This window comes from Nipponia nippon, unplaced genomic scaffold (genome assembly GCF_047370975.1).
Source record: "Nipponia nippon isolate SJK-2023a ecotype South Korea unplaced genomic scaffold, ASM4737097v1 scaffold_3, whole genome shotgun sequence".
Classification (NCBI taxonomy): Eukaryota; Metazoa; Chordata; class Aves; order Pelecaniformes; family Threskiornithidae; genus Nipponia; species Nipponia nippon.
In genome coordinates, this window is record NW_028262347.1 from 116,970,697 (window position 1) to 117,229,967 (window position 259,271).

Sequence of the window (259,271 nt, forward strand, 5' to 3'; positions counted from 1 at the left end):
CATGCTAATTAAACCAAAAAGGGGGGAGGGGGCAAATAGCCATACAAATAAAAAATACAGGCTTGTCATATTTGACAAAGGCACCGATGTTAAAACAGGTTTTCAACACCATGACTGCTGCCTTGTTACACCTAGCTAAGGGAAAATGCAACTAATGTTGTGTTTTTTAGTGATTAAGTAGTTAATGATTTAATGAACTAAAAAAATCTCATTTGTTGCATCCCTTGGACTCAGAAAAAACCTCAAAGAGCTGATTTTCTGTGTGCCTCAGTCCAATATTGCTACCTGCTGGGATATGAACACAATCTCTAAATAAATTGCAAGTGGCCTTGGGCAAATGGAAGAGTTTCGCTTTGATCTTGCTAGAAAGAATGAAGTCAAATGTTCAATCAATCAATCAAATTCATAACTTCTAGCTACAATCAGCCTGACAACAGCCTATTATTTATTTTTAAAACCATATATTTCATTATTGCAAAACACACAGTCTCTCGTGGGGGGGAAATACTAAATTATTGATAAGCCTTATATGTGACTGAGTTTGTTGTTTTTGACATGCTTGTCACTAACTATTGTCAGGAAGAATTTACTAAGATGTTTAGTCTGAAAAGTTGGCCGGGAATGTGTGTTGTGCCACATTTAAACTGGGTAGAGGAAACTTTAATAGCTTCTTTCTTCTTGAATTCCTAGTTGGTAAAGACAGCTGAAGGCAGACTGGGCTTTCTACTGTGAAAACAATGCATTAGAACAAGCGTCCTTTGTTTTAATTGCTGCAAACCAGATGATTCAGGCTCTGAAATTATCCATGAGGTGGGGATATGAAACTTTTGATTTGCATATTTCTGGAAATAGCAATTCTCAGTCTGCAGAATACTTATGTAAACAGAAAAGGGAGAACAATTAACCCCACACCTCAAGAGTCTGTTTCCACTAGTGTTTGTCAAAAGCACCTGAAGAGTGGGTAAGAGAAAAGTCTATCAGAAATCTGTGTAGAGATGTTATAACAGGTAGTTTTTCCAACCCAGCTGGAGTTTGTGAGGCAGCTGTGCAGACACCTAGATGCAGCTCCCACTTGGCTCAGAGTACCCCATGACTGACCTATTGCCATGTGCCTGGTAATGGATAGAGTTTTTGTAGGAGAGCCATGACCTTTTCACTCCCCTGTTGCTATTTATGTGACCCTTATGGGTCTTACATGTCTGTAAATAAAATAGTTACTGGTACTCAAGAGACCTAGGTCCCTGGATATGTCTGAGAGCACTTGCGGCAATACTTGAGCACCACGGGAAAGAGAGAGTTGAAATTCTGGCCCTTTTGAAGTCAATGGATGTTTTTTATAATGGACTTCTTAAGGTCAGGGTTTTGTCCGCCTGTGCCTTTAGTCATTACTGGGCAGAGCAAGGAACCGAGGTGAGTGCTATGACCCCGATCCAGCTAAGAGATCCACCAGCTTGTACCTTTAATGCAACATCAGGAAAAATAGCAACCAGTGTAGTGGAACTGAGGAATGGTGAATCTAATCACTATTAAACACATCCACATATGTATTATATGTATATACATACTCTTGGTGCGCTCCTTGTCTGTATCCAAAATCACGTCATAAGTAAGGACTTAAGCATTTGAGTGATTAGCATGTAAGGCATTCAAAGCCTTATGCAGATGCTGCATAATGTATCTCTGTCAATACATAAGAGATACAACTTCCACTGTACCCTGTGTAAACAATTAATTCAACTACAGCTGTCTGAATTTTTTCTGAAACAGAAATTGTTATCAACTTTTGCCTTGCAGATTGCCCGAACGCAGAAAATTTAATTTGTTCTTTCTTTCTGATACGACTCTTGAACAGGTTGAGGAAGGCAGATTAGTAATACTGCCCTGGTTTTGCTGGAGGGAAAGGCAGGGATGGCTCCTCCAACTCTGCAGCCCGGGTTCAAATCCAGAACCTTTAGGTCTGATGCTCTGTTCTTTGCTGTGGTGTCTTTCCATCATCCTTAGCAGTGCAGGCTGAAATTATCCCTTCTGATATGCAACACAGATCTCAGCCATCATTTGGGTCTGCTGCTTATTCTGCGCCCATTCCTCAAGTAGAAGTCTGGTACATAAAAATGGTGCAGAATATGCAGAAAGCATCCAAATAGCAAATGAGACATGTTGTTTTATGTGCAATTCCTGCACTCTGGAGTCATAGATAAGTGAGGGCTAATTATTTGAATCTATTCTTATTATTATCTTTTAGCTCTATAAAATGGAGTCTGTATTTGTAACAGGAAATTTTTTGAGCAAGTGTGGTTTAAAAAAAAAAAAAAAACAAACAAAAAAAAAACCAAAAAAAAAAACCCACAAAACCCAACCTCTGAGGTTAAGGTGGGCTACTGAAATACTTACAGGTACTTCATGTCAAGTGGGACTTCAGGGTTAAATTCTGATCCATGGGTATAATGAAAGTAAAAATCTGTGGAAGTGTCTAAAACTTTAGCACCTCACACAGTCATAGTGTTTGATAGAGAATTCTGAAGATCATTTTAATGGGAAGGTGATGCTATTACAAGATCAAAGTGATTGGAAAAAACTTGCTTTCCTTCTAAATGTTCATTTTCTCTCTGGAGAGTCTAAAAAAGACATTTTATTTCAGCTTAGTACAACACTGATCTAATTTTGGTTTTGTTTTGGCATGTCTTGATTCAGAATAAAATATTTCAGGTCAGTGAAAGAAGAAAAATTAAATGTTGCCATAATCCCCAAAATGTTGTTTTAGTCAGATATTGAAATGAAACATTTTACTACTTCTGACTGCATTTGTTAACGAACAATTTGTTCCATGAGCTTTTTGATGATATTTCAACATCTTATATTGATTTCACAACAGTGGAGTATCCCATGAGTTAGAAGTTCCAAGAGACGGCAAATGAAAAGCTGAGCAAAAGGATTTATTTAACTAAATTTTAGTGATCTGAAAGTTGGACATCTTGCCCAGATCCTCTAGGGTCCCTCTGCAGGCACTGACAAAAAGAGGCCTCATTCCAGGAGATGGTTTGTCCTATGCTGAAGCAGTTGAACATGGGCTATCTTCATGGGAATGGAGATGACTAGTTCCATCTTTGTTGATGGTAAAGGGAGGCAACATTACTAGATTAGATTAGAAGCCTTGTACAAAAGGACAAGAAGCAATACTTAGACCTTAGGAGGTTTCAGGCTGGATGGAAGAAAAGCCATTTTCACAGTGAGTGTGTTTCAGCACCGGGATGGGGGCTGGGAAATTTCCACCCTTGGAGACTTTCAGTGGGCAAGACCCACTGGCCCAAGGACTAGAGACTTCCAGAAGTCCTGTCCAACATAAATTATTCTGTAATAATAGAGCATGTCCTTGTAGTTTTACCAAGCAGACGTAAGCCTTACTCTTTGTTTCAGCAGCCAGTCTGCATTGCCAAAATGGGATCCTGCCCCTGAGATTGCTCCTTTAATGAGAGGTAAAGGATTTATCTCAGTGTTTAGACCTTCTGTAGGTATAAAACACTCTCCTATAAAAACAGCATTTCTGAGCAAGGTAATTCGAAGTGTACTTTTATGACATTGAACTTTAAAACCAACATTGAGGTGATTTTTTTTGGAGAATATCAGGTGACAGCATTGAAAACTTTGGGTGATTGTTCACTTTGCAAGAAAAAGGGGGAGACAAATCCCCTTGCAGAATGTGTTGCCTGGGAGAAAGCTAAATTACTGAAGCAGAAGCAGCCGGCTCTGAGCACAATACCTGGGGTGGTTCCTTGGCTGCTGAGTAATTACAGGTAATTTGCTGCATTTTTGTGTCTGAGTGCTAGATCAGTGTTGGCCAAAAAAGTCTTGAGGTTCTCTGAACTTGGAAGAGTGCCCTGCATTTTAAAAACATGAATGGTCACATTCAGGGCCTTTAGGAAAAAGGAGCCTTTTGCAAGTAAAATTTGCATTTTTGAAATCCTTTTTCATTTCCCAGTTTTAGCTGCTGTTGTTTCACAATTTGTCAGAAGCAACAGTGCAAAAAGTCTCCCAGCCTTTCCAGGTCCCTCTGTTCAGACCTGTCAGAAACAACACCGTAGATGCAACAGGCAGCCATTGCTGCAACGCTGCACCAATAAATCTGGGAGGCTTTCGGGAACTTCCCTTCACAGTGCTTGCTTGGCAACTCTGAGCATGAACTCGAACCATTTGTCTGGTTTATGTCACATATGATAGTCCTATTTGCACCTAGGCTTGGATCCAGATTGTGAATGCCTTTTAAGCCTCACACCAATTCACACTTGTTGCAAAGCCTGGAAAATTAAGCCTTTCCTGAGCTTTACTCCTGTGGCATCATTACACCATGTAATTATAGACTGTAATGTTATTTTATTATGAAGGTTTAGCAAGATGAGCAGTTTGGGACTCTTAATGCCTAACGTGCAGTTCAACTTGGCTTTGATTTCCGCTATGAGATTTATTATCACAGGGAATACATGTTCCACTTGACACTGCCGAGTGCCCATCTAAGCTGAGTACACAGACTTTTTTAAGGTTAGAAAGATTTATTTGTTCTTTTTAATGTCTGGGACTAAATTTTTGCATGGAAGGAATGTGTTGCATAAATATCTCTGATCCTTCCAGGTATAAGAGTGGGATAGAATAATTTGCTTTATTTCTGTCTTTCTCAACCATCTGAGAAATATTTCAAAGATCTTTCCTGCCCAGGTTTCCATTGGGCTGTAAGTGACTATTGTCTGTTTTCAGAAGTTCACAGGTATATCAAAATGTATGAACGAATATCTCTTTCCTCTTAGCATGCACACAGGCTCAGATCATTGTGGGAGGGCAGTGCCAGTGTTGTGTACTTTGCCAGATGCTTAGCTGCTGTGATAATGAAGGCTATTAAGGAAGCAGGGATATTAGATGCTGCAATTTATGATAGTGGGGGATTGTGCTTGATGACTCAGAAAGGTCTCCTCGGCTGCTGTGTTCCTGTGTTTAAGGGAGGTGGCGTTTGTTACCTGCCAAGCAGCCTCTGATTTATAATCTCAAAGCACTGCGAAGTGTCAACACCAAATTAATTTCTTTGTGTGTCGGTTGTGATCTCAGACAGTCCCTTCTGATACTTGGTGGTTGCGAAAGGGTGGTAAATTCAGCTCTGAGGTTGTTTTGTTTTTTTGGCTCAAGTGAACATCAGAGGAAATCCTTCCCTTTTCACTCAACTGTGCTATTGAGAAGAGCAGGGAAATGGCTCAGTTATGTAGCCAGAGCCGGTTAGAAGTGTTTTCAAAGGAAAAATGGCACTTGTAAACTGGATTGTCCTGTAATTTCTCTTAACCAGGTATATTTTGCTGTTAACTGTAATCATGTAATCTCAAGCAAGCCACATGTCATGTTTGCCAACTTACCCATTTGGAAATGAACACACAGCATGTAATTCTGCTGCTGTAGGTGGATCAGCCACGAGACCTCCACAGCCAATAATTATCAATTGCTTCTGTCTGAATTAAGATACCCTCTGCACCAGTTCACAACAGAAGCAGATTTTGAAAGTTAACCACACATCCCTGTGCAGAGGACTGTTTAACACAGGTACGTCGCACAGGGCAGGATCCTGTTGCCGTTACACGTGTCAGAAATTTTTCCATGGATTTCAGTAGTCCCAGAGTTTCAGCCATGGCTTTGAGTGCACTTAGCAAAGGATTGTTTATGAAGAGCTTCGATAGCACAGCATACCTACTGCTGTTGGGTTTTGGGAATGTTACAATTGGACATTTTCCTAATGAACTGATACAGGCTGCTGCCTTACCCTGTTTTGGTTTCCTGTTCTAGTCATTTAATACAGCATTCCATTATCTTGAAAGTTGGAGTTCAAGGACACTTTTTTGTCCAGGCAGGCAATTGTGTACCTTATACATTTACCATATTCAGGCACTTCTGAAGGAACCTGAAGTGCCATCTGACTGTTCGCTTCTAGATTTTGCATATGAGAGGCTTCCCATTAGTACACTGGCATTTTAACGTATCAAAAAAGTGTCTCCAGCAAGCAGAAACCATACAAACAACCTGATATTGTCTCCAGGTGCAAAATGGAAGTAAACAAACCAGGCAGTGTAGGATGTCTCTGGTCCTTTCTCTGTCTTTATCTATGTCCTTGCTGTGAAGGCTTTTCTGATCTAATTTCCTCAGGTTCTTGGGATGCTGCTTATCTGCATCTTGTACTTTATCAACATGTAATCATAGGGAATTATCTGTTTACTCAAAAACATAATTATTGCTGTATTTAATGTTCACCCTTACAAAAGCCTGGCCACAATAGGCTAGGGAAACAGAGCTTTATCCCTAAAGAGAAGCTAATTCATTCCAGGGGTGTAGTTGCAATGGGACTCTGACCTAACAAAGGGACAAAAATGAAGCAAGAGGAGGATAATCACTACACCTGGGCTGGAAGAAAGGCCCACATGCCAGGTTTGGATGGCAGCTGCTCCAGGCTAGCACAAAGCGGTGGGCGCTTCAGGGTGTGTGGGTTGCCGGCACAGCTCCAGCCATCCCTGCCTGTGACAGCAGCACTGGGTGCCGTAGGCTCAGGGTGTACCGACACGGGCAGGACTGGGCTCCTGCAGCGGCAGCAGCTCTGGAGTCTACCTGGTCAGAGCGTTGCTGGATCCAGCACCGACCCTTTTTCTGGCTTTCAATGCACACATGAATTCAGGTGTATTATCCCACTCTGGTCCGTGAACCTCCCCATGGAACCCGACTGAGCAGCACCGTTGCCTGTGCTGGTGCGTTTCCCACTGACAAGCAGAAGACCTTGGTTTTTGCTGTGCTGTGGTGTTGCTTGGATCTGTCCTGCTCCCAGGAAGAGCAGCGTCTGAGTGCAGCACCACTCATCAATGCCCATCTTGATCCTGGCACTCAGCTTAGTGTCTGTCCACCAATTTTAAATTCACTATATTGGTGGGGACATGATTTCACAGGGGCAGCAGAAAAGATTTTAACTTCATGCTTGACTTTCCTAGAATGACACTGACAAGAGCTGATGGCCAATTTCTGTTGGTCTCATTGTATTATTTTAGTCTAAATTCTTAAATCATAAAGTGCTTATATTCCCATTTTTATCCTCATGGTAGCACAAACTGCATCTCATCTTCTGGATATAAGACATGGTTATCTATATATGCATGGGAGAGAGTGGATTATGCAAATATGCTTATTACTCTGTTATGGTGCTGGTAGTCGTTGGTTTATGTTTTTCTTTTTTTTAATTTGAGCTCATTAACACTTGAGGCAACATGTTTTTTCCCCTGCAGTCTCAAGACGAAATCATAGAAAAAAAAATTGTTGTCACCTCTATTTTGTTTGGGCTGAGACATAAAAAAAAAAATAAGAGGCTGCAAATTGTTGACCAAGCCCCCCTTAAATCCCCTCAGCTCCCCCCCATATCAGTCCTTGTTTTCTCACTCCTGAGCTGAAAGTATCAACCAGGAGCAAATGTACAATGTTTTTGTAGTTGTTTCCATAGAAATTAGGCAATTCTTCTGCTACACCTTAATTACATATGTTGCAGATCATGTCATAAGTCATTCTGACAAAAAGGCCAGGGAACCTTAATATTTTTGTTTACAGTATGCTAAACAGATGTTTTTTTAGTGTAGAGATAAGACTACATTAAATATGATTTTATAAATAGAGGCTCTCACAGCTCAGCTCCTCTCGGGACTGCTCTGATTTTCTCGTTGGATAATTATAATGGGTTTTTAATTACACCTGTGAGCCAAGGTGTATATCAGAACTAAATTACAAAGCACCTTATAGTCAAGATTTTTCCAGTGTACAATGAGCTGAAAAAGGCTTTTTGTCCATAAGGACAAAGAAATTATTTTTCACATTATTAAAATTACAGAAGCTTTCTGGGCAAACATAGTGATAACACAAAAGATTAAGACAGACAAACTTTTTATTTGTTTATTTTTCATTATTTATTTATTTTGGAAGGTTCTTAACAATTTCTCCCAAGCAAGCTTAACTCCTTGTGAGCAGCTGACTGAGCCTCTGGTGTTTTTCACGCTTGGTTTTTCATGCCATTAAAAAAAAAAATCCAAAACTAAAAAGCTTATGTTTAAAAGAATGAGGACAAGTGATTTTCATCTTTGAAGGGAAAACATTTAAAATAGTTCAATCTTTTCTGAGTCATCTGTAGCTGTCCCTTAGGTTAAGAGGTACTTCTGTCTACCATGAGGAACTGGACAACTTGAATCATAAAAAAAATGGCTATTTTGGTCATAAATGGATGCTCAGTGAAGTAACAGGAGCCCAATAATTCCATATAAACACATGATTGGGGTAATATACAGAACAAACTCACTTAGTAGAGGGTTTTAAATATGTTATTTCAACCATAAATGTCAGTCTGATCCAAGGCCTGTTGAGGCCCGTGGAAATAGGCCCAGTTTCAAAGTTTTGTTTTGATTACAACTAGATCCAATATCTTCTGAATTTACCTGAAACATGGGGTGAAGTTCTTGAAACCACTAATGTGAATTAGGCTTCCAGCTGCAGAAGGTTCTTGAAATGTTTTTAAACATTTTATCCGTGTTATGGTGCTTTTTTTGCCAAGAGTTGTTGGGTATTTCCATCCATCGAAGTGCACGATGGTTTCCTGCTGCCTTTGGGAACATCAGAAGACCTGGGAAAGCCAGATGGGACAGGCTTTACAGGGCTGCCATTTGCTCTCAAAGTGCACAGAAGGAGGGTGATGGATTTGCTTGGAGACCCAGCTATTTAGGTCTTAACCCAGCACAAGGCAGGTCTTAGCTATCCTGTGACTTCATTTTAGGCCATGGCAGTTGCTGAATTCCAGAGCTTCCTCAGGAGAGGCTAAGGAGGGCCCATAAATGTTGTCTTGGGGACACCCAGCTGTGTTTGAAAAAGCTCTATGTGCACTGAGGGATTTGCTCATTGGATGACTATAGGGTTCTTGTTGCTTTTTTTTCTTGTTTTTAATAAGTTTTCCCAGTATCAAAGAAGATCAATGAAGCCATCATTGAGCTCCCATACTTATTTTCTTCCTTCCAGCAGTGTTTCCAGGTGGCCCATCATGCAGGGACACTGCTGGTCATGGCAGTGACACAAGCTGCTGTAGCTGGGAGCCCAGCTGCATTGCACCAAGCACTTGTGTCTTTGGAGAGGACTGGGCTGCCAATGTAAAATGTAACAACATGTCTTGACTCCTGGATTACTGTCAGGAAGAACCATTTCACTGAGCAGGTGAGTCTTCTGCTCTGTCTTTCAAAAGAAACTCTTTGACTTATTGGTGGCTTTTGTGAACTGGCTACAATACATAACTATCGAGGTCTGCACTTGTCCAAATAGCACAAGAGCAGGTGTTCCCATAATTTGTCTCTTAAATGCACAAGGCTGTTCAAACAAGATGCTTGTCTTGGTGGAGAGTAGAGAGACATATTTTTTGATCACTTGCTTGTTACCACCTAGGTAATGCTGACCCCAACTGTTTGCGCCTTCAGCAGCTCAATGCTGTCTAGTGAAGAGAACAAGAAACCTCTTTTTCCCAAGTTTTGAGAAGGGAAGGGGTTGTTTCTTTATAAAATTTGGGGAAATTAAGAACTCTTCTATAAAGAGAGAAGGGTTGGTGTTAAACAAAGGAATGGTCACCTATAGATACCATTGTTGGAAAACCAGGCAGTCCAAGGACTTCCCTTTAGTCAGACACAGGAAGGAAAAAAGCACAAAACCCAAAGCAGATTGGCATGCTCGTCCTGCCCTGGTGAGCTTACCCCCAGGGCAGCCTTCCCTATTGAGTTTACTGCCCATGGATGTGGACGTGCACTAAGTGGGCAGTGTTTGTATTCTTGCCTCAGATATCTTTCAGAGAATGAACTTGCTGTGTTTACAAAGGTATTACTTAACAGCTTGGGGTGAATGGACCACTTGAGATAAGCCATATTTGAAGCAGCCTATAGGTATGTTGTTCATGAACAGTTATTTTTTCCCTGAGTGGAATGAAAGGGAATAAGCTGAATGTTGAAAAGAGGTGATGGAAAAGTAACACAAAAGCAAGGGGTAGGAGGAAAGGCAGGGCATAAGAGGATAGGAAGAGGTGAGTAGGTGGGAAGATGGAAGAAATGGAGATGAAAAGAGAAAGATGGATAGTCAGGCAGCTGGCGTTAAGTGATTGGTACTAAGATGTGCTTCCAGAGGAGACATCATTAGCTGGTCTGCTCCAATTATGCAGTGAGCAACTGACTGCAGCTACTGGCTTGGACACTGTTTTCAGATACTGGTTTCACCTGACACAAGTGTTAATGCTGGTTTGAATGAAGCACTTTCCAGTTTCATAGAGAAAAATGGTATATGACCCCACTGGGATCTAATCTGACAGTGAATGGTGGATTGTCCATTGTAGTGGCTATGGTTCAAGTGAAATTCAGAGGGTTCACTCATCTGGGGTGTCATCATGCCATGTTGCATCTCCTTTTAGTACCAGGTCAGAGGCCAGCAAAATGAGATGCTAAAACTCTGCTTCCAGGGTAACCTTCTCTCTTGAAAATACCAGAATACTGGCTGAATCCTGTTTGATTTAGATGTGGCATGTTAGATCTGGCATGGCTGCAAATGTCAGTCTTGTTGGGCTGGGGAGTAATACTCATTATGCACAGTTCTTGCTAGGACCATGAAGACAGAGTGCAGGCCAGATCTGTAACAGATACAAATTTTCTATACATATATATCTTTTCTGTTGCATTAAACCAGAAAATTCTTTATCACTTGGTGAGTGTCTACTGTTTCTTGCTGGGTACTGAGAGCTGGGACTCTTCCCGAAGGTTCTCCCCATTGCTCTGCTGACTTTAGCCAGTGTGAGATGGCTTGGACAGCCCCTCTTAAGGGAACAGAGCAGGACTGCCAGTTTCTGGCTTTTTTTATTTTTACAGGAGAAGCATCAGTGCAGTAACTGAATAATTTCCCTGATATTGCTGACTTGAAACATACCCAGGTAGCAAGTTTATCACAGTTAGTTTTCTTTCAGAAATCAAATTACCTTTGATCTCCAAACCCTCCATTTATTATCATTCGAGACCAGAAAGGCCGATTTATAAAAATGAAGATACAACCACGTTCAAGAAGCTGGCCACGTCCTCTGCTTCTCCTCCCTTTCTGCAGTGTTTGAGCCCCCATTGTCACATGCTTTAAAGGCCTCCAAATGACAAGTGAGTGTGCTTGCAGTAAACACAGACATACAGTAGGTCTGTGGCAACTGTAGTACACAGCATTATAACAAGTAGCTCTCCAGTTGCTGTCAACCTTGACAAGTATCCTATTGAAATGCAGATGCCTCCTTCTTGCACCGAATGCAGCAAATGGTTCAGCCAGAGTCCGTTCCTCTGGCTCTAATGAGAAAGAGTGGGAAGGATGCACTTTTGATGATACCTAATCATCTCAGGTTTTCTCTGCCTTGGGGTAGGGCCACATCATACAGGTGCTTTGCACATTATTCTGTTACGAAACTTAATATTTGACCTATCTTACCCACAGCCCAGCCAGGAAGATGCAGGGCTATCTGAGGCTAGGATCTGTCCCCTTGTTTTTTGACTTTGTGGCAGTCAGTGGTATATGACCTCAGTCTTGCACAGAAGATGAAATTTTATAAGCTTTTACCTAGAGGTGGAAGATGTTATTAAATATTTCTGGCATTCTAATATCCTTCCACTTAAGCATTATTAATAAAATCTCCCTTCTACCTTTAATCACCAGAGCCAGACATTTCTGAGCTTTCCCGTCATTTGAAAAGAAACAAACATGCAACAAATCGCACTTAACTAATTTTGTTAAATTCTACAGGAAAGCAAATGTGAAGTCAAGTCTCTAGAGGTCGAGTCTTTGGCAAGAAGAATTTATAAGTGGAGTACGTATCTATTTGTTCTCTGATTATTTGCTCCGCTGACAGTAGATGAAGACGAAGCAGAAGATTTGTGCTAATTTAGAAAAATGTTTGAAAACATTGGCCTTTCAAATCCAAATATATTAGTTACATGTTATTGAATAATAATGAGAACAGGCGTGTATTGACCGAAGGACTTCAGAACTATGCAAAATTAATTTGTATTTATTTAACCCTGCCTTTCGATGGATCTTTGTTCATGTTTCTGCAGCTTGGATATCTTTGCAAGAGCTGATCTCTTTTTTATAGCACTTCTTTATTTTAGTAACCAGCCTAAGTGCCTTGGTTACCTAACAAAGCTTGAACAAGAAATGAAGTAAATATACAAAGCAAAGGCTTGCTTCTCAGAGGTGCTATTGTTTGTACAATGGTAAAGTGCCGGCATCTCTGCTGAGGCCTGGGCCACCTCTTGCTGGATGTGCAGTAACCCCAAATCTTCCCAGACAAATGGCTGAAAGAAAAGAAGTCTGTTATCTCTGACTTGCAAGCAGTGAGCTGAAGTGGGGAGCAAGCAGGAGACCTGTCCAAGTCTCTAGTAGCAGTGATCTGGGCTTCCCCAAGCTGCAACCCCTTACCCTGAGCACGGTTCCCTCCTCTCATTCTATATGAAGCTCTCAACCTGATGCCTTTTTCTTACAAAAAGAGAAATGTTTCATCGGATTAAAATGAAGAAGGAAGACACTCATAAGGAAGGAGATCTGAGAAGGGCTTACAAGTAAAGGGTAGCTATTGGAAGTGAAAAAATCAGGATCTTGCCCATCTTCGCTACAAAGATGACCTCCTTGTCCAGCCTGTGCCCACAAACACCATGCAGGAGGTGAGCAAGTTGACTGCATCGTCTTCCTCCCTCTTCCAGCACCCTGGGTGCCTTCCTGGTGTTTATGCACACCCCCCCCCCCGTACAGCTATGCCCACAGGCACAGCAGTGGTTGGTCCTTTGTGGTACTGCTCTCTGCCAAAGGATGTACGTCTGAACGCCGTGCTCCTGGAGGCCAGTGTGGAGCACGGCCAGCTGCTGTTTTACAGACTATGGGGCTGCAAAGTTCCTCATCACTCCTTCTGCACCCCATATGCAGGGCAGCAGGGCTAATTTAATCCCTGCACATACTATGTGGGAAAGCCTCAAGAGGCTTAGTTCTCCCTCACTGAGGTGGGATCAAGCACTCTTGGGCCTTTCCTGATGGACTTATTTCTGAGCTTCCTGCTTCTCCAGGGGGCTGATGGCCCAAACTCAACTTGTCTTTACCTCCCTGGGGAACACAGAGGGTTGTCACTCATCCTTCTTTTACAACAGCCATTTGTATGTGGAAGATTTTACCCTCTCTGCCCTTTTCTTTTGGGCTAGACTAAGCAAGCCCATGTTTTTCTGCTTCTAGACAGGGCTGGTGAGTTCCAGCCCATCTGTACACTGGTGTATCCCGAGCGTGAGTGGGGAGTCTCTGACCTCAAGTGCTTCCACTTGCCACCTCTGCATCACTGAAGAGCCTATGTTCCCTGTGTGTCCTTCCTGTGCCCCCCAAGGAGGTTAGGATCCTCCCCGTCCTTCCCATTTTGGGAAATGCTACCAAGGACCCTTGGAGATGTCAGTGAAAATGTTTCCCAGGTGCCATACAGTTGAAAACCAGAGATTAGGCAGCATTTGTCAAAATGAACAGAGAAGGCAGAATGCCATGTTCCTCTTCTTTACAGGCATGGAAGTGTTAAAGGCTTTTAAGCTTTGCTGAAGACAAGTTAAATTAAGTCCTCAGCATGTTCATAACAGTTGCACCATTGCCTGCACGTACATGCGTTATCTGTAGCAACTCAATATTTTGCAGAGGGCTTTGGGAAGTGTGAGAATGAAACAGTCTCTTTTTAATCTCATTTATTTCCTCAGGCCATCTGGATTTAGTAAACACTCAAGATGCCTGACAGGACAAAGTTGAACCTTAGCACTAACAGGTTCATATGTGCATTAAGAGCCAGGACTGCCTGCACTCGGAGTGCTGGCTCCAGTGTTGGCTTGCTATGAAGCCTTAATAGCTTTTCTGCAGCTTATGCGTCTTAAAGTAGGCCTAGCTATGACTTCTTGCCTCATGGGGTGTTGTGAATGTTTATTACTTATTGCTGAGAGCGGACACCATTACTGAAAAAAAGCTAGCGGTCTGATTCAAGGCTCATTAAAATCTTGCAGATTTGGCTTGTGCAAAGTCATCCTTGGGAATTACCCGCTGAAGTCGCTTTACACCTTCTTGTGTAAGAACTGCAGAGCTGAGCCTTTAAAATGCTTTTCAGATGAATCTGCTCCCAACGTGGTCAGGAGAATCTTACAACTGGCTTCAGTGGAAGCACGGGATGTGGTCCAAAGTAAAAGAATCGGCACTCTGGGAGTCTGAATGAAATCTAGTAAGTAATAAATGAAAAGTACTTTTGTTTATCCATGCTGGCAAGCAGCCTGTCCATAGTGGGAACACCAGTGCCCAAGTATGTTCTTTATCCGTTTGGATTTATATGATGCTAAAATGGGAGCCTGGCCAAAGCATGAGGTGCCCCTGCCACAAAAAGCAAGGACAAAATAGGAGCTTAGCTCCAAGAGCCGTTTGTGAAATCCATGTGAAACACAGCTCCTAACTCCATGAAATCCCTCCCTTCGCAGCGGCGGATAACCATAGCTCTGTGTGTATTGTCCCTATTTGTGTCTGTCCAGCACAGACTTCCATTAAAGATGCTTCTATGTTGCTGACCTCTCTGCAATGCTGAGAGTACGGTGGATGTATTTGGATATAAATTGTACCAAATGTGAGTTAGGGGCCTGGATGTTTTACGCTCTCTTAGTCCTTAAAGTCCCTGCACTGGGAGGACTCTCAGGTGGTTTAGTCAGCTTAGCTCTTTTACTGCCTTGTACCAAGCATTGAAGCCACCAGCACTTGCTGTACCTGCCTCTCTACTCACTGGTGTCAGGATGGGGATGAGTAAACCTTAAGTCATGTTTCTGGGGTTTAAAAGGAAAGGTTTTAACCTTGATTTATTTTGATGGATGGTAGCAGAAGGAAGGTTAAAGTGCTATCCTTCCAGTACTGCCAAGCTATCTGATACTTATCCTTATCTGTAGCCCTGCTGTGAGTCTTGTGTAGTCTTATTGAAATTTGTGTTGATGGTATGTGCCTATGAGAAGAGGGGTATTCCTCTATATCGTTCCTGATTCAGAAAACTAAGATTGCAAATATTCTGCTTAGGCTTCATAATGTACTTTAACATTAGGCAGTGGAGTAAGAAAGAGCTGTTAGATATGATGCCTTTTCCTGAGCTTTACAGTCAAGATGCTGGGTAAATTGGTAAAATATGGTCTAATATTTGTATGGATCTGAAGCTGCTGGGGGGAATTTTGAGGAAATGTTCCACTGAGTCACACCTTAAATATTTCCTTGATTTTTGTGTAAGCATCTTCATTTTATTATGAAAACCTCCACAGCTAAAACCTGTGCATGACATATTATTCAATTTAGGCATATTATAGATGATACAGCATAACACAATGTGACAATTATACAGCCTCTAGCTATAACTTCATGGAGGGGCTTTTTAAATCACAGAGCAAATGGTCCCACCTATCACAAGGCGTCTTGGTTGGCTGGTTTGTGTCTTCCAGTGGAGGGGGAGTGCGTGGTTTTATCCAAGCTGGTAAACCTGAGCCCCTGTTTGACACTACCTCAGTCTGAGGTTGAGCCATTTGAATTTTACCCATATGCAAAGTGAGTGGGATGGAAGGTGTGGGGGGAAGAGGCTTTTAGCTAGTTAGAGTTTTACACTGTTCTTGGTATGATGCCTCCTGATGGGAAGCAGTCTAATAAAGCTTCCATTTTCAAGTTGAGATAAAAGCATTACCTATCCAATAGATCTGTGTGTAGACACTAATGCCTCTCTGCTTTGTTTTCACGTATTATATGTACAACTGGCATTAATTGTTGCATTTTTCTTATGTTTTTCCAGCATGTTTTTAATCTCTGCAGGCTGTATTGATTTTTTTCCTGTGCTGCTTCTGCACTTGCCACCAGGACCTCCTTGTAGATAAGGTGTTTCAATTCAGTGTGTGATATTTCTTGGGAAAACACTCTAAAACACTTTTTTTAATGTGTTTTTTTTTTCTTCTCTCCCCCCTTTTGCGATGTATTAAAAGGAAGATGCTGGAAAAGAATTCAGAGCACAAAGCAGGGACTTGCAATGCCCTTTCTCTTTCAGCAAACTCTTTTATTCTGCTGTGAGGAATGAAACGCTTCTGTTACAGCAAACACAGACTTGTGTTTTACAGCAAAGCTGTTTAAAAGGTTATACACAAACTGTACGCAGGGTTGAGCTTGGTAGCAAGAGTGTTTCTGTGTTGCTAATATTGAGAAGAAGAGACCACTTATTCTGAAGTCACAGTTGTTACAGAAGGACCCTTCTTCTTTTTAGTGCTTCTGTCATCTCTTTAATTCACAGTTGAGGGGATTCTTTCTGGAGAGCAAAGAGTTAAGGTGAAATGTTAGGCTGCCACAGAATTAGGCTTGGGGGCTAAGAAGAGGGTGTCCTTGGCCATTCCTCCTGCATGATGGATGATGATGGGGAATAACGAAGTTTGACATGGGGTGGGCAAATCCATGACTGCAGATAGATAAATCACAGTATTTTCTAGGTTGTTAAGGCTTATGGTGCATTCCTTTAAAAAAATAAATATCGTAATTCTTCATTATCTCAGCATGTACAAACACCAGACATGGAACAGTCTGAAAATACTGGGAAGGTGGATTCAGCCACCATCTCCAGGCAAGCAGTGCTGCCAGAGATGACTTGCAGTATATCGTGATCACCAGTGTTGTGCAGATGTCATTTACGTCCCTGTCACTTGCCTCCCACCATGCCAGGCAATCCGAGTAGTTCTGCCAGGAGGCAGCTTTGCTCCCCAGCATGCTGCCTGCCTGCTGCAAGGCTCCACCTATGCCCGCACCTCCTTAACCATAAGCTCAGCTGTTGAAACTTGATATGAGCACAATTAACGTTGGCACAGCAACCTCCTACCTTTCAGTGCATCTAAATTTGTGCCATAAACTCTAGCCACAAACCGACCCTGGCTGTGAAGGTGGGACAGAAGGGCAGAGGCGTTCATAAGTGGAGTGCTTTCACTTAGCTTGGGAGGCAGGACCTTTTTCTGCTGCACTGGACACACAGGGTTGCTGCCCTCTCTTTTCCCCGTGTGGACCGCTGCCCTGCCTGCTGCCCAGAGAGTATCCTGCTGGTTCCTGGGTATGGCATAAACATGCTAACCTGCATTTAGCAGTTAGCAAAGAGAGCTCAGAGCATCATGCTGGGCATTTCTCACTGCCTGTGTGTATGATGTGCGAGCTGGCAGCGTTGTCTGCCTCAGCCACGCATCATTATCCGGGCCCTTCAGATCCACCGCTGCTCATTAGGTACCTTTCTTTATCACAGCAATGTCCACTTGTGCATCCCCAAAAGCGTCGGGGACCCTTACGGCTGATGCTGCCGGGGTGATGACACACATGTAAAACCAGAGATGATTTTGGCAGATTGCTAGCTGCTAGTTCAGCTCTTGAGAATGAAGGACAGGGAAACACAAGCTCTGCTTGCTACCTGGTGCACTTAGGACTCAGACCTGTTTCTCTCCTCTGTCCCCCCTTCTTTATGCCCTGTGTTTGGGTGGGTTTGGCTCCTTACAGACCCCTGGCAACGAGTGGTGGAGGTGATTGCACTGCATCCCTTGCTCTTCCCAGTACTTAAGTGGTGAGACTGCTGCTCTGGCTGGGATCTCATGACAAGCTGGAGGCAGAAGCAACTCCCCTCCAAAGCTCAGGGTTCAAAACCAGACCAGTATCTCCTATAGTACTTTATTGCCTGGGAAGCCCTCTCTCAGCTGTGCCCCATGTACCATCAGCCTGGGATGCTCCAGCACCCAGCCTCCCCCGAGCAGGGAGAGGTGGAGGAGATGAACCTCCCACCGAGCATCAGGACAAGGGAAAGTGCAGCAGCCTGAGCATCTCCCAGCACACGCAGTGAAAGAAAATGCCACACGTAGGTCAAAGAGCCTGGGCTCTGTTGTCACAGGCTGTACCTCAGGCAAAACACAGCTGAAGGAAAAATCAGAAACCTTCCAACCCAGTTAACTTGGATCTTAAGCAGAGTGAGCAATTCTACAGCAGAACTATCCGTTTCCATCTGATGTCCCTGAATACAACAGTGATCAATTTAAAAAAGAATTTAATATTAAAAATTCAGGCACCTTAATCAGAAGTAAGCCCTGATTCAACACAGATGTACAAAAAAACGTTTTGAATTTTAGGTCTACACCCCAGCCCCAGAGAGCTAAACGCTGAATAGTCACCGCTCTGAAATGCATGCTGTCTCTTGGAAAGTTCTGCAAAAGGTGAAATGTGCTGTGGTTTGTTTTGCTTCCAGACTGATCTAACTAACTGTTCGAACTTTCAAAGAAACTGTGTGGGAGTCTGACATTTAAAAGAGGGGAAAAAAAGAAGGTGGGGGAGGAAGTCGAATCTTCCCAGAGAATTTGAAAAGATTTTTTTTTTTCTCCCCCCGCCCCTGAAGGGAAGTACATCTTCAGCACTGCTGGGCTGGTGTTTGCTCCCGGCGGGCAGAATATCGCTCGGTGTTTTTCCCCGTGGTGCAAAAGAGAAGTGTGCGTAGATGGGTGTGCTGATGTCAGGTTTGCTTCGCTGGGCAGTTCGCTGGGAGGGAATCATTCAAGAGATCAGCTCTACCTGCATCGTGAGATACAGCAGTTAACAATAAGAAATACTTGCAAAGGCTTTTATGGGCCATGGGAGATTTAAAGCTGGAAAATACCAAGTGTGCTACAGACTGGTCATCTGCCCAGGAGCCAGACAAATCTTCACTCTCCTTACTCAATGTAACCAGGAATTTATGAGATTAAACTGGGATGCATTTTCAGTGTTTTGTTCCCCCTCTTGGTAGGCAGAATTTCCATGCATGCATGCATATATATATACACATATATATATAAAAAATAGAATCAGGTATAATATATACTGCTATAGTACATGCAAGTATTGTCCCTATGTGTTTATATATTTCTTCTATATTTTGAGATACATTATGGATGCAAATCCGCTGTTTGGAAGCACAAGAAAAAATTTTCCACAGCTTACATTGAAGCCACAAAGAGGTGTCCCTGCTGCGTTTTTACCTTGATATGAGCTTTCTGAAATATAGTGCAAGTCAGGACAAAACCTGTTTTTTCCTTGCAAAACCATCACTAGGCAATACAGATTCGTAGAGAAGGTTTTTTTCTCCTACCATACTGGAACACACACACTTATATAAGTGATCTGGACTTGGATGTATAAAAATTCCCGAGGTCTAAAGGTTTGACGATCGAATGGCAAAATTCCCTGTAGTCCCACCGAGCGGGTGTCCGTGGGTTATTCGGTACTGCTTTGCTCCCAGGGCCCTCGCAGATGCTAACGGAAGCTGCGGGTCCACATGGAGTGCCAGAACGATGCTGTTACGATCGGGAAGAATTTAGCTCTCAGAAGTTGAAATAAATGCCTCGTTCAGGCTGAATGTGGTGGATGTTACTTAGGCTCGTGGTAGTTAGATGTGGAAATAACCTATTAGGTTAAGTCCGCTCCCTTGCCAGAGTCGGATGTGGACTCTGGTCCTGCAAAACCTTACTCACGCAAATTGTTCTTACTTATGTGATGCTTCCCGCTGAAGTAAAAACAAAGTCTGATGCTATTCCTTCCTCTGGGCTTCCCTCTACATCCTGCCTCTTTTGTTTCTAACAGAGGTTGGGAATGCAGCCTGCTCGGGATCGGGGGTTTCAGCAGTAAGACTGGTACACTTAAACCATAAATAGTGGCATACCCGTGAGATGAGAGACAATTAAATATATTTCCAGGGGGTTCAGTAAAAAAGGTACTACTAAGAGAGTACTAATTGATATAACTAGCTGCAGAACTTATTTTTTAACTAAGTAAATATATTGAATTATTGGACAAATGCGAATCAAAATCTCTCTTCTTCAAATAATTTTGGTTTTAATCTTTTTCTTTCATGAAAAAAATCTATGAATCTCCTGGTTTCTTCTTCTTTTTTTTATAGTAAGATAAGCTAAGAGTGTTTAACAAAAAATTTTTAAAAAAATGGGATTTACATGAAGTGAAAGAAAATATGTTGTGTAAAAAAGGCAGTAACAGGATCTCTTTTCATTCCTTTTTTGATGAGGTTGTCTCTTGGAAATTTTAAGGGTATATTTTATTAAAATTATTTCAGTACTTACATCTTACGTATTCCAGTTGCATTTTAAAATATTTCACATTATCTTAGTGGCATATTTTCAGTTCTGAAGAATGACAGCCTTTCAGTGCTCCATGTTTTTAATGTTGGGGTTTCTTACATCTGGTTTATAGTTTTAAAAAAAAATGCGTGGACTGATTTGCACCAAATTCCCTCATAACAGTAAGAGTTTATAGTAAAAAGGGATTGTGAAAGTGAGGGGGAAGTAGGGAAGAATTAAGAATAATGGCAGAATAATTCTTGTAATCACTCAGGATAGGATAAGCATGAAATGCAGCTATAATATGAATGATAATCTGAAGGGGAAGTAACAGCTGAAAGACTGAAAGAATCTCAATTAAAATATACTAAGCTTAACTGATTGTGCAGATAAAGCACACCAATACAGCAATGATGGACACTGTATAAATGCCAATGCAGATTCCCAGAGCACAGGAAACAGTTTAATTAAAAATGAATTTCAATACAATTATTGTTTTAGCCTGACAAACAACTACAGCAGAAAGTCATGTTTCATCGTACGAGCTCCCCGCGCATGAAGCGTTTCATTGTAGGGTATTTATGAACCCCGTTTTTGTTTCAGACCTCATAATGGAGGGTTGAAACACACAGCAATGAATATATCCTTGTGTCGGTCCTTTGTTCTGGAATTTTATCTGAAGATATAATTGCGGGGAAGGCAGTGGCATCGGACGGGAGACCCCCCTTTGGAGGCTGAGCGCGTTTCGGCACTTCGGTTATGTTTCAGTGCCCTCTCGTGGCTCGCACGCCGCGGGGACACGGGGGACAGGCGGCCCCACGCGGGGACATCGCCACCCAGGGCTGGGAACCCCCCACCCCACGTCACCCTCCCGTGATTTCGGCAGGGCCGGTGGTCAGGTCAGCGCCCTGCGGCAGCCCCGCCTGGGCATCGCCACCATCCCCGTGGGGCCACGCAGGCTGGCGGGGTGAGGCCTCACCCCACAGGGGTGCCCTGGGTCGCACCCCCGTGGGGTCGGGGCCACCCACGCTGGGGGGGACGAGCCTCGCCATCACCTGCCCCGGGAGCAGGCGTGGACCGTCATCGTGGTCTGCGGGGGATGCTTGCCGTTGACCCCGTTTCTGGACCGGGTCTGGCCTGTCCGGTCTCTCGCCGCGCGGTGACTCACGCTCTTGTCATGTACCTGGGCATCAAAGGATGCTGCAGCCCGAGCGGTACCGGCCTGCGTGGGGTTTCTGTAGCAGTCGGGGGTTATGGACTGTATGATGGCCACTTCAATACTTAATTGTGCATTTCAGAGTTCCCCTGTGATCTATACGTACATGCCATTTAAAACATCTTTCCTGTCTGTTTTTCTCTTCTAACATTTTTTTTTCACCGTCTTCTTCTGCCTGCCCCTTCCTTTCCTCCCAAACCAAGCAGTGCCTCTGACAACCAGCAGTGATCGGAGCTAGTGCGAGGGGCTGCAGGCTGAGGAAGAGGCAGGTTACAGGCAGCTGCCCAGGGAGCACCCCACGCACGTCACTGTCTACAACTTTCTTTCAGAAACTATGTTTCTTGCTCTTTCCTAGTCCCAAAACCTGCTGCCAGTCATGCTGATTCGTACCAAATCATGTGGTACACATGCTCTGATACAGAAAAACCAATCTAATTCTAAATCGAAGTCACTTGTCTAAGCTGGTTAGGAGTCAAGCTGTGACCATTACATTCAGATCACTTATGACACAAACTAGATTTAAACACATATCTCAAGAAGCATAAGCCTGTCTTCTGACTTTACTACAGTTTTAGATGATGGTAGAAGTCAAAACCACCACCATAATTACCCATCTATTTCTCATCGTGTTTTCTGTAGTGCCCATCACCATAAAACCTAGGATATGATGTTTGAAAGTTAAATAAATGATGTGAAACTTAGATCTTTGTTTCAGCTAGGCATTTTTTACAGCATCAGAACTGAGTGCAAGCTGTAAGTCTTGTCTGTGCACTGTGTCTTTTATTGCTTCCTTGCTTGCACGGTACAGCTTGGGAATTTTAAGACAGAGGAGGGTGTATAAATTGCACAGCTCTGTATTGCAGGTGAAACTGATCCCTGCTGTAACACTGCTGAAGGTAGGAGAGCTGTAAATGAGAAGAGCTTTTGCTCAATGTTTAGTATAACCATTTCAGCAAGCAGCGCGTTGCCCAGCCCCTGGAGCCTTGTGCCGAGAAAGAGACAGCAGGCAGAGAACGCTTGTAGGTTTTTAGAAAAATTTAATTGAGCGAGAGTTGTCCTTCCTTCCTCTGTTTTTCAGGCCTCAGTGAGACTGTGTAGACATCACTTTTCATTTTGAGGAACACAGCAAATCAAAGCCAGACCAGTTCTGGATAGAGTTTTTCCTTTGTTACTGGTGTCCTCCAAAGGTGTGGGAATCTCACCAATAAGATGACATTAGATCACTGGTTTTATCTTCTGCTGATACTGATGTTCCTGGTGTTGGGAGGTTTCTTATAAAGGTGTTCTTGGAAAGAGGAGGAGGAGAGGTACTGGAACTCTTATGCCTGTGCTGGTTCTTACTGGTTAGGGATTACAAAGTGTCAGTGGAACTGAGGCAGGGCTGGAGGCATCCTTCCGTGGTACCCTGAGAGCAGCAGTGACTTGCAGGTAGCTGCCACTTCTGCCTACTTCTCCAAGGGGAAAATCCCATTCCTCACAGGGTGACTAAGGGAGACGTCCCCAGTCCTGCGCTTGTGACCCCCACCCACCTCTGCTCTCCGCTGATGCTCAGTGAGAAGGTTCAGGTGACTCCATACAAGCACGTGTCAGGCTCACTACTTACACTGCTAGTCATCGCTTACGGAGAGGGGTGACCTCCTTTCCTCCTTGTCCCTTATGTTGGGATTATGCAGGGTCATGGGCCAGGTTTTTGCTCAGAGGGAGTCAGCAGAGTTTTCACCTCAGGATGTAGGAACCAAGACTTTGGGTTAAGGTCATGAGCAAAGCTCTGCCAGCACCTTCACCATGTTCCTCTCTGTCAGAAGCACAAAACTGCGTGACTGGTTTGCTCCTGGAAACAGACCCTCAAGGGAGCTGCTGGCGAGTTTGGGGGCCACAGCAGAGATGCAGGCTGGGTTGGGAGTTAGGGCCTGGCAGCACCCATCTCTGTTGCAGCAGGAGCTGCTGAGCCGAACTGGTGAAGGGGTCAAACAACAGGCTTGGGGATCGTTGTCACGGTCCACAGCTTAAAGATCTGGGCTGGTGCAGGTCAGAAGAGAGGAATCAGCACTGTCAGCCTTTCTGTTTTCACAAGGCCTGAGCTTTGACAGCCATGTTGAAAAGAAATGTGTTTGGTCTTTGAAGAGGTTGGAGGGGAGCAGATGGGGTCACAGGAGCAGGTAAAATTTCTAACAGGACAATCCAACAAGCCTGGCCAGACAGCTCTGTTGCATCCATTAATAATAATACTGCACACGCATAGTTCTCAATCCTGTATTTTGTGAGTCATGGAACAGGGGGTGATACCCTTTCATGTACGAACTAGGATACCTCCTTTTCAGACCTCAATATTTCAAATACATCTAGTACTGAGTCTGAAGTGGATGTGGCTGGAGAGAAGAGTTACTCCTCTGCTTTGGGAATAACATCCCAAAGGACCAAGGGCTAAGAGATGCTGAGCACCCATTTCAATAGGTCTTCCTGGTGCAGACCAGGCAAACTTGCAGGTCATGCCACTCAAATGTCAAGTGTGTGCCCAGTGGCGGGAAGAGTGGAGGTGCTTTGTGGCCGCAGCCCGTTCCTGTGGCTGTAAGTTGAAGTGCAGATGCACCATTGCTCTGCCAGTCCCTGAGCAGCTCTCTTCGCGCAGATCAAGCCGGTAGAGAGCGTTTCTTTATTTGCCCAGATTGGAGTGAAGTCTGTGTTGCCATGACCTTGCTTTTCTGTGACTCCTATTCTAGTGAGCCCTATCTTGTTGCTCACTGACATTTTCTTGAATGCAACTGTTATTTACAGAACGGGAGGTGAATGCTCAGAAATGTTTCTGGAAGCCAGCGGCAAAGGCCAGGTTAATGGTTACTTGTGTGCTAACACAGACTCTGACCCACGCAGTGCAGCCAGCGCAGTGGAGAGCATCGCTATCATCTGCTCGCACAGCGCAGGATGGCACAACACAGAGACTACCTAGAGCAGTGCCGTCTCCTCGCTTTGCTTCATCTCTCATTAGTAGCAGCCTCTACAGCAAGAGACGCTTCTTTCGAAACTTAAAAAGTGAGCGTGAATGCTGTTCAAAAGCCTGCTCGTTAGAAGACTAGAAATGAGTGGCAGCCTGAGCTGGAGAGATACAGAAGACTTAAAATACATATATATGAATCATATATGCCAGCCTATAAGCCAGGGTGTATAGAAACTGACCTTTCTGTTTCATCACTGCAGAGTAAACAAACTGCATGATTTGCTCCATCCCACGAGTACTTGTCCCCTCTCTGCTGTCTGTCCCAATGTCACGCACTGCAGCTGCATTTGGCAGCTTCACTCCCTCCCTCTTGCCTCTATTCCTTCTCCTTTATCCGGTGCAGCAGGACACTCGCTCTTCTGTCTTCACCATTTCTTCACCAAAAATATGGCCCAGTTCATTTGAGTGCAGGGATGAGTCGTGATCAGTTGAACAGAGTCATAGTAGATGGAAAACCTAGGACTACCTTGTGGGAGGGCAGCCAAAACAGTCCTAGTATTACTGTCTGTCTGTCTTAGACGCAGAGATTTAGGTGGCTGGATGCTTATCTGAAAGGGACGAGTTCCTGCTATTGGTGGAAGAAAACAAGGCTGTGTCTGAGTAGAGAGATGAATGTAAAGGTCTACCTCTCAAAAATTGCATGAGAATGGAGTGCTCAGACCTGGGCTCGTATGTGTTCAAGTCCTCAGCTTTGAGTTTAGACTCAATGTCATCGCATTTTCACAGTCCTCTCTGAGGATGTATCTGCTCCAGTTTGAAGAAAGTCCTCAAGCATAAACACATTTTTACATTTGCTATCTAAATTGCACAAAAAGTTAATGTTTTCCAAGCTGAAAATCTACATTTAGTTTGTCTTTGAGGTAGGCAATCTCCATCAGAAAATGTGTGTTCTTCACTTATAGAAGCAAACAATTATTCTACGTGTGAAGCTGATGCATAAAATAAGCTAAGAAAGCACCCTCCTGTGAGTACAGCTGCCTGCTAGGAGTCCTAGGTAAGCAGCACTAGAAATCACTTCATGGAGGCTGGAAAAGATTTTCTTAATATTTTTAGCCCAGATGATAGTTTGGCTAATCTCTCTCCCTTTGAAAATTTTTCATGTAAATATTTCTCAATAGTAAGTATATAGGAACAGTGTGGTAAAGGAGCAGGGAAATTTAAGAGGAGCACATGAGACTGGTGATGCTGGAACTGAGACCTGCCATAAAATACCAACTCTGCAGGCTGATATCCTTCTGCTCTCTAGTGGGTTTCCACACTGAAAGACTTCAAAATTCCCTTGTGTACAAATGAATTTGATATCCACTGAGCTGCACACACATACTTCATACACAATGACAACGCACAGTCCATGTCAATGGATTTAGCTAGGAACCCTCTCCCCCTAAATGTGCCTATGAGTGGGTGCACATGCTGGAGACATGCACCTCAGCGGTGCCTCTGAGCATCAGCCCCGTGGTGCCTTTGTGGTTGAACTCTGAAGACCCAAGGGTACCACTTGGTATAGCTGACTTCACTTCAACGTAACGCTGAGATCTGGTCATAAAATAGGAGTATGAGCTCTTTATCTGTTCTTGACTGCTGATTTCAGGCATTCACTAAGGAATAACCATCGTTCCTCTTCTCACACATCCCAGAAGCTGATGGGCAGTTATTTTATCAGCCTTTTTCTCATTGTTCCAAAAGACAATTTTTCCTATAAGTTTCCAGATAAAGGTGAAACCGTGACCACTGAGAATTACAGATTATAGAAAGGTCAGCCTGCAAGAACACTCTCACCTGCATGCCCTGAATCCTACGCAAAGTATTTCCTAAGCCTAAAGAGCAGGAAGAATGGTAAAGACTCACTCTAATGGAAATTTTGAGCATGTACTAACCCACCAGGTGTTAAGGGAGCTTTAGGTGATGGGACTGGGGAAAAGCATCATTTGTGGGGAAATTATGTTATAACTGGAAAAATCATCCCTGACCCTTCCTTTGCACTGAGGTCTGGCATTGCAGGGAGATAGGTGCTGGAAGGGGCTGTGCTGGGAGGCTGTGGCATCTCTGCTGTGCAAGTTTTCTGAGAGCTGGCTAGAGAGACTCTGGCAGGGCTAGGGCAGGGGACAGATTGACAAAAACCATGTGAATTTGTGTGATACTTTGCTGATTTCTGACAGATTGCATTGTTGGATGATTCAGCTGTGAGTAAACCTCTGTCTCCTCCCCACTGTAACTTCAAATTACCTCCACTTCTTCTCTCTCCCTTCCTGCACTGCTCATTTGGATGGAGGTTAGGTGACCTGGCATCCTTTATTCATGAAAGAAGCCCTGTAATATATGTATGTTTGTTCTATGTTCATGAGTTAATTTAGTTTTGGCAAAAAAATCCAGAGAAGCAGCCCTGAAGACAGAAATACTCCATTTTCTTTCCCAGAAACAGATGGCGTCATTCATGCTGTAGAGTCACTGTCCTGCAGGCTTGCCTCCTGCCTCGCCATGAACAGCATGGGGTATTTCAGCTGCTGGTATGGTCCTTGGCCTTACTGAGATCAGTATAACGGTGCCAGCCCAGTGGTAGACTTTACAGCTTCCTTTACCTCCTCCTAGCTATAAATTTGGTTGGGAGAACCAAATATATCTCTGGGGAACCACAGAGAATCACAAGTTGGTGGCTCATGTCCTCCCCTTCTCACTGCCCAGCTGTAACTCATGGGCAGAGGACTTGCTGGCTTCAGTACAAAATAAAAAACATCATTTAAAAACTGGTTGGCCATCTCTCTTATGGCAGGAACTATCCCCTTTTTAATTGTGAAACTTAACACCATCAGAAAATTCCTGTTTATCCCACTTGAGCTATTATGCAACTTCTCAGAAAGAAACCACATTCGTCACTGGGGGATAATAAGTCTTATTTATAGAGTAGCCCATGCATGAAATCCTCTGGGCAACTACCAAAATATAGTCTGGCTTTAAAAAAAAAAAGCCTGAAAAAACATCTCTGTGTAGTCCAATAAATGCCAAGAGGGGTGAAATAATTTCTTAATGTTTTTAGACCAAACGCGGTCAGCAGTAAATGAGTGTCAAAGGGATTTTTAACAGATATTTTCTGGAGTTGCACTGCTATCCTCCTCCAAACAGTTGGTAGCTGTGTGGTACGATCAGAAAAAGAAGAGAGAATACAGTTGAAGAGGTGACTATGTCTTGACCTTCAGCCCTCTAGAGCACCCCTTCTGTCTCTAAGCAGCTTTCATCTAAAACTACTGAAAAAAACTAATATGGAAGTGGCTCTGCTGAACACCAAGTGACATTAATTTTACCCTCAGATGTGGCGAAGTAGGAGAAAAGGCCTTCTGTTGAAAATATTTCCTGGTGAAGCCTCGAGGTCCCATCCCAAGGGAGGACATTTCGGTTTGTCCCTTCAACCCACGTGAGCGGGACAGTCTCTCCCTCCAGAGGGGCTGAAGCCACGAGGAGACCTGAGGGCTGCTGTGCCACCCTTGAAGGTCTGCTGGTCCCCTGTGTCAGGGGTGGGTGTCACTGAGCGTTAACCGGACACAGCACCAGGGAAAAAGTGTGAAGAAGGACAATAATATCCAGCCCCTTTTTCCGCCTGGCTGGAACATGTGTGAAGTCCAGGGAGGAGACAGGACCAGAGCCAGGGTTCGTCTCCATGCTGAGGGTCTCACCCTTACTCCCTTTTTAAGGAGAATAAGAGCAAATTCAGGATGCTATTGAAAACCAGATGATAATTTATGCAGTTACAAAAGATCTCTTAATATCTTCCTTCCAACTACATTTCCTGTATGTTGCAGCTTTTATTTTAATTATTGCATTCCAAATGACTTGCCTTTCAGTCAGCAAGACTGAAAGATCTTGAAAGACCCCAGAAGTAATTTATGAGCAATTATCTGATTTTCACTTTTAGAAGTCTGTACTGTTCCTATTTCTGTCACCTTGGAATATTCTTCGCCACAGTCTAGATAATTTAACTAATAGGAGGGACACCCATTTTAAAAGGGGGCTTTCTAATGACAGGCCCTGCTGAGCCTGCTGACACTGGTGCGGGTAGTTGGAATTATTATGGCGATTCTCAGCATTTTCATTAATCTCTTCTGCATTCTCTAGGGTTTCTGAGCTGAAACTTGCCAGGCAAGGTCTTAGCAAAGTAACAATTTCTCTTCTCTTTCCTTAGGGTCTTTTTTCCTATTGTGAGAGTCTATTAAATAAGGTAAAAGTAGTTCACAAAACTACAAATGAAGATGGTGACAACAGGCTTAAGGTATATATAAGGAGTGCAATAAGCATCTGTTGGACCAGTAAATTCCGTCTTTCCTATACCCTCCACCGCAAAATCAGAGTCCAGCAGGGAAAGACAGGGTAATTTTTGGATGCTGAGCCTCTCCTCGCTCAGGATTATGGGTTTGCTGAGGATTGCTCTGCTGGCCTAACAGGGAGGTGATGGCCACCAGCAGGTCACTGCAAAGAGGTCCCATGGCCACGTCCCCATGTGTGGCCTGTGGCATGGTCTGACAGCAACCATGCTTGCCCCTGGGCTCATCAGAGGCAGAGGAAGGTGATGGAGCAGCAGTGAGTGGGAAGAGAGGAATGAAATGCATGCAAAGTGCCATGTGAAGGCCCATCAGCTGTGGTTCCTGCACCTGGCAGGACACGATGCTTCCCTCTGTGCGTGCCTGGGCACGGCTGAAGTGTCCTCCATCACATGTGGGAGAGCAGAGCATGACAGAGACTGCGGTGGAGGTTTGCACAGCCAAGTGACCATCCATTTTCCCTCCACATCCCTCGGCCAAGCGAAGGAAGTTGTTCAGTTCAACTGCGTTTGACCAGCCCTGAGAGTGCAAATTATTCATGGAAGAGCTGGTGGAACCAAAGCTCTTGCATTCCTGAAGCATAAGGTCTCTGAAGGGTTCTGTCATGGATGCACAGCCCCACGGAGGTGGTGGGACCCAAATATCTTCTGTCACTATATCACCACCTGAGGTGCCCACAGCTCTTGCAAACAAGAGCAGAGATGCCCTGGCAAAACGAGCATTTCTTCATTCTGGTCACTAACAGAAACCATCTGGTTTTATCCCCCTTGGGTCTAATTTGCCTGTTGAGACTGCTGACGCTTCAGAAGACAAGAAAATCCCACCATTTCCCTGTACAGCGTCGACTGCAGGAGGCCTCATTTCTGTGTGGAGCACTTGGGCGCTACCACAATCCGAATCACGAATGTCATTTTTGTGTTTATCTTCTCTTCCCTTGTATAACCCAAGCAATTGTATACTTTTAATCAGAACAACTTTTACTGTTTTTTGTTAAAGCGTGTATCTGGAAGCTAAAGGGAAGGAAAGCAAAACCATTTAGAAAGGCAAGGATATGGGCATGTGTGTGTGTCCCAGTCCTCTGCACTACAGTGTGCAGAGCTGAGCACAAAAATGACTGCTATTCTCGGCAAACATCAGAGTCTTTAGACATTTAAACATTCAGCATGCAGAGGAAGAAAAGGCATGGCAGCTACCAGTTAGCTGGGAGGTTTTGTTTTATTTCTCTCTCTGTTCCTCTTGAATGTACTTAGAGGGGATGGCTCAGAGGATTCAAACTTCCTTCCTTGCTTGTGGGAAAAAAAAATCGTCCCTGCTTTGGGAACCCAACTTCTCTACCCAAGCGGGAAGTCACAGGTATAGCACATCAGTGGGTAAGAGAAATGCGTGCCTTGCCCCCACCCCGACACATCAAAAGTGAAACCGAGGTCAAGTCTTTTCATGTGTTGCTCATAGCTTCTTTAAAATAGTGTTTCCACTGATGCACACCAACGTGATGAACATTTTTCATGTATTATTAATGCATTTCTTTGTACCATGTTCCGAAAAAAAAAGTTTTGATTTATTCCACACCTTAAACCCAATGTGACAAACTAGCGAGATGGCAGCGGGCTGTCTCTTTCTTTCTCCAAGATTTGAAAACTGAACTTAAAAGTCTGGAATTATACTCAGATGCATTCCACTCTTGTAATATTAACATTTTTTTTATTACCTGAACTATTTTCCCTGTCTCCCTTGACTCCCACAGCAGGGACTCTCATATTATTTCCTGCAGTGTTCCACCCCCACTTTCAGAGACCTGGATTTGAGGAGCTGCCCTACCGTTTATCAAAGCTTTTCCCTTGGTCATCAGAGAGAGTCTTGTCTGGTTTGGGCTCTCTGAAATTGTCTGCTTCTACTTTTTTCCTTGCTTTTTCTTCCTCTTCTTTGTATTGAGTTATCTGTTCACAGCTGAGTAATCTCAGTAGAACTGCGGGGATGGAGATCTTCTTGCCTCGCGTCAAAGATACAGAACCTTTTTCAGCTGAGCCAGGGATTGGTGATACGGACAGGTATTTATGAGTGCACACACAAAGTAGGCATGAGGTGTCCTCTGTGGCAATTCCTGTGCAATATTGTATTGATCATATACACCTCTGACCTCTTTTTCTGCCCTCTAACTGTACAGGTCACCTTCACCAAGACTAACTACTTCCAGCCTTCTTTACTGCTCGGTGCCTTTCAAGCAGGAACCATCTTTCTGGGAAAAACAAAACCAAAACAAAACCAAAAAAACACCCACCAATCAGAAAAGAAAAGTCTTTGTTTCTTCAAGCTGTAGGATTTTCTCCAAAACCAGAGCTGTAAAATTTATAATATCCATTCTTAGATGAGCTGACATGTTTAAAGCTCAATAGATTGTAAAACAGGTTAAATCATCACCATATTTGTCCTACAGAGATTTGGGAATCATTTGTTTGAGAAGAGGGTAAAAACTCATTAGCTTAAGAAGCCCAAGGTAGGTTGTGAGATAATAGGCTTTAAATTGTCAGTGGTGTTGCACACAGAAAAATCACAGATCATTTTCCAGTGAAACCACTGGTACTGAATTTGTAGACGGACTCTATCATCAGCATGTATTTTAAGTGTACAGTATTAATATAGGTGACCCAACTGCAGACTGGTGTGATATGACTCTAGGCAAATGTTTTGGTTGGAATTGCTTGGGGCTTAAATTCTTTGTGTTTTCTCAACTGTCCTTTTCGTGCTTTTCTTTTCCTCACAACATAAAGCCTCTATCCTGCCTGTGCTTTACTTCTTAAGCTCTTTAAAAACACTTCTCTGCAATCCTTTTTGTACTGCAGTGAGTTCATGTATGTAGAAATTGTCAGTTGTTCCTAATCTCTGACAGTCCTCTGAGCAGGAGCCTCTCAGAATAGAAATGAGTCTCCCCTTCCTGAGAGTTTGGAAATCATCTAGCCCAAATCAGCATCTATGATAAAGATGCTGACACCAATGTTGTGGATTGTTATTATTTATTTATGTTCTCATGACTGGGTAATGGAGTTCTCTCACCTGATATTAATAGAAATATCTTTTTACAGCAACATTATATATATGAGTACAGATGGTGGGGACGTTTTAAACTTCACTGGTTGGTTCAATGAATATTTGCTTGAACAGAAATCTAAATCTACTTTCTCTGTATTTGTTTTTCAGTTATAATCTTTTTTTTTCCCCAAACATCATTGCCACGTTTTCCTAAAAAAAAAAAAAAAAAAAAAAAAAAAAAAAAAAAAAAGAAGCCCTTTCTGAGTGTATGCACTTCTGGGGGAGCTAATCACTTTCTGTGGCTACTCCAGCTGACAACTGTAATCACAAAAACATTGATGTTTGCATGAGATCCTGAGCTACGTGCAGAAAGCAAATTTTCAATGCTAAACTGAACGTCAGGAAACAAAATCTCATTCTAAGAGTAACACTCAACAATCTGCTAATCAGGCAGTGAAAAGGAAAGCCATATGAGCTCTATACACCAAACCAAGATTTACTAGTCTGGCTTAATCCATCCTTACCAGAGGGTTGTAGGAGACTGTTTTGCTAATGGTTACAGAACACAAAAGCAGTGAAGTATTAATGCACACCGTGTAAACAGAAAAAGTGGGCAAATCTATAGAATAAATTATACATAATTTTTCCCCACTTCTTTTGCCTTCCAGCATAACTATGCCCATACTGTGCTGAAAAAAGGGTTTTCACAGATTTGTGATGTTAACTGTTGAATCTATATTTATGAGTTTCCATGATGTTTCTGTAATAGTAAGATTATTAACGTCTTTTTACTTAGTATGAGGCACTAAGGCAATCAACGCACGAAACTCACCCGCCTGTAACAGTAGCTGGTTCATTAGCAGGGACTGCTGTAAAGAGTGTCGTGAACATTAAGGAATATGCATTTATTTTTAGCAGGCACTCGATATTCTGTGCAAATCCAGCATGGAAAAGGGGAACAGAATTTATAAGCATGTCATTTGCAAAGAATTCTTTCCAGAATGGCATCATTCAAATGTTTTATACCTTTTCTTCCTAGTCCTGCACCCTAAGATGCTGGTGAAAAAACATGAATAGCCAAAGTCTTAAGGCAGACCCAGAGATGAGTTGTTGGTCAAACTAGTCCTCCATTTTGAGTGTTGTGCCCTGAGTGTGGTTCTACTAATAGCTGTGCCCATATAATATTTTGTCTAGTTCCAATTTTCATGGTGAGGTCATGAGAATATCATGTCAGTCTCTGTCAAAAGCCTCATGCCATCTTCAGAGACACTTTGCTCACATTGAATTCTGCTCTGTCCTTAGTATCTCTTTTTCTTTCAAGTGGGACCAGGATAGATGGGGAGGCAGTCCTCGACGTGACTGGTGGAACCTGGATCTTGCACCCCTTTGAGAATCCCCGAATTTGGTGACACCCAGATCCTTTGGTGGGGACTTGGTGGCCTCACCACTGATGTACAGTCAAAGAGGCCAACTTCAGCACTCAAATTAAATCTCTTCACTGTGAGGAATAGCTGCACACTGACGGCATGGTGCTGAATTCGTCATTTTGACTAGGAGAGAGCGTGAATGTATTCAGTTCTTAAACTTTATTTAATCAGATTGGAAGTCTCCTTGCTCAACTGAAGAGCTTGCAACAGCATGTGAAAATGACAGCTAGGGAAAATGCCATCATTAGGAGTATTTCCTAATGTCTGTGGCTCTCCGTCAGCAGGCAGACATGCTGAAGCGATGCACGCAGTATTTTCAGATTAATATAAAGTGTATATGAGTGGCCTTTGTAAGTTTGCCATGTATTCAGGGAAAGCTCAAACTGAGGATCTGACCTGAATTTGGAATTGAGTGGTCCTTTCAGTTAAGTAAAAGCTCATTTTTCATGACAAGGATCCATTTATTAGGTGAACCAAAAACCCCATAAGCAGACAGTTTTAGGATTTCAAAGTGCCTTCATACAGGTTCTAGGAAACAACTTGCAAAACATGCAGGAATTTATACGGAGATGTTTAATAAATCAAAGAGACACTTACAACAATGAACATCACTCAGTTTAGGTGATTAGTTCTTTACAGTCATTAGGATTGGAGACCAGACTGTGTGGACTAGTCTCTTTTTATAGATGATTGATGGGATGAGAGAGATCAGAAACAATATTGTAGACAACAGATGAACAGAGAATATTAAAAAAGCAATGGGGGGAGGATTGAAGCCCTGCTGAAAGATTAAAGAATAGAAAGAAGTACAAATGAGCAAATCAATTATTGTGTGAAGATTTCTAGGATGTTGTTTAATTCATATTGGCCTGTTCTATATTTAGTTTCCTCACAGTTTCTTTTTTTATTGATGTTTCTTTTAGTTCCCTCTCTGGAATCTGATTCTAAGATGCATCATTGAATGATCCTTTGAGGGGAAATATTACAAAATGAGACCCAATCTAGCAAACATTTTCTGACATGAGCCGTCTTGCCTTAACTAAGCAAAATTCAATGCCGCTGTTTCGGAGTACGAAAATCGCTCAAAGAAGCAAAAAGTTCGCAAATGTGGGCTGTGGAGCGGGTACATCTGCTTGGAGAGGGAAGGGCAGAAAAAGAAAAGGAAGGAGTCACTTCATACATGCTTTTTCCTTCTCCAGGAATTTATTTTAGCACTGAGTATATGGAGTGGGTTGCTGTAAGGATGGTCCCAAAGACATGCAGAGCGAAGGGGGTTTATGTGCAGTGCCTGTCTGTCAGACCCCTTGCTGGACGTGATGCCAGGAGTTGGGCAGCTCTGCCATGGGAACCTCAGCTTCAGGGGCCAGGGCAGCTGGGTTTTCCAACTTGTCCTCCTGCCTGGAGCCTCCTCTCCGAAAGCACCCTGTACATGGTGTGAAAGTTCCTTCCCTCATGGGGGTTATTTGCTTTGACTTTTTGGGTCCCACTCAATTAGGTGCACAAGTGAGAGCACCAGCATGGGCAAGTACAATACATGACAGGTTTCCTCTGGGAGCTGGAGAGGTGAACTGGAGCCGTTGCCTCCCCTTAGCCATTCCTTGAGCCAGCCCAGTGAGAAGGGCAGCTTTGAGGCAATGTGTCAGGAGCTGCGAGAAGAGGAGCCCAGAGGAGGAGGACTGAGGTGCAGGTGCTGTAGCAGAGCTGTGTGCTGCGCCGTGAGGGCTGAGCACGGATGGCGTTAGGGGAGAGGAGAGGATGTGTGGGAATGGGTGTCAGGGTGGAGAAACCTTTGTGCTTATGGGAGGCACCATGGGAAAGGGAAAAGAGGAAATAAATACACATTTAAAAAATGGTGTACTCTAAGCACAGACCACAGACTTTAAAATAATGTAACCCTACTGCTTTGCTGGCTTCAGGATGTCATTACAGAGCCGAGCTCAGGCTGTTCAGGAGTCAGTTCCACTTTGGAGCACGTTTGAATTAAGTTTAACAATAAATTATTCAGTTTTGCAATGCCTGGCTTAGGGATGATTATAACATCACTGTAACTACTTTTAATGTAAACACTGATACATGCTGCCACCCATACCAGCACCTCAACATTCAAAATTTCCAGTGAAAAGTTAGGTGCCTGTCTAAACATACTGTATGCAAAGTGCTGCTTTCCACACAAAATGTCACTGATATCCTTTTTGTGAAGCATTTCATAGAAGCATGGTGACTCTCACCTCTTCTTTGCTTTTTGGGAGACTATGGTGCATCACAGGAAGATTGCCAACCAGGAGGTCTGTGTTACTACGAAGGGTTAGGGGAGGAGGAACTTGACTACTGCTGCTGTGAAACATTGTGATGGTAGGCTCATACCAAAGTTTTCCAACCTTAAAAATATTCAGTTTTTGGTTTAGGACTCTGAAGCAGGAAAACCACACTGACTTTCCAGTGAGCTGATACAGTTGTTGGCTGCTAATGAAGGAAGCCTTCCTGGATGGTGTCTGCATTTCCCTTTATGAACGCCAGAAGCTGATTTTCCGTGGTGCCAAGTCTGTCCATTTCCAGTCTGGCCCTTTGGAGGCTGTGCTGATGGTGAGGGTGCAGAGACCCTCTGGGCCGCAAGCATCTTGCTCCCATCCATTTTGCTGCATCTGGCTCCGGGTACCCGCCATCAGTGTAACTTTAAAGCCTGCAAGATGACTGGTTTGACCGCAAAGAGAAGAACAGAAAGTGGAGAGTGGAAAAGAGAACAGAGAGATTTGGGAGCAGCTTAGTCAGAAAAGGGTTGGTTAAAGAGGGCCAGAGGGAAGCAGGCAAATAGTGCTGAATGCAGTGAACAAGGGGGAGGAATGGTGGTTGGGGTTTTCAAAGGAAGGTGGAATTCAGTGGGAGCGGAACACAGAATCCCTTAGGATCTGCTCACAATTCCAGTGACTTATTTACAAGCTATTAGCCCCAGAGTTATTGATCTGGAGCTCACATTTAGCATTGCTGCTCAAGCGACAGCTTTTCTTATCCCAGACAGTCTTATAAAAACCATAATCCATTTTACTTGTGGTTGCCACTGCTACGTGGAGAAAAGTGCAAACAGTGCTGTGCTGCTTCTGTTATGTTTCAGACACTTAAATTAAAAAAAATACTTGTTCGACTTCAACTATGTAAAAAATGAGCTTAAATACTGGATCAGTGTCCATAGAAAAATTGTTTTTCCAAAAGAAAATGCAGGGTCAAAGTATAGATCTGAGACAATGGATCAAAAAGAGGAACTGTGAACTGGGGAAGCTAGGTTTGAAATGAAATCAATGTCTTTATGCTCAACCAAATTGGTCCTGCTCATCATGCTAGGCCAGCCAAGTTAAACACGAAGCCAAGATAAACATGACATAAGTACTAGAGCTGTTACACATTTCATCACCTCCATGTATGAGAACCAAGGATGTAAGGCAGGGGCTACAACCGTGTGCTGCTTCAGTTGTGCATCCTTTCAGCCAGCCGTTCAGATGGCTAAGTCTGTCAATGTGTAGTAATGAACTACAAAATAAATGAAAATTGAAAATCTTTTGTATATTCTTATTCAGAGTGCTGTACAAGGAAAAGTAAACACCTAAAGAGAGTGAAGTAGGTGTATAGTGTAGGTGTATAATTCTTAGTCAAGTAAGATTTGTTAGCTTTATCAGAACTGCATAGCAGTACTCATAACACCTGTGCATCATTGCACCTGAAATTATTTGTTGTTTTAGTCACTAATGTATGACCTCTTGTTGGATTCCCTGCCTGGAAACAGGTGATATGACACTGAAAAATGTGTGCCTTCTGTTTAAAGTAACAGCCCTGAAGAGAATAAGGAAGAAAAAAAATTCATCAAAAAATTACAGTCTTTTTTTAAAGACATATTTTGGAAGCACTTTTTTTTTTTTACATCCAAGTGTTTCCTAGTTTGTGTTTGCCTCTAAATGCATACAAAATAGCATGAGGGTCAGACTTCATTACAGTTTTTCTTCTTCAGCAGAAAAGAAGTAGTAATATTCATTATATTCAGCTTGTTTGGGGATTGTAAAAATACATTAGTAATGAGAGTGGTGTCATCTACTACTGCAGTGTGAGAGGGAAAAAAACACAGATGCTGGCTGAAATGGCACCAAGATGTGTGACAGCTCCTGCAAGACTGCAGAAGCTTTTCCTGGAGGAACTCCGGGGCTGCAGCCATTACAGCTTTGCAGCCCTGGGTGCCCGGTGGGGTCTGTGCCTTTCTCAGAGTACAGAAAGGAGATGGAGACTCCCTGGAAGTCCATGCACCTCTGTCTAACCCCATTTTGTCTCCTGTCCTTTCCATGCAGCTCATGAGTCTGTGGGCCAAGGACCACCTCAAACCGGGCCATCGAACACAGCCCACAGCAGCTGGTCTGTGCCACCGTATTACAAGGACCACCTTTCAGGAGGGTAGCAGAGGCTCCTACTTCCAGTTGACTTGCTGGCTGCTATTTGATGTGTTTTGGAGGTGCCTGGCTCTGACCAGCTCAGGGTAGGTCCTTGAACCTCTGTGCAAGCTGGTGCCTGGTGCCCTGCCAAGCCCGGCCACCCCTCTGTGCTGCTGCTCCTCACCCCTGGGAAAGAAAACCCTCATGGGCGCAGTGCTGGCCCTACTGTCTGGCTCTTTCAGGTCCAGCAGCATCACCTGTGCTTGGCAGTTACAGCTTCTCTTTTCCTTCCTATGGTCCATCAGGTTAAAAACCAAATGCTGCACCTTTCAGAAAATCCACCTTTTCCCCTAAAGCAGCAGGATGGCATTGTCAGCTCTTGCCAGCTCTCCCCTGACTCTGCTCTTGCCTCTAACTCCCCCATCGGAGATTACCTTCTGGGGACATACACAGCTTGTACGTGCTCCCTCGGACTGACGTTCCCTGGTCTCCACTTTGTCTGGAGAAGGACCAACAGAACCTGTGGAGGAGGTGTTTGGTAACCAGAGCAGAGAGACTACATTAGCTCTACCTTTGCAGCGTAAAAATATCTCTGTTTTAGGATGGCTGGACAGAGTTTGGCCCTTGGGATTTATATAGCCTAAGCAGGTTAAGTGAGAGCTGTGCATATTAAATGCAGACTTTGAGGTAGGCCATCACATCTTTCCTAAAATGATGTTACCCTACGGTCAGATTTTGTTTGTTTTTAATACTCTATAAATATACTACAGGAGCTTTGATGCATGTTTTTCAGCTTGAAAGCAAAACTTTCTTCCTTCGTCCACCACTTTACAATTTTAATGCTTTTAGCAGGTAGCTCCAGGACACAGAAATGGGCTCAGACAGCTGCCCAGCTAACAAGAATATCCAGAGCTGTTTTAGGAGAGATTTAAAAGAACACCCAAGAGGCCAGAAGGGGACAGAAAACCTTTTGGCCAGGGCATACACCAGCCTCTGACTGGGGACAGGAACAAAGCTCCACCATAGCAGGTTGTTCTTCAAGGGCACAGTGGTGTTTATGCACCTTCAGAGGAAGAGTCTGGGATCAAATCAGCATCAGAGGGAGGCTGCTGGTCCTGGTGTGTACTGCTGGAGTGGGATTGCCTCTATCCCAAACTAGCTGAGCCTTTTCTTGCACTAGCTTTAAGCTTGCTTAAAGCCTTTGAAGAGTTACTTCTGGGTTACAGCAGCGGGAACAAGGGAAGAGTCCTTTTGCACGTCCAACAGAACTTTCTGCTGCCTGCACTTATTCTGGTTTTTGTTTGTTTGCTTGTCTTTAAATTTTTACTGTGCTTTTGATCTGAGCCCAAGAATTGAAACCATCACTGGGAATGTGCTGCTAGAGAGAATTATGAAACAAAATGCAACCGCAACACTTTAAATGTTGATTTAAGTGGTGTCTAGACCTCATGCTGGCTTTCTGCACCAAGATGAATTTCACAAAAAGAATACCCCTCCTCCCCTTCCCAGATTTTATATTAAAAGTCAATTCCCTATACTCTCACTCAACTCTAGTCCTTCTTTATAAAGAGGAATAATAGGGCTTCTGCTTTCTTATTTCTATTTGCCGTTTGAAAAAGGCTTCTATTTAATGGAAGTGGAGGGAACACTAAAAAGGAAGCACAAACATGTATAGGGTTTTTGTGTTATTAGGTTAATTAAAGAAAGCCGCAAAATGGTAGCAGTGGAAAAGGCCAAAGTCAAAGCATTGATCTTTGCGTATTCCATGGCATTGGGTTGGGTCTGAAGAAAGATGTCCTGACCCTCAAAGAGACTGCCTTATGCTCTTGTGGGCACGGTGCTGATGGCTGATGCAGGCAAGTATTTCTAGAACCTCTGTTTTTATTAAAGTTGCATAGTAGATGTTTTTCTTTTACCTTAGGAATTTTCTCTCTTCACTCACAGCTGTGGTGATTTGTTTCTCCTGGTATTAATAACTAGATCTGCAGTTAGTGTATCTAACACCATAATAATCCACACACGCCAGACACATGTAGGTAGATCCAGCACAGAATATTCTTCATTTGTGTTGGAGGATGGAGAAGAGTTATCAGCCAGGAAGGGCTTGAAATGCTTTCCAGGATCAGAATTCAAGTGTTGTGCACAGTGGCAGAAAAATGTCCAAGGGAAATATTTTTTTCAGTGGAAATTCTCATTTTGAGGTGGGGTGGGGAAGGACAAAGTAGTGTTTCTGCTGTTCATTTTGGCAGCCAAAACTACTCAAGCATTATAGTGTACAATACTTGGTGGTAATTCCAAATAAACCTTTGAGATTTATTTTTAGGTTATTCTTTTCCTTCTTTTATACTAGACATCACAGCCAAGACAGGGCACCTCTTGTGCCTGGAGCTGCTCATCAATATAGGTAAAAATACTGAGCCAGAAGAGTTTATTATCTAAACAGGCAACATATAGTGAAAGAAGAGAAGTTACTACCCACACTCTTCAGGTTGGAAGCAAAGGAATTCTGGGAGTAAATGATTTGTTCAAGGCAGTATAGACGGCTGTGCAGAACCACCCCCAGTCCACCACAGTTCTGATCCAGTACTTAAAACAGTTATTTTCATATATTTATTCTCAATTTAAAAGGATTTGATAGTTCTTCTCTAATTTTTTCTCCGTATCTACTGTTGTGAAACACCTAGACTGTCATAGAGAAGTACTTCATGTCTGATGAGCAAGCCACCATGACTAAGATGGGCTTGGAGATGTAGAGAATCCTGCACCCAAATCCTACACCAACTTTGAAGCCTTTTGCCATGCACAGCAACATACTTTGTGCACTTCCACACCCTGAAAGGGTTGGCCATATCCTGATGGACAAGGAAAGCAAGATGGTGTATGTGGCCTCACAACTTTTAAGAATTAAAATGGCTCCAAAGCTTCATTTTGGTTTCTTGAAGCTCCCTACTGACAAGACATTTCCACATATAGGAAAGAGGAAGAAGGATTTTCACTTGTTTAAACTTTAGACCATCTTCTAAAATCAGCAGAAGTCGGAAGCACATTTGCCTTTGCATAGGGTCCAACATGCGGACCACTTTGCCACGGACAGAGGGGCAGGATGAAATGGATCCACAGAACATTCTCACCAGTCAAAATTCTCCTGGGAACAAAGAGAGATCAGCAACCTTGATGCTTGCATCTTATTCTGTAGATTTATGTGGCACAAAAAGATATGAGCATTGTGCTAGCCCTCTGCACATGGCGAGATTTCACTCAGCAGCTTGAGAAGGTCAATTAAGTGTTAAATAGCACCCAGGATAACAGGGTAAGATGACTACGTGCCATGTAATGGTTTTTTACATATCATGAGCTGTGCACAAGGGCATATCTAAATAAAATGCATAGGAAATAGCATCACGCAAATATGATCTACATTTTTTCTTGATCAAAGAGGCTGAGGGAAAAAAATAATTAAAAAGTAAAAGCCTTATGCAATGAGATTTAAAAGAAAACTTTGGAGGCTGACAAGACGCATCTGGCACAACTTCAAAGTCCATCAAAGTACATATAATCAATGTTTGTCAATAGCAGTTTTGCATCCTTTAATTTATCTTTCATGGATATAAAGCATGATGTTATTAGGATCCAGTCCATACCTTAATTCTGTTTGAGATTTGATGAATCAGGGCTCTATTAAAATTCAGTGCAAATCAGCTTACTCAAGGACACATTACATAAAGTCGTGCGTTATCTAACTCCTTTTATCTTGCTGTTTTTCTAACTAGTTAAAGAATCTGGAATCTCTTAAACTTGTATGTGTGGCCACCAACATACTAAATCTCAAACACGTTTTGCTTGTAGGCACCTGCTTAAATTATGCACGTGTGGCATAATTAGCATACCTAAATTCTTTGTGTATTTTTTAATGTACGAAATCTCCTGTAGGATGTTCAGGCTCCAAAGTGAGGAATCATCAGCAATAAGGTTCCTTGACATCCAGATTTCAGCACTTGTCACAGGGCCTGTAATCAAGTGCTCACATCTTATCTTTTTCACCGGAAAATTCCACTCAGGATGGGAAATTATGAGGCACTTGTGATTTCACCGTTTTCTCCCTCGTATTTCAACATGTGGACACCCCACCCATCAATTTTATTTACTGTGCACTATTCAGGTCCTCCTGAGCAAACAATCGTATTCATTTTCTTCCTGGTTGTGTAATGTGCTCAGCACTATCCTATTTAACTGTTTTATAACCATGGAGAAAACATATTGCTGGGGACTTCCTTGTGAATTTGGGCTGTGATCTGAAAACACTGTATTTCTATCACCCTCTTCCTTCTTCCTACTCAGGCTCTAAACTATCTGGGAAAAAAGAATATGTTTTTTCACTTGTTTTCATAATGTGTGGTGCAAACAAGATCTGACCAGTAAAAGTTTGTCAGCATTTCTGCAATAGAGGGTTATTTATTCTTGCAATAATATTGTGATTTCCTCAGTTGCTACTGTTGTTACAAATGCTTCAGCTTCTGGACACTGGGGGTTACTCAAGAATTTCAATTTTTATTAAAAAAAGGATTTCTCGTTCTCACATTTGTGGACAAATGCCTGAGAACATGAACATTGATGTTTGAAATCTAGACAATAATGAAAACCCTGTTGATGTTTTTAAAAATCTTTCATTTTATAACTAGATCTCACTATTTTTTCAGGTGGAACGGAGAGAAGTAAGTCTGATTTACATTTTTTTTCAATTGACAATAATAGTAGAAAAATAATTCTAATACAAGGAAAATACTTTGTTTCATCATTAATTTATACTATTCCTATCTTTGATACTTACTGATTTGAAACATTTACCAGCGATCAATGCAGTGATTATCTGGAGAGGATGCACTTATTTGATCAGGGCAATCTGTTGAACATTAAACAATATTTGAACCACAGTTAATTATTTGCACTGAATTAGCTCACCCTCGAATGATTGTGGCTTGTCTGAAAAAACATAGGCAAGAAGAAAAAGCTAATTTCAAGAAAAAACGAGCACAAGGATGGTTAACAGTGCTTTGACCCTTCAGGTTCTTCCACTGGTCATTCTCCTAGGGAACACCCATTTGTGTGTGAGTATGTTTTTATATTACTTTTCGTGCCACGTTCCAGCTCTGCTCCTTGCTGAGCCCTTCCCAAGCAGCTGGAGCATTTAACCGAGTATCTGCATTTCAGGACAGTGAGGCGCCTAAGTAAACACTGCATAAGAGGGAAGCCCCATGGTTTTTTGGAGCAGACATCTACAGTGACAAGGAATGGCCCATCTGGGTGCGCTCGGTGGCCACCCCTCTCCCAGGGGTGTGCGATAGGGAGTGCAGTCGCTCCCCCAGCCCTGGGCACTGAGCAATGCTCCAAACCACTGGGCTGCAGCATGGGCTGCTCATCATCACGTTGAAGGGACTAGATATTAGATTAAACAGGTCAGGGGTATGCGCTGGCTTGGCAGTTTTGCACGCTTTTTTGTCAAAGGTAAAATTTACCCTGGCCATATTGTTTTGGATGGGTGAATTATCATTGCCGCTAATGTGGAAGGAAGGTTAATGGCAAAATATTGAACACAGCTAGAGATGGCCAGAGCCCTGCTCCAGCAGAGCTTGATATACTTTCCCAAATCTATTCATCTCCTCTTTAAAGAAGACTGAAAGAATGACTTGTAACCAAAACAAAGTTAAAAGTCAGTTTTAAAAACATTTCTTTTGTTCCTCCAAGTGCTGCGATCAAGTAGATTTTCTTATGAAGGAATTTGAAGTTCTTTCAAACCTCTGCTTTCTTAATGACGGTTCCTATGCATACAGGTTCGTATTTACTGAAATGCGTTGCAAAATTTCAGATGTTGACACGTTTAAATTGAGTCCTTTGGGAAAAATATATAGTGAGGGGTTTTAATGGGTTATGGATCTTTTTGAAGAGCTCGGTGAATTTCTGATCAGTGATTTTCGCAACACAACATGGTATTTATTAATTAGTGTATCATTAGGGCTATCTATCCGCTGACAGCAGTGGATATGGCACACTTGATCCACCAGTACACATGGCAGCTTACTGAGGGGATCAGTTCTAGGGTAGCTCAATGCCAGTTTTACAGACATTTTGGGAACCCAATCTAATATAAATAAGCTCATAATGAACTGGTTGTGTTAATTCACACTCAGTGAGAAAGATGTAGGTGCAGTCTTAGACAACACAAAGTCTTGCACAGATTTTTCCTAACTAGTCCTAAGTGTTAGATTGATCCATTAGCTTTGACAATCCTAATCTGACTTCACTCTAAATATTGCTGTGGAAAATGTACCATATATCTCCCCCCGCCCCTGAAAATTCATTAACATTGCTAAAATGCAAAAGCAATTCTGCTGTCACTGAAAAGCAGCACGACAGAATATTCAGCAGGCTAGTTTTTAATAAAACATGTTTTTTCTTCATAATTAATATAACAAGGTTTTCTGGCTTAGCACTTGGCATGGATCCCAGAAAAAAAAGAGGGGAATGCGTCGCCGTGACGTGACCATTGCATGACAAACATGTTGTGAGAAGACATTTTTGCCTTAATGATTTGTTCCAAAGCAACAGTTACACTGAAGTAGCTTGAATGAAAAAAGAATAGACTTTGCACTTTGCTGAAACTGTGGAAAACACCCTTAAATTCCTATTTCCATCCTTTCCCAGAACTATCTATCTTCAGCATTCTCATTTTTATTCGAGTCTGGTTTTAGGAGATTTATAAGTAACACTCTGATTAATAAATGTTATTGGTGAAATATAGCAGAAGTCAAATGCAGATTTAGGCAGTAACTCATATCGAGTCAGTCAAAATAGAACAGGTAAGCACTCGGACATTCATGGATCCGGCAGGTTTGGAGCAGGACCCTAAGGCAAAAATTTCCATTTAGTTCTTTCATATTACCTGAAGAGAAGCTGATTTCACCTGCATGGATCCAAACTATTTCCATAAAAGGCAGGAAGCTGCATGATGGGTGCAAGGAAGAACAAAATTTGGTCCTTCATTTTAGCATGTATGATGCAACTGCGCCAAATATTGTCTTCAGACATGACAGGTCTTCTCAGATTGGTTTGGGTTTTTTTGCTTTTAATTACAGTAGGTCCTCACTGACACACACGTCAGTGTTGTAGGAACAGGAACTTTTAGAGAAATCAATACATTTTTGCTCAGCAAGATACTGTAGTAGAAATGTGCCTGCCATAAGGTGTTGTATTGTTAAGTACTCCTTACTTTGCCAAAAAGAAATCCAAAGAGCTCTGCTGCAGCAGGTTGTATCGACATTCAGACACAGCAGTTCAGCTGCCTATCCGCCCTGACTAGTGAAGCAACTTTTCTGAAATACACATAGATTTAAATGGTATGCTTAAATGTTGTGCTGAGTTGGGCTAGAGAAATCCACAACAAGGCGAGACCAATTTGGGTCCCACAACACTCCCGTAGGAGCTGCTCATACACCAGGCTGCAGCTCCCATTTACCAAAGCTCTAAAGTGCTTCAGCACAAGCTTGCAGGGAAAAAAAAAAGATTTTTAAATCAACAGATGTTCAGATCAGGCTTTTTTCCTCATGTCAGTGTTCCCTCTAAACTTAACACCCCTGGCAGCAGAGAGGAAGAAATGCAGAAGTCAGAGAAGCAGAGGTGGCTCTTCTCTGAATATTTTGGAACTTAAAAAAATTAATGTGTGCTTAGTTGTGATGGAAAATGTTTTGAAGTCACTAGCCATGCCCAGTCCAATAACCAAGTGCACTTAGTAGTGGAAAGGGAAGGATTAAAGTATCACTTTAAGATCAAACAATTGCAAAGAAAACTTACCATTGGTGCCTATCTCCTAGCTGGCCCATGGTGCATAGGAAACTCTTACCAGCCTTTCCTTGCCTCAGGTGCTTGGAGACCAACATTTTAGGGTGTCCCAAAGTCAACTCTGTCTGACATCTTTATCTACCTACTAACAGATCTATTCCTGTACTAAACTCCCACTTCTGCTCCCCTCACCCTCTCTCCAGTGCTGCACCCCTCCTGTGAGGGCTTTATGCTCTATTGCGTCACGAACCGACCGCTGCAGCGAGCAGCGAATGCTGTCAAGCCCATCTCGATTTGTGGCCCATCAGGTGTAATGCCCTTCTGCAGCCCTCGCCTAAATTTGCCTGATGCAGCAGGAAAGCAGCAAAGCCTTGGGAGCGCCCCCAGCTAATTGTGCACCGCGCTCTCGGAGAGGGAAGTGTTCCTCGCTGACCCCCGAAGGCAATCAGCTTATGCCCTGAAGCGTGCAGGTTGATATCCCGTGTAACTAAAGGGACTTAATGACTTTGCATAAGCTTTAAGTCTAGCAGTATAACCTGCATTCCTGGCACTGGCTGCAAAAGCATTTGATAACACAGCACACTTGTGTTAGTGCGACAAGGCTGGCTCCTGCAGCCCCCTTGAAACAGATTTTGTAGCTTCCCCTTGCTGTAGCAACGAAGGCTGACCCCGTTTTCCACCTGGGAGCACAAGCACACCTCATCCACCAGCAAGCAACTTTAAAAACAGCCAGCTGCTACCAGGCCATCTCTCACGGTGCAAAGATTAACTTGGAAACTTTGATCTCTTGGAAAACAGGAGCAGGTAACTCCTGTGCAGAGAACCAAGCTGGTTTCAGCAGCGCCTCCGAGGGCTGTTGCTTTTTTCCTGGATCCCCATGGTTTTTGTATCAGGTGCTACCACGGGAAACGTCCACAACTGAATAATCAGCCAAATAAAGACTTTAAATGTAAACTTCTCTGGGTACCCAGGGCCCAGTCGATAAGGAACATGTCATTTACGCTGAGGCACGCGTTGCAGTTCAGTGTGGAGGCAGGAGATGTCTTGCTAGCAGAGAGGTGAAGAACTCAGAGGTTTTGGTGGAATCCTTTCAGAGAATGGTTTCCCAGGCTAAAAATACGTGTTGCATGTGTGCTCCAGATGATAATATGCCCTGCTTTCATTATACTGCAACCATGGCCTTGGCTGAGAAATACAATGTCATTGCTGGAAAAGCCACTTTCCCTTGAAGTTCAAAGACTGTCACTACCCAAGATGGTTGCAGGCAAAAATCTGGCCGATTGTAAGAGCATCAGAACTGTCGATTCCCTCCTCCTTTGGCGAGAAGCCCAGACAAAGGTTCCCACTGAGAGCTGTCAGCGGGATCAAGGGGTTCACTACGCAAAGGCAGTAGTTGTGTCTGCCCTCATGGCTCCTTCATGCCTTATGTCAGTTGTGGATGGAAGCTGATCAAATATCCATCCTCGTTCTCCAGTTCATCCCCATCCCACCTCCTTCTCGGCTGCAAAGCTGTGACTGCACAGAAGAACAAATGAAAGGGGTAATATTTGTTTTTCAGCCGTGGAGGCCACTTCACGGCAAGTTGCAGGAGAATTTGCACAACTTGGTACAATTAAGGGAATAGGCCAATTCCTACCAATGCAATTTAATGTTTGAACTCCTGTGGTGCTTTGTTGCAAAGTGTGTGTATGTGTAGAGGTAGTTTTCATCCCTCTTGCTAGTCTGTCATGCCAGCTTGAGTAGCTACACTGTTTTCTCTGGAATTACTTCTGTTTTGCACACGTGTGAATTCACAGCCTAACCCTGGGTTGTCACCTTTGTGCTGCCTGTTTCTCCACCTGCTTTTGTATTTTAGTTATTCAATTTGATTGTAATAAGGGGTAGCAAATATACCCGAGACATAATAAACAGTTCAACTGCACAATGTCCTTGGCAGCTGTAAATAATTTCCCTTGAATTTCGGGTCAAATCTTCCTGGCTTTATTCAGAAATAATTGCCAGAGATTAACTGGACATTTTTGTCTGAGAAAGAGCTGTAGGATTCTGTCCTGAGACCACGAAAGCTCGTGGTTCTGGCATTACTGTTTGAAATCTATTACATTTCATTAGTTTCTCTTTCTTGAGATGCTGAAATGGAAAAATTGAGAGTATCATGTATCTTCAGTGTTTAACCTTGGTACAAAGCCTAATTAGCAAAGTTTTGATGGTTCTTTGGAGGAAGAGCTTTGGTGAAGTGCTAATCATTATGATGATGACGACAACAGAAGTCAGGTGAAATTAGGATATTTTGAATTTCAGCCATTTTCCCACCATTTTTTCTAGGAACCCTATAAATGTAATCGGCTCCACACTCAGCAATGCACCGGTACCCATATAAAAAGTCTCTCTCCCATATTTTTTTTTTGCAGGGTTTCTTTTTTATGAGCCTAAAGTAATAAAATTTAAAATTGCTCTCCGCAAATTCTTCCAGCTTCGTCCCCCATCTCTGCAGACCTGCTACAAACAGGATCCAGTGATTTTATTCCCTCTTGAGAGAGCACACAAAATAACGGTGTCAAGATGCAGCAAGGAAACTGTTTGGTGAAACCAGCCCCACAGCCTAATTTCTTCTCTCCCCCCTCCCCGTCCCCCCCCCCCCCCCCCTTTTGTTTCAATCCTGCTCCTGGTTGGGCTCAGTATTGCACCTCGTCGGAAGGACAAGATCCTCCTCTGCTGGCCGTGAGCAAATACGGCACGGCAGGCAGGAGGCCCTGCCTTCACTGCCCCTGCCTGCACCCCCTCCTGCAGCCCCCCGCACCTGCAGCCCCCTCCTGGACCCCCCAATCTGCAGCCCCCAACCTATGCCCCCCTCTTAACAGCCTCCTTCTGCATCCCACATCTTGCATCCCACATTCCGCATCCTGCATCCCACATCCCTTCATGGCACAGAGGAAAAGGCAGGAGGGAGGAAAATGAGCGCTTCTCCCTCCGCTGCTGCATGCCACCATGGAAAGCTTCATGCTGGGAGCCAAAAGGCTAAAATTTGGCCCTGTGCTGGCTAGTGGGGGTGAAAAGGCTTCAGAACCAGTGTGGTCTGGTGAGTGGTCCAGTGGACCTCAGAAGGGAGGAGAAAAGTCTCCACCCCGAGAGGTTCAGCTCTGCCTGGGGTTTTGTCCCCCACGGCTCTGCTGCTGCAGCTTGAGACAGGCGCATGAGGGGGAAAAGCCCCAGGTCAAAACGGGACACCAGAGCCTTACGATAAAGATCGGGTTTAACTCTTGGACTCCTTGCTGGGCGCTCCAGAAGGTTTTGTTCCCAGTAACATTTGTACTGTGGCAGCAGATGGAGGCCTTCATCCAAAAGTGAAAACCAAAATTTGGGACTGGGACTCAGCCACCCTAGAGTGCAGGCCACTGCCTGCTCTGAAGGATGTTACTGGAAACTTGCACATTTTCTAGGGCACCAGTTTATGGCAAGAGAGAGTTTAGGGTATCTGCCCTCTTGCAGGCAGCTCTGCCCATGGGGAGGTGCTTGGACGGGAGGGGTAGGTGGGTAACCTGGAAAAGAAAGGAGTATAGCAAGGTGCTAAGTCTCTCATCTTCTTTTCTTGGTGTGTGAGCCATCCCCTTGGGCCTTCTGAGACTATCATCTCTGCTCTACAGCTGGGGGAAACTGAGGCATGGAAGAGCAAGATGCATACCTTGCTCAGCCTGGGCTGAAACCCTCTGGCATTCCCGTGTGGTGCCAAGGGCTGCCCCAAGTGCAGGGAAGGTTTAGCAACCTCGCTGAAGTCAAATCCTTCTGCCCCCAAACCCTTTCCACCCCGTCAGGCAAACAGCACAACGGGGCACCGCAGAGAGCTGGGGAGGGAGATGAAATATTTCTTGCTTCTTTCTGCTCCCATTGCTGCTTCCTTGTTCTTTGTTTCATCTATTCCTCCAAAAGACAGGAGTACACTTGCAGGGTTTGTTTTGGTTTGTGTTTATGGATGAATGATAACTACTAATTGTAAATGGAGCAATTAGACCTTTTCCTTCTACAGTCTCTGCTGGGGTCTGGCAAAGGATCTGACAAATCCTGTACGTGCACTCAAGAAACATATACACCAAGGGCAGAGCTTTTACAACCTTCCCATTTACCGTCATCTCTGCTCTCATTCAGGAGGGGTGATTGTGTGAGTGTGTGTGTCCTTCCAGCTGCAAAGGATTTAGTTGTGTGTGTGTGTGGCTCACTTAAGTGCACCTGGAAAGGGGCTCGGCTGAGTGGTTCAGGGGGCATCGCTCTCATTAAAGTCAGTGGGAAGGGGAGCACCGGAGTGTCTGTTCTCCCTGGCTCAAACACAAGAGGGACGCAAAGGTGCCTGGAGCAAAAACTCATTTATATATTCCAGATAATATTCGCAAATGTGGATTCTGAGCTTTTTTTGTCCTGTTTGTTATTCATTGCTTCCGATTCATTCGTTCTTAGTCACGACAAGTGTTAGCTGAGACTGCCTTTCTTCTATATACTGTTCCTATATAATGCACAACTAAACAGGGTGTATATTTAAAGTTAATTGTGTCTGTAGCAATGCATAAGTGCACATAATAATCATGTGTGAGTGTGTGTGTATGTATGCTGTCTTTATTATGTGTGTTAAATTGTTTGGAAATACGTTTTCATCCCACAAATCATGTGAGGGATGAAGAATAGCAGCTCCAAATCTCTTCTTTACACCTGCTATTAGCACGTGTGTTCTCGTCACAGGCAGGTAATCCTTTCCACAGCTGGGATTTAGAGCAAGAGGGAAAGAGAGCTGAAATCTTCACGCAGGGGCTGCATCCTGGTGTGGAGCCAGTGCATCTCCTTTCAGACAAGCCTCACTCACCCTCTTCAAAGGCTGAGAGCTGTTTTCCTTCTTCTTCTGTTCCCTTTTGTTGCTTGCCCTTGATCATGAGCCAAACAGGAAAGGCTGGAGCCCCACGTCAGAGGTCGGACACACGGCATTTCCTCACGGGAAGTGCCAGAAATGGCCTCCTCCATCCAAAGGCTGTTGACAGCCTTCCAGCTCGGAGGTCCAGATCCCACCGGCTGCACCAGGCACGGGGTCCCGGGCTGTGCCATGCTGCCCGACCTCCGCTCTGCCCTGCTCAAGCAAATCCCAGCCTCCAGCTTTGGCAGCCGGCTGGAGTGTGGACTCTGTCCGTATCTCAGAGGAGTTAGACAAATAGTCAGTGCACAGTCACTTAATAAGCAAAAAGGCAATTTAACTCGTTCAGGACAGGTTTTTCCTGAACCACACCTGCTCTGCAGCTTGGGCTGGATGCTCAGAAAAGCCAGAGCTCCCACGCAAGTTATTGGCAGCAGTGGGCTTTTTAAGGCATTTTGATAATCTTTTGAAAGAGCTCTTAAAATCCAGCCCAGTTAACTCCAAAGTGGGTAATGAGCTTATCTGGATGTTCAGCACTGAGGCAAACAGAAACTTTGGGCCATAAACCAAGCTCTGTGCTGGTGTTTTTTTCCCCAGAAACTGACTCTCTGCCCTTTTTTATCTCATGCAGACTTCCAGTTTCTTCTTCCTGGCCAACCTGCTGAACGGTAAGTGTTTTCCGTTTCTTCATTTTAACTTCTGCATACAAAACTGAGAGGCTGGTGACCTGGTCCATCAAAAGCCTTCACTAGTACCCAGCACTGAGTTTTATTAACTTCATGCACAGTTTCGCTGAGCTTAAAATAAGGCTTGAGATCAAGTAGAAAGTCTGTTTGACTTTGGACAAGTAGTACGGTGAGCACTTTCAGACCTCCGCATGTGCTCTGTGTTGGGGCAGGAGACAACGCTGCATCGTGTCCCAGCCGGGAGCGTGGCTGACACACTGGGGCCCAAACTCATGGGGTACTCCTAGACTGCATCTGCAACTCACAGCTCTGTTCCAAGCCAGGACTTTTCTGCCACTCTGTGGCCTCATGGTTCAACACAGCTTTGGGGACCCACGGGTGACACAGTGGGTCATGGGCTGGAGGAGAAGTCATGGTGCTGGGCTGCAAACCTCACAGAAGGATAAGCACAGAGTCCATCTGTGCATGCAAATTGAAGGTCAAATAAATGAAGGCTAACTTTCCTTTGCAGCGTACAACTAACTGTGGAGCTTATTTCTGCAAGGTTTTGTCCAAAGTGCAAGAAAGTTCAAAAAGTGTTTACAAGCTCATGCAAGTAAAAATCGTTAAAAGTTATGTAGCATTAAGATGTTGATAAGAGAAAAGCCGTGATGAACGTTGTGTGAGGATCTGTAGATATTGTATGAGGATTTTTACATCCTTTTGCAGTCTCCTTGATCCACATAGAGGATTATAGTTTTATTGCTAAGTTTAGTATTTTTGCAGGTAAGCCCTGCTCCTCCTTTTCTTGATTTCGATGGCTCTTAGATCTGAGTTTATAATTTATAGCTAATAAAGTATTAAATTAATTTTGCTCCTTTTCCTGCAAGAAAAGAGTGTGGCTTTTACTATGCACTCATTATTCAGCCACATTCCTGTTCATTCCAGTGGCGTTTTGGCTTCCAGGTCAAACCTGTGAGTCCAGCAGCCTTGTAGCTCATACAGCATTGCTTCTTTCCCCAAATCTATGTTGTTCTTCTAACATGATGCGTGTGGAAAACAAATTTCCAAATCATTCGTGCATCTGAGCTCAGTATTTATCTTCTGCAAGTATTTGACCACAGACTCGTGCACCTGGCTTCAGGCTTTACACACAAGCCTTGTGCAAACCAGCTGATTTGCTTGTCAGTGGTGAAGCTTTCATCATTTCTTAGTTCATTTTCTCTCCCTATGCTTTATGGTCCTTACTTCTGTCCCTTCACTGTCCCTGCAATCTCCTGCTCCCCATCCTCCTGCGAGTCCCCACTCCTTCAGTCATCATTAGCCTCCTTCGCCCAGCACCCATCCCTCTAAGGAAAAGGCACTGCAAAACTGCTTTTAAGTAACAGCCCCAAAGCCATTTGAAGGGCTTGCTGCTCTCACCTCTTTTGCAATTTCTTTCTGAAGCCGCAGATACTCCCAGCCACAGCCCGTGTGGAAAGGAGGAAATACCGTGAGGTCTCGTCTCTGCAGAATTAAATGGGAGACATCTCTTTATTTAAAATACAGTCAGGATTTAAGCCTCATAAAAATAACACTACATTATTCTCAGAGCTGGAGACAAAAAGTATTTAGAAAGGTGGCGGGAAAACTCATCCTGCTTAAATTAGGCCAGATTGCAGTCAATCCCCAGAGGTTCAGAGAGCTTGAATAAACGCTGGGTACTTTCTAGCACTCTTGATGTGTGTTGGCAATAGACTTTAACTTTGCACATCACTCATCTTGACAACTGCAGTCCAACAAAGTTACCTCGCAATTCAGGTCACTCGATGGCATCCTAATGCATCACTTTCCCACTCGGAACATTAGTCATAACTTGATCCAGCGAAGGTTTTGAAAACAGTGTGACTGCCGGCGTTGGGATATCTGTTCTCTCCGTAACAGAGAGCCCGTGTAAGCTAATGAACAAGGGGATATTGATCAGAAATCCATCGCTTGATTGACAGCTCTTGGCAATGTGAAAAACTGCAGATGAAAGCTTGAACAGTTTAAAAGATCACCCAGACCTCAAAGCTGATTTGAAGCTTTAAAAGTCAATCTCTGCCTATCAATTATGGGGGGATTTTTTTGTACTACACAGAGGAAAGTTATTCTTTGAAAATTTGCATGCAGGATGTCTAATTTAATTTCATGTAATAGTCACATTTCAGTGACAAATGTCAGATCACTGCTTTTTTTAAGCATGTTAAGGTTTTCCAGCACTTACAAAGAATGAACACTCTGATTTAGTAATATGTTTAAATCAACCAGTGTATCAGACTTTGTGCATTAATTATGTGCTCAGATAAAAAAAATTGTTGTTTTTGCTTTACTAAACCTATGGCTTGTTATGAATAATTAAAAAAATGGAATGGGAGCACTTCTTAAATAAGAGATGTAGAAGCCAAATAGTTATTTAGTGTCGAAGCAATGATAAATAAGAAGACATCTTTTAGTTCGATGTCATGTACCCAAGTCAGGGTTTTCTGTTCTTTGTTTTTCACTGCTTCATGCAGCTGGGGAGGACATGGAGTAGCTGGGAGATGGGAAGCACCACTCACGTGAAACGTAGAAGCTATTTCTGTTTCATGGCTTCATAAAGAGGGGTGGTGATGGAGAAAGGAGGGACGCTGGTGATTTCTCAGATCGGCTGCACTCCCACATCACCTTGACTGGTCTCCCAGCCAGCTCAGCTTCCCAACTCCCACTATTCACATGGGGGCCAGGGTACCCAAAAGGGTTTGCTGATGTTTTCCGAGCCCTTTCCGCTTGCACCCTTAACTCCACAGCTTGGTCATAAAGTTTCACTTAACGGTAATTGCCAGCCCATGAGGGGGTCGCTCAGTGCTGCTGGCTCAACCTCAGCCCTGGCCACCTGAAAGTGCCCTCCTCGAGGGCTGCCAGGTGCCAGCCTGGCCTCAGGTGTGCATTAGACTGTCCCAAAACTGCCCAGGGGTCACCTGCCCCATCAGTGCAAACAGGGGTTTGTGCTCCTCCACCTCGCAGAGCCACCAGAAGCAGACATCCTGCGAAATGTGTATTACATCTTGAACAACTGGGTTTTACCACAGGGATGCACTTAAAATAGTTCATAATGGGTCAACAAGTAATTTCATAAGTGTTGTTAATAAATGATTAATCAATTGCTAGGAAATAATGTCAATGTAACAAAATGAAGTGACAGTACCATCATTTCTTAACACTGAGCAGTTGGTTTAAAAATCATAGCAGATGATTCTACAGCAGTTTAGCTATTTGTGCTCATCTGGAGCACAAATTTTTTCTCTGTCAACTCAAAAGAGTCCTCACCAGCCTCTGTAAAGCACACTGGGCGTGTTTGCAGTCTGCTTTTGGCAGTTGTAACTCCCCTGTTCATCCTTCATAACTTTTAGCAGGTATATTTTTCGATAAAAAGGGCTACCCCATCCCTCAGAATACTTCTTTAAAGCATCTGTGGAATAAAAGCCAACATTCCCCACTTAGATTTTGAAAATAAACAGCAGAAACAAAATCAGACTCCTTCAGACAATTCCCTCAAACTCAAATCCGCTTGCAAAATCTCCCCTCCAACAAAGTGAGCTTGCAGGCTGCATTTCAGGCAAAACCCTCTTTTTGTTTTCCTTTCTTAACTACATCACATTAAATTTAATTTTGTTCACTGTAGACAATGTCCTTATCTTCCAGCGAGATCCTTCTGTTCCTCAGCAAGGCACACACTTCTGCAACACTTGCACACTGTCGAGACTCAGCTCCTGTGGAAATAATGAGCTGAGGAAAAGGAGTCTTGACTTGACATAGCAATAAATGAGGTGAAACTTTCCTCTTTTTTTTTTTTTTTTGGTGAGAAACGAGAGTTGGCATGTAGGAAAAAAAAAGAAGAAAAAAAGACAGTTCTATTTTAATATGAAATATAAAACACCCATTGTACAAAAGTGGAATTTCTTTTTTTTTTTTCCAGAAGCAAAGAAAGAATAAAGATAAAGGCTGCAAGCGAATGAATGAGGAGAGAAAACTAAGATAATGCAGTCGATAATCAGTTCAAGGCAGAGCATTATCCATGGGGCCATCGGTCCGGCCCTAGGGGAGAGCTTTTTAAAATGTCTCTGTACGTAGCTTAGCTTTGCTCATTACCATAGCTTGTCTTTGAAACACCGGACTGGCTTCCACCAGCAGCAGCCGTACCTGTGCAAGGAGCTGCCAGCCCACTTTAATCAACCGGCCCCCCAGACGTGGGCTGGCAAAGCTGCGGGTCCCGCTGGCACCGGGCTCCCGGGGAGGACGCTGGCTGCTGGGAGGCTGCAGGCTCCGCCGAGGCAAGGACGGGCTTTTCAGCGTGTCTGCTGCGCCAGGCCCTCGCTCCTCAAAGGCGGTTTTGTGGATGGGGGGCCACAGAGGTGTGCAGATGCCTTGGGCCCGTGCTCCCCTCCAATTTTCCTTGAAATGGGTTTCTGCGTGCCCACACACAGCAGTCACCTGTGCACCAGTGAAGGTCCTGCCTCGCACTGCAGGAGCAGTGATGCTGCTGATGAAAGCAGCTGGACAAAGAAAAACCCTTCTTGTAGGAATCCCTATCTCCTTTTCTCACTGTGCTGGCAACAGCCATCAGCGTCTCCCCCGGTCGTGGTGCTGCACAGGGGGCTCGTGCCCATGCCTGCAGAGCCCCCAGCTGTGTCCCCTCCAGGGCATCCCATCTGCCGCCGCAGGAGCCATCCGAGCAGCCAGGCCCCCGCGCCCTCCAGGAGCAGCAACAAGGGCAGAGCTGGGGCCAGCAGTGCTCAGGGGTGGCCATGCTGGGCGCTGGGTGAGCTCTGCCCACACCAAGGAAGATCTGAGTGGCACCTTTGGTCCTCAAGATAATGCAAGCTCTAGATCCACTGACATCGCAAACGAGCTGAAGGAGAAAAGGACTGTCTACCCCAGGGACCAACTTCTTTCATACCTCCCCTCCTTCTAGCGGTTCTAATTCCTCTGTTCTTCCACCCTCTTCTCACCCCTCCCTGCAGACAAGGTTGACGACTACGAGTACTACGATGAGTACACACAACCGGAGCAGGACCCTTTTCTCTGGCAGCAGTCCTCGGAGGACCCCGACTGGTTTGAGGCATTTTTTGGCTACAGCGATATCAGAAAAGGTACCTCTGAGGGGTGGGCAGGGAGGCGAGGAAGGGGTAAAATGCCAACCCTGTGCTTGCAGCGTGAGTATGGCAGGCCTCGGCTGCCAGCCTGCTCTCGAAATGCCTGCATCAAAGGGATGAGTTAGGAGGATTGTTTGCAGTGTTCTCCTTTGTATTTCTCTTGTAAGGAGCCTGTGTTTTATCTCCAGGTTTCACAGGATGGATTCTGATCATGCAGAACATTTCTGATTGCTACTACAAAAAAGCACAGGCTTATTTGTCTATAGACACTATAAGATGTAATTGCTGTTTTCATGGGATATATGTTCTGTATTTATGCTAGGAACCAAATGTAGAGCAGGTTTCCTTTTTTTTCCTTTTTTCTCAGTTGCAGGGTTTTTTCTTTTTCTGTTTTGCCAAACTTCTGGAGAGCAGGAAAGGATCCTTGAGATTGCTCAGAGAACACAAAAGGAGAGACAGGGAAGTTGCCTGTAACATCCCCTGGGCTATCCCCTGGTACAAAGAAAGCAGAGCTGGTATGTGGCTGTCCCCAACACCAATTGCTCCTCACAGCCCGGAGTGGAGTGGAGAGGCTGAGCTGCACTCAAGTGACCCTCCACAGGTGCCTGCTCCCTTGCAGCAATAGCCACCCAGGAGTATTACCCCATATAATGGTGGTGGATGGCTTTTCCAGGGGAGATTTAGTGCCACTTTGCAACCAGGGCAATGCCAAATCCAGACCCCTCCACACTAAGTGTAGGAAGGCAGATGCCCAGGGCCAGCTCTGGCTCTTAAGGCACCTGCTTCTGCTGCTGCCATAGAGGCAAATCTGGCCCTGAGCAAATGAAGGGACTTGCCCCATTGCAGCTCCATTGTAGACATGGCAAAGGCAGCTGAGGAGCTCCAGACCCAAAGCTGTGAGGTGTTACAGCTTGCAGTAGGCTCTGCAGCAATTCATAGCTGCTCCTGCAGCTGATGAGCTGATGCATAAATATGGTACCTGTTACACGGGATGCTCTGGCCAGGAAGGCAGCCTTCTGCAGTCAGAAAATGTGAGAAGAAAAAGCAGGTGATGGAGGTGGAGAAGCTGAAAGTTAAACTAAAAGATCTCCATCCTTACCCTAGCAGACCTGTGCTCCTCCAACCCCTGCAAGAACAACGGTAGGTGTGAAAACAGAGGAAGCAGCTTCAGCTGTGACTGCCCCGAGCCCTATACTGGGACTACATGCGAGAAAGGTAATTGCTCTTCTATTAACTTACACGCCTTATTTTGGCAACTAATGTTACTGTTACAGCTCTGTCAACGGAAGCAGACACAGAGCTTTATATACCCACAGTCTGCTGGGGTGAGGGTTTTGACTGCCCACTGCAGTCATGTTCATAGGTCTCACACTTAGCTCCTTGTCCAGACCAAAGTCTGCCTGAAGTGGTATCCAGTAAAATAGACTTTAGGTGAGCAGAAAGCGCTCCTATACCCCGTGCCAGGTGGGCAGTGGTGAGCAGCTCGTCAGTCCTGCAGATTTTTTTTCCATAGATAATGTCAAAATGAAGGGAAATCCCAAGTCCACACCAGACAGATGAAAGCCTCCTCGGAGCATCAGGGGAAAGCATGTCTTCCCGTGATCCCTGTGAGGGCACAGCTGTTGTGCACACAAAACCACTAATGAAGTACCTTGTGTCTCTGCTTTCCACAGTGAAGGACATGTGTTTGGAGAAGAGGTGCCACGTGGGAGACTGCCTGATTACATTAACCCCACCTTATTTTCAGTGCAGCTGCAATCACCCCTACAAGATACCCAACTGCCAACAAGGTGAGCACAGCCCCGTCAGAAAAGGCTTCTGCTTAGCAGAGTGCTGAGTGAATTGCGGTGGGGATGGCACAGCGAGGTCACCTCACCACAGACGGTCAGCAGTGGGACCTCACATGCAGCCCACCACAGAGGGTGGTCCTGCCCCAGTGGTGAGTCATGCTTGATTTACAGGGTGGTGGTTCACTCACTGGTGAGACCCTTGGGGATAAGTGTTTTTCAAGAGTTCATAAGAACTTGAAGCCAAGAGGCTAAGTGGGAGCTCTCCCCAGTTTCCATCGGGCATGTGAGTGGCTGTGTAACATTCAGCAGAGTGACAAGGCTGTTCTGTGTTTTCCACGTTGACAGCATCTTCACCGTGCAGACCAAACCCGTGCAAAAATGGAGGTACCTGCATACGGCACAGAATCAGATCGAAATTCACCTGCGAATGCCCCGAACCTTTCAGAGGGAGATTCTGTGAGATCGGTACGTCACAGCCCCGGGGGAGAGGGCAAGGGGGAAGCCTCCAGACAGCCAAGGGCGGGCTTCACCCTGTAGTCAGACTGATCGGTGCCGTCATCGCACCAAGTACCTGACTGCACCCGGGGCACGGGCCTCCTCAGGGAGAGTGTCGGAGGAAGAAGCTGACTTCTGCAGCCACCATCAGCAAAGGGGCTCAAAACAGTTCCCACACTGATGTTTTCTAAGTGTGCTTCAGCAAGGTCCCACCAGTATGTAATGAGCGAGCACACGTTTCCCAGAGGTTGCTCATGTCCCATGGAGAAGGAACGTCGGGCTTTACTTAAACACCCAAAAGCTCGTGTAGTGAAGATTCATGTCCAGTTGCCTGTGACTCCCCAGGCTGGGGGGACAGCTGCTGACACACGGATGAGTGGCCAAGGGCATGGGATTACCCCAGCCTGCATGGAGAGCCTTCTGCCTCTGCAGCACCACCATGGGCACCACACCCCACACATTTCCAAGGAGAAGGATTTGTTTCTTTCTCTTTTAAAAGTTGATTGTACTTCAAACTCCATGTGCAACTACCTGCTCCACATTGCAGGTGACTTTTCCTCCACCTCGCCTACAGGTTAGGTTCACAACCCCACAATCTTCCTTTTGGCACATCCATTGCCCTAGCATGATAACAGCTCTGTGCCCACTTCTGTCTAATCCTGCCAATACCGTTTCTTGCCCAGACCACTGATGGAGAGATTCTGCTTTGACATTAAGACACCTGTTAGCTGCTAGGTCTTTACTATGCAAAGAGGTTTCAGGCATTTGAAGTTAATCAAGCTTCAAGCTGGACGGATGTTGGGACATTACTCTTATTTCTGGCCTATGTAGGATAAGGGATATCATTACATGACCCTTCTGATCCTTCATAAAATGAACACAGGGCAAGGGAGGGAAGGAAGAGGAACCACTCTGGGCAAGGAACAACACAAAAGTAATTTTCATATCAGCATTGTCTTCCTACAGGACCGGATGATTGTTATGAAGAGGCCTCCTCGAAGTACAGAGGAAGAGTGAACCAAGCAGTGAATGGCAAGACCTGCCTGCACTGGAATTCCCACATTCTCTTGAACTACCCCATTAATGCCTTTATGGAGGATGCTGACTTTTATGGCATCGGTGAACATAACTTCTGCAGGTAATATAAGAAGCAACTGTAGAAGTCTAGATCAACGAGAGCACTGCAGACAAACTGTTCATTAATTTGGCAAACTGATGGTGTTAAGATCTCACATCTTTCTAGACACTGCCTGTCTATAAAATACCAGGATGTTAGAGGTGCATTCCCTAAGTCACTGTACTGATGTGAGGCTTCCAGAAGCAGCCCTCATTTCCCTGAATCAGTCCCTCATTTTTCTTAGGGTTAAGATAGGTATGGGGATAGTAAAATGGCAGAAGCCCCCATCCCTTATCTCAGGCATCTTCTTTGTCAAATCTTATGAAAGAGTATCATTGGAAATTTGGCTCTCATATGGGAGCATGAGGCTGCTCCCCTCAGCATCCTCAGCTCCTTCACTGGTTTCGTGGAGATTTCCCCATTCCCTTTGGCTGATGCTCTCAGCTGTTCCCTTCAGGAATCCCGACGAGGATGAAAAACCCTGGTGCTACATCAGAAAAAATCACAAAGTGCAATGGGATTTCTGTGATGTTTCGCCCTGCTCAGGAACAGGTAAGAATTAGAAGTGAGCTGTTTGGCAGCGTGTAGGTGGTCCAGTGCAGCAGGTGACCCCCCTGTTATTAACTCCTCCAGTCTGATACTATCTCTGCATTATACATCTGCTGTCTCTTCCAATGCAGCTGAAGACACATGGCCAACAGACAGCCCAAGAGACCCACCTGGATCAAATGAAATATTCAAAACATGTGGACAACCAGAAATTCAAAGGACACTCAAGAGGATCTATGGTGGAGCTAAGACTACAGCTGGCAAACATCCCTGGATGGCATCTCTGCAGATAAAGACTTTAAAAGGGAGCAGACATTTCTGTGGTGGAGTGCTAATTAAAGCATGCTGGGTTCTTACTGCTGGGCACTGCATTGAGTAGGTGCATGTCCTATGCCTAGGGTAGATAAATGTATAAAAATCAGGATGGTTATTAAAGACAGTTTGGAATCCAAATTATTTGCAATCCAGACGATTGCTGGGAATCAAACTGAAAGGAAAACATATATAGGAAAAAATGAACACATACATGAAAATATACATATACTTAAAATTGATACTTGCTGGAATAACAAATTAAACTTACCCCCCCACTCACCTAAAATGAGCTAAAATATTTGTGTGAGAGGAAAAGAGGAGGAATGTAATGAAGTTTTGCAATGTACGAAAGAAGGACTCCATGAAAACCTCAGGGGATATTGGGGTACCATAAGCAATATCACATCATAATTAAGATCTCCAGAACAGCCAAAATATGCTTTTTGCTTTCAATTGTTTATGTGCCAGCTAGCTTAGAACAGGACATTCCCTTCAACATTTTTGTTGAACAGGTTGGAAACCACTGTCCATGGAAATTAGTAAATTGCACACTGGAGATCATTCCAGCACAGATGATTTTAAGTACGCCCAGACAATGGCAAGCAATTGTACCCCCATGGCTCTGTGAGTTATCACTCATCACCACAGCCACAGTAATAGACTGTGTGCACACTGCTACTCTGCCCCAAAATGCAAAGAAAAGAGTATTCATGCAGCTTTAAATCATTTCATTTCATGACTGCAACAAGTTAAGAGCATATGTACTGTCCAACTCCACTGCTTCCATGACTAAACCCTCCTATAATGATCTTTCTTAGGAAATCTTCTGGCCATGCTCTACAAGAGGAAGCAATATCTTGACTTCCAGACACAAAAGATGCAGGTTTTCACCACCACTGATAGATAATGTCTGCATGTAATTTACTTTTTTTCTGCAGACAACCAGAAGAAGATCTCCAAGTAGCCCTTGGAAAGCAAGACCTCAAGAAGAGAGAGCATCAAGAGCAAATATTTGATGTGGAGAAGATCATCGTACATTCCAAATACAGAGAGAAGGATGGCATCCCACACAATGATATTGGTAAATCCTTTTTATTGACTATTCATGTGGCTCACCTCCAACCTCAGTTGTTTGAAGCACCTCTCTCCAATTAAAGTCAATGTAAAATTCCCATTGAGAATATATTCTGGAAATAATTAGGCCAAATTGTGGTTTAGACCCATTTGAATCTTTGCGATGTGAATTGTGATGAGTGGGCAAAAGTTGCTGGTGGGACGAGGTAAAAAACTAGGGGCAGGTCCAGCATGTAGTGCAAACAGCATGTCAGGTATACGCAGCTTTGCAGAGGGTTGGGTCACAGACTGATAATGATGGCTAGGGATCAAAATTAGTTACAAATAGTTTTTGTCGTTGTTTATCTTCTCTCCAGCACTACTTAAATTGAAGCCAGTTGATGGTCACTGTGCAGTGGAAACAAAGTATGTGAAAACAGTATGTCTGCCTAACTTCTTCTTTCCCGTGGGGACTGACTGCTTCATTTCTGGATGGGGTGCAACAGAAACAGGTATTTATGAGCTAGCTGGATTTTGATGGGTACTTCTGTGGCAAGGTGGGCTGGTACTTTCAGTAGCCAGACCTAAATGTGGACCTAGGCACTTAGTGAAACCAAGACATGGAATTCAAAACTAAGGACTGCTAAACCCTGCCATGGAAATTACTCATTAGCAGAAATCTCCGGCTGCTAGACCAACCAAACCTTTCAGAGTTCTGAAAAAATCTCCAACACTTTTTTTTGCTTGCCATCTGACACACCATGTCATGGTTTCATCTGAAGCCAGCAATAGAAGCAAGAAGGTATCAAGAGAGAGGCTATTGTATAGTTTGCGTGTTTCAAGACAGGACCAAGAAAGACAGGAACTTTCACATGGTTTTCCAGCCCATTGGGTCAGATAAAGCTTTTCAGAAGCAGCATCTGGATCTTCAGATGCGCTGAAAAATAAAAAAAATCCAAAGCTTTTCAAGTTCAACCAGCTCTATCCAAAACCTTTCTTGCCCGCGGTAAATCCTAAGGGGAGAAATTACTATGCTTAAAAAAAGATAATGGCAATTTTCTGAAAAATGCATTTTCTCATGTTCTGATTGATGTGTTGCTGTAAAGCAGCAGAAGGAAAATGTGTCACTGAGGCTGCAGTAGGTGTCCTAGTGCTTTGTGACTGATACAGCCTGATACGATACATAGGACCAAATTCTCCCTTCTGATGTAACTCTCATTGAAGTCCACAAGAGACAAGCGTGTTCATTTGATCAGAATGCACCAACAGAATTTAATGGACATTTTTTAAAAGTTCCAAATAAAAAGTCTCTCTTAAAAAGGGTACGGGGATTTTTTTTTCCCCCAACAAAGAATATCAAGTACCCTGTACGTGTTCAAACTAGATTGGCTCCTTCTTTGAGCAGAGCTATTATTAGCATTTCAGGAAATCACTGCAGAAATGGAATATTTCCTGAAACTCAAGCAGAACCAAACTTATAAACCACCTTTAATTATCTACAGATGTAGTGCTTTGAAACTCTGGCTATTGCCTTTAGATGTCAAGTTATGTCTTTAGATTCACTATAATTAATCACTGCCCTTAAATATTGTATGATTTTCAGTTTTCATCTGTTTCATTAGCCTGCGTGTTAAAACATCTAATGGTACCAGTCTGAGAAGTGCTGAGCAGCTCGAAGTCCCGTTGGGACCCGTGGGAGCTGCAGACAGCCAGCACCTTTGCAAAGCAGGATTACACGGTTAGAGCTGGTCAGAGCCAAATGCTGAATACCTGACTTTGCTTTTGTTCAGGCAACAGCTCGGTGTCCTGAGCGACGCTTCCAGGCTCCAACTCTAACCCTTATCATTTCAGATACTTCTTTTCTTCCCAGGCTAGCCCATGCATCCCCCCTGCTCTCCCCCCTTCCTATCCAAATGGCAAGCAAGCTCCTATTTTGAACAAAGACAACATGTAACAGGATTGGGAGGAAGGTGACTCCATTTTTTTTGGTGCACATCCCGTAGATGAAGTATCTCGTCAGCTGTTAGATGCCAACGTCAAGCTGATTTCGCAGAAGAAATGCAATGCACCCAGAGCACATGATCACGTCCTGGATGAAAGCATGTTTTGTGCAGGAAATCTTCAGAGGCACGGAGTTGATTCTTGTCAGGTCTGTTGCTTTTTCTGTATTTGAACACTAATTTTTTGTGTAAATAGTCAGGCTGTGCAGAGTAATAGCTTTGGCAGGGTGCTGCATATGTATCTGTTTCTCCCATCAGTAAATTTCAACAGCCATCATCTTTCTTCAGTACAGTTTGAGATGTATATCCCTAGAGCTAATGTTGTCACTGTCAGCCACAGGCAGATCTATGGAAGCTAGAGACTAGCCTGGAAAGTTTGGCTTCTGAGGCAGTTTTTCGTAATAACCTGAAAACTTGCCTTTTTTTCCTCTCAGTTTTATTACGGCCTCCGCCATGAGCACCAAGTCTAACCTGATTTTCACTATATCGGAGCTAAGACTTGCAGGGAAAGTCAGGATTGATGTTTCTTTTCATTACAGCTAGTGAAACCGTGAAGCAAGTTCATATTCATACTGTTGTAAGAGAGGGAAGAGTTTGAACAATGCTTTCTGAGGCGCAAACTACCACTGCAAGCATACTTTGCAATAGAAATCGCCAATAAAACAAAAAACAAGACCAACCAGCTCAGAATAAAGTTATTTTGAGGGGTGTGGGAGAGATCAGGTGTTCTCATTTACGCCAAGGATCACATCTTTATCTTTCTGAGTTCGGGCTCTGAATGCCCGGTACTTTCATGCCTGGGACAATTCACGTGACCTTGCCAGAGATACGTCACAGACTTGAGCAAACAAAAACTTAAATCCAAAAAGTTTGGTATCATTTGACCTGGTTCCAGAACTGCAAGCCTCCTCAGGAACTGAGCAGCATCTGACGGTACATCCGATAGGAAAAAACATCATTACAGCTTCAAAGTCTTACGATGGGAGAGGAGCATTCTTATTTTAGTTAACATTTTGTTTCCTGTTTTGAACGTGTGTGCTTTTTCTCACCAGGGGGACTCCGGAGGCCCGCTAACTTGTGTAGAAAACGGCTCCTACTATGTCTATGGCCTTGTGAGCTGGGGCGATGGGTGCGGGTTAAAAAACAAGCCAGGAGTTTATACCCAGGTGACAACATTTCTCAGTTGGATTAAATCCAAAATTCGGTCTGAGTCAAGGTCACTTCATTAGGAGACAGCTTTGGAGTGAAAAACGGTAAGCTTGAGATATTTACTTACTTTTATAATTCCCCCAAATGCCTCCTCTTCAACCAAAAACGTTATCGATATTTCCTCATGGCCCACATGGGGCATCCTTCGTCACCATGTTGAAAATAGCCTTAGAGCATTTGCTAGAATGCCAGTGACAGTTTTCCTGTTGGGAGCTTTGAAATAAGCCCACATTTCATAGGCAAAACAAATCAGAAAGTAAAGCAACTCCAGTTCTTCCCCAAATCAATCAGAGCCGCAGTTGCCAATGTTTCCAAGTTTTGCTTTTCAAGCCCTGAAAATTCTGCAGGCTCAGCTGCTGCCACCCTTTCCCTCTTCTCCTCATGCCCCTGGCTATGGGGGTTTTTTTCTGCAGTCATCGGACCCTGACACCTCAAAGCTATTGGTGTGTGCTCCTAAAGCCAGTGCCGTTTTAAATATACATAAAAATCATCATGTGCCTATGTTTGCAAGACTGCGGCCATTGGAATTATCTGAGGAGGGAGGATCAGGCAGGAGAATTATTTTTAAAAGCACTTCTGTAGGGCAAATAACCACAAATTCCATCAGTGATGTATTCCAGATTGAAAAAGCAAAAAAAAATCACTATTAGAATTACCCACTTTATTCCTGATTAGAGGATAATTACTTATTATGCTCCAGATCTACAATGGTACATATGGCCTTAACGTCAATTCATACCAGTGAGACGTAGGGGATGTTAAATACCACTAAAAAAATGGGTCTAAAGCTATTGGATTATTCTCAGGTTTTCGCAAGTTTTGCAAGTCGACTTGTATATTTTTTTGCCCAACGATTCTGTAACCCTATACAGAAACTTGAAAAACAGGGGCTTGGTATTAAATCAGGATATAAAGAATAGACATGTTTGTGAAGAGTCAATTTGTTAAAACAGTAATGTCACTTTCATCTGAATTCCAGGGTTTTCAACCTTCTCTAAGCAGCTACCTAATCTATCAATAGCTACCCCTATTGCCATAATGTCTAACAAACTAATTCTGATTTCCTGCTTTGGAAGATTTGAAAAAGACTGAAGAACTAATTGTAATCTGAATACATCCTGTTAATCAAGAACAAATTCTCTGATGGCCGCTAAAAGGTGTGCCCTTGGTTAGTCAATGATAACTTTGCTGCCACTGGCCTTTGTCTTGTTTTTCTGTTAAGCCACCTGAATCATGCTTTTGTATTCTGTTAGGTCAATGGTGCCAATAATCCAGGAACATAAAAATCTCCAAAGATTACAAGCATGGAATAAGATTCATCTGATTTATTCATTACAAATTATTTTATATTCTACCAATATATTCTACCTCATTCATCTGTAGTACAAAGCTGAGCCTGCCAGTCACCTAGTACTAATTTCATTTACAGCTTTAAATAAATATCAGATTCTGTAATACATACGGTGATAAAATATCCACACAAAAATAGAAAGAGGTTATAAATTGCAATGTTTAGGTTACTTTTTAAAACAAAAAGTTCTTAGACTCCATCTATTGTGCTTCCCAGAAAACTGGAAAAGCTCCAGGATTTGCAGGACAAGATGAAAATCTGTGTTACGTCATGTTTCTGTTTACTTCTGATACAGCTGCATTTTCCTTCTCTTGACCTGCAGAATTTCTGAAGCATCAGGGTTGACTGTGACCTGCTGAGATCCTTCCGTCTCCAATTGGTCCTGTTAAATCAAACCCAACTAAATTGTGAGGACAGCCAGTGGACAGGAAAAGGTTTAAACAACTATTCTATAAAAATATTTGTATATTAAAAATTACTTCAACTGGCAAACAAATGAGCAAAATCTGAATCACTGCTCTGCACTGAGCAAGTCTCTACAGTGGAAAAGTGCAAAAAACAGAGCCATTCATGTAAGTTAGATACTACACATATCAAAGGACTGAATGTGCTCAAGTCCTAATTTCTAATTTGAGTCCTAAATAAAGAGCAAACCAGCAAACACCTGAGTTCCAGGTCAACTGCACACCTGTAGATTTCCCTGGGACCACCAGATCTTTATCATATGTAGGACTTAAGAAGACAGTGCCTGCAGTCCCCACTGCCTGCATTCCTCAACCACAGTTATAATTTATTTCCTGAGTAACTTTTCAGATGGGAATGTAAATCATGGCTATCCCCTGTTTCTCTTGGGCTGGCTTATTGTTTGACTTGTTGCCAAAGTTAAAACTTAAATGAAACTAGTATTTAAAGTGCAGAACTTCTCTTTTATTGTCAGTTAATGCTTCCTAACTGTAGGGTTTACAAAGTCCCTGCATGGACTTTTGCTCTCTTGTGCTGGGACACTGCAGATCGGGAGTCATCCCTGTGGAGGTAGGGAGAAGGAAACCTGGAAGATCCCAGCTTGTAATTTCTTGCATCTTGGGCTGGACAGAGATGGAGGAGGCTGGAGCACTACCCCTTTGCAAAAACCTCGCACAGTATAAGGGAGCCTCGCACATTATGCGGTTAGGAGTGTACACGGAGCCTGTCAATACAGTTGCCAGTGGAGATTACATGGCAACACAGATGTATCTTGCTGACAGGAAAAGAGAAGGGGAGTTGTACAGGGAGTCCCTTCCATCTCTACTTCTACATTCCATGGAGTTACTCAGAGATCTGACAACATCCACAAGTTAAGGGAAAGACATCCCATAGTATAAGTAAATCCTATCCCGTGGCACTTCCTAGTCCCTATAGGAATTCCTCAGCCATGACAGTGCTGAATTCTCTTGAAAGGTTCTTCAAATTAAGGTGTACACAAAGCCACAAAGCTTCATGAGGGAAAAATATGTAATATTCTGGTCAAATAATGGGGAGAACTGTAGACTCCAGGGAGCATTCAAAAGCATTAAACAGGATGTGTGCCTGTCTGCCTTCTAGAGAGCAGAGCTGTTGGGATTTGTGAGAAGAATGGTTTATGCTACTTACAACTTCAGGTCCATACTGAGCAGAAGCACCCTGCAATCCCATTTCCCGAATGTACGCCAACTCAGCAGCTCTTCTTGCCATTTCGACTTTGTGAGAACCCGGGGGAGTCCAGCCAATGCCTCTGAGCCAGTTCAAGTCAGACTTGTATTTTACCTGACAGAATGAAACATACACCAGTGTGTATTATTTTGTTTGGCTCTAATCAAACCACACTCCCTGGGTATTCAAGAGAGAGCATATAAAGAGCAACAGAGTCAATAATAAACAAATTATTAATTTTCAGCAAACAGACTGTAGTTCTTTCAAGAATGTGATTTTGTTGATAGGTAAGGTCTGCGAAGCACATTGCCACAGACAGCTCCTAGCACTTGGAGGGACAGTGTCGCTCAGCTATACTTACATCACTCTGCAGCTTGTAGGCCTGCTTTGCATGCTTCACATGTAGCTGCTCAGGATCACAAGTGTATTGGTGCAAAGGCTGCTTGTAGTTAACATTGCTTGCGAGCTGCTGGCTTTTCTTGGCGTGGAGGAATCCTGGCTGGTTGAGGTGACTCTGGAACTGTGCCCTGTTTTGGGCATATCCACTTCTGTATTGGTTGTCACTCTGGAGTTTCCCCACTCTGAGGACATGCCTGATTTTTGGATCATCATTTGCACTGAGGAATCCAATCTGCTGGCCTCTGTCTCTCAGGAAGGCTTCTCTGTATTTGTACTGCAGGAAGCGCAGAGGAAATCTCATTTTCACATTCAGATTACTTTCAAATTCTGTTATGAAATAACTTACTCTCCCCTAGCTATCAATAATGCTTCCTGCAGCCCACAAAGACCAAGGGTTTGTTTGATATCAAACTACATCTCCTAATCTAACAAGACACTTTAGAAGAACGCCCTTTGTGCTAATTTTTAAAGGAGCAGAAAGACCTTTAAAGGAGTAGAAAGGAGCCCAAAATACTCATCTCTCAAAAGCAATCAGAGGTCCTCTTATTGTTTCACACTTGTACACACCCAATACATAGCTCAAGCAATGAAGCTCCTCCAACTTCAGCTTTCTTGCCTACTGCAGTCTTCGGTGTTCAAAGGTGACCCACTTTTTATTCTAGACCATGCTTTAACTATTCATAGCCTAGTACCTATTTTATTTAACTACGTCATAATATGCTTCCTTCCCAGAAATAACCCTTTGAAGTGAAACAGAGCAGCCTGGTATTGGACATCGTTAATAGGAGCCTTTAGTTGGAAATCTTTGCACTTAACTGGCATTTGGTTTCACTGGGTCACCAATTTTCCAAACCAGAACAAGGTTCACTTACGTCAGAATTCACCCATTTTTACAGGGTGGGGGTGGCATGGGAAGAGGGTTGGGAAGTGTTTGAAACAGAACAATTCTTACATCACTAGCAATCTCTCTTGAAGCCTTTGCTGTCTGGAATGGGATGGCATCAATCCTAAAATCGTAGCCAGATGCCCTTGTCTGTTCCCAAGATGTTTTATACAATTTCTGTGTTAAAAAGAAAAGAACAAAACAGTCATTTCCCCCTGCAGTTTCTTAAATGCAGTCCCATAACTGCAATAATAAATGTTTTATCCTACTGGGTTTATTTGTATCAAGAGTCATCAGTACCATCTCCAAGGTTTTGATCCAGTTCTATAACACTTCAACTTCTTTTCTATTCACCATAATGATAAAATGCCTCATCTGAAAAGTGCCACCAGGGTTTCCTTTTGTACTTGAATGTAGTTGTTTTTGATGTGATTTAATTTCTATTAGAAACTGTGATGCATCAGTCACATCAATATTGCATTGATATTGCCCTTATTCTCTCTTTTGATGCATCCACTTGCAGTATCTTGGGTTTTGTGGCATCATAATTTCAATACCAGTTATTTCAAGCTTTTCAACTGATCCCTGTCTCTATCCCCAGCCACATGTGGCTTCATTAGCTCATATGGAATAACAGGCAGTTCTAACATATTTAATGTGACTTTGAGGATGTGAAATACATTTACATCCTGAAGAGAAATTGCTCTAGATTTGGTTCTTCTTCCATTAATAGCTTTCTCAAAATAGCTTCCAGTCTGCATGTCCTTCTACACAGCCATGGTATCTTAGCTGACACTTTTGGCTGTCCCTTTCTGATTTTATTCATTTGCTTTCTGTAAGACTTTGATTCATCCTTTCTGGGGTTTGTGACCATATGAAAACAAGTACAAAATCCACTTCACATTTCAAAAGATATTCTTCTGTTTCACTGGTCAATTTAGTTCTAGGTCATGCTTAATTTGAAGGTAAACTGAGATGATACCAGAAATCCTGCAAGACAGCCTGGGTAGAAGCAATGCAAGCATTACTGGACACCCTGCTAACATGTCTAGGTCTGATCTTTCATTTGTGTGCAATCACATCACCCCTTTGCCTTTTTACCTTTTCCTCTATCACTTCAAAGAATATAAATCCTATTTGTTTCTTTCACCTACAGAGCACCTATCACCAAAAAAGGAACTCACTCTGACCCTACAGTTAAGGACAACAGCTATTTAATCAGGGTACAGTAGATTAGGAATAGACTGAGTCCCTCTGTCTGGGATAACGTGGAAACAAAATCCCTTCAAACCAATTCCACTCACTGATTCAGTTGCATCCAGGTTGACGACAACTCTGCCTAAGGGATCAGTTCAACACAGTGTTGCAGCTTCATGAAGATAGATTATATGGTCAAGGAAAGAGGATTCTCCCTCCTCCCCCACCAAAACATAGATTTAAATTTGTAACTAACCATACCTATACTGAAGGACTGAAATCCTTAATAATAGCTTCCTGTCCTAGAAAGCAGAACCAATTCTCAAAAGAAGAATCGACAGACTTTTCCTCATCCCTCCAGCCCAAACATAGCAACATGCTGGCTGTCCACAGCCTCTGGCTTTTTCAGTTTTGGCCAGGCTCAGAGAACATGGTTTCTACATATACATGAAAGTTTTTCATTCCCAAGAAAGTTTGTTTTCCTTGATGACAGTTACCAAGTCAACTCGCCAAAGTAAAAGACTTACGTCACTGATATGAAGTGCATTCTGGCGGGCTCGGATAAAATCCGGATGATCAGGAGGCAGGGTGTACCTGTGCCTGGCTTCAGAATCTCCAGCCTTGTACAGTCTCTGTGGAGTCAAAAGTCATTGAATGCAACTGATGCTGGAAGCAATGTCAAGATCAATTCTTTTATGCATTATAGTATAACAAAAGTTAAGATCACTTATAGTAAAATGAGACCTACGTCACTGCACTGGAGGTAGCTGTTTTTAGCATGGATCAAATCTGGAGAGTCAACCACGGCAGTGAACTTCAAACTTTCTGGCTTCTGACGGTACTTTATCTGAGAGGGGGAGGAGACAACAAAAACAAACAAAGGGAAAAAAGCACAGGATGTTTCTTTTAATGATATATCACAATTCCAAGTGTGTGATAACTGGAGTAAAACATAAAAGCCACCTTCCTGAAGCCACTGTATTAAAAACATGCTGCTTTGCTTTAGTCTCAGTTGCTCTTTCAGCTAGGGAATGGGGATGCTGCTGCATCACTGCTGTGGTGCCCAGGCAGCAAACTTCTTTTTTTGTGTGTGCACAAGAAGGACTTCCCACTGAAAATTCATATGCAAAAAGCTTTCGAACACTACACTTTTGACAGCTCATAAGTTTTCTCCATTAATGCATGATACTGAGCAGGCAAATGCCCCTTCAGTGTGGTTGTCAATGCTGTATCTTTCTATATCACTTCCATAACCACCTGCTTAGAATTTCATAATGGAGTTTACTGCATTTATTTATTGCTACATGTTTTGTTTATACTCTTGTGTTTCATTTGGAATGGAAAATATTCAGCAGGTGTCACACAGTGGACTTGCATCTCCCGTACTGCTTCTTGGTAACTTACACCTTGTATAAACAGGCTCCCACATCAAAAGGAAATGATAAGCTACATTCGTAAGTGTCATGTAACAAGGAGCCTTGATGGTAAACAATTCCTACAGACTGCTATTCCATGAAAGATTTATCAGTTACCTCGCTGATGAGCTCTCCAGCCTTCTTTACACTTTCTATCTGCGGAGATCTCAGAGCCATCCAACCAACTCCTTTCATGAAGTTCAGGTCTGATTTATAGCGATGCTGTTAAAAATGAAAATCATTAGCTATCAGTTTTGTATCCACAGCTATTAAGTTTTTTTAAAAAGACTCCCTGATTCATATTAACATTTTGAGGTTTTTCATTTGCCATGCACACATCACATCGTAAAGCCAAACTGTTTGCATTTGTTCATTCCACCAGGAATTAAATAATGTATCATATGCAAGTTACAAGAGAAGGCCCCACGAGTGAATTAGTATGACTCAAAGCAGTAAGTAATAACCTGTTTGTACTGGGCGTAAAAGAACCCCTTTTGAAATAATTTTCTGAGGTGAGTTCAAGTTAGGAATACTAATTATTTTATCTGGTGCATGCTTCCTCATTAACCCCATTTCTAGGACACATTACTCTTTCTTTACTCACATTAAAGGCTTGCTCTACCTCCTAATCCAGTAAAGAAAACAAGGTAGACCCAATAAAAAGTGAAAGCCAGTAAAGTACCCACAACCCCAACAATTCTGACTTCTCCTTCAGAGTGACAGTGGCTCACTGTGTGACTTTAATGCAATCATCCATTTTTTCAGGTTTTTTTTTTCCCCCTATATGCACAAGGACATAACAGCCAGATAGCTCAAGCGTGTTGTACATTACTTTACTAGATTATGAGGGTATCAGACAAAACCACTTTCATCATTTCTCTGGATTCCTAACCTGTGGGGTTTAAAGGCAAAGAGCCAAGTGCTGAGGTTCTTACTCATCTCCTGTCCTGTCCCTTTGTAGGCAAGCTCTGAACTACCTGCTCTTGGGGTCTAAGGACTAAGTCACTGGAAATGCCACTTTCCTATCACGTGAGCCACCATCACACATCAGCAAAGAGTAAAAAATCCTGCCTTCCTGGATCTAACTACCTGCATGCCATCTGTTAGCCATTACAGGAGAAGGCAGGAATGGGAGTTGGAAAGGCAAAGAACTGCATCTAGCAACAGCTTCTATACCATCCCAAGAATATCCCAAAAAAGTTCTGGCAATGAAGAGTACATTTGGGATACCAGATAGCAAGCACACTGAGTAAAAAAGAAGGATACAAGCTCTCCAGTGCTTTGATTACCACTCTGACCTTCGTAGCTGGCATATCTGCTAATGTCTGCTCATTAGATCTGACTAAACCCAAAACATATCCCATCACTTTGTCTCGCAATAAAATCCTGAGCTCAGTAAATGATCAGCTCTCTAAAGACCTATAAAGAGTTAGCATAACTTTCTGAACAACCTTTTTCACTTCCCTGCTGAATGATTCAGTCTCTTCTCTTACAAAAGAAGAACAGAGCTTCCTGCTACAGAGCAGTTAATGACACTGGGCTCTAAACTGTCAAAATACAGCTGCCTGCATCCATGCAGCTTTATGCATGCATTCAACACCTACATCTGTTTGAAAGCACATACAGACAATGGTTTGTCCTTGAACATGCTAAGGTACATGCTAAGGCAATGTGAGCTTGGATCAGACCCGTTCTGAGATTCCACCATTTCTGTCATCAAAGTTTGTCTAAACTTACATTTGCATGAACAACTTCTGTGAACACATCTGGGGAACTGGTTATTTGATATGATCATTTCTGTTTGCAAAGTGACCTTCTAACATATCCCAAATCAACCTCTGAGCATTTAACTTTCTGCTCAAAGAATTCTGCGTGTAGAGCAGTGGCTGTCAAACCACTGACTGGCTGTGATCCAAACAGCTGAGACATGATTGTGTATATCTCTCAGCTCTAGAATAAGTGACATGGACCACAGTGATTTTCCATCAGGTTCATAGCACGAGAACCCCTGATTCACATATATTCCGTATGTGAGGAGCAATCAGATGTATTGCTGCTACACATACATAAGTTTCCAAATGGTCTTTCTAAAAACACTGCCCAATGTCAACATAAAATTTGTGCCAGTTACTCAAAGCTTTGTTATTGTTGAAGGAAAGTCTTTACCTCACTCTGTAGCATGTGGGCTCTTTTGGCCCATTTCATCTTCATGTCTTCTGGGAGTGCTGTAAATTCATGGAGCCTCTTTCTGTAATCTTGATCACTTGCTAAGGCCTGGGCTTTCCTGGCATGGACAAGATTCACCATGTCCATGGGCAGATGGTACTGAGACCACACTTCTTGGGATCCCTTCTTATACTCCTGTTCACTCTGTAATTTGGCAGCATGCAAGCAATGCAGCAACCTGGTGTCATCCAGAACACTTTTGGCACCAATGTGCTTTCCTCTCTCCACCACAAAGTTGTGTTTATATTGGTACTAAAAATAAAAAAGGGTAAAAGTGAAAAAGAGCCAAACTTAGACTGGCTACTCTAGCTAATTAACACAGGATAAGTCACTGAAGCATCTATGCTGTCTGTAAAAACAACCAACATATGCAGCACTAGAAAGTAATTGTCTGAATCTCTCATTGCTCTCAAATTTAAATACCACAGTAGTTGCAAGATTTAAGTTAAGTGCATCTCAATATATTCTCTGAATATGCCCAAAGCATTGATCATGTTTAACCTCAGATTATGTACTTTTATTATCTCTCACAGAATTTTATTCCCATCGCTAGGAACAAGAACATAAGAGAAGCAAACAAAAGACAGAAGAAAAAAATCTATACAAAAGAGAAACATCATGCACTCTGTAGCCTTCAGATTTGCAAATGCCACCCAGCTATTTTAGAGAGTAAATTCAGTTTTCCTGGATCAATAACTATGTTGAGAAGCCTAAGATGGTGGTCTGAGCATAAGAATAAGCACCAGCAACCCCTCATTCTCATCTTAGCTGGGACTATGACTCTCCCTATGATCTTGCATTTATCCTTTCTGTGAAATAGTGATGATGATGATAATGATTATTTATACAGCATCAACAGGGTGCTTGGAACTTTAAAGGGAAGGCCTGGGCCCTGAAGAGTTCATAATGTAGTTGAAATGGGATAATAACACTTATCTACCACACAAGAGAGTTGTGGGGATTAAATTACAGTAGCTAATGTTTATAAAGTGCTTCCAAGATGAAGGGCCAAATTCAGATCTGTTGTAAGTGGATGTAATTCTATTATGGACTTGTACCCTTTAGAGCAGATCTGAAGCTGTAACCAAAAGCACTCTACAAAATATGGTTAAGTATACATTATAAATTACAGCTAGAAATACTTGCTTCATAAAACAAATACACATGAAATATAGTCATATTTTATCACATTAGAGATAAAATATGCAACTAAATACTAGACAAAATGAAGACTTTTTTACTAAAATTAGTTTAATTGTCAGTTTTTCTTATAATTTATTAAATTTCTTGTAGGGAAGAGATGAACTTAGGCTTTCTGAGAAATGGATACCACCATGTTTGAGTGTTTCGCAAACAACTATCCAAATGAGAGGACATTTTTAAGGGCAAGAAGATTTGTTTCCTCTATTCCAGAAATTAAAGGGACACATATTTACAGGAGCATCCACTAATTTTCACTTCCTAACCAGACAGGCAGCTCCTGATTTTCAAAGATTCAAAGAATGCACAGCTTCTTCTGACTCCATTTCAATTCAGGCGCTCTAAGCACTTCCAAAAGTCAGCTCAAAGCAGGGTGGACAGAATTAGTAGGCACTTTATTATATGAGGAGCTGAAAGCCTGGAAAGGAGCAGAATCCCTCGGATTTGTCTTTCTGCAAATACTTTAATTCACTAGCTATTTCCCACTGGAAGATGTTTAACCGAGCTTGGTTCCCGATTAGCAGTGATTCTTCCTTTTCTTTTTTTTTTAATTCACACAAAGAATCTCATTCATAAGTAATATATTCTGTCTCACACTTGTCTCACATGGTTACGGAGTTGCTTTAATTCAGCAAAATCTGCTTTAGACATTGTTTTACATGAAGTTAACAGAAATTAGGCAAGAAGGAAGGTTGAATCATTCAACTCACATCACTGGCAATTTCTCTGGAGGCCCTGGCAGTCTGGAACGGGAGTGCTTCCGTTGTCAGCTTGTAGCCTTGAGCACGTAGATTATGCCAAGATTCCCTGTACTTTGCCTAAAGTAGGAAAGGCACATGTAGATTGCTGTTTCACTTTTAAATGCACAAAGGAACAAACAAAGGAACCCTCTTTCATTTGTTATTCTGCGTTACAGTCTCATTCTTCATAATCAAAGATTTTTTTTAAATTATCTTTGGGAAACCGTACTAACTCAGACAAAACATGTCTCGTTCTTTATGTAGATTTAATTTACTCACAACTGTATACATGCTAATGGAGATAAATATCATTATGATCAAATCAGGGAAAGCATAAATAGAATAGATCTAAAGAGTCCTCTACTTATCCATCTTCCTTGCCACTGCACAATTCATCCTCCATCCCAAAAAAGTATAAGAACTACAGAACAAATTCTTACGTCACTGAGGTTGGCTGCATTTATTCTTGCCCGTGTAAACTCAGGCAGACCCAGTGTTGGTGTATAGCGATGCTGACTGTCCTCTCCCGCCGCTTTATACAAGCGCTAGGAAAGAGATCAAAAAAGACCATTGCAATTAATTTTCTCTATTGTTTCAATAACAAAACAGTAGTACTTAAGTTGTTTATGATCATGACAGCTATAGTCAGCCAGCAAAAAAAACAGCTAAGAATATACTATTGCAATTGCAATTGCATGTTTTTGTTTTTTTTTTTTCCTTGGCATAAAAAACTTTTACATTAATTTTTATACACATATTATGATACCAACCCACTACAGTCTTAGCCTTGCACTGATATGTTCCCAGCAGGCCAAAAGTGGACCTAAGAACATTAAGGGCACCATGAATGTTTGTTAAATAGAAGGGCAGGCATTTCTGGTAAACTGGACGTATTTTCTAGCTTGGATTTTTCCTCATGTTATTACAGATGATTTTGATAATTTGCCTATGGGTTTTGTCTTGTTTTTCAAAAATTAAAAAAATTATTCTTTTTGTAGGAGCCCTGTAAAGTGGACCACACTATGCAAATGAGCTCCCTTAAGAACACCCCGCAGAACTGATCTTTTGAGGCTTTGTTTCATGTAAAAAAACCCTGATGACAGGACTCTGTTGTATGGGTACTATTTAAGCTTTTTGAAAGAGATTGAATTGAAAATGGTATTAAATGTTTGAAAATAATAAAAAGTGATCTAAGTGTGAAAAAGCACAAATCAGTGATGCTTGCTTTCTTTTTGATGCATTTTGCTTTCAGAACAGGGTTTTCTCTTTCCCACTCCTCCATCCCTAGCTCTCTGCATTTTGAAAAGCATATTTTCTGATTCACGTTACCTCATTAGCAATCATATTGCTGAATTTTGCATGAAGGAGGCCAGGAGAGTCTGTCACCGACGTGTACTTGAAGGAATGTGGCTGCTGACGATATTTACTCTGAGTTCACACACAAAGAAAAATGAACAGAATAAATAGTCTTGTCAGATCAGGGACTTTTTCCAATACCAATGGTCTAGTATTGCTTCTTGTGCTTAAAACTCTACTTTGCAAAGGGTATGTGTCTATTAACTGTTAGACTAATTTACCTTTTGCTACTCTGAATTTGATGCATTCAAGTCTCACAGGGGAAATGAAAAGTAAATAAGGAACAAGGTGTTAAAAAAAAGAAGTGACAAAAGTGCTGCTATGCTGAATACAGTGATGAGGTTATTTCACTCCTTGGTGTCATTAACCCTGGCTAGTGGAATTACAGTAAAGTCAATCCAATCCAGAAAGAAGGTCTGCACAAGCCCACTGAACTCTCACTTTGTGAGAAAAATGAGGTTCCACCTGGCCTGTGGTCCTATGTCAGAATTGTGAACAAAATGACTGCAAGATCACTGCAAGCAGGGATCCATTCAGTAGAACACAACTAGGAAGAGCACTCTTATTTTTCTTAATTTCACATCTATGTGAATATGGGCAATAGATCCAAGATTCGAAACTAGGAGAGACTGTAAGAAGAGAACACGACAGAGGAAATAAAAATCCAGTTACAGAGAAGGAAAATAATAGCACACAAAAGCAGCAAGTGAAAAACAGACTAAGACTGTAAAGCAGGAGCAAAGCTGAGGACAGAGTAATGTATTGGGCACTCTGCAGGTCAGTCTAATTTTGGAGAAACAGTACAAGCTATTTATTAGAGATAGGCACAACCTTATTTTTCGTTTAAAAAGACCATTCTAAATCTAAAATAAATAACATAAAATAACAACCTCCTGGGTCTGAAACACAGGAGAAAAGATTGGTGAAAACAGCAAAGTCTGCAAAACCTGAAACTCCATCAGGTTCACCCATTTGCAGTTAGGACACAAATGGAATGATCAAACACAAGGGGAGGGAGCCTAGCATTATCCAGTGAGTCCCTTTGCCGGCCCAGTTTAATAGAAAGACATCTGGCAAACTCTTGTTTGTAGTGGAGAAATCAAAACCCTCTTTTGTTACCTCGCTGATGAGTTCAGAAGCTTTCTTCTTTCCTTCAATCTCTAGGGCCCCTGGAGTAATACATCCAACTCCTCGCATAAAGTTCATGTCAGACCGGTATAAATTCTAAGGAAAACCAAGCAGAAGTAATTACAAGTTTGCATTTGAGATGCCCTATATTTATTCATCCCAAAATACACAATAATGGTATTCAAATAAATCCATTAAAATTAGTATCTAGCACAGAGAGTTCGTATACGTTACCCTACATTCTTGTGTTTATGTATGTATCCATGTGCATACACCACTGACAGATCTACAGTACAGATGCAAAATTCTGAGGAGTACTAAGTCTCATGAACACCGAATGATACTTGGGCTCCTAACTTCCATTTGTAACCTTGAAAAAACTTTTCCTAGTTACATGAATTTTCTTCATATATAATACATAAATCACAGCTATGTATTATTTATGTATAAATATATATAAAATAAGATCAGTTTAGAAAAGTGTATGAAAATATTTTTAAATAAAAGCTGGTTACTTTTTAGTAAGTGGAATTGCAGACAAAATAGCCTTGCTTTTAAACAGTTCTGAATGGTCATAATATAAGTAGGGGACACTAAGGAAAAATAGCACTAAGCCACTGTACAGACTTTGTTAAAATATTTTCCAGACCACCAAATCCGGCAGTGCCTCATTGTAAATATTACTTTTCCAAAAGTTACAAAGAAGTTACTGGTAGATACATGAAGACAAATATTATTTCATTTGATGATGAGAAGAGTGAGGAGGAGGAGAAGGATCACCTTATTTTGTGCTTCAAAAGAGCTACAAAGACCAAACGACTAGTAAAGCACAGATTTCCCTATTTGATGGATATGTGGAAACTGCTACTGCTTACCGAGGGAAGAACTAGCTTTAGTTAATGAGGCGTTTTGGTTCAGCCAACCACTTATAATGGAAATGGAACAGAACCAGCTCCTCTTCCACCCATGTCTATCCAGTGCTAATCTCTAGACTCAAAGGAATCATGGTGTTGTGTACAGGAAATATCCTTTGTGAGTCAGAAGGTAAGAAAGGACAATGCTAGAGCTTGGTCCTCACCCCTTGCCAGCTATTAGCACCAGCTGGTAAGAGAGTTAAATTCTGCACTCTGAGACATGTTGCTGGCAACCAGCATTTCACTCCCAATTCAGAAGAGAGGCATGGATGAAAACCTGCCTCAGAATCTCTGATTACATGTGTTTTCATCCAAGTTAGGGCAGCACAACTGGCATCTGATGTTTACACTTGTTTGAACACAGTATGTCATCTGTTAGCTGAAAGTGTTAAACTGATATACAGTAGCATTTGGGGGCCAGACTTGTTTTTAAGATACAGCCCCTCCTGAGGTCTCCAGGGGCAACGTAATCTATTAAAAGCCCTTTGCTCAGGGCTGTGCCTACAGACACAGTCTAACCTTGAATTTGTAAGGCATTATCCAGTTAATTTTATTCAAGATTACGTAGGGAGCTAAACTCATCCTTCTCAGAATGTCAATGGTTATGTCTTGGGCCAGAATTTAGAAGTCTCTTTCTTACAAATCAGATATTTAACAATAGGCATCTTCCTTGTGGAAGTACACATGAATTTTACCCAGATGCAAAGCAACTCAAATACCAGTTGGTAAGCAGTTTGTATGGTTAGCAAGACCTTAAAAAGAGTATTTCACCAATACTGCAATCATCCTCCGTTGCAAATACTTCTCTGCCCAATCATCAAAGACTACTATACTTTATCTCTCGGTATGGTGTGATCACACATGTTGTACAACTGCCCAGTAAGATAAATGTCTCATTTCTGAATGTAATCGAGGGGGAATAGCCATTGTTTATCCCTCAGCTGCTGCTCAAATACATACCGTCAGCTGTCATGAATTGGAACAGAACTATCTTGCATCGGACCCAACAGGGGAATATCTCTGGGATGTTTTGCAATTACCTCACTCTGTAGTTTGTATGCATTCTTGGCACACCGCAATCTCACATCATCAGTCAAAGCAGTGTACTGATGTAGCAGCTGTCTGTATTCTTGTTCACTGACCAAAGACTGGGCTTTCCTGGCATGTACCAAGTTTATCATATCCAGTGGCAGGTGGAAGTGAGTCTTTGTATCCTCAAAACCTTGCTTATATTTCACCTATCAAATTAAAAACAGATCACACAGATATCGCAACATGGTAATAAGAATTCAGGTTTTGATCAGAAGACACATTCTCCATATTTCTTCTAATTCCCAGTATAAATTATTCTTTTTAAAAGTAAGTTCCCTAACTTATTTACCTATACTGTGAATGATCAATACTTATAATTAGAATATGTGGCAGCCTATTCTTCATCAAAGTAGCAGCCATCTACATTATGTTCAATTAAGCTAGGATATTATTTGTACTTTTAATTTTTGTTAAAACTGGATACGTTGAATCTATAAAATTACCAAACTGATAAATGAATTCTTAATTCACTGTATTTCTAGAAAGCACAGCAGAAAGGTGAATCTACTGCCTGAGGACAAAATGCAAACAGTTATATTTATATCAGAACTTGTACAAATCCTCACTCAAAATATTTGTTGGCCTCTACTGATTCGGCCAGTTTCATTTCATAGTTTTAAATATTATTTTTAGTGTTGGATTTTTTTTTCCCTTCTTGTCTCTGTCCAGGAAAAGAAAGCCATAGAAATCTTCAAAGAATTTTTTTCACATGACATTTCCCTATCAGATTATGCAAATTTGAGATGTTCAGGCTGTTCATCCAGATAATGAACATTCAGAGTTATTCATGATCATCAAACTGACTTAGAGTAACCTGACAGATGGATGAATTCTTCAGACACTTATTGTTACCTGTATGTCTAAGCATACCACCACACAACAAGATCCTAGTACAAGCCCAGCATTCACTGACATTCATGAACACTCTCCCATCTATATCCACAATCAGGCTCGCTAGGGACAGTTTTGGTAAGAAGATAAATAGTTCTTAGATTATTTATGTGCTTAAAGTCAGACAAATATTTCACTGCTTTCTGGATCAAAACACACTGAACAGTTACAATTCTTATAGACAATGAACAAATGATGTGATTCTTAGCATACCCCAAGACCAAGTCGGAACCATTCTCCAACCAAAAAAAGTCCAACTTGAAATTCCATAAACTCATTCATCCTTTAGTCTTTCAGGAAAACAGTAAATTGAAAATAATCACTGAATAACTTTGTATCTCTACCAAATTTCATTTACTTCTGTACAAAGACCACTACTAATTCTCAATTAGACCTGCCTCTGAGTGATACTTTTACAGAGTAAAATATTCTATGCTAGGCAACAGTGGTATGCAGCAGGGGATTGTGCAAGATTGCACAGTCTTCCTTTATTGTCAAATTAATGTTACTGTAAATAATGAAAAAGAATGGTAAGAATATCATGATGATATCAAAATATCTGGAAAGTGGGAAAGCAAGCCCTAAGTTTTAAATACTAGGCTATTCCACAGCTAGTCCACAGCTAAGTGCATCTTCCATGGGGAACTACTCACTATTAGGAAACCAATTCCAAAATGCTCACATCTTCTTTCTTGTACTTACATCACTCTGTAGCGATGCTGCATGGACTGAATGAGCAATATGAATATCACCATCCAGGCCATGTGAGCCAACCATCTGTCCTTTCATTTTCTGAAATGCCTCCTTATACTTGTGCTAAAAAGGAAACGAGAATAGAAATGTGAATAGAAGTGAAGTAAGTATTAGTCAGATTGTTAAAACCTGAATAAAAGGGCTTTCATATTACAGAAAGTGAGCTATGGACAATAAATTCTGGCTATACTCAATATGATAATAAATCTGAATGAACCTTTAGTGGATGCTAGGAAGACCTCACCTGTGCAAACATTTTAATATTTTATCCTATTTAGAGAAAAACATAAAAAAACACACCAATGAACTCTTACAAATACCTTGGGTTAGTTATCTGCTATTACACAGGTGGTGTAAGACTAGAACTTGGTGCAGGTGCTCAGAACCAACCTCTAAGGAGCCTCCCTCCATCAGCTCTCTAGCAAAGTCAGAACAACTAGTCTCCTATACTTGAAATTAATCTCTACAACCTTTAAAGGACACCCAAGACAAACCCTGAAGGCTAGAACTTCCTTAATAAGCTCTCTCTTCCAAAGCTTGCCTAGCTAACAGTGGCTAACAGCTCCTGAACAATCCCTATGATTGCTCAGTCACTACAGCATCTAAGTTGGTCAGCTCTGCTAAGGGCTTTGCTTTCGCAAACCTTCCTTTGCTTAGTTACTAATAACACTTCATTGCGTCTGCACCTCCAAAAGCACAACTAACTAGACGGAGGCCAGATGTCTCCCAGATGCAAAGTTGGCTGGACATGCTGTTTCCATCAAGAGTCACTGAGCAGAGCAGAAACAGTCTGGAGTGACTGACATATCCTACTGGACAACATCAGCAGTAAGTTCACGTACATCACTTATGATTTGACCCGAAGCCTTTGCTGCCTGGAAGGGAATGGCATCTAGTTTCAGTTGATAGGCACCGTCTTTCATCTTTCCCCAGGACTCCTTATAGCGAATCTAGGAAATGTGGAACAGGAATAAAACAGAGTTGCTATTCAGAGGGTTGACATTGCAGCATTATTGCTATCCTAGCAACGTTACCACGTTAGTTTCATTCTATTCTAACACAAAGGGCCAACATAAATGAAACTATCAATACATAACAGGAATAATCACATGACAAATGTCCATTATAAAAATGTGTTTGTTTGTTCATTCTTAATCTTTCTAACTTAGGAGAAGGTTGATAAGAAGTTTGATTTCTCATATTATTTCAGAAACATTTAGACCATAGAATGATAATATACTGGGGAAAGGAAAGAAATTTAATATGATTTCCAGTGTAGGACAAACAGCAAAGCACTATCAACTTTTTAACTTTCCTTTAAAATATTGAAGGTCAGATTTATACCTCACTGATATTCATAGCATTTAATTTGGCCTGAAGGATTTCGGGAAGATCTGTTGTTGGTGTATACTGATGCTTTACATTCTCTCCATGCTCCTTGTACAGCCTCTGCAAATAGAGATGAATTTCAGCTGCAAGTACACACTACACATTTAATCACTAGTTCAGACAGAAACATTAACAAATAGGTTTATGGAAAGCAAAGACTACAGAAAAATGACAGCAGCATTAATAAATACAGGCAATTGTATCAGTCGAAAAGTATTCAAAAAGCTTTGGGAGTCTGATATACCTATCAGCTAGAGTATGCTAGAGAGGAACTCCTTGAAGTTTTGAGTGTATAAATCAATGTATATGAAAATTCAGATATTTGAATATTCATTTGATAAGACCTCCAACATGTATGAATAGGGAGAGGGAGAATAAACAGCATTTATTAAGAATATGCAGCCATGAGTGGCCTGCCAACACTTTAAAATTCCACAGAAATCTGGGGAGCTGAAGTTCCCCAAACACATCTTTCCCAAGTTGTTCATTTTTAGCAGATAAATATGATGGCAGTTATCTGTGCAATTACTCCAAATTTATTTCCAGAGCAAGCTGCAAGGGGGTACTTAACAGTCAATGACAAGAGATTAAAAAAACCTCAGAAGGTGACTGATCCCATCACAAAACAGGTGTCTATGTGGGCTGCTCACATCAGTCCTTGGAGGAAGAATATAGGGTTGGCCCAGGACTAGCTAGCTTTTGGATGTCTGCAGACAGATAAGAGGAGTTCTATGCAGTTAACTGGAACTTCCCCTACAACGGCTATGCAGAGTTCGCCTCTTTCACATTATTTTTCTCTCCTACTTTAGTTTCTTCTTACATTGACACCATAATTTTCAGATGAGTACGGATAGCCACCATTTTTTTTGGCCTTAGATACGACCCATGTCTTGACCACCCGACTTGCCTTTCCCAAGCTATTATTTCTGTGTAAGGGTTTGAGACCCTCTAGATTAGAATGAAGCTCTCCATTTCACCCTGCTGCCACTTTCTTGAGAAAGTAGACCCACTTGCTTTGCATCTCCATAAGAGGAAAATTAATGACAACTCCATGTGTGAAGAAGTAGAGCAGCAGACTGATTTTGACTGTGGCTCAGTGGAACAAAATGACTTATATTTATCCTGCCTGAGATGTAAGCCTTTTGGATCTTATTAATTAAACCAAAGGCATAGACACTATAAGTATTACAATAGCATGTGTTTTACACAAAGTCTTTCATCTTCTTCTTCACTTTAAAAATATCTGTTTTCACAATAAAACATCCTCTCATGTTTGAAACTTGTCTTTTTTGAGTGACTTTTGCTTATTATTCACTTCTGTATTATCCCAGTTAAGTCTACAATATTTTTAAATCGCTCTTCTATTAAAAATAAACATGTTTAAACACCAAACAGCCTCAATTCTTCCCTTTAAGGTTTCCCCTCCTGGATTTCTCTCTCAGCAGGATGACAGCTTGAAATAATTTATTTTTTCTTCCTTGTCATGCTGCCTTACATTTGGTTTCCAAAGAATATGCAGAAACTGAAATTTGAAAGATCTGTTTGAAAAGTGGAAATAACCCCAAATGCGTTCTTCCTCAACGAATCTCAAAAGGCCAAAAGTCTCTAAAGGTCAAAGGCCAGTCTTACGCCTAAATTTTACTTCTGAAAAAAAATTGGACAGAAAGCCCTTTTCACATGAAACTCCCATTCACTTCAGTGGGATCTCTATGACTTCTCATTCCAAGTTAGAAACATGCTCTTTGTGAGATGCACCACACCGGAACACAGAAGTTTCATGGTTCCCAAGGATAATCTCAGAGAAAGAAAGAGAGAGAAAGCCAGTGCTTCAATCAGGTCGTTCAAAGAGGATACCACTCTTATAATCATAATGTATATACATTATAACTTACATCCACAGCCTGGTTATAACTAATTCTAGCCTGGATCATCTCAGGAGTGTCTTTAATACTGGTAAACTTCAAAGCATATGGATGCTGACGGTACTTCTTCTGTTGAGCAGAAAAAGATCAAAGCTGTGAATTTTGTGCTGCTCTTTCATGCTATTTGAAAGAGAAAAATCATAGGTTGCTGGAGATTAGAGTGAATTTGTGAACATAATTATTATTCCTCTTTCCTCATCTTTATGTCCTAGGTACTTTCAGATTAATATTTGTTTCAATTTAACAATAACCTTTTGCCGATTAATATTAAAGTATTTCTCCCTAAATATAAGGAAAACATTTCAAAATCAGATTCTGCCTACCTAAATACTCCAGAACTCAGGATTTTAAAATCTTTTTCAGATTACTTCAAATACAGTATGACTGATTATATTTTTTATTCACAGTTTCTTTAAGCAAGAAATGATATACAATTGTAGTGTGTTATTAACGGCAACCGTTTAACTTATTGTTTCAGGGTTTAGGTTTCCTCTTAACACCTATAGCAAATCTGCGCAGCCATTAACAGTGTGCCTAATTATTATGGTATATCTTCTAGATAATTATATTAATTCTGCTTGCTTGAAAGGACCCATACAAGCTTCTGAGAGATCTTGTTCTATATACATAATTAAGATGAAGGCTGTTTGAGGGCAAATTGACACTTTTTCCATACGGCCAGGTCACTAAAATCTTCCCTTCCTGTATGAGTTGTCCTATACCCATCAATATGCTTATCTCTTCTCCAAGTAGTGCATACTAAATTTTCCCAATGAACTCCCAAATCAATAAGCATGCTCATGGCTCTTCTGGAAATTGTTTATATCTCAGTGTTTGAGTCTAAAGGCACGTCATTCTCCTTTAAATTGAGCTGTGATCCACAGAATTTTACTTGAGGCAACATCTTGATTCTTTGGGGGCTCAAAACACTGATGTAAAACACATATTAACTCTTTTAAGGTATTACAAGCTTATGAGCAATATTTTGGTTTCAGACAGAAATCCCTTAAAAATGAGCAATCTTACTAAGTTTAACTGGGGACAAAAGTGGTTTACACTTTGTCCTGATCAGCTGTAGAGAAAAATATGAGTTGACCAGAACATCTCTACATAAAATTCCTAGAAATTATATTCTGGCAATTGCTTTTTAGCAGCATTACAAGGACTAGTCACTATGTGTATGTAAGAAGGGAGGAGGCTCATAGCCACCTAAAATTATTTAGTACTCACAAAAAGGTTGAGATGAACAACCTAGCAGGTCAAATTTCTACTTGGCAGTTCTCACTACTATAACATCAAAATGCTATAACTGTACAGATTCACAGTTACTATTCCAGCTGGCATTGCTGTACTGGCTTTTATGAAGCTACCTTGCTTTACACTAGCTGAGGATCTAGTTTATTGTGTCTAAAAAAATCCTCCTTCTTCACTGTAGATGATTACATGGGAAAAAAATAGTGTTAGCAATCAGGCAGATGTGAAAGGATGACCATATTTTTCTGAGACGTTACACCAGTGGTTATGCTGTAATTCTCATTGAGTGAATGAACAGATGACTCCTGCACCACCAGTGGTTATCTAAAAAAATCACAGGATTCAGTCTCCTACTGCAGCAGATTTGGCCAATAGGACTCCCTCTGAAATAACAGAAACAGAATACTATGAACTTTTTAACCATTTCCACCACAATCTCCTCTGAAGGCCTCACAGGACTGGCACAAAGGATTCTAGAGTTCACCTTTTCCTGTAAGTGATATTGGTTATAGGGAGAAATAACGATGAAAACTACTTGGGCCGATAGATTGCCACAGGCAAAGATATCTATGTGAATTTCAATAGCTAATGTGACTATATATGAAAAAGGAGCAAGAAGGAATATGTATCTGTTACAAAAGAAGGTTCTGGGTCCAATGACTGCATCTTTTCATCATCTCTCCTGTTTTGCTTCATTAAAAAGGTAGGCTAGTGGGTAGCAATTGAGCACTGTTTGATTGCCATTATTATTCATAATATCATTTGTCACCTACTTTGTTTTTGCAAAGGCTATATGGACTCCTACTGGTGTGTGTTTGGTATCTGGTTTCCCTCTAATTACCAGTCCTATCCCTGGTTTTGAGGGCTTTCATGTGGTATGCCTTTTTCTTTCCCCTTTGAGTGGAAATTATTTTAATTTTATACAGACATTTTGCACCCATTATGCAGCAAATTCTGTTACATGCTGTCATGAAATCTCACCTCACTAATGAGTTCTCCTGCCTTCTTAGCCTGCTCCACATTTAATGACCCAGTGGCTATCCATCCAACTCCTTTCATCCAGTTCAAATCTGCTCTGTATCGGTTCTGACAAAGAAAAAAAAAGTCCTATTGTTGGTGTTCATACACTTAAAATGCCATTAAAGGATTCAGACATCTCAGGAACAACAACCAAGTCAAATTAGTGCCTGCTTTTGTTTTATTCACTATTGCACAGTTGCAAGGAAAGCAAAAAAATCACAGAGTGCAATAGAAGTATCAGGACTCACCAGCACTTGTGAAATATGCTTTGCAAGATAATTTTTAGAAGTGGTCTACACCTCACTGTCATTTGTAATTTTTACTCTAAGGTAGCAAAAACTTGTTTCATTGTACATGGTGCACTGTTTAAAAGATCATTAATGATTTGCAACAATGAGAAAATGATACTTAGCACTTCCCAACCCCTATCTCTTTGTTATACTGGAGGGAAAGCATTTTGTTTTGTTTTTTCCATGTGTCTTTAAGGAGGAAGAGTATAGGAGTACTTCTCACTTTCCTCACAAAATCTCTCCTACCAACAGTCTACTGAATTCCAAAAGCTTATACAAGCACTACAGCTGGGTTTCTCAAAGAAGCCAGAAGGGTTTCGGCACCTACACCTCAACAAGACCTGTACACATATCTATCTTAGTCTCCTTGAAGAGTTCTGACTTAAACCTCAGAATGGAAAGTCTGACTTATTGTAACCATTTACAGCACCAGACAGTTCATCTGATGGCTACAGCTGAACATGTGGTCTCCATATCGAATTTTATCACCAATTTTACCACCATAAATTATGTAACCTCCCTGCACATTAGGTAAAAAAAATAAATGTACATCATATATGAATCCTAGTGTTTTATTCATTTGAAGTAGGCTTTGAAGAAGCCATGCTCATAAACAGGATTATAATTCTCCTCAAAAACACTGCACACCTTAAATATATCTCTTGAGCAAATAAGTGGTTAATATTTACTGTTTTAATACTAACTGTTTAATAGTTGAAAAATTAGGTGTATAAATATGTCATGTCATTTAAAGCATAAGCATCTGAAGAAACTCAGCCCTAAGCGTCTGAAGGGGTTGAATGAAAGGGTGTTGAAATACATTAAGCTCTGGACTTACATCACTTTGCAATCCGTAGGCCCACTTGGCCCATGCCACTTTCATGTCAGTAGGCAGGGCTGTGTAGTGATGGAGAGCTGTCTTGTATCCTCTATCTGTGGCCAGATTCTGAGCCTTTTTGGCATGGACAAGGTTAACCATATCCATGGAGACCTGGAACTGATTCTTTGTGTCCTCAAATGCCTTCTTGTACTCCAGATCACTCTGCAACTTTGACATTTGAAGGGAATGAGCTATTTGCAAATCTTCCTCCACAGCTTTTACTCCAATCATCTTGCCCTTCATCTTCTCATAACCTTCCTTATATTTAACCTGTGAAGAAAAGAACAGACCGTGAGTAAATGATCTAAGCTGCCTAACTGACAGCTCTGCTAGTAGTAAAGCAATGGTCTATCAGTGTTTGTGACATGCTTGGTCCTTGATACAAGCAAGTAAGAAGTCCGTTTGAAAAAGGAACTGGAATGCCTTAGAAATTAGTAAGTGTTTATAAAGAATAAACATTTTCTCAATAATAATGCGTTCACAAAAAGTTGTAAGAAATCTTTTCTTTTTGGTTCTCTCTAGAAAAACAACATTCTTTAAGCACTGAGGTCAGAAGGTTCTTTCAGGAATTTTCTGGCCAGGCACAGGTGTATTAAGTTATGATGTTTCACAGGAGACTTCCACTTCATTTTGAGTTCTAAAATTCACCCTCGGGTCAAAATGAGAATAGGAAAACACAGTCAGCATGTGGGGAAAAACTCTGAATTGCTCAGAGCAAACCTTCTGACTAATTACAGAATGCCAATCACCCAGACAACTCCTCCATTATTCCTTTGCACGAATCGAGTGAGGGTGGCTCAGGGCCCTGAGACATATGTGACACATCCCCAACACCCTGGTAGCAACCTGGACTGTCAGCTGTCCTAAGAATAGAGAAGACTGATGGAGTCCATACTCACATCACTTGCCAGATCCCTCTTTGCCGCAGCTGTCAAGAATGACAAAGCATCCAGACGAAGTACAAATCCTTTTTCCTTCTGCTTCTCCCAGCTACTCCTGTAGAGTTTCTAAAAAGATGACAATAACACAGTCTCTTTATTACTATCAATATATTCTATTGTTTTATAGTCACAGTGAAAGCTCTCAAGTAACATCAGACCAGCATACACTCCATGCTCAGCAGCCACATGTTTAAGGATCAGACCCTGGTGTCTTTGCCTACATAGTGTAACTGTGGATATTGTAACCCCATTATCTCACTGGTTCCAGTGAAACTGTCAATGTGCCACTCATCTGGAAGAATGTGGAAAATACACAGCTTCAAATACTAAAAGTGACTAGCCTTCAGAACAGCAGATGTAACTCGTATTTAATTAAGAGCAAGTAATTAAATTTAGATATAAAGTTTTCACATCTAAAACATTTGGACCTTCTCAGAGAAAGAACTTAACTTTTACCCACAGAACAAACATTTCAACAGGAGCTGTAACTATTCACAGGAGTGAGGGAATCCGAACCTCTGTCTCACACAGTACCTCACTGATATTGGCAGCATTTTCTTTGGCCAGTATGAAGACAGGATCATCTTTGCTGATGGTGTACTGATGAAGAAACTGCTCTTTTCCTGACCGGTAGGCAACCTGTCCACAGAAAGGAAAGCACGGTTAACAAGCAGTAGTCCATGTTTAATGTTGAAGACATACTGATTAAAACACCCCAAATGTTCAAGGGTTTGTTAGGGTTAATTTATTTGGTGAGTTAGTCTTCAGCGTCATGACTTTTTTTGCCAAATCTGAATTTAAAAGCTGACCCACAGAGTCAGGTCAACCAAATTACTCATGGTCAAATTTCAGGGAAGCACTGAAACAACATACATATCAGGATACTTTAATTCTCTTTCCTAAAGTTAGCTACTTAACTGGCTATAAAGCTGACATTAATTCATATTCAGTACAAAATGTACGCAGGAATGTATTTCATCCGATATTAAACTGCAGCTACTTTTTAGGTGGAATGAAAGTCTTTAATAGGACACGGAAATAGTGAATTTTAGGCATGAAATGAAGAAAACTAAGCAACTGAATCTGCAGAGAAAATTTGTGACCTAAATGTAATTGCTGACATAATACTCCAGTGAGGACTAATATTCCAACTTTAAATGAAAATATCAAGGACCTTTTATGATCCAAGTAGCAAACAGCTCCATTTTATATCCCAGGGCAACGTCAACAGAGAAATGAACTGCTCTGTTTCAGAAGCCCATAAAGCTGTTGGAGGAGCTGTTGAAAAGCTGTGAAAAGATGTCCCATTTCACAAAGTGTTACATTTCTTACATCTCACAGAAAAAGAAAAAAAAAATCCCTACTATAAAGCTCTAAATCCATGGTTACTATTCTGACTTCAACACACAGGCGGAAAGGCAGCATTGTCCAGTACACAGGAGGTAAGTAACAGGAGTCAGGAGACTAGCGTTCTCCTCTGATTCAATCTGGTGTCATTTTTGAGACACAGAACACGAATCCAAGTGAGTGCCAGGTTTTTATTGACACAGAGGAGCAAAAAAAGAAAACATGGTAGCTGCCTGAAAAAGACCAATCAAGAAGCAATAATGCTTCATTCACATAACAACTAAGAAGCTGGCAGCATCTTCAGTTCAAGGCACAACATATTAAAAATAATTTAAAAAAAAGCTTGCCAAGTCACTACAGTTCCAAAATTAGTTGGTCAGCAATTTTAACAAGAGGTTCCCCTTCTTCTGGAAACTTAGAAGTGAGTTGGTGTCAGCTAAATCCTGCCAAGGAGTTCTGAAATACCATCTGCCAGGGTTGCTCAGCCCCAAGGAAGAATAGGGAGCATTCTGAAGGCACCCAGTTTGGGAAAATATGCCTGTTTTATCATTTTGTTAAAAGTACCTTAACAGCAACAGCTGAAAAATGTGCAGTCTCACAAGACTAACATAGCTTTACGTAGTCTGACAAGGCCCTCAGTGGAGAGAAACACAGAACCTGGGGTGGATGTATATCAGTCTCTGTGCTAATGTCTACCTTGCTTTGAAGCACTGCCTGAGGATCAGCTGGGAATACTGTGTTTTCCCTCCAGCTTGCTTCCTCACTTTTACTACCTCATGGATAACCAGTTTTCGTGCAGATGACATTAATGTCTCAGGAATACTCAGGTATCCTCTCATGAATGCATTTCAGCCATAGTTGAATCCAGCCTGCACCACCCACAAGTTTGTTGCCAAGACTGTCTTGCAGAGGCATCTCCCCCCCGCCCCCGCCACCCCTCTCTGGCCTTTGACATGAGAAGCCTCACTTGCCTATTTCCATTTCCATTGGGGTTTGCTTTTATGTTGTTGTTCTATTTCAGATAATTCAATGAGAGAATCCATCAGATCAAAAAATAAATTTCATATATTGAAACATTTCATGACTGGGTCCTCTTCTACCACTATCATGCCCTCCCACTCAGGAATGGGAATACATACCTCAGGAATGACCACATTATGAGTAAACTACTTGCAAAGAGACAAATTCAGACAAGGACTCACATCACTTTGCAGTTCCTGGCTTTTCTTGGCATGTTTGATCTGAGAACTGTCAGCCACACTGGTGAACTTCAGAGCATCAGCCTTCTGTCTGTACTTTTTCTACATCAAATTAAAGCAGGTGACACAAAAGTTGCTACAATATTTACCTTCTCCAAAAACGTCGTGCTTTCAAAAAGTACATAACTGGAAGAGCCAGAAGTCCCGTGTAAATTCCCAAGACAATTTTAGCACAGCTATCAGCAAAATAAGCTTCTAAATACTACCCAGTGCTAGTATCTTCTGCTGGGAGGACCCCAGTGGTGAGAAGGGTAGTGCAAGAGCATGTCAAATACATTGCTGCTGACACGGCAAGCAGAGATACTCTTTGGTGCCAAATGTACTAGTGACCTATCTTACAAGATCTAGGTTGCACACCAACCGATGAGTGTCCTTCACAAACTGGGTATGACTTAAGTCAGGGCCCAAGAATGCTCATGAGCTACACAGTCAATATTACTATCTCATTTTCTTACATGCGACTTCTCAAGAACATGCATGTGTTGTTCAAATCACTGAACATGTGTTACTGAGATATTTTTAAATTATTAAGATATTTCTAAATTATCAATTAAACTAGAACAGGCAATTTCAGTGTCCTGAAAGCAACTTTAATTCAAAATCTTCCCCACCATCTCTTTTCAAAGCAGAGCTCAGCATAGACACTGCAGTCAAGCCTACTTAGGAGCAACAGCTATGAGAGCCCTCTGCAAGGCTCAGGTCTTGGATGTGGAAAGAAACATTGTGCTCCATTCATCCTCTGGTACCAGTACTTACAAAAAATCTACCTGAATGGACAAATTTGCATAGAGAGTAACATTTCTAGTTTAGTAAATAAGACTCCCCTTACTTTTATTCCATCTTTTTACTTCACATCTGAAACACACCAAAGTGAGTGGGAAACTTCCATTGACTTTATCAGGCTTTGGATTAGGCCTGTTTTGAATCAATGATGTCACTGCCTGAGTCTTTTGCATCACTCACTGGAGAGCAAGCTAAGCATCTCTTTCTATCTTTGAGACAGCACAAGGAAATGCAGCACCCTATTTCAAGATGACAGTATGATAGAGGAGACCAGGCAAACACTTCTTATATACTTTAGTCAAATTCTTATTTTAACAGTTCAACCATGAAGTGGGGCATTCCACCTAGAAAAGGTGTAAATGCATTTTCTCATTATCTGGCATTTCAGGAGAGAAATCCTTCTGTATGAACTGATGGGTGAACATATCAGTTTACACCGTGTCTCTGCTAGGGGAACACAAAACAGAAGTTAAAAAAGCACGCAGCACTTCAAAGAGGTGCTCATTGCTTTATTTTAGGAACCTGGAAGGGAGGGAGGCAGATTAAAAACAGCATGTTTTGTCACATTGCATGGAACACAATGTAGTGACATTCTGCAAAGAAATGACAAAATGCCAGGCTCTGTATGGCAATAGAGATCTCTAAAATAATATCCACCAGTCTCCAGTTTAAGCAACTGTCAGCCATCTCTTGGCCTTACACAGAACTGGAATGAAAAGGCAGATCATTATGGATTAAATATTTGTGGAAGTGATTCTTACTACAGCACACCACAGCAGCAGATGTCAGTCTATCCCTAGCAAGACACCGGATCTGAAAGTAGCTGCTCTTCTTTTGTTTCTAAGATGTATTTTTCCCCTTGCAGGAGCAGTGAGAGGATGTCAGAGACCCAAGGTATCAGAGAGTGTGATCTCCAGTAACTAACTGGCTTCTGTTCCTTCCTCCAGCACTAAGTGGGATTTTATCCTTCTTGTCAAACTTCCCCTAATTTATTCTTCTATCTGTCCTCCAATTTTCTTAGCACTAGTGAGGCAACTCAACCATAGCTAAGCAGCTGAGGAAGTGTACTTCCATAAGGTTAATGGCAGTGCGAAACCATGAGTTAATCAAGCGAAAGCAATGAAAAGCAGCACAAGCTGAATCTGCCAGTAAAGTCACAGCCCTTATTTGCCGAAGAGCCAGGAAATTTCCAAACATGACTAACAAATACCTAATTTTTCAACACTGTCCCTTAAAACTCTATGTACTTCACGTAGCATGTACCACAGGAAATTCTAATTCCTTTCAATGCCGCTCTGCAAAATGGGCAGGTGAATGAACTGTGGAAGCACAATTAAGGGGACTTCTGCCTCACAAAATTGACACAATAGTCATGTAACAGGAAAACATACTTTTAACCTCTAACCCAGGATCTCCTAAACTGTAGAATAATTAAAAGATGTCCATCAGTTCTTCCATTTCTCAGATTTACCATATGAGGAATTCCTTAGCTATTCCACATAATGTAGTGGAATAAGTGTGCATAAACCTTTGAATAAACAACAGACAGAAGCCTGAGCACTTTGCTTACCTCGCTGACCAAATCTCCTGCCTTTTTGGCTTGTTGTATATTCAGACTTCCTTCTGTGATACACCCAGCTCCTTTCATCCACATCAGATCTGCCCTATATCGAAGCTGTAGAAGAAAATGACATTTATTGGCACAGGGAACACAGATACACTGCTTGCATGTGAACACGTGCACCCTTTCCAGTTTCAAAGACATTGCAAAGACATTTTAAAAAGTCATAGTGCAAATCAAACAGCATCCATACGAAACGAGAATTAATGTCAAATGGAAAAAGTCTATAAACACTCATACTGCTTCTAACAGTTAAGCTGAGTATACATCATCTTACATCACTCTGGAGACCGTAGGCCTTCTTTGCCCATTTGGTCTTCATATCTTCTGGAACCACTGTGTATTCATGGAGTCTCTTTCTATAATCTAAGTCACTAGCAAGTGCCTGGGCCTTCTTAGCATGTCTCAGGTTTATCATATCCATAGGCAGATGGAAATGGGTCTTACTCTCCTCAAAATCTTTTTTGTAGGCAATCTAGAAATAGAAGGAATGAAAATAAGTTGTCTGTATCAGTGTATTGCAAAGCCAAAGCTATCTTAAATCTCCACTCTTGCTTGGGTCCCTATGCAGATTAGGCAAAAAACACATGTAGAAATCAGGTCCTATGAGGGATCCACAAAACAGATGGCAAGATGAACTTTGCAGACTCTAGAGACATCTGCTCTATTACAGTATATCTCACTTTTAAACATACTTTTATCCACTTGAAAGTTTTACGTAGAAGTGTTTATATTGGGGTTTTAATAGGATGTTATTTTCCTGTCCCAAAATAAGCACAGCATCAACCCAAAATTCCCTATGAGAACAAAAATACTGTGCAATCATTGCAGGTTAACAGCTGGAGGAAGGAAACCAATTTTTGTTAAACGCTTGCAAGAATTTCTTATAGTGAAAGCAGTAGCAGTGGTAGATCACATATTCTTGCTGAAAGATTCCTAATTATGAAAAAACACCTTTTGAGTAAGAGAAATAAATGATTTACCTCACTACTCATCTTGGCCACCTGCAGAGAGTGCAAAAGTCTTGAATCTTTGGTTCCAATTGCTTTTCCTTTCGTTTTTTCATATTCTTCTTTATATTTAATCTGTGAAAAAAAAATAGTTTAAGTGAAAGAAAATTTCCAATTACCCAAGAGATAAGCAATATGTTTTTCAGTAGCGATTTGTATGGTCAAGATTTACAAGGGCTTAGTCTGATTCTCACTTTGTCACTTCAGATTTCCCAGATTTTCTCAGAAATTCCCAAAGGTGCAAGGTTGGTCTCATTTATGTTGTCTTTAACCTCATTCTTTAAGGCTCATTCCTCTGAGGTGGATATGCTTATAAACTTAAAGTGTTCTGATTAGCTAAATGATCTGGTTCTTAAAGCAAAAGATAAGAAATCAATCATGTGAAAACCAACCAAGGAATTCAAGATTTTATTTTCTTAATGAGGTGGCATTTCGGAATCACCATCATTGCTGAACACTTTCCAGCTGCAGGAAAAGTTTCTTCCTTTTCTGCCTCTCCACAGGTTAAGAATCATGAGATAAGTTTTTTAAAAAGAGTTTGTTTGGAAATTTTTTTATATACATGTGTTTATGTTAAAGAAGCAGACTGAAGAAATATGCATTCCCTTTGCAGTGGATGATGACAGTATTTTTGAGGCTATAAACAATTCAAAACACTGAATTTTATTATGGGAGGATTGAGCCATTGTTATTTTGCAAATTTTGCTTCCTTCTGTACACTTGTATTTAAGAAAATAATTTTCAGAGAGTGAAATTTCATAGCAGAGTCTGAGAAAGTTTCCAATAGTCCACCAGCCATTGAGAAAGATGGACAGCCAAATGCAGGACCTAAAAATCTAGATGAAGTGAGCTAAGCTTTATTTCCCTGTGCTGTGGCAACATATATAAAGAATAATTTCTAGGTAATTAAATATAACATACATCACTGGCAAGATCCCTTGAAGCTTTGGCAGCAAGTAAAGGCAGAGAATCAAGTTTCATTTCAAAGCCCCGGCCCTTACTCTTCTCCCAGCCTTCTTTGTACTTAATCTGAGAAAGCAAAGACAGCAACAGGTCACTAACACATAAACACACAAGATCTTCAAACGAACATAAAATGACTAAGAGCAAAACAGAAGTATAAATATGCTCAGTCCACAAACTGGAACCTTCTTAAGTCACAGTTCATTATCATTTGGGGCTAATTAATTGGCCAGGATTGAGTCAAGAATTTTATTCTTGGAGTTTACAGGCACTTTAAATCCCAGAACATGCACCAGTAGCTCTCAATTTTAAACAGGCATGGGGGAGGGAAGGTTTTGCAAAAGTGCCTGTGGTTATGTCTACATACACAAATAGTGTAGATCAATAGGAGCTGATCTATAGGGCAGAACAGCTGGTGCTCAGAATCAGACATTACACTACTCATTTCAGCATTTTTCTTCCCCCCCACCAAACTAGAGCTTGTCAGGTCCCATGCACCAAATGCCTATTTGTAGCTGCAGCTCTTTATGTGAGCTGCTGGAGAGCATCTTTCGGTTTGGCTTCATTCAAAAGGAATCCAGCTCATGTACTCTGAGACCACTCCACAATGCGAAGCAAAGCTCAGTGAAGCAACCCTTATGATGAGGAGATTTACTTCAAAAGCACACTCATAAGCCACACTATATCACCAACGTAGAGGAAATGCATGAGAATCACATACTTAACTTCTGAAAGTTAATGGAAGTTAAATTACTAGTTGTTTAAGCTCTTTTTCAAGGTTCCACTTGAAATTCCATTAGAGCAGGATCAAGTATGCCTTCATGCATACTATGCATGCAGCTAATGAAGTATCCAGGAAGGCCTGATTTCTGGATTTAGCTTTTCGTATGGTTATATTTTACTAATATCTAACAATGAGCATGCATCCCAGCACATTATAACCACAAAGAATGTTGCTCCACAACACTTCACCAATGCAACTCAAATAAAACTTAGGGGAAGAACACAAGGTATGGATATGCCAGGAAAAACTTGCAGTAATGCCAACTCAAAATCATGAAAAATTATGAAACTGGCTCAAAAATAACAGTCACACCAGTGATAAGTCTGGAGTTTTTTTCTGGTTTTGCATTTATTTGTCCTGTTGGGCTTTTTTCCCCTCCAAAACTATCTACAACAATGGAGGCCTGAAAAATACTTTAAAAATTAAATAGAAGTTAAACTTTTCCCGCAAGTGCTTGACTTTAACACCCAGGTCTCTAAGTAAACCACTACATACTGTCATGATTTATGAATGGTAGCAACAGTGGGCTTGATCCAAGTTCACTGAAGTCACTGTGTTTCTTTCCATGGACTTCAGTAGGCTTTGAGTTATTAGAAATGTGAAAATGTTGGTACTCCATAAAAATACCATCTCAGAATCAGTTAATTTTGTGAAGTGAACACTGATTTACTAAACAAATTCAAATCATCTGAAAAGGTCTTGAAAAAAAAGTCTAGCGGTTTCACTATACTTGAGATTGTACCCCTATGTATTCTGGTTACCATACCTCATGCAGTTTAGTAAAGACTGATGATAAACACTAAATGCTTCCAGAAACAGTGTCATCATCTTTACATTCATTTCTGTCTATTAACGGCATCATGAATATCAATATTTCCACATCACTTGGCTTACCTCACTGTATAATTCAGCATTGGCTTTTGCCTTGACTAACTGAGGTACGTCCTGAGGTAGAGTGTAATTTGTTTTTGTCTTCTCATACTGGGCTCGGTAGTTCAACTGCCATACATTGAAAAAGTCAACAATAAGCTCAGTTATTTTTAACTCACTAAAAATATGACCGTTACACTGATTGACTGCCATTGAATTTCAGGCTATTAGTGCCATATGTTATAGATACACTTATAGGTATGTCTGACATAAGTACAAGGGCAATAAGCCAATTATAACTTTTACTTAGATACTAGGAAGTAGAATAATTATTCTATAAATAGAACAGTTACTGATTATCTGTAAGTATAGAATATATTATTAAAAAACATGCATTAATAAATACACAGAAGATAAATCCCTAACAAAGCACACTAATACAAATTGTAAAAATGGAGGAAAATATTAACTCTACTGGTATGCTTGCCACATTTTTGGAAGTGATTTCATTCAATTTGTATTCTTGTTTTGGTTGTAAATCTGCTGATGAACTATCAAGAATAAAAACACTTAAGTGCTACAAATGCTATGAAATAAAATTATCTCAATTCTAATAAACAATGGTGGCTAATGATGACAGAACTCACATCACTGAGCTGCTGCGCATTTATTTTGGCTTGAGCAATTTGTGGAGTGCTGGCAACAGAGCTGTACTTCAGCTTGTCTATGCTTTGCCTGTAGTTTACCTAATTTAAGATAAAATTAAAAAAAAAAAAGATTTAATAAAGGAAGAAATGTTCATGCTGGAAAATGAGAGATTGATTAGGCAAAGTTTTATTAGCTAATACTCTGGATAAATCATTACTTAAACCATAATAAATTGAGGTAAGGAAAAACGCCAGGATCTCTTGGATGAGATCTGAGTTAATGCTCTGAAAATTTCCTAGTCTGAGATCATAGTTTGTATTCCACTTTGAAAATGAACTTCACTTATAACCCCTCCCCCTCAAAAGCATAAATTCTTAAAAAGATGCAGTTTCAGCTGGTCCCCCAAAGCATTCCTATAAAACTGACATACTTAACCATCACTTAGACTATTACTATCTTTATAAAGGAACATTGTAACTGTCTATTAAGAGATCTGTCCAGCGTAATGCTGTGCAAAGCAGATGAACTGTCTTACACTTTGTCTTCACTGAGTTTTAATGTAATAATTAATCACAGAATTTCCCTGTGTGGTAAGAGTTTTGTGTGCATGATGAGAGAAGAAAAATACATATTTACGGTACAAAAAAAGTCATTTTAATGTCAGCCATGGATAGGATTGGAGCCCACTAAATTCCTAACACATTAACATTGTGGCAGCAATAATAAGCTATAAAATAAATATATTAAATCCCAAAACTATGCAAGATAAAAAAATAGTGGAGAAGCTTTCTTTCAAACATGTTGCTGTCAAAGGACTCAGTACTACACTGCAGGACACAATTATTATTCTCTGTAGGCATTAATTAACATTCACTGTAGTTAATCACCACTTTGCAAACATTGCAAATCACATTGCTTAAAACTAGTTTCTTAAGAACACCTTTTTCCAGTAAAGTGGAGTACATTTCTAGGGACTTTGAGTTACTGAAACTATTTTAATGTGAACCTTCTTATCTCAGGTGTCCTCACGTAAACTTGTTCTTTCTGCCATAATAACAAAAACTAGGAAATAAGGCCTGAATTATCCCACAGGTCCAAAGTGATCAAGGTACTTAAAACAGTTCACTTGCTCCTTTACAGAGACAGAGAGAATTTTAATTCCACAGAAAGGGATCATTTCTTTTTAACTGAAACTGTGTATTTATTGCTACTTGTGATTGCTTAGTGTGCAAGAGAGTTGCATTCTTGAAGAGTTCAAAATAAGCGCATTGGTTATCAGTGAGCAGACAAGTCCTGGGACTGTTTCAAACAACTAGATGATGATCATGACTAGTGCAACTGAGTCTCTCTGGCCAATTGATTTACACACTCCAAACCCAGATGCTGACTATGACTTGTAGAACCACAGGTAGTGCTGAAATGTGTGGAGTGGGTAGAACTAACTTGTACATTTTGGACATGAATTCATGCTTACTTTGAACTCTTTAAGAATACAACACTCTCACATACCAAGCAATCAAACACTGACCTTTACTTTTTTAAGCTTTTTCAAAGACAAAGCTGAAATTACCGCTGAAGAGGCAATAGTGCACCTTACAGTTGAAGTATATCAAGTACTTCTTCAAAAACGTCAGGGTTCTCAATTCTACCTCTTCATGCTACCATCTTTTTCTTGGAAGACTTATTTAGGCCCAGATAAATCTCATATAATGCTAATGGCCTCTCTAAGGCATCTTGCCCCTGGATTCTTGCAATTTCAATGGAAAGACAGGTTATACACATCATAGGTAGTCAGAAATGCCCTGCAGAGGTGCTGCTCTCTTCCTGTTGATTTTACAAGTAATGCCTGGTGACTGCACTCCTAACTAAGACACCGGTTAAGTTCCCAATGGTAGATGAGATCAATCAAGCCTTTAATGCTTGTGAGAGGTGAAAGTATGGCATCCTCTACAACCTGACATCCTCTGTATATTTGCAGAGCACATATAACCACAGCAGTACACAAATTTCTTCACATTGTTCCACCAGTAACTCAACCCCAAGCACAGAGGGCACCTCCTCGTATGGACCACAGGCATAAGGAAGGTTATGTGACCACTTAGTTCCCCTTCAAAGGTGAACACCTCTCTTCAGGGAATTCACAAAGGATGAGAAGCCTATTTAAGTCTCCCTGTCCTTTTGGTGCTTGATGCTGCTTTTGAGGCTGCCCAGGATGGCGAGACAATTTGCAACACAGACTAGGGACAGGGCAGAACCCACTCGTTTCACGTGACTGTACAATCTGTGCTGAACTGAAGCCAATGACAGGAGGTGGCAGCATTTTCTATTCCTCTGAGCCCTCTTGACTCCCTGCACTTTTTTGTTTTAACTTTATTATCACTAGCTGTTTGCTCCCATGATTAAACCATCATTTGACACATGCAATCTATCACAATCTCTTCTACAGAGACATGATGAGCCATGCAAGTCATAGAAAAAAAAAACCATAAAATTATTTACATCTTTCAAAGGGACCAACTTCCTTGTTGTCTGATATGAAGGAGTGAGAGTAGCTGGGTAATTGTAGTCAACACCGTCATGTTTGTAATCAGATTTATAGGCTATCTGAAACACAGGGAGAACAAAAAAAAAAAAAATCATTCTTTTTTTTAAGCTGTCATTTGTTTGAATAATTATCAGTCAAGAGGAAAGGAGAAACAATAATATTAATATTAAATGCAGGAAACAAAGTAAGTTCAATGTCATGAGTGACAAAGAAAATGAAATTATTTGCATAGTTTAGCCACTAATTGATTCTTTTTCAGCTCCTCAATTAATCCAATGCCAACAGTGGGAGCATTAACTTAACTTCCACCTATGACACATCTCTTTTATCTTTCTGCTTAGTTCTCAAGCTTCTTACAGATTTGTAAATAATGTACTTGAAGGAATGGTATGTAACGAAATAGCTTCTTGACTAACCCAGTAAATTAAATTGGAATCCAGAAATCTTCATTAAAGACTGTTTTTTCAGCAAAGGTCTGACCCCGGGGGTGGTGGCAAGCAACCTTCAGCATCCTACTGATGTCAAAGAAAACTGAAGGAGCTCAGTATGTTGCCAGATCACTGAATTTGCTTATTTTAACTTCTTCCACACAGTGAGCTGTAAATCAGTACAAAAGTGTTTCCAGAATTTCCCCTCTTCTCAACATATCTGTCCTTCAGATCCCCAGTATGCTACGATCTAAAGTTTTCTATCATCAACTTAATTCTGGAAAAACTTAAAGAGAAGAAAGCAACAACCATACAAGTGTGATTAAAAAATACTTACATTGCTTGCCAAGCTGCCAACTTTCATGGCATGTAGCATTCGCTTGTCCATGCCGATACCTGCATAATGACCTTTCACCTGGTTCTGGTAGGTTTCTTTGTATTTAAACTGTACAAAAAAAGCAAAAAAAAACCCTGAGAAAATATATTTAGTTTTTCTATGAGTTTCCATATGTTACAGGAGTGAGACAAATTATTACAGTGGTGGTCCACTAGTGATGCACCACTACAGAAACTCATGAGTCCACAACAACCTTAGTACTTTAAAAAATAAAAACTAAAACCCTCTGTGAGTTTCCTCTTTTACAAGATGTCATTTACATATTCTTCAGATCACCTGGATGTCACATAAAGGAGATACCTCTGCATTCTATTGCTGCATATTATTTCATCAGAAATAAATATTAGAATGAAGTTGCAGGGAAGCATTATTTGTACATTAACAAATGAACAGATAATCATCTACCAAAACTGGACTGTTTTGGTGCAGCTTTCACCAAGCCCAGAGTAGGGAATTCGACAACAAGATAAATTAACTACTCTACCATCTCATCTGTATGGCAGAAGATTTACTCCTCCTGGATTTCAGAGTATGGTAGCAAGAAATATAAAGCAAAATTATACTTCAGTATCATGAGATAAAAGCAGTATAATTACTAATATTGATTACTTTCACACAGTAAACACATTCCTTTTTGACATTAACTCTGGTAAAGTATCTTCTGCCTACCCTTCCAGCCAGGAAATGGACATACACAATGAATTAAGTAATAATTATGACAGATAACAGTAACAACTGACAGCTACTTGTCTAGATCAGCAGTCCATTGTAAGTAATCTCTCTACCATGTATCATAATAGTTCTTTTCATAATCCTATATAAAATGACCCCCAGTTATCCATCAGGACAGACTAGGATAGGTGCTGTACATACATGGGTTAAAATCAGTTATAACAAAATTCCCAGTGCACGCTTATCTGAAACACACACACAGATGACTTGCGATTCCAGCAGCTACCAGGTTAAGCAAGCCACACACGAAGTACCGAAAACTTACATCACTGGTGAATTTTGAGATCTTGCTCACATTCTTGAACTGCGGAGTATCACAATAGTTCATGCTGTAGCCTCTGTTGTTTCCGAGATCCTTCTTATACTCCACCTTAGTGACAAAAATGCACAAGGGAAAGATATGGTAAAACCTTAACTTGCTCTGTCAAGTTCCTTTACACACTTTTTATTAGCCAGACCCATTGTTCAGAGATTTTGATACATGGCTTTCATCAGATGGCTTATGATGAAAATTAATATAAAGATGATTTTCATATACTCAGTTCTCATTTTATAGGCAAAAGAAATGCAAACAATTTCATCCATTTGGACCTCAGCAAAGTGTATGAGACAGTGCCGTGAAGAAAATTATTAACAAAAACAAGGATCTACAACGGAATTTTAAGGTGAGTGTGGAGCAAGTGAAAGCAGAAAAAGCAATAGGTATTTTTCAACAGGAAGGACTGAACAGGAGGAAGCTTACGAGCAGAGTTCTTCAGAGTAAGTTCAAATACAGAACTGGTTTAATATTTTCATTAAGCACCTTTGCTCTGAAGTAGGAATGCTAGGGGTGATATTAAAAGGGGTAACAGAAATGGGACTAAATTCAGCAATGTAGATGTTAATATATGTAGGGAGTAGTCATAAAAATTTCAGCTATAAGAGCTCATCACCTGGAAAGGCTAAGAAAGAGAAAATTGTTCATATGTAGGCTGACCACAGAAAGATGGCGAGATGCCAAAGTAACACAGCCATGAAAAAAGGCAAATGCAGTCCAAGGCAGGAGCAAGAGGAGACTTTTGAGCAGGCACTGGGAAGTGCGTGTGCTATGTACCAGGTTCCAGCAAGATCTCATCAAGAACTTATGTACTCTTACAGTCATTCCTGTTCAAGGAACACGCACTCAGCCTGTAACAGCTGCAGCAAAAGACTGAGAGATGAGAAGAATTTGACTTGCTTAGTGGAAGCAAACAAAGGCAGAGAGGAGAAAATGATATATGTTTGTAAACATCTCAGAAAGGTAATCGTGCATGGAGAAGAACTTTTTAAACTAAAGGGCAATGTTGGCACAAAACACAACAGTAATAAAGTGGACAGGAATAAATGTAGGCTAGAAATTAGAAGAGGAGGATTATATTATACTGTGCCGAAACAGCAGGAGCCAGGAATCATTGGCCCAGGAGGCCCCTTCCAGTCCTACTTCCAGGGGTTTTTCATTATTGAAGGTTTTATACTTTGACATCTCAAGAGTATAAGTTTTTAAACTGCCATGGGGAAGCTCTAGAAACTCACATTTATTAATAGCTTTATAGCTGATATGACACTATAAATAAATTAATAATTCAGAATCTGCTGAGAATTCTCTAGCAATCTTCCCTTGCCAAGCAGAAGAAGAATGCATTATCAGTAACTCACAGTCTTTCACATGATGGAAGAAAAAAGAAACCTGCATTAATAGAATGGTACAAATTTTGGCTCTGTTGCTGTTATTTTTTAATTATGAGTAGAACCTTCTTTGAAACACTCTAAGGTACACACCCAAGTCATCCTAAAGCATTTATGATTATAACTTCACAGCACATTAGCAGCTCAATTCAGGGTTTTTTTTTAGATTTCTATTCTTCATGTGGCCAGAATTAGAATTACTCTTCTGGGGTTAATTTCTGATACTTTTATACAGATCACTGGAAGCGCCAGACAACACCACATGAAGATCTGTTCTTGCACCTTTCTCTCCAGTTACTGTGCTACACACAGATCATTTTTGTTACATATTGGGCAATAAGAACAACAGCTTTTTGTATTTGTAGTCCTTACCCATCAGACACAAATGTTTGCATGAGCTGCTCTCAAACTTGTTAACAGATCGGTTCAATGCCTTACCTCACTGACAAGCTTGTTAACACTTTGGGCTTGTTTAAGGACTAAGTTGTCTTCAGCCGTTAGGGAGTGAAAGTGAGCTGCACCTTTCATCTTGGAAAGATCTTTCTTGTATTTTATCTGAAAAGAAGTAGGGGAAACTATAAAATAGATGTCTACCTTTTCACCATTGCTATTTAAACTGGCTTCATGAGTTGGGATAAGATTTTTCCTATTCTCACTTTGATAAGCAAATAGAACTTGCTAAGTTAAAACACTGTAAGTTGTTACTTCCTGAAATAAACCACATGTGAAATCACAGCCCTAACAATCCCTGCCAAGCCACTTCACTAGACAGCGTTTTTTTAAGCCATTTTTTACATAGATAGAAAAGCACTGGTTGTTGCTCATAGCTTGAACAGATAACTAGCAGATTCTTGGCTAGTGACTGGTCGGAGCTTGTATGCTCTTCTATTACTGAAGTTAATTCTCAGTACTTTAATTTTAGACTTCTAGTCAGAGAATTAAAGATAGTCATAGTCATCAAGTGCTCTGTGAACTTTTCCTTTTGTAGAAACCAGCTTTTTGAGAAAGATGTATCTTTTTGCACTTATAATGTTTTAAGACAATTCTATTTCTCTACCAAATCAACATTGAAATAAGGGATCTGTTAATTTAATTTAGACATCTGGCTATTGACTTAAGTTGAGATAGGATTGGTGAAGAGAGTTAATATCTATACTGGCGTTTTGCCAAACTTGGTCCAGAAAAAACCCTGTTGGGAATATACTTCAGTATTTCTTGCATACAAGGAGATGCTTATATTCTTCGTCCTATGTTACTACTTTAAAAATCAGATTCATAGTATAAAAAAATAACAATGTGCTGAACTGCAAGGTGTTTTTTATTTTCCAAGTCTGTACACAGTTTCTCAGGCTTTAAAGATATGTAGCAGCTTGATAAGTAACATGGTGTGTTACTGCCATGAACCAACGCTTCTCCTTGCTCTAGGTATTACAAATAAATAAGGAAACTGCTGACCATTAGCATTTTGAAAACCTATGAAACTGCCATCTTTATCTGGAAAGGTTAAATATTTCATGTTTAAACAGAGGATCACTGAGTTTGTCATCAAAATAGGGACTGATCACAGAAGGTTTCAGGTTTTTTATATTCTCTCAGTCATAAGCTCAGGTAACAGAATATGACTGATCCTTTCACTCTAGCTCACTGCTAGTGTCTAGTCCAGGCTAGTACAAGCTGAAAGACTCAACCATCTGTCTGTTGAAAGCAGACTGAGCCCATCAGCTCAGATAGCCCCATGGGGGTCAGGTGTCCACACTACAAAGGTTGTCACTTGCAGGACCCCTTCACAGCAGCCACAGGGTAGTGACCTACAGACTGACCCATTTTTGTCACTACTAGAAATGGTCTCCTCAAATAGGACTGAGGCTCTTCAATCAACGGATTGCGTGCAAGAATCACACATCACCACCCTTTTTGACAATTCTTTAGCTTACCACCCAAAACTAAAAATCCCCAGCCTAGAAATAACCTCAGTCTTGTGAAGTGACAGTGTCATACTCTATGGTTTCTTTTCCTCCATATGACTTGGCTTTGCGCTAGAGGCATGATACATCAAAATATCAAAACCAGTTCAGCTCATTCATCTTCCATTTATTCACTACTGGGAATACCACAGTAGTCCACAGGATGATTAAGGCAGTTGAAGGTTTCATTAATAATACAGGTGCAAACTTGCCAGGAGGGTTAACCTAACAGTAGGGATCCCCATTAGTTGCTACATCCACCTCCTCCCTCATGAAAGCTGGAGCTGTGTCCCCTTCTATTAATGGATATTATTAATCCCCGGAGCCATCCAGTTCCCGGCAATGCAGGGAAATGTCATTGTTGTTTACTTCTCAAGTGTAATTTTAGCATTCTCCTCCTAGGCACTGCTCTGACAAACTGCTGGCTTTAATTGTTTATGAATTGTATTGATTCAGGTTTCATACTTACATCACTTGCTAATTCATTTGCTTTCTTGGCATTTTGATAAGCTGGAGTGATCATAGCAGGAAAGCTTCCTTTCCCTCTGCGTTCTTCATACTCATCCATATAATCCTGAAGAAAATTCAGAGTGTTTACTCATCATACATGAGCAGGTGGGGCCTTGGGTGAGTTCACAAAGCCCCATAGTCCTTGTTAGTAGGAAAGTTCATTGTTTCATTGTATTTTTTTTTAATGAAAAAGAGAATAAAATGACCAACTGTAAGACTAAAATCACCCATTAAATTAACTGTGCCTGTAAAATTACTTGTGTTGCATTGCAAGAGAAATTTAGGTAGCAATTAGCTACAGTCAAGATAGCATTCAAGTATGCAATGATGTACATCCTTCTAATCTCATCTCAGTTCTTACAGAGATGATATCTGCTAGCCCCTCTCTTTGTTAATATATGTTTCCCTGGAAAACTATAAAAATATCTAATGGTTTGGGCAGCCAGGAGATTTGCTTAAACTTCCCAAGTTTAGCATAGGGTCAGCCTTCCTCTGTGATGTGACAGAGGTCTCTTGGTCTCTTCAAGGCCATTTCGCACATCGTAACTGACCAAAAATAATGTTTCTCTAGTGCAGCGATATATTTGAAGAGGGATTCATTAATGAAGCAGAAATATCTAGATATTAAAGTGGCAAACTCCTTAGGGAACAAAATCACAAAAATCCATTTGCTCGATTTAAAAGAACAATTGTTGCGGAATTAATACTCATAAATCTGTCTATAGATAAGCTTATGTGTAACTGTTTGACAATTTGAAAAGCCTTTTAATAATTTAATAACAAAATACTGGAGCTTCTTTTTAAAAAGGTAATACACAATGACCATCCCAATGCTTTCTATGGCAAGATCTGCAGAGAATACAGTAAGTATACAAACAAGTAAGATACAGTGTAATGTGTCTTCTCTGTAATATTCTATAAATCCTTTGTAGTAAAGGGTCAGTTTAAGTGAAAAAGGAATGTGTGGCATGTCAAGAATGCAATGGAGAGCACAGATAGAAAGGACTATAAATATTTGGGGTATCTATCTCTCTTGTGACTTCTCAATGCAAAACAACCCATTGTAGGTTATTTTGTGCACCATCAATGTCACATGATAAGATAGGTCATATCATAAGTTTGTGAACAATATAATGTAGCTATAGTTATTGCATCTAAATTATTCTATAAACAGGCAGAAAATAAATATCCTTGACTAATCAGCTGAGTGAGTTAGTTTTTTAAAATGCCATTCATGAGTCTGAATTCTTCAGACTAACTTGCTATTTTCTTTTTCTTCTTTCTCAAATACATTTTTATATCATTTCTAATATTGCTCATATTACAAAACAGCATTTTCAAAGTTCCAGAAAATTAATTTTAGCCACTTCTAAGATTTTTAAACATGAACAAAACAGGTGTTCAGCACACAGGAATTTTACAGTAAGATTCCTTAAATTGTCTCATGTTATAGCTGTATGATGTACCCTCATGATCTTGACAGTTAGAAATCCAATCTCTTTACCCATGTTAAGTCACGCTTCACTCAGAAAGATCCATTAATTTCAGTTATTATTGATACTTTCTATTTTATTTGAATAAAAACATCAGAATCCAATCTATGAAGATTAAAACTCAAATTAAATTTGAAGTCTGTGACTGAAGTTTCAAAGATACTTTCAAAGAAAAAAAACTTAAATTAATTCTAAAGATAGCAGTATTCCAGTGCTTGAAAATGCAGTTGGTGCTTTTTCAAATTCATTTTATTTGTTTATTCTTACTAAAACTTGTAGTAGTTCAAAAGACAGAAACTAATTGAAGGCTTTATTGCTACATATTCTAACATCATATTCTTCAAGGATGGTTTGCTTTTCACACATTATAAGATGTAGGTTTGGACAGAAGAAGTGAAGAAACGTAAAACTCCCAAATGTCTTAGGATAATATATCCCCTGTTCCTTCATTTCTCCAAAGTATACGGGTCTCATGAGGAGCTAGGATGAAAAACCTAAGACTAACCATACAGTTTTGTTTATACAAAAACATTATTCAATTACTTCCAAATTCCCATTAGTTGTATTCAGTTCTATTTAGCTGTACTGTTTCCCTAACTTAATTGGAATGGAACTTTGGATGCATTTTGGGAGACCACAAAAATAATTGCATTCCCTTAAAAATGAAACAAAAGCAAAACGAATGCCACAGACCAAAACAGAACTAAAGCCTATTTCGTTCCACAAATGCAGAACTGCAACTTGTCAAGTTGACAATATCACTTTCGTAGAAGAGCTGGAATCTAAGAGATCGTGTATGATCTTCAGTGCCACTTGCACATATTTAGAGCTGAAAAGCTTCTAAGATTTCTAAAAATACTGGCAGGGAAAAGCTGCTTAACTATCTACTAATTTTCTGCCATTTCACAGCCCTTTCACTTTTTCTCCTAACTGAATTTACATTTTCTTTTTCATGGAACGGGAAAGTTTCCACAAGTAAACACATTTCAGTGTGACACGTAACAACATAACAATAGAAATGTACAGTGCATACATGTACACAGATAAAATTTGCCAAGGTAAGGCTTACCTTTTGGAATGACCCTACCATAAGGATCATGCAGTGACAGTGCACGCACCTTGTAGTCTCATCTTGTAAGTGCCAAGGCCAAATATATTACATATTCAGAGCATGGTGCTGTTGCACACTATCTTTTCGTTTGAGACCTTGCTTTCTCATACAGGAAAGCAAAGTGAATATAGGTCTCACTGCAGTTTCTAAAGTCTTGATCAATCAGCCATAGTAATGATCAACATCAGCATGGGTATCTCTCGGATATTGCATACCTGGCCATATTGATCTACATTTTCTCTTGCAAAAGCCACATCTGTTCCAGCTGTATGGCTGGCTTTTCCCTTGATCTCTTTTTCATATCTTTGATGATACTTTACCTACCAGGAAAGAGAAAAGGAAAAGAATCATCTGGATGAGTTTAGTCTGGTACACAGATGCTACATAATAAATAATAATCAATGACACACACATGTTGACAATAAAAGATTGTCAAAATTCCCATTGCCACGAATCTACAGACGTCAAATATGCCACTTGAAGATATAAAAACAACTGTCGTACTTTTTAATAATGCACTAGGAACATGGGACTTGCCAGTCCAACCCAGACCATTAGTTCAGCGTGTTCAGTACTCCCTGCTTGTCAGTGGCTAATGCCCGATGCTCCAGCAGGTTAAAAAAATAGAACTGATTGTAATGTAAATTCATGGTTACCACAGAGCACTCCTTTTACTTTGGGGTCATCTGAACGCCATTAATAAATGGGCTTGTTTCTGAAAGATGCTGATATCCCCAAGGATCAAGGGAATTTTAGGCAATCGACCTTCAAGTTTAGACCAAGATTTACCCTACCTTTGCTGAAGTCAAAATAATGCCTATAACCTGATGCTGCCCTTTAATCACTATGTGTGTTTGCTGACACAAATGAAGGGTTTTCCGCAGATCAAAGGCAAACAAAAACATTTAAATGTTTTAGAGTCAGTTGTTTTTGCCTTCAAAATTACAGATCTTTTCTTATTTTCCTCAATGACTCTTAATAATGTTTTAAATTCACTTCCACTGAGTTAGCACTATATGTTATCTTCTCCAACAAAAAGAGCTTTCCTTTCAGTCTCCAATGACAAAACACAATTAACTGTACATTTTGAAGCAATACTGGTGTCCTGTTACAATGCTTTTTAAAGAATACAGGGGTGTTGTGGTTTTGTGGTTTGGAGAGGAAAAGAAAGCCAATAAAGATCAGTACACCAAGGAGTTTAAAAAAAAATCCCAACAGTAAGGAGAGTAAAATGAGCAGAATAAAAAGCTATATTTTATAAATCTGTATCTATGTCAAATGTATGCATGTGTTTGTGTGTGTGTGTATGTGTCTGTACATACTTTATAGATATAATTGCTATTCAGGAAGCTACTTTCATAAAAGCCTCATCCTGTAACAGCACAAAAGAAGGAATAGGAGAATGAACTGTAAGGACCCACTGGGAGCATGGGAAGTCATGGCAAAGCAGAGCGCTGCAAACACAGCCCTCCCCTGATACAAGGTCGCCCAGAAATATTGTGGCTCTGTAAATTAGAGCTGCACTTCAGCCCTTCTAACTCATACTGGGTTGGGCAGAATGAAATCAGAGACCTCCAGCTGACTCGTTATTGTCTTCCTTCTCAGTTGTATGCAACAGGAGGCTGGGTAAAGAGGATGCTTTTGCCCACAAAGATCCACAGTGTTGATTCACAAATAAAACACCTAATTTTCTCTTTGTGCATAAAACTCAACTTTGTCCTGCAAAAGACAACCACTTGAAAATCTGTGTATGAAGTGCACTGCTAGCACAACTCCACAATGCTCATGGAATTTCTGCCAGTAAACATTTTAATCCAAAATTTATGTGAGAATTAATTCTTTTCTTCCCAAAAAGAGAATTTGCTTTGGACACTTACATCGCTGGCTAATTCATTCGCTCTCTTGGCTATTTGATAAGCTGGAGTGATCATAGCAGGGAAGCTGCCTTTCCCTTTCCGTTCTTCAAAGTCTTCTGTGTATTTCAACTACAAAAATCCAAGACAATTCAGGAGCAATTAGATCAAATGTATCTTAATTACACATATAATCAATTCTTAAAGTTGCAAAGACAGGCGTTCGATGACTGTCATCTGCCAAAAGGAAGATGAACCATGAAGTTTGAATCTACCTCCTTTGTGTGTATGCTTTACAATGTAGTCTTCAACCACGTGATCGCATATTTTCTTCAGGGCCTCTGTGTCTCATTCAGGCTATAGGATGGATCACAGTTGTTTAAAGAAAATACTAAAGTTGTCTGCACAACGCCTGCCCTATTAATATTAGAGTCAGGCAGCTTCCTTCTTTACTTTGCATGGCAGCCAGTTGCTGGGTATAGAACAGACTAGTTCCCTGCCTTCAGTTCTGACAGCCAGCTAGTCCCTAAAATGGCCTAGAACTGAATATGGTCTTTATAACTGGAAGAATTAAGTATTTAATGGTAAAACATATCAAGAATATTTTAAGGTAATACATATTTCAAGAGTCTGCCTTTCAAATACTAATTTTTTACTTTTCTTTACATTCATATTTTTAAGTGATTTATAAATGTCCTAAGAGTCACTTGCAGAGTCAAAAACAAGTCAACCTTTTTTGTTTCACTTACATCACTTGAAAGCTGTCCTCCAACCTTTGCATGAAGTATATCTGGAGTGTCTACCACAGAGGTGAACTTCGAAACTCTCTCTTCATGTCCCCGCTTATACTCTACCTGAGGGAGAAAACATATAAAATACATATTAAAAACAATAAGCAGCAAATATGCATTTTCTATCAGAAGGCTTCAAGAGAAAATGAGCAACACCACTCATGACACTCCCCACTGTACAGTCAAGTTATCAGTATATTTAAGGCCCAATTTCCTTAAAGTGAATGCCAGAAGCAGGCAGAAATAGACCTAGATAATCAAATTTTCAAATTATACTAGATTTATGTGAGCCATACATTTGACTAAAATATTATGAGACTAGTCATTAATGGCCCAAAACACTAAGATCATACTGCAATGACAATGCAGACAGTGTTTGCAGAAAACAATGCAATACTTTAAAATCATTTCTACAGGATTTATTTTTACTTGATCTTTTTCAGTTTAAGTCTTATTTTTAAATAAGCAATTTTCTGTGCATATATTTAAAGTAGCTTGTGTATGAAATAAATTCAATATTACAGTATTTTTATTCAATATTATGGTATTTAACTTCAAATAATAAAGAAAGCAAAAAATGTCAGGTATAAATAAATAGATGAATAAAGCCATAAAGTGAAAATAAAGGTAATGAATTAAATAAACATTTTAGAGTGATTCACAATCTCTTTCAGGTTGTGATAAATTACAGCAAAAGTTGCTACATCTTTCTGGAAATATCTATATTGTCATTTATCCTATATGATTGTCTTCCCACGCCAAATAGTTTGTTAACTCTATTTCCTGCATCGTGTTAAAGTTTTCTCACTTTGTAGAATTAACACCACAACAAATATTCATCACAGAACCTACTGTCTAAAGTGAATGGCCTAAACCCAAGATTCTCCAAATTCAGAAGTCTAACATACAATTAAAAAAACTGCCACTTACATTACTGCTTAGTTGGGCGGCTCTCTTAGCAACCTGATAACCTGGAGTGATCATAGCGGGAAAGCTGCCTTTGCCTCTCCGCGGCTCATATTCTTCTGTATATTGAAACTAGAAAACAAACATTTTGGGTTTTGTTTTTACAGAAGAGCCCACTGTAGTTTAATGTGATTCCTCCTTTAATGTCTGCTTCCTAAAGGTATATATCGCTTTATTTAAAAGTAAACAAATTAAAGAACTTATAAGTTTGTTAGGTAGAAATATTTCCTACATACAACAGAAAACATTCCCCATTCATATCAATTATCCACTGTTAATTGGCTATGTTGACTGAGTCACTGACCCATTGTATGGGCACAGACAATCAGTCATAATTCAGAAGTAATTTCCATCAGTCATGGAAATACAGTCAATGAAAGGTCTACTCTATGGAAAATAAGACACGTTTTCCATCATGAGTTCTACTCTACTGAGGGAAACACCTCTGCCTGCTAGATCACGATATAATCAAGGTTACCTCAGATATCATTGGTCAGTAGTTGAAGTGTTTCTCAATTACATAAATATATAAATGTATGATTTCCAGAATGGGCAATAGCATTGTTATGTGACTTTAATCACTTACATGGTTAAATATTATTATTGACAGAAGTAAACATGTCAGTCTCCCCTTGTTTGGTAACATCTTACCAAAGGTTGGCTTTGATGCACTGGTAAGTCTTCAGAATATGATAGCCCATGAAAATAAAGCTATTCCAAACATCAGCCCACTTACATCACTCATAGTCCTCTGTGCCTGTGTTATCCTGACCATCTCAGGATCTGGGATAGTTCCCGAGTACCATGATTTTCCCTCTTCATAGGCAGCATAGTAAGCATTCTACAAAACAGAAATTAAATAACTACCAATCTTCACCCATGTTTTAATACACAAACAGCTAATATGACAGAAAAAAAGGAAACACGCACAATGCTGTGGAAGTGAAATTCACTCTCTGCACAAGTACAGCACAAGGCCTACACTCCACATACCTTCAGAATACCAGGGCAGAGCTTGTATAACAAGAATTGACATCAAGGTGTCAGGATCTAGGATCCTGGAGTGAGACTCAAATAATTCCCCCTAGGAATCAGACCACTTGTTGTGAAGCTTCAATGTCAGCAGAAAGAAGACACGTTGAGTACGGCTGCACATGCAGCAGTCCAAACAGCTAACTGCATAGATAGACTTTTCCTTCCTCATCTTCTCATTTTTTCACCCTAAGCTACAATCAAGCTATGCTGCCTTGAAAAGTTTAGCCAAATGAGAAGCAATGCCTTTTTTAGCATTGGAATGTTGTGTGTAAAACCCTATCAATTAGGACTGCCAAGGCCAGTCCTTGGTCTTCTGCAGGCTAGTGGCTTGGAGACATGAGGGATATTTCTTACCTGGGTGGCCAGTTGTTGGGCTTTATAGGCAGCTTCAATTTCTCTGGACCTTACATCCCATTGAAAGACTGATTTGAATTGTTCACCCTCTTCTCGATATTTTATCTAAAAAAAATTGACTTAGTGTTAGTAGTTTGTTAGTACAGACTAACACATCCCCCTATTAGGGGAAGAACAAGAAGGGAGACAAACAAGGAGAACACAGTCTCTTAGTCCACAGTAATATGGAGTCTGCATGAACTGCAGCAACAAAAGGAGATGAATGCAAGACAAAACAACAAAACCAGTGCAATTCTCACCATGACAAACCCACTTCAATGCCTGCTAGTTTTGGCTGCACCTTAAACAAGTCTAAAGGAAGGCTAATTCCAAAAACACCTCTGGCCCTACTAGGCGACCCTTCTTCTTGTCCCTCACACACTGACACCATCAGACAGGCTGCTGTGGGGGAAAGCGTATCAGGAAATTAGTATGTAGGCTTTTGCTGTGTTAGCTTTCAGCTATGTCAGTTCCTTCATCTGCCTCACTGCAAAAATCATCAATACCAACACAAAAGAAGCAGAGGAACAATATGACTGCACAGAACTAATTCTCTGGGTGGCAGCATCAACATGACTTGGTTTAAGATGATTTACTCTAGTCATAATGTTTACCTGTGTCTGTGTGTTAGATCTCCAATTGCTACAGACCAGCCTAGTTTTCAGTGCCAACTAATAATTTTGTCCTGAAAACACCTTTATATATGATATGAATGCAGAAACCAAGGGACTATGACAGGCACACCTGATCCACCAAATCTCCACATCCCACAAGAAAACAGTAACCACCTTCTGAGAACCTGTAAAACTCTCCATCTTTTCCTCCTTCTCCCTCTTTAGACCAACACCACTGACAACCTGCCTATGTACAAAAAGGCCACATAGCCTGTAGCTCTATGTCATGCAAAGACTACATAAGTACTTCCTCCATGCCACCCACTCTTGGAAAAAGAGTCTCCATGGAAGAGAAGATAGGGTTTAGCTCTAAGGTCAGAACTCTACTCTCTAATCCACACCCAGATTCTACCTAAGATTTTTTTTGCTATTATTGGAGCTGCATATCTGTAAAGGAGCAGCATACTAGACCTAAAATCTGGCATGAAGTTGTGAAAGAATAATTTGGTCTTTAGATAATACTTTTTGGGGAAGTGATCTATGAGGATTGAAATCCCCAAGAATTTTCAAGCAGAACACGTCAATGCAGCATTAGATGAAAGAACTATTACCTGGCGGGTCATATTTTACTCTCCTATTTCCCTGCACAGCGGCCATGAAGTATCATGACTGTGTAAATGTAAATGACTACTACATTTAGTTCCAGGTCATCATTTTCCTACTGTTAATTTCATCATGACAGCACAAAAAATACAAGTGAAATCACAGTTCTGTTATAAATCTCACTCTACAGATGCAAAAAATAAGTTCCTGTCCTGAAGAGTGCAAAATCTAAACTGGCTGGACAGAAAAATCACTGAGCATGTGTACCATTATCCCCATTTTATAAATTAAGTACAGCGGTACAGAGAGATGAATGATTTGTCTGCTCACACAGAAATTCTGTGTAGAGGGAGGGAGCTGAATTTTTATCTCTGCATTCAAGTTGGCGTCTCAACATAGGACTGATGTGAGAACATTATGTTAAGATTAAAGAAACATGACGTTTATTGCATAAGAAATAATCTTACCTAAAAAACCCAAACTACAGTAGCAATTGAAACCTTTTCTCAAGTTAGCATTATTTTATGCATTTACCAATGAAAAAGTTTTCCTACACTCAAAATTTCTGCAGAAGTACTCCCTTTAGGTAAGTAGTGCAGAATCAGCTGCTTTAGTACCCTAAGCAATTTTCTCTCTGGAGCAGAAGCTCATTATGTGATTGAAAAGGACAGAAGGTTCTTTAGGTGTGAAAAACAAGGGAAAGTGATCTTTGAGCTATAATTTGTCTGGCGTGTATATTCACATGCACTGGAAGTATCAGAGTCTCATATCACTGCCTAAAAACAGAAATAGAACCTGCTGTAATCCCAAACTCATTCCTGACCAGATCTGTCATACACAGTTTAAAGTAAGTGTAATAGTCACTGCTGAAATAGTTACTGCCTCTGATATTGCAAATTCTGATGCGCAAGAATACTGTACAGGAATGATAAAGAAAAGATACAATGTCTGATAAAGCCTATTACATGTATATCAACTTTGTACAGTTAATACAGAACATCGGAATGAATGTAGTACACTACAATCTAAGAAATACAACTTCCTTATTTTTTTAATGATGGCTAATCACATTGAAACACATAGGTTTGCTTACTAAATATAGCCATGCAATCAATAGTACTATTTTAGAGTATCAAAAGACATGACATTCAAGAAAATAGTATTACACAAGGAAGTGAGATAGCTATCAATTATTGGCTGTTTCTGTGTTTCTCATTTCATGAAATTCTTAGAAATGCAAGTTTGAAACAAATACATCTGGGGGAAAACAATGCAAGGCAGAAAAGAATGGCATTTGAAAAGAAAGAAGACTTCGAGCACCCCTAGAGGGTTGCCGGGGCACAGCAGCCGTTTAGAGGATGGATGCAGTTAAAAGCGCATGGAAAGCTACTCCATCCTTAACATTTTAGCAAAATATTTTCAGCAAAACCATGCAAAGCTCCCTGGACTTTGTGTTTTCTCACAAGAGGGAAATATCATCTTAGGTTTGTCAGAAATACTTGACAAAGTATTTATGAGAACTTTTGCCTACGTTCTACTGAGATAGAATTTATTTTTTGTTTCGTGCCCTTTAGTATCAGTTTCAGAAGAGATCATAAAGCAAGTAGGTCATTCTTGTTTCAAATGGCTGTGTAAACCCCCCTGATTTAGTTACTAAGTTTACATAGCTCTGGGCAGTATCTCCCACAGTTTATGCAAACAATGCTTCCATGTAGATTATCAGATATGGCAGGTGAGATACTGCTATCCATTTTTCTTTCTGAAAGTAGAAGCAAATTCAGATCTAACCTTTCTTCCTTATGAGTGAATGCATTTTAAAAATTATGATTCAAACCTGGGCTGAGATCTTACTGCTCTAAAAGAACACAGGAGGGTAAGCAAAGAATACGTACTTACATCACATGAAGAATACATTTCTAAAACAAGACACAAATATGATATAAAAATGTAAAACAAAGCTAAATACATTTGGCCCTCAAGCTTCTTACCTCACTTACCACTTCCGACAGTTTTTTTGCATTTATATTTATTGGTGTCTCAAATACGCTTGTGAACGCATTGTTTTTTGGATTATGTCTAAAAAAGGAAAGTGTAAAAGGATATTAGGAATGTGCTAGACAGCCCACCAGAAAGGTTCTTTCTGAGCACTCAAAAACACAATACCAGCCTCCACACCTCCATACATAACTTTTCCCCCACTCATACACAGATCTCGGATTACATTATTGTATGGAGTAGGTGCCTAGAGCAAAATTAATTTTAATGATCGTCATATCAATGCTGTGTTTCTAATAACAAAAGAGAATAATAGAATAAAAAACAACTGTCATCTCTCCTTTTTCTGCTGACAAATTTGACAGGAATTGATCATTATAAAATAAAAACTTCCTAGAACAAACCAACTCCAAAATCTGCATTTTATACATTTTCCTGATGATTAGCTCAACCTTGTTAACTCTTAACCGCTGATTTGGAAAGCACTGAATTTTATGGTTGGGTTTATTTTCTTCACACAATACTGAAATGCAACTTAATTTCATATCTTTTAACACTCTGGACAAATGAGGAAGCTTTATCTACAGTAACAAGAGTTTCCCATTGTTCGTGATTCATGTAAACCCAAACATATGCACGAAGGCACTAACAATACATAATTTCACATCACACATAGGACCAGGCTGAGTCCAAACGGTGATCTTCTATTACATTAAAATGACTTGGCATTTTAAACCTTTGCCTTAAAAAAAGAAAAGGAAACACACTTACGCTTGACAGTAAGGCTTTTTCTCATGGCTAACAAAGTTGTTTACTGTTAACATCATCTTGCATACTTCGCAGTGAAAACAAGCTTTATGCCATGTCTGGAAATATCACAAAACAGAAATCAAACAGACATGATTGTTATTTCATTATTACTCTCTTGAGTTTTAAATCTCAGTATTGATCCTTAACATTCATTTCATGAATTTGAAGAATTCTTCTTCAAATATATGCCTATTATTACCTCATTCCAGTTCTGAACCCAGTTATGAGTAAAGAATTTTTGGAACCGAGAGATTTGCACTGTGTTAAAAGTGCCAATCTATACATTTATTATAGTCCAAAATAAGAAAGAAAGAAAACTGACCTGATCTATACAGTTAATCTTCTCAGCAGGGTAAACCCCATAGCCACATCTAGCACACGGCTGCACATTCATCTTGAAATCCACAGAGTGAAAAATATATAGGTTTATACAAAAGGTTCAAAGAGTATGAAAGTGACTTTTTGGCCTGCGCAAAGCACACTCTAGACACTCCAGTCAAGGCCTTTTGCAGTGGTCAATGGCTCCCATTAAAGCTCTGAATTGAAGTCTGCTGCTCCGTTTGCTGACCTTCTGTTTCAAAGTCAGCTGCAGGCTGGCTTTTAAAGCTGCTGGTTAGTAAGAGTGGTTATTTTGGCAACTGTGTCAGTGCGTAAGGGAGGGTAGCAATATCTTTCTCTAAATAGAAGAATGAACTCACAGAAACGAATCATGTCCATGTGAACATTAGAGTCTGATCATTTAGTATTTCAGTTTTGCTGTAAAGCCAGTTGTCATAAGCCCAGGATGAAAAGTATATACAGCAGCAGCAGCAATTTATCATAGTCTCTCCTCACCCTGATATGCAGCAAGTGACCTCATGGAGGACTACTCTGTGTTTAGGAACAGCCTCGTATTAGAAGGAGGTACCACCAGAGAGACAGGCCAGAGATGGGTTTGGAGCTTCCTGCCCCTTTGTTAGATCTAGAAGAGATACACCGCCATCGTCCCAGCCAAGCCATTACTTTTTTCCTTGTGCCATCTCAGTTTCACCTTGGATGTTATGGGCAGCAGAGCAGAGCACACTCATTTCTCATGTCTTTCTGTTTCATCAACCTATCGCTCTATCTCCAGGTGTAGGAGGATGCACAGTGAAATGGGCAGAGCCTCTTATCTCAGAGAGTTCTAAACATGATGGGTACAAATCCAACTTCAAAATCCAACAAAAAAAACTTCAGAAAGGAATCATTTACTTTTGAATAGTATGAACAAAGCAGCTATTTAACAGTGTTCACAAAGAGTAGCCTGGCATAGATCAGAATATAAAAGTTCCTCAGCCAAATAATGATAAGGAATTATTATGCCTGATATTAGGATTCCAGCAAGTTATTAGGGTTGTGAAGTCTGCTCTGAACAAAAGCTATTAAATTCTACCAGCTATAAATGGTCACGATTCAAGATTTACATCTCACCTAATCATAATACCTCCAGCTGCAGGGCTCCATAACCCTGGGACACAGCTAAGAGTTATCTCAATCCAAGTAAAAATCTACTTAGTCGTCCATGCATCTGCACCACCTCCTGTGCCTGCAGCAGTCCTGAGATATTACTAAGCACTTTTCTGTAAATTACAAACAATTCAATCGAAATAATTTCTGGCTAAACCTTCTGAGTATGCTTACAGAGCCTCCTATTCATCTCTCTATGGAGATAGGCAGTTCTGCTTAACTTATTACTACTTTTACTGAATGCTGACAATGTACTGGCACAACGTACTGTCAGCAACTGGTGTGCTGAAAATAGAGCCTCTAATCTGAAGAGCAATGGCTATGGCACAAAATCCTGAAAACACTTGAGGCCTTTCAAAGTAAGTAATTAATACCAGTATATAAACAGACGTATTTTCATCTTAAAAAAAATGTTCACAGAACATAACTTCTTGTATTAAAACAACTGCTGAGTTACCTCATGTTATTCCTTTCGGGATCAGAAGCGATTTTATGTTGATCAAGTTACATCACAATAATATTTACCAAGCTCATACCTGTGAACCAAAATAAATTGGAAGCCTTCCAGTTCCCTTCTCACACAGCTTTTCATCTTGTCCCAGATTGCCATTCTGTTTATGCAAGTGACCTATATTAGGGTCACAGTGGCCAGGCTGTCCCCTCCTTATTTAGCGCATGGCACACTACCAGCTGCTGCCTCTTTGTGTTCATCTACTGCAAGAGTTACCATATTGTATATTTTCTAGATAGTCCTAGTTGTTTTCATGCTATCTGAATCCATGCTAGAGCCCTTGTCTCACGTTTTGGCGAGAAAAAAGATGCATGACCTGCTCCTGTCCCCGCACAGACAATACATTGCTTAAGGCCCTCCTGAAATGAGTTCTGAGAGGTGCTGAAAGCAGGACATCCCCGAAACGCACAAAAACATAAAGACTTGGCAACTACAGAACAAATCATTCATCCAGGACTCACCTGAACAGCGACATCTGGACAGGACTCCAGCCTGGAGCATCAGTGTATACAGCTCATATGCACTGTGCACCCAGAGAGCATACTAGAGGTCCCCGAGAACACGTGTTCCCTCCAAGAGGCCTGTCAGACAGCTAGAAGCCCTTTATTTCACAGATAAAACTTAACTTCATTTCAAGATATGCAAAACCTGTTTGTTTCTTTTCACAGCGATACACATTATAGGCTTGGCTGGAAGTCAGCAAACACATTTTCCAAGTTCTCCTGCTTCTCCCAAGTTACAGCATGTTCAAGAAGAGAAGCACGGTAAGCCACAATGCCCTATGAGGCTACTGTCTTTCCCAGCCATGCTACTTCCCTTACATCCATTGTGCACCAGTTCTGCTGGAGTCTATTGAAGATTTCCCCATTTCTGAGCACCTCAAAACTGTCCTGTTGCATGGTCTGTTCTTCATCACCCTGGATTAAAACTGAGTTGCTAGGAGAAAAGAGAGTTTATTGAAAAACAATCATTGTATGGTCTCATTACAAAGTGTGCACTGCATTTTGATCATGCAAGGAATTAAATCACAAAACCAGTGCAAGTTTGTTATCTTGACAAATCTTAGCAAGACATTTTCTCTTCAGTTAAAAGCTCATTGTGGCTTTTTTCCTCCTTTAGTAAGGCCTCATAAAGGCTCTTTGATATCAATGAAAATCTTAAAAGGCTTTACTTAACAGTAGAACCTTAATCAATGTGGTTTAAAAGCACTGCGGTTATGTGTAAAGTACAAGGAGTCAGTACCTTGAAAGTGCAAATTAGTAGGAAGAAACATTGTTACCTGTCCAACCTCCTTAAATTCATTGAATTAACTGCATAGAAAACCTGGAGCATGCCTGCATCCTGAATCTGAATCTAAAAAGCACACATTAGTTATACAAAGTAACCTCCTAATAGACATTCAAGTCAGGGCCGCCTTCTCTGTCACTCCTGAATAGCGGCTGTGCCCTTCCAGCCACATGAATAGCGGGAAGCCAGACACCACAAATTATGGCAACCCTATCTTCCCTCTGTTTGCAAAAAAAAAAAGGTGCTGTTTCACCACTCAAACTGGTGAGTTACCCACCATTAAAAGCTGCCTGCGAAAGTTCAAACACTAGCCCAGCCTCATCATAACCTTCTCCAAACCTCATGGTTAATTAGTCACCTGGGCTCAGGGCCTTTTGTCTCACATAGCCTCTCCATGCTAATCAAATTTAGCATAGTAGCAAATCGGGCTTGCAAAAACATTGAAAGAAAGCCGGAAAAGATTTATCAACACCAGGATCTCCCAAGACTTGAAGAAAAACCTCTAACGGACTGCCTTCCAAACTCGTATAATTTTATATATGTTCGATAAATAGCTTTTTACATTTTTGCTGTTTTGGAAACCAACCAACAACTGTTTACATTTCATGACTAAAACAATTTGTGCTTACAGTTTCCCTTTGTTGCCAGTGTCAGGAAAACTTGAGAGTGTGGGGATTTTGCAAATGCTTCTAATAGGGCAAGAGAAACCAAGAGAGGGAGTAGAGAAAAATGGAAAAAAGAACCAACAGGCCACGAAGGCGTCACTGTTACAGAGCAGAGAAAGAACTGGTGAGGATGTGCTACAATTGAAGCTGAAAGCTTGAAGAAAAGTGTGCAAAGCACGCACAGCACAGCCCATGTGCATACAATGAGACCTCCAGTGTCCAAATATTCCCATTTATCCTGTATCATAACCTAAAAATGACCTAAGTTTAAAACTCGTAAAACATGGCATGTGCAACAGATCATCCCTGCCTGATCACAGAGAAATCCTCCCCAAACACATACACCAGGCTGACTGAGATGCATCATTCTACCGAATTTCATAAAGTTGGGGTGTGTCAAATCACACCGCACAGCCCCCGTATTCCCCACAGCTTATCAAAACCATCCATCCTTTCTTGCAAAATACATTTAAAATTCTAACAACTGTTATTTAGGAGGAAACACCTTGCAAGTCACTCATATCCTCCATCCTGAAAGTATCTCCACACCTGCCTCCCATGTCTCAGCAAAGCCCCATCCTTGTTTTCACAGATGCTATGCAGAACACAGCACACAGTTATTATTCCAGAAAGGTACTATTTAGTTGCCTCAAGCCTTCTAGTTTGTACCTGCCATCTACCTTTCAATTTCCCAAAGGCATGCTCCATTGGCATCCTGCAGCTGCTTATGTGGTAGTGAAACACTTATTTTCTACAATGCAAATATCCAGTCAAAGGCTTCGTTGTTAAAGTTTTTAGGGAGTAGAGAGAGCCTCTGGGGATAAGAAAAGGAATGCTGATGCTATAGGTATCACACTGCTGGCTCTTCCCCCTGCCCAGTAATGCATACAGCCAGCTGTACCATATTATATATGAGAAATTTTTTTCTTCCTGACCTTTCCCCAAGTAGCAATCACTCCATGCCCTGAAGCAAGATACTTCCTTCTAATTCTACTATCTTTTTAATTTCTCCCTTACTCATTATGGAAAACAAGCAAGATTTTCTGGAAAATCTAGCACCTTATACTGCATTAAAATTGGTTAATCTAACATGTAGTTAAGAAAGGTATTGCAGCACACTGAGGAATCAACCTTTCTCTTTGTGAATGCCAGCAAGCAACATGAAAAGAAAATAGAAATAGGCATTTCATTAACAGTTTGAGTCAGAAATTCCCCATACACAAATCTATTAGTAATCTCTTGAAAACAGGCAAGCATTACCAGATACAATACCACTTTTTCAATAGCAATACAATGATTTTTAGAAAAAAGCCATTTCTAGATCTGCTAATTTGGCTGTGGGGACCAGATGGCAATGGATAAACATTTTCATCAAGATATACAAAGTCACAGCTGGCAAATAGCTTCTGGATGTCCTAAGTAACCCTCATACACATCGTCAGGAAAGCACATTTGGATGTCCTGAAGTTCAGGCACAGTCTCCCTTATCTCCTCTCCACGCATTTACTTGAAGATCTATACATTTCCAGTATCTCTGTTGTCCATAACAACCGATTACAGATTTGGAAGTGGTGCTGGCTTCCTGAAAAGAAGCAGCTAATATATGGCATTAGAGAAACCATGGGATTCTGTTAGTTTGATTTCCAGGAGAAAACTTTGGCTGTGTCTCCAACCAAGAGCTACAGGCGTAATCCCACGAAGCAGAGACCAGCCCCAGCAGCAGCATGCAGACACACGGCAAGAGCCGCCGCGCCGTTCAGATGCTCCTCCATCACATCGAAGCAGTGACCTGTCGTGAAGCAAAAGGCTGTTTGTTACCATGCCTGTGTTTTGTGCCAATTATGAGGCAGTTACACTGGAAAATGTCACTTTGATGTAAATCTCTTTAGGTAGTGAATGTTAAACACCACACACTGCTGGGCAGGTGTATGATTTTGCAGGATTGGAGCTCGCATCCAGGAGTAATTAGCAAGACTGTGCCAATCTTCAGTCCATGTACCGGACTGCTGGGCCTGATGCAACGGCTACACAGTAGGATATCGTAATTAGCAGAGATGCAACACACTGAATAATTGGAAAGATAAGGAAATGCCACTGAAGTTTATATAAGGGAAAAAATTTCCTTAGATCTAGACAATCTCGTGTCACCATGAAACTTAAGGCTCTTCTTTCGCGGGGGTGTGATGGAGCACAGCTATTAAAAACTGGTAATTTCCTTGTCGCTGTGATGGAGCTGTCATTACCGGAGAAGCGAGGAGGGCCTAGGGGCAGCGCCCGAGCCCCTCTGCTAGGGCAGCCGGCTGCGGAGCTGGGCGGGAGGGCCTCCAGCTGCCCCCAACCCCAGACCACCCCGCAGCCGCCCCACCGGGCAAAGGCCGAGGCCGAGGCCGAGGCCAAGGCCGAGGCTGCACCACCCCGGGGACGGGCCCGCAGTGCCGCCGTGGCGGGCGGAAGGCGCGGCCCCACCGGGGCAGGCCCGGGCCGGCGGAGCCCGCCCCGCCCCACGGCCAGCCGGTGCGGCACCCACCGCCGCTTTCGCTTTCCCTTCTGCCTCGCCGGAGACCAGCGTCAAGGCAAGCCCCGGTCCCGGCCCCTTCCCCAGCCGCCTGCCCCTCCGCGTCGCGCCGGCCGCCCTCCCCGCTCGCCTCAGAGAGCCCACTCGGCTCTCCGGCGCCCCCGGCCCAGCCCGGCCTGCCGCCTTCCCGCCTCCCGCCCTCCCCTCAGCCGGCCGCCGCCTTCCCGCTCACCCGCGCCTTCTCCTCTCCAGTCCCCTCTGTTCCCAGCCTGTCCCCTCTGGCCGGCAGCCCCGGGGCCCGGCCCGCTGCTCGCTACTCTCATCTGACGCCCGGGGTGGAAGAAAGCGGCTTTGCCTCAGCGCTGGAGGCTTGGGCCCTTCAGGTGGCTGCAGTGGCTGCACGACCGTTTCCTGAGAGCGGGCAGAAGTGCTGGCAGCGGGACCTGGCGTGTGCGCAGCTGGTAGCGCTGGCGGCGCCGCTTTCCTCCACCTTGCTCGGTGTGGGGCTGCTTCCCTGGGGCGGCCGCCGCGCTCCCCCTCGGCCGCCTCGCTGCCCACCTGCGGCCTGCGCGCTCGTCGATTCTTATTTTTTTCAAAAGATGATTAAAAAATGTATTTGTGTGTCAAAGCCAAATCTAGACCCCAGCTGTCGGGAGCTGCTGTTACTCTCAGGGAGCTCAAAAACCTCAGTCAGCGTCGCAGACCCCGGCTGGGGTGGTGGTGGCAACCTCTGAACTGCCACAAGGTCAACAGGGTGGTTTTCAAGTTAGATATAAACATGTACTCTTCTGAGTAAATGTGTTATAAAAGCAAGTTTAATCTGCCTAAATATGGGGAAAGGGCAGGAATCGCTGCTGCTTTTCCTTATAAAAACCCGGAGCCGGAGTTGGACAAGGTGGCTCAGCGCATCCTGCTGTCAGTGAAGGGCATCCCACGCTGCCTTCTCCGCTGCTCTCCTTGCCCTGCGCTGAGCTGGCGCACATCATTGTGCTATCAGAAAAATTACTTCTTTCTTGTAGTTTTCTGCCAGCTTAATGATCTTAATAAACTTCCTGAGTGGGCAACTCAGTACATGGAAGAAGAAGAGAGAGAGACCGTTTTTTACCAGGAAAAAGTCATTAGATCAACTCAGCCTTGTTGTCTAGCGGTGCCCTGTGTCGCTTTTCAGATGAGTGAAGACGTTCCAAGCTTACAGTGGAATAACAAAGGAAAAATATTGGCTGAAATACAGCAATTAGTGTAAGAGGCTGCTTTATGTAATGAAAATACCTTTTAATTTCCAAGAAACACTTCACAACTGTTTTTTCCCCTAACAACTGTACACATGTATTAATTAATCATGAGAAGAATATAAAATTCATATTAAGTGTTGATATAGACAAAACGGAAAAATGGGAACCGGAGATCCCATCTGTGGAAGATAATACAGGGTATTTTCTCTTATGCGCATTTGACTGTGTATATGCAAATGAAAACACAGGAGCTCTCTGGGTGTCTTGGTACTGGGTAGGATTGCAGTTACAAGTATTTTTATGTGAGTTGTTCTTGCTTTTTTCTCAACATACTTCTTTCTAGACGATGGAAAATTTTCTGGGAATTAGTTGTAAGATCTTTCACCATAAAATGATTTTTACTTTTGTTCTTACCTACATTTTTGAGAGTGGTAGTAGACAAGTCACTTTTGGTAACTGCCACAAGGTGATACATAGGGCTGAGCATGTGCAACGTCATGTTAATTCAGGGCCAGAAATCTATAGCCACTCTTACTTGATGAAGTATTATACAGTATAACTGACTAACAGCTCACATGTTTAACAGCTTTAACGGTTTGGTTTATAGAAGTATTTCTAAAATGATAGTGTTCATTGGGGGACACTTAAATTCTTGTACTTTTATTTGTAGATGTCAGGAGATCAGCACGTTGATCACTCTACTCAAGAGAGAGGTGATGAAGATCACGGTGATGTATGTGATGCAAAGCCAGACAGAAGTACCAGATTCTCGCTTTTTGGAAAGTAAGTTACTACTTTTATTCCTGTTATTGTTGTATCAGCTGTCATACTACCCTTCTAATGGGATTTTGGTGTTCAATTTGCCATGTCCACAATGTCATAGACGGTCTGGATACGGAGATGGTTTTTGTTGTATAGGTTTAATGTATCTGGTCTGTACCTTAAAGCATCACTCTATAGTATCTCCCTATAGGGAGACCTATAGTATCTTCCATAAGATTTATTTGGTAGTCAAGAGACCACTAAGTTCATTTAGCATCAATTATAGTCCCTCATCTTAAACATTGCCCTTTGGTGGAGCTGGGAATTAAATATACCATTAATTATCAGTTTTACTGCATTCAGCCCAGCTAATCTCCTGCATCACTGAAATCCCCTGCTGACTATTTAAGTTAGTTTAAAGCCTGGATGTGCCATCTAGGTTGTAGCACAAAGAAGCCTCACTGAGTCTAGAGACGTAACCCATTACAGAATAAATTAAAAGCCTTTCATTTTAAAACATAGTAGTCTCACTGAAGCATAAGCTTACTTTCATTAAGTGTATGGGAAGCAAGAACTATGTACTGCTTGTCTGTACTCCTAAAAACACTAGATAAATGTGACTGAAAATGCAAAAGATGAAAAATGAACATGCAAAATTTGCAAATACTATTGAATGTCAGCAAATGGCTACTTCACATTGTGAACTTCATGGATTTCGAGAGTTTATTAGAGGTGTTTATTACAAAGACTATTGTATTTACAGAGAGGTTTTGATTTTTTTTTTACTATTGGACATTCACATTCAAGTGAATAGTATAATTCAGAGAAAGTACATGGAGAATATAATTTTATTTCTGCTGCTTATTATGCGAGTCTAATGGGGGTAACAATTCTGTGAGAGAAGTGAAGATGCTTTAGTCCTAGAAGACTTTTGACATGCTGTTAAGCAAATCACTTTACTTTCTCTGTCTCATATCATTCCTCAAATATGTTTTATGATGTGTATGTGTATTATTAATTTTAACAGAATCACATCATGCAAAATAGACAATGTAACATTTGTTTGTAAATCTTGCCAAATATTTTTCAAAGGTTTCTTTTAAACTTTATGTGTGTTTTAATATCTGAATTGCTCGTCTTCATAAGAGGTGATATGCTAATACTATTATTAAATTATGCAACTCAAAGTTAATCGTTCCTGAAGGAAAGGCAATAATCAGCATTTCTATCACTTTTTTTCTATAAGAAATTTTTCCAGTAGTTTGACTATGCATCAGTTTGAGGCATTCATCTTTCGCAAACTCCGTGAAGAAACAACTTGAAACATTTTTCTTTAGAAGTAAAAAATTCCTCAGATTAAATATGAGGTAATTGAGCAGATTCAGCTTAGATTTTGTAGAAAAATATAAGTCTGAGAAATCTATCAGAGTTTCTTGAAGAAGGTGATGATTGCCTAAAGAGGAATGAGTGGGTTGACAGCGAAGGTCTTAAAAATCCAAGCACAGTGGCAAGGTCTTTCTTTGTCTTATAGAAACTAAAACTCTTTTGCCTGAAGGAAGACAGGAGAGGAATGTGAGAGGATAGAGGAAAATGGGATATGATCTAAAATCGTGACTGTAATGGAGGAGAAAGTAAATAGACAATGATCGTTCTTTGTGCCTCACAGGAAATCTAGGGGACATCCAATGAAAAGTTCATGCAGTAGGTTTAAAATAACCGGTAAGATGTAATTTTCACAAAGTGCAGAATACAACTGTAGAACTTAAAGTCACAAGATATGCAGATGTCAAGATTTTAGATGAGTTCAGAAGAGATTAGATGTATTTGTGGAAGAAAAGTCCAGTGGGAATATTGATGTTAAAATCTTTGGTGCAAGATGTTCCTAAATCAGGTTTCTGTGAGAATATATTCTGTATCCAGTTTCTTTTGTTTCTCTCTCAAAACTCGTTACTAGTCAGTACCAGATACGAGGCTACATATACTTTTAGTTGGAACCAGCATGGCTCTGTGTCTTGATTGCCGAGGCTTCATTTTGGCAACATGAAATTTCATTTAGTACCTGTAAAATAAGATGACTAGAAAGCTTTAGATTGACTACAATTTTATTGTCCCTTGTTTTGTTTTAGCAACCCGGTTTTTACCAGCTGTGCAGTACTTTCAATGACATTCTACATTGTATTTCATTTATTATTGCTTAAAATATATAAGCTCAATAGGAAAACAAGTAACTTGTATTGTTAAATAAGCACATTAATTTTAATTTAAGAGAACAGAGAACAGTGAGAAACTGAATTCAGAGCCATGCAGAAAGACCAGCTGTTTCCAGTAGCTTCACAGCTCCAATTCACCATTCTCTGGCTGTGACTGGAGATTTAGGTAGCAAGAGCAGTAAGTAGAAGTAAGTGAAAATCTTATTCACTACAGGATATTTCTCTCCAAGAAGTCTGTGGGCCTGCTTTACCATTGAGGCCATGATGCTCAGAACAAGCCACAGAGTGGGCAGGTTCTTCTGGCTGCATCACAGTTCAGGGGAATTATCATCTACATATTTCCTTTTCTTTAAAAAAGTGCTAGTACTTAGTTGATGTTGGTGGGGAAAAACTGTTTGGTGGGGAAAAGAGTTGAAAAAAAATTAGGTTTTGAATCAACATCTGCCGGTCGTGTTTGGTTTAGAGGTTTTTTAGCCACTAGATGGCAGGAGGGTATAAATTTTGTTTACTGCAAAAATGTGGACAAAAATTAGGGAGCGTTGCAGTTGAGCAAAAAGTTGTTTCAGAAAGCAAAAATAGCAGGATACACTCTGGCAAGCCTGTGTACAACAAATTCTAAACCATGGTTAAACAAAGATTGAGGTGAGGATTTCAAACATGTATTTTAATTCTTTTTGTGATAGCTAGAAACTAATAGAATTTTTCTATAGAAATTTTTCTTTTCTATGCTATATGTGCTCCTGTTACACTTTCGAGGCTTTAAAAATAGTCTCACTTCTCCACAGGATGATTTACTATCTTCATTTGGCACCTTTTGTCTTTTATTGGGGAACTCTGTTAAGGAGATTGGTAGCAGCAAACCCACTTTGGCATCCAGGAAATATAACGTAACATGAAAAAGAATAAAATTGTGGTTCCACTGTATTAAGTAGAGCTAAGATTTCCCTTACTCCTAATGAAAGTTGTTTTTTTTTTTAAAAAGCTGCATCTGAAAATTCCCAAGGCTTGGTAGACTCGCACTTGTGCTCTCAATAATCATGACTGTTTGTGGGCTTCAGTGAAGAAGCATAATGCAGAGGAGGGCGGTTGTTAGTAGTGTCTAGGTACAAGCTTTATTCTGATTTAATTGTATAGAACCACTTGTCCCCTTGTTACTTTTATCTACTCCAGTCCTACGCTCTTGTTTTACAGCCAATATTCCCCTTCTCATCTGGAAACAGAAAAAGTAATTTAAATATATATTTAAGAACTCTTACAAATACCTAGTTACGATTGAAACAGTGTGATTCTGTAGTGCCCTTAATACAGAAACATGAAATACATTGTAAGAAAACCCCACTGAGGAATTTGAGAGGCTTGTAGGGTACACTGACACATAGCCACCAAGAGTACTTCAGCTGTTCAACACTGCAAACCCAAAATATCCGTAAAGTATTTATTTCTGCCAAGTCAGGCCACTATAAAGTTTGAGACTTTTCCTTTTAATTAATTTGAAAGTTTGCTGGAAACATCAGTGTGTATCTTGCCTTCTGTAGTTCAATAGTTATGATACTTATATAGTTACAATATCAACCAGGTTTGTAAACTAGTATTTAAGTCAAAAAGATTCATGGATATACAGGTTTTCATTTGTACAGTGTTTTTTTGGGTTACAGGGCATCAAAGTGGGGAAGCACAGATGTTACCAAAGCTGTCTATTTTAACTTCATGACCCTTGTCTCAGTATAGCCATATTTTTCAAAATAAATAGCTTTGTCCTTCAAGGAATAAGTATTTTGAGACTAAGCCTCAGGTGAACCTCAGCTTTGGAGCTGTAACAGGTGTGGGAAGTTGTCTTTGTTTCAGCTTTGCTCTTCTGTTGTTCTTCCATCTTTTGGGGAGCTATTTTCCATCTGCTTTTGATTACCAACAGCTTATTTTTATTTGGTTTGTAAGAAGCTGCTTTGCAGGTAGAACTTTATGAAGAACAGTTTCACAGTGATGCAGATGCATATGTTTTCCAGAGTTGCACATTTTGTATTTTTTGGGCCATTTGAAAACACGGGGCCTGATCTTATAAATTAATTGCTTGCTTTGTCGAAAATTGCTACTGCTAGCACCATATGCTTATGAAGAAATTGTATTGACCTCTACTGCATGAATGTGAGCTGTTCCTGCCTTGAAATTAATGTGTTCAAATCCAGATGATGCCTTGAATGATACATCATCTTTTTTATCATAACTTCTACAGTTTTAAAATTAAAAATACAGTTCTGTTACAAGTTTTTCAGTGACAGACCTTTTGAAAATAAATATTGCTGAGAAAAGTATCTCTTTTATCCTTAGATAGAATAAAAATAGCAAGTTACTTTAAAACAAATAACAGCTGATGAATCATTATCTGAAGTTATGCTCTGGGCTGCAACTCAGAGGTCTGAACTGAACTGTTGGTTCAGCCTCACATTGCCTTTACGTCTCTAAGCAAATCACTGTGTGCCTTAGTCTATCCTGTAAATGGGTGATGATCTTTCCTTTTACTATCCTAACTCCAAAGTCTAGCACAATATAATTTAATTTTGTTTGGAGTTTGTGGGTTCAGCTTTGCACAAGCTAAATATCAGTGTATTTTCCCCCAAAGACCTGAACATAAAATTTCAGAAGCAATAGGTTCTGGCATCTATAGTCTGTTAAAGTTAATTCCTACAAAGACAATAAAGAGATTTAAAAATAGAGCAACAGGATGTTTCATTTTCATTACCCTCTTTTAAGCCAGAGGGGTTTTTTTAATTTTTTGTTATTACAGTTTTTGTTAGATCTGGAACTCAACTTCTGGAGAACACTGCAGGAGTATTTAACAATTAGTGAGAATTGTGGCCAGTGCTTGTACTTTCCCTTGGGTGCTTACTGGATGTACCATATAGGAAATGACCAATTATCTTGAAATAGTATCTAGTCTAAAGTGTAAGAACTCATTAATTCACAGTCAATATTTGTTTCCAGTATCCTTAGAGACTTTATCTTGTGAAGCACAGCAAATACTGGGTTATTGATGAACTGTATCTGTAGCAATCACAACAGTGAGTCAAGTATCCTAATTCCTTTTTAGCGTAGTAATTTATTTCCTTCATTACAACAAACTCTGAGCTGTCATCATACAAAATTTGGAGGAAAGCTATTATGTAGTGTCACTTTTAACCTTTCAAAGGAATCAAAACCAAATTAGGCCAAATTTATAATAAACCAAAACTATTTAAGGGTAAATATATAGGAAATAGTTCTATGAATTAGAATACAAAGAGGTCTTGTAGACTATGCATGCTAATTTGCATTATTTTCTTAGAAATATTAATCGTGTAAATATTGTAGTAATGGTGGAGCAGATTTTGAGAGAAGGAAGAAAGATGTATTACAAAGTAAAGTCTGCTGTCCCACCTCCATCTCAAGATCTGCTGTATTTTCCTACACCCTTACATAGGAACAGTGATAGGATCAGAGCGACAGGAGCGTGTTTTCCACTTGTCAGCAAAGGTAGATCAGGCCTGCATGACCTCAGCTTGCAGGGTGATAGCTATGAGGGTTTGAATAGCCCCATAGAAAAGTCCAGCGTGACCCACTGCTGACACATGCGAATCTTTGGGCCTGTACACAGAGAGCATCCTGTTTCACTCTCCAATGTAACCCTGAGCATGGTGGGCTCCTAGTGTTAGCAAAGAAGATTAGACTAGCTCTTGAGGACAGGCTGAAGCTGTTTTCAGATGCAGTGTGGAGTACCATTTGATGATGAGCCAAGGTACTGTAGAATGTTATTTATCTCCTTCCTTCTCTGCCACCTGTTTGGAAATCTCATGAATGAATACCCTAAAAGAGTTTCAGTGCTTATATCAAGCTAATTATAATTCTACTGGCAGTTTGCAATTGCTAATCCTAGCCAGAGTGTTCTCCGAGAAACAGTATTTGGAGGGGTTGCTCTATTTTGAGTCATTTTCCAAGCAGTCCACGTAGCAATATATATACCTGTTAATTGCTCTTAGTACCTGTGGTAGATAAGAGAGGCTTCATCTCTTTTTTCATAAAAGTGGCAGTTGCCTATGTACATTGTACTGCCTAGGATATGATCATGGTCATTTCAGTTTCCAGAACACCGGTGGAAGGTATGTACGTGCAGGTTTTCTAGAAATGAGCAGAAAGCCTTTCAGCAAGCAACATTCTTTATTTGTAAAATTTTACCTTTTGAATGTTATTTGAATATTATGTTGCATACAATATTGTGAGGCCTGCACAGCAGATAACATGCAGCTAATTAGGAAGCTGAAGATGAATTACAAATTGGTTGTTGATAGTTTAGAACTTACTCTGTTTTGGTCCTCTCTGCTGCAGGAGTTATACCACAAAGTTGTCATGTAGGTTGTAAATGATACTTGAAATATTAAGTGCACTAAGACTCAGACACTGCTACCTGTTTCTTTTTTTTCCTCTCTTGTCTTTTTTTAACTGTTGAGAAATGTGGACAATATTAGACATGATAGTCTGTGTTGAAATTATTTTTACAAAGTGTAGCTGGCTTAGCCCCAGTGTGCTTTGTCTGCTTCATTTGTATGTAATAAATAAAATTGCAGCCATGGTTTTGGTTTGAATTATGTTGAGGCCATCACTAACACATAGTTAAAAGGAGAGGAAGAAATATTTAGATGTAACTATCAGAACTCCAAAAATATATATATAATATACAAAGTATGCCAGAAGTTGCAGGCTGAGGCTTGCTCTTTCAAACAGCTCAACTCCTTTCATTACACAGTGAGTTTCCCGTTGCCCTGGACTGTGTTTCTCTGTTTTCCAAGTTCTTAGAGAAGATTCTCCCTCCTAATTGGAGAAGGGTCTGAAACTAAAATAGGGCAAAAAAGCTACAAGAGTGGCTCAGGGTCTGAAAAATATTTTATAATGAGGGATTTAAAGTGTATTTAGTTTCTCTAACTAAAGTTGAAAGAAAATTTGCTTGTACTATACAAATATATAGGTGATGGAAGATCAGAAGATAGGAGGCACTTTTTGTAAGCAAAGAATTCCTAAATGGATCCAATGGATCCATAAATGGATCTTTTAAAAAAAAGGTTGGTTATAAATGTAAAAGATGTTCCGCAGGTTACACAGAAGCTGCAGGTTTGTAGAAACTACTGAATAAGGGTTTGTGGCTTGCTTTGCAAGAGATCAAATGAAAAGTGTGCTCACACTCAGGTGAGTCAGTTACTGCAGTTAGCATGTTGCAGCTCACTAGTTGATTTTTGTTCATCTCTGAGACCGCTGGAGTTGTGAAGCTTTGTGGTAGGTGAGGCCTTACTGTGATTCAAGCTAATACACTAGATCGTGGTTTCAAAGGAACATACAAATAGCCATTGCTGTAGTTCAACTGAGTAGCCGCCATGTGATAAGCTGTGATATCTTGACTGTTAAGCCAAGGTCCTAGAGGTCTCTAGGGCTATAATATACTTCAGGGAAATGCCATATTCTGTGGACTGCAACCCTGTCATTTTTGCAGTTGACGTGAAGTAATCCTGTGCAGGCACGAGCAGTTTTATCACTTCAGGGAAGCTAATGTGCAGTAACCAAAGACAGGAATTTGTTTCTGGACTGAGATCCACTGTAAACCTCCATAGTGGACAGTAAGAATGCCTTTGTTTCAAGCGTTTTTTCCCAGGAAGCATGTGGCAGTAAGCTACTTCACACGCTCTGGACCTAAACATTGTACAGATGTACAAAATAGTGGATTCTAAATTCATTCTCTAGTTTACTGTACACGACTATCCCCCTGGAAAGAAGCCATGAGATCTGCAATTGTGTTATGAAATAAGTTTCTTTGTGCTCCATTTTGTAATGGAAAAATTAAGACCAAGAGATATGGAGTTACTTTCCCAAAGTTATTTAATAACAGAAGCAGGATTCACACTTAGTTCTCCATCCAGAGCACAACTCGGTGGCTCTTGGTGGATAACAGAACATATCCCCCCAGTTGAGCATTTTGGTTTGTTTAATACTTTTCATCAAGTTAACTGAGCAAAGCATAGCTAGCATATAATCTTAATAGATATTTTTTGTGGCTTGTGTTCTACTGTTGCAGGTGATATAGCATGGTACAGGAAACTTAGGGAAATGCCAGGATTTCTTTAAGAAGGTAAAAAACATTTTATTTTGTGAATTTTCTGCAAAATCTGTAACAGTACTGCTACATATGTCGTAGCAAGAACAAAAGTAGGTTTTTAACATGATACTGTTTTATTGGAGTCCTGTCTTGGGCAAAGAATTTGTTAATGATAGCTTAGGTCCCTCCCAGCTCTATTATTATCTTTATTAAGTGCAAGGAAATAATCCCATTGTTTACCTAACTCCTTTCTTTCAAGACTGCTACAGCAACATTTTCCTTTGAAAATTAGTGTGTTTACAGTTATAAGGAGGGCCTAGGACATGGGTATCCAAAGAAACAAGAGGTACTGTCTCCATTAGCTTCCTAGTTTCAGGTTCATTCAAGCAAAAGGCTGTGCCTCTAGTGACTTTTAAACTGGCTTTGCTTGGTCAGCTGACAATATAATTCCAAAGATGTCCTTAAGAAGTCATGAACTAATTGGCAGTTCAAAAAGCAGCTGGAGGCTAAATAATTACTATGGTCCTGATCTTGAGAACAGTTACAAACAGACATTATTTTACTGCCTGACTAGTCTTGTTGCTTTTATTAGGCCTGCTCCCAGGAGGAAAGTGGGGTGCGATCATTAGGGGCTGTCGTGTTCGAGTAAGCACACTTGCCATTTCCCTTTATTCCACCCCTTCCCAAAAATTACTTTCAAGGTTTAGGCACTTCAGCAGAGTAATATATGAAGATGCAAGGGTTGCACAGACTTTATATGTCATTGATAAATATGAACTTTAGACTCCAGTATTATCAGTTTGGCATGCTTCACCATAATTTACAATTTCTTTAACAGACAAAACAAGACCGTTAGAGGGAACAGAAATCTAGGACTGTTGGGCTGGTTTTTGTGTTTTAATGTTCTGGGAGTTTTTTTGTATTGTGTTATTAATGTTTGCTATTCTAAATTGCAGCTGTCAGTTTTCATGCCTTTTGTGTAAGACATCTCCTTGCCATAGTAAGCAATATAGGTGAAATAATGTTTACATGCTTTTTGGGGAACTTTTATGTTCAGTTTTGTAGGAGCGCTTTTCTTCTCTCTTCTAAATGAACACTTCCTATTATGTTGAAAAGATTCTGACTTTAATATTAGAAATTTTTTACATTTTCTTTTGACATTTAGCTGGAGCATATTTAAAAATAGCCTTCTAAGGACTGGTTATTTTGTTGGTGCTAGTCTATCAAAGTCAGCAGTCATTTGCTGGTAACTTTCATCAGAGAAACTGAAAGTGCGCAATATTTGCTTGAACTTCCTCCTATGTAGTTAGTATTGCCCTTTTTTCCTCAGGAGATTTTTGCTTCAATTGTTAAGCTGTTTTTCAATTTATCTACTGCAACATAATTTGGAAGCCTGAGCAACCTTTGTTTAAAAGAAGATTGTGAGGGATAGTATTTATTTTCTTGGTTTACAATTATACTTAACCTCTTGCAAGGAGTCCTTGGTAAGGTGTTATCTGTCAGAAAAGAGAGAGATGGAAATTGCACCTGCCATTGGAGTATATTCAAGAGAAAAAATTTGTGAACTCGTAGCGTGTGACAGTCAGGTTGGAAACAGAACTGAGATCTCCCAAATGCCACTGTCTTCTGCAGTGGCTCCTGCTGGTGTTTATCGTAGGCTTCACTTAGCATTCTAGCACCCTGCCTTCTTAGCGTGTGACCCAGGGTCACACCGTCAAATGCAGTGTAATACAGTTTTAGTATTTGGTCTAGCCCTTATGGTTAGTGCTTAATCCTTATCCCATATAATTTATGCTTTCTGATTTTTAACAGTAAAGGAATATTCATTTTTATAAAAGACGATTCAAGTAGTGACACATTCTTCTTGTCCAGAAATGTTGCTGCTCTGCCAACCTGATGCAATATTAATGGGAAAAGTCAACAGGATAATCTATTATTTGCATGCAGCTCTAAATCTGTGTGACACTACCAAAACGGATCTGACAAAGAACAAAGAGTCTGCCTTAAAGAACTTAAGATCTAAAAAGCTCTAGTCAGGTTTAACAAGTGTCTTTTGCTTGTTATTGCCAATAGGTTTCATGAGAAGAAAAAAATTCAAAGAGGGGAGAGTGTACAGTAATTAGAGGTATACTAAATATGGTGAAATTAGACTGGATAAAAATATTAAAGCTGGATAAAAGTATTAAAGCTGGCAGTTTGGAGAGAAGGTTATGTAGGAATGAAATATTAATGCATGATCATCAGAAAGCATCAGACATATGAATAGACCACTAATTATTGAGACTAAGGTAGAAACATAGAACAAAACACTGAACCTTGATTTGTCTAATTTATGAATTCTGTTTCCTATTCACTTCTTTTGGAAGAATGACTCTGAACTGGTCTCCAGCACACTCAGTTTAACTGCACATAGCTTGGTGATGCTTTGTGAATTCAAACACAATCCTCTTTGCATTTCCATTGCTTCCTGTCTATCCTTTAACTACCTATTTAAAAAAAAAAAATCCAATCCAGGATTTTTCCCCAGGAGAGCAAACATAGCAGTTGTGATGAGCAGTAGTCGCAAACATCATTTATGCTGTACATGCAATAATGGAAGGAGCGGGGGTTTTTCAGCAGAAAGAGCAGCATAGAGCCACACAAACTGCATAAAATTAAACTGGCAATATAGGCTATGTAAATTCCTTCAGATGCCTGAAAACTAATGTATTGTCCCGTACAATTACTCCACCATATTGTAACTCAATGGGGCATTTATTCAAATGAAGCCTTTAAAGAGGTCCCAAAATGTAAAAGTCATGAGGGAAACATCTCAGTTGTTTGTAATAGAATAAGGAGCATTGCAGTTTTAAGATACCTTGCATCCCACAACATTAAGTGTATAAAGGTTCTGGTGGATGTTGATGGATTACCTGAGGAGATTTGTACTATGGACTTTGTCACTGTACCACTGCTATAATCTTCTTGCCTGGACTCAACAGAAAGGCTGACAATGTGATGGAAACTAGAATAAAACTATTCTCCAATGCCAAAAAGCATGGGGACTCCAGAAGAGATCCTGAGATGATGTGTTCTGTGAAGATAGCATGTTTTTAAGGCAATTTTCTTTTTAACGGAAACCTGTTATCAGTCATTCAAAAATGATATATGATTGCACAGTGTATTAAAGAAGCATGCCAGAGTAAAAACTGTCACAATGTTCTGTGATATTCCTTATCAAGTAAAGCCCAAATTTACTGAGCTTCATGGAGCAGGGGTAAGACAGAGCTCTCTTCTTTTGTGTGTATGTACTTTGAATAGAAATTAAAGTAACCAGCTTAGCCTTTTCCACCCACCTCTGAATGTCAACTTCCTTAAATTGAATAGTATCGTGTATGTAGAATTTTTTTATCTGCTTACATTTTTCAGTACAGCAACAAAGTCCCTAACTTTCCTGGGAGAGAAGGGGACTATAGCTGTTTTCAAAGCCCAGATATCCCTCTGTAATGTCATTTTTAGAGTTCACTTTGATTAACATGTTAATTTCCTCTTAGAAAAGCAAACAAACATGAAAAAACCAAACAGGAAACTCCTCCCATCCTGTGACTGGGAAGTGATGACTGTGAAATTTGTCTTTATTCATCTAATGCTCTGCCTATAAGGCTACTTAAGTGACTTCCAGGGAGTGCTGTGTCTTCTGTGTGCTAAGCATCACATTGCTTTTAAGGCCAAGCGACTCATGTTTTCAGAAGAGCTCTATTGTCTGTCGGTTACTATCATCCTCTTTTTAAGCATAGTTAATGTTGAGGTTTAGTAAATAGATTAGTGTAACAGTTTCTACCCTAGAGATTGCACTTTCTCCTTAATGTTTCCCTTTCATCCACTCTTCTCTTGAGAACTTCCCCTGCATTATGCCAGTACTGTTCCAAGGGGAGTCCCTGTAGTTACAGCAGACCAGCTTTCTTAGAGCAGAAGGTTTTTTTACAGTCGCTGGCCTTTAGACCTTGCACAGAGGCAGGCAGTACCAGACTACAGAGCTGACGTTAATTATGCAATGTGACGGAAAATGAAGACCCTCCCCATGGAAATATATCACACTACGCTTGAAGTTAAGCAGCTGGTTCTCACTGAAACACTTGTTACTCTGGAGGGCTGGCAGACCTGAGCCCAAGAGCTTGGCTGTAGCAGGTGGGAGAGATGATGAGAGACTGCAACACTCAAGGAAGCCATTCCCCTGCACATGGATTCTTAGTATGTTGGTATATCATACTTGTATATGGTAGCAAAGAAAGTGCAGGAAGATGCCAGTAGATAGGAAGCCAAAGGAGAGGAAATCTCAGCTGCTAAGGGACACTGCTTTCAGTAAAATTGTTATTGAAAATAATCTTTAGGTGTAGTTAAATATTAACAGTGATATTTTTATCCTTAACTCTTGATATCCCTACATACTGAAATCATAATTTACCCAAAGTGTAACAGAAAAGAAAGTTTGTTGTGATAATTAGCGGTCCTTTAGACAATCAAGTTCACTACTGGTGCAAGTGATGTATCTCCGTTGACTCTGACAGAATTTTAGCCACTCATGGTGATAAGAAATTTGGCCTTTACTATTTAAAAGTTCAATAACAAAATGAAAAATGGTATGGGAAACTTTAATTTTATATTTGAAAAGTGAGAAGTTGATAATAATGATTTTCCCAGGGTTGACACTGATTGAGTCTAGACTTGATGAAGTCACATTCCCAGACATACTGTTGTCAAGCCTAAAGCCTGAATTTAGAGGCACAGTAAGGGTGAAAATGTGCGAGCTATATGAGGGTGCCAGAGTGGAGCTTCAATTTTGCTGCACTCTTGACCGAAGGGAGAGAACATGAAATATGTGAGAGCACTGATAGGAAGAATATTTCTGTCTAAGGGAAAGATCAGTGACCATGAGCAGAGTGAGGAGTTACGGCACAGTTGTAATTAAAAGCTGAAGAAAGAGTAAACAGTCATAAAATTCAGGTTTCTATTTAGTCTGGGCAAGTTTGAATCCCGAAAGAGGGAAATTAAAGACACTGGATGTCAAAGAAGCAGAATGAAATAAAACTGAGGGCAAATAGTTTAAAACATTTTATAACAGCACATAACTAACCTGTGGAAACCCTTTCAGAAAATATGATGATTAGAAAGCTTAGTAAGAACAATAGCAGTAAACATTTATATTAACATGTGTCCAGTTCAAAGCTTACAAAGTAAAAATTTAGCTGGAAAGCTTTAGGCTTAGTCATAAGCCAGCCTGTCACTGACAGGGCATTTCCCGTAAGGACTGATTATTATGTATTTATTACTTTATTAATCATTATTACAAGGTCTGATTTAGCTTATTGAAACCAAAGAGTTGGACCTTATACTGTTGGTTTAGTTCAGTCAGGCAATTCCCATATTGCGCTGTGTTGGCACAGAAAACAGAATCTTCAAAAAACAATTTCTCCCTGGACTGCAGGCCTGGGATATGTAGAATCCACAACCTTTGCTTCCTTATTCGTTCAGTTTGGACAGATACCAAAAGATTTCTGGAACTTTTTGTTGTCTGCCAGTAAAGAAATGATAGGCGTAACCCTACAAAGCATGCTGTGGTTGCTTAGTATCTCGTTAGCCTGGTCAGCTTGGGAGGAATCATTAGAACAAAACCATACTATCGTCTGTAAAGGAATGGGGAAAAGATACGAGTTATGTGTGCTACCGTGCTGACAAGGCTTGTCTGGGACATTTGACATTGCCCGGCATAGAGCTGCTGGTGTACTTTTGGGAATACCCGCAGTAGTAGCTACATCCCTTAAACTCGCAAGTATTTCTGCATGAAATGAGTGCAAACTATTGAACTCGGAAGTGAGGTGGTTTCAGAGAAGTTGCCTGGCTACATTATTATGCCACTTCAACCCAGCTGCTATTTTCAGTGAGGCTTTTTGTGGGGTAACGTGGCTACGTGACTTCTGGACTAGAATTAGATCACTTCTGGCATTTTAGGAGAGCAGGCAGTGCAGACGTGATACCGTACTGCTCATGTGGATCTGTCACGATTGTGCGCAACTGTTCATGGGTTGGACATGAACAGAAATTTGTGTACAATCCCCTTGAAAATATCCTGTTGTGTGTTAGTCGTACAGCTTTTTTAGGAAGTCAGTGAAGACGGATAAATCTGTAGAAACTTGAATCCAGTGTGGACTGAGGAAATTAGCCTCTTCATCAACCTGAGTGGTTATTTGTTGGCTTGAAATTTCTTTCTCTCTCTTTGCCAGAGAGCTGTCTAGTGATGTAGGACCGGGGGGAATTTTAGGCTAAAATAAGAATCCAAGGTCTCTTTGAAAGTCAAATGTAATATTAACATCATACAGCTGTGGATAATTCTTTAAAATGGTTAAAATCTTTTCTTGAGGCAAAACATATTTAATTATTGCTCCCAGAGCCCTCAAGAAGCAGTATGCAAGGAGAATACCAATACTTGGTATTTGCCAGAAAAAGCTGTACTTCCAGAGTATCAGACAAAATCCTTAAGTAGATACGATTCAATATCTTTTTCTGCAGTCTCTCAGAGAAGTCTAAGAGAGGAGATGATATTAGGATGGTCACATTTAAATAGAGTACAGAGGAAGCCTGCCAGGTGCAGCTATTTAATTTGGCCCTTTATAACGGAATATGAGGACACTCAAAGATAAGAAAAAGCTGTTTTAAAATTGAATTGCAGTAGCATTTAAACACGATGAATCATCTAGAGGTTTGTTATAGTTTCCAATTAGTCTTGTCCTTTAGGAATAAAAAAGAGGACACTTAAAGCTAAAAGACAACAATTGTTAAATCAGGAAGGTAAGAAAGTAGATTACCTAAACCACATTTAATCAATTCGCAGCAATCTCTTGTCTACAGGCTGTTATTGAAGCAAATAGCTTAGTAATTCTTTAGAAAGATGTCAGAGTGAGAATAGTGAAAGTACTTAAATTAATTGAGATTATGGGAAAAATCTAATTTTGTTAAAAACAAATTGTATTATACAGTTATTTGTGCTGTGAAAGTAGGCTATGTTTTCGTCTCAGACATCAGCAATAAATACTATTGGAAGCAGGATGCTTGACCAAATAAGTAAGAGAGGTGCTTATAACTTCTGCCCTTTCCTGAGCGTTGTTTCTAACTGGGCTTGCTCCAAAACTTGCTTATAGTTCTGAGGTTGAGTCAGACTCTTTATAGGCTCTCACTGGCTTCAGTTGTGCTTGAAGAGGTCTTACCAACAACTGAAGGCACCTTCTTGGACCAAAAAATCCACCTCTAGAAGCAAGTACTGCTGTGTTCCTCATGCTTATACTTCAGGTGTGCATGCTGGCTGTAATTAATCTGTTCTTAATGCTTCATTGAGAATAAATTGGTGAGTGATGTCTGTGCTATCCCTTTGCATCTCTTTCTAATCCAGTCTAAGACCCCTGCACATAGCAGAAAGGTCAGTACACAGTCATGTTAACAGGGAACAGTTATAGCTTGGTTTGGTTTGGTTTTTGGTTTTGAAGTGACGTTTGGGTATTGATGATTACACTAAAATGTGCTTAGTTTTTTGCATAGATTCAAACTGCTGTTCCGCAGACCAAATTAACTCATGACCTGTTCACGTCTATAACCTTTATCAGTAGTAACTACCTACTGCTCAGTCTTAATCTTCAGAGAATTTAGGGATGATGGTGATTCAAGAAACAAATCCTATCATGCTGTTAGGTAAACTGTGTATCTTCTTGTGCTTGGAACAGTTATTAAGGGAGTTCTGTGTGTCCTTCCATGAATTATTTATAGTAAAAGTAAAATAAAAGAACCATAGTTTGCAAAAGGTGACTGCCAGCCTGACTTCACGTTCAGGCCATTTGTTTTATCTGTGGATCAGGATCTGCGTACACTACTGTTGGCTGCAGTTCACTCTGGAGTCATTTTACCATCATCAGAATCCAATTGCATACAATAATCACTTCGTGGAAATCACAAGGTCTTTATGCCTCAATCTGAAATATGAAGGAAGAAAGCAAACATTAGAGAAGAAAAAACATTGGGTAGGGCTGCCCAAATGGTTTGAATTAAGATAAATAGGCACACTGCATGTGACTGGCAACTAACAATAATTTCATTTGATTCACCTAGAAAAAAGAAGAATGGAGAAGAAGAACAGCCAAAGTCCTCTCTCAGTAATCAGTATCGAATTGTTACACCCACATTCCAGTATAATATGGACTACAAGAAAGTTGGCAAATGTATTATTATAAACAACAAAAATTTTGAAGACAAAACAGGTAATGTTCTTTCTTTGATGATACTCGTTACAGACTTCAGAATTTTTATACTTTCATTAATTAATAGGCATTTTATTTTTAGGACATGGAATTTTAATGAATATATTTATCTTTTTTGAGAAATAGTTGTTCCTACAATTTATTCCTGTTCTTTAACACTTATATTAGAGCGGCTCTTTGCAGCTTCTTGGCAGCATCAGTTTCAAAGAGCATGTCACCTTGCTCTGCCAACTTCAAGCTAAACCTTTGTCCCAGAGTTTAAGGCTGTGTTGTTAAAATTTGAACTTTGGCATCTGCAGCCCATGTTATAACTTCTCTGTCCCTGAGCTATGAGCTACAAAAGCTAATAGCTGTAGCTGTGCTCTGTTCACACTCCTGCATTTAACTTTTCAGACCATGTACAATTTCAAAGCAGACAGATACTTGTGTTATAGTCACCTTCATAGGTCTTTTCCTATAGACTTGGCAGACACACTAGATGAAGTGTTTACTCCAAAGAATTTACATCAGTTTCTTTTAAGGGGGCATCATAGGGACACTTTTCAACAGTTTTTCCTTGGGGCACTTTATGCATATGTTACACTGCATAACCAAAAGGAGATAGAATCATCCGTAGAGGTCCTATGTTGCAAGGTGCTGGAGGCACGCCAACATTTTTCAGGATACGATATGTGTTAACATTGAACCTTGCATTATTTTACATTAAAACAAATCTTATAATTTGTTCTCAATGCTGAGAATGCTGTTAGAGGATTGTTTTAAAATCACGTCACCATGACATTGTTTAGATTTATTAATTATAAACCTAAAAATTTACCTTTGCACACGTGAATTATTTTGAATTGTGTAATGTGCAGTCAACCATATTCTTTGTTTTCTGGCAGGAATGGGTACACGCAATGGCACTGATAAAGATGCTGGAGATCTAGCTAAGAGTTTTAGAAACTTGGGTTTTGAGGTTTACATATACAATGACCGAAGTCGTGACGATATGGAAAAATTACTGAAGCAAGGTAAAAATTTAGAATTGTAGAATAATTTAGAGTGGAAAAGACCTTGGAAGTCACTGAATCTACCTCCTGCTCAAAGCAGGTCAAATTAGAACAGATTGCTTAGGCCCCTCTACATGCAATTGTCTGTATAGAAGGATTCGGTTTCTGAATGGCTTAGACTTAATTCCCCACCTCTTCCTCCAACATCAATTCAGAAATACACAGTTTTCTTGTTGTATTAGGTGAAGCGCCTGTCCTGTGTATTAGGTGAAGAGCCTTGTCACATTAGATAGAGTCCAGCCTGTTGACTCCAGTGGGCTAGGCTTGGAGACAAGTGAAGGATGCATTCATGTATTCAAGGTGCTCATCACTACTAAAAAGCGGCTTGTGTCATCTTTATCCACTCCTTCTTATGCCTTCTGGTAGAGGCCCGATGTATATTTAGTCTCAGAAAAATGTGTTTACTAAATATAATTTTCATTTAAAATGTTGCTTCCTTTTGACTAAGAAGTGTTTGATTTGTAGCTGCTGAGGAGAATCACAGTGATGCTGCTTGTTTTGCCTGTATCCTTCTAAGCCATGGGGAAGAAGGCCTCATCTATGGCACTGATGGACCCATGGCTATCAAGAGTTTGACTGCGCTATTCAGAGGAGACAAGTGTAAAAGCCTTATAGGCAAACCCAAATTATTTTTCATTCAGGTAATAGCCCTAAGGTAAATATAGTATCCTACTGCTGCAATGGGGAAAACATGCTATGTTGGTTGTCTGCTCTAGAAGAGCCCTGTAGATTAACTTCCTGAATTTTGCAGGAGGTTTTGTGAAAAAATGTGTTGAGAGGAGTTGACTATGGGTGACTTGTGTTGTTTGTTTTTAAAAGATAATTTATATACAAGATTGACAGTTGTAAAGAACATACTGTCATTGTAATTTTGTACATGGTTTCTCTTTGTGCTTGGTACTATATGAACTTCAAAGCAGAAAGATAAACGCCCTCTTGTGCAGACAGAGCTGAGGACAGTATGTGATTATCAATAGAAATAATACTGTCCAGGTCTCTTTGAATAAAGGCTGTCTCTACAAATGACTGCATTCTGCTAAAAGAAGTACTTTTTCTCTCCCTCAGTAGCCTAAAAATTTATATTGCTTTATTGCATTAACATATAATTAATGGTATATTACTTAAGCTTTTAAAGACAACTGTTTCAAAAGTATTAACTGACATACCATGAGTCTGAATTCTCTTTTTTATCATAGTATTATGTATGTATGGGAGTTGCAGCAGATGTGGTTTTCCCTAGGCTGTTCCATCAATTAATCTTCAACCTCAAAGTGAAAACTGTGTCTATTTTAGACTCTTCATATTACTAAAGTGATGTTTCTTTTAATTGTAAGTTTGGAATGGGTACTTTGTTGCCTTTAAAATTATCTTAATAAAGGCAATCAAGTCGTGTTAGAAGCCCATCAGAGTGCTATTTTTTTGCAAGACCTGTCAGTCAAAGCTGCTGGTCCAGAGCTTACCAACCTGGACTGTGGTCCCAGTGTGCCCTTTAGCTAAACCACAGGATTAAGAGGAAATTAAGAATAAAAGAGAGAAATGGAAAAATGTTAAAAATGCAATATACTTGAAATGGGTAGTCAAAGACTGGAACGGGTTGCCCAGATCGTAGAGTCTCCATGTATGGAGATATTCCAAACCCAACTGGACACGGTCCTGGACATCTGCTGTAGTTGTCCCTGCTTGAGACGGGGGATTGGCCTAGATGATCTCGGGATGTGATTTTGTTATTCTCTGAAAGGTGATGCTACAGCAGTGCATGTCAGGAGCCAAAGACAATGTGCAGTCCACTGTAAAGAAAATGTCCAGAAGTCACGCTGCACAAGACATATGTAATAATTGAGTGCTGAGGATGACTCTAGACTAGTAAAATTAATCATGGTTAGAATAAGCTAATGCTGACTTGGCACTTTGACAGTCTACTGAGATCCACAGCCTGCAACACCGTTACCTCCCTTAACTGTACGGGATGTGTATTTTAAAATGGGTAAGCTAGTAACTTTATCACTGAACAATTAGATGTCCCCCAGAATTGCATTTCTGCTTCTAATAATATGCAAAGTACTGCTTAAAACTGCATCCATTAAAAAATGTTAATGAATACCTATTTTTGTAACACCTTGTTTCTCCTTATTGGACAAGTTCTCTTTGTCTTCACTGCTTTCAGGCATGCAGAGGCTCTGAATTTGATGAAGGTATACAAACTGACTCTGGACCTGCAAATGACACTCTGGAAACAGATGCCAATCCAAGATACAAAATCCCAGTAGAAGCAGATTTCCTGTTTGCATATTCCACGGTGCCAGGTAAAGAAAAGGCGGTCAGGGTGGGGATAGAAGCCTAAAAACTTATCACCCATATTGACTTGATTGTAGACTGGCTCTCACTGATGATGGACATTGGTGGACAAAACACTAAGGCCCAGTGCATGTTGGGCCAGTGTGTTGTATCCACCCCTTTTACACTAGGTATAGCGGAAACAGGAAAAAGCCCAGATTTGGCAGGTAGGAAGACACAGACATTGCAGATGGTGAAGGCAGTACTATTTTCTGGGAATCCTGCCCTTCCATGTCCCAGTTTAGTGAGTATGTTGAATATGTGATGAAGGCAGGAAGAGGAAGAGGAACAGTTACAGCATGAAACTTATTCTTAGAGGGGAAAAACATGAAATCTTACTTCTTGCAGATTCCCAAATGCAAAAATATAGAATGGTACTTTAGTCGTGTGAGGTTTGGAGAGTTAATACACATTATTTCCCACTTTAATGAAGTAGGATATGTGACACAAGTAATAAGAATTAAACTTTCTGTGTGTGCATTGTTACTCTTTGCGCAGAATCTTTCACACAAATTAGTACATATCTCTCTGCCATGCCATTCTTCAACACAAGAGAATAAGAAAAAAGAGGAAAAATAACCCCATGTACTTTCTTATCTGTCTTTCCTGTAAGGTTATTACTCCTGGAGGAATCCTGGAAGAGGCTCCTGGTTTGTGCAGTCTTTGTGCTCTGTGCTAAATGAGCATGGAAAACAACTTGAGATCATGCAGATCCTCACACGGGTCAACTATGTGGTTGCCACAAATTTTGAATCACAGTCCGATGATCCACGCTTCAGTGAGAAGAAGCAGATACCCTGCGTGGTCTCTATGCTCACTAAGGAACTTTACTTCTGAAAGTGTATTTTAATGCAGCCAGTGATGAAAGATCAGGATATGGTTTTGGGTGGAGATTTTATTATTAACTGGAGTAACACATTTTTAATAAGAGAAATATAATTACACTAGGTTTTTATATTGTGTAAGCTGGGGTATCTGATGAATGGACAATATGCAAGATCTTTGAAGAAGAAATAAATGCTGTGGGCCAACCTGACAGCTAATACTAATTACTGTATCTTGATTTCCCTTAGTGTGGCTGTCATGATTTATGGCTACTGAAGATGTTCTGAGAGTCAGCTACCTGACCCATAAAGGTTTATTCCAGAAAACAGATTGTAAATTAAGAACAAAAAAAATAAATCGTGAGACTCCATCTTTTATTTCACTGCTAGCTCATGGAACCGTAACTTCCTCGGGAATTTCCAAAGACCATCATATTATGGGTATGTCCAGTGATGAAACAGTTTGTAGCTATTTAAAAGTGTGTTTCTTAGTCTAATATATTCATTTCCTTTTTATGAACATTATTAATGAAGAGTAATGGTTGCTCTGTGCTTAATCTGGAAGTCAATTTACTTAGTTATCACTTTAGCATAAGATGGATCAATAAAACCCAATATTTGTAGATTATTTACCTGAATAGTATGGACATGTAACAAATAGAAAAATCAAAATGAAAATCTTTGTAGAAGATTGGCAAACTGTAATTGGATGATACCTTATTAAAGCACCATTGTAAAGATTTTTGCCTTGCAAATGACAATTAACTCATAGAATGGCCTGAAACAGTGGTATTGCAGTTTTTCTGCTTGCAGAAATAAAAATGTCTGCTTGTTGATTCAGAAGTTTTGAACCAACAGAAAATTAATGCCAAGGCTTTGTTATAAAACATTAAAATTTAATGTTGAAATGATAGAATTGTATGGTCCAGTAACAAATGTCTGTTTAGATATAGCTTGTATTTGTGAGGAATTTTGCCAAGACTGGAAATACTTACTTGAATCAGAAACCAGAAGTGCCTTTTTAGTTACTGTACGGTCTTGATTTTGTATTTTGGAGTTACATCAGTGATGTTTATATTCCTACTTTTTATATTCTTTTTAACGTTTGTAGCTAGCTCAAAAAAGTAAGTTTAATGATTTGGTTAAACTGATAAATGATTAGTTGTTCACCCTTTTCACAGTTAATGTACTCCGTACTCTTTTGAAATCTTCTAAGAAAATAAGTGCATACTATTAAAGCCAAGTTTATTTTCTTACAAATACTGTGGCATAGTGAGGCATATATTTTTTTCATAAGTCAAATTTACAGTTGTTTGAATTAAATAAATGATTGTTTTATGGATGTCTTGAGAATGAAATCAATAAAGACCTTTTTTTTAATTTCCTATGAATATCTGCATGTTCATCACTCAATCTGGCGAAGTGAAAACCAACCAAAATACATCCCAAAACCTTTCTCAGCCAAGAATGCAGAAGGTCTTCAGCATCTTTTCAAGATGAGGTTTACAGTGTCAGTTGAAAAGTAGTTTAGAAAAGTAAGCTGGCATGGGGTGACTTGGGTTAGGCAGGCCACATCCTCTCTTGGAGTAAACCAAAATTATTGAAAAAACTTTAATGGAAATATCCTGATCGACCAGTGCTTAATCTCACCCTGTGGATAAAATGTCTCTATACAGTAAACTCTACAGTGGTCTAGCAGTTCACATGAAAATGTTCTTCCTATTACCTCTGGCAAATACCTCCATCTTAAACTATTTTCTGGCATTAGAGAGATTCCTATTTTACCATGAGAAATGTGTCCAGTCAACATTTCAGTATTCGTTACTTCTCTGGAAGCTCTTCCATGTCTTTATAGTTCATTAGTGTTTATTTGCTTAAGGTTTAGCCTGTTTTTGAATTTCTGTTAATGATATTCCCCTGTCTCCAAAACTATCCTTTTATTCAGATGCATTGTAGCTCTGAAGCCAGAGAGCCTTGGGAACAATAAAGGAGGAAAGTAGGGGCTGTGAAACAGGTCATTTAAGTTTTTAAAATAATGCCAAGGAAGGTAAACAGCATAACAGGTAAGGAGCACGTTTTCTCTTGTGTAGTGCTTTTGTCTTCAAGGTTCTTTGAGAATGGTATTTTATTTTAAAAAAGCTACAGCAAATTTATCTTAGCTTAGAAGCACTGGGAGAATATAAAAATTACTAGAAATAGTCCCTGGTCCAGCACAAGGGACTGCTGAGAAAGAATCAGAGGAATTGATATTAGTGAGTTTGCCCTATGAGTAGGAAAAGCTATTTGGCCTATTGGAGATAATGTCTAAAAGAAAAACAAACAAAAGTGGACAGAGCGAGTCTTTATCAGATTTTGTTGTACATTTACCATGATGGACACTAAATAAGGACAGCTTAGGAATTTCCAACTAATGGGTGAAATAGTAGCTGTTTGTCTAAGAAAAAAGGCAAAGTAGTAATGTTATTTGAAGCCCTTCAGTGCTCTAATGTGGCAAGCCAATAAGGCACTCTCAGCATTTGCAAGGGGTCTCCTGATCGACCAAAGGTTTCCTGGAAAAAGATGATAGTATCATAGAATCATAGAATCGTTAAGGTTGGAAAGGACCTCACAGATCATTGAGTCCAACTGTTAACCTAACTGCCAGGTCCACCTCTAAACCATATCCCTAAGCACCACATCCACATGTTTTTTGAATGCTTCCAGGGACTGTGATTGTACCACTTCCTTGGGCAGTCTGTTCCAATGCCTAACCACTCTCTCCATGAAGAAATTTTTCCTAATATCCAACCTAAACCTCCCCTGGTGCAGCTTGAGGCCGTTTCCTCTCATCCTATCACTTGTTACTTGGGAGAAGAGACCGACCCCCACCTCGCTACAGCCTCCTTTCAGGCAGTTGTGGAGAGAAATAAGATCTCCCCTCAGCCTCCTCTTCTCCAGGCTAAACAACCCCAGCTCCCTCAGCCCCTCCTCACAAGATTTGTGCTCCAGACCCTTCACCAGCTTCGTTGCCCTTCTCTGGACACGCTCCAGCACCTCAGTGTCCTTCTCGTAGTGAGGGGCACAAAGGAGCACAGCAATTCTACCTGCTGACTTACAATGAAAGGAAGAAGTTGAGGCTGAATCTTAAACAACCTTCAGGCTAGTTCTGGTATATGAAATAAACAAAGATGAGCATAAAATACCTGAAGACACTGCCAGAGAGGAAAGCAATTTGGAAAGATAACTTAGAGTCGTAGTGAAAGAAAGAGAGAAAAACATTCCCTTGTGTCGGGACCAGTGTCTCTGCTAGATGGAGCATTACTTTAAATCATGTCCAAAAAATATTATTTAAGAGGAAAATTTCCCACCAACAGACATCACGTCCGACTGGTGATGTTTACAAGCTGAGGGCTGTGCCAGCCCAAGAGCCCGAAGGAACCCATTCATGAGGAAGCCTGGCCCTTTCACTTGAGCAAGGCCAGGTAGCTGAATAGTGACTTAAAAGCTGTAGAGCATTTTAGCTTATTTCCTATGAAATTTATAACTATTTTCTGTCTAACAGCAATTCCCTTGCCATCTGCAGTATTAGCCAAATGGGTTAGTGTGTAAAATCATTATCATTAATGATACGCTGGATGTTTCTGGTGAAAATCCAAAAAATTCACCTCTAACCAAGACAGACTGACCTTCAATGAAAGTACATTGTCATTCCATAGGTAGCATAAGAAATCCAGCTTCACCATTGTACGTTTTAGCAAATGCTGTTCTTTAAATCTGAACTTGGTTACGTTTTACGGTAGTTTATGATCTTTTAGTGTTCTTAACATTGCTCTATCTTCCGGTCACATGTGGATATTGTATTTTAGACACAGCTCAGGGGAAATGAAGGGACTGTTTAGAAAGCTGAACCAACAAAAATAAGCTGCCCCCAGGCTTTTTTCTGCATGGGAGACATTTATGGCTGCCTCAAACATGCATATTCTTTCATTGCTTGTAGGTGAGTATTAAACTTCTGGATTTCCCCTTTCAGAACAGTCTTTAATTTGCTTCCCATGGCAGAAACGGGGATTTCCTTGTGGATCATATTTCAGCGTGTTTGTATTTACACACGGACTATAAGAAGGCAGTCACAATGTGGGGCGAGGACACGTTTTGCTGCAGGAGGCAATACAGAGAATCTGGAAATACTTAAGGGTACTTCTACACCATAAAGATATTTTGCCTGTAAGTATTAACACAGTTTTCTTTCCTTATCTTGGTATTATATTTTTTGAGTTTTATTATAGCCTACATCTTAACAATTTGAAGCATTGTATTTTCATTTTGACTGAAGTGCTTCATTGCATTTCAGAAGGTTGAAAGTGATCAAATCTCTTAATGCCAAGCATACAAAAATCTGAGGGGGTATAATCATGGAATTGGCATTGCCTATTCTGAATTAGACATAACCTGTTTAAAATGTTGCTTTCCGTTGAAGAGAAAAGACAATTAAACATGACAATTAAAAAGTTTTTCCCAAAATGCAGAGTGAGATAGCACAGCCGGAGTCTCACGTGTTTTTGTCTTCCCACCTGCAAATCCTGACTTTTACTGAAACCTAGAAGAGACTTTTATCCTGTCATAGGCTCTTGGAACATTGTTTTGCAGAAATTGCATCATTTGCCAGTCACAGTGACTCTGTCAGTCGCATTGAAAAGAATATTACATTGCCTTTCATTGCAACCCCAGGCATGTGCCCTTACTATTGACACTAACAATTTGACTTTGTGTGAAGTCATTTTTAGTTTTGGAAATTGCTTTTTTGTCCTTTTTTTTGGTAGGCAATAGAGGAAAACCCTAGAAGTAAATTTTATAACAATCTGTCACAGCATTTGTACAAATCTTTCTCCCAAAAAGGCAAAATTGCAAAGGTTTCCCTAAAAAAAAAACCACCCAAAAATACAGACAGAAATGGTCTGCAGACATCTCCAGTGGACCTAAGTTTGCAGTGGGTCATTCTCATTTACAGCATGGTATTGCCAGGAACAGGAGGTGTGGAAGTCTATAGCTTTACTTGTGTGTCAGAGGTAAAATTTTGTCTGTAACCCACCCCACATCAGGTGAGTGAGGCCAGAAAATAACCAACCATTTCTGACCACCACTCCTGACCGTACCGTGTTTACTTCTGGCACCATGGAGTAAATCACTGAAGAAACAGAAGCAAAGGAAACCCCTTAAATCTTTCAGTCCAGCCAGGGAGCTTAGCAAAGAACTAGAGAACTAGAGAACAGCACTTGCAGTCCTTCAAATTTTTCCAGAAGAGGCTCTGCAGCTTCAGGTGGCACACATGTTGGAGACTGTGTGACCTTGTTGTAGCTTACAGACAACTTCAAGCCAAGTTACTAAAAGGAAAGGATTTGATTTTGCAAGGCATGAGAGCTTTGGGGTAGGGCAAAGGGAAACCTGAAAAGTTTCCTACATGATGTTACAAACAGACATGGTATTACAAATTGGAAATGTAAATATGTGAGAGAAACTAGTTCTGATTTTAAATACAAGAAAAACAAGAAAGCAGTCATGAGATAATAAAAAAACATCCAGTGTGCAAAATGTAGTGCCATGCATGCAATCACCTGGGAGGGGTGCAGAGCTCACATACGAATTGCAAAGAAATAGCAGTGCTTTGGAGGTCTGGCTCTGTTATCCTGACACCCGAATGGTGTTCTTCTCAAAGGAAAGCACTGAAAGGTAAATTAGCTCAAAAAAAACCTACAATGGAAGCCCGTTACCGAAACCCACCTTTTACCTCTAAATGCTCCATCTCTGTGTTCCTGCACTTACCAAATCCCACAGACCTCTGCCTGCATGTTTTGTTAAAGGGTTATTTAACAAAACTTCGGAGAAGTCCATGGAAATGCATCGGTGCGTTCTGCCTCCCTGCCAGCCTCTATTCCCATCTCTGCCACAGCCTGGCTATGCCAATGAGCAGGTTATTTAACTTCTTGGGTTTACAGTGAGATTCCTATTTCCCTGGTAATATTGGAGGAGACATTGCAAAAATAAGTTGACATAAATAGAAACAGATATTCTCCGTTTACCCCTCTGAAAAATTATAATACTAATCCAGCTCTTAGAAAGCTGTGAAGTTTATTTCATCACTGTTTATAAATTTATCTGAGGGCATTGTATTAAGAATGCTACAGACTTGCAAATTATTGTAATTACCATAGTATTATGACTAGCTTTTCTAAATAAATTTTAAACTCTTTAGGCCAAGCTATGCCTATTTTATACAGGGCTGATCACACTGCTGAGGCAGTGTCAGAAACATATATGGGATGCAATCTTCCTAGGTTACAGGTGTTCTGTCTAGTGCAAAGGAAGGGGCAAAATGAAGTTCTGTTGGCAGGTCTCACCACTTCCTAGGCAAATCATTTCTTTGGCCTATATAAATTTATAATTTTTATTATTTGTAATTTTATAATTCTGTAATAATAGAATAAATATAATATTATAGCATATCATGTATAGTTTACTTTCTAATATAAAATATTATGATGCATAATAGTATGCTTAAATGAATTATAATTATTATAATTATTTATGTAGTTTATTATAGATTTTTCTATGTTTATTTTATATGGTTTAATCATCACTATGAAAGTAAACACTTGTGAGATATTTGTTATTTTCTTAGGCAGCCGTGCGTGCAGTGAAATGCGGCTCAGCAGCAAGCAAATCGAAAGGAATTAGCTTCAAGGTTTTTGCTCTCTTTGCTATCTGGGTGGAAGAAACAATCAGGATGACTTCTACAAGTAAAAGAAGTTCCGCAGGTACAAAATTTCAGTTACTAAGATTTGTCAGTAGTAAGGTTGAATCAGGTTTCAGTCCATTCTTATCAATATATGGCACCATTCTCTTTGCCTTCCACCTGCCCAGGATTCTGTGGTAAACATTAGGTGAAAACCAGGGGAAAATAGCATACTGAAGAATTTGGAGATTTCATCTGGACTTACGCTGTGTGTTAATTCTGCCCCTTTGCTTCCTTCCTTAAAGAATCTGTCCTAAATGCAACATTTCCCTTCATAGCAGAATTTTTCTCATCCTTGACACAGAGGTTGAACTGACATTTGTAAAAAACACTAAAATCCTTAAAAATTAACTGGGATATGGAAGATACAGTCAATATCTCCAAAGCACTGATGATGAAGCCTTACCTCCACTGAAGTCAGTAGTAAATGGGATTTCAGAACCAAGCGTTTCTTGCATCACCACAAAGTTTGGTCAAGTTATATTTCCCAGAACTTATGTATATTCACTACTGTCCCTTACTGGAAGATCCAAAATGAGGTTGACTGCGCTCCTTTCAGTCACTGGATTCTTAAAAAATCTTGATTTCCCATACACAGTTTATAGCTGAAAAAAAATGGAATGAGATTGCCACTCCTTTCATTGGATGTTAAAGTACATTAATAAAACAGATTTTGATCAGAAATCCACCAGTGATTAGAAAATGTGAATCTTAAGCTACAACTGGCCACAGAGTATGCAGGGTTGTGAACAAATACATTCAGGAATTTTTCCCCCTAAGGTTTTACCTCATATTTTACTTGTAAGACTTTTTCCTGTTATCACATCATGATTCATGGTGTAAGATGATCTGTCCTTAGCTGTGTTTGCAACGTATCCAAACTGAATGCCATCTACAAATTTTATTAGGGGCCTGTTTACTGTCTTTCAGATCACTAATTGTGAAGTTAAATAAGACCAAATTCCAGAGGTTAAATAAGATCAGTTAAATAAGACAGAGGCTCATGATATCTTCCGAGCCCCCTATGTTGTCACTATCATTTGTTTGCAGTTTGGGCCAGCTGTCAGCAGTAACATTGACGTCAGGGAAGCATGGCCTGGCCCTATATGTTACAGCCTTGATTTGTGTTTGTCTTCTCAATTGTAATGTGCTTTATGGCCATTTAAGCACAGAAACCCAGTGCTCAGCAACAATTTCCAGTTCAGGCAGGCCTTTGTAAGAGATTAATTGACAACAAATTAAGTAATGGTGCTGTTCATTTCTCTTTGATTAGTGAGAACTCAAAATGCATTTTGCCCTGAAGGTGATGTCTGCAAGCAGGGATTCCTCATCAAATCACCACCTCTTCAACTTTTTGGCTCACAGGTATGCTAGCACAGATTAGTCATATTCCAGCAATCCCTCAACAAGCATCTGTTATTTCTGCTATCCTGAATTTTAATGAGAGACAAAATACTTTCTCTTCGGCAGAATTCCTGGAAAAAGCGTTTCTTCATCCTGTCCAAATCCAGCAAGGGCAATTACATCCTGAAGTATCTAAAAGGCCAGAACACAAAAGGCTCCATAGCCGTTGATCAGTATGTAACTCAAATACACCACCTTTTTGTTTTAAGTCATGTACCAACACTCTTAAGTGGCCACTGATTGTACAGACACTTGTTCCTGATTGAGGTTCTTGATCCAAATCCTGCTGAAGTCCAGAAGAGTCCCTTGGGCTTTTGTAGGCTTTGAATGCAACTTACAGTGTATGATATATGTAGAAGTAAAAATCCTAAATTGCTTTGATGAAATTTGATACATTTATGTGACTGATTGTGGTGATGTGGTGTCTGCGAACCAGACATCTTGGCTCCGTGATCCCAAAGGCTGTAGTCTTGTAGTAGAAGATATTTTATCTCCTGTGAGGACAGTGCTATGCATTCACTCACATGCGAGTAAGGATGGGCTATGACACTCTCAACTGTGGCACACAACCTTTCCCACCTTACGGGTTTGCAGTGCTTTGCAAGTTGTGCAGAGGTCTCCTGGCTTTCACGTAGCCCTTTGGGCTGACGCTGGCTGCCCCACTGCCTCTTACTCCGCCAAGAAATTGTTCTGCTTGTCTCGTTTGGGTGGGTCATTTCATTCCTCTCAGCACAGTGCCCACTGCAGCAAGGCTAGGCATCATTAGCTTTGTACTAGCACCCTTTACCATGTCACATGTGGTATGAGATACATAGAAGGGAAACAGTAAATGTAAAGGGAATTGTAAGATTTTACCAGTCAGACCTAGAGCTTAATACTGCAGGCTCCTGGAATTGTTAGGCATGGAGGTCACTGGACTCACATTGCTGTTGTTCTTCTTCCATTAAAAAGATGGACATTGTGAAGCTTTCAAAAAAACTCCAGCTTGCTCAGTGGTATGTGGTTACATTATTACCATCATTATTGTTGTTATTATTTTTACTAATTTACTTCTTGGAAGTTAATGGAAGGAGTGCTTCCATTTAAGTATCCATTAAGAGTACTTCTTGTCTGTTCCTCTTCCCCTCCATTAGAACACTGTTAATATACAATTAGTTTCAAATCAAATGTATTGTTCTGTAGTGGTTCAAAAACATCTGCCAGGAATTTTTCTTACTATCATTTCTTTTCAAGATTCTGTGTTAAACCAACAGCCCCTTTTTTCAGAAATGAGGATCCAAAATCTGGACACGAGTCTTTGCAAAAGTTGATTTTATTTTTTTGCTTGGAAGTTTTCTTCATTGACAGACTATCTGTTTTGAATGTGTGCGCTTATGTATGTATAGTTATATAATGTTTCATATGGCTATCTTAACAGAATCATAAATATCGAAGTTGGCATAAGCAATTCTGAAATCATGGAAACGGTGAGGAAGATGTTTAAATGCCTTCCTGAACAGGTGATGTCCATCAGTACTGGAAACAGATGTTACTACATCATTGGGAGCAGCAGGTAGGCATAGCAAGATGTGCAAATGCAATATGACATCACAGTTAAGCTAATATAATGCTAAGCCGCTGCCCCAAGGCAAGGTCCTACTCCTTCACAGCCGCTCCACCCCTTCCCGTGTCTCAGCTACTGATGGCGCAGCTCTGGGATGAAACCATTCAGCTGGTTGATCCAATGGAAAACTGCTCTTTTCTATGTCATTTTTTTCCCCCCATGGCCGGGTTAATTTTTTGCTCGTTCAGACAGGTGAGCTAACCTTCCCTGCAGCCACACTGTTAGAACGTCCAACATGTGAAAGTACTGGGAGCACATGGCTGGGAGTGGGGATGGCAGCGGCAGTACATCAGTGCGGCGCTGCCATATCAGACTGGACTGGTTAAGGGTCAAGGAAGAGCAGAGAGCTTTGTCTTCTCACCCAGTGGCTCCTGGGAGTTAGGAAAGCTTCTGCTCCGTATGGATAAATCACGGGAAATAATCATGCCCTGGAAAGGAGGTTGTTAATGAAGGGAAGCAGATTGAAGGGGAAAATTCCCCTGAGGGAAAACAGACCCCAAAAGGAATGACCGAGGTCTTTACTGTAGCAGGGTGGTGGGATCCCGGCTCTGCCAGGCTGCAGTCCAGTCCTCAGCAGGGGCAGCAACTGCTGCTGTCAAGGTGAAGCCAAAGCTAGATTAGTTAGGTGAGGGAGGACATTTGGCACAGTGCTCCTCTGCTGCTGATTCCCAGCTTCTTCTTTTCAGCTTCCCAGCCACCAGCGTGTTGGGGGGTGTTTTCTGCCTTTATTCAGAAGAGCAGCTGATGTGTGAAACGCTGACAAGCGTAGAAGAAAAACACATACCTGTGTGTTACTTGAGCGTGCCACTCCACGCCTTCCCCCTGGGCACTGCTCTCACAGCCCACACTTGGTGGGAAGCATTCCAGAATTAATCCAACCAAATCCGCCACAAGCATGAAACAGGGCTTCAGGGGTCCTTTCATGGCATGTTTCTTGTCCTGCTCCCCCAAATGCAGTCCCAAGCCTTGTTAGCTGTCTTTATGGCAGACTCTTGCACATGCACATACAGCCCCCCTGCATACTTTTTAGCTCCCAGTCCTGGTTTGCACCTCTCTGAGGTCAAACTTTGCCATCTGGCTATGGCCACCTGAGCGCTCTCTCTTGAAAGGAAGGTGCAGATTTTCCCCATTGATTTCAAGAAGCATTATTTTGGGCACCATAGGAAGAAGTGGGTAGGCAAATGGGTTTTCCTTGTGTTTTACCTGTGAGTAGGTTTTCATTTCTGTTGTTCCAACCTACAGGCAGGAAACAGAAGACTGGGTCACTGTGATATCTTCAGTCTGCAGGGAGGCCAAAAGAGGTGGATGCTGCCCTCAGGTGACACGTTACTGCACTTGTTTTTAGAAAGAAAGAAGTTTGTAATTTCATTACAAACCTGTGCAAAGGAATTTTGCTGATTTTGGCCTTGCAAGTTGGCTTGTGCTTTGGTTAATCAGAAATTAATTTTCCATATAAATCCTGTACCCTGGCTTTATGCATTAAGGAGGCATTGCACAGTCTGTCTGCGCTAGGATTGATTTTACATTGAAGGAATCTCTTTGAAGAGTAAGCCACATGGAAATTAGGAGATGATTGACATTATGCTGCAATGAATTGTGCCTTTGATGTGTCAGAATGAAAACTTGTGTGTTATTCTTACTGTGTGCTTTTTGGTTATATTTACATGCTGTTTTACAAACTGATCCACATCTAGTCTGTCAGTGTAGGAGCAGCTGGAAGCTCTGTTAGTTCAAGCTCAAGCCCAAGTTTCTGCACCTTGTCAGCCAGCCAGGCCTACTAGTTCAGACTCAGCACTAAGCTACTTACATTCCTACAGGTTCCACTCAGCTCAAAGTGCAAGCAGGGCAAATTTATATCTGCCTGAAAAATGCCACGTAGACAACCTCTCCGAGCCATTAGAAGTAAAATTTGGACTAGTAGGATGCCTTGGTACATTGTAGTCCATGCCCATCAGGCGCTTGTCTTCTTACACTGCTGCCATCTTATTTCTAGAACCAAGATCTTGTAAATCCAGAAGTCAGAAGCCGGCCCTCCTCTTTGCCACTATTCTTGAATTCTACAGATACAACCAGTTTCCTGGAAAGGCAAAGCTACCAGAAGGTAAACATGTGATTTGTATAGTTGTTTTTTCCATCAAAAGTTCTTCAGAGCTTGTGCAATGGGTGCCCGGGTCGTCTGTTCTGCTCTCTGGTGGGGTTCCTGAGTAGGACCTGGATGATGGCATCAGAGAGTCCCCACAAAGGAAAGACTTTTGGGGAAAGTCTGCATGTAAGTAAAGACAGGTGTTGATGGGAATGAGAAACGATATTCATTGGCTGTCTCAACTGACTGGCAAAGATTAGTGGGCATAAAATAAGCCCCTGCAGGTTTGCTTTGGCCTAGAGGGGAGTTCAGGTCCAGTTCCTCTGTGCCTTCCAGATCTTCCCCCTCAATATTTAAATAGAAAGGAAGGAATGCATTGCTGCTGTCCCAGAGCAATTGCAGTCCCCGTCCTCTGGTGACAGGCTGAATAGCAGCCAAGGGAGTGTTGGTTTTCTCTAGTCACAAAGTTGCATGCAAATGGCCCAGCTGGAGGAAGCTGAATGCAGGTGAAGCACCTTTAGGAGGAGTCGACTTTTTTCTTTTGTATACAGGAGAATGGTCCCTCAGAAGACAAGAACAGGCCTAATTCAGATCCTGGCCCTCAACAGGCTGAGTGTGACTCACCAAGAGGAGTTTTGTCAAGCCTGGTAAGCAGAATAAATGAAACAGCTCTTGACTTGCTCAGTCAGCAGAAGTGACTATCGGCTCTTATCTCACCTGAGTATCTGTAACTATATAGATTATTCATCTACTTTCCCAGTACACTGAGTTGGTTTTCATTATGGAAGTTTCCTAAATATAATTAGTCTGTTGTCTTGTTTAGCACTGAAAATAACCTTCTAAGAGCTTGCTTGAAATACCCTTTGTTTACTTTATTTATTAGAGGCAGATCCTCAGAGTTTCTGTGCAGCAATTGCAACTTGTGGCAACTCTCACAAACTTGTTAAAGAAAACTCTGAAGTTGCACGGCTTGAGGATTTGCTCCTCTCATCACATCTCTCAGCTGTGCCACAGTCTTCCTAAATTGTTTCTTTCTGCAGCCTCTGCTGGTAGCAATTGAATCAATGTAATTGAACTACAGAACAAGGGCTGGTTAAATTGAGGCACACCTCAAGACTGACCTTCTGTAAGCATAAATATAACTTCAAGTAATTTAGCTTCCATATCTGGCAGGAATGATTTAAAAAGATACAATGATGAATGTTATCACATATTATTGGCTAAATGTTCTGACCTGTGTTCCCTGAACAAACACCTGCAGCAGTTTCAGATGGTTTTCACCCATTCTCTGCCTTTGCAGCAGAGTCAACAGAAAAGAAGGCACAACCAAGGCTCCGCCACACCAGCACGCAGTTTGGTGGCTGAGTTTAAACCCATCTTTATTAGCAGTTTATGTGTTGGACTATGATCTAGAGTGGCTGAGATACAGGGAAAAGAATCTGTTCTGCTACCATAGCTAACAGAGTGGTAAATCACATGCTGTGGTCATCATCCGTGTGCACAGGCTGGCAGCAAGTATGAGATAGTACAGCTAGATTTAGTGGAAAGTAGTGAAAATAGCTGAAACTACATTGCAATGCCATGGGCAGTTAGCACAGCTCAGCTCATGCACAGTACTTTATGAAGCTGCAATAATTCAGTTGTGAGTCTGAGCTCTGAAATGCATTGAGTTAACCCTTGGTCTGATTTAACCAGTGTTGCACTGGATGCATACCAAGGTGCTTTTTCTGTCTCTTTCTTACACATGCCTTTTCTGTCTCGTTCATTAATTCTTCTCATACTTATGGTGCCTCAGAGAGCATGTATTGTATGCAGCTGTTCGAACTAGGACAGACTGACCATGAGGGTTAAAAGATAAGGGATTTGGATTTTACCTTTTTAGCCTGAAGCAGAGGGAATAGCAGGAAGCTCATATTTCTGTTTCAGCATGTGTGAAAATAAATAACCTTGCCATAGAGCTAACAAGAAACAAAATTGTTTGTTCATTTGATAAAAATATTTCACTTGCCTCATAAGTTCAGCATCTGCTAACATATCCAGAACTATTCTCTGCTCAGTGATGTCTAGACAGCTGACTTCAAGATTAATCCCTTGTATTTATGTCCTGTTAGAAGTATGACTCTACATTTCTAAGGCAAAAGGTAGCCACTGTCAGTGATTGAAGGCTCAGTCTGGGAAGGTGATGACTGCTGTCTGCTCTCTGAAATTTCTCAGGAGCTGGAGAATCTCAAGACTTCATAAAATCACCTCCTCTTCCCCCTTTTCCCCAAGTTTTTACTCATTTGATTGATCCTAAGCCCCTGAAAAGTCACTGGGAAACTCATTCATGACTTTGTATCATGACCACAGAGCCAGTCTTGTTCCTGCTGGGGTTTTGTTATGTACTTCTTGAAGGACCGTTTGTAGGTTTGTTCTGATTCCTACAGCATGTGCTTTTTATGTCATTTATACCAACAAGAAACAAAAATACATTCATCACCTTTAATTTCTATTCAATGCCAGTTTCTTCTCTTTACATGTAAGAGAGTAATTAGTTTAATTTACTTTACCTTGAAAACGGTAATATATTCTGTGGCATATTTAGCAATTATTAAAATGATCACCATGGAAACCAAGGATGTAAGTGGAGAGATAAAAAACGGTTGCATCACAAACATGGCATGGAGAATTGTATTGGGAGGCAGCTAAATACTAATTACTATACTCTTCATTATAGTGAAGTCAACAAGGAGACATAAAAATAAATAATTTTTCTTTGTGACTTAGAAAGGTAAACTTGGTGGAGGGATTAATTTCTCCTTGACTTACCAAATTGCTTCAAACTTAGTATTTCAGGTATTTATGAAGGCAGAATATCACTCAGGACACAAAGGATTCAGTGTCAGATCTCCAGCCCTCTGGGGTATGTTCTAGTTCATGGAGAAGTATGAGTTAATACACTTCTCGTTAGTCAGGGAAATCCCAAATTCATTCTTTACTTGATAGCAGTTAAAAGGTGCTTAAAAAGGACAAATATCTCCCAATCCACTTCTAGATTTCCTACAGATTTTTTTCCTAGTGTAAGGATTTTAGAACTGAATGCAAATAAAAAATCTTTTGCACACAAGTGACCCTAAATGCATGCAGATTTGTACATGATTTGTTTAACCCACTTGATTTTTAAACAAAATAACAGGTGTGAACATGTAGTCAATTGCAACTGCCTGATTGCCACAAATCCATCTGTGAGAAGTACTAATATTACTGGCCAGTTTTGTCTGTTAACTGCAAAACCATTCTTTTACCAGGATGAAAATCTGGGAAAGAGTGAGGAAAATCTGCTGTCGTCAGATACAGATGAAGACATTAAAAAGGATGAAGACGACTATTACCAAACTCCCAGCAATATTTTAGCAAAGGTAGTTTATCAGTTGTGAATTCTGCTAGTTTATTAATAGCTCCAAGGAGACAGGAAACATTTAATGAGCCAAAGAGGAACTAGTACGAGGAACCACTAGTTCCTTGTAAAAGAAATACGTAGATAAAGCACTAGGTAATAGAGCTTTCATTTATACAAGAAAAAATACAATAGACTTATTCAAAGGATCTTTCTGGTAGAAAGTGGCATTTTGCCAAAAACATTGCTGATTTTGTTGAAAATCCCCAAATTGACTGGTTCATTGTAAATGGCTTTTGCCTATTATATCACAGGGGGGGTTCAAAAGTGAAAACTTCATTTTGAAAATGTAGCCATATATTTATCTATTTTCAAATGTAATTCTGTAGAAGCATAAGCAAGCTACATAAAATGAAGCAGTACTTTAAAAAAGCTGTGAAACATTTTGGTATCTACATTTCACTGTGAAACAAGGGAGCAGGAGGAATCATACTGGTCATTTTAAACAAATTTTGGCACCTAATTTGGGAGGCTGATTTCTCTAGGCTTCCCATGTAGTGAGTGGTCAGGAGAAACTAAGTGGTCAGTCTTCTGCAGAAGTCACAGCCTCTCTCCAAAGACTGTACAGCTAACTGAAGGACATTAGCAACATGATTTTGTCATATGGTCTAAGTGCTTTAAGTTCAGCACACCCAAAGTACAAGACTTTTTTTTTCAACCTGCTTAAATTAAAACGTAACAAATTTTTTGTGGTAGTACTTTAGAATATAGCTGGTTATGTCCCAGCCTGAAAGGAAAGCAAATGGTAGAGTCAATAATACCAGATAACATTAACTTCTAAGCTTCAACCACCTTTCTAGCTCATGGTTTCTGGGAAGTGACTTATTTGGGGAAAGCCAAGCTATATTAGCCAATGTGTTTAAACGGCATGAGCACTGAACAAAAGAAGGAAATCAAAAAAATTTTTTTCTGTAGGCAGAGCAAGGATATTTACATCTTGTGTTGTTGTGTCTTTCCAACAGTGCACTACTGAATTATCAAAGCCTGACGTTCCAGCTGAGTCTGATGTCCCTTTGCAAGAGAAGCCAGTGCAGAAGCACCCAGTAGAGGAGAATATTTATATGTCAATGGAATCACTGTAAGTAACAACTTCATTAAGGTTTTGCAAATTAAAAGTGACATAGTGGTAAAGATAGAGCTGTCATCTGTGGTATTTACATAACAATATCTGGAGGCTGCATCTTGTTTGAATGAGTCCTTCTTTGGTCTTGGTCCAGAAAATTCAGAACTCATGGGAATACTGGAGTGAAATTCAAACTCATCAACATGAAATTTAAACTCACATTGCAAACTCATGCATTTAGACAGGCTCTGACTATAGGATGCACCACTTTTTGTTGACTCATACTTTTTCTAGGCTTTCATGACATAATAGCCCACCACTTTACTTGGATACTGAAGCCAAGCTCCAGAAACCTTTCAGACAGGCACTCTCCAAAGCAGGCAGCATTATCTAGTGGTTAAAAGAGAAAGGTAGACATGGGGCATTAGCTCCCTGCTTTTCCAGTAAGAAGTTACGTGATCCTGAGTAGGTCATCTCCTTCCTTCCATTTTCCAATCCAAAGAAGAGGTCTGATGCTGTGTACTTTGAAGGTACAGTGTCTGGCATGTCACAAAGGCAGACCTGAACTTTGCGTCACAGTTGTAGTGCCACAAGGAAACTTTACAATCTCCACGATATAGCACAGTGTACTGAAGAGAAGTATGCCTACACGGTAAAACCATACCTCCTGAGCCAGAGGACTGGGCATTAGCTGTTAGCTATGGCCTGCCACCTACAGACAGTCAAGTCTTATGCCACGTAGTGGGAGGTAATTGGAAATGCAGACCCACAAACCAGTTTATTCCAACAGACTTATTCAAGCTCTCCTGTGTCTTTGAGAGCCCCTGAAGGGAATTACTGTAGAAACCTCACAAGCCTATGCCATCTGAGTTTAAATATACCAAGAGCAGCTTTTACTACTAACCCCATTCTTGTTTGGGGTGTGGAGGGGAGTTGGCTCCAGGCATTATAAGGCTCAGCAAATAAACCTAAAAAGCGTTCAAGCACATCTGAGTTATTGTATCTCCCGGGGGACAGCATTACATCCCTGCAGAAGCCAGTACAGCCAAGGCCAACAATCTGTACTGAGTTTCTTTGTCAAGGCATGTTGTTAGCTGGAATGTTTTCAGGCTTAATAGTCTTTAAATACTGAAAAGGTTTATTTTGGGATTTATGGTCCATTTTTAGGAGGAGTTTATTTTACTTAGCTGTAATTTTGTCCACTGGATATTCTACAAGAACTTGTTATTCTTTGCTTCACTGGTGGCTAGTTGATCCAGCTTCAAACACAGCAAAGGAATGGCCAAACCAGTTCATTTTTTATCACCGTTCCTCTTCAGCAGGTTGCTGGATGAGAGTTGCCAGCTCATGTGCAGACGTGATGGGCTCCTGTCTCCTCCCAAACACCAAGACAACAATGCATGCCCAAGAGACTTGGAAGCAAACAGACACCTAAAACTCCCAGAAAGCAGCACCAGCCAGCAGCCAACCCTTCAGAGAAGGCAAAATTCATTACCTCTTTCAGTGGTTCAGTTGTCTATACTGCTCAGGTAAGTGTCTTCTCCATTTTTGTTGCAGAGAAGACAGATATGTCTTCTCTGTGGATTTCAGTTGAGGTACTGGTAAAGCATGCCTGGTCTCTGATGTTTTCTCTCACAGTCAAGTTACAGATGAGACCCAGCTGCAGAAGTTGGATATTTTCGTCACCCTGGCTGATATTAACAGTTACCTAAGACTTACCGAAGCAGCGGGAAAAATATGGTAAGTTCTGGATGTCTTGTGAATGACATCTTGTCAGATGTGAATGAGAGACAGTCAGGTAGGTACAGAAGTGTACGACCATACACATCCATGTACAGTTTTGGCAGTGCAGAACAGGGCAAGGTCAGTGTGTGCTGGTACTTCAGTGATTCCTTTCTGCTCTTTCTGACTCTTCACATGCTTGAGTTTCTATTTCAACTGCTGTTGAAAAGGGCTATATAGAATCAAGATCCCTTAGCATGCTGTATAATAATTAGCGGTGAAGTCCCACCTCAAAAAACTATTCTTCTAAAGTTGGTGTGAAATCAGCTAATTACTGCTAGTCAGTTTTACCTTTGATTTGGTGAACGATGGCATGTCTCAGAGATATAATGAGGGGATATATCTTGTGATAGGGTAAATGAGGCCTTTCAACCAAAAATGTAGCAGGCTTTAGTATAGGTGGCTAATAACCCTTTGTTATTGATGATAAAGCCAAAAATTAGGAAGCACATACAAGGGATAGACTTCAAGTCCCATTTATTTGACTTCTGTACCCCCTTATGTAGACTTAAGTCTTATGAAGAAAAAGGGGATTTGTGGAAAGAGGTGACAGTCCTTTGGAAAGCCATAAAACCTATCTGTCACTGGAAAGGATGACAACATGGAACCTATGGGCCCAGAGGGAACCATTTCCAAATCTAGTAAATTCAGTGATTCACTGTCTTTCATCAAATCCTTTCTTACCTTTTTTCCCATTTAACTTATTAGCCTGTGTCCCTCATGTTATTGACCTACATCACATCATTTTGTAATTTAAGTAGTAGCACCTGCAGAGCATTCTGAGACTCTCTAGTTAAGTGTGAGCTGTAAGTGAAAACTTAAATTATGTTACACAAATCAAGCTGACTGTCCTGGTTTTGGCTGGGGTAGAGTTAATTTTCTTCATAGTAGTTAGTATGGGGCTATGTTTTGGATTTGTGCTGGAAACAGTGTTGATAATACTGGGATGTTTTAGTTACTGCTGAGCAGGGCTTACACAGAGTCAAGACCTTTTCTGCTTCTCACCCCACCCCACCAGCGAGGAGGCTGGGGGTACACAAGGAGCTGGGAGGGGGCACAGCTGGGACAGCTGACCCCAACTGACCAAAGGGCTCTTCCACACCATATGACGTCATGCTCAGCATATAAAGCTGGGGGAAGAAGAAGGAAGGGAGGGATGTTCGGAGTGATGGCATTTTGTCTTCTCAAGTAACTGTTACGCATGATGGAGCCCTGCTTTCCTGGAGATGGCTGAACACCTGCCTGCCCATGGGAAGTAGTGAATGAATTCCTTGCTTTGCTTTCCTTGAGTGTGTGGCTTTTGCCTTACTTATGAAACTGTCTTTATCTCAACCCACGCGTTTTCTTACTTTTGCCCTTCCAATTCCCTCCCCCATCCCACCAGGGGGGAGTGAGTGAGCAGCTGTGTGGTGCTTAGTTGCCAGCTGGGGTTAAACCATGATACTGACTTGATTTGGATGCCAGCATAAAATTATCTCCAAATTAATCCCAGCATTGGTTCAGTGGTAGGAATGAGTGCTAGACAGAGATTTTCAAAAGTAGGTGTTGTGGGCCAGAGCACATACATCTTCTTAGCAGTCCCGTTGGAAATTAGTGCTCTACCTAGACCTTCAATATCAGTGACTAGGATAAAGAAGAGGGAGTAGAAAAAACGTTCAGTGCATACTCCTGTGCTACCTGTTGATCTTTCACTGCCACACAGCACTGAGACTGCCTTTTGCTGTTGCTCTCCTATTCGCACCGCTCAGGGGCACTGTGTGCACAACAAGTCACTTTGTTTCAGCCACTGTCAGCAAGAAGAAAAAATACCATTGTAAAAGGGACTGGAAATGGGACCCCATCTCAATAATTGGATCTACATCTAAATTTACAGAGCTTTCTTAGTGTAAATTTGTATTGAAAGAATTTGGAACAGAGCACTAGGTCTGACTGTCAGGTCAGGTAATTCTAAATAGCTTGTCATCAAGGAGAGTCTGTCAGAGACCAGCAGGAAAGAGATATTGGAATTTTCATAAGGGTCCCATCAGGACAGCAATGGATCCCTGATCCTCACAGCTATATCATAGATAAAACACATGATAGTAAGTTTTAATTCCATTCTTTTGGGATAACTTTGGAAATCATCTCAGTCAAACACAGGGCTAAAACAACTGCAGCAGTGTACATGTACCTGCAGCGAGTCTGGCCAACTGCTTTTGAACTGGAATCCCCACCTTGCAAGGTGACCTTGCTAGCACCAGTCTCACTCGTTAACAGGCTGCAATGTCAGTGTTGTGTGCGCTTTTAGGAGGACCCGTTGGGATGGATGAAGCAGCTTGGTTTCAGCTAGAACCAGATCAAAAAGTTGCAAAGTCATTCAACCTGTGTGTTGTTTCCAGAGAGCAGTACCATAAATGTAATCCTGTTCAACCATTGCCATTCTGTTAGCAGTAACTGGATATCCCGTACGTTTCCTTTATTGTCTGTCCTCCAAATACCCTAGTGTCTCACAGTGGACTGGTCCTTGCCGACTGGGATGTTTGTTTAATCACGGAGACCGTATAGTGGCTGTGAATGATCTGCAACCCCAGGATGTGGAGGAGGCTTACTTCTTCATCAGCAGGTCTGCAAGAAAGGAGGTAAGCTTGACTAACCTGAAGGTCATAGTCAAATGAATCAAGCCAAATGAGAAAGCAAGTTGCTTTTTGCATTTCAAGTGGCTTCATTCAAACCAATATTTACTCTGTTTTGAGTTTGGCATGAATAACCTCAGTACCAAATAGCTCCTTGGCCTCATTCTGATGTAACATCTCTTATTCCTGGCCTATTTGGGGATGCAAGGTCAGCACTGCTGTGTTCAAGGACCTGATCTCAAAGAGTCTGAGCAACTCCAAGAGATACTACCAGGCAACCATAAATTAGAGTTACTTCGTACTTTTTGGCTAAGGCCCATGAACTCCAAACTTTGGGAAATAAACAATTGCCTCCAGTGGATGTGTAGTTGCTTATAGTGGTTTTAGGTATTGAGTGCAGAGCCCTAGACACCTACCTCCTATTGGTTATCAAGCACTACACATCTCCTTGTGTGATGCCACTTTTTTTGAAGAATATGGGAGATTTCTAAGTGGTGTCTTTAACACCACCGTGATCTGCTACGTGTTGATACATATGTTTCTCTTAGATGGACTCATATTTCAGTATCCAGGTTCTCTGACCCATACCTGAACACATTCCTGTTTGAATTTTGCTGAGAATTTGAGGTCATCAGATGCTGTTGCCATCTAAAGAAAAGAAAGTCAGTCTCAGCAAAAAAAAAAAATCTCTCTTAACCGGATATTTTTATTAAGCTAGTTAAAATACAAGTCAGATAGTAGCACAAATGTTGATCAAATATAACAAGCTATAAGAGTTTCTCTTATGTTTTTTTCTTTTTTAAGGTGAAACTTACTGTATGTAGGATTCCACATTCAGATATCTTCCATGTTAAAGGCTGCTCATGTTCCTGAAAAAAGACCTCAATGATTAAGTAAGTGCCAAAGTTCAAGGGAAAAGATCAGGGAGAATAATGTGATATATAGTGTATGGAGGTAATCTTTATCTTCTAGAGGTGCCAGACATCTTTTGTTGCTGAAGTACAAAGAATAGAGAACGTGGATTTCATTTTAATTTTATGTCCTAATAACTTGTTTTTTTGACATGAATGGCATATGTTTGGCTTGTATTTCATGTTGGCATGTACTTCAGTTACATGAAAAAAACTGAGGTTCAAATCATTTATGAAACCTTTGCACTGTGAATACTTTGCACTTCAGTAGAAAGTACTGGTTCACACCTCTGCTTGCCTCTTTACACCGAGTTACACTGATTTATACTGAACTCCTAATCAGTTAGGGGTGTGGAAACAACCTACATTTGGAACAAAGCCATGTTTTCCCGTGTTTCCCCTTAGCTACATAAAGGCAAAGGCAAGGTGAGAGCTGTAGTGTTGGAAGGAAGGCTGGTAAATAGTGTTGTGTAGTGGTTCCTTTTGTGTTATGTCCCTCTTATGTTACAGCCACAAAAATACGTTCAAGGGATGACAGGAAAAAGAGCTGCTTGGAGAAAAGGAATGTGTCTGGAGCACCTTTGGGTTCATTGGTAGCCAAAATAAGCCCTAAGTAAAGAATGAATGACTGGATTTGGGAGAGAGGAGGGGTGGGCTGCTCTGTGAAAGTGTTACTGGTAAAGACACCTGGGAAAACCAGAGAGAGGAATGATGTATACAAAGGCATGTGCCCTCAGCCCCATGCAAACAGAGTTCACTGAAAGAGTTCGGATGCTACCGAGTACTAGCATAGGGATGTCACTGGTACCGCAGCATTTCCAGAGCAAGTGCTCATTTGTTTCCCAAACAAGGACATTTCCTGTAAATATTTATTTGTGAATATGTCTTGCTTCCATTGCTATCATAGAAACATGACTGATTTTCAGCTAATATCACACCAAAAGGTGCTGGTGCTTGATATGGAACGGCCTACAGGGGTGTCTTTAGTGGATGCCAAAAGGGAGCTTTGTCCTGGACTACAGTGACCTCTGTTGCTTACAGAAACATGCCGTGATACGGCATGTATGCAGAACACATACCTATTCTCTATAAGGATATGTACACATTTGTATATACGTGTTTGTGTGCGGGTGTACTGTTGTAAGATAGTTTGCATTAATATACAATGATGTGGCAACAAACTGAATCACTGTTTTTGAGTACAGATAATTTTATCTTGCCAGATACAACCAAAATAACTACTGGGTTTAGCCTGCATAGGATTATTCATATTAAGAGATTTATATAAGCTTTGATTAAGGTGGATTTGGCCCAAAGGAGGTATTTGTCCAGCTTCCAATTGAATTAGGCCAAGTCAGCTACTACAGTAAGAAACTACACTCACTAAAATCAGCATTGGTGCCACTTACTCCAGTAGTAAATTGACCAATGTGCTTTGTATACTTCCTTTAAAATCCAGTCTGGACTTTTTAAAAAATCATTATAAAATTTTATTTAGCCAAAGATGAAAACAGCATCGGTAACTCGAAATGAACACAAATATGTGTACAATCTTTTCAGACACAGCGCCTGTTTAAAAGATTAATTTCCAGGCTGAATATTTCCACAGTCTGTCTCTTCTGCTTTTGAGATAAGAGTGTTTGGGACATTCCCACCTTATTTCTCAAGGTGGGAAAGGATTACTTTTTGATATTTCTGTTTCAGTGGTGTTCAAAGGCCTGTTTGTACTGAATTCTGCATAAAGACAGAGGGAAACCCCAGTTCTGGAACTACAGAGGCTGAAAATGGAAGAAAAGACATTCCTTGGGAGCTCTTCTCCAAAGCTGCTACCCGACTCCTTTGCTCTGCACTGCCTCTTTGAGCACAACGAATCCATTTCTGCCTAAGGAGCCTCTGAGGGATGGGATGGCCGGCCATCACCATACAGGGTTTCTTCCCGCTCTGTAACTGTGTCAGCCTGCTAGGACAGTCCTCTAGACCTGAATCCTGAAATCACAGATCATCTAGTTCGAGAGTATCCCCTGAGGATGTCACCCTCGACCTTTCCTGCCCAAGGTTTGCCTAAGCTCTTCTTCTGAACTTCAGAAAAGGAAAGTCCAGACCTTCCTGTGTTGTTCAAAGACTCATCTCTTGGTTAATTAGGAAGTTTTTTTCTAATATTTATCCTAGATGATCTTTTTAGAAAATGAACCTTATTTTTTTCTTGCCCTGGTTCCAGTGGGCATGGGGAATGCTTGATTTCCACTGTCTCCAGAGAAATCTTCATTGTGGAAGGTGTTTTTTCTGCCTGTTCTCCCTTCTCTTTTTTTTTTTTTTTTTTTTTTTTTTTTTTTTAGACCAATCATCCTGCATTCTTTCAATATTTTTTTCAAATGTTTCCTGAAACTGGTCATATGTCACTGAACTGTGAGACAAATACCTTGTGTTTCCAGTTATGGGTGAACAAAGGAGGTGAGACAGCTGTAAAGCAATTTCCTGGAACTTCATAGAGAAGCATTTCCAAAAAGAGGTGAACTAGCGAAGAAGCTGTGAACCATACGTGGTGGTGGGAGGAGAGCCACCACCGTGGAACCTGCACGTGGCATTGCTGCTGAAGCAGACATTGCGCAGTGCACGCTGCGCCTCTCAGCCGTGGAAAAATGTTACTTTTGGACAAAAGTAGGATTTGGGTAGATATAGCATGCACAGGATAACTCCAGAATATTTCACAAAACTGGGGGATTAATTCTGTACATCAGCAAACAGTTACTGATGTGTTACCCCATAGTTGATCGTTATGTCAGTTTGCACAATTATAAATGCAGATAATTAATGTCACATGTTGGCTGATTCATAACACTTACAGACATACAACATGGAATTGACATCAGTACAATAAATTCTGGTAGGGTGTGTGAAGTTGTCTGCACACATGTGATTAATAAATGTATTGACACTTTACAACACATTGTATTCTGTGAATACCTCACTTTCTCCTGACAGACACAGCCCATCCTTGTCCTGCAAAGATTACCTGTAACTTCCCAGTAACCTGCAGCTAAGTCACCAAACAGCCCTTTTTATAAACGCTACCCTTAAAAAAAACAAGATCAACCTCATTCTGTTAACATTCTTCCTAGTGTGAATATTTTACCTTTCTTCAAAAGAGCAAATTCTGCTAAATCTCTGGGCGGCTTCTAGAAGCAACAGCAAAGGGAAATGCCTACGTGCGTGGTATTACCCTGTGCTCGCTTTAGTCCAGGAAGACCTGAAGGGGATGTCTTTAAGGCCACGCTGTCCAAGGGGTAACTGGTAATTTTTTAGATCACCTATAGGCATTTTAAATGCGTGTGTCATGTAAGCACACACTCTTAAAGAAGTAGGTGATATTGTAGCTTCTTGTTGCAGCATGCTCTGTCTGCAGGTAAGTTTTGGGCTATGGAGGGTTCCTGACACAGATGTTTAAATTGACACGAGCTGAAATTCAGTGAATCCACAGACTAGCGTATCTATGTAAAACACAGCTGGACGAAGGCTGCAGATCCTGAAACCTTCTTACAGTACTGACCCCATGAAGTAACCTGCTTGGAAGCAGGGGCCAGTGCCAGCTGCAACACACGCCGCTTTGAATCGCTCAGCATCTGCAAAATGAGCGTACAAGAGACAAAAACCCAACCGACTGCAACACCGATTATGTGATTAGCTAATGATTAACATGCTCCTCACTATTTTATTTCCCGTCATTGAATACAGCCAGCGCCTTTAGGTTGTTTGCCAATTCATGGCACATTCCCATGCTGCACTCACTCTTTAGTGGCTGCTAGTTTTCCCCCCTGAATTCCCAAATATGAATCGTGCTCTTGCTACCACTCTAGTACCCTTCTCCAACAGGAAAATGGCAATTGTCCAGGAGAAAAACAAGTTCCGGAATAGAGAGAAAGTAATGGTAAGAGAAGTCTCCAAATTGGTGTGAGGTCATTGAAGTTAAGAAAAATAAAAAGCCCGTTGTACAGCAAGCACAAACCAGACCACACAGCCCCCGCGCTTCCTCTCGAGGGCAACGCTACCGAGAACTGGCGTTGGAGTCATATACTGATCAGAGAGAGCAAAAGTCCTGCAGGAGAACAAGTCCAGCCAGGAAAGGTTATCCGTGCAGTCCGTGTTCATCCCAAACCGAGCCAGAGACGAGCTCTGCATAGTGCAGGGTCTGGCCGCCATGCATAGGACTGGATGTTATTTATTGTCCCTGCAGCCTGGGGTACCCAACCAGGCATGCTTCAGTGTGGCCGGGCCTTCAGCAAATGGAGTCGACAGAGGAGCAGCTGCAATAAAGCAGAGCGATGTCAGCTTGCACACAGGGGAGCGAGCGGATCCGTGGTGAGCTGGGGACACCTGCTGCTTCATCTATGCTTTGCCCCAGATTTTCTGGTGACCTCAGGAGAGCCGCTTCCTTGCACACACTCGGTAAAAGTCAAGAAATGATTTCAAACACATTTGCATCATGCTCTCTCTTAAAACGAATGCGATCTCCAGCATCACATTCGATACTATGAACTGCTTTTCCTCCCGAAACATCTGCGGGAAACACCTCCATCAGACCTGAACACTACAGGCGTGGGGGCTGGTTCACCAATGCCCCGTGCTACGGAGAGATGCTGATGTGCCCGTTCAGTGCTAAGGGAGAAGCCATCCTTAGTGCCCTGCAGAAACGTGGCTTACCCTCAGTTGCCCTTCAGACAGCACCGCCACGAGCGAGCATTAGGTGATGCTCCCACTTCCCTGCAGGGAACGGGCTTACCCCAGTTGCGCGCTGCTTTCAGAGAGCTGCACCGAGCAGGGTCTACAGAAATCTTCTCAGTCAAATGGATTCATCCAGTACTTCAGGCTCCATTAGGGGCCATACTAATATTTACAAGGGTACTTCCTTGGTGGTGCTCCCTTTGTCAGTGCCGGAGCTAGGAAGAGAGGGTACTGAATCCTCAGCAGAAAGTCTTAACCACGGGACCGTCTACCTTCAGGTCTGGGGAGCTGACAATGTAATCTGAGATGCACTGAGGGCTTTTTTGGTTTGTTTCCCAGGGAGGAACAGCCGTCCCACGTACGTGCCTCACCATAGCCATCCACTTCCCTCCTGCAGGCCGGCCAGCAGGTCGCTGCGAGGAACTCTGAGTGTGCCAGGCAGTTCCTAGAAACGCCACTGGAATTTCAAATGTTCCCATTGGCCCCTTATCACTTTATAATTTATTACATCATTTAAAAAAAAGGAGAGGCCTGCCAAGGTTGATGCACATCTTTCATTCAGCAAAAACACCTTAAGAGAAACCATGTCTCCGCACCGCAGCAGCGAGGATGCTCAGCGGCCAGGAGCCCTTTGCTTGCTGGTAAGAGCTGCTCAGTGACTCAGCTGTCCCACTGCCACCTCACAGCAGGACCAGCTCTGCGGGGGGCACCGAGCCACTGTGGTGCGAGCAGGGCTGGGATTGCAGCAGCAAGTGTCTGGCCGTGTTGAATTTTCCATCCTGGGGTGCCTGGGCCACTCTGTGCCTGGGAACCGGTTTCTTCTATAACCCAGCACTGGAGGGTGAAGAAGTTACGTGGTTGGCGGGAGCACTAAGACCATGCCATCAGTGGTGCTAATCTTGCCTTTTAAAATGCTTAATGTTTGCTATTACCATCTTTCAAGAGTTGCTCCAGAGCCCTACTCACAGGCTGCCAGCCCAGGGGTCTCGTCCCCAGAGAACTCAACACCCCTGCCACCAAAGCAAGCAAACCCTCTGCGTGGGACCAGAGCTTCGGTCTGCAAGGTCTCCTTAGACTCCCTTTCCCAGTTTGGTTCAGTTCTTCTGTCACGGCGAGGAAAGGGGGTTGACAAAGCTGATTAAAGGAGATAAGAGCCAAGAGCAAAGTCTGGCAAGTGGTTCCCAGGTGGCCAGAGAGCAGATGAGCCACCCGCACGCCTGCTCCACCTTTGGCCCCGACACCTCCAGTGACAGAGGCCGTCAACGCTGGTGGTGCCAGACAAACTGCTGCTGCATAATGCAGTTTTAAGCGTACATAATCCTGGGCAGTGCTGTAGGATAATTACATGATTTGTAATCAAGCCTAGCTGAAAATCTAAGACAGCCGCTGCCGTGAACACTGTGGATGCTGCCGCCTATTTCAGCAGTGTTCCTGTGAGTACGGATCGGCCAAATAGCTGGAGATGGGGACCATCTTTCCCGGGAGCCCTCTTCTGTTGTAGCTCTGCTCTAGACAGCATCTATCTGGAACCACCACGGCATGGTGCAGGCCTGTCTCCAATGGTCCTGGGAACTGGAAAAACAACACACACAGAGAGAAAAAAAACCCACAGCAAAAGGGATACTGACCTTTCTCCGCATGGCAGAAGTTCCTTGTAAAAGTGAAATCCCCAAGCCCTTGCTCCAGAAGAGAAAAACAAATCAATCTAAGCCTCCACCTCTTGTAATCCCAGAAGAAAAATGAGGCAAGGTGAAAAAAGCTTGGAAGAGTTAGAGCATATGCCTCGTCTGCCCTTACTTTTCTGTGAAAAGCACTGAATTATTAGTCGTATGCTATGAAGCTCATTTGGAAAGGCCCACCGCGTGTTTGCATTTCTCAGACATGTCCTTTTCCACCTGGAAATGTTGCTTTGGCAGACTGAAAGGATCTTGTATGTTTGCCCAGGATTTCTGGGCACTTGAACATCCCAAATCTGTGCACCGACCAGCTCCAATGTCCTACGAAGCATCGGTCCTGGCGTGCCTGTGCTGCAGAGAGGGTCTGCGCAGACACGTGAACACCAGCGAAGCACAGCAGCCACGGGGCAGGAGGAAGTCCACTAACCAGTTCCCGTGCAAATAGTCCTGGCTGGGGAACCCCCATCTGAAACTCTCAGCTCTTGAGTTACTGACACAAGAGGTAAATTTGGTGAAGCAATCATTGGATGAACTGGCCAGGGGTATGTCAGGAGCAGCGATGCAGGCGGAGCGTGGCAGGGATGGCGAGGAAAGCAGGCGGCATGCAGCCAGGCTGGCTGGGCGCAGCTGCAAATCCCTGCTGCTGCCGTGCTCACACCGGTGCCACAGGACAGAGGAAGAGCGCTGCGGGGTTTGCACGGCGGAATGGCTGTCAAAATGCCACAGAACATCCTCCTGAAACCCAGCCGACCACAGCAAGTCATCATCGTGCCCTTCAAGAGAGCTACATCCATTTTTTTTCCGTCTCTGGAAGTTTTCCCATTAAATCTGTTTCTATTTGTCTGTGCCTATAAAACACAGCTTAAAACCATGATTTATGCCCCTCTAAGGACTGTTAGAAGGATACTACCGCCTTCAGCCATGGAGGTGGCACAACATTTTCACCCAGGAGTAGCCCATGTTTTCAAGTACTTGCTCCTCAGCAGCCTCTACTGATCCGTCACATATTCCACAACAGGACTCATTTTGCCAAAATAACCTCATTTACATGCTAAATGCCACTGAACTAATTAAACATCCCCCAGGAATTCTGGCCTTCTGCCCTCCGATTTGCCCCTTTTCTATTTTATTTGATGTCCAACGCCAACGCCTTTCTTCACAGTTGTCATTTTGCTTCCTAGCAAATGTCCTTGTGCTCCTGTTTCTAAGAACAAAGGTGAATTCTGGCAGCGTGACGTTTCTGAGAAATCCCCAGTAGTGGAAAGGTAGCTGGGGGGGAGAACAGAGGGGAAGGAAAACTGAGTCATGAGGAGTAGCTATAAACAGCAAGAGGGACTGGGGGTAGGAAAAAATCAAGTCAAAGACAGTAAAACTGGAGTTCTGTGTTGGAAAAACATTTTTGTTAAATTTGGTGATTAAATAAAAAAAAATCAGCTTAAGGTTATTCCCTGGCATCAGACAAGTGCCAGTAGTACCTGCTCTTCAAGGTCAGCTAAAGCATTGAAATAGCTCTGAGTAAATATGCGTCCCGTCTCTCTGGCACCGCCATGAAACATCCACCGCTCCGTGGTTCTGGCACCCCGGGAATTTCCATCCATTTGTCTTTCTCTTGTTTAAATCCTGCAAACGGCACTCACGGCTGCTGATGCCGACGATCCCGAGGCTGGGAATAGCGCAGGGCTGTTTCGGCATTGCAGCAAGGAGACGGGAGGATGACTGTGCCTGCGGGAGGCCGCGGTCACCGCTCTTCTCCCCGCAGGGGACCCACGTGCTGCCCCGTCCCCAGGGCTGCAGCACCATCTTGTAACATCCGAGAAGGGTAAAGAAAAGAAAAGTAGCAGCTTCAAGGCGTACCTGGGGGCGTGATCCGAGCCATAGTTCAGCTCAGCGAGCGGCTGCCCTGCACGATGGGCTCCCGCTCACCTTTGCCTCGTCAGGTTTGTTCCTGGTGCTTCCTGACGAACAGGCCGGGGCCGCGGCCAAACCTGTAGCAGACAAAGGTAAGATGTTTGCTGTCGCCAGCAGGCATAGGAATCAGGCTGCTTTTTTGAACGAACATCTCAGGAGCAAACTGGAAAGCACCGAACTGGGACACGAGAGCCCAAACACCTGCTGGCTTTGACTGAAGTCACTGAGCGTTCACTTCTGTGGCTGTGTGATTCCCTAACTGATGAAGCATCACATTTCATGGCTGGCGCAGTGTGCAACCCTCTCAAATCTTCATCCGCTCCAGCACGCTCTGCCACTACCATATTTATTACAGATGCACGCAGAGTCCTTCACCGCCTTTTCTGTCTGCCTCTGGCTTGGACTTCGATTTGCAGGAGAGCATCTCCAGCTGAAGTTAGTAGTCCTCAAAGGATTAACAAGGAGAGAGAAGAAAGGAAGAAAGAAGTGAGTTGTCAACAGAAGGAAATGACTTGATTTGGATTGCTTGGTGGACGAGGTGTTTTATGAGCCTGATGGTGTCCCCTGGTTCTTTCCCAGAGCTTTTGATTTCATTTGCAGATAAGAGCGGATCGCTGGCAGCCTCGTGGGCTGTATTTGACCAAAGTGGTACAGACCAGGCTGTGAAAGCAGTCTAGTGGACGGCAGCTGTCCCTGTGGTTGTGTTTGGAGTGGAAACCAGGTTAACATGGGCCATTGGCCTTCCTACGCTGCCCCATCCAGGGCCCTCGCGGAGCTCACGGACCCGAGAGCGGCTGCTGATCTGGAACTGCCGGCCTCTCTGGAGCCAGGGAAGTTCACAGCAGGCTCCTGCCCGGCTCCTCCAGGTGGGACATAGCCGGGACACTGTCAACACACAGAGTGCTTGGCGAGGAGGTTTAGAAACACCATCAGAGCCGGGGGGGGGGGGGGGGGGGCGGGCAGGATGAACGTCCACCCAGCCGGAGGGCTCTGTGGTGGTGCTGGTGCAGGCAGCACTACAGGGCGGCTGCGGACCCCCAGCTCCGGCAGATGGTGGCTCCACGGGCCATGCCCTGCTCGCCTCCCGCCCTCCTGTCCTTAGCCAGGCTTTTCCAGCGTTCTGCATCATCCTTTGCCAAACAAGCGCGGAAGACAGCATTCCTGCTCCCCCCACCCCATTAGTCTCCAAGGGCAGTTTGGTAGTTAGGCGTTACCTAACGAGCCCTCGCTAAGCGTACCCCTGTCCTGCCACGCTTTTCCCTCTCCTTTTGTCACTGCTGCTTCTTTGTCAAAAACAGAGGGCTCCACAGCGGGAATACTTTGTTCTTATACAGCAGAAAACCAGGAACCTTCACACGCTGCTGGGAACGTTTGTCAGGGCCCTGAGGGTACCAGCAGTCCATAATGGCCCTGCCCAGCCCCTCAGGGTGTCCCCCAGGGCCCCATTTCTGCCCCCCCAAGCCGATCGGTCCCTGCCCCGGCGATGCCATGGGATGCCGCTCTCCCCTGCCTGGCCTTTGGCCCTGCAGACACCCTCCCTGCAGAAGAGCTGGGAGGAATGAGCTGTGCTGAGTGACCATGAAGGTGTTAGAGAAAAACCAGGCTCCTGCGGTGCTGCAGAGCTCAGTTCCTGGGACGGTCGCTGGGTAGCAGCACGAAGAACCGAATTTCAGCCTTACCGCTCTTGTTCAGGCAATGGATGCGACCAAGAGCAGGGCAGAGAGCCAAGCAAATAAACCAGCTTCGGTACCAGGTGAAATGCAACCTGTCTTTCTCTGATTGAGGAAGCCCTGCTGGGATAAATGCCTCAACCCATCTCTTGTCCAAAACAGGAGATGAAAAGTGGGTTAGATCCTGCTGCCGGCAGTGCTGCATTTGGGGAGGGCTCTGCTAGGAGCTGACAAATGACTGGAGTGACGAGAAAAAATAAATTTTGCTTCTCACAACAGAGTTCACTGACATCAGTCTCTCTGTGCGGAGGAAGGGGCGGGCAGCCGGGAGGGGTGGCAGGCAGCGGGAGTCGGTACACGCAGAGCCTCACGGCCAGCCCTGATCTTGCCGAACTCCGCTCCAAAGTCACCCTTGTTCGCATTTGTGTCCTTGTGTCACCTTTTCCTCGGGTGCACTGCTGGCATCTTTTTCCCCCGAGATGGTGATTTTTTCTCCTCTTCCATCCTTAACAACAAATACAAGGTACAGAAGGAAAGGTGAATCAAGTTGACTTCAAATGCCAAATGGGAAAGCTTAAAGGTTTTTAAAACTGTTTGTTTTATGTAAGTACTTATTGGAAACTGGCACAAACAAGTCACTATCTGCTCTGAGATACCAGAGCAGATGTGACAGAGTGGAAAAGCCTCTTCCCTGCCAAAGTATTTGCTGGAGATTCGATAACAAGGTGCTATTGTACAACAGCGGGTAAAGGTTCAGAACAGAAAGGGGAAAGGGAGAAGGCACCCAGGCGGTGCAGGGCTCTGCCTTCACAGGCCACAGCTCCTCCACTGAAACTCATGCCCGCAGAGAGCGGGGTTAGGTTCAGCGGGAAGGCAGCTTGCTCTTCCGTGCTGCTTTCCTTACCCGCAAATAGTCACAGCCCACCTCGTCCCTTCGTTTCTGTTACAGGCCTGTAAGCTCCTTCAGGCTTTTCTGTGCACTTCTGGGGAGAGCATTGCATTCAGCACTCCAAATGCACATTTATAATCTGAAGCAACAGGTGAAACTTAAGTGCAAGAGCTCCGATTTCTAATATTTGTACTGACAGACTTTCAAGGATTCCTGTGAGTTTCATTCACCCCCATCACATTTCCTGCTAGACACCAATACTCTGCGTTTGTAAATACTAACACTGTTTAGCAAACACAGCTGAGTTGGAATGGCAGATATCCAATACAACTTCAAACTGCATGGTTTCACTACAAATCCTAAAGACACAAAGCAGCCTGGGCCCCACCCTTGAAAGATGCTCCCTTGAAAGATTTGTTTGGATTCTGAAATGAGAAGCAGCTGGTTTGCTGTAGCAAAGGGAGGATGGGGAAGTTTGGGCTGCATTCTCTTGTTCTCAAAACTCACCTGCTTTTTGTCCCCTACCAAAGAAAACTCACCAAAAATTATTCAATAGACACAGCAAACACACCAAGGCAATAACTGCATCTTTAGCCTGACATGGTAACAACTCTCCCGCACAATCCCCCTAAGTAGTCTTCAAATTCAAAACAGTCTCAGTAAAAATCAATCCCAAATTGCTTGAGGATGTATCTGAAGTCATGCTATCTTAAAAAACAAACAAACTTAAACAGCAATTTATCTTAATAGCCTTTACTAAGCACACATGAGTAGACAGGTTTGATCAGATAACAGAAATGCTTTAACCACCCCAATGACATCTTGGTTCCTTTCTCCACTCCAGGTTACTATCAATCGTTATTTCACGTCAAGGTTTAAAAAGATACCTGGCACCTTGAAGCTCCCTTTAATTGTCCATACGGTTTTATTTTGCAGTGTCTTCGGCCTCGCCTCCCCAGAAGCCTCCTCAGTGGCGACCGTGGGCCATGGGTGCACGTAGCGGCTTTCATTTATGGCAGCCAGCCTGTAACCCATTGCCTGAGTCAGCACAGCGAGCGAGCTGCTTTCCTCCTCTCCCCTTTCCCCTCCCTCTGCCCTTTTCAAACACTGTTGCTTTTAGCTCATTTATCTGCCTATTGGGGCGATATGTAATCAGAGCAGGAGTCCTGATGGGAAATACAAAGTGATTCTTTAGAGTGGTTGGCTTTGAAAACTGTTCTGGGCGCTGATCAAGCGAGTGTTACAGCTGCCCCTTTCGTTTGCTTCGCCTTCTGCCCTGAGTCTGTCAGCACCAGACAAACTGGAAGAGCCTCCGGGATGTTCACAGGCCCATCTTGCCTGAGTAAAATCTGATATTATTTATGTCAGCACGTGACACTCCTTTGATGTGAAGGTAAGGACAGACCGACTTATCCACCCCACTACCCAGGGGACTCTGGTCCAGTCTTTCCATAGCGCAACAGAGACCAAAAATCCCCATCTGTTGACTTTGAAAAAGCGGTACCTTCACCACAGTTAGAGCCACCACTCTAAGCCGAAACAACGAATGCTTTCACTCATGTATCCATGGCGTCAACACTGCCAAAAGACTGGAAAAAAGTTCACTCCTTCCTTAGGAAAAGTGGAGCCACTCCCTAAGCCCTAACTAATTACACTGCACAATAATGCTGAAACCAAGCTTATCATCCATCTGTGCTCCCCAACGGACTTCACCTGCCACGGCCAGAGAGCAATCTCTTGGAACAACCTAAACAAGGGAAGAGAAAAGGTCCTGCTATAAATCTTCCCACAAAATTCTCATTCAATTAAATGGTTTTCCTTATCTGGTTATATGTCCTCCTAGGTAATGTAACCAATCTAATGCTGTTATTAATCTTCTTCCTTTACAATAAGGTGAACAAAATTACTAATTTATTCCTGAGTGTGGATTCTGCAAAGACTTTTTTCCATATGGAGGAGGCCAAGTAACTGGGTAACATGCAGATCTCCTGACATGAAGGTGGATGAAACGCTGCAGAATTCGAGTCTACCCACAAAAACCAGCTGGTGGAAGTGCAAATACAAACCATAAAGAGGGAGGGATGAAAGCAAGCAGAGGGCTGACGCAGGAATACCTACAGCAGAGCAGGCAACTGGAAACAGACCCCGGCACAGAGACAAAAAAGGAACCCAGCACAAAAGCCACTCTGCCTTGCAGACTGAAGCGAGCCTATCGGCATCTGTTCCAAATCAGGACAGCATTAACTGGGTCAGCCCAGCAGAAGCCAATGTCAGCGTCTTCCAAGATACATCATTTTTGTGGTTAGTTTCAGAAATAAGTTTGCTTTTAAAAGAAAAAAGAAAAAACCCAACCCTTCATTCTGGGTAACAGGGTAGAAACTGATAGCATGAAGGAGGCACAGCGAGGCAACGGGTGTCTCGCACCTACCAGCGGCAGGGTAATGGCATCAGCACGCTGAGAGCCCACACACATACTCGTCCTCAGCAGGAATATTCATTCTTGAAAAGGCAACTATGGAAGCAAGAGGATGTCACAATTGTGATTAAGATTTTTAACTTTGGGGTACTTACTCCAGCCCCTCATGCTTGGCACAAAATTAGTCAGGAAGAAGACTTGGAAGGCCAAAAAACCATGCATAATTCCTTAACGATTCAACTGCTGGAAGCATTTGCCTGCCAAACAGAACCCTTAAATTTGCTCTGACTTGACTTGTAACAAGGCATTAATTCAGGTTCGGTATTTGCAAGGGCTGTAAAAGATACTTTTTCACACTCCTACTCCAAAAAGTAGGAATCTTAGGAATGAGCATGCCAATCCAAGACAGTTAGCAGTTCTTGTGATAAGGAGAGCTATCGTAATGCATTATGTAAAATAAAAACAATGCCACATTTCAGTGAATGTACTGAAAGAACTGTGAATCAGTACAGGAACTTATTTTCAATCAGAGTTTGAGACAGTTATTTCTCTCAGAAGGCAGAAATAAAACAAAATGACTTCGCATTACAGAGCTCATCACTCAAATACAAGGATCTGTTTATACTTACACTGATCATTAAAGAAATGTTTTCCCGACAAAAAATGGGATTAAAGTTTTCAAAGGAGCTATTCTGTGGGGCTGGGGGATGATTCTTTATGTGTGATGTGACTTTAAGTCCTAGAAGTTTGGAATGGTTTTTATTTTAGTGCTTATAATTATACTAGTGTGCCTGCATGCAACCACGTACTTCAGTATCATAAATACCAAGCAGATACAGAAAAAGCACCACTGAAACTGGCAGGATTCAGGGGAAAAAAGGCAAAATGAAACTTACCTTTCTGCTGCCAGGACTAATATTTGCCTTTGTTGTTTTTCCAGAATTCAAGTAACAAACCTGTACATATAACCCTGCAAACCCAAACACGTTGTAGGAGACTACATGGAGGGGAACCACTTCTCTGCTTTGACCACGTGCTGAGAATTTGTGCTACCAGGATGCAAGAGCAATCTTATACAAGCAACATATGCAGAATGTTTGCTGAGGATATTACAGACAGGTTTCTCAGATTTGCAACTACGGTACTGAAAAGAAATGCATTTTGCTCAGAAAGAACAGGCAGGCTTCATGTAGGTGCTTTATTTTAAAAAAAAAATTTTTTAAAAAATCAGAAAATCTTGAGCAGAATGTAGGTAGCAATGTCTTTTATAAAAATTCTCCAAGTACGTACGCTGCAAGAGCCCGAGCCAATCCTCTCCCACAAGGTAAATTCCATTTACAAGATTTAAATCACAATAGCCAGTTCTGCCTCATGAAACGAGCTTCTCTGAAGCCTGAATTGACAGCATGTGACATAAGCTTAGTATCATCTCATTTATTACAATAACTTCTTTTCAGAAATGAGTAACCACGAGGAGGTTTCTTCCCCAGAATTATACATCTGGGCATCTCCATCATCTGAGGAAAGTTAATAATGGGCAAAAAGGAGTAAGATAAAAATAACCTGAAAGATGCATTTGCAAAAAAGTTCTTAAGTTATAGGAAAAATAAGTAGTAGGTACATGAGAAAGCAAGGTGCCTGTTTTGGTTTGGTGGGGGTTTTTGTTGTTGTTGTTTTGTTTTGTTTTTTGTTTTTTTTTTTTAAATTCAGCTTTCTCAGGAGAATGGCAGCTTAGTTCTCCCTAAAGAAAGCTCCGCGGAAAAAGGAGTTAAATAAAACTCACAGGAACTCACAATTCCCACTCCAGCCTACCTCTTTTGAAAAATACATTCTTCCTTATATTTATTTATGCCTACTGCCCTCAATCATCCAGTCTCTAAAATGCTTCTCCATCAAGCTTCTGGCTCTCCAGTCACCAACATTTACAGTGGGGATGATTTTCTGTGGCTTCAACCATTGAACAAAACGCTTCATTTCCAGGTAACTGCTGTGTTCACTGTAAGGAATCCCTGAAATGAAACAAATCACAGTGATCTGTCAGTCTACTTAGCTTCTTGCCAAAATACTTTTGCAAGCCTTCCAGCTAAGAAATACTTTAGATAATATTTTTTTAAATTCATATTGGAGATCTAAAGTTTATAGCTAAGGTAAAACGAAAACCCAGATTTTCCTTCTGGAAAAATGATCTTGCATTATGTTACCAAGTCATTCCTCAGTGCAAACTGAGCGACACCAAGCATTTTGTTAAATGAATGTTAAAATCTTAAGAGATTCAACTCCACCCACCAATAAGAACTGGGAGGAAGAGGAAGACCCAGTGTCTCTCAAATGAGTGAAGTATGGAATAAAATCTTGGCTCTGGAACTGCACTGCCACCAGCATCAGCCGGGCCAAGATTTCACCACTGAAGTCTCTACATATATCAGATAAAAGTGTTTATTTGCAAGAGGAGAACAGGAGCAAAATGTATGTAAAAATCTGCATTTACAGTGTTCTCCATCTCTCAGTTCACAGATCTCTCCCGGAGAGATCCATCTGTTCACTTTATCAACAAGTTATCAGAAAAAGCATTGGTGACAATGAACAGTAGGAGTTTCCAGAATAAAAATATGAAAACCATCCACATAAAACTAAATGCACTGAATCTTTACCACTGTTATACCATATATGGTGATCTTCCCTCTTGTCTGAGGTTTGATATCCACCAGAGAACGGCATGAATCAGAGTAGGTCCACCCAGTAGGTTTGAAAGCCAGAACTTGATCAAAATTCGCAGAAAACTTATTCAAGTGATCTTGCAAGCCCTATGAAAAGAATATAGTGCATACTGAATCCTATCAAATAGCTCATTAGTCTAAAGGTTGGAGATTTCATAATGGAGAAACTTCAGACTAAATTTTATTTTCATGTTTTGATATGAACTTTTTTATTTTAAATACCATCTGCCTTGAAATTATTCATGATAAATATTTACATTTGCAGAGCACCTTGTACCTTAGGATCTCAATTGTTTCATCGGGATAAGCACATATTAACAGCTATGCATTACAGGTCAGAACACATCAGGCACAATCACATCTTCTTATAGATCTTTCCCCCTGTCATTCATCTTCCTTCTCTCAGCTGGAGGTCAGCACTCTGGCAGCTGAGTGGTGATAAAAGATGGTGAAAGCCTGCTGCAGTGCAAAATCACCTGGTTAATTTAAAGTGCCGCTGACATCCTGACATCTGCTTATGCCCAGAAGCGCTCAAAGATTAAGTGAACTACCCAAAAAATTGCAGCAAGCCAGTGCATGAGTTGAGTATTGCTCCGAGCACTAAACCATGTTTTACCACACCTCCATTCATGATAGGAAGGAAAGCATCTCTCATCTCTTCGTTCTAAAAAAAAAAATAACTTGAAAATGTTTCCAAGTTGGCTATGTTAACCTTCAACGTTGTTTAAGCTAGCATCGGGAGAAAAATGAGAGGGAAGTATAAGGAATGTACGATCCTATTCCTGGATAAAGTGAAGTCAGTATTATTTCAAACCAAAAATAGAAAAATCAATTTCATGTGTCCTGTATAGAATCTTAAAGGCACATCTCCATTTGAAAGCCCTACAAGATTATAGAACTCAAACCCATAAGCTTTATTTTGTATTTCTCTTCCTTCTGCCGACATAAAGACTGATTAAAAAAAGGTGGGCAGAGGGGGCTAGACAGGCTGTGACGGAACACTAACCTGTCAGATACTTGACAATTATTAAGCAGGGAAGCGGAAAGCTGCCTGTGACACTACCACATTTAATAGCACCTTCAGTACAATGTCCAGTAGCAACATACTGAATCCATCAAACTGGGCACATAAAAGAACAACAAAAAAACCCCTACCACAACACATGTTTCATTCAGCAACAGGAATTATGGCTAGCTGCCATGACTGTTAATACACTGCAAATGTTCAGTCTTCACTAGATTGAAGATAGAACAGTAGCAGTTTAATTCTCCTTCACACTTCACTTTAGGAAGATTAACATAGCTTAAGGTAATAATTCACTTATTTGCTCCCCGTGCTCTAACAAAATCTAAATACAGTACTTGAAATACAATGATAATTATATTAACGAATGCGAATCTGCTTTCAAATTTTGTTATAAATCAAGTGTGCAACACTCACATTAAGGATGCAATTTCAATCCCATAAAAAATTATTCGTGCATTTCAATCACAGACACTTTTGAAAATCTCGCCTCAATGCTAGCACAAGACATTACTGAGCTAAGCAACATAGAAGAGGTGCACAGACCTGAAGACCCCAGTTCTCTGGAAATCTTCCATAACATATTCGAGTGGCAGAAGCCTCAATTTTTGACTGTTAAAAAAATTGTTTGTTGCAGAAGAACCATGCACACATTTTAGAAAAGATGGCCTCTTTCCACAGAACAGATTACTACAGTGTTTATTTATAACAAATCCACTTTAAATACACATTCCAACTTCTTATTTTATTTCTTTAGCCAGCACTGTTCTAAACCTTCATCCTTTTAAAATGGAAAATATATTTCATTGCTAAATCAACCTCCTTCAGTCACCATGACAGCCTGCTATCTACAGTGTCGCTAAAGTCACCAGTACATGCAAACGGATTCCATAAGGTACGATAAGACTCAAAGATGATTAAATAGTGAATTTACAATCAGCCCTACCGAACACCAATTAAACTCATTTGGCTTATTCAAGAACAGCTATTCATCAGTACACACAGCAATCCCTGTGTTTTACTGGAGTAAAACAAAGTATTGCAGTCAAGTACCACATCTCTGAGGGTTTTTTTTATTAAATCTTTCCTTTTCATATATCAAGTCCACTTGCAATAATGCAGCAATCAATGTTTTATTACTAGAAATATTTTAATTAAAGAACCACACATATAAAAATTATAAATAATTTTTTAAATTTGTGTAAATGTTATCCATTAAGAATATCCAGAGCACGAATCTACAGCACGTCATCTCACTTTTGACCCAGGCAGCACCTGAAGAAAGTTTGATATCAACTCCTAATAAACAAACTCCTCAAGAAAGCCAGAACTATACATAGGAAAAAGCCAAATGAACAAGAATAACCCCATGGAATCCAACACCAATATGGCAACACAAAAAACGTATTCCTCTGCCACTGATCCCCTATGGCTTGTTCTTTCTAGTTTTACCCTTCAGACTTCACACATCTTAGCCAAACTCTCATTTCAAGTACTGGTTCTTTTCAAGGGTGCAGTCATAAGGCCTAGATAAAATACATCAAGTCTAGGTATTCAGTATTATGAATGGGACTGCTTTCATCCTAAGTACAGATCAAAACTATCTATATGAATTTATAAAGCAGAAAACATATGCTTTCTTCTCAAATTTGAACTTGTTTCTTCAACAGATTTTTGTGACAGTGACACAACTCCTGATGCAGTGATAGAAAATTGCCCAGAATTCAATATTCAAATAAATGAAGATAAAAAGTGATGGAAACATTCAAGCCAGGTAGCACAGTTTTCCTCACTGTGGCTGCATTTATATAGAAACGTGCACATCTTGACACAGACAGTTCAAGCAGAAAAGGGAAACGCACCATACGTTACTGTCACCAAGTCTTTGGCCAAGTGAAAATCTAGTGTATAGCACATATTGCAAGGTTGCTGTGGGTTTACAAAAATCATCCTTCAACCTGTCAAAAAAACATTGCCTGATCCACTTATTTTTCATAGTGGATTTAACACAATTATGGTCGCTATTCATTTTTGTCTGCTTCAGTTCTAGGCAGAAGGTACCAACATTAATCTTTAAACTCTGGTTACTAGGGGAAAGACAGAGAGAGGTTTCTGTACCTTTCTAAGTGCCTGTGGCTTTTAGGTGAATGACACTCTCTGCTGAATCAATACAGTGTTTATAGATCATACATGAACAGCTACGATAGTTGTTCACAAATAATAAAACAGCTGACTCTGAAATGAAAAAACATGCTTGATACTATTCCTGAAAATCAACATGGAGAAAAGCAGATTTCAGATAGCCCCCAAACTGGAATTAAACAGCTGGACAATGCCACCAACGGGAAAAAAACTATTTGCAACATCGACACTGCAAAAATACTTCTAAAATTCCTGAATATGCATGCAAAAAAATATCAATTTTATAAAAAAAATTATAACATTTTCCAGCAATCTGGACACTCAATGATCAGGGGAAAAAAAGCAAGCCCCTGATCACAGCAGAAAGCCTGCAAACAAGGAAGCATAGGCAGGAGCATCTCAAAATGATGAACTCATTTCCTTTCTGCTCGGGGTAAAAAGGAAAGCTGTGAGCCTCCAGATTTAATCTTGGGAGCAGTCAGCTACGGAAACATGGAAGCTTTCCTTGGGCAACTACAGTTTTACCAACAGTTACCGCAAACTAGGCTTCAGTTGTGGTAAGCACATGTAGCTTATGCAGCTTTTTTTTCTTCCTTATCTAGAAACAGGCCAGAGAAGTTTTTCAATAAGAAAAGGCAGAAGAATCATGTTTTAGTTCTTAAACCTATCGAGCCTGGAGCACAGACATGTTTGTTTTGTTTTGTTTTTTTTCTATTAGTAAAGAACATAACAGGGGAAAAACAGGTATAAAAGTGGGGGTTCTAGGAGATACTATAATACACCATCAGGGTTTGGCTATTTGCATTCTACTAAAAAGGCAACTAATGGACACGATCACAGATGTACTCAATTTACTAAATAAGGACTGAATCTGAGATTTTGACTACAAACACTCCCATAAGGATTTCATGGATTTGTAGGTTCGCAGCTGAAACTACATAAGCAGGAAATTAGCCCAAATTAAGAAGTAGGATTGTGTTTTTGAGTAGGGCTAGGGATCAAATAAAACAGAAGAGGTAGGAGAGATCCAGAAGATAACAAAAGCATTGTCATTTAGTGATGACGATCACTAAAAAATTCTGGCTTTCCCACTAATGAGCCAGTAATTCAGGACAAAACCTGTATAATCCACCAGAAGACAAAAACCTGCAACTGGAGATGATGACATCAGCATTTACATGGTCTGTAAAAACAGGATGATACCATTCATCATTCTTTAACTAGAATGAGATTACAAGTGATCAGATAATTTATTCTTAAAAACATTTTCTTTTCTGAGGTCGTGTTTACCGATTCTGCTGGAGCAGAAATAATATAAATGGTCGTATGAACTCATCTTTAAGCATTTAACATTCTCCACATTTTACTGGTACTACATTCCACCTGGGCATTCATCTAGCTACTGGCCTCATCGGATGTTTAGCGCTTTGAAGTCTACCTAGCATGCCTAACTTACATGGACACAAAACTACTCATGACAGCATGAGACCACATTCCAACAACTTCACACATGAAGCCAAAGCCCCAGTGGAGAGGGCCATGGCTGCTACACCAGAACTCTTGTCCACTAGATCACTGTGCCTTTAATCTTTCCTGGCCCTTTCAGCGCCCAGGCATAGCTTCTCGCACGCTGTAGATTTGCCTAGAAACTCCTCTTCTCAGAGATGAGACCCTGCACATGATACAACTGCTTCTCCCTGAGAAATAAGGCTCTCTAGACATCCTTGTGATATAATCACACCCTCTGCCTGGAAGTCTAGCCATGTGAGTATGCCATACACGCTGGGACACGTGACAGCAGAATCACGTAACAACCCAAAAATCTGCAGAAGAAGCTAAAATGTAGTACTGTTTAAGACAACACAACACATTAAAAATAAATCCATACACATTTCCATTACTTATTTTCTGCCCCACCGCGGAAAAGATTATATAACAACATTAAAACATTAAGTTATTACGTTCTATCTCCTGCAGCTCCCATCCAAACCGTATAGCCTCTTTTTCTCCTTTTTAGGTCAACTCTGACCTTCACTGGTCCTGCAGCTAAATACTATCTTGCTCTGAAGGATTTGCTTGAGATGGCACAGCAGGCCTGAAGCAAAGCAGGAAAACGAATCCAAGTCCGTAAGGCCTAACAACCACTGTTTTTCTCTTTCTTCCAGGTTACCTTTAATCTAGACCCTGCTGCTTTGCCTTAATGCCATCCTGCATTTTGTAGTCTATTTAGAAAAACTTTCTTTCCCCCCAGAAATTAGTCACCTTTCCTAACTACGAAATTCCCACAAACACTCCCAACAACAAAAACCCGCTGTCTTAAATCTCGACTGAAATGTGTATTTGAAGTCAACTTAAATGAAACAACGTCTTAAAATAAACTGTTTCACTTGCTTTTCCTACAAATATTAGAGAAGATTGTGTGGAAAAACTAAAGCATGTGTATATATGAGGTGTCCTTCAATTCACTCAATGTGTGCATTTGTTTATGCGCGAGTTTTCTTCGTTTTCAAGTATCCTTTCTCCATGTAAATCTTCAGCACAGAAGGAGACAGAATATTCTTTTAAAAGATGAAAATATGAGTATAAATACATGGAAATTGAACTGAGAAGAACATGGAGAACCTTATTCCTTTTTTATCGAACACCAGACTGGAAGCTGGCCATGTTTACAGGCTGCCTCAAAACAGAGAGGCTCACAGGCAGAAAATCCTTTGTCTTTTCCTACATCACACCAGGTAAAAGACAGGCTGAAAACAGGAACTCCATGTCACAATGTATTAATTGCTAATAGGACAGATCCTGCAGTCATTACATAAATCTACTTCAAAAAGGCCCACAAAGAGCAAGCCTTTGAACAAACCTCATCTTATCTTGTACAAGCACCGCATTGAAGTGAAATTACACTTTCTGTGCATCATGTTTGGAGACAGATATTAATGTTTAATTGCATTTCATTTTCAATGTATTGCTACATGTCAAAACGTTACTAAATAAATATGATCTGACAAGAGGTTAAAAAGCACCAAACACAACACCAGTTGGGAGGAGCCAACAGTAAGATTAGCCAGCAAGTTTATCAACAGAGTATATTTTCTGACCTTACCTTAAAATTAATTTGCATCATGGGAAGCACATGAAGCAAAGTACCATCCCAGTCCACACTGATGAGGGAATTAACAGCTGCTGACTCCAAGCACTGCAGTGTTTTGTACTTGTCGCGGGACATACTTGCTTTTGAGCCCAGAACTTCAGCAATTGCTTTAGGATTAATTGGGAAGAAATCAGATAAAGAAAATGATAAGAGGTCATTTTTTGCTTGTTTTGGAGATATCCCTAATTATTGCACTGGATCATTTTTACTGATGAAAAAAATCCATATTCAAGAGGATACAGTGTTTCATATTCTAAAATTTAGACGAGAAACATATAGTGGCTCTTAAAAAACTCTGGCTCCTACGTTTCAGCACCAGAATTGTATATGACAACTGGAAAGAGAAGGAGAATAGAAGTACATCGATAAGTTCTAAGTCATATTTCTTTGGTAGAATGTTACCAAGGTGAACTGGTATTTATTTCAAAGAAGCCAGAAACCCGTGCAGTTTTTGGAATACGAGACGAACAGCCCACGCTAAAGACAGACTAAATTTCAGTGAAAGTAAATCTTGTGGTGATGACTTTATATACCCAAAAGCACAAATGGTACACAGCTGCCTGCTCTAGAGTATACATTTGGGCAATCGTGTTGGTTCCTAATGCTGTAACTGAGTGAAGCATAGCATGCAAGATTTTCATTAAGTCAGAAAAGATGCGTTTTAGTTTGGGGAATGCTTTGTTAAAATTGATTTCATTAAAAATGATTACTATAAATATTTAGGAAAATACGTAATAGAAACCTGGAAAGAAAAACTGTTAGCAAAATAGAAGTTTAAGAATAATTATATCCCTTTGCTGTTTCTTGACAACATGAAATTAACACCAAAAATGTCATAAAGACCTCATTTACGTTTTTTTTAATTGCCATTAGCAATTTTCTCACCACAATCAGTTAAATAGTTTCATTCATTTAGTATCCAAATTGTCCTTCTGTATATTCAGGGGGGGTTGTAAACATGGCAGAAAAATATTTCTTTCAGAAAGTTAAAACTTATTGATTAGAAAACTAAAAACTGTTGGTAGGATTATTAAATATATTTAACTGCTTTACACAATATCTGACCATCAATACTAAATGACCCTTTACATCTTCAAGAAAAAGGTCTTTTAACACTGACTTAGATATTTATTTAGTTATTTGATCCAGTACACTTCTTTTACGTACCTAAAAAAACTTTTTCTTTTCCAATAGCATAGGTGCCACAGACAACTAGAGTACGTGGGTTTAAAGTCACTGTCTCAAAGGCAGTATTGACAGCAAACTGGATAACCTCTTGTTGAGAAGGAAAAGTGTATTCAGGACTACAGTATCTGGGGCATGGAAACAAGACACATCACTTGGTTACACAAGGTAGAAGACATCTGAATTTACCAAGAAGGCCCTCAAAACTGCACGCATACAATAACAAAGTAATGAAAAAGATCTTATCCTTCTATATAACTTCAGTCTACTTGCAATCTATTTATTAGAAACCACCGAGGTGCCCAGATGAAATTGTTGCAATAAAATTTACATTGAGTGTATCAGTCTTTTCTCTACAACTATTCGCTTGTCTGACACTGAACTCAATTCTGCAGTTTTTTTCTCTATAAATACCAAGTGCTCTTTCAAGCTAGATATTTGTATCACGTACTAATTACATCCTTATTTTTTTGTCATGCACACAAACCATAACATAAGGCATTATTCATTCACAGAAACACATGGAACAGAAATAAAAGACTGCAGCTGGGCATTAGCCATCATACACAGAAAAACAATTTTATATACATGAGTCAGAGAAAGGTCTAATGAAAACCTGGACAACTGATTTAACCATTTGGCATTCTTTCACTCTCTGAATTCCCCCACACCCCTTTTCATAACAGAGTTGAATCCACATAACCAATGTTCCATGAACCTCTTGTTTTAGAGCTGAACACTCAATGTATGAATTTTGACATCTAGAGTTTAATAACACTTATAAATAATAACGCCATCTCAGAAAATACTTTAGCATCTTTTCCACTACCCACTTTTATTCTCTCATGTAATGGCATAACAGATGAACAAGCTAGACATACATGGACCTTCAATAAATATCTGATTTTATTCAACACCAAATAGAGCTAACAAGTGTTAAAACAGTAATGTCATTTATACTTACATTTATTTGGTTCCTATAAAGTCTTATTAAACTGAAAAGAGGGTTATATTGAAAAAAAAAATTAAACACTACTTACGTGGTATCAAGGTAAAGGGTGTGGACTTGTTGACCGATCAAAGCAGGGTAGCGCTCCATGGAAGGATCTGCCCTGAAGTCTCCTGTGTGCAGAATAACAGTTCCACTAGGTAGACAGAAAAGGATCATTGTTGCACCTGGACAACTGAAACAACCAAAAAACCCCATACAAATTGTGTTAGTTCTCTATACTGATAAACTGCCTTAAGAGATATACCACTCTTCAGTAGCAGGAAGGTGTGCAGAACCGCATTTTAAATCACAGCTACTATGCAGCCTAATTTAGCTAGAAATTCCTGATTTCTAAAGGAACTTGAAGCTAACCCAATGGCCACAGACAACCTAGACTTGAGTTCTCAGCTGAGATGGAAGGAAGAAAAAACCACACCAACAGTAAAGTAATCAAGCATTAACTGCCTTTTTGGGATGCTCTGTCTTCTTCTAGGTACGACAAAGATGCTGCCTCAGTTGCAATCTCTGAGGCTCTATTATTTGATTTAAAGGGGAAACAGCACACCCAAGAGAAGCAGCATTCTTATTCAGGAGCAACAGAATTGTATTATTGCAGATGCATCTTCATTCCTGCAGGACTTACTGAAGCATTTCCTTTTAAATTCTATTTGCAGATTTTAAACTTTATCTTCCATCCAGAATTCCCTGGTTATAAATACAATTCTCTTATTGGCCTCAGCAAATCCATTGCACCTTCTGCAGTTCCTCGCCAAAGCTGTCTGAAGGGCAAGCGCCCAGACTGGAAAACCAGAGTGGGACTATTTTGGACATGAATCATCTGTAAAGGGTAAATGAAATCTCAAAAAAAGGAAAAACTGGCATGAATCAGAGCTAAAATGACAGAATTGGTGTACTCTCCAAAAAGCTGAACTTTGTACCTAAGGTTTATATGCCTTTTAAATTGAAGCAAGGAATCAGAGAGACAAACAGGAAAAATGAGAAGTGTCCAAATCACATAAACAGCAAGGCTTCCTTCATTCCCAGAAAGGGTTCTCAAAGGACTTCATGGAATCTTATCTCTTCAACTATAAACAAATCCTAAGATAAGTAATATTCAAACCAGCTGTGACACAGTGCTGCGTTTCAATACATACTTCAGGGAAAGGACTTTTCCTCTAGCCCATAGCCAAATAAGGTACCAAGAGGGAGAACGGCAAGAGCACAGGGCTGGAAGTCAGGTGCTACTGAACTTTAAATCCAGCATTACCACACACTGCCAGTGTAACATTGGACAAAAACCTCACCCGTCATCACCGAATCCAGTAGTACTCTTGTTGCACATTTCAACAGGCTTTTCTTTAAAGTTCAATTTTCAAAACGTTGGCTAAGTTTTGTCTCTCCCAGGATCCAAAATACTACATTTTTCTTTAGCCGAAGATTTCACTATCTTCAGTTGAAACTACAGAAATCCAACATATCTGATAATCAAATCTAAGAGGTTCCCAACTAGACACCAAAAACTAAAGTGTCCAGTCCACTAGAAAAATCATTCAACCTCTCAACAAGCTTAAAACTTATGGAGTTATGTGTGGTTAAAACTATGTACTCATTAGAACCAAAAAAAATAAAGTTAAGCTAAAATTATCAAAAACCCCTAAGTTTGATTTTCAAAAATAATTCACCTATTTCAAAAGCCAACTACTTGCAAGAAATTTAGGCTCCTACATGCCTAATTCACTTTTGAAGTGAAAATGCATGTTACTAAGCCAACTCAGGAATGTAAAGTATTTTCACCCTTATTTTTTCAGATCCACTGAAACCTAAAAATCATGAAAACATAAAACCGTATCTGTACAGCTATTTATCTTTAATATTCTATACATACAAATATTCCACAACAAATGCAATGATACGTACTGATTGGCATCGAGCAACAACACTTTGATCCCATTCACTATACATTCTGTGTCCATCGGCAGCACATGGATGTACTGCTCTTGGACTCGAAGTTTGCTCTTCACCAGGTTGCCAGTTATCTGTAACAGGGAAAGGATTTAATATGGAATAGGAACAAAATCTAAAAAAAGCCTTTGTTTATTTTAGAAACAAAGGCTCTCAAGCCAGACTGTCTGACTTAGAGAGAAACTATGAGAAACTATGAGATCCTGGGTATAATCAAGCCTTTCAGTAGCATTTCACCTCTCAAAGAGCAAACTGAAAAAAAGCTGTCTTAAAAAAGCACACTTTCAAAAGCCTGTCAACAGGTTACAGATTGGAATCAGAGAGGAGGCAAACAAGGGGGAATAACATCTGTTACAGATTGCCAATTCAAGAAGAGGAGGTGGGCAAAGCCTTCTTTAAACAACTGACGAAATTTCCAGGTCACAGGCCCTGGATCTTATAATGGGGGACTGCAGTCATCCCAGCACCTACTGAAAGGGCAACATGGGACACAAGCATTCCAGGAGACTTCCAGAGTGAATCAGAAATAGACTTTTGATGTAGGTTCTAGATGGGTTGATTAGGGAAGGTGCCCTACCAAGTTATGAGTAAAGAAGAGCTGGTTGGACATATGATAGCTAATGGCAGTCTCGGCCATTCAGCAGCCTGAAGCACAGGACACACAGGACCAAGCTAAAACAACTCAATTTGCTGAACATGGAGAATAGATGGCTTCAGTGGAATCTAATTTCAGACTTCCATCACTTGAATAGTCTCATAGAAAAGATGAAGCCAGATTCTTCTCCATGATGTGCACAAAAAAAACAAGCTACTGTCTCAAGTTGCAAAAAGGGACATTTCAATTGAATACTAGGAAAAAATTTCAGAGTGGGTAAGCACTGCAACAGGTTGCGAGGAGACGTAGTGGAATCTGTCCTATTTTCAAAATTTGACCGACAAAGGCTCTCTGCAGTCTGATCTGACTTTGAAGTTAGACCCACGTTATGCAGGAGATCGGACTATATGACCTCTAGAGATCCTTATAAACACAAATTTTTTCATGGTACCTAGACAGAGAAGTTTCACTAATCATCTTCATCAGTCAAATTAGGGTCAGAATTTCTTACAAGGGAAACCCAGATTCCCCTATACATACCCACGGTGCCTAATTGACCCAACAATGAAACCTATAATCTTCTATTTACTTCCATCAGTATAAAAGTGATTATAGTTGCATATGGATTTGGTAATATCTAGTCATCTTGGAAAACGTTACCTTATTACAGTAGATTGGAAACATGAAGTTTTTTGTTAGCCCACAATAGTGATCCGAGTGAAAATGAGTAAGGAAATAAGCTGTGCAGCCTTCAATTTCTCCATACTGGAAGGCATCAACTGTAAAACCAGTTCCTACAGCAAAAAGGGAAGAGAAGCCAGTCAGTAAACATGCATAGCTCAGAACTAGTTTTTGATTACATATTCCTTTTGTTCTTTTTTCTTTCTTCCAAATTAAAAGGTAATACAGTTACACGGCATACAGTTGAAGGAGCCATTTAAAGATGAGCATGGTTTGCGTATGAGTCAACAGTCACAAAAAAGATTTCACTTATTAAAATAAAAATTTAACAAAGTGTGTACACACAAATACTTTCTCAGGCCTCCCAAATATCCGTTGCTCAGCTGCCATCCTATACAGATGGCAACTGGTTAAGCAAACACATTTATCTGCATTCAGCTGGTATTTTTGAAAGTTCACGTAGATTAAAATCTAGTACCAACGTCTTAACACAAAATAAAACAGGTAACTACAGCTTAACAAAATGCATTTTGTGATGAAATTGCAATTTTTCAATTATTCGACATTTAATATTTCTCTTAAAACATGCTACCATATAATTATCAAGCAAGCAACCTGGGGTCTTCGAATACATCTGCTGAAACATGACTGATTTGCCATTGTATGCTTTCAGTGAGGTGCTGTTTGTATAAAGATGTTGCATAAACACAGCTGTACAGAAGACAGCCCTTTTCTCTGCAAATGTAATTTTTTTAAAATGCAAACACACTGACAAATGGTCTTTTCACATTGGGTTATACTTTCTTAAAACCACAAAATAGCTCATAGAACTAATTAATCTGGTGGCACTCAAACATTTTTCATTTTACGTTACGCAAACTTACCAGATCTTCCAGGAGAACTAGAAATAGTTCTACTTACTTGAGGCTAGAACTTCAAGTATTTGCAACTCCAAAAAAACATAGCTGTCCACTAATTAAAAATCACAAACCAAAAAATCCCCAGGTGTTTGAGAGGTACCAGACTCAAAACTTCAGGGAGGCTGAATTATACTAGACCATGGGGATAAATACATATCATTAGCAACACAGAAAATACAGTCAAATATATTTCAAATGTAGTAACAAAATTCAGAACAAAGATAATACAGATAATAATAAAGCAACTTTAAAATTGCGTTGTAGGCATAGGAGTCTGCTCTTCAAATTTATTACATATGGAAAATTCTCTAAGCCCGTAGAACCCATGATACTGGTATAACCCCACAAAGACTTACAGGCCAGTCTTCAAGCAGGAGCTTGGCACTTAGGATCACTAATATATTTCTATTTGGCTTCCTCAAATATCTACCTAAGACTAAAACAGTCCTTTCGTGGTAAACAGAACTGGGAGGATTTGAAGCTTTTTAAGCCATTGATCCATCATCCTGTATTTTATGTCATTGCTTGAGGAGATTCTGAGAAATTCTTGGCTGTTTCCTTAGCTAAATTCTTCTGCTTGGTTTTCATTTCTTTGTTTTCACAGTTGCAGTAAATCATATTTCTAATACTCGTGAATTTCAAATACAAATTTAACCTCAATTTTTTTAACTTCATGTAAGGAAATAATCACTAGTGACAGCCCTATTTTCAGGCACAACTGAAGTAATGTAAAAAATTAAATTCAGGAATTACGAGTGAATATTAACAAGGGACATACTCAAAATCATTTAAGAAAGTAGATCCATCTTTCAACACTGATTATGTTTTTTACTCTGTCAAAAACATGCAAAAGTCAGTTCTTGAAATAATTTTACTGAGATAATATTTCACTGTACTTCATTGATGAAGCCATTGCTGACTCTAGTTTTGCAATCACTTTCTTCCGGAGATCTGCACCTACACAAGATTTTATCAACTTAGATGGAGGAAAGAAAATTCATTATGAGCTGCAGTCTAAATGGTTATGAAGAGTGAAGAATACTGAAGCCTAAAATTAGAAAAAAAAATACAACACTCAAGCCAAAATTAGTTAACCTCTACAAAAAGAAGAGTTATCTCTCACCTGGTATTTTCTTGTAGAAAGGGCAGTGTTTTTTTCTTGTTTCTTCACCTGTAGTACGTAATTCTTTAAATTTTTTTCTCCACCTTCGTTGGCCACCAGAACTAACATCTGCAAAGGCTCCATTTTTACTTGAACTTTCTATAACTGCTTCTACATCTTCCACAGACCCTTCAGCTTTCCTTTTTTGCTGTTTGGGCCTCTTTCCATTGGGAGTTACTGAACTTGGTATCTGCTTTCCCTCACTTAAATGAGTCTCTCCTTTACTTTCCTCTTTTACTTTGGGTTTTAACCCAAAGAAAACACCAATGTCCATTTGCTTGAGTTCTTTGGCAGGACTGGATTTGGCATTCATACTTGCTAAAGAAAGAGATGACACTGTTTTAGAGATGGGGCTGGGAAAGCACACAGCAGCTGTATTAAGATTTCCTTCTTTCTCCACTACTGACTGCAAATTCTCCTGGCGAGCTGTTTTTCCAATTGCATTGGCAGGCATTTTATCTGTATTAGTTACGATGTTACTTGGGTCCCTCAAAACATTACTTTTCTGTGTCAGAAGAGACCCAGCACCTTCTCTAACTAGCAGTGATGATGTCTCAGTAAAACTCATGTATGCAGAATCCAAAGCACAAGCGCTAGTATCTTCTGACTCTGTATTACCTGCTTTAGCAGCACAGGAAATCAGTTCTGGCTGTTCAACCTCCTCGCAATTAAAAGGAAAACAGGATCCACTGGCTAGTGCCTGTTGCTGATGCTGATTATCTACACATGCTGAATTACAGAACTTGCTGTGACTCTGAGAAACAGTTTTTACGCTATGATCTACATGGTTCAATGTATTTACTTCCTCACAGTGGCTTTTTTTCAGTATTAAATTTCCCATTTTGGTATGCTCATGCTGAGACTTCTGCTGTGAGAAAAGTCCATCAAATGTTCTAAGCACCACAGAATTAGATTCTTCATCTTCAAAGTTCTGGACTTTGAATAATTTATTTTGTGATATTTGTACTTTCTTCTCCTCTTCCTCAATTTCTTCTTCACTTTCCTCAAAAGTACTCAGTGGAGAATAAGAAATTTCACAGTCACTGAAGTCAGCTTTTGACTGTAGTAGACTTGGCTGACTTGTATCTTTCTGACTATACAGATCTTCTTCTGTTCCACTTTCTTGAGAGGATGCAAAGTCATAAAATTCAAATTTACAACTATTATCTGTGGTCTGTGTAAGCTGACGTGTCTGTTGAGGCTTTTGAACATCTGCAAAAGAGGAAGTACTTTCACTGATTATATTTAGAGACTTCATTTGCGATGAACTCTGCACCATCAACGTACAGTCATCATTTGGGACATTTTTTACATTATTAGATGGTTTCTCATTCTGTGAAATGTCCTGTACGCAACCTGGGGAACAGCTGGGCTTTGCAGCAGTAGAATATGTCACCTTCCTCTCCAAAGTGTTTGCTGAAGAGTTTACAAGATAATCTCCTGCCCTGCTTGCTGCAAGCAGAAAATGGCTATAGCGCTTGTAGTGGGATGGAATGGTGGAAGTGCACAGTAAACCATCAGGACACTCTGTGAACACAGTTAAACAGAGAAGTAACGTTAATATATTTGCAAATATAGTTGGCATAATTATTAAAATAAAAATCACACATGACACAAAATTTAAAAGCTTTTTCTTATAAATGCAGCTATTGAAGGACAGAAGGCACAAGTAAAAAGTAATTTTCAAGCTGCCAAGACCTCCTGCCCTGAGCTGGCTAGAAATGAGAATGCTTCCAACCTAAAACCAAACAGCTACTCCTAATACAGCGCTCTGCCTGAATTAATACAGCCCTCTAACAACAAGAGTACTTAACCCTGTTTCAATACTGTGCTAATGTAATCATACAACTTCTAGTCTAGAATTGTCTCACATGCAAGCAATGAGCTCAGAGCAGTAGCACCAGAAAAGGCCAGTAGACGTGTTTCAAAACAAACCAAATCTCAGTTCTGAATCAACCTGAAATTCAATTTCAAATTGTCTGCCAGTTTACACATTAAATCTAAAAATCTAAAAAAAAAGACATGTATTATATGAAGAAAGTATTCAGGATTCAGATACCAGCAAAAAAAGCTGTGGCTGTTCCCTAAGTGTTTTTTGTTGAGAGTTTGCTAGCCTAACTTTTGAGGATTTTAAGGTGAATGCATAAATCAATCAGAGGGATTTTTCATCTGTTAATTATGGGAGTAAGATATGGAAATGAGGTGTTAACACATCTGCCTCAAGTTAAAACCACTGCCAAAATCAGGCTTAAAGGGCTCACATTTCACTGTTCTGAAGAAGAAACTTCACGGAAAGTTACAAAGATATAAAAGGAAAAGTGACTGTGTTACCTAAACGGCCTTTACTCAAGTTTCCTGACTGTGTACTTCTGCTTTTCAAAAGTTATGAGCTGTATTAAGAACGTAAGTTGGACACCTGGATATGTTCAGACATCGTATTTCCCCACATGAAACTAGCAATGGGAATGAGTCAGTTTTATTCCTCTCGTACAGAACTCGAAACAAAACTGTGTTGTCTTATGATACAGGAATGTTCATGTATAATTCTGTATAAAATTTCTAAAGCATACTGGATCAGGGGCTAACATTTCCAGTAAATTAGCCTAACAGACTATTTCAGCTTCCAACTGCCCATAGACAACTGGACAAGTCACACAGCAACACAGATACAGGATAGTAAAATTTATACCTAAGGAGAAAGAAATCCAGTGTCAAAAGTAGCAGCCTCTTAAATGAAGGCAGTTTTTTTGCTGACACTGACTTAGTAATTGAAACAGGTTCCATTATTTTAAAATGGTAAATATGCACGTTCAATTTCTTCAATAAACTAATAAAATTGGAGCTGGATAAACAACCATGAATCTTTATCACTACTCCACGAAGTTTGGAGATCAGATTCTGATGTGAGATTTTCATGTCAGATTTCGGTGTTCTTCACAGAGAACCAAGAATTTGGCATGCAAATAATACTGAGAAATTATCAGTAATAGCATTCTAAAAGTCATACCAACTACCATCTCAGATTTTGAACTAAATAAGAAATCCAAGGTTTACAGCAACATTATGTGAGGAGCCTTTAACTTTTCTCTGAAGGCTTTTTTCTTACTCTGTTCATACCTTTTTCAATGGATCCTGGAGTATCCAAACATTCGGCAACGTGCCATCGAGGTGTCTGGACCAATAGCAAAGAGAAAGGCATCTGGCAGCTCGGACAGTATCCATCATGAACGGGCTTTGCATTTTGCGAGCTCTGTCCCGTCAGGCTACTCACGCTTTCCTGGGAGTGCGCACTACTGTCATCTTTGCTTTGATCTACATCCTGACTTGGCCTTGATCGCTGCTCGGTTTCCTGAAGCGTATCAGTTTTTTCTACGGATTTTTTTTTACTTTTATTCCCCTTTCTTTTTGGCCTGCACTTGTCATCACTTACTTTCTGCACAGGTGTAGAGATGGTCTCTGAACTACTCTGTCGCTTTTGCTTCCTAAGGGATCTGTACTCCCAAATATCCTCTTCCAACAAAGCATCTTCAGACATGGCAACACATAAAATATTCTCCTGGTTTTTAAGTAACAGTTCGCAAATCTATCTTTCCTTCCACTAATACGTTTTCTCTTCCCTCCCCCCTTCGCTATCTGAAGAAAAGCACCTGAACTCCATTTTAAGAAAGCAACACTGGGCCACAAACCAAACAGCAGTCGGTGATGGGACAGAAGCATGGTGGATCCTATCCTAAAAATAATTTAATGAGCGTCTCTCTCAATATTTGTAATTACTCCCGTTAAAGAAAACCCGAGTCCGTAGGATGCAGAAAGACTTGCAGGGTGAGCCATTTCCTTCAGCTACCCCTCTCGTAAGCACCTGACCCGGCCTCGGAAGGTGAAGCCCAGCTAGCCCCGCTCCCCCGACTGCCCCGAAGTAGGAAGATTTTAAAAGAAAACGACGAAGGGTTCAGCTACGGGATCGCTGCCGGGAGTCACCAGACGGCGAAGGCCGACACCGGCCCCGCGCTGCCGGGAAGGGCCGCGCTCCCCGCCGCCGCCGGCGGCCCCGCGCGTAGGTCCCGGCGCGGGCACCGAGGGCGGCTGCCTGCCCTCCTGCCTGCCTGCCCTCCTGCCTTCCTGCCTGCCTGCCTGCCCTCCTGCCCGCCGCTTCCCAGGGTCCCCGGGCGGGAACCTCTCCTCGGCCGTTCGCCGCCGCGGCAACGCATTCGCTCCCGCAGCTTCGTCAGCACGGCCGTGGCTCCGCTTTCCGCTTCTCTCATAGCATCCCCCCCGCCAAAAAAAAATCCCAACGTTTAAATTATTGGTGCCTTGTTTGGACTTGGTCCCGGTACTGCCCGATTTTCACATCTATTCCATTTACAAATAAAAAAGCAACTGGGCGGGAAAAGCAGGCTGTGTTGAATCTGCCGAGGTGGAATCGCCACTGAGGATTCTCTTCGCGAATATGCTTCCGCGAACACCAAAGCTATGTAAAAACACAAAATGAATGGGAAGGTCCCCCTTTAAGACAGACGAGTTTTTGCGTGTTTGTGCTTAGGTTTTGGTTTGCTGTTTTGTTTTGTTTTTTTTTTAATTGCAATTTCCCCCCCGCAGCGTTGCGGGCGGTGCCGAATATGCGGCGGTGAAGCGGCAGGCCGGTAAACAGCGGCCCGTCCTGGCCGCGGGCTCGCCCAGGAGGCGCCATGGCGGCGGGGGGCCTGGCGGGGCTCCTGCCCGCCCAGACCCAGCTGGAGTACGCCCTGCTCGACGCCGATACTCCCCAGGAGAAGGAGAACTTGGTCTACCAGTACCTGAAGAAGATGGACAGCCGGGAGCGGGACCTAACGGTGCCCGAGCTCGGCGGAGGTGGGTGGCGGGGCCCGAGCGGGTCAGGCCCCGGGGCGGAGCGCGGTTCGGCGTCCCGGGCCCGCCGGGCGGGCGGCTGCAGGGTCTGGCCCGGCGGAGGTGGCTGAGCTCCGGCGCTCACCGTGTGGCGTTTCCCTTGAAGTCCCGCTGCCTCACGGCCCCGTTAGCTGCTTTTTTAAAAGGCACTTCCAGTCACAGGGATTGTCACTCCTGAAGGCACCAGGAGCAAAGGACAAGAAACAAGAACCCCTTTGTAAATGCTCCCCCTGCTTCTGGTTGCAAAAACCTGGTCTTTAAAGCCGCTCTTCTAAATTTCTACTTCAGCTTTATTAAATTACTTTTTTTTTTTAATAAAGCCTTTCCTTTCAGTACAGTATATTGATATCTCTCTCTGGTCGTAGTGAGAACCTTACCAATTCCCACAGCTTCCTCCTGAGCTCCCTTGATTGCACTGCAGCCGCTGAGGGTGTTCCCCAGCTCTCTCTCCCCATAACTTACCTGTGCTTGTCAGTTTTCATGTCCCTGATAACACAAACTGTGCTGGAGATGTCCTCCTCCCTCAGTGGTATGCCCATTGCCCTTTCACACGTTTCTCTATCTGTTCCTGTGCTAAGTGTGGAATCAAAGGTTAAGTCTTGTAAGATCTTGCAAGTCCTGCTCAGGGTCCTTGTAACCTTAGTGAGGCTCTCTGGAACTGCGGGAGCTCCCATCTGACTGCAAGGCAGAGACCTCAGTGGGTAAACCTCAGGGTTAAATTCACATGCATATCATAGGAATGAATTCTGACTTGTAACCATTGGAGCTTTGAGTGAGTGCTCTTTCTGGCTAGATGTGGACCCCTGAACTGAATTTTCACTTTTGTCATTAGTATTGTTTCACTTTCTGTGTTTCTGTCAAAGCTTATTTTCTCCTCTAAAAAGAGCCAACATTTTTCATTTCCAGTATTTTTTTATGAAAGATATTTTAATTCTAGTGAAAAGGGGAACAATGCCATAAAATAAGTAAGTTACTCTTTTCTTCTAAAAAATAAACAGTAAAGCATTGCCCTTATGTGGAAATAATGCATAAACTTGCTAAATTATTATCATTATTGTCACCAGATGTAAATGTGTGTGCATCCATTTATGTTTATAAATACATGGAGGTAGAGACCAATCCTCCTCTTAGTGAAACAGAAAACAAGCCTCCTGCTGACTTCAGCAGCAATAACTTCTCCTGGGGCAGTGAGAACTTAGTTTGCTGAAACTGTCAGGGTAGAAGTTTTGAGGACTTTTAGATTAGTCAGCATACATTTTTAAAAAGTGGCCCCTCAAAAATGTAGTTTGGCTTTGCATTATATCACATTTTTCTGTTCCCCCAACCCCCATTATTTTCAGAAATGTTGAGTGATAATAACAGCAGACCATATTCTAGGATATTTATTTCGTATCTTGATACCAGTTTCTTATGGGATCAGAGGAATATCAGTTACCAGTGAGAACACAGTGCTTTCCTGTCTCATATCAAATGGTTAAAATAAATGACCTGCAGGGTGTGTCTGAAAGGGTTGTATTTCTTCCCATGTAACAGGATTAATTTATACCTGGCTTCTCTAAGTTTGAAAATCAAGATAAAAACTGTAAACATAGAAATATTTCAGTCATCTCTGAAATTAGTTCTTTACAGGACTGTTGGAAAAGTCATTAGGAGTTTAACCGTTTTTTAGTTTACTAGCATTTATGTGAGTTTTAAAGAAATAGTTGTTGCCCATATGACATTGTTAGTTTGAGTAATGTAATTGAGATCATGTTTTAAAATGTATGAAAAGTGTTCTGAGGCTTGCATGCTCTTTCAATTAAAAGGTGAGTATATAAATATGTAAACCACATTTTCAATATTACATCAAATCTTGTTAATATTTCTTTTCATTTACTAATGAAGAATTAGTGGAACATAAATATAAGACTTTTGGCTTTTCTACCTACATAGAAAGTGATGTTGAACTTTTTTTTTAAATGAAATGTGCTAGGAACAGTGTGGTGGTGTGCAAATTAGGTGTAACTGTCTGCCCTTTGTCTGCCTTTCCCTACCCTTCCCTTACTTTTCCCCTAACTGGGTATCTCTGTTCTCTGTATTCCAGATCTACAGTGGTTAAACACTGAAGGTCCTATTTCTCTTCACAAAGACCTTTGTGGAAAAGTTGTGGTGTTGGATTTCTTTACTTACTGCTGCATCAATTGCTTGCACCTGCTGCCTGATCTCCACGCGTTAGAGCACCAGTACTCTGATAAAGGTAAAAGTGCTTTGGCTTGCTTCGAACAGAATTTCCTGGCAGTCTTGCAGGTGGAGTAGCTGAGTCACTTTGTTGCTGGTTACTAAACAGCTGGCAAAATTTCAGGGGTGCCTAAAAATGTCGTCTTATCTTTTAAGTAGCCTAAAAAAGGTGACTGTGTATGCTCTCACCACATTTTTAAATGGGGTTAAATAAGGTATCTGTTGTGTCTGTATAATTAAAGAAACAGGATATGTGTTTAAAGCCCAAATCTGATATTCTCATAAATTAAGGCTATTTGCAAAAAGCTACGCAAGGATGTCAGACACGGGTTGAAAGTTAATCTGCGTATGTAACACTCTACACTTGACTTAGGAACCAGCTGTGAGCAGAACATAGTAAAGGTGGTAGAATGGATACAGTTAAGATTACTTGTTTTTTCCATTCTAAGTGAAATAACAAAATATGTTGGTTTAGCAAAATAATAATAACAAAATAAGCTTGGTTTAGAATTTTTTGGGGTATTGGCATCACCTTATGTACCGTTAATAGTCCTGTATTCTGGAGAGGGAATTAAGCTCTTTAGATTTCATCTCAGATTTGAATTTATATCTTTTTCTGAGTGAATAAAAATGCAGGGTAATTACTATTTAGAATGTAGTCGCTTGTCATCGTGATGACTTGTCAGAGATAAGCTGTGGTCTTACACAGGATGTATCAGCTACACATCTTGGATAATTTAATAGACTTGTTCAGAGATGAGCAACGGTGTTACTTTCAACCCTAAAAATATCATATTAAACATAATATATCTATGTAATAAAAACAGCATTATCTTATAATGCTTGAGTCTGTGATTCTCCATTGGCATTTCTGATTGATTTTTATTTTGGCAGCATTTATTTTCATGTGTTACCTACTTTCACTAGAAAAAGAAATTACAATGTCTTTGAAATTTAGAGTTCTTTAAGTGGTTCATTTATATATGGTAGGTTTACGTAGCGCTTTACAGAAGACTCAAATAAACTAATTTTTCTACCTTGAAAAGCTTAGCTGTTTGCTTTGGAGAAATTTGAGATCTGGTATAATGTTTTAGATATGAGGAACTTTATCTAATGAGGAAAAGCTGTCACGACATTTTTTTTGTGAGGGAGGCAGTTTTAAGTGGAAGGTGATTAGCAAATGATAAATGGAGTGCTGTGGATATCAGGCATGCTGGGAAGAAGGTCTAGATGGAGATTTCAGAAGATTACATTGATCATATAATGAATAATATCTTTAAATGACAAACATTTTGTAGTGTGGTGTTATTGTATTAATACAGCTGTCATATCCTTAATCTGTTTTTTAAGACCAAGCTGTTAAATCAGTTGACAACAAAAAATTAATTTTGACAGCCTCTCCCCACAAGCTTTCTCTTTAAAGTATTTGAACATCTCTATACTGATGTAGAAGAGGCTGCAGCACTCTGAACTGAACTGGAGGTCCACTTGGAGACACTTTTCTTTGTTTGACTTGTATTAAACTTCCTGTCATAGGAGTTATTGCTTGAGGAAAGTACTATGCTGATAGGTGATAAATTCTTTTTGCGTTTGAGCTATCTTAGTAAGTTCTTTTTGGATTTGAGCAGTTCCTACAGGAACTGGAGTTAGAAAAAAAGATACTTGGGTGAAAGTGGAAAAACAAGTGGAGGTAAAAGGAAAGAAGAGCAGGTGTGTGTAACATTAATCTTAAATTTAATGTGTTAGGAAACAGGATAGCTGTTGAATTCAGGAAGAGATTAAGGTGCTTGATGGCTCAAACAAAAAGAAAAATACATTTGTTTTTTTCACTATAAATCTCCCTTTTGGTTGTTTTCTGTTGTTTCCATGTTTTGATTGTCAACCTTTTCAGGATTATTTAATCTTTGCTGTGCTAAGTGTGTAAATTTTAGCATTACAGTAGTTAAGGCTATATATTGATGTATGTATAAATATATCAAGGCTATAAGGGTTGTGGGTTTTTAAGCCATAGAAAAATACTTCAGTAGATGGTTTTATATTAATGTGCATCTTCTTCACCAAAGGCGAACATAATTTACTAATCACTAGGAGAAAGAGGAGATTTGTTGACTTGAGAAACTTGAGAAAGGTGAAGGTTGGAAGAATGAAACTGAATTAGAAAGAATGTCGGACATAAAAAATGCTTTAAGAATGTCTAGATATATTAATGCAGGTATCTTGGTGTTCGTCCTTATTGTGGAGTTTCATTCTATTTTCATGTACTCTCTTCTTTAGTTAACGGAAATCCCTTCTCCTTTCAAGGGGTGGGAGACAGGTTCACTTTTGGTTGGCTTGATTCCGAAATCTGTCAGCTCATTATTGCAAAAACTGATTTTGGTGCAACAGACGAGCAACATGATTTCTTTTGGCAGCAGCAAGTCAGATTAAATATATAGTGAAACTGCAGCTTTACTAAACTTTAGATTTTTAGAGATAGCATTTATTTACACATTTCATGTAGAAGTGGCAGAGGGTGCTGAGCTAGCAGACAATATTAGGATGAAAACAACACCTTACTCTGACAAAGCATCTATCTCATAATGCATTTGGATCTTTAATCTATTGTTTGAATATTTGAAGTAATGTTGTCTATATTTTTCTGCACAACTAAGAACAAACCTCGATATTGATATAATTAACAGCAATGTCTTTTTTTACTGTACATTGTATAGATATATTTTTGATACTCATATATTTTTTTTAATGTGGTTCCAATGCCCCCTTACATGAGTATGTTGAAACTTAAGCAGTGTGATCATCAGACATGAGAAGTGTGAACGCAAGAAGCTGTAGTTTTAGGATGATCTTAAACCATTATATATATCATTGTACATATGCACATAGTTCTGTTTGGAGCTTCAGGAGATCCGTTTCAAAATGAAGGCTGCTTTCCATAGGATTAAATGTCGCCTAGCATCTTTATCTGATATGTTCTTGCTGCTATCTTCAGTGGTGCTATTTCTGTTTTTCAAGTGGCATTCAGAAAGTTATTTTAAACCCCAGTGCATATTCAGTTCATGTTATCAGCAGTCCAGAAATGACTTCTATAAGAGGGAGTGCTTTTTAATATTCAGAAATAGCTTGGCATAAATCCAGTGTTGTGCTCTGGTATAATCCTTCAAATAAACTGTTTTAAATGGTGTGCATATTCTTACATCTCAGCATTGCATCCGTCAGTTTCCACAATAGTTTTCTCCAGGAGAGGATGTTATAACTTATTTGTGCTATTCAGGTGTTCGGTATAGAATTGTCTTTCTACCTTTAATGATATTTTTGAAGGACAAATATAAGTGCTGCTACTGATCCTATTATAGTTAAAATGTTTGACCTGCTGTTTGGAGTTCAGCAGTTAATGACACTGCAACTTCAGCTGTCTGATACTGCAACATGCTGTGCCTGTAGGATGGATAAAGACTGTATCAGTTATAGTGATTTTTTAATTCAACTAAATCTTTTATTGTGCAGCACTTTACCCTTTCCTGTTGACACATTGAAATATTACCATTCCTGCAGATGCTGTTCTTCTCCATTAACACTGTTTTATGGTTGAGGAGAAGGGCTAGAAGAGAAAAATAGTTTTCCTTTTCTCTGTAACCGAATAAAAAGCCAACCTGAGATTAAATTAGAGGTTTTCACCGTTCTTGCAATGGCAAACTCCACTGACTGTAGCTGCAGGGCTTTTGGAGGACTGTTTTACAAAAGCATTTTATTTTTACATATTTGCCTGAAGTTTTGCAAATAGTGAAGCCCTTTAATGGATTAGGTAGTAAATGCCAAATTACAGTAATGATCTGTTATGTAAATGACCAGTTTAGAATGAATTGTTGTGTGACACATAACAGTTGAGGCTAAATGAAATAAAATGTGTAAGATAGGTGAGTTATTGCAGAAAAAAAGTACACTTCCTGTGGATTAAAAATTAAAATGCTAAATAAATAAAATTATTTTCTTTGAAAAGGAGAAAGGCGCGTTATTCAAGCTGCAAAAGGTTATTTTGTGTATGGTTTTCCTTCTCGGAGAGCTAATTCTGGATTTTGCTAATTGCAATTGCAGCTGGAAGAGTGAAGAGAGAAAAACTGGGGGAAAGAGGGGTACTGTTCTAGCAACTATGAGAAGCTAGAAGATGAGAAATAAATTATTTAGCAACGTGATTGAAAACATTTGGGTTATGTTCTGATTAGATTTGTGATAAACTGAGAAGTCTTCTCCTGTTGTAACAAATGGTTATATTTGAATGAGAAAAAAATTGCCTTCTAAAAATTAAGTATATGCTACTATAAGTAAGTGAAACAGTTCATACTCTCAAGTCTTCTTACAACTTTGCTGAGAAAACATTTATTTAAAAAATTGTCTTTTCTAGGTGAGTGTCCTTTCAGGAGGGCTATTTCCATTGGCTGTTGTTTAGGATAAAGCATAACAGCGTTAGAGTAAGCACCAAATAACAGCGCTTGCTTACTTAGAGATTCACATTGCACATCTGCCTTTATCCTTTATAACTAAATTGTATCTATCTATTGTTATCTAAATTTAATAGCTGTTCAGCCAAACCTATTTTGTCTATAGTAGCACAATACAATATTTTCAATTGCAGTGAGTATTTGTATGAGCATAAATTAGTCTGATTTAAGAACCTTATGAAGTTCTTCAAGGATTTTACACTCATCACATGTCAGAGTATAAGCATCATCAGAACTGGATTAGATTGGATAATGGCTGTTCTTCCTCCATGCCACCCTGTACAGACTCCAGGTCTTCTTTGCTTTTTGGTATTACTTGTATTACTGAAAAAACACAGTACTACAAGCAATCCGCTTATAGACATTCGTGACTGGGGGAAGGAAGGAAATGCCACAGATATTTGAATGCTACTGATAAAAGGGTTTATAAATGCTAAATGTTTTGATAGACCTGACTGGGGGAAAAAAAGTACTTTTTTGTTGTTGTTGTCAAAATAATTTCTAATACTGTGGTAAAATTAACTCAAGTTGGGTGTCAACTCTAAGGATAGTTTCCTTTCCCATTTAATTTCACTCCTCAAAACAACACAAAAGATCAGATGAAAATTTAAAATTTTACTTGGACAAATAAGTAGAAAGATCCCAGTTGTTATTTGTGGTTACAAAATGCTTGCACGATCCAGAAACATGAGCGATTTTTTCGGATAAGTAGTAAGGTTAATGTCTAAGGACTTCCATTAGATTAACAGTTCTGGTTTAAAATCAATGTACTGCAGCTTTCTACAACTGCATGGTTACTGTTGTTGTTTTCCTTACTTCAGTTAGAATTGACAAGTTACTTTGACTACAACAAGATTATGCTTATGGCTAGTAGTATTTTTTAAGTACAAAGTGAGGCAATGTAGGGTATTGATGTCATGGGCACAGTTTACTTCATGTGGTAGAGATTATGCTAGTAAAACATAATTTAAAGCCCTGAAAAAAGATGTAGTCTTTTTTTTGTCTCTCCCCCTGCCCCCTTTTCTGCTCCTAGAAAGTACTGAAAAGTGGCTTGACTGAAGGCTTGACTGAAGGCTCTTCACTCTCTTTCTGTGGGGTAGGAAAGGGGAGTGGAAAATTTGGGGCTGCTTACATAATTGTCTGCTTGGGGTGGAAGTAGATTTATTTCTTACCACAAGGGAAAAGCAGCTGAAGTCTGAGCCAGAGAGTTTTATTTCTGTGTCTGAATTTCATAAAACTAAGAAAATAAGTAAGGAATTCAAGGAAGCTCGTAATTGTGTGCTTTTGATTGATTTTAGGGTTGGTATTATGTATGCAGCGTATATAAACAGAATTATATTACTTTATGCTTATGCAACACCTTCATACTAGGATTTCCAGTGCAGTTATCCCTGCTATGGGAAAACGTAAACTCTTCCTTGTCTTTATTAGCCAAATACAGAACATAAGCTAAACATTTTAAGAGGAGGGGCAAAAATCAATTATTTAATCCTCTTTTCCCTTTTTTTCCCCTTTTTTTTTTTTTTTTTTTTTTTTTTTTTAAGGAAAAGGGTTCAAGCTTGCCTGGTTTGTAACAAGTGCTATTTGTCATTTTGTCATAGTTGCCAGTGCTGCCATTTTTGTTTGAAATATGGAATACTCTATTGATTTCAGAAGACTATGCATTATTTTTTTACTGTTTATCTAGAGTTAGATGTGTCAAGGTAACTCTGGACTTCCAGAGTTCAGTGTTACATTTGTGATTCCTAGTTAACTGTGGAAAAGAATTCATTTTCTAAAACACCGTTGTTGTGTACAGGAATCAAAAGACAAGGAGGTATCATAAACATCTGAAAAAAACCAAAGTATCAGTTGAGCTGCAACAGCTTACCCATAATTATTTTCAAAGTATTTTCTACCTTAGTATGTAGAGGTTCAGGAACTAAGAACAATTTATGACATATTAAATGTCAACCAGCTGGGGAAGTAATGGTCCTAAAGTTCAGTAATTTTACTGCAATGTTATTTCTGAGTTTCAGTATTTTGTATGCATAGCTATCTATATTCCTACTGAGATGTAATTGCTATTTGCTTGTTCAAATCCTCTTTCATTCTGGAAAGCAGTCAGTCACATTGTGAGATAACTGTGCTTCATTTTTACTTTTTTTTTTTTAATTCAAATACCAGTATGTTTCACTGCACAACTTTATTTTTCCTTTCAGATGGTCTTATTATTGTTGGTGTCCATTCAGCGAAATTCCCAAATGAAAAAGTTCTGGATAACATTAAATGTGCCATTCTGAGGTATAATATTGTCCACCCTGTAGTAAATGATGCAGATGCAACGCTGTGGCATGAACTAGAAGTGTCCTGCTGGCCAACTCTGATCATTCTCGGGCCTCGTGGAAATATGCTGTTTTCGCTTGTTGGAGAGGGACACAGAGAGAAGTTGTTTTTGTTTACTTCTATAACACTGAAATTCTACAAGGAGAGAGGACAAATCAAAGATAACAGCATTGGAATAAAGCTATACAGAGACTCCCTCCCACCTTCTCCTCTGCTGTTTCCTGGCAAAGTGACTGTAGATAATTCAGGAGAAAGGCTGGTAATAGCAGACACTGGACATCATAGGATTTTGGTTACTCAAAAAAATGGACAAATTCTACACACTATTGGAGGTAAGGGTATATATGTTTATTATAGTAATTTCAGTTTAGGAGTAGAGTATGTTTGCTGGGCCTACTAGGCTGATTCTTTTCTTAGAGCACCTAGTAGTTTATAAACACTGCCAGAAATTTTTTTTCTACTAAAATCATTTTTAATGGATATGGGGGGATATAGCATAGTACCGTCAATGGGAGACTCTGTTAAGACAACTGTTTGAGATGTCTAATTTTTTTTTTTCTTTGGTCCATTGACTAAGTTTTGTGTTTTTGTGATGTCCAATATGAATTACAAAAAATACATTTTGTATTCTTCTGAAAGAGTTACAAATGGGTTTAGATTTAAGTAACATACGTCCACATCTAACAGGAAGGTAGGGAAAAGAAAAAATAATTCCTCCCTTTCCAGTAGAAGAAATGAATGTTGAATTGTGGTGGTGGTGTTGTCTACGGAGGGTTTTGGGGTGTGTTTTTGTTTCGGTTGTTGTTGTTGTGGTTTTTTAAATCAAGAATTCCTCTATAGGATCCCCTTCTGGGTTTTACAGGAGGGAAGAATTATCAAGAGGAGTGGCATTGCACTAGTACCTAGGTACCTGAAAATGAAGTTGCCTTAGTATATATGAAAAGGCCTGTGTTCTCACCAAAATTGAGGTGTAAGGTATAAGTTATGAAAATAGTGAAAGTATTTTAGTTACATTTGTTACAAAGTTTATATTTGTAACATTTCAGCTTTAAAAAACTAACCTCTTTAACTGTTTTTGTAAAATTACTATCTGCTTTACAATGCAAATCAAGAAAATGTAGTTGAATTTGCACACTCTTTGTATGCTTTACTCTTTCATAAATGAAACATTCAGACTTGTTCCTTTTTTTTAATCTGTTACAGTGGTCAAAGTTACATCTTAATGCACCAAGTACATAGCTGTTAGGACAGTCCATCTATGAGCAACCATAACAGACAGATTTAGGAAGTGGATGAATCCCTGAATCATTGAAAACAACAGTTCATTTATGTCTTGGAATCAGGACCTGTATGCTGATGTGTCCTATATTACTTAGTCTGGTATCGCTAATGCCTGTCCCATGGCAGGATCCTGCAAACCTCATAAAAATACCAGTGGCACTGCTGTTTAAAGAAAGGAAGAAAATCTCTTGCTATTTGAAGTAACAGTGCATTGGATAGACAGACTAATTATCCAAGTTAACCTGGTAAGGGTATTGGTCTTGATACCCTTCTCCTATGGGAGGTACAAACCAGATTTCTTATGACAAAAGTGAGAGAATTTGGTTTCTGTTTGATATGCGAGATGAAGTCTTTGCTGACAAGGTACCCTTTAGTGTTCCGAGATAGTCATTAAACAGCAATTCAGAGGGAAGTGTCCTAACCTCTGAACTGGTACCCCTCCTTCCTGCGGCACTCCGTGCTATCCCCTTCCCTGGGGATGTGCGCCCTGGCGCTTACCAAGGGGAGCTACTGGAATCTGACACACCAGCACCTCAGTGCTTCATGTCTGTTAAGGTTTAAATCGTCTTCTGACAGTAGGTTGTAAAACTTTGTGTATTTCAGTGACTCAGTTAAATGATTCAGTGGGCAGAAAATAATGGAATGAAGTTGATAATACAGTAATAAATGTGGGCATGCACAAAGGTTGAAATTAATATATTTGCATCATAAATCATGATGCACGCATAACTCATCTATCTAAATGTCTTCTGCTGACACATACTGCTGATGCACTTTAAATGTTACTCCCTCTGAAATACGATGCTTACCTTCCTACTGTTACATTCAGGTCATGTTCCTTTCTATTTCTTGAATTCTCTGTGCAGAAGACTGTCACTCCATCGTTCTCACTGTTCTTTTGTGTAATTAGTTCCATGTCATCATCTTCCTAATTATTAATGAGAAAATGCTGCTAATCAAATATTAGTTTCATTTGTGATTAAAATCTAAACCATTGAAATGGAATTGAGCTTTGGAATTTAAAGTTTTTCCTGCTGGCTTGCTTTGATGTAGTTGGGAATAAAAAAAGATGTAGTTTTTTTATTTCTGTCTTCTGTTGTTGCTGTTGTCCTTTAGTGCAAGGGAACGGGAGCAATTTAGACCCCTATTAAGACTTCTCTTTGGAAAATGAGCTTAAAAAAGCAGAGAATTTGTGGAGAATGAGTTCAAAACTTAATAGCACCAGGCTATTGTAATTACATAACAGTGACTAAAATGAGACTGCACAAAATATTAATAATGTAAACTGTACGAGGTGCTGTGAAAGCATCTCTTAGATTATGTAATTCTCTTACAGGTTTAAATGTATGCACTTTATTTTTAAGGGTTTTTTTTTTCTAAAATTACTTTTGAGTTTGCCTTGTTTCATTTATAGGTCCAAACAGTGGAAGGAGAGATGGAAGATTTTCAGAGGCAGCTTTCAACTCACCACAAGGGATTGCTGTAAAAAATAAAGTTATTTATGTAGCTGATACAGAAAATCACCTAATTAGAAAGGTAAATTTTCCATAAAGAAATTCAAAATTTAATGTCTTATACCTTATTCTGCTTACACAGGTGAAAATTTACACCAAATTAATTACTCTCCAAATACACTCAACATCAGGAAGGAAATTTCATAGAATCATAGAGTCGTTTAGGTTGGAAAAGACCTTGAATATCATCGAGTCCAACCGTTAACCTATCATTGCCAAGTCCAGCACTAAACCATGTCCCTAAGCACCACGTCTACACGGCTTTTAAATACCTCCAGGGATGGGGACTCAACCACTTCCCTGGGCAGCCTATTTTGGCCCAATATCTTATAAATAAATGCTTTGTGCAGTTTGGTTTTGAAGGGCTACATATACTTATGTGCTTCCTTTCAAATGAAGATGATAGGCGCTACTCGTTCTAGCGTAACTGATTTTTTTTTTCCTAGTGACTCTTACTTTCCTGTTATTAGAAGCATCTATTCTTAGTATTGGAAGCAAAAATTGTTTTTGTTTCACTTCCAGTAGTACCAGATTCTTATCAAAAGTTATTGTACTACTATGGTTCAGTGAATACTTAAACTTTTATTAGCTGTTTGGGTCTCTCAAGTAACTGCTTTAATTGCAGAATTGTCTGCATGTGGATTTTTTTTTATTAAATGCTTGCAAGGTTTTAGCACGTAGGAACATTACTTTTATATATATTGTCATGGGATCTTACATTTGGTTGGGTCAAATTTAGAACAATCAGAAGTTAAGTTTGTTGAAGCAATGTATGGAAGAGAATTCCAGGCACGTGGTTTTCCTGCTGCCCACTGCTTCCCCCTTCCCCCTGCACATCACCAATCATTGTGGTAAAATTAATTATTTTCCTACGTAAACAAATACCTGAAATTTGTTGGGATTTGTTTTTTATTTGCCAGCAAAAACTCTCTGTTTTTGACATCTAGCTCAAATTATCTGTAACTTCAGTCAAGTTAATGGTGTACATTCAGTGTGTATAATTTTGCTTCTTGTAGATTGACTTGGAATTAGAGATGGTGACCACTGTAGCAGGCATTGGGATACAAGGTGTTGATAAGGAAGGTGGAGCAAAAGGAGAAGAACAGCCTATCAGCTCTCCATGGGATGTGGTCTTTGGAAATTCAAGTATTGTATCAGTTGAGCTTTTAACATCTCATATTGACACATGCATGACTGCTAAATGTTTTCCTGTTTTGATAATAGTCTGAGATGTGACAAAGTAAAGACTTACTTTATAACTGAGTCTAAAAAAACAGTGGTTTCATTTGCAAGTGATAACTGCAGTTCTGCTTTGGATCCTGAAAAAATGTGAACTGTTACTTGATGTGAAGAAAAATTCTTTTGTAGCAAGTTATATAGTTACTGGGTCCAATACAGAAGGAAATTGTGATTGCTTTTGTTAGGCCAGTGCTTTATGCCAGGATCACTTAAGAAGCAGCTACATTTTACAGGAAGTGGGCATTGTCTAGAAGTTCCTTTCCTTGACTATATAGACATGTCTGACCACTTGTAAATATTTGAGTTTAGGAAATAAAAATAATTTTAGTTGGGGACCTCTGTTTATTCCTGTTTAGGTGAGGTAAAGTCGTTAGACTCAAGATCATGATAGAGTCAGTCAAGATAGGAGAGGAATAAAAACCTTGCAAGTATCAGGGAGTAAAAATTAAATCTTTGCATAATAGGACACAAGAATCAGCTTCTGAAGATTTAAGTAGCTTTCTTTCCTGGTTCACTTAACACACACCTGAGCTTGACATCACATAACTGCCATGTTTTCAACTGTTATTAACTGTGAGCTGATACTCTATTTTCTCATGTTTCCTTTTCAATATCATTTAGAAGTTGCAGATGCCACTTTCTTAACAATGACAGAACAATGCTTTAATGTGGCATAAAACCCTTAGGTCAGTATTGCAGGCATAAATATTGACTTCCAATATTGGGATTTCTTGAATGTGCAGATGAATGGGTTGGGAAAGTAGCATGATTTAAGTCTGATATCTTTAAATTAGAGGTGCTTTACAAGATTAGTAAATTAGAACATTTTAGTGACCCGGAGGCATTTGTTATAATCTTGGGTCAGTTACAAGGGAGGAAAACACACTTAAGTTTAAGGGAACATGAAGCTAGTTCATAAATGCTGTTTGTATCAGAAGACTTCTATACAAACACATTGTCGGTATAGACAGTGTACCACCAGCAGCCTGGACTACTTAAAGAAGCAATCGGCATCAATTTTTAGATTTAACATTTTTAGTAACATCTTCCACAAAAAAAAAAAGGGGCACTTTTTTGAAAGACTTTGTCAACGACCCTTACAATCTGTGTTAAGCATGTGGAATCCTACTTGCAAGAGAAAGGAGTACCTGAAAGAGAATCTCACCAGATGTGGGTTGCTATTAATGAAGGCATGAGTTTTGCTGAATTTTATCCAATCTGATTTTCCTTTTGTGAACCAGTAGACTGTTGTGTAACGAGATGGTATAGTTTTCAAGGTATCTTGAACCAGCAAGCTGATCTCTGTGTGATGTTATTGCAGAGCTGTTTTGCAGATCAGCAAAGTAGGAGACTAATAACTCATCAGTGCCTCAGAACCTTAAGCTGGTTAACAGAACTGTTCAAAATATCCTATAATTTTACTTTTCATTTTTCGTGATGCTTTCTTCTGCTTCTGCCAGTAGCTGGATATCTGTTGATACTTTTTATTTTTGAGAGCTCTGCTTGTTAAATATTAATTGATATGATTGTTATCAACATAAACATAGTAATCACTGAATTAGTCACCTGTAGAGGATTAGTCATCTGCACTGCTCAACACTGACTGCTGAATTTTTATAAGCATTTACAGAAAAATCAGATCTGAATGCGCTCTGTTCAGAGCAGTATAGATTTTTTCATATTCAGTTAGAACCTACCAGTCAGTTGTCTATTTAGATCTCTACAAAATATAATATAACTTGTCAGTTAAGAAGAGCTTGAATCAATTTAAATTCCTTCTTTGAGAGGGTATTAGGCCAAATAGATAAAATGGGGGGGTGCTTTCAGTTTCTTTTTATGATTTTTTTTAATATGATTTTGTGTGAGTGAAGTAAGCCAGGAAAAATGTAAATTACTGTAATAGCTATATAAAACTCTTTAGAAAACTATAACCAGAGAAAGTTGTCAAAATGGATGGTTGTATTGAGTAAAATGCTAACAGGAGTCTGTCCCAGAGCATGAGAGAACCAGGGCTGTCTTGTAGTCCGCAGTGCATTTGTCTCACAGCATAGATATTGTCATTACCTGCAGTGACTTCTTTAAGTTTGTTGCCAGACATCAAAATAGTTTGTCAACACTGCAACAGAGTTTGTCAAAGTTGTATTGTTACTGCAAATTGTTTGAGCCTAGTAGGATCTTCTGTTACTATCTGGTATATCATAGGATGCATTTGTTATTCAGTAAATGCATGCGAAGCACAGTTTTGTAGGAAATCTTCACTGTCCTGGGCAGAGACCCAGCCTTCTGTTGGTGATTCTCAGTGTGCTGTCCTACAAATAGGTACCCTGTGGTCATTGTGTTAAAACTGGTATGACAATGTCTTATATATGCATTTGGATGGATGAAGTAATTGATGAGATTTTAAAAAATTATTTTTGTTCGCATCCACACAGCAGTGCCCATTTTTTACATATGCTTACATGCATCTCTGTGGAAGTTGCAGGAGATAATATACATTTCAACAACTTAGGTTCATTATTACAAAATTCGTTAAGTTTGACTTTCGTGTTAACTAGCGTGGCATATAGGAAATAACGTCATACTTTCCCATTTTCCTTAGATCTATGTAGCTTAAGCTGTGTACAAGAGGCATTTTTTCTCTTCAGAAGATAGATTTATGGATTTTATGGTTTTTAAACAAGTGATGCTTCTGTGAGTTTCCTTTCAATGTCCAAAGCCATGCTATCGGGAACATGAAAGGAGAAAAAAAGAAGTTTAAGCTGTTTATGTACCACGCTAGATAGTATGGAACAGCTTATGCTGACCTTTTTCAGTCTCAAAGGGAAAGGTTACCTCTTAAGAGAAAAATTTTTTTCTGTATCACTTATGTTTCTTGCAATTACTCCTACATACAGTTTAGAGTATGTATTGATCAATTAAAAGACTTCATTGTTTGCTTTTAAAAATTTTAATGCATGGTTTGTTGCCAAATTAAAAATATTGAGGAAAAAAAAGTTTATGAGGGCGCAGATAAGTTAATATTCAGAACAGATACTGCTAAGTAGCATGCTTTTAAGCATCCTCATAGTATTTCCATGAGATAATAGGCTTTTGTTTCCCGGTTTTGTGCAGATGCTGAAGTCTGAGGCAAAGAGGTTAAGTGACTGTGAATACCATTTAAAAGAAAGTTGACACAAATGTCTCTCTTTAAGATAGTGGAGTTAATGGAGACAAAACACGTGCTAGGATTCAGACAGATACTATTCTTCCTTGTCATCTTTTTTTATTTCTTTAGTTGTGACCACTGAGCTTGTGTTTTACCCTCCCCCTTTAAAATTCTTGAATGAACTCCATGGATTAAATTCTGGCTTCATTGAAGTTGGTGCTGAAATTTGCATTGACATAGATTGTGCAGGAAATACAGGGGGAGGGCCAGCAGCTTAGAAATACATTATTAAATTACTGTGTGCTTTTTTAGCTTTCTCTGTTGTCCCCTTCTATTTTTATTCAGTGGGTGTTGAAAGCAAGTGATACTTAAATGCACAGTTGATCTGAGTGTGAAATGTTCTTGATAGCTGCATTCTTGCTGGAAGGAACAGGACAATGACCTGTGCTTGGTGACATAACTGTGTGTTTCACATTCCAAAATCTGGTCTTAAATTGCATGACTGTAATCTATTTATAGAAACTCCCAAGTACAGTATTGACAATGCTTTCAGTAAACTAGTTGGAAATTTTTACGTCAGTTTATGTTCTACAGACATATTATTTAAATGAAAGTACAGTACCTTATCATACTGGTACAATTTTTATAGCCCTTAAAAGGCAAAAGTATGTAAGATTTTTTTCTCTCTGTGTTTCTGCTAGAGGATTATTTAGTACCACTGCATTCCAGAGGAAACACTTTTTTTCCTGAACTCCTCATGGCAATTCTTCCCTAATTTGACAAAAAATGAAGCAATAATCACTTCAGCAATAAGCAATTAGCACTTCCTGGGTGAGCTCAGACCATGTATGAACTGTTAATGTCTGAACTGTCTATATCTTGAAAGTATGCTTTCTACATGTCACTTTTTTTTTCCTTCTAGTCTGGTCTCGTTCTGGCATTGAGGCTCTTGCCTTCACTGTCCCGTGAAAGGAATTTTCCTTGGTAATAGCTGAAAACAAAAGAGCTGCTTTTGTAATCATCAGGGGTTAATTAGGAATCATTTTTCTGGACAACTCAAAATTTGAATTACTCTAAACATATGTTGCCTATGTAATAAGACTGCATGATGTATCAATGTAGACTTACCTGGAATGCAGAAGGCCGCCTCATCTCTTTATAACAGTTTCCTATGCAAAGTACAAACACAAAGATACCCCATTCAGCTTTGGGCTGCATGTGTCGTCGTACAAATTCAGTTGCACAGAAAATCGTGTTAGAGACATCATTGACACGAAACAGCATTGTCTGTCTACTCTTCTTGAACTAGATCCTAAATTTACTTGTAAATAGTAATTATTTTAAATAAAAATATTTGAAATTTCAAAGAAAAAGTAACTTCTTCGTTAAAGACAAGGCTGAAGTAAAGTGGAAGACTTATTATAGGGTTTCATTCCTGTGTAAGACGTGTTTAAGGAGAAAAAGTCTTTTGAGAAATATGACATTAAGAAGTTACAGTGAAGAACTGCAGTGAAGCAGGTCATTACCCAGTCATGCTTTGGGAGGACTTCTGAAGCACACTGTTTTCTTTTATATATTGTCTGAGTGGGTCAACCAGCTTCATACTGTTGGCAGAATCACAGAGAGGGACAAATAGATTTAACTGAAGTTTTCATATGTCCTAATGTAATTTGTATATGGGTTCTGTCACCCCTAAGCAGCTTTCATTCCTGCTTCTAAACTGGGATTTTTTTTTTTTCCTTTAAACATTTGAGAGACAACTGAGGAGGGATAAACTTTCAGAACTAGTAGCTTTTTTGTGCGATCAGTCCAACAGACTTTCTCTCTCCAGGAACCTGGTTAAACTGTTGACTGAATGCTCTGATTCTGTATTCCAAGCCAAAACTAAGAGATTAAGGAGTTTATGCTATTGCTGAATAATAATAGCAACAAAACGTACTAATATTTCACATGTTCACTATAGACACAGGTCAAGAAATTAGATATTTACATTAGTATTTTAGTATAAACATGCCTTTGATGGAAACATATAAAGACTGAAGTCTTAACATAAGGATGTAATGGGAATTGTGACTGAATATCCAACAGTAATCCCACACAATTTAGTTTGACAGACTAATTTTCTAGTAAATTGGACTTCTCAACATCTTGATAAAATGGATGATGATAATTACTTTCTGCAGTAAAAAGAAGCATTTGGATTCGCAGAGTTAACATCTTAACAGATGTCAGACTTAGTAATGTTTTGAAGACCATGACTTGAAATGCCCTCTATAAAAAAGTATTATATTTGTACCTGGAATGATGATTTCTCATTCTCTGTTTTCCACAGTCTGTAGTCTTGTTCTGTGAATTAAATGTATGCTTATGATAAAGAAGCTAAAACTACAAATCGGATTTCTAAACACTAGTTCAGATATCAGATACTGTTTTTCATGCAAAATTCCAGATGCAGAGCTGCTGAAAATAAACATCCTTGACAAGTCTTACAGAGTCTTTGTCAGGCATGCTGGGGTCAGAATGAGACAGGTTTTAACTGTTCTTATTTGATGCTGAAATTGCTTTCAAATATGGAATGTGGGTGTTGGGGGTCAGGAGAGACTGCAGTGCTGAAGTACCCTCAGATGTATGTGTTTGCTGTGCTTAAATAGGAACGAATAAAACGCATAACCAGACTTAGCTTTTTCTGTAGTTACAGTAATGTATCCCAACACTAAATAATCTAAATTAGTTCTTTCACGTTAACAAGAGCTATCACTGCTACTTTGTACTTTTTTGAAGTATTTACTGCTATTACAGTCAGAAGGCCTGAGTTAGACGACTTGGGAAAGAAAGCGAAACTATTTCATTATAGTCATCATTTTTAGCCCCCTGTTATCTCACATTGTATGACATCCCCTTGATATCTATGTCCAAGGATTTCCCTTGATGAGAGGGCAGGTACGTTAACTAAGGAGGAAAATTCCAGAAGCATTTTGTTTCATAAAGGGCTATGCTGTTTGCATGATGCAACATTGTGTGAAAGAGTGTCAGATAGCACAGGAAAAAAGAAGAAAATTCATTTTTACTCCTCTGAAAAGGATGACGTGTACTTGTAACAGTCCAGACTTACAGTGCTAAAGCATTCCTTTGGGGCTTTGCTATCTCTGTCTCACTGAAGAAGAACGATACTCTAGTTGTTCTGTCAGTCAGGTTTGGATTTAATTTGCTCAACTTCCACTGACTTAAGTGAAGACGAGACTTGCATTCATATGTGCACATAGGCAGCGTGCCTATTTGTAAACCGGAGGGCGTGTTTTATAGCCCTTTTTGCCTCTTGTGTTTTTGCAGAGGATAAGTGTACCAACAAACTACTTCCTTGTTATTTTTTTCAAAGATAAAATTAGTAGACAAGAATAATATTTTCAAACTTTAATCTATTTAGAAAATGTCAGTGGTGCCAGCCACAAAATATAACTTTGATTCCCAGGCTTTTAATTCCCAGACTGGAAGTAAGCATGCAGTCCCAAGACAGGGAAGCTGGAAGCATGGGTAGTCCTGGGAATGGAATCTATTCAAACAGACATTGATGTTGACTGGTACGAAATAAAGTCTTTTCTGTGCGTTCAGATTGACTCGCAGTTAATGATCAGCAGCATTACTGAACTGTTTGAAGTTGTGTATGTGTACGAACAGGACTGTGAATTCTTAAAACACAGATACATAGCAGAGGCAGATTCAGGAACTGAATCATCATATTATAACTGAAGCATCATATAATATGGAATGCCAGTGCATTCAGAGCTCTAGTTCATTATTAGTGAATCTTTACAACATAAGTATATCACATTTGCAAGCCATACTTTGCTTTGATACAGGCAGCACTAAAGATAAGAAAGCACATACCCTAATAAGGACAAACTACACTGGACTTTTAAAACAGCTCAAGATAGGTTGGAATGTGGTACTTAATGGAATAAATGTAAAAGACTTGCTTTGTTCTTTTATGTTGTTTTATAATAAATTCTTGAAAAATAAATTCTTTCCATTCAAGGATGATAAGCAGTTATGATAATGATGGTGTTATCATAATTTTAGCATGCTGATTCTCCCTGGCCCCCTTCTCCTGCAAGAACAGTACAAGGATGACAGTGGTGACATGTCCTCAAACTGTTCTGTCCTCAAAGAAGAGGTTTTTCTGTCTTTTGTTTCAGAACATAAACCATTAAACTCTGTAGTGTCAGGACCATTGTGTGATAAAATACCTTAGCTATGCAACTATAAGCATTGTTTTTACTTTTCTGGTTTTGTATAGATTTTTTTAATTAAAGTTCTGACGTATTTTCCACAATTCAGTATGCTTGTGCTGTTTCCATGCATGCATCCATCCCCTTTGCTCTAATTGCCATGCAGTTGAAAATATTTAAGTTGCATTAAAATTTATGATGGCTATGGAGCTCTTACTTATTTTTCCTGTCTTGTTCTCTAGTTGAAGAAAGGATCTTCTCTCTATTGATCTTACATATTCAGTAAAATTTGAAATTAATATTGATAGTTTTTCCCTGTATCTCATATTTGATAAGCCTTTCAGTGTGCAGAATTAGAGTAAGAAACCTTTTCAATTTTTCAAAGTATAGCTGTCACAAGGGAGTTTTCAGTGGGTGGAATTAGAGCATTGGATAGATGAATGGAATAGATTTTTCTGAAGTGCTCAGTTCTAGTCTTACTCGTTCATTTCATTGGTGGATGAAGTGAATATTAAATAATTAACAAAGCATTTTTTGAGATCCCTCAGAATGAACTGCACAGCATAGCAAGATAAAAAGCTCACTTTCTGAATTGACCAGTGATTTTAGCATTGTTCATTCTGGGGTACTCGGAATAGTAGCATCTGGAAAGTGCAGGGTATGCATCATGGAAACATAAAGTCCTGAAGTTGAACATGTGCTATATACGTGAAATGAATTCATAGGCCATTCTCTCAGTTCCAATCTCTTGGAAAGAAGCTCTAATCAAAGGTGATTCTGTTGTCTGTTTGTCTGTTTGTTTGTTTGTTTTTATCGGGGTGGTTTTGGCATTGCCAGTACTTTGGGAACATCTCTGGTGACTCATAAAACGTGTGTTTTCCAACTCATTTTGCAAGTCTTTCTGCTCAACAAAAAGCTGTTAGGTGCTTTGGAAGTTTGACACTTATTCTTGGAGCTCTAGTTTGCATCAAAACGTGGAGCCACGTGGAGGTGCAGGCGAGAGTCAGCAGAGTTCCTTTGATCTCAGTCTTGGAAACTTATCTCTTGATCTAAGAAACAGAAGGGGCTGAAGATAACATACCAGTACTCTGAAGGGGGCTCACAGTATGAGGAGATTGATTCTGGAGGCAGAAGGATGCTTTTTCCCCCCTCTTGCAGTGTGTAATTTAAGAAAGGTTTAGGATTAGAATAGGTTGGGGGAATAGTGGTAAATTTCATTTTAGGAAGATTGATTTGGACTAATTTCTCAGGCATTTTGTGTATAATTGCTTTTATTTTGAAACTCCAAAGTGTGTGTGAGGGGGGTGTATCCATTAGATTGTTTGCAGAAACAGCTATGAGATGCATGGTGTTTTATAAGTTCATGTGGATAAAAAGTTTCTGTGAGCAATTTGAAGGTATTTTTCTGTTGACTGGCTAATAGTTATTCCAATACCTCATACATTTACTTAGAAAAACATTTTAATGTTGTCTCTGACGGGACAGTTGTATACAATATGTATAGACTAGTACAGTGTTAGAAAGATAATAGGGGCCCCACTTTAATGCAGTTTTTAAATGTCAACTTTCTGTTCCTTAAGATTTTCAGAAAAGGCTAAGATAAGTAAATTTCTTTTGGTTTTGGGCTTGTTTTTTTTTAATGGTCTTTCACTGCTTGTCTTCATGTGTTCTTTCTTATGCTGTAATGTGATAAGTGTAAAGCTATAGAGCACTTACATGTTTTTCTCTTTCCATTTGTATCACGTTATTTGTGAAGTATTGTCTGGGCAAGCTTTGTGCAATTTTATAGATTTGGGTTGGTGAATAGCAGTATTATATTTTGAGATTACACATTTGTGATATCACATGTACATGTGCATAGGGAGTACAACTCGGAAACTGGATGGTTAGTGCAGGGGGAAATTAGTAATTGCCCACATCACATCTAATCTTTGAATAAACAGTAGTTGTTGCTCCCTGGAGTGTAAATCTACATGACACCTAAGCATCAGTTGCCCTTATCTTAAAAACATTATGTACTCTGTACCTTAGGTAACAAAGGTACTGCCTTTATTATTTCTCTCAAAACCTGTATACAACTGCCAGTAGTTTTTTTGAATATCTAATTTTGTCACTAGTTTAATAAAAACCCCCACCTACCCTTACCCAGCCCCCCAAAAACCATGCTTAGCAAAGATATGTACATATTTGTTGGCCAGGATGAATCCAAAAATAATAGCTGAAACATGGACCCAATACAAAGTGTTGCAAAGAGCAAATCCCATTTGAAGTATTGCCTTTACCAGGTAGGGATATTAAAAACACAATATTTATATCCTTGGGAAGAGTACAGAAGAAAAATAGCAGAGTTCTTGGTAGATGAAAGGCATTCTCTCTCTCCTTCTTTTTCTCTGTTTTTTGGTTGGTGTTTTTTTTTTTTTTACCCCATGGCAGAAGGTGAGCTGGAATAAGGGGGGCAGCAGAGTTGGTTTGTTGATTTCTTTGTTTTATAGAACATTCCCAAAGATTTTTTTTTTCCATCTGTTTTTATACATCCATTTTTAAAAGTTTCAGGGACCCAGGAAGACGATATTTTGTGGATAGCAATGGCAGGCACTCATCAGGTATGGGCACTGATGTTGGAAGGTGGAAGACTACCAAAGGGAAGGTAAGCAGCTGTAATAAGAAGCATGTGAAATTGCTGCTTGTCTTGATAATCAGCTTTCAAACCCCAAAGAGAGAGATAATCAAATTACACTTAAAATAATTTTTCTTAAGCTGTACTTAGCTTGAAGCTTGCTGCTTCTGTTTGGACTTAAAAGGCATGTGTCCTTTAAAGTCTGCCTGCTTTTTCCCACACTGTTAGATGAAATGAGATATGCTACTTTTGCTATAAACCTATGGCTTGGTAGGGTACATTTGTATAACTGAATGTTACTTTTCATTGCATTTGCTGAATTATCTAGTGATGAGTGATAAACTGAAGTGAAATAAAAGTTAGCAGAAAGGCATTGAATAGTTCCTTGTGCTGCAGTACAGTTGGTTTTATAACTCACAAGCGCTTGTCCTGTAGCTTCTGTTTATGCATAATGTCTGAAGTATTTCAAACTCATTCTTGAACTTGGGTACTATTTTCCTTTAGTGATTTAAAGAAAGGAGTCTGCCTTCGATTCGCTGGGAGTGGAAATGAAGAGAACAGAAACAACGCATACCCACATAAGGCAGGCTTTGCACAGCCTTCAGGTCTCTCTCTGGCTTCCGAGGAACCATGGAACTGCCTTTTTGTAGCGGATAGCGAGAGCAGCACCGTGCGAACCATCTCTTTGAAAGACGGAGCAGTGAAGCACCTTGTAGGAGGAGAGAGAGATCCACTGGTAATCACTTCAAACTTCCCCACACTGCCCTACTAATATTCCTCAAGCCTGACCTGGAGGAACCACTTTTGGGGTGAGAGGGTAAATCAGTTTCCATGGCCATCAATTTCTTAACTTCACTGCTTGGAATGCAAATGTGTGCTGGTTGTGACGCTCAGGTTGTAGTGCAAATTGTTGGTCCTCAGATAACAAATTACTTCACTTATTTTTAAAATAGCCAACTTGATTTAGCATTGTGTGGTCACTAAAGCCAGCTGGATTCATATTGATAATGTAAATGTGAGAGTTTCCATTTCCATGGTTAGCATCCACACTTCCCAGTTTTCAGTATCCTTGTTTTGAAGTTGTCTTGATTTTTTTTTTTTTTTTATTTATTTAAGGCCGTGAATTCCATTTAATTACAATCATTTAAAGTCATGTCAACATTGAATAATCAAATGTATTAATTTAATAAAATACTTTTTCAGAATTTGTTTGCCTTCGGTGATGTCGATGGAGCAGGCATAAATGCAAAGCTGCAGCATCCCTTAGGAGTGACGTGGGACAAGAAAAGGAAACTACTCTATGTGGCAGACTCCTATAATCATAAGGTAAGCATACAGTAGCTTGTTACGTACCGGCTTTGCAATTTTTATGACTACAAAGGATTATTTTAGGAACACACAAAGATTGCGCTTCATTCAGTTAAGCTGAGGAAACAAATGATACGAGTTCCTTTGTGGGTTCTTTTTCTTTCCTTCCTTCCTTCCCTTGTGGGTCCTTCTCTTTACGATTGTTTTGCTGTCACATGCTGCTGTACTGGTATGATGGCCCCTTGGGGAAGGTGAATTTAAAGTGCCCAGTTACAGTTCAGGCTAAAGACCCTTTCCTTATGTCTTCCCAAAGATGCTGAACTAGAGCAAAAGAGCTAGGAGTGCTTAGTCAGGAATATTGCAGGTTTCATAAAACCAGGGGAATAAGAGGACTTGCTTTTCCCTTAAAAAAGCCACCCAAGTTTTGAGAAGAAGTATTGTGGGTTGCATCCATGGAACTCTGAGATAAGAGAGATTGTTTTGCGTGATTGTTCTTATGTGATGTTGTATAAACTTTTATGTCTAAAAGGTTGTTAACCGTACATTGATTAAATGCATTAAAAGAAAAGTAATTTGTTCTAATTTGAAGAATAAAGTGTATAACGCTAAATGCTTTTTGAAATTTTATGTGGCAAATGAAATTTTTTTTCAGGTATTACATAAAACATTATAAACTTTTTTGCTATTACTTCAAGAAAAAAAAAAAAACTCATCTATTTTTAGAGAAAAAAATGATATAGAAGTTAGCCTGCCAGTTTTGTTATGCTCTTACTATTTTGCAAATGTTTCCAGAAGAGCAACAAACATGAGAAAAACAAACTATTCAGCATACTTTTATATCAGAGGGGCAGGTGCCTTTGAAATGATGAAGGAGAACACTGAATGAAGACCAAAGGAAGAAGTCAAGTCCAGCAGGGAATGGGGGGGTGGGGGGAAGATGGGAGATGTCATTTGGTAAAGTGTGATAACTTAGCTTCTAGGACACACACTTGGTAGCTAAGGTACTCAAAGCTAGTGCTGGCTTCTGAAAATGTGGGGCATAAGATAATGCAGAAGAAATAACTCCTGGTGGGTTCTTTTCAGATAAATTTTTTCGTGTTTTTGTTTATCTTAGATTAAGGTTGTAGATCCCAAGATGAAGAACTGTGCTACCCTGGCAGGCACAGGAGAAGCAAGCAATGTTATTGGTTCCAGCTTTACACAGTCAACTTTTAATGAACCAGGAGGTTTGTGTGTTGAAGAAAATGGCCACTTGATGTATGTTGCAGACACAAATAATCATCAGATTAAAGTGCTGGATTTGGACACAAAAATTCTTTCCATGGCAAGTAATACTTATTAAACAGGCTGATAGTGGTGTTTCTTGATATAAATTACTATTACAGACTTTGGCAAGTGGTATAAAAATCATATAGCTAATCAACTTTTTGGGTACAGTAGCTATATTCAGAGAATGTTTTGTGGTGATCTGGCAAATAAACATTGGCTGTTAGCACAGTTGTTGAAAGCCTTAGTCTTTGGAAAGGCAGCTTTTGCATGAAACAGAAAGTGATGATCCTCTAGAAAAGAACAATACAGAAACATGAGTTATTACAAAATACAGCCCAGTTTTTCAGTGTGAAAAGCATTTCATGAGCACTTCCCAACTCCCCTTGTAACAAATGGAAGTTGAAATAGTGTACCAAGTCCTATAATTATGCCGTAAGAGATGATTTTGGGAGGTCAGTGAATTAAAGCAGGATACATAGTGGGCTTCCAAGTTGTCAAATCAAAACCACTGTCATAACTGAGCACTGCTGTATTTGCTTATAAACATGAAGGCAAAACAAATCCGTGCTCCTGTCCATCTTACAACGGCACAATGTCTTAAAGTTTTCGTATGTATATTCATATATGACATAATGGTCCAGCTGTCTTCTTGTATGTTTCTTGCATTTGGTAGTACATGATCTTAATGTCTGTTTAAATTGTCATATCATATAACATGTTGGTGGCTTTTCTGGGAAATTATCCTTTACTGTGCAATCTGCATGGTTAAAATCTTGGATTTTATTACCAAAGCATGCTGTTTACCACCAGATTAGAAGAAAATACCTATAAATTTTATTTAAAGTAAAAATATAATGCAACTGTTAAAATTTTAAATTGAAGGATACTTGAAGTCACAGATACTCTAAAGTAGTTGTGGAGTTTATGATTTTAGTAGCAAATATTATTTTTATTTGGATTAATCAGTTTTATCTTTTTCATGTAAAAGAAAATTTTGTCCTCCCCTTTTTCTTTGTCACTGTAGTATTGTAAAGTTTTAGTCCAATAGCCATATTATCATGTGTTAGTTTTCCTAGTCCACGTCAGCTCTGAAACTGATTGTATTGTGAAAGCCTATTTGCTTTCAGTACAAATAAAATAAATATTTTGTTTGATTTCTACTGATAGTTGCCTATCCTGAATCCAGAAGCATGTGATGTTCCAGATAACCTGCCTGTGCAAAAGGATAAAATAGCAAGCCTTCCAAAACTGCCTAAATCTGCACCAAACGTTCAACTTCCTTCACTAACTGTAGCTCCTGGCCAGACAATTCAGTTTTTATTAAAGTTGACTCTTCCTCCAGATTCAAAACTGAATGAAGAAGCACCCAATTCCTGGTTTATCACAGCAGAAGGTAAAGTGCCTGTGTTGTTTTATCAGTTGAACAGGAGTAGATAAGATACAAAGTGGGTTATATCATGACGTGCCTGTAATGCAAGGGATCTCAGTCTGATGAATCAAAATGTCCCTCCCAGTCCTGTGTTCCCATTTGACCTGGTGATGCAATACATGTTATTTAGAGTTGATACATTTAACATTTGGAGTGGGAAGTTTAGAAAAAAAACACCTGATAGGCTGCTTTTTGCTTGAATTAATACATGCTGCATTATTATTTGTTTTTTAACTTTCTTGGAACAAGCTGCCAGTGAGGGCTTGCAAAGGTACTGATCCCAGAACAGTTGAGCTTTTTGCTCCTTCGGTGGTTGCCCTCTCCACTGTCTCTATGATCAGCTTATCCCAGCCCTACCATCTGTTTCTGGGAGAAAACTCAACGTGAAGGTGAAGCATATTGCTGAGAGAGATTCCTTTTTTTTGCTTTTGTCTCTTCCAAAAAGTATTTGAGGTGCATTTATACCTAACTACTTTGAACCTACCTTGTTATAATTCGTATTTGCATATTTCTGCTTGAATATTTCTGTAATAAGGCACGCTTTCTTATGTAAGAGGTAAATTATGGTATGTCAAGGAAGCAGAAATGATTGGCCTTTCTTGCAAGTTCTTTTGCTGACTTCCTGTGTGACCTTGGACAACTCTTTCCGTCACTGTGTACCTTGGTTACTGTGAAGTGGGAATATTATTATTATATTGGGATAACGGAAATATTACTTCATGTTGTGGCAGTTTCCCGAGCCGAAATTAATCTCTCTCAACTCTCAAGTATTCTAAAAGAGCACATGGAACATGTTCGCATGGTGTGCAACTGGAGTGGTTTAATTCTAGCCATCGTTGCCATCCTTATGCTGGGGATTACTGTGCCCATAACATGACTGGTAGAATAGACCGTGTGAGTGTTCCCTAAAATTCTTTTCAGTACAAAAATAGCAAGGTTATCTGAAACGCCTTCTTGCACAAGATGACCATTAGTGGGTGTTTGGAGACAGTGCTTTCCAGTGGTCTAGCTGTACCCAAAAGGGAGAACCTACCCATACCCTTGGAAGTACTATATGAAAGCCAATATACAAAATAACCCATATTTTCTCACATTCTCTGTGTATTGAAACAGTTTTGCCTGGTTATTGAGTTACTCAGGTGTGACTCATTTGCTTTAAGTTTAATACGTTTATGCTCTAGGAGAAAATTTTTTTATCTCACTGGAATGTCAATACTTTTTAAAAGTATCCTATAGTAGGTGTTGTGTGCTTAAGTAAAACCATAAACTACTGTTCTTGAAGGTGAAGGTAGGACACTTAGCATTCAGACTCTGAGAAATTTCTGAACTGCATAAACATGTTTTCTGTTAGACTCTAGGCACCCTAAAGTAAATGATGCATGGTACAGAGAAGTGTTGCCTCTTGGAGGAAATGAACAAGATACCCACTAAGCCAGTATAGAGCAGAGAAAAGCTTAACTGACTGTTTAATGAGTTGCTGAACAGTTTAAAAAAAAAAAAAGAGCCTAGAATGTCATTTTCTTTAGTTTCTGAGACAAGTTTTTGATGTTGAAATTGCATCATTTGCACCTTCAATAGATTTTTTGAAAGCGATACAGAGAACATTTATATTTCAGTTGTGTTCACTCAGTTGTTGCACTGCATTGGAAAACATTTATTTTTAGAAATGCTGCTATATTTTAAAATTCTACTAATTTTTAGTAATTGTTCTCTGGCTCAATTTACATGCCATATTGGCTTTTACAATGATAAATACTTGTTAATAGTTATTCCTGCTTGTAGATGCACTTTAACTGATCTGAAAGTAAACATCTCATCTTTTGACTTGTCTTTTGTTGGCCAGCTTTCAAAGCGTCCATGTGGTAGCTTAATTAAATTGATTGCTTTTAAAAGCAGTCAAAAAATACTGTACAGGCACTGCAATTTGTTTTATATGCCTCATGATTTAAAGTAGTGTCTCATCCCAGTTTGTGCTTTTGGAGTACAAATAGACTATTTCCAGGAGAGTCAGCACACTTCTTGGTCTACAGAATCCCCAAATGCTGTTGAAGTAAAGATATATGTGATAGCTTCAAGGGTTAGTAAAATTGGAGAATGTAAGCAACCTAAACGCAACAAGTCATTTCAAGCTCATAAATTCTAGAGCCAACCTTTAGGTATTTTCTGAAAAATGCCAAAAAGAGCACTTCATCCATCTCACTTGGAGTAAAATACAGAGTACAATGCAAAGAGCTAGGTACATTTATTGTGCAGTTCATTTTTCAGTTCACATACTCTTAACTATTTAAATAAATGTGAAACTCAAGTTCCGTTGTAACAGTCAGCCTGAACATTGCTAAATTGCAGCAACCCACTTGCAAAACCAACACTTCTGTTTGGAAATGCCATAATTTACCTGCAGTTTTATGCATTTATGGCAGATACCTCACCTGGAATATTAGACCTCTGAATATTAGGAATATTAGACCAAATGTATAGCAGCCCATTAATTTAAGGAGTTCTGCTTGCATATCTCAGAATAAATTTTAATATCCTCTTAAGAGCATATAGGACAAATTACAGATCCATTGCATTTAAACAAGATGTACTGTATATATACCTATAGTTCTGAAGCAAAGCTGGGCATCTCTCCATCTTTAAATGACTGCTAAAGAAGCATTTGTAAATTACGTATCCTTTTTTGTCCATGACTGGAAAAATCAGGAAGGAAATTTCCCCTGATGTTCCATATAGAAAGAAAGTCTATGTTGTCCTATAGGTAAAATTAGCATTTTCTGTAGGTTTCAGACGTGGTGTTAAATATCCTAATGATAAAACTTGTTCTTCTTTTACAGAAAATACCTGGTTGCTTCAAGGACAGTGTCTGTCTGGAGAAATAAAGGATGTTTTCTGTCAAACTGTCATTCCCTTTCAGTTACCCAGGAGCTGTCTGTCAGCTGAAGCTATCCTGGCTGTCAAAGCGTGCCTCTACTATTGCAGCAAAGGTAGCAGTGCCTGTATGATGAAAGGAATCTCATTCAGTCAGCCTTTACAGATAGCAAGTACAAACCAAGACAGCTTGACTCAAGTTGAACTGATACACGCGTTTTTAACCAACTAACCCAAAGCCAGCTAATTTCATACTTTATTTTACTATCCACCATTTCTGTAGGAGAAAAACTTTTCTCCGTTGTTCATTTTCCTGGAGCTTATGACAAAGCTAAGAAATAATATATTTGGTAAAATGAAGTAGATTTCCCTACAGCTTAACAAGAAAATCTATCATCACAACCTCATTTCTTTTCATTACAGTAGCAGCAATAATATTGTAATACTCTAGACTCTGTTGCCAATTGTGAATATATTGGATGTATGCCATTCTAAGCAATGAGCAACAATTTTTAGAGTCCTTTTGAAAGAGCTGGTGTTACTTTGTGATGTTACTGTAAGAAGTTCTTTGCACTGTACATACTGTTAGAATAGCTAGATCATTTTGGACTAACAGTTAAAAATTCCTCTTGTACCCTTATTAAATTTTAATAGAATTTCAAAATGAATAGTTTCTTTCTCTAGGCTGTAAAAGAATTATCTTGCTTATTTTTCTGTAATGGCATTTATGACACATGTATTTTGAAAATACATCTTAAACTAGGTGCAGCTCTAATTTTATGCAAACCCAGTGTTTTGCTTAACCGCCTTATATGAAGAGCGCAGTTTCATCGAAAAATTTCTGTGAAAGGAAGTGTTCAAGTTCCTACAGAAGAATTTCATGCTGATTTCTAACAAAGAATGTGCCTCTATCTAAGCTGTAGATATATAAAGAAAAAAAACCCCACAAAACCATGCCAGAGTTTTTCTGATACATACCAATTTACATTTTATAGTAAGCGGTAGATAATGGTTGAATATCTAAACTCAAAAATTAAATGTCAGCCGTTTCAGGGGTGAATCACTTTCCTACTTTTCTGATTTCTCTGTAAAGACTTGTCTGAAGACTTCTGTCTTGCAAATACATAGTATTAAAAAGAATATTATACTCTTGGAAATCTGATTCAGAGTCTTTTGAAGTCACTGTTAGTCCCCCAGTTTGTAATAGTAGCCATTGAACCAGAACTCTGTATTTAATAATGGATTATTTGCATTCATGTTTAGAGATTCTGAGCTTTTGCTAGAAAACTGGTAAACTAATCTTTGAGTAAGGTGCTTTAAAACTGTCTTACAAAGCTCTGCCTTTGGTGGTTAAGTGTTTTGCAAGTAAAATTCCTTCAATATGCTGTAGTAAGTAGCAGGAATACAGGAGGGGGTGCAAGTTTTTCACTTCAACTGGAAGAGTTTCCACAGTGCTTAAGTGGTAAGTGGATTAGGCTCTGGGCTCTGGTCATGAGAATCAGTTCTGAGAAGATGATTTTGTTTTAAGTTTGAAGGTAGTGTTTTCACATATATTATAAAGTACAGTAGTGAAAGAATTTTTATATAGTCTTTTCTAAAACAGTCACTGTTGTTCCTGACACCTGTCAGTAAATCCCCAGTATGATTTGTTGTTGCTCTTTCTTACTTAAAGGCTGACTGAAATGTTGGTCATGAACCCGAGAGGCTTTTGTTTTAAGGGAACCATATGGACTGGTGTGTTTTTTCCTTCCATTGAAATGCCAGTCTATCTGCGAGTTCTCTGTAGTACCAGAAATGGTCGTTATCTCACCTGTCAGCAAGGCAAGGGCTGAACTATTATTTTTCTTGTGTTTGTTTTTTAAGCAGCTTTTCTATTTGAGTGTTTCAGCTCCTTTGGGTAAGCTCCTCAATCCTCACATGCCATTTTGAAGAAGGAAAAAGCTTTGCTACTTTGTTCACAGATTGTGAATGCTATTGGAAGGATGAAGGTAAAGAAACTGATTTGGGCATTTGTCATTTTTTATACTTTAGTACAACTCACTCTTTCCAAATTTCTTGTGTGTTTAACTTTGGATAGTAGCTGGGAAACCAGCTTCCAGCTAGCCCACAAATTTTCTGTTGCTTACTGAAAAAAACAAGCATTAGTTTCAGAAGTTCAGAATAACGAACCAAACTGTTACAGTTATCTTGAACGTACAATTCAGCAGATGGACTTTTTTTCTGGTATTTTCAACTAGAATGACATTATATTTGTCTATTTCAATTAGATGACATCATCAAATTCTGCTTTTATTCCAATATTTAAAAAAAAAAAGTCAACAAATCTGTTTTCTTATTGACACTTTTTAATTAATGTATTGCTGTAGGGGAAAGACTGTGTATTCCTAACTTTAATTATAGTCTTTAATGTTTAAATATATTGTTGTAGCTATGTTTTTCTATCTAAATGTACATATCTAAATGTGTGTTTAAGTGTCATATCCTTTTTTTCAAGTTTCAACTTTCAGTCACTGTATGTAGACACACTCAGAACCACTGTAAGCTTCTTGGGCGATAGTAGGTAGCAGGAAAACTGTTGCATAAGCATCAAGCTGAAGCCCAGGATCAAACTGTAAAAGACCTTTAAATATTTAGTTGTAACCAAATTTCAAACAATTGTATTTCAAGGAAAACAGTTTCAGCTTTACTAGTGGAGAGCAGGAATATATCTGTTTGAACCAGTTTTTTCTTTATCTTTTCTTTTAAGTCCATGTCTTGCGGCAGATGACTGAATCTTACATAAACTATGAGAGTGGGGAGTGGTATACTATATCCGTGCTACTATTACTCTTTCTACAAAGCCTCAGAGCATTCCTTGCTACTGCTAGCTTTATGCTAAAGGAGAGGCAGAAGATGTGGTACCATCTCAAAAAGACGCACAACCCACTATTTACAAAGAAAATCTGTGTGTCCCAAAATGCTTTCCCCCTGAATCTGATAGAGTCCTAAAGTCTTTTAGGCAATAACTCCTTTAGTTTGCAAGGGAGAGCTGCTTTTCCTGGCTCATCGTAGTGGGTTTCACACAGGGACACCGCTGTAGTCGTTCTCCTTCATCATCTTGGGAGCAGCAGATTCTCAGTGAGCTCCAGTTCTCACTGATGAGGTTACTGGGGTTCTGCTCCTCGCGCACTCAGTCTGTGTGTTCCCTGGGATTGGCCTTTAATCATACAGCCTAATGCTATGTTCGTTTGTCCAAGGAATAGCATACACATTCCCGGAGTCACTGCTTCTGTTTCACTTGTGGTATACAGACATTTGAATGTTCTGTAATTAGAAAAACATGGTTTTTAAAAGCTTCTGATGTTTAGGGATACTATTTCCATTGCTGCCTCCAGGCTTTACAAGGTGCTCTTACAGTAAAGCAACAAGTGCCATAAATGTCACCAGACAGGCAAACAGAATAGCATGTACAAGCTACAGAAATTTATTTCAGTTAAGTACCAGAAAGCATCTTCAAAACATGATTCAGAAAAATAGAAAATGTTACTACTGTGTCTCACTACTGAAAAATCAGATATATTGGTGACTGCTATCTCTTTGTATGGTAATGTAGTTTATTAGTGTCTCCTGATATAAAAATTCTGAGCAGATTGGCATGGCTCAGCACTCCCAGATTTGTATCTTAGAGTAAAAGTATGTAATATAAGGCCTTTTCAGAACATGTCTTTCTACTGACTTTAATAGGTTTTGCATCAGACCTTAATAAATTACTGTAGCAAATCTCTGAGGAATATTGGTCATGGTTGTATTGTATAATGGAAACAAGTTCAGTGGCATTTGCAGTTTAGTTCCAGTGTTTCCTTTCCTGCAACAGCTTTTGGTTTTGAATGAATAGATTAATAGTTCCATGAGATGTTTTTAGAAATTTTATTTAATTACAGTACAATATTCTTCATTAGGTTAGGAAAAAGATAATGTGGTTTCAAAGAGGGAGCGTAATGTATTTTAATAGCTTTTTCATGTTGTTTGAATTCAGTAGTAGCTTTCTGTAGTTTGTTCCCCTCTGTTGAAGGAAGAGGAGGGATGCTGACTGTAAAACCTATTGATGGGCACATATTTTATGCATACATTTTTAGTTAGTTCCTTTTGGTGTTAGATTCTCACATGTCATTTTGGGCTTTTCTACTGGATGCACTTCTTCATAGTTTGTGTTTTGCCTCTCGTGTCTTCCACTTGTAGAACATTATGTTTGTATAACGCTGTGGTAATGTCGTGATACAAAGCAAGTACAGACCAGATGAGTAGTACAAGAGAAAGTAGTTTTATAGCATCACGTAAATGCCTTATCTGCTTAGCCTGAGAAAAGGTGCATATGGCTTCCAGTACATTGTATATATTCTTAATGCACTTTTTTTATTCCAATGGGCAAATCTTGTAGCTCAAACCCTGGGTAAAACTATTTTTGTGAGAATGTCAAGAAAAACATTCCTTATCCCTTGCTCAGAGGAGGGGCATGATCGGAATCGAGTGACTTTCCTTCTCATGCAGGGGCATGTCCTTCTGTTCCTTTAATTATTGACTATTTATTTTAGCAAAGAGAGTTGTATTATTGACCGCAAATTCGCTTGAATTTTTGATTCCTAACAACGTTTTCTACATACAGGGAAGCTTTAAATGTCTGACTTTGTAGAGCTATGAGTGATATATCTAGTTCAAAATGGCTTATCGTTCAGACAATAGCAGAGGTTTTTGTACATTCGTATGATCTGTAATTTTCTAAAATCACTGTTATTCATTAAGACTTACCTCAGAGACACATCGCAGCTGAACTCCCACAGAAGCGCGTTCATAAACTGTGTATTGTAACTCAAAAGTAAGTTTTCTTGCTTGTGTAATGTGCGAGAGATGCTGTGACACGTAGTGTATATGTGTTGTCCAGGCTGCAGCTGTGCCACCTGAGGAGAATTTACCATGCCCAGCAGCTTATCCAACTACCCACAGTAACTCTCCACTCAAATTTGCCAGCTCAGTTCATGTAATCAATTAAAATTACTGAATTATGTTAGCAAAGATTTGGTATTTAGAATTAATCATTATAATTTTCACTTAAATCAGTTTGTCGGGGATTAGAGGAGCTTCTCTGTCCCAAGCAGGGAAAGTATGATGATGACAAGTAGTTGGAGACAGTTGTTGAAAATGTGAGACATGCTTATTTTTTAATTAAACCACCACATCTGTCTTTGTATTCTACAACGGATCATGAATTTAGAAACAGTATTTTTAGTATTTTACATTCCATTATGTTCATATAACCAAATTTGACTAGTGTCTTCGACCAGAAGCAGCTGTATATGTTTATAAATGTATAAACATTTTATAGTTTTTGTACTATCATATGTAAAATCACTTTTGTTAAGGATTAGGATTTGTTCTTGTTCAGGATTCAGCACACCTATGATTGAGTTTCCGAGTTCATCTTAGTTTCTTTGTCGTAATATTATGGGGGATTTTGGTTAGGTTTTTGGATCTATCTTGTCCTCCCATAGTTTCCCCAAGAATGAAATGCAGCCAGTGTCTTGTTACCATGGAAGGATCCAAATAGGATAATTCCCTCCACCAGCCCCTTGCCCCTTCCCTGGTTTAGGCATGGGGAGGTAAACAGCAAGTGCAATAGGGCTGTCACAGATAAAGACGACCTGGCAGCACACTCCAAAAGGGTGCAAATGAGGGGAGGATTTCAGGATGAGTTACACCATGACACTAATCCCCAAAATGGATAGACCTAGTGCGTACTGGCTTTCTGGCGTTTCCTGCTTCCTACATCTACTTCCTTTATGGCCTATAAAATCTTGCTCCATAAAGAGGGCAAGAATTTTGCCCTTATTATTCCCGCAAAAATCTTCATTTAATTGATCCATTAGTACTCTTTATCTTAAGATAACCTGGTAATAACTACTAGAATCTAGGACCTATCTGGGCCCTCCCCCACACTGCTAGGTAGTGCTAGAATAAGGTGCCCTCAGGTCAGCTTCACCAAGCTTTACACTGCTGCAGCTGCCATCAAAATTTTTACCTTTACCTCTGGCCCTGTCCAGTGAGGTCCTGAAGTTGTTTTTAGATCTCCCAGAGCATCCCACTAAACTTGAGTAGTCTCTGCAGGAATTTTGATGGCTCTTAGTTTCAGGAAACTTTGATACTATAACTAGTATAGAATAGTAACTAGTCTCCCTAGTAACAAGTGATAGGATGAGAGGAAACGGCCTCAAGCTGCACCAGGGGAAGTTTAGGTTGGATATTGGGAAAAAGTTCTTCACTGAAAGGGCAGTCAGGCATTGGAACAGGCTGCCCAGGGAAGTGGTTGAGTCTCCATCCCTGGAGGTATTTAAAAGACGGGTAGACGTGGTGCTTAGGGACGTGGTTTAGTGGTGGCCTTGGCAGTGATAGGTTAACGGTTGGACTCGATGATCTTAAGGGTCTTTTCCAACCTTAATGATTCTATGATTCTATAAATTAAATACTTCGGCTGTTACATGGTTTGAAAGATACCCCAGTTTGCTATCTTGTTGCAGATTGTGATTAATTATTTTCAGAGGGTAACACATTTTTGTCGCAGCTGCAAAACTAGAAACTTTGGATATAAGTTAAGGAGTGCTTGTGCAGCTGTAATTGCTTCTTGCTTAGTACGCCTCTTTGCTGGTCCACGGCTTTCAAGTGTACCAGAGAACTGTTTGTCCAGTTGCAGGCCCTAGGGCTAAGTAAAAGAATTGCAAGTGGTTTTCAAGTCTTGCCTAGTTCCTTTGAAACATCAACAATTTTGAGCTAAAAAAATCCCACTTGTAAAAATCTGTTCATAAGTCTACCTTAATTTAATGCTCTGTATTCAACATGCCTCAGAAGAACAATATTCCACACTGTATTTTCCCCCTTTTGACTAAGTATTGAGAAACTCAACCCATCTGGTCATGGTCAGACTTCATAGAAAGCAAGATAACAATTCCCGATTTGGTTTTACATTCACGATTTTTAAAAATAAGAGCTTGTTTTTCAAGCTTTTGATTCAACTGAAATACCTGGGTTTGAACCATCCATTCAAGGAGTCTGTCCTGAGAGTTGCCTATATCAGATAACTGGCTTCCAGATTTTAAAAATTTGGAATTGATAGTAAAGAGGAGGAACAGAATTGCTAAATGTTTTATATTTTGAATGTTTAACTTCAAAGCTATACGATTTCACTTTTAAAGGAGAACTAGTGCAATTAAAACTTTCTCTTCTGTAAATCATTACCATTAATATACCATTAATCATTGTATCATTAAAACCTGTGATGGATCTGTGTGATTTTATGAAGAAATTAATAAAGAAAAATAAGGTGGTTGTAAACTGCGACTGGGGGAAATCCAGGTGCTCCAAGGTTAGTGGCAAATATCTTCAGCCCAATGTGACAGAAATTCTGCATTTTCATTACATCATTATGGCTGAAGGAAAAAATCAGTGCCTTTCATAACAACACTTGAAAGTGTACAGAAATGCTGAAGTACTGATTGAAATAAGGTATTTGACCTTCATGGTTTGCAAGTTTCAGGGGTTTTTAATTCTCTACTAATTCTGAAACTGTGACTAGTTTTCCTTCTCCTTTATGTTTTTGAATTATGTTGAAATTAAGGTGCTTTTTGTTGAAGCTTGTCTTCTTACAAAGTGCTTTAAAATGTTTCTGTCAATCTTGTGAAACTGTTGTTACCTCTTTTGTACACTTCAGAACAAACTGGGCAAGGAGATTTCAAACAGCTTGCTGCAGTTGTGATGTGAGTGAGATGGAAGGCAAAACATTCATTGATCTAAAAGGGCGAGGGTGATGCTTCTTGGTATTTGAGGGGTGGAGGGTTGGTCTTTGCTTTGGTTTGTTGGTTTTTCCTCCTGTTCTACAGATCAGCAAAGATTCTTTAAATGGCAGAAGGTTTTGTGTAGAGGCAGCTCAGAAGGGTCAGGTTCTCTCACTGTGAAACCATGTAACTTCGTTTAGGTTATGATGCTGGGATGTCTAAAAATCCTGGCAGTATAATACTGGTGAAGAAAGTCACATTTGAGCACTTAACACCTTAATAAATGTCTCCATATAGTTTAAGGGGAAAGACGGGGAATTTTTTTCTTCCTTGAGAACTTCAGTGTTGCTTTGTGGACAGTGGAATATTTTTGTCTGCTCTTTGGGATACTAAACCTCTCTTTTTCCATTACATGCGATGCAAAGCCTTTCAAATATCTGAACATTTAAAAGATGTGTTTTATGTTTGTTGCTACAAAATATGCAAAGAATTAAAACTGAAGGCATTTCATCTATAGCTGATGTAGATTGTGTAAATTCTTCACACACAGCGTTGCCTAATAGTGTTCTTAACAATATTCATGGATTATGATCCTTTTTAAATAAAAGGTAAATGTCCTGTAATATTATGAGAACAAACAAATACACTGTAGAAAAAATGTCAGCCTCGGATATCAGTTCAACAAATAAACAGTGATTAAAGAATGTACTCTGTCTCCTGTGAAACCTCTTTCTCCTTGTAAAGCTTTTTCATGGAAAAATAAACATAAAAAAATTTATCTTTTCTTTCAAGGCTGGGTTTGTCTGTCAATCTTTACATGAACATAGGTGTGGAAGTTATGAAATGTGTCTGCCGTAAGGGGTTACAGCTTGATTAAAATCCTTTAATTACCAAGTACTACTTGTTTCACACTCCCTTTCCCACAGGGCTCTGCAGTCGTGGGTGTCAGCCGGCCATTCAGTGACCCGAGGGTTGGTGGAACAGCGTGCAGTCCTGAGGACTCCCCAGTTTCCATGTTACGCAGTGGTCTGGAAACAAGAGATCTGGTTTTATTCCATTTCTTCACATAAGAGATGAGAAAGGGCGCACTCCACAAGTCATAGACTGAGTCTTTTGTAGCCTTCAGTTTATTCCAGCGATCCCAGAGCAAGCTTAGCTACTGGAACAGACGTCGCTGCACTGAGCTCCACTTTGAAGCAGTGTTTGTTAGCCATGTTACTGTGGCTAAACTGTGCCACAGTTTGCAGTGTGTGGGTGCCTGTTTAATAATTATGATTGAACCATATTTTAACAGCAGCTTCTAAAAATATAATTGTTTTGTTATAAAGGTTTTAGTTGTATAGCAGTTTTGCACCTTTGACTAAGGACATATGGATATAGAGTACTAATACAGGCTTCTCCTGTGCACCAATACAACTGAGGACTGATACCAACATACCTATGAAGATAAACCCTTATTTATGCTGCTCACCAGGTTTTTATTGATACAATGATTTATCGTTAATGAAAGCATTGTATGCCAAAAATTCTGGCGTATTTACTGTAGGTGAGCCCCAGCAATGCGAAGTGTAGCTCTGTTGAATTTTTTTCCCTTGCTAAAGATTATTCCTCATGACTATTCATCCATTCAAATATTTAAAACATTTATGTGTACTACTTATAAAGCTCAGCTAGCTTTCTTTGATTTCCATCCAGATTAAATATATTCAGCTTAGCCTTATGCAATAAGACTGAATTTGACAAACATTCAAACAAATTTATTTGCAATTTCTATGTTTTGTTAGGAAGTGCATCTAAAGCTTCTGCCAAGCCTAACAAGCTTAGGCAGGGTTGTGTCATCTCTCAGCATCTTAGTGAGCATTTGCCTCGGATCGTAAAGGTGAAAGTTTGCTTGCTTTCAGTTGTCATCTCTGAAATGACACCGTCGCCCCCAACTTTTATCTAAGTATTCTTAAAATAATAAGCCTGTATGTACACAGACTTGTACATTCTGTGTGCAAACAAATCGATGATGCTTCTGTGTATAATGGCATTGGTGTGACTGGGCTGGACTGGTGCATTTTGCCAGAACCCAGGGAGGCACTGCCCGGTAGAGATTTCTGTGGTCACAGAGTCGCTGCTCTAGGAAACAATTAATTAGGTTGTTTCTAAAGGCAAGGGAGAGGAGCCTTTCATGCGAAATTCGGTAACGGGGCCAAGATATTTTCTTGTTATTGCAAGGGATTCTGCAGTCTCCTGCCAAGAGAAACTTATCTGGAGATCGGGTGGATGGGGCTTTAAAAGGCTTCTCTCCCTGCCCTGTCCTTCCCATCTGAAGCAGTTTCCTGTGGCTGTTTGAAACCGTGACCCTGCTGCTTCATCTGAATTTTATCTTTTCTGCCTGTCACCCTGGTATTTTGTGCACACAATCCCACCAGAAACTGAAAACGACACCTGATGGCTATTTTATGTGCCACTGTGTGTAGCAGAATCCTACCCTCGCTGTAACTGGGCTTGTTCTCCTTTGCCCTCTTCCTTAAGCACAGAAGTCCAAGCAGAGGTGAGGATTTCAGCCTTCAAGTGTAAAAAAACTAGCTTTTTAAAGTATTGCTACAGCAGCACATGTTGTTTCTTTCAGTTTTTGGAAAAACATTAGCCAGCTGTAACCCTTAGGAAAAATATGGAGAGATTTAACTCTCTCAGGCATTCCCTTAAGCAGAGTATGTGGGCTTACCAGTGCTCAGAGCTCCTAACGAGAGGCTGTAAACAGTGGGTATATTTTCCAAACACTGAACAAAGCTGCAGTATTAAGGAGTAGTTAGATATTAATGACAAGGTTGCTTCAGTAAAACCAAGATTTAGTCAAATTTACCCCTGTGCTCTATACTCACTTGTGAATTCCATCCACCGTGGAACTGCAATGTTATTTTTGATCTTTGAAGCCACCGCTGCAATTATTGTCCTTCAGAACTGAAAAGTTGTCCGTCCTAAGGCCGTCTTTATTTACTAAGGAGAAGGCAGGTTTAATATCTTCTTCATACAGCAGGGCTTGGGAAAGCACATCACTTCCCTAGCGAAGGCCTGAACCCTGTGCCTGAGGCGACGGCCCACGCGTGCGACGTGTTTTAAGCAGAGCGAGCAGTTCAGTGGTCAGCGGCCAGCGTAAGCAGTCGTTACATCGAGGCCTCTGCGCTTTCCCTCCCTCCCCTTATGCACGCTGACACACTCATGACTAAAGCTGTGATGTTTTCCAAGTTGTTATCTGGGGTTGATACTGAAATACAGAGCTCATTAAGAATGAGAGACGTTTTTCAGAATCTTAATACATTCAGTAAACGGAATCACAGGAGAGAATCTAAAATTGAAATGCACCAAGCCGTGCATAGGAGCATCGATGCCTAAATGGAAGTTAAATCCAAGGGAAATTTGCTGAGGGCTACTGAGAAACCCGTCATTTAAATTTTTCTCTCCTTTATGCAGTTGAGTGAAGAAGATGGATTTAATTAGCATTTTTGCCCTGCTTTTAGGAGTGGAAGTGCTATAAAGTGCTGCTGTTATCGCAGGCTCGAATCAAAGGAGGTGCAAGTGGCAGAACTTCTTAGACAGTATGAGGAACGTGCAGAGGTTGTACTGGGACGCTCAGAAATGGAGTCCCTAGTAAAAAGTGACAAAATTTGCCTCACAAATTCACTGGTAAGTGTAAAATAAAACATTTACTGAATCATAACAGGATTAGTTATGAATTTAAACTAGCAGAGGATTAAAATTTTTTATTTACTTGAGGACGCTGAACAGAACGATTCTCTCTGCAGTAGGCGTAAGTTACATGGAAATGCATAAAACACAGGAAAAACACAGAACTTTACCAAGAGAAGTGAAGTAGGATGAATGCTGTATTTTATATAGAAGTGTAAGCATCTTTTTTCTAATATACAGCAAGCTCGCTGATTTTTAAAAGTGTGTATTTTTAAATGTTAGTAGATGGAGAGTCTCGGCAACTTTGTGACCTGCTTCTGGTCTATGTAAGTGTATCCCCTTTCCCATGGTTATCTATTTTTCTTACACTCTTGGTTCAGGTCTCTCCTGCTTTCACATGCTGTGGCAGCCTCATCACCGTGATGCCCTCTGGGACTCTTCTTATCACAGTTTTGGTCTTCACAGTAGGAGAGAGTACCTTACTGTAGACACCTAACAGCAGGCATGCATCTGTTCTCATGGAACAGTCTGGCTCAGATGAACCTGTCACAGTATTTGGTTTCCACCTTCTCCTAACATACAGAAAGCTTGTGGCGTACCTCGTGCAGCAGCAAGCAAAAAATGATCAGGATTGTTTTGGATTTAATCCGTGTTGAAGCTTCTCACAGTCTTGAAGGAAATACATATTTATGATTAAAGTGGTACCAGGAAAGAGCTAATTTGCTAGTTGCAAAAAATCCCAATGAGTTTATGTTGTTAGCCTAGAAAACTTGTATATTTTAAACTGAGAAATGCTTACAGTCAAAGACATTTTCAGAAAAAAGTGATTAAATTATTCTGAAGCAATTCTGACCTGTCAGCGTAACAATATGAGGACTGTTGTAAGCAATGATATATCCTATCCATTTTTTTTGTCAGACAAGGAAATTAGTGAGGAAAATCCACTAGGCTTATGTTCCAGCGTGGCACTTCAATAGTACATCTCAGCATTAAAGTCTACTGACTTCTCCTCAATTTGGGAAGACGCTCAGATTCAGCAGTAAGTTTGACTCTAAGGTATAAACCATGTGAAGGCTGAACACTTAGGTGGAATAAATTTTCCTGCTTCTAACTGGACAGTGGAGTTTATACATTTCTCCCAGGCAGCAAATAGATCCATTTATCCCTACATTGCTGCACTCCTCTCATTAATCTCTGCTGAGTTTCTTCTTAATGACTATCACTTGATCTTTTTCACTCCACCTTCATCTCTCTTAATTAGTTCTCCCAAAGCTTGCAGTCCATTGACTATCTGCTTGTCGCTCTTTTCACTCATGAAAGAAAAATAATTTAGTTTCTCTCATATTGAAAAAAAAAGTATTCCTAGCCTGTACATCCCTTTCCCTTTTCTTTTTATGCTCATGAAATGTGCCATTAGCGAGAGCTCCTGCTTCTGTTATTTCACTTCTATATTACATCCCACTAATTTGGCTGTCCCCATGCTGACTACTGAAATTGCTCTCAGCAAGGTTTCTAATGATCCATTGCTAGCCAAATCTCTTCAATCTTCTTGGCCTGCCAGTTGCCTTCAACATATACAACCAGTCATTTAGTTTTGAAATTTTCACTTTGTTTGCTTCTGTACTTCCCTTTGTTCCGGTGCTCTGCATACTTTGGAAGCTGCTCCTTCATCATGTCCTTGGCTGAATAGTCCTCATCTTGCCCATCTCCAGCTTTTGGTGGGAATTCCCCTGGACTGCCGCTCTTCCTTCCCTCTTCCCTTTGCACACTTTGTCTCCGGATGGTTCAGCAAACACCTGCGCTGAGGAGTCGGAGTCCTATCTCTCTCCTCCAGAATGGTCTCTTTCTATCAAACTTAAGTGTCATCCTTTATCTTCCTTTCACTTTATAAAATGTAATATAGCTGAAAACTCCTAATCATCTCTTCACTGTTCCTTCATGTTCCTCCTTTCCTTTATCAAGCAATCCTGCTGATGACAGACAAGCCTTACAACTTCAGCATTTGTTCAGATTTCAGCATCTCACTAGGTCCTTGCATTTGGACAGTATCTGAATTTTTGCAGATTTTTTTTTCCATCTTTTGTCTTCTCTCTCTCTAGTCTGAACATTTGTTTGAGGTTTTCTACCTCATGTCTCAATTGCTACAACACACCGTGTTAGTTAACAGAAGCTTGTTCTGCTCTTACCTATCCAAAATGTGACTTTGTCAAGTGTTCGTTTTGTAGCCCCAAGGGTGATGACTGAAACTTTACCTTCTCGAATCCCACTGCCAGCTCTCCCTCCTTGCTAGTATCAAGCATACACTGCACCTCTGCATATTTCAATATGCCGTTCATAGCATAGTCATGTCCTACCTGGAAGGTTTTATTCATTTTCAAGATACCAACTCCAGCCTTTGATTTTTTCATCTTTCTGCACCATTATCCACTAGTAATCTTGCAAACCTTGCAAAAAGTACCTCTGAGGCTTCCCTTAATTTTCAAAAGGATTTCCTCATCAACGCTGGCAAAGCCTTTCTTACAACACTGAAGTACTGTAAACATTTAGGCTCTCCTGGACTAAGATCGCTCACTCTTAAACCAACAATATCTTGCTGTTCGCTGCCAGGCTCCGTCTGTTGGCTGCGCTGTATCGTTTGTAGCCTGGTGGTGTACATCGGTTGTAAGCTCTCAGTGGATACGGGACTTTCTTCTCCCTGTGTGTTTACACAACACCTAATGCCGTGGAGTTTTTCCTGAGACAAACTCCTAGATACTATGGTAATAACAGTTGGTATGACAGGTTTATTTCCCTAGGAGTGCTTAATCTTAGCAAAACAGGTTTAAAAATAGATCCAAAAGCCAGAAAAATAAAATAAATGACTTCTACAAAATTTGACATTCTGCTTCCATCATTCAATGTCTTGGTCTTGCCTACCTCTTTGTAGATGAATCTCCCATTTCTTGTCCTGCTGAAGCTTCAGCAATGTACAAGCAAATAAATTAAAAAACCTTCCTGAACTGGGGGGGATTATGTCCTTAGTCCAGGAATTCTGGAAGGGCGCATGGAGTTCAGCTGAGCTGGACGTCTCTCCAGGTTCAAGTCCTAAAGGGTCCAAAGATTTTATCACGCTTTTTATAGGGATGTTTGATCACATGCTTAAAAAATGTTGAAGTTGGCTAGATATCCATCTGTCTTCATGATATTTATTGGCTTTTTTAGTTTGTTCTAGTGGATAAAGAGATGATTGATTGGAATGGATAAAAAACAAAAGAGCATCGGACATGGGGTTTGATCCTGCACTGTGGTATCTCTGTCTTCCACCAAAATATAACAGATCCTCCACACGTGGGAGTGAAGGGATGGGCCTTCCCGTTGTGGGCTGTTGCAAAAGGTGCATTTGGAGTGTCTGGAGGAGGGGAGGTTTGTGGTTATGTTTAATTCCCATAGAAATTCACTCCATGGCTTTGGACAAGCCACAAGGATGTCTCCTGAACTTCTGGTTGTTACCCTTACAATGGAGATCTGAGTGACTGATCAATGTTCTTTCTGAACACCTACCTGACTTTTTTATGTTTGGCACTGAGCATCTGGAAGATTGTGAACAATTTCATGGATTTTACTTGGTATTTTGAGCAGAAGGACTCAATCTCCTCAGCCACAGGTCTACTTTTCTGTGTAAGCTGTTCTCTCCATACTTCTCCATGCTCAGCATCAGAAGCTGCTTCCCATCATTCCCGTGTCCTTTGGGGGACACATGTTACCGCTGCTCCTGCAGACTGGCACAGGATGGAGTGGATCCTCCTAAGAAGCTGTGAGCTCCCTCTGCCACAGGGGAGACTTTTGGCTGTTTGGACCCTAAGTCATTTCTTCTGAGAAAAGGCAGTGGTCTAAGTCCTGTTAATGCTGGTTAGATGGCACTCTTCCACGGGAAGCCTGTCTCAGTAGAGGAAGGAGACACGTAATGATCTCTTATTTGTTGTTGGGACGTACTGCTGGGCCGTGACTTTGCTTTAATTCATGAAACAGTGATGATTTCATCTTCAGTATTGCACACAGTCCAGGCAAGAGGTAATGAAAGGCGTTTATAACTGAGGCCAGCAGTCTGCCAGGATCGACCTCTCCTGGTCAGCCGGAGAAGGTAGGAAGCCTTGCACTGAGGTGGAGTTGTGTGAGACCTCAGTGTCAGTGAGGAACCCAGGAGTACTCCAGGGTTCTGGGAATACCCAGACGGATAGGTGGTCAGGAAGCCTTTTCTTGGGGAACTTCTGCAAGCCTACATAAATCTTCTGGCCTGGCCTGGTTTATTTTTACCTTTAATCCTGAAGAATTCCTGTCTGATATTCTAACCTTATTTTCTCGTGTTTTGTTAGAACTAACTTGCAAAGCCTCATTCCAGTATGCGTGGGATCCTGAGCTTAGCTTTTCACTAAAAGCTGCCTTTTTAACTCTTTCACACCTTCCCCTAGTTGATTTTCCTTTTAAGATAATACAGTATCTAAGGAAAATATTGGAAGGAACAATGTGCTGTTTTCCCTTTTCTGTAAAATGGAGGGACCTGAAGTGTAAACCACCTAGTACATGACATTAACATTGGGAAATAAGCATCTAAGACCCATAAAATTCAGTAAAAATTTTAAGATATTATCTTAGGAACTTTTTTTTTTCCCCCAGATTCCTTAACTTTGGTTTATTTATTTTACAGTCCTAAGAGAGTCACACATACATCTTTTAAAATTAAAAAACCCTATAGCTAATGTAATTAATGTTTTAGTCAAGAATGTAAGGCTATGTAACCAAAACTGTCATAAAACACAACAGAGCCCAAGTTGAGTCTTGTCCGTCACAGCAGTGGGAGTTGAAAAGACTCAGTTCTCTGTGATTATGTATCAGTTTCGTAATCCCCTAGACCATAATTAAGCACTGTTCTTGTTGGTACTGGCTTACTAATATTTTTGGCAAGTTTTCTACTTATTGTTTCATCAAATTACGAATTTCTGTGCAAAACTGACAATTTTAATGGCATTTCAATGTTTTTCAGTTAAAGAATGTAAACAAGGTGTTTGAGCCAGCTTTCTAGAATACTTTATCTTTCCCATGCCCCTGAATATCTAGCTGTTTAACTTCAGTTGAAAATATCTTTTGTTTTTTTGGAGGTGTTCTCAGTTTTGCCTTATGAAATCACTTCTAAATCAGAGTAAAATAATTTTCATCTTATTTTTCGTACTGAGAAAGAAAATTCATTTTTAAGTGTCAGCATTTCCCCAGAGACAAAATTGTGTGTCCTGATGAGCTGTATGTGGCAGACGCAGGGGTGCTGCACCAGAGCCCAGATGCGCAGCCCAGCCGTGGCAGGCGAAGGACTGTGCCTAGCAGGAGCTGCCTGCCCAGAAGAACCGACAATCTGAGAATAAACTAAGAAGCAGGAGCTGGATATTGCACACAGAGGGAGTGCAATAAAATAAAAGTGAGACATTTCAGATCAGCACGGTAAGCAAGAGCACGTTGTTAGAGTAGTTCTTGGCCTACCTGATGCCTACAAGCACCACTGCTCTCAGAATTTCCAAGGCAGGGTTGAGTCGTTGGTGGGGCCAGGCAGCTTACAAGCAGAGAGTCGGGTAGCATCTGTGCTTTTCCATGCCAGGTCCTCTCAGTGCCAAGGAAAGGTCCTACACAGCTTTAATTTGCTAGTATAGACATAGTCTCTGTGACTGAATACCCTAGAAGCCAAATTCTACAAAAGAATTGTTTTGGAAGACTATGATCCTTGTAGAGTCTACTTATTGGCCGCTAGTTTTTCAAAACTATGTACATGCTTCATTGTCCAGGCACATTGCTGCTGATGGCAAACGGCTTATTCACTGTAGTAGAGGTCTGCCCATAAATAAACACAGAGCTGCATAAGCACACACTATTTTTTTCATGTGCCTAGCACAGCGGGGCTCCAGCCCTAACTTGGGGTTGTTGAGTACTGCTTTAATAGAAATAAATGAGAAAAATTACAGATTTTTTTTCTTAGATGTCCATTATAGGCTTTTTAAAAATCCTGCACTCTTACTTATTTAAAACCTTTGACTGCAGACAGATCACCCCCTCTCCAGGAGAACTGACAACCTGTTATAAGCAGGCCTATATGATGACAGATATGTGATTATATTTAAATAGCCCTGTCATAAAAAGCATTTCCTAGGTAGTTTTTTTCTTAGCCTGATATTTGAAAGGTTGCATTGCATTTTCTGCATTCTTAATGAAAACCTTCTGCAGTGCGAAAAAGGAGTTAAAAGCCCTGAATTAAGCCTGTAGGTACCATTTACCATACAAAATAAATATGTAAAACCTAAAAAAAACCCAAACAACAAACTATAATGTGTCTATGAGAGTTTCTCATGGTGACAAAAAATGTTTCAGTCTGTTTGAAGTACAGATGAATTTGAATCTCACTTCCAAAGAAAGGCTCATGTTGCTAATCTCCCGTGTCCTGCTGTTTGAACTCATCAGCTTCAGAGATGATAAGAACATGTTATTATGCAAACTATCAAAGTTTATTTACACAACTTCTTAAAACAGATTCTTTCAGGGTATGGCCAGGTGGTTAATATCTATTGTCAAATTTTATGCATGCCAGTTTGGTAGTACACATTCTCCATCCTGTAAACAAGATATTGTCCACTGTACAATGCTCTGTCATCCTAAATCTGAGGGGTTAATGCACTCTCATCTTTAATCTCCTGGAATCCTTCTTTTCCTTTGATTTTAAAATCTATGGACACTTTCACAGAGCACATCCTTCAACAAACATAATAAAAAAATCAAATAACCTAAGCAGCTTTAAGTTCAAAATTGAATTTTATATCAAGCAGGAATCTGGCAATGCAGTGCTAATCTACCATAAAGTTTTTCATCTTTGCAAATCCTGGGAGCACTCCAGTGTTCCCAGATTGTCAGGTGAGCTCTCTGTTCTAAACGTTTCTAAGTGGCTTCAGCACTTAAGCACTCAATTCTGGGACTCCCAACTTAATGTTCCCTCAAATGGATCTAATTTTCAAAGGATGGCTGTTCAGTGCTTTCTTCTGGTATCTATAAACTGAGGCAACAAAGATCACTCATCTCTTTTTTAAGTGTCGAACACATTTTTAACATGTTTAATTTAACTACAAACCATTTGTAACAGTTGTGCGTCATGAGGTCTTCTATATTTAAAAAGCTTTCCTTCTGTGTGGGACATATAAATCACAGAATAAAATGTATCAGGTAAAATGGGAAATGGAGATACCAATTTATACACAAAGGAAATACTGGAAGATTTATTATCAGCGATTTTTCTTAAATCTGCTTAGACAGCCAGGACAACATTTTCCAGAATAGATATGTCTGCAGTTTTTCACATCCATAGGTCAGCAGTTTGTGGGGGATCCTTGGAGAGCTCAGACTCAAACTAAAGGGCACCAACAGTAATGAAATATCTTCCAGTGAGGACCAAACTGCCAGGGGCTGCTGGAAATCACCACCCCAAATGAGGGTCTTAGTGTCACACCTAAACCTCCCTGAAGTGGTGGAGGTGACAGTGGGAGCTTTCGTGCATGTTGAGAACATCACTGACTCAGTGTCACCGGGATCGACCTTTAACTGGGAGCCTTTGGCACATCAGTGTGGTTTGAAAAAAATTAAATATTCTTACATCTTAAGTCAAGTTACAGCAACTTAAGAAGATCAGCTGGACATTTGTGGCCTATATCATCAGCAGGGTTATTTGAGTGAGCCCACACTGTGAAGGCCACAGTAACTTAGATATTGCTTTGCAATTGCTGTGGACTAGAAGACCACAGCTTCAAGGTGGCAGCAATAACAGAAGCAAAGTCACCTGAATGGTATTGCAAATTCTAGACAAACTCACTGAGAAATGTTAAGCAACTTGACTGTTATTCACAGGGAAAAAAAAAAAAAGAAGTGGTAGCAGAATGTCACTTTTAAGAACCTTGCGCAATGCAAATACTTAACAAACACTTCCACAACCTTGGAATCCAAAAATGATTTTCACTTCCCTGTCTCTTTTGACATTACTTCCCCTGAAAATGACAAGTGCCTCAAAATTGTGTATTGCTTTCCAGCTAAAGCTTGACCTTTGCTGCTTTTCTTCTTCAACAAGTAACACTGCTAAAATTATACATCAGACAAGAAAGCGAATGAATCATCCAGCTAAGGAAGACTTATTTTGAAACTGTAGGAATATATATATACCTGGGCATGTGGTTCTGGAGCTGATTAAATCACCACATTTGCAAATCCTTAGACCTTAGCTCACTGTAAAGTTGATTTAAAATTCTGAGAGAAAGACCACAAGCAAAATTTGCAGAAGAGCATGCAGCAGATATGCAACAATATCCAGTAACAGTAAAACCAAGTTTTCTGATAGTTCATGTGGTGATAAGGAGGACAGAAGCACTCATAGAATATTAGAATCACAGAATCGTAGAATATCTGGAGTTGGAAGAGACCCATAATATTGCAGGTTTCATTCATATAGATAACATTTTCAGTTGGGTTATATCTACCAAAATTCTGCTTATTCACGTGAGAAACCAGAACTTTCGTTGGCCAGAAGATTTCCAAGTAGGAGACGAACAAGCATTGCCCACCTCATACCTATTTAATACCTATTATTGGTGGTGTCAGTCTACTCTCGGTGGTCATGCAGCCACCCTCCAAGAATATATCATCACAGCTAACTGGCATTAGGCTGACTTTGCAGAAAGGCGAAATACTGAGAAAACTGGGAAAGAGAAGTGCCTTTAAGCAGGTCCTTCCAGAACTGAGCAGAAGCACAGTGCTGAAGAGACAATAAGAGCCATTTTTACGCAGTACATTTCATCCCCAGATGTGGTTAATCTTGAATAGCTGCTGCCAGGACTGGGCCTGTTCTGTGGATGAAAGGACTATACCTCTCTATCCCAAACCAGAAAGAATGTGCAGAAAGCAAAGATACACAAATTAAATCCAGCCAACGTGTTCATGACTTTATTTATATTGGGAAGGTGAAAGACAGAGCAGACTTTCTAGACTATTTTGGTAATCAGAATGATTTAAAAACGTGGCTAGGCAACAGAGTGTACAGACCTTAGGCTGTTCTGCCAGCTCATCTAAGTCATCATCTGCAGCATCACTTGCTATTTGGTTACTAGACATCCTTGGGGCTGAGCGCTTCAGTCATGCTGCAGCATTCCAAAATGTTTCATCTGATTTTTTGTTTGTCATCTAAAGAAAAGGACATGTGCCCATGGAGACTGTGATTGGATGAGCAACTTCATTTGCCTTTGTGGTCTGGTCTTGAAGTTGGACCTAGGGCACAATGACAAACCAGTGCTAGATGCACATCAGTTACAAAGAGAAGTCATTGGGAGCAGCAAGGTTCTGCAGGTCATTATGGCTCAGGCACGCCATTTGAAGCTGAAAATCTTGGCTACTGTGACAGGGAATGAGCAGCAGAGAGGTAACAACCTGGGCTTCTGATTTTCATTTGGGACACAGTACACGATGGGGGAAACTTTTCCAATCTACTGCAAAGTGGGACAGGAAATTTTTTGTCCGTATGTCAAGTGTCTCTCCTACTGCTAGGGTCTGGAAAGTGAGGGATGACACTAATAATTGCAATTGTGAGCTAAACTTTCAAGCTAAACTTTCAAGAGAGCTGACAGAGACAAGGTTTTGTGCCGTTCTTAACATGTACTTAAATTTACATAGCACCATTCATCTGAGAGATCACTTAAGGGCTATACAAATATGGACCAGCATATTAATATACCACTTTTATCATATGGGAACACAATCCTATGGCACATCATACAGGAATATGACATACGTAACAACTTAAAATGTGTTGCTCCCTGCCATACTACCACATGGAAAATATAGGTAAAGTGAAAATAGATGCTTTAGCTGGAATCTGGGGATAATACCCCTATTTTAGGGCTTTTTAATGACTACAGAAGAGCAGAGCCTTGTACTGGAGCATCATTTGACAAAGGAATAATTAATGTAACAGTGTTAGGTTAGATGCTAGGCATGCGCTTAAAATTGACCTCTAAGAAGACTCATTTGCATGAGTTGTTCTGTCACACACCCCGCTTCAGGGACCAATAATCCCTAAACTGTAGAGATGCCTCGTCCCACAATGGCTGACTGATACCTACACATGTAAATGATTGAGAATACCTAAACAAAATGCCAGGACTTCTCTATACAATTGTAGGAAAAGCCAACGGTACCTAAGTGGGACACTCTTCTCTCCTCACAGAGTGTACAGCAAGATTAGGTGCTTACAAACACCTTACATGGGAAGTCTTTCTAAAATCCCTTTCTTCTCTTGTCCACGAGCACCAGTCAGGACTGGTCATTATCCATTTGTCCGCTTCAGATTCAGAGCATGAATGGGTTTCACTCAGATGACAGGCATCGCACTGAGCAAGGACTCAGCCAGCGCTCCCTGCACGAGTCCTGCAATGGAGCGGGAGTGCTGGAGCAGGGGGGGGCAGCTGGGACGCTGCTGCTGTCCCAGGGGGAAGGGAAGCACTACCACCTCAGTACTGTGGCCCTCCCAAACACACGTGGGTGCCGAAACTTAATGTAGAGATTTTGGCAGTCAAAAATGGAGGTGGTGGTTAGGTTCTTCTGGGGCTGGGCACTGGTGAAGTGCAAGCAATCTGATTGCTAAGACTAGACTTACCACCCTAGTAAGCAGTCTGAGTTTCATCCTTAAGCACAAGTCCTTATTTCAGTGTTGTCTGAAGTCCTCCTTGAGCTTTTAAATCCTTGCCCTGAAAAAATTTTCTCTTGATAAGATACATGATTTAATAACCCTTTTAAAATATAGTAAGAAAGAAGGAAAATTGAGAACCCAAGTTCTGCACAATAAGGTCAAATACTCAGTTCCTTCTCCAAGCTGAGCTCATCATGCTTGGAAAACTCAGGACATAGTTGTGTTGGTCCAGCTTTTCTTTAAAGTGTTTTAACCTGATGTCCAAAACAAAGCAGTAAATTAGATGAACCTGTCAGCTGAAATTCAATGTCTTTAGCTGAAACTTGGCATGTATCTTTGCCAGCTCAGTTTTAGATTTTTTTTTTGATGACTATTTGGCTTTTTATTTCTCTCTGTGCCTTTTTTTCTACCTCCTTCTTTTCTGCCCTAAAATGTACTTTCCATTACAAGAGTTGAGCGCAGGAAAGCACCACCTTACTAACTTCTCTAATGTAGCCATTTTACTTAAATATTCTAGAGACTAGAGCCATTTTCTATTAAACTCATAGGTTTCTTTCTTTCTTTCTTTCTTTCTTTCTGTCATTGGAACATGCTTTTAAATGTAAATTATTTTGTTTCTGAGGTGTATGGAAATGAATGTAATGTGGAAATTCACTTTGCTCAAATGAGGCTAAACAAAGCGTTAAAAAGATACAAGAGCATATGATCCCGATCAATGCAAGGACATCTACTTAATTTCCATTGCTGAGTTCTGTAATTCTAGCACCTGTGAAATTAGTTTTTCTCCAGGTAGATCTTAGTTCAAACACTGAATAACACAGTGTATTTCAAAGATTTAAGTTTTATCAGTGAGCATTTTAGTAGTCACTTCATGTCGAAGTTAATAGTGCATTGTTTCAAATTATGAGGGAAATTTTTATACAGTCAATTTGTTCCCTTTCCTTTCTTATCTAGACCCCATAGTGATGGTATCAGCACTTTAAAAAGCCCTATTCACTGCTTGCTGTAACATTTGACATATTCTATCCTTACTTTACTTGCAGGTCACTACCATCTTGAGAGGGGCCTGAAATGCCATGGGAAAAGGTAGCTTGAATCGCCACTCCATTCTCTGTCCTCAGTTGATTGAGTACAATGCTGATTACCAGGGATAGTCAGAGCTGCTTAGAAATTTTAAAATTGCTGCCCTTTCTCTGGTCTCTGGATTTGCTGGCTTGTTGCTAGCAATTCTAAAGAAGCCATGGTTCTCCAGCCCAGAGAGCAATATTTACCCTCTTTTCTGGAACTTGCCATGATTTCTTCTCAAATTTCTTTCAATATCAGTAAGGGAAGCCGAAACAAACAAACAAACAAAAAAATCTAAACTTTAAAGCTTTTCTTGGGAGGAAAAAATAAGCTAGGGTAGCTTTCTAAAGAAGTAGGAACTGAGTTGAAGAAAGTTGGCTTTATTAAATTCTGCTTTAAGGCTTGACCTTAAGTTCTACAGGTCACATGAAGAGCAGCAACATTTCTATAGACATTTTATGTAGGTGTCCTGTTGCTGACCTATGTTCCTAATAAACCCCCAAAAGAATGACATCATACACTTCCATATGGATACAAAGGGAAGTCTGAATCTCCCAGCACCATGCATTTGAAAGGTTTCCTGCTAGAGATATTAATCTATAGGCATAGCTTTATCTATACCCCTATACTAAGTGACCCAGAATTAGACTGCCCAACCCTTTCATAATTACAGCCATTTCTTAATCAAGGTGGAATCTCAATCTTATTTATGACAGTGAGAATCCAGCATAGTCCCACTAAACACAATGACATTATTAGAAGTTTGCATACGAAAAATAGTAATCAGTGCAGCAATTATGTTTATATAACTTAGTTTAAATGCAGGTCTTTCTTTCATATCTATTTAAATATCTCTTCAAAGACTGATGTATCAAACTTCGGCTGTATCATGGATCTAGCTGTCTCAGAAGGATGTACCTCAGGTACTGAGATATGGAGAGAGAAAATAACTGGCTCACAAAAAGAAAGAATTTAACAGAATTCAGAATGGAATCCTCATCTCCTTTCCAGCCCGTGCTTTTATTGTAGCACCTTCTTTTTTCCTGAACCATGGAACAGAAGAAATATAGCCTAATGCAGATTTTATCTTCTGTAGAGTGGCTGTGAAATTGCAGCTCCACAAAATCACTGTCCTTTACACAGTGGGAGTGACTCATTAGCAGTGTCAAGGGTTATTTGCTCTTCTGATCTGCTCATTTACAGAGCTGCATCCAGCAGCCTGTTTACACAGGACTCCTTCCCTATGTTTATTATTTTGTTAATAAAAATACTTTCTCCCCCTAGCTCTTCATTGCCAGGAGCTGATAGACTCCAGTGGCCGTCTGTGAGGTTGTACCCAAGCACTCCCCGAGGTGGTCCAGCACTCCCCGAGGCTCCAAGAACAGGCAGATGGTCCATGTAGGTGGGATGTTAGAGTGGCATTTGAGAATACCAGCCGTTATAAGAGCTAACACTAACATTAATTTTGGAAGTGGGACAGACCCACTCCATGGGTTTTCAGCCTTAAAGCCATCGGTAACTTCCCAGAGTCAGCTTATGTTTTCCTGGAAGAGCATCCAGCACATGCCCACTCCAGGGTTCCTTGGTTCTTCATCTGTGTGTTTATGTGGATGGCAGACTCCATCT

At 40.3% G+C, this 259,271-nt stretch overlaps 6 protein-coding genes across 20 annotated transcripts; 4 read left to right on the plus strand and 2 right to left on the minus strand.

Moving 5' to 3' along the window:
* The first annotated feature begins 42,589 nt into the window (after positions 1–42,589).
* On the plus strand, positions 42,590–88,094 carry HABP2 (hyaluronan binding protein 2). Of its 3 annotated transcripts, none has more exons than XM_087764164.1 (14): positions 42,590–42,714; positions 50,962–50,998; positions 56,017–56,145; positions 57,253–57,363; positions 57,822–57,938; positions 58,284–58,403; positions 59,400–59,571; positions 60,008–60,102; positions 60,231–60,474; positions 61,353–61,495; positions 61,845–61,979; positions 63,471–63,616; positions 64,520–64,720; positions 74,349–75,719. In XM_087764164.1, the coding sequence occupies exons 1-13, from the start codon at positions 42,646–42,648 to the stop codon at positions 64,694–64,696; spliced, it is 1,695 nt and encodes a 564-aa protein (XP_087620290.1). In that variant the 5' UTR covers positions 42,590–42,645; the 3' UTR covers positions 64,697–64,720; positions 74,349–75,719. The 3 variants fall into 3 exon arrangements, with proteins under 3 accessions (XP_087620290.1, XP_087620289.1, XP_087620288.1); XM_087764163.1 differs by lacking the exons at positions 42,590–42,714; positions 74,349–75,719 and adding exons at positions 50,465–50,630; positions 87,961–88,094; XM_087764162.1 differs by lacking the exon at positions 42,590–42,714 and adding an exon at positions 50,465–50,630.
* NRAP (nebulin related anchoring protein) lies at positions 65,987–119,788 on the minus strand. 3 transcript variants are annotated; one of them, XM_009476052.2, is made up of 42 exons: positions 119,137–119,786; positions 118,776–118,870; positions 117,998–118,085; positions 114,754–114,858; positions 114,101–114,205; positions 113,329–113,436; positions 112,357–112,461; positions 111,632–111,739; positions 109,970–110,074; positions 107,110–107,214; positions 105,115–105,231; positions 103,238–103,342; positions 102,181–102,288; positions 101,370–101,474; positions 98,870–98,968; positions 98,247–98,351; positions 96,527–96,634; positions 95,579–95,680; positions 94,873–95,070; positions 94,545–94,649; positions 92,135–92,233; positions 90,120–90,224; positions 89,544–89,651; positions 88,603–88,914; positions 87,436–87,540; positions 85,171–85,269; positions 83,234–83,338; positions 82,732–82,839; positions 81,839–81,952; positions 80,194–80,391; positions 78,231–78,335; positions 77,085–77,183; positions 76,196–76,300; positions 75,726–75,833; positions 73,756–74,067; positions 71,707–71,811; positions 70,923–71,021; positions 70,702–70,806; positions 69,047–69,154; positions 68,057–68,368; positions 67,657–67,809; positions 65,987–66,409 (listed from the first exon to the last, which is right to left on the minus strand). In XM_009476052.2, the coding sequence occupies exons 1-42, from the start codon at positions 119,206–119,208 to the stop codon at positions 66,308–66,310; spliced, it is 5,214 nt and encodes a 1,737-aa protein (XP_009474327.1). In that variant the 5' UTR covers positions 119,209–119,786; the 3' UTR covers positions 65,987–66,307. The 3 variants fall into 3 exon arrangements, with proteins under 3 accessions (XP_009474327.1, XP_087620287.1, XP_087620286.1); XM_087764161.1 differs by lacking the exon at positions 92,135–92,233 and having other exon boundaries at positions 119,137–119,787; XM_087764160.1 differs by lacking the exon at positions 65,987–66,409 and having other exon boundaries at positions 67,002–67,809; positions 119,137–119,788.
* Positions 119,789–125,194: 5,406 nt separating this feature from the next.
* CASP7 (caspase 7) lies at positions 125,195–149,472 on the plus strand. 3 transcript variants are annotated; one of them, XM_087764165.1, is made up of 7 exons: positions 125,195–125,335; positions 127,180–127,292; positions 143,727–143,875; positions 144,760–144,888; positions 145,393–145,568; positions 147,092–147,230; positions 147,875–149,472. In XM_087764165.1, the coding sequence occupies exons 2-7, from the start codon at positions 127,180–127,182 to the stop codon at positions 148,096–148,098; spliced, it is 930 nt and encodes a 309-aa protein (XP_087620291.1). In that variant the 5' UTR covers positions 125,195–125,335; the 3' UTR covers positions 148,099–149,472. The 3 variants fall into 3 exon arrangements, with proteins under 3 accessions (XP_087620291.1, XP_087620293.1, XP_087620292.1); XM_087764167.1 differs by lacking the exon at positions 125,195–125,335 and adding an exon at positions 125,416–126,196; XM_087764166.1 differs by lacking the exon at positions 125,195–125,335 and adding an exon at positions 126,382–126,516.
* A 2,657-nt stretch (positions 149,473–152,129) lies between these two features.
* PLEKHS1 (pleckstrin homology domain containing S1) lies at positions 152,130–172,046 on the plus strand. Of its 2 annotated transcripts, none has more exons than XM_087766741.1 (15): positions 152,130–152,288; positions 154,741–154,876; positions 156,128–156,219; positions 156,325–156,431; positions 157,676–157,810; positions 159,104–159,179; positions 159,855–159,962; positions 160,496–160,591; positions 163,232–163,342; positions 164,343–164,458; positions 165,766–165,972; positions 166,082–166,183; positions 168,708–168,843; positions 169,642–169,730; positions 171,453–172,046. In XM_087766741.1, exons 2-14 carry the CDS (start codon positions 154,846–154,848, stop codon positions 169,708–169,710), a joined length of 1,386 nt encoding a protein of 461 aa, XP_087622867.1. In that variant the 5' UTR covers positions 152,130–152,288; positions 154,741–154,845; the 3' UTR covers positions 169,711–169,730; positions 171,453–172,046. The 2 variants fall into 2 exon arrangements, with proteins under 2 accessions (XP_087622867.1, XP_087622866.1); XM_087766740.1 differs by having other exon boundaries at positions 165,763–165,972; positions 171,453–172,045.
* Positions 172,047–184,275: 12,229 nt separating this feature from the next.
* Positions 184,276–203,775, minus strand: DCLRE1A (DNA cross-link repair 1A). Of its 3 annotated transcripts, none has more exons than XM_087767644.1 (9): positions 202,674–203,775; positions 199,518–201,083; positions 197,454–197,587; positions 196,154–196,272; positions 194,286–194,390; positions 193,228–193,373; positions 192,013–192,167; positions 185,689–185,830; positions 184,276–185,035 (listed from the first exon to the last, which is right to left on the minus strand). In XM_087767644.1, the coding sequence occupies exons 1-9, from the start codon at positions 203,089–203,091 to the stop codon at positions 184,869–184,871; spliced, it is 2,952 nt and encodes a 983-aa protein (XP_087623770.1). In that variant the 5' UTR covers positions 203,092–203,775; the 3' UTR covers positions 184,276–184,868. The 3 variants fall into 3 exon arrangements, with proteins under 3 accessions (XP_087623770.1, XP_009474331.1, XP_087623772.1); XM_009476056.2 differs by having other exon boundaries at positions 194,286–194,429; positions 202,674–203,774; XM_087767646.1 differs by having other exon boundaries at positions 184,868–185,035; positions 185,678–185,830; positions 194,286–194,429.
* Positions 203,776–204,041: 266 nt separating this feature from the next.
* Positions 204,042–243,542, plus strand: NHLRC2 (NHL repeat containing 2). 6 transcript variants are annotated; one of them, XR_015706419.1, is made up of 13 exons: positions 204,042–204,404; positions 206,524–206,676; positions 213,355–213,810; positions 216,174–216,295; positions 217,290–217,419; positions 227,431–227,530; positions 228,005–228,236; positions 228,704–228,826; positions 229,923–230,132; positions 231,245–231,470; positions 234,341–234,490; positions 236,241–236,362; positions 243,100–243,536. XR_015706419.1 is itself a non-coding variant. In XM_087765169.1 (12 exons), the coding sequence occupies exons 1-12, from the start codon at positions 204,242–204,244 to the stop codon at positions 243,135–243,137; spliced, it is 2,103 nt and encodes a 700-aa protein (XP_087621295.1). In that variant the 5' UTR covers positions 204,042–204,241; the 3' UTR covers positions 243,138–243,533. The 6 variants fall into 6 exon arrangements, 4 of the variants coding, with proteins under 4 accessions (XP_087621295.1, XP_087621296.1, XP_087621297.1 ...); XM_087765169.1 differs by lacking the exon at positions 236,241–236,362 and having other exon boundaries at positions 243,100–243,533; XM_087765170.1 differs by lacking the exon at positions 243,100–243,536 and having other exon boundaries at positions 236,241–242,964.
* Positions 243,543–259,271: the final 15,729 nt, after the last annotated feature.

Excerpts from the sequence above, each read along its gene's own strand:
- HABP2 (XM_087764163.1), top strand. The coding sequence starts at position 50,523 with ATGCTGCCCGACCTCCGCTCTGCCCTGCTCAAGCAAATCCCAGCCTCC. Across the intron at positions 60,475-61,352 it reads ACTGCTGGGCACTGCATTGA|ACAACCAGAAGAAGATCTCC; the intron begins GTAGGTGCATGT and ends TTTTTTCTGCAG. Across the intron at positions 63,617-64,519 it reads ACGGAGTTGATTCTTGTCAG|GGGGACTCCGGAGGCCCGCT; the intron begins GTCTGTTGCTTT and ends TTTTCTCACCAG.
- NRAP (XM_087764160.1), bottom strand. The coding sequence starts at position 119,208 with ATGAATGTGCAGCCGTGTGCTAGATGTGGCTATGGGGTTTACCCTGCT. Across the intron at positions 103,343-105,114 it reads TTAACAAGCTTGTCAGTGAG|GTGGAGTATAAGAAGGATCT; the intron begins GTAAGGCATTGA and ends TTTGTCACTAAG. Across the intron at positions 82,840-83,233 it reads ATGCTATGAATATCAGTGAG|ATTCGCTATAAGGAGTCCTG; the intron begins GTATAAATCTGA and ends CACATTTCCTAG.
- CASP7 (XM_087764167.1), top strand. The coding sequence starts at position 126,074 with ATGTGTTATAAAAGCAAGTTTAATCTGCCTAAATATGGGGAAAGGGCA. Across the intron at positions 127,293-143,726 it reads AGATTCTCGCTTTTTGGAAA|AAAAAAGAAGAATGGAGAAG; the intron begins GTAAGTTACTAC and ends TGATTCACCTAG. Across the intron at positions 144,889-145,392 it reads GGAAAAATTACTGAAGCAAG|CTGCTGAGGAGAATCACAGT; the intron begins GTAAAAATTTAG and ends TTTGATTTGTAG.
- PLEKHS1 (XM_087766740.1), top strand. The coding sequence starts at position 154,846 with ATGACTTCTACAAGTAAAAGAAGTTCCGCAG. Across the intron at positions 159,180-159,854 it reads GAGGTGGATGCTGCCCTCAG|AACCAAGATCTTGTAAATCC; the intron begins GTGACACGTTAC and ends TCTTATTTCTAG. Across the intron at positions 166,184-168,707 it reads GAAGCAGCGGGAAAAATATG|TGTCTCACAGTGGACTGGTC; the intron begins GTAAGTTCTGGA and ends CAAATACCCTAG.
- DCLRE1A (XM_009476056.2), bottom strand. The coding sequence starts at position 203,091 with ATGTCTGAAGATGCTTTGTTGGAAGAGGATATTTGGGAGTACAGATCC. Across the intron at positions 196,273-197,453 it reads TTCCAATCTACTGTAATAAG|ATAACTGGCAACCTGGTGAA; the intron begins GTAACGTTTTCC and ends TCCCTGTTACAG. Across the intron at positions 192,168-193,227 it reads AAAAGAAAAAGTTTTTTTAG|CAATTGCTGAAGTTCTGGGC; the intron begins GTACGTAAAAGA and ends TTAATCCTAAAG.
- NHLRC2 (XM_009476057.2), top strand. The coding sequence starts at position 204,242 with ATGGCGGCGGGGGGCCTGGCGGGGCTCCTGCCCGCCCAGACCCAGCTG. Across the intron at positions 204,405-206,523 it reads GGTGCCCGAGCTCGGCGGAG|ATCTACAGTGGTTAAACACT; the intron begins GTGGGTGGCGGG and ends TCTGTATTCCAG. Across the intron at positions 228,237-228,703 it reads GAGGAGAGAGAGATCCACTG|AATTTGTTTGCCTTCGGTGA; the intron begins GTAATCACTTCA and ends ATACTTTTTCAG.